Source organism: Macaca mulatta, chromosome 1 (assembly GCF_049350105.2).
Source record: "Macaca mulatta isolate MMU2019108-1 chromosome 1, T2T-MMU8v2.0, whole genome shotgun sequence".
NCBI lineage: Eukaryota > Metazoa > Chordata > Mammalia > Primates > Cercopithecidae > Macaca > Macaca mulatta.
In genome coordinates, this window is record NC_133406.1 from 13,718,142 (window position 1) to 13,988,992 (window position 270,851).

Genomic DNA, 270,851 nt, shown 5'->3' on the forward strand with positions numbered 1-270,851 from the left:
CAATAGATCGTGGGAAATTCAAACACATGAGAACCTAGGGTAGGAGGTCAAACTCTTCTTGAAAATAGCAGACTATGTAAAGACAGACCTAAAGTAGAGGGAAGGAAAGTTAGGAGAGTTTATATTTAGTGGGAGAAGAGTGGAGAAGAGAAGCAGGGGATCTTTAATAAGACACCTCTGCAGCCGGGTGCGGTGGCTCACGCCTGTAATCCCAGCACTTTGGAAGGCAAAGGCGGGCAGATCACCTGAGGTCAGGAGTTTGAGACAAGCCTGGCCAACATGGTGAAACCCTCTCTCTACTAAAAATACAAAAATTAGCCGAGCGTGGTGGCACATGCCTGTAATCCGAGCTACTCGGGAGGCTGAGGCAGGAGAATTGCCTGAGCCCGGGAGGCGGAGGTTGCAGTGAGCTGAGAGTGTGCCACTGCACGCCAGCCTGCCAGACAGAGCAAGACTCTGTCTCAAAACAAAACAAAAATTAGAAATCTCCGCTAGGAAAAGAAAGATTAGATGGAAAATAAAGGTGTAGAGGTTGGAATATGTAAACTCACAATGGCTTCAACAGCAGTTCTGAAAGTGTTCCCCAGAAGCACTGAGCAACATGGATGTGCAAAGAAGGTGGATGTTCGGATTTATCCAGGACTGGGAGTTGGCAAGATACGAATGGGCAAGGAAAGGAGAAAAGTGATCTGAGAGTGAATGCTCTTTAAGTGTCATTGAAGTGAGTGACTATAGAGTGCAGGTGAGGTAGAGAAGGAAGTGAAGTAGAAAGAAGTTCACAGAGTGAACAGAGAATGGTTGATGGTTTTAAGATCTCGCCAAGTTCAGAAGGTGGTTTATGGCAACGTAACTGGCATTCATTTTTCTGTGTTAATAGCTATGACTACAGATCAAATGAAGAGTTTTGATTATTCTACAGGTAAAATGACTGCTAAAAGTCCCCAATTTGGCTGGGCGCGGCAGCTCATGCCTGTAATCCCAGCACTTTGGGAGGCTGAGGCGGCTGGATCACCTGAGGTCAGGAGTTGGACACCAGCCTGGCCAACATGGTGAAACCCCATCTCTTCTAAAAAAAAAAATTAGCCAGGCAATGTGGCAGGCATCTGTAATCCCAGCTACTTAGGAGGCTGAGGTAGGAGAATGGCTTGAACCCGGGAAGTGGAGGTTGCAGTGAGCCGAGATTGTGCCATTGCACTCCAGCCTGGGCAACAAGAGTGAAACTCCATCTCAAAAAAAAAAAAATTCTCAATTCAACGACAAACATTTCTGTTATTGACAAAGGCAAGATAAAAATGACAAACGAATGATGAAGAATACCAGGCCAAAATTAATTTGATAGGCAAGGAACAAATCTACTTAAGCAATTTTTACTACTTAAAGGTAGATATTTTAATTTGTTTCTACAGTCAGTGTTAGATTTTAAAAAATGTTTTTTAAAGTATGGGTTCATAAAGTTCAAATTTCCATACTATAACATCAACAGTCATGATTTTAACAGGTTTCTTCATCACTATTAAAATGGGAAATTTAAACTATTTTAAAAGTTACTAAAGACAGCATCCAACTTTTCAAAGATTTAGGTTGAATGCTTGGGTGAGGATTTCTCATACAAGTATATGGTAAATAGATCCTAAGTAATATGCTATAGAACCAATCAAGCAAAACATGTTTCTAAGGGAAACATAAACTTCATGTTGGGATGTCAACAAATCAAATATTGAAATCAGCATTTTTTGGTCCTATCTCTTGGGCCACAGATGACTTCAGTGGCTTCGGTCTAGAAATTATAGGAAACGGGTAACAAGGTCAGGGTTAAGGCACTAAAAAGCGAATTAGTGCTTGATATTAAGCCTTTGGTTACTTTTCAGTCAGGCCCTCTTAGGCTAACACTTTCTTTCCTTTAATCAGGGAGATTAAAGATGCCTACTTACTTTGCATTGAAGCACCTACTGTCTTCAAGGGGGGTGATGTGGGCGGGAAGTAAAAGGGCATTTTTCCATGCTTTTGTACTTGAGGTAAGAAAACAACTCTTTTAAGATTGTCACTATCAATGATGAGGAAATATAATAAGGTTCAAAAGCTCCCTTCTAAAATACCCCATACACTTTTTCCGCTTCCCAACTGGAAACGGAATGCTGTACCCAGACACTAACCAGTTTGGGGCACACAAATGTTACAAGGGAGAAAAAAAGAATTTAGACCAGCATGTGAATTTCATTAAGCAAAGACACCTTGGTTAAAAAGCAAAACTTGGCCGAGTGCGGTGGCTCAAGCCTGTAATCCCAGCACTTTTGGGGGCCGAGACGGGCAGATCATGAGGTCAGGAGATCGAGACCATCCTGGCTAACACGGTGAAACCCCATCTCTACTAAAAAAAAAATACAAAAAACTAGCTGGGCGAGGTGGCAGGCGCCTGTAGTCCCAGTTACTCGGGAGGCTGAGGCAGAAGAATGGTGTAAATCCAGGAGGCGGAGCTTGCAGTGAGCTGAGATCTGGCCGCTGCACTCCAGCCTGGGCCATGGGGCGAGACTTCGTCTCAAAAAAACAAAAAGCAAAACTTGTGAGGTGGAGAGGAAGGAAAAAAGGAAAACGTTAAGAAAAAGGACTGGAGGCCGGGCGCGGTGGCTCAAGCCTGTAATCCCAGCACTTTGGGAGGCCGAGGCGGGCGGATCACGAGGTCAGGAGATCGAGACCATCCTGGCTAACACGGTGAAACCCCGTCTCTACTAAAAATACAAAAAACTAGCCGGGCGCGGTGGCGGGCGCCTGTAGTCCCAGCTACTCGGGAGGCTGAGGCAGGAGAATGGCGTAAACCCGGGAGGCGGAGCTTGCAGTGAGCTGAGATCCGGCCACTGCACTCCAGCCTGGGTGACAGAGCAAGACTCCGTCTCAAAAAAAAAAAAAAAAAAAAAAAAAAAAAAGAAAAAGGACTGGAGTGCTTACTGTTTATCATATCAGCCTTTTCATAGAAGACTTCAGTGAGGGGGTTTCCAGGGGTGACAGTGAGATATTCTTTGCAGCAGCATTTAGGAAAAAAAGAGATTTGTGGTCTTTGGGCCAGCTAGCTAAAAGAAACTGGCTTGGAACTGCCCAGATAGTACAGTTAGAAAGTGTATGGATAAAAATTCCTGGAAGCGACTCTTTTTTATTGATGGAATAAACACAACATTGATGATAGTAGGGTAGAGCTGGTAGTAATGTCCTGTCACTGCAATTATGACATTCAAATCAGACCTACATAACTGTGGCTTCTTTTGATTCTTTCAACTTTGAATTTTGATTATCTGTACAGAGGGGCTTCTAAATGAAAACGAATTCACTTGCATCACCCCTATTCACCTATTCTGTTTCTGGAGAATAACAAATTTTTTTAAAGGTGGTTAAGGCTAAAAGACAAAAAAATTGACTAAAATAAGCTATGAGGCCCAATCAAGAATGGCTTAACATTATTCATTTTCTTCTTTGAACATCTTACTTAAGTGCTTTATTAGGGCTACTAGCTCAGGGTTCCCACCACGTGCGTCAATCTGTTTATAGGCTTTAGATTCAAGCTCTCTAAGAGTATTACGAGTGTATTCAAAAGAACCTACATCCTCAAGATAATGTACACAGTATTTTTTAATATCTATGTTTTCTGTTCTCTGGCGCAAAATATTCTGCACCTGGGTACTTTCAGGCCTCGACCAAATAGCATGAATAGTAGGAAATGAGAACTTTCCCTCTGTTAGATCTTCACAAAAACTTTTGTTTTCACTATATTCTTTGGAGTGCAGATTAGCATAATCATCCCTAATTTGGAAAAAGAGCCCAAGTGTATTAAGAAGTGGTTTTAAATCTTCCTTGTAATCAGAGAACAACTGCATGAGACCTACTGCTAATCCAAACAGTCCACCTGTTTTCTGCAGCACCATAGCTTTATATTCTTCTTCAGTGGGACAAGTGTAATTATCCCTCCAGTAAATATCTAGGCCTTGTCCCTGATGGAGTTCCAAAAGCTGGCGTGTAAAAAGCTTCACTGCATCTGGGTGATCAAGGGTTAAGACTTTCTCCAAGCCAAGGAAATATACGTAATTTGCAGAATTGATGACAGACGGGATTCCATAGATGCTGTGGGCCACTGGAAAGCCACGTCGGAGTTTTGAGTTGTCTTCAATATCATCGATGAGTAAACTGGCATTATGCAACATTTCTGTCACTTCAATAATAATCTAATAAAAAAGAATTGAAAATTTCACTTATTTGAACTATTCAAAACATATACTCAGTTTAATTAACAGATTATGAAAGTCTCAGGTGTTAATTTTCACAATAAATATTTAGCAACCTCAATATAAAATAATATCTTGCATGAGGACTAAATTCAATCAAGAACTAGGAATATTTTTATGTGACAGCTATTAATTTCTTGGGGATTAACAAGATTAGAGTTGCCTAATACCTGTAGCTTGTCCTCTGGAACTTTCAGCCAATGATTAAATGCCTGTGAAAGTTTGGTTCTCACTTGTTTACCTGCAATTTAAAAATAAAATGTGACAATAAGATGAGTGTTTTGAGTATTTTAACTACAAAAAACACATTCAGAAACTTCCTTTAAATTGTTCAGACTTGCTAAATCCAGCGTCATCAATCCATTACCTACCGCAGAGCTTGCCTTGTACTGTTCAACACCCCATTCTCAATCGCTCTGAAATCCGGATCATAAAATGCACAACCTTCTAAAATTAGGGCAGGCATGGGAGACTCTAAAGTACTTCAGTGGCCAACTAGTCCACTCTTTTCATCTGAACTTGAATAAACAATTTTAAAGTAGGATGGGCTTTTAGGGCTTAGGACTTAATTTGTTCTTTTTGAAAAGGAAGCTTGTTAATTAATTAATCAAGTGAGACACAGTCTTGCTCTGTTGCCCAGGCTGGAGTGCAGTGGCATGATCATGGCTCACTGCAAACTCCACCTCCTGGGTTCACATGATTCTCATGCCTCCGCCTCCTGAGTGTCTGGGACTACAGGCACACACCACCATGCCTGGCTAATTTTTGTATATTTTGTAGAAAGGGGGTTTTGATACATTGCCCAGGCTAGTCTTGAACTCCTGAGCCCAAACGATCCACCCGCCTCCGCCTCTCAAAGTGTTTGGATTACAGGTGTGAGGCCAAGAAGCTAGTTTAGTGTCAGTTAATTGGCACTGCCTATTTTACATAACTATAGGCATTGTTAATAAAATATATTTTACTATTTAATTACTTCATAAAATTACCTCTTGAAATATCTATTTCTCCTTTAAGTTAAGGCTTTAGAGATGTGGAAGCTCTGCTTCTTTCCTTTCAAAAATGAGATTATCACACACTGAAGTATTCCCTTTTAAAATCCTGAGTTTAGTCAAAAGCTAATCTCATTATTTTGACTAGGGACCTTCATTTTCCAGCATCTTCTTTTTTTCTTTCTTCCTTTTTTTTTTTTTTTTGAGACAGGGTCTCACTCTGTCACCCAGGCTGGAGTGCAGTGGTATGTTCACAGCTCACTGCAGCCTCCACCTCCTGGGCTCAAGTGATCCTTCCAGCTCAGCATCCTGAGTAGCTGGCACTATAGGTGCAAGCCACCATGCCCGGTTAATTTTTGTTTTTGTAGAGACAGTGTTTTCCCATGTTGCCCAGACTGGTCTCAAACTCCTGGGCTCAAGCGATCTGGCCGCCACAACCTCCCAAATTGCTGAAATTACAGACGTGAGTCACCTCGCCCAGCAGTATCATCTTTTTCTTACACAGAAAGCTCAAGATAGGTCTTTGTTTTTTTTGAGATGGAGTCTCATTCTGTTGTCCAGGCTGGATTGCAGTGGTGTGATCTCGGCTGACTGCAACCTCCGCCTCCCGAGATCAAGCTATTCTCCTGCCTCAGCCTCCCGAGTAGCTGGGATTACAGGCATGTGCCACGACGCCTGGCTAATTTAAGATAGGTCTTTGGATAGAAGTTACCACTAGAAGTCATTGTAGCCATATATAAAGGAATGATAGATAAAAACCATGGCCAGTTCACTTAGTAAAAATGTTCTATAAATTTTCTGTTAAATGAATGCATGGTAATAACATCCTAATTTTAGATTAGGTTTCAGGAAAATGGTTACATAAAAAGTTAAAACTAAAACACTTTTTTTTTTTTTTGGAGGTGGAATTTCGCTCTTGTCACCCAGGCTAGAGTGCAATGGTGCGATCTCAGTTCACTGCAACCTCCACCTCCTGGGTTCAAGCGATTCTCCTGCCTCAGCCTCCCAAGTAGCTGGAATTACAGGCGTCTGCCACTACGCCCAGCTAATTTTTGTATTTTTAGTAGAGACGGGGTTTCACTATGTTGGCCAGGTTGGTGTCGAACTCCTGACCTTAGGTAATTCACCCGCCTCGGCCTCCCAAAATGCTGGGATTACAGGTTTTTTTTTTCTTTTTGAGACAAGTCTTGATCTGTCACCCAGGCTAGAAAATGCTGGGATTACAGGTTTTTTTTTTCTTTTTGAGACAAGTCTTGATCTGTCACCCAGGCTAGAAAGTAATGGCATGATCTTGGCTCACTGCAACCTTCGCCTCCCGGGTTCAAGGGATTCTCCTGTCTCAGCCTCCCAAGTAGCTGGGATTACAGGTGTGCGCCACTACACCTAGTTAATTTTTTGTATTTTTTTTTGAGACGGAGTTTTGCTCTTGTTGCCCAGGCTGGGGAGCAGTGTTGTGATCTTGGCTCACTGCAACTTCCACCTCCCAGGTTCAAGCGATTCTCCTGCCTCAGCCTCCCAAGTAGCTGGGATTACAGGCGTGTGCCACCAAGTCCAGCTAATTTTTTATATTTTTAGCAGAGACAGGGTTTCATCACGTTGGCCAGGCTGGTCTTGAATTCCTGACCTCAGGTGATCCACCCACCTCGGCCTCCCAAAGTGTAGGGATTACAGGCATGAGCTATCGCAGCCGGCCAATTTTTTTGTATTTTTAATAGAAATGGGGTTTCACCATGTTGGCCAGGCTGGTCTCGAACTCCTGACCTGAAGTCATCCACCTGCCTCGGCCTCTCGTAATGCTGAGATTACAGGTGTGAGCCACTGTACCCAGCCTATTATTATTATTTTTGAGACAGGGTCTCGCTCTGTCACCCAGGCTGGAGTGCGGTGGCACAATCACGGCTCACTGCAGCCTTGACCTCCTAGGCTCAAGACCCGCGAGTAGCTGGATCTACAAGAACAAGCCACCATGCCTGACTAATTTTATTTTTATTTATTTATTTTTTGTAGAGGCAGGGTTTCACCCTGTTGCCCAGGCTGGTCTCAAGCCCCTGGGCTCAAAAGCAATCTGTCTCACTTGGCCTCCAAAGTGCTGGGATAGTAAGTGTGAACCACTGCACCTGGCTTATATCACTTAAACACATTTTTTTGAAGATGAACAACAGAGTCTCAATGTGGAATTTCATTTTTCACTTTATTTTTGAATGTTATATTAAAAAACAGTACAATATATGGCTTAGTTTTGAGGTACTACAGTTTTAATATTTTTTTTCCCCTCTGATGACATGCTAATGTTTAGCCTGATACTTTTTTTTTCTTTTTTGAGACGGAGTCTCGCTCTGTCGCCCAGGCTGGAGTGCAGAGGCCGGATCTCAGCTCACTGCAAGCTCCGCCTCCCGGGTTTACGCCATTCTCCTGTCTCAGCCTCCCGAGTAGCTGGGACTACAGGTGCCCGCCACTTTGCCTGGCTAGTTTTTTGTATTTTTTAGTAGAGACGGGGTTTCACCGCGTTAGCCAGGATGGTCTCGATCTCCTGACCTCGTGATCCACCCGTCTTGGCTTCCCAAAGTGCTGGGATTACAGGCTTGAGCCACTGCGCCCAGCCTAGACTGATACTTTTAAGTTCCCCGCCCCCCCCTTTTTTTTTTTGAGACGGGGTCTCCCTGTATTACCTAGGCTGGGGTGCAGTGGCGTGATCTTGGCTTACTGTAGCCTCGACCTCCCAGGCTCCAGTGATCATCCCACTTCAGTCCCCCAGGTAAGCTGGGAGTACAAGGGCGTGTCACATGCCTGGCTAATTTTTTGTATTTTTAGTAGAGACAGGGTTTTGCTATGTTGTCCACGTTGGTCTTGAACTCCTGGGCTTAAGCCATCTGCCCACTTTGGTCTCCCAAAGTGCTGGGAGTACAGGCGTGAGCCACTGCGCCTGGCTAAGTTCCGAAATAATTTCTTTTTTTTTTTTTTTTTTTTTGAGACAGAGTCTCGCTCTGTAGCCCGGGCTGGAGTGCAGTGGCCGGATCTCAGCTCACTGCAAGCTCCGCCTCCCAGGTTTACGCCATTCTCCTGCCTCAGCCTCCCGAGCAGCTGGGACTACAGGCGCCCGCCACCTCGCCCGGCTAGTTTTTTGTATTTTTTAGTAGAGACGGGGTTTCACGGTGTTCGCCAGGATGGTCTCGATCTCCTGACCTCGTGATCCACCCGTCTCGGCCTCCCAAAGTGCTGGGATTACAGGCTTGAGCCACCGCGCCCGGCCAATAATTTCTAACACTGAGGCTAATCACAGAGATCTCTCAAAATTAAAAGATTATTGCTTCCTCTTTAAGATCTAAACATTATTGTCTCTCTTTTTGGAGCCCTTCTTCCTCTACTGCCAGCTTCATCTCTCCCTAATCCCACCCTTTACCTCATCTAGGGCCCCACACTAAGGCAAATAAACATAAACATAAGATGACAGCAAGTATGAGAAATTTAAAAATAAAAATAATTTTCTTTACTACTTTCAGAAAATTCTTTTTTTTTTTTTTTTTTTTTTTTGAGACAGGGTCTCACTCTGTTGCCCAGGCAGTGGCGTGATCTCCGCTCACTGCAACCTCTGGCTCCTAGGCTCACGTGATTCCCATGCCTCAGCTGGAACTAAGGCATGCGCTACCGTACTTGGCTAATATTTATACTTTTAGAAAAGACAGGGTTTTACCATGTTGGTCAGGTTGACTTCAGAAAATTCTGATATCATTATTATTATTTACTAGCAAGAGTAATACTACAACAGTGTAAATGACCTGGCACACCTCTAAGTTACTTTAATAACTCGGAAGCTCTCTCTCTAAAAAAAAAAAAGCGTGTTATGTGCATAGTGCAATGTCGTATTTCTTTAGAAGTATCTTTTGAGGTTATATTCCATCATGGATCAAGAACATATTTGAATAAGAAGGTGAGGTACCTAATGATAATTTTAAGCATGTTATCTAATGCCATTATTTCCAGGTAATGAGAATTTAAAAAAGTCATAGAAGGTGGTCACTGCGTAAGTAAGCATTATGGTTAAAATGTAACTGTAGGCAGTCCTTGCTTTGTAAGTAGTAGAGTAAGAGACATTCGAGAGACGCTTGTTAGACTTTTGTCAGCACTGATAACTGGCTTGCTATGAATGCCAGCCCAGTTCAGCGAGTGTGAAAGTGTTCTAAAGGACGTCTGGCAATAAGAGCTGGGCAGAGTGAAAGTGAAACTGCGCCATGTTTCTCACTGGGAGATACTGAAAGAAGTTACTAACTGCTGGATACATGTCACTCAAAAGCAGTCTCTTGGCTTTTTCTTAAACAGTGGGCAACCTTTCCTTTGAATTCTCCATTTCTATCATTCCCTCATTCTTCTGATGCATTCACATTAGCAGGCAAGTCTCTATTAGGGTCTGCCAAAACAAAAATGACACTAATTATGGTTTCCAAGGTGTAGCACAGGAGTTAGCATTCTTTCGGCTTTTATCCTTCCCAGGCTCATGAAGAACAGAAATGCACACATTACCATAGAGGTGTGCTCATAAAGAAAGGTGTATACTTTAGCACAGACATTAAAAAGTGTCTATTGAGACTGAATTGAGAGCATCATTAGAGTTTAGTCACAGTATGGGCTAAATAGGTTTTTATGCTTGTCAAATAATTTACCAACTTTTACATTATTTCTTCTTTTTAAAAAAATGTTTAAAACAGAGAGGGGGACTTGTTATGTTGCCCAAGGTGGTCTCAAACTTTTGGCCTCAAGCAATCCTGCCTTGGTCTCCCAAAGTGCAGGGAATACAGGTGTGGGCCACCACACCTGGCCTGTATTATTTCTATGAGAAATAATTCGTTTATAAATGATTTTTTTTTTTTTTTTTTTTTTTTGAGACGGAGTCTCGCTCTGTAGCCCAGGCTGGAGTGCAGTGGCCGGATCTCAGCTCACTGCAAGCTCCGCCTCCCGGGTTTACGCCATTCTCCGGCCTCAGCCTCCCGAGTAACTGGGACTACAGGCGCCCGCCACCTCGCCCGGCTATTTTTTGTATTTCTTAGTAGAGGCGGGGTTTCACCGTGTTAGCCAGGATGGTCTCGATCTCCTGACCTCGTGATCCGCCCATCTCGGTCTCCCAAAGTGCTGGGATTACAGGCATGAGCCACCGCGCCCGGCCTTATAAATGATTTTTTATTACAAGAACCCGTTTATTATATTCATGAGTTTTTGCTTATTATCATTTACAGACAAGGTTTTTTTTGAGTCGGAGTCTCATTCTGTTGCCAGGCTGGAGTGCAGTGGTGCAATCTCGGCTCACAGAAACCTCTGCCTCCCAGGTTCAAGCTATTATCCTGCCTCAGCCTCCTGAGTAGCTGGGACTACAGGCATGCGCCACCATGCCCAGCTAATTTTTGTATTTTTAGTAGAGACGGGGTTTTACCATGTTGGCCAGGCTGCTCTCAATCTCTTGACCTCATGATCCGCCCGCCTTGGCCTCACAAAGTGCTGGTGACCTCATGATCCGCCTGCCTTGGCCACACAAGTGCTTTACAGGTGTAAGCCACCACGCCCAGCCTCCAGACAAGTTTTTAAAGAAGCAAAATAAAACAAAAACACACACGTACACATGAGGTAGGAAGCCATGTGCAGGTGGCATGCCTTTATACAGGAATAAAGTGGGCTATGCTTCCAAATACTGTGATTTTAGATACATTATTATTTGGCTGTCAAAGGAACTAGTAGTATACGAAATGCAGTGCATGTGTGAGATACTGGAAAACGAAGACATAGAAGGTAAACTTGAACATGGATGGTAAATAAAGTGTTCTATTGTTAAACAAATCTGCCTAACTTCCCCTAATATCTAAACAGTGGAGAATTTGAATGCGCAATATCCATAAAGAATACAACCTCCAATGAGATACCAAAATGTTTTAAGTATTTTTATTTTTTAAGGTATGTTAAATCATTGGATATGTTTTAAAGGATGCCTTCAAAAATTACGTTTCTTTTTAAGAGACGGGGTCTCACTATGTTGCCTAAGCTGGAGTGTAGTGGCTATTCACAGGTGTGATCATTGTGCACTACAGCCTTAAACTCCTGGGCTCAAGCCATCCTCCTGTCTCAGCCTCCCAAGTAGGTGGGACAACAGGTGTATATCACTTCACCTGGCAAAAATTACCATTTAATAATGAAAAATTAGAACGTTCTATTTATCATTTTTCTCAGATGCATCACCTTAAATACAAAATCTCAACAGCTAGCAAGTCTAACCTTTTCTATTTGCTAACATTTGAATGACCACTACTGTGTGAAAATGACCCTCTATGGACTATAACTGAAGTATTACCTGGTAACTGAAGTAAGTATTTATACGGTTCTAGAAGAATTCTTTGGACTGTTTCTTGAGTCTTCTCCATTGGATTTAAACTTCAAAGCCAATCTGTCAAAAAGAAACATAAAGATCACATGAAACTAATCATCTTTGAGTATAAAACTGCAAAATAATTTTTATTCCTTTTTTTTTTTTTTTTTTTTTTTGAGATGAGTCTCGCTCTGTCGCCCAGGCTGGAGTGCAGTGGCCAGATCTCAGCTCACTGCAAGCTCCGCCTCCCGGGTTTACGCCATTCTCCTGCCTCAGCCTCTGGAGTAGGTGGGACTACAGGCGCCTGCCAACACGCCCAGCTAGTTGTTTTTGTATTTTTTAGTAGAGACGGGGTTTCACCGCGGGTTAGCCAGGATGGTCTCGATCTCCTGACCTCGTGATCCGCCCGTCTCGGCCTCCCAAAGTGCTGGGATTACAGGCTTGAGCCACCGCGCCCGGCCGCAGGAATTTGTATTTCAAGGTGTTTATGAAAAGACAGTCACCCAGTTTGGTTTAAAAAGAATTTTCTGTTGCCGCGCACGGTGGCTCACACCTGTAATCCCAGCACTTGGGAGGCTGAGGCAGGCGGATTGCTTAAGCCCAGGAGTTTGAGGCCAGCCTGGGAAACATGGCAAAACCCTGTCTCTACTAAAAATACAAAAAATTAGCTGAGGTGGGTAGATCACGAGGTCAGGAGTTCAAGACCAGCCTTCACACCATCTCTACTAAAAATACAAAAATTAGCCAAGCATGGTAGTGAGTGCCTGTAGTTCCAGCTACTTGGGAGGCTGAGGCAGAATTGCTTGAACCCAGCAGGCAGAGGTTGCAGTGAGCTGAGATCGCACCACTGCTCTCCAGCCTGGGCGAAAGAGTGAGACTCCAGTCTCAAAAAACAAAAAAAGAAGATTCTACATCTATGAAGCCTTGAAAACATGTTAAGTGAAAGAAGCCAATCTCAAGAGACTACATATTGTATGATTCCATCGATGTGAAATGTTCAGAATAAGCCAATGTACAGAGACAGAAAGTAGATTCGTGGTTAGGAATAGGGACTAATTGCTAATGAGTACAGGGTTTCTTTTTGCAGGGATCAAAATGTTATAAAATTAAATTGTGGGGATGGTTGCACAGCTCTGTGAATACATTAAAAACTGCTGAAATGTACACTTTAAATGGGTGGTATGTAAATTCTCTCTCAATTAGAAAATTCTTCATTCAAGTGATTATATTGGTCAAAGTATTCTCTTGGTTTTTAAGTTTTCTTAGTCATGTAACTTATATTAAGCCTTTCCTATTTTATCAACCATAAAAGGCGTAATTTGTTGACGGCAAATGTCAAAACAACTCCAAAGAACTGCAAAGATACCTCTGTATTTAACTGATTACACTAATTAGTAAACATATCCTTTTCTAAATGGGCACTAAGATGAGTATGTTTTATGTATTTAAAATTTAAAGGGATTCTCCTACAATCAATCAATTTCAGAGATTTCTGATTTAAGATATGCATTAACTCAAATGCAATCATATTTATTAAACATATTCCCCTTTATACTGAAATCTGCCTTATTTCAATATTTCCTACAATAACACTCACGGTCTTCCTAGGGTCCCCCTGTGCTGCTGAATCTCTACTTTCTTTGTATCTGTTTCTATTATTACTTGCCCTCGTATTAGGAATCTTTTTTTAACTGCTCTAGCATCTTTGGCACATTTTGGGAAGTTTATTACTTTTATCCTCTTTCTTCTGCTTCTTGGGACTATGATTTAGTCTTTAGAATCCTGAGCCCGCTTCTAACCAACTTTTCTGGCTTCACGGCAGATACAACAAAAAGGCTAAATGTAATATGGCATCTAATGGCAGTTTGTGGTTAGGGCTGTTCAATGGGTTGCACATCATTGGTTTTTGGAATTGGAAGCCACTTTAGAAAGTTATCTCAGTATGCCAGAAGATAAAGCACAAGAATATATTTGTTTAAGTGAGGGTCACTTTTTTTGAATGAAGAAAATGAAGTTGAGTTCATGTACTTTGTGTTACTCTGATTTGTCCAAAGTTCCTTTTTTCTTTTTCTTTTTTTTTTTTTTGAGACGGAGTTTCGCTCTCGTTGCCCAGGCTGGAGTGCAGTGGTGCGATCTCGGCTCACTGCAACCTCCCCGTCCTGGGCTCAAGTGATTCTCCTGCCTCAGCCTCCCGAATTGCAGGGATTACAGGTTCCCGCCACCACGCTCAGTTAAATTTTTTGAATTTTTAGTAGAGATGGGGTTTCACTATGTTGGCCGGGCTGGTCTCAAAACTCCTGACCTCAGATGATCCACCTGCCTCAGCCTCCCAAAGTGTTGGGATTACAGGTGTGAGCCACCATGCCCGGCCTGATCCTTTTTTTCTAAGTCTGGGCCAGAGACTTAGAAATCTTCAATTTAAATACGCATCTTGTATGATTCTGATACAGCTGCTTGAGAATGTTAGGGGAACTGGAAATAGGTTGCTTACATGGTACCACACCACACCGCAACTAAGCGGGTGTGGGCTACTGTTATTTATTATAACAGTGAGGATGTGTTCCTTGCTTTTTTTTTTTTTTTTTTGAGACGGCGTCTCTCTTGGCTCATTGCAACCTCTGCCTCCTGGGTTCAAGCAGTTCTCCTGACTCAGCCTCCTGAGTAGCTGGGACTACAGGTGCCCACCACCACGCCCAGCTAATTTTTCTATTTTGGTAGAGACGGGGTTTCACCAGTGTTCCTCGATTTCTAAATTTGCCCTAGTAACTTCATAATGTTAAGTAACAAAAGTCATCTTTTATAGCCCGGTCACCTGATACTATGATCGCATCACTGACACTCTCAGGTGTAAGGCGATTCTAGTACTGTAACTTCTTGCTGGCACTAAAATTAAAAATGTAAAATATACTTAGGAGCAGAATCTGACTTTTGTGGATTTACACTATAAATTAATCCACCAAAGACAAGACTTTTGCACATATTTCAGTTAATAAACACACTGACTTATATACATGTAGCCAAGCAAATCCAAAGATCCTGAGTAAATACCGACAGCGTGCCACAAAAGTAAAATTTCCAAAATCTTGCACTTGTGTGTTTATTACAGACTATTCATAATAGTAAAATCAACCTAAGTGTCCATCAGTAGATGACTGAATAAAGAAAATGTGGTATATACACAATGAATTGTTATTCAGCCATTAAAACAAAATGAAATCATGTCATTTGCAGCAAAATGGATGGATAGCCCTTACCTTAAGTGTAACAAGTCAGACATAGAAAGACAAATAGTACATCTTAATTATAAATGGGAGCTAAATAATGTGTATACATGGACATGGAGCATGGAATGATAAACAATGGAGATTCCAAAGGGTGAGAAGGTGGGAAGGAGGTGGATGATGAAAGATTACTTAATGGGTACAATGTGATTATGTGGGTGATGGACACCCTAAAAGTCCTGACTTCACTACTACACAATCTATGCATGAGATAAAACTACACTTGTACCCCATACATTTACACAAGTAAAAATAAACAAATAAAAAAAACCCCAAACCAAAATCTAATTATTAGTGCTAGCATTCCACTTTTCCGGCACAATTACGAGTGTAGAAGTGCTGAGACTACCCAATTTAGTGACTATCGGGTATTTAATGTTCCTGTTTTGTAGCAGTCAATGAATACAAGGGTAAAATGGTTTGAACCACATTGTCTCTGTAATGTAAATGTTCTTCTGCTGTGAAATGAGACTTGTAATATGGCAATAGGAGAAAAGAATAAAACTTCTACATATGTATGCACTGTTAGGCAGTTGGCAGGCACATGATAATGGATGGCTGAAATAATAACACACATATAACCATCAACTATGCAAGTGCTTTGATGCTTCCCCATACTGTAAACCATCTCATGGATCACATAAACCTTTTGAGAATATGATGAAAGCTATGAATCTTCTAAAAAAAAAAAAAGCCTGTGTATGTGTTAATACGCTCCAACACAAATGTATGCACTGCTGCAAAGACTTACAACATATAACTTCTCAGAGATCATGTAGTCCCTGAATCGTTTACACGCACCTCAGATTAAGATCCCCAGCTATTGAATATCTTTACCCTTCAATGCCAAGCAAATATTCATGTTTGTGTTATAAGTTAAGACATAAATTCCAGGCCGGGCGCGGTGGCTCAAGCCTGTAATCCCAGCACTTTGGGAGGCCGAGACGGGCGGATCACGAGGTCAGGAGATCGAGACCATCCTGGCTAACACGGTGAAACCCCGTCTCTACTAAAAAATACAAAAAAGTAGCCGGGCGAGGTGGCGGGCGCCTGTAGTCCCAGCTACTCGGGAGGCTGAGGCAGGAGAATGGCGTAAACCTGGGAGGCGGAGCTTGCAGTGAGCTGAGATCCGGCCACTGCACCCCAGCCTGGGCGGCAGAGCAAGACTCCGTCTCAAAAAAAAAAAAAAAAAAAAGACATAAATTCCACTAGCTTAACTCTTTATTGAAGGCAGATTACAAATGAAAATTAAAGCACAAAACTAGTGTATAGTTCAGGTTACTCTTCAGGATTGAAAGGCATATTTTTTTGTAGTCTGTTCTCATCTATATCAAACAATCATAAAAAAATCAGCACTCCACGAAAAGAAATCATTTTAACAAGAGAAACATTTCAAAGAGAAACATCCCACATGGGAAATTTCTACATCCACCTTGACTAGCAATCAATACCAAAGACGTCACAAGGAAAAAGAGGCTCATAAAGAATCAAATAAGTGAAATAATCAATATACCTATTAGTAATATTAGGCAAATACTTATTAAGGTAACCTATTACCTATACTATTTGATCTCTGACCCGTTACCTTATTATCAGGGATTGAAGTATAATATTAGGTAAATCCTTATTAGGTAACCTATTATCTACAACTTATTATCAGGGATTGAAAAAAAAAGAAGATGCAAAACAGGAAAAATAATGGCTTAGATAAAAGATTATTATCGAACATCATTAAAGGTAGAATTTAAAAAGCATCTCATATACTTATCTATTTATATGTCAGTACCTATCTTTTCTCAACTACAGGTTAGGAGCAAGAATCACGTTTGTATATTTTCTCACAGCCTTCAAAACACATTTGACTGAACTTAAAGATCAATGAGATAGAGCTTCAGAATTCCCTTTTGTGTCAGGATCTCTAGCAGGTGTACCCTGTTGCATAGAAATCAGAGCTAATCTTTGTTTCAATTTGTAGAGAGCTTTGTGGTTGATGTTATTTTTCAACTTAAAACACTAGTCATGCTTTTTAAAAAAAAATTATTTCCTTTGCTCACTTAGAGATGTTTAAGAATACTCACTTAACAAGTCAATTTCCTTTCCCAGAGGATGTTTACATACAAGTATTTTCAGTGGTATGAAAACATAAGAACCTCAATTTTTCTAGGTAACAACCAACTTGCCTTGCGTCTTCTTAAGCCTAAAGGATTCTACACACTGCAGCACATACTCTCACTCGCCTTTGTTTTAAATCAAAGGATTTCCCAATTTATCACAGCTGGAAATTTCAGCTATCACGTACTAAACTTAAATGTAAGGAGGCATTAGTGTGTGTTACATGAACTCTACTAGTTTCCTTTTAGAGTGAATAAACTACTCAATACCTCAGTGAGAGTCTGAAACTTCTCACTTTCAAAACTAAAAAGCTGCCAGAAATTTGTTCAAAGGGTGAATCCATAACTATTATCACAAACTCTCCATTCCTGTCACCATGTGCACTATTACGGCAATAGCCTCCTCGTCGGGCTCCCTGCATTTGCCTCTTTAACTCTTCTTTTTTTCGCGTCCTCTACTCTTCAGCCAGGGTGACATTCCAATCGGAGTCATCTCTCCCTTCTAACTGAGATTCCTTGGAAGATATCCCATTGCTATTAGGACAAAAACAAAACTCCTTCACAAAGTCTATAAGGTTCCACACTCCCCCTCATCCCCTCTCTCCAGGCTCAGTTCTTCACACTGGAAAAGCTCCCTTCCGCCACAGGGCTTTCCGACAAGTTAGTCTTTTTGTCTGGAATGTCCTTTCCTTTTCTCTTTCCTTAGTTAACTCCCGCTAGCCCTTCAGCTCTCAGCTCGATCCTCACTTGTTCAGAAACCCTTCCTTTCCCTCCCTAAATAAGCCAAATTCCCTCACATTCTCCTATCACCGCGGAACTCTCCTCTGGGGCACTGCCACTGCGGTAATTTCACATTGTTTTGTTCAGCATCTGTCCATCTCGCCAGGCGCAGGTCTACGAAGGCAGAGGCCACCCCAGTGGTCGGCGCTCAGCAGCCATGAAAAAAAGAAAGCGCCTTCTAACGCGTTGGACGATGAAACCAGGGCAACAACCTTGCGTCTAAAAAGCGAACATCCCATGCAAACGACTTATCTTTTCAAAAGGAAGGGCCTGGTTTGAGAATGGCTAAACAGAGACATACAAATGTGAAGCGCACCCTGAATCCTTCCACTCATACTCCGGGAGAAAGACGATGGATCTCAAAGAGCCTGATATAAGCAGGGAATTTCTATCACTTCGAGGCCGATTTTCCACAGCGGCTGGGCAGAGAACTGCAAACGTCTACAGTGCTAGCACAGAGTCCGGAGGGAGAGAAACGGTGAGGTTTCTGCTTCCTCCTCGCTCAGATGCTCCCTTCCGCCGCATTTGGCCAACCCTTCCTCCTCCTCCCCGCTTAAAGCTAGGGGATGGAAAATTCATACACAATCCGGTTCAGCATCCGGGTCCTCACTCTCCTTTCTTTCTTTCCTCTCTGCCCCGCCTCCCAGCCTCCCCCTCCCTCCTTCCCATCCGGGTTCCCCCCAGCCGCCGCCACTGCTGCTCACAGTTCAACGATGATATCACGACTTTCACGCCGCCGGTCCGGGAGTAGCTGTATCCCGCATTAACTTCCTATTTTATAGTGTGGGCTTAGGCTCTTCCCGATGCCTACATGAATCCCTCCCACTACTTCACCACACAACTCTCCGCCCTCCTCAGCCGCCAGCGACACCGCATTACTCGGTGCAAGAAAATGCGCCATCCCGGTCACACTGCGCAGGCGTCGTTGCCACCTCCCTACTGCTTTGTTGCCCCGCCCCTTTCACCCCTCCTCCTCTCCGGTCCACGCTGGCGCAGGGCATTGCGGGCCTTGCAGTTCTCGCGGACGAGGATTTGCGCGTTGGCCCCAGAGGCTGGACTTCATTTCCCAGGAAGCCTTGAGGCGTAACTCTCTGTTTCCATAGAACTGGTGGGAAAATGGCGTCGTTGTTTGTATCCAGCGACCAATAGGAACAGTGTATAGGCGGGTTCTAAAGAATTTTAACCAATCCAAGGTTGTCTAAGAGGCCATCCGGGAAAGAGGTAGGGGAGGGGGAAAAAATCTAGGGGAGGGGAGAAAGGAAGGGGGGGGACCTAGAGTCGGGGTGGGGGGAAGCGATGTTTGCCCGTCAGTCGAGTCCGGAGTGAGGAGCTCGGTCGCCGGAGCGGAGGGAGAGTCTTGAGCTTCAGCTTGCCGCCGCCACGGCCACCGCCTGGACCTTTGCCCGGAGGGAGCTGCAGAGGGTCCATCGCCGCCGTCCTCTGGAGGGCAGCGCGTTTGGGGGCCCGGACCTCCAGTCCGGGAGGGATTTTTCGTCGTCCCCCTCCCCCCAACCAGGGAGCCCGAGCGGCCGCCAAACAAAGGTACCAGTCGCCGCCGCGGGAGGAGGAGGAGCCGGAGCCTCTGCCTCAGCAGCCGCTGGACCCGCCGCCCTTCTTCCCCATCTCTCCCCCAGGCCTACTGGTTTTGGGGGGGAGGAGGAGAGAGGGAACTCTGGACGTGCCAGGGTCAGATCTCGCCTCCGAGGAAGGTAGGGACATTTTCTGGGGCTTTCGTGGTCTCCTAAAGGGGTTCTTTTGGGAGTCGCTGGGCCCGACTGAGGAGCAGAGGAAGATCGCGGTGGTGGTCCCTGCGGCACCCGAATTCGGGGCCTCGGCCTTCCGGGAGCCCCCACCCCCCGCAGCCGCTGTGTCCGAGCCGCCCCCTGGCTGGGCGGCCGCACACTCAGCGGTTTAGCGGCCGCGGTCGGGGGCCCGGGCAGGGTGGGGGCCGTTCCGCCTCCGGGGCCCTCGGCCCTCACGTTGTCCCTGCGGCGGGGCCAGATGTTGATCCCGCTCCCACTTGTCGGGTCTGCGCCCGGAACGGGACGTGGGCAGGGGCTCTGCGGCGGGCCGGTCCAGCCCGCGGCCCACAGGCCCTCCTGGGCCCTCGGTGGCCCCCGGCGGGCCTCCACCTCGGACGCGGCGCATGGGGGCGCGGACTCGCTCGGCCGGGCGCTGAGGCCCGCGGGGAGAGCGGCCGGCCCCACGCCGGACGCCGGGCTTGTTGTGAGTTTCTTCTCTGACAGAAATGGCGTCATTGTCGTAGACGGGAAACTCCGTCGGGTCTCGACAATGGGGACGGGAAGCTGCCGAGCTGTGTAGGTGGCTGGGTTTGCGGGGATGGCGGGGCCAGAGGGAGCCCCGAGTCGGCGTGTGATGGTTCGGGGGCTGGCGCCTGGTGCGGCTCTTTCTTCGGGGTTCGGGCGTCGCTCGGTTCCTTCCCTCCGCCTCCGCCAGTGCAGAGGGGTGCCTGTGGTGTTGACTGGGTGTCTTTTGTTTCCCCTCCAGGTGCAGGTGAACCCGGTGTTTTAAAGAATATCTCGGTCCCAGAGTCATCATGAAGGTAAGATTGCCTGCAGAATACGAATCTCTGGGGTTATCGAATTCAGGAAGTAGGGGGTTTGGACGAGGTCGTCGTGTGGGGCTTCCGAGTTTTGCAGAGGAAGGTGTGTTTGGTGGCTTGGTGACCGAGCCCTTCCCCAGAGAGACCGGGGTCAGCTGGCGGGCTTTGCTGTGGAGTTGGAGGCAGTTACAGGATATCTCAACTGAAGATGATTCTCCCATATTGAACCCCTCTTTTTGTAGGGAATGAGAGGAATAACGGCATGAATTAAAGTGTTTTAAAAGGTAAAATAAAAAGCAGGTCAGGTAATCTGACCCTGGAAACTGAACTGTATTGTGGTTCTATCAGTTACACTGATGAAAGAAAATCTTATCTATTGTGTGAACAGTACTGTAAAATTTTAGCAGAAAACTCTTTGATTCGTCACAAACATAATTTAATTGAAAGATTTAAAAAGATAATTTTGGTGATCTTTACACAGTTCAGAGATACCAATTGTTTCTTGTATTTCCAGGCACTTGGGGTTATGTGGTTTATTTTTCTTTATCGATCTGGTTGGTCTGCAAATAAGTCAGAGGCTCTGTTGCATTATGATGTGTGGAAAACTGATGGCCAGGTTCCTCTTAGACGTAAACATGTTAACTGAGTGGAGAATAGGGTCAAAAAATTTGCTTAATTGTTGAAAGAAATGATAACCATAAAAATACAGTTTTTTTGGTCACTTGAGAGAATATGTATATGAATGCTGTCTTTTTTGTTTTAAACACATGCTGGAATGAAACCTTAGATTTTTGAAAAGTCTAGATTCAACTGGTGGAACTTAGACACTAGCTTGTATTTTTTCATCCATTACAAATTCAAAAGTGCTTGAAAAGGGTAGAGTGTTCACAAGTGTAGAAATGCAACAGATAGCATGTTAGAATATCAACGTTATCTACTTTTGACAGTTTCTTTGAACTATTTTAAAAAAATTTCACTTGTCCTCAGAATCAAGACGACTTGGACAGTACTGCATCCAAATTAAAATTTGTAATACCTGTGGTTGCAGAAGGTAAAAGCTGTGGCTACTTAAATTTTGGTCTACTATACAGAGTAATTAAGTGTAGTCTAATTCTTTTTAAGGTTTTCTCTTTGAGTTTGGGATGCTGTAAACTACCTGAAACAGTTTATTCCTATCTCATTTTCACGTAAAAGAAAACAGCATCGACATGTTTCAGGAATGAATCCCTTTTGTTAGTCACAAATCCTAGCTATAACTCTCGTGACCTGTGTAAAACAGTGAAAAGTGCATTTATTAGGTCACTCATATATGTACCTTGATGTTGGGTGAGAATTTCTTAAGAAAAGTTTTGGTTTGAATAATAATAAGTTCAGAAGCTGAATAAATAAAAGGTTTAGTTTGGAGTAAATGTAATCTGTCACAGTTCCCAGTGTTGTAGTGCCTGTCACTTCTTAGGTGCCCTATAAATGTTTGGTTAAAAGAAATGTAGTTAGGTTGAAAGTCTTTGAGATTAAAATTTTTTTTTTCTTCCTTTCGTTTCCTTTTTTTAAAAACTAGTCTGTTTAAAAAAATGAAAGTATGTTGGAAACTTTAGCCTTAAAAGTTTCTTGGTAATACTAGCCAAATGCAAATTTTTTGGTATCATTTTAGAGATACTAATTTTAAGTGCTCAGCATTACATTCTGCCTTTTTTTTTGAAAGGACTTTTATTGTTAAAAGGAAAAAGTTACTAAAATAAATTTCTAACTTTATACAAGAACTTCCTGTTATTATAAGTATAGTAAATCTTCTCTTAGAGTATCTGCTAGTAATCATTAGTATTAAAAACTTAGCTTATTTCTTACAACTTTATTTCTTATGTGATAAAAGATGAGTAGCTTCTTGTAATTTGTATTTTGCTTTAGCAAAAATTGCGATTCAGAATCTATTTCATGTTGAGTATATTAGGCCTAAATTTTCTTTCTTTTTCTGTGTGTTCCCAATTTCTTTTTTTTTTCTTTTTGATAGTCTCACTATTTCACCCTGGCTGGCACAATCTGTAATTCCCACCTCCCGGGCTCAAACAATCCTCTCACCTTAGCCTCCTGAGTAGCTGGAACTACAGGCACACCTGGCTAATTTTTGTAGTATTTGTAGAGATGAGATTTTGCCATGTTGCCCAGGCTGCTCTCGAACTTTTGGGCTCAAGTGATTCTCCCGCCTCAACCTCCCAAAGTGCTGGGATTACAGGCAAGAGTCACTGTGCCTGGTGTAATTTCTGTATTACGATGATCATTGAGCTATAGAAGGTTTTATGCCATTTATTGGATCTTACCAAACATGTTTATACTTCGGAGCAAGCTTTTAAGTTTGAATTGTCTATTGTATTAACGACAACAAATCTTTAAATTGTATTAAGTGACAGTTTATTGAAGTGATTGAAAGTTAGATTATGTAGTAATACTTTTTAGGTGTTTTAAAGTTTAAGTGTTACATGTTTTAGCAGTTTTCCCATGTACTACCTTTAAGAATTTATGTAAATACATTCCCATTACTAATATAGACTGTGTTACTTTTTTCACAGTGTGTTTTTGAGGAATATGTAATACATAAGGAATTAGTGCTATAACATAGACCATGATGTTGGTGTTATGTTGAATTTATTTTTCATACTCTTGATAGACTTTTAAAAATCAGTGGTACCAGCTGGGCGCGGTGGCTCACGCCTGTAATCACAGCACTTTGGGAGGCTGAGGTGGGAGGATCACCTGAGGTCAGGAGTTTGAGACCAGCCTGGCCAGCATGGTCAAACCCTGTCTCTTCTAAAAACACAAAATTAGCTGGGCATGGTGGCACACGCTTGTAATCCCAGCTATTCGGAAGGCTGAGGCAGGAGAATTGCTTGAACCCAGGAGGCGGAGGTTGCAGTGTGCTGAGGTCGTGCCACTGAACTCCAGCCTGGGCGAAAAAAGTGAACGTCTCTCTTGGCCGGGCACGGTGGCTCAAGCCTGTAATCCCAGCACTTTGGGAGGCCGAGACGGGCGGATCACGAGGTCAGGAGATCGAGACCATCCTGGCTAATATAGTGAAACCCTGTCTCTACTAAAAATACAAAAAACTAGCCAGGCGAGGTGGTGGGCGGGCGCCTGTAGTCCCAGCTACTCGGGAGGCTGAGGCAGGAGAATGGCATAAACCCGGGAGGCGGAGCTTGCAGTGAGCTGAGATCCGGCCACTGCACTCCAGCCTGGGCAACAAAGCGAGACTCCGTCTCAAAAAAAAAAAAAAAAAAAAAAAAAGAAAAAAAAAAAGTGAACGTCTCTCAAAAAAAAAAAAAAAAATTAAATAAAAATCAATAGTACCATGTTATAAGGAAGTGGTAGATTATTAAAGTTTGTAAATCATTTTTTTATTTATGAAGAGTAAATAAGACATTTTTACTTATGAAGAGTAAATAAGACATTTTTATTATGTCAGGTTGAGTTTTACTTTTTTTTGTTTTTTTAAGACGGAGTTTCGCTCTTGTTGCCCAGGCTGGAGTGCAATGGTGCGATCTCCACTCACTGCAACCTCCGCCTCCCAGGTTCAAGCAATTCTCCTGCCTCAGCCTCCCGAGTAGCTGGAATTATAGGCAGGCACCATCATGCCCGGTTAATTTTGTATTTTTAGTAGAGACTAAAGGTTTCTCCATGTCGGTCAGGACCACTTGAACTCCTGACCGCAGGTGATCTGCCTACCTCAGCCTCCCAAAGTGCTGGGATTACAGGCGTGAGCCACCGCACCCGGCTAATTATTACTATTTTTAAATCAAACTTTTTTTCCTGTATTTATATTTGTACATGTTATTAATGTCTTTCATTACATAGCAGTAAATTTTCAATCAAAATGGGCTGGGTGGGCTGGACATACCAGAATCTTTAGAGGATGAGTGATTTAGATGATTATACTTTGGCAGGCATGGTGGCTCATGCTTGTAATCCCAGCACTTTGGGAGGCCGAGGTGGGTGGATTACTTGAGGTCAGGAGTTCAAGACCAGCCTGGCCAAAGTGGTGAAAACCCCGTCTCTACTGAAAGTATAAAAAAATTAGCTGGGTATGGTGGCACATGCCTGTATTCCCAGATACTCAGGAGGCTGAGGTAGGAGGATTGCTTGAACCTAGGACGTAGAGGTTGCAGTGAGTCGAGATGGTACCACTGCACTCCAGCTTGGGTGACAGGGAGACCCCATCTCAAAAAAAAAAAAGAAAAAGAAAAAAAGATGATTATATTTAGAATCCATGTAGATTGAATTTTTCAGATGTACTTTTCTTCAATAATGATTGGCTTAGGCCACATGAAAATAATGGATTGATTACAAATTCCTTTTTTTAATACCCTGTGTGTGTACATGTTCTCTCTCCCCCCACTTCTACCTTTCTTTCTCTTTCTATCCACTCTCTCACTCCCTTCCCCTCTCTCCCTTCTTTTCCATCCCTCTATCATTTTTTCCTTCCCCTTCTTCCTTCTGTCTCACCTCTTTCATAAGTCATTCATTTAACCACAACCTCTTGCATGTGTCAGGTAATACAGAATGAAGGTGGGTGAGGCATCTAACCTGCTTTCATGTGTCAGGTAATATAGAATGAAGGTGGGTCAGGCTTCTGACCTGCTTTCAGGGAGCCCACAGTGTAGAAGAAGATGCAGATAAATAAAGCAAAACTCTCAGGATATCGATTTATGAGTATTCTGACATAAAATAATTGTAGGAAATGCTATGAGAGAACAGAACAGAAGAGGACAGCTAAATCAAAAGATCTCTGGAAAGTTTTCTGGTAGAGTTGACTTCTAAGCTGAGTGTGAAGGCTTTTGCTAGGCAAAGAAGGGAAGAAAATAGTTTTTCAGATAGAGAATAACGTACTGGAAAATGAACAAAACAAGGTGAAGTATCTGGAAAGTGTAAGTAATTTGGTGTGACTGAATTAACTTAAAACGTTGTATGTTTGGGTGGAGTAGAAGGGCAGTGGTGGGAGATGAAGCTGAGTCAGGGAGTCGAAAATTTTCTTGGCCGGGCACTGTGGCTCACACCTGTATTCCCAGCACTTAGGGAGGTTGAGGCAGGTGGATCACCTGAGTTCTAGACCAGCCTGGCCAACATGGTGAAACCCAGTCTCTACTAAAAATACAGAATTAGCAGGGCATGGTGGCATCCACCTGTCATCCCAGCTATCAGGGAGGCTGAGGCAGAAGAATCACTTGAACACGGGAGGTGGAGGTTACAGTGAGCCGACATCATGCTATTGCACTCCAGCCTGGGTGATAAGAGCAAAACTCTGTCTCAAAAAAAAAAAGAAAAAATTTTCTTGAAAACTACATGGAATCATTGAAAGTTGTTGAGAATTGTTTGAATCTAGGAGCTGGAGGTTGCAGTGAGCTGAGATCGGGCCACTGCAAAACAAGGGGAGAGCTGAATGTAAGGATGGAAATTCCAGGTAAGAAGTCCAAGTGGAAAGTGAATAAGGGCCTGAACTAATGCAGTGGAAATGGAGCAGAGAGGATAGATCTGAGCCTTTTAGAAGTAGAATTCAGGGCCAGGCACGGCGGCTCACACCTGTAATCCCAGCACTTTGGGAGGCCGAGGTGGGTGGATCACGAGGTCAGGAGATCAAGACCATCCTGGCTAAAACAGTGAAACGCTGTCTCTACTAAAAAAATACAAAAGAGAAAAAAGCTGGGCGTGGTAGTGGTCACCTGTAGGAGGCTGAGGCAGGAGAATGGTGTGAACCCGGGAGGCGGAGCTTGCAGTGAGCCGAGATCATGCCACTGCAGTCCATCCTGGGCGACAGAGCAAGACTCCGTCTGGAAAAAAAAAAAAAAAATTAAGTAGAATTCAGGACCTAGTAACTCATCCTGGGGTAGGAGGAAGATGGAGGGTTTTTTGTCTTAGGAAATTAGATAGATATTACTGTCATTTGAAGCATACTGTCGTTGGACATGCTAGTTAAGATGTAAGAGTAAGTAGGTAGGATGAAGTCAGAGGCTTGGGTTAGTCTGGTGTGAATGTTAACCTCATAACTATGATATTTGAAGGGATTTAAGATCCATAACATGGCAAATTTTGTGCTATAAATTTGTGGTCTTTTTGATGAATAGGTAATCTTGTAAAATACTAACTTGTTTTCTGTCCAGATTGCTAAATCTTTGGTTATTGTAATTAAAAAAAATACTAGGTGAGTACCTGTGTCACTGACGAATGTGTTTTTGCCAAGTCAGCCAGTGAATTCAGTCATTGAACACATTGTGTACCTTGTACCAGACATTGTTCTGGGTTTTGAGGATGCAGCAGTGAATAGAACAAGAGTTCTTACCTCATGGAGTTTACTTTCTACTATGGTGGACACACGCTAAGAAAAAAAATAGTGGTAAGTGCTTTGAAGAGACATCATACGGAATCAGAATAAGAGATTAGAGTGACAGAGGGTGGGTTACTTTAGGTGTTAATAGAGGGCCTTTTTGAGATGACATTTAAGTGTGCTGTGAAGCGAGTGATAGAGTGAGCCATTCAGGTTTCTGGGGGAGGAGCATTCCCTACAGAAAACAAGTGCAAATTCCCTGAGATGGAATGTGTTTGGCATGTTTGAGTGTGATAAGTATTTAAGGAACATGAAGAAGGCCATCAGGGCTGGAGTGGTAGGAGAGGAGGCCAGAGAGGGTCACGAAGGGCCAGTACAATTATAGGGCCTTATAGGACATGGTAAGGACTTGAGTAAAATCTGACTGTGTTAGGAGCCCTTTGAAGGGTGTTGAGTGAAGTGATGAGATAAACATTTTCACAAATGTTTGACTGCTGGGTAGTGAACAGATCATGGGAACACAAGAGTGGAAGTAGGGAGATCAGTCACAAGGCTGTCAAGCTAGTCCTGGGAGAGATGGTGGTGAGGAGAATTAGTAGTATTGGGAATATATTTGAAGATGGGGATGATTGGATTTCAATGGATTGGGTGTGAAGGGAAAATTCTACTTGCTGCAACTTGCAGATGTATGTCCTCCCACAAGTGCCCTCCCTCCTTTTTCTTTGAGACGGAGTCTCACTCTGTTGCCCAGGCTGGAGTGCAGTGATGCAATCTCAGCTCACTGCAGCCTCTGCCTCCTGGGTTTAAGCAATTCTCTTGCCTTAGCCTCCCTTGTAGGTGGGATTACAGGCACCTGCCACCACGCCCGGCTAATTTTTTTTTTTTTTTTTTTTAATATTTTTAGTAGCGATGGGGTTTCACCATGTTGGCCAGGCTGATTTTGAACTCCTGACCTTAAGTGATCTGCCTGCCTTGGCTTCCCAAAGTGTTAGGATTACAGGTGTGAGCCACTGCACCTGGCCGCTCTCCCCCCCTTTTTTTTTTTTTTTTTAAAAAGTCTCTTTGCTGTGATTAATTGGTAGATGGGATTCTTGGAACTGAGTATGACCATGAAGGCATTGTCAACTCTTAGCCTTCCCATATTAGTGAGCAGTGAACATTGAGTTGAGCAGTCCTTTCACTTGTTTTTTTTTTTAATTAAAAAAAGGGATATAATTCACATACCATAAAATTCACCCTTTTATTTTTTTGAGATACGGCCATAGTCTGTTGCCTAGGCAGGAGTGCAGTGGCGCAATCACAGCTCACTGCAACCTTGATCTTCAGTAGGCTCATGTGATCCTGCTTCAACCTCCCAAGTAGCTGGGACCAGAGGTGTATGGCACCATGCCCAGCTAACTTTTTATTTTTGAGATTGAGTCTTGCTCTGTCACCCAGGCTGGAGTGCAGTGGCGCGATCTTGGCTCATTGCAAGCTCCGCCTCCCGGGTTCATGCCATTCTCCTGCCTCAGCCTCCCGAGTAGCTGGGACTACAGGCGCCCACCACCAAGCCTGGCTAATTTTTGTATTTTTAGTAGAGACGGGGTTTCACTTTGCCAGCCAGGATGGTCTCGATCTCTTGACGTGGTGATCTACCCACCTCGGCCTCCCAAGGTGCTAGGATTCCAGGCTTGAGCCACTGTGCCCGGTGATCATGCCCAGCTAACTTTTAAATTTTTTGTGGCGGTCTCACTGTGTTGCCCAGGCTGGTCTTGAACTCCTGGGGTCAAATGATCCTCCCATCTTGGCCTCCCAAAGTGTTGGGATTACTGACATGAGCCATTGCACCTCACCAAATTCACCTTTTTAAAGTGTTCATAAATTTCTAGTATTTTCACAAGTTTGTGCATCCATCACTACTATCTTTAGAAAACTTTTTTATTAATTTTTTTGTTTGTTTTTTTAGAGACGAGATCTTGCTATGTTACCTAGGCTGGCCTTAAACTCTTGGGCTCAAGTGATCTTCCACCCTCAGATTCCTGAGTAGCTGAGACTACAGGCACATGCTACTATCCCTAGCTATCCATCCCTACTATTTAACTCCAGAACACTTCCAAATTCCCAAAAAGAAACTTCTTATCCATTAGCTTCTTATCCATTCACTGTTCTTCCTTTTTTCTAACCCTCCAATAACTAATCTAAATTTTTTTTTTTTTTTTTTTTGAGAAGAAAATCCGATTCTGTCACCCAGGCTGGAGTGCAGTGGCATGACCATGGCTCACTGCAACTTCGACCTCCTGGGTTCAAGCAATCTTCCTGCCTCTACCTCCCAAGTAGATGGGGTTATAGGTGTGTGCCACCGTGCCCAGCAAATTTTGGAATTTTTTGTAGTAGTGAAGTCTCACTATGTTCCCTAGCCTGGTCTGGAACTCCTGAGCTCAAGTGATCCTCTGGCATTGGCCCTCAAAGTGCTGGGATTACAGGCTTCAGACGCTGAGTTTAGCATTTACTTTCTGTCTGTAAGGATTTGCATATTCTGGACATTTTCTGTAAATGGAATCCTATGTACATATGTGGCCTTTTGTGTCTGATTTCTTTTACTTCCCATAAGTGAAAGAGGTACCAAGTGTTGACTCAGCGCGGTGGCTCACGCCTGTAATCCCAGCACTTTGGGAAGCCGATGTGAGTGGATCACGGTGTCAGGAGTTCAAGACCAGCCTGGCCAACATGGTGAAACCCCATTTCTACTAAAAATTAAAAAATTAGCCGGGCGTGGTGGCGGGCGCCTGTAATCCCAGCTACTCAGGAGGTTGAGCTGAGATTGTGCCACTGCACTCCAGCCTAGGCGTCAGATCAACACTCTGTCTCAAAAAAAAAAAAAAGTAGCAGCAAGTGTTAATACTATGCTTCTTTTTATTGCTGAATAATACTCTTATCTTATGAAGATATGATATTTTGTCAGTCTACTTATTTGGAGGACATGTGGGTTATTTCTGCTTTTTTGCTTATTGTGAGTAATGCTGCTTTGAGCATTTGTATATAAGTTTCTGTGTGAACATGTATTTTTAATTCTCTTGGGTCCTGGGAGTAGATCTTTCAGTTTTTAGGGTACTAATATTACCTGTATGATAACCTGGAGAGTGCTGAGTATTTAACTTCATGTATTTTGTGTTGTGGCAAGTGGCCACCAAGGAGTCAGACATTTAAAAAATTAATTCAGTATTTATTGAATACTTATTATGTATTGGTCTCTGTTCTAGTCAGTTGGAATATGTCAGGGAACAAAACAGGTAGACATTCCTGGCTCTTTGGATCTCTTAGGAGTACAGGAAACTCTGATATTCAAGGTTTCCGTAGAAAATAATGTGCTTTTAGAAATCTGATAATTTTCATTCTAAAATTGGAGACAGCGTTCAGGTTTGAGGAAGAAAAAAAATGAGTTTACGGAAGTATATAAACAGTTTACTAGAAAATAAAAAGCAGATCTACTAAGGTCAGCATAGACAAACTAATCTTCATGTTCACCTTACCATACTGGCTCTTATTTTTGACTGGTTAATAGAAGCAAGGAACATAATGAAAGAGTCAAAAAGGGAAAAGTTTTAAAACAACACTTGCCTTACTCTGAGCATAGTTTCCCCTTTCCTTAATTAGCACTTGCTCATATATTACTCGGAAAGTCCAAGTGTAGGCTTCAGAGGAGAGGAGCCGTAGATAGCTTTCATCAGATTCTTGATGGAACCCACAATACAAATATTAGGAAACACAGCCCTGTGGTATCATCTGTTGACTGATCTGCTGTTAATCTATTTAACAGGAGGAGTTGTTTGTACATCCTTCTACTTTTATCATTAAAGAAAAAGTAATCACCTAGTCCTGTTCATTTTATTTTCAAATTTATTTTTGCTTAAATCATTGCAGAATCAGAAAAAAGTTTTCATTTTTTCTGAAATGTTAACATTTAGGTGAAATGCTTAAACAGGTTGAGTATCACTTATCTGAAATGCTTGGGACGAGAAATATTTGGGATTTTTTCAGATTTTGGAGTATTTGCATTTATATACTTAGGATTTGAACATCCCAAATCTGAAAATCCAAAATGTTCCAGTGAGCATTTCCCTTTGGTGTCATGTGAGCACTCAAAAAGTTTCAGTTTTTGTAGCATTTCTGATTTTTTGTGTTTTACGTGTGTGTGTGTGTGTGTGTGTGTATGTATATATATATCTTGTTTTTTTGTTTGAGACAGAATCTTGTTCTGTCACCCAGGCTGGAGTGCAGTGGTGCGATCTTGGCTCACTGCAACATCCGTTTCCCAGGTTCAAACAATTATTCTCCCCCAGCCTCCCAAGTAGCTGGGATTACAGGCACCTGCCACCTCACCTGGCTAATTTTTGTATTTTTAGTAGAGATGAGGTTTCACCATGTTGGCCAGGCTGGTCTCTTGAACTCCAGACCTCGGGTGATCCGCCTACCTCAGCCTCCCAAAGTGCTGGGATTACAGGTGTCAGCCACCGTGCCCAGCCTTATATATATGTATTATTATTATTTTTCTGAGATGAAGTCTTGCTCTGTTGCCCAGGCTGGAGTGCAGTGGTGTGATCTTGGCTTACTGCAGCCTCCGCCTCCTGGGTTCAAGTGATTCTCCTGCCTCAGCTTCCAGAGTAATTGGGATTACAGGTGTATGCCACCACACCTGGCTAATTTTTTGTATTTTTTTTTTTTTTTTTTTTTTTGAGACAGAGTCTCGCTCTGTCACCCAGGCTGGAGTGCAGTGGCCGGATCTCAGCTCACTACAAGCTCTGCCTCCCAGGTTTACGCCATTCTCCTGCCTCAGCCTCCCAAATAGCTGGGACTACAGGCACCCGCCACCTCGCCCGGCTAGTTTTTTGTATTTTTAGTAGAGACGGGGTTTCACCGTGTTAGCCAGGCTGGTCTCGATCTCCTGACCTCGTGATCCGCCCGTCTCGGCCTCCCAAAGTGCTGGGATTACAGGCTTGAGCCACCGTGCCCGGCCAATTTTTTGTATTTTTAGTGAAGACGAGGTTTCGCTGTGTTGGCCAGGCTGGTCTCGAACTCCTGACCTCAAGTGATCTGCAAAGTGCTGGAATTACAGATGTGAGCCACTGCACCCAGCTGATTTTTGGATTAGGGATACTCAATGTGAACTGCCTGAAATGTTTACTGTGTTGAATTCCTAAGAAGAATTTGAATTTTTTTCATTTATAACTAGCCTTTGATCCATGGAAACATTTTATAAAATAATTTCCAAAGGTTACTCTGGAAATCTGGAATTATAGTCTGTAGCACATTGGGATTATTTATTAATTTAATTTATGAGATCAGAGTCTTGGTATGTTGCATAGGCTGATCTCGAACTCCTAGGCCTGAGTGATCCTTCTGCCTCAGCCTCTCTAGTGGCTGGAACTGTAAGTGCATGCGACCATGGCACATTGGGTATTATTCATGAAACTGTTTATTGCAAATGTTAATATATGCTTACTCTTACCTTTTGCATATTCAGTTATTTACTCTAATGGGGTTATCCTAAGGCAAGGATAGTATCTAACTGTGAATAACCAGATATACTTAGCTTTAGGATGCAGTTAGACATAAGTATAGAATTCAGCATCCCTGTAACTATTGTCAGTATCTTTCCAGATTAATGTTAGTGTTGATAGTAAGGTGGTAGAATGGGCTAATTCTCTGGGCCATTATTACTGATTTAGAAGGAAGAAAATAGGGTGTATCACTTTAAAGTTACAAATTTACATTTATAAAGAAGAAAATGGGATATATCACTTTTAAGTTATAAATTTACCAGTCATCAATTAAGAGAATAATAATTCGGCAATAGGTTTATACTATTAAAATGTGTGAGATTACTTACACTGTATCTTGGACAGTGGGATAGATAATTTATTTTATTTTTTTGGAGACATAGCCTTGTTCTGTGGCCCAGGTTGGAGTACAGTGGCGTGATCATAGCTCACTGCAACCTCCAACTCTTGGGCTCAAGTGATCTTCCTACCTCAGCCACCCAAAGAGCTGAGACTGCAAATGCACACCACCATGCCTTGTTATATTGTTTGTGTTTTTGGTAGAGACGAGATCTCCCTATCTTGCCCAGGCTGGTCTTGAATTCTTGAGCTCAGGTGATCCTCCCACTTTGGCCTCCCAAAATGTTGGGTTTACAGATGTGAGCCACCAAGCCTGGCCTGGACAATGGGACAGATACTTTATATGTAGACTTTTCTCATTTAAGCTATTTTTCTCTAGTTTATAGATACATTTTTGGCAATGTGACTTAACTAGAATATCTGAAATCCTGTATAAAAGTTCTATTAATGCTCTCTGCTAATTGATAACCTTTTGGTTTCAGGGTATAATTGCTTATGAGAACATAGTCATTGATAACTTTAGTAAGTTTCATTGAACATCGTATTTTAACAATGCACTTCTTTCTTTCTTTTTTTTTTTTTTTTTGAGATGGAGTCTTGCTCTGTCGCCCAGGCTGGAGTGCAGTGGCCGGATCTCAGCTCACTGCAAGCTCCGCCTCCCGGGTTTACGCCATTCTCCTGCCTCAGCCTCCCAAGTAGCTGGGACTACAGGCGCCCGCCACCTCGCCCGGCTAGTTTTTTGTATTTTTTAGTAGAGACAGGGTTTCACCGTGTTAGCCAGGATGGTCTCGATCTCCTGACCTCGTGATCCGCCCGTCTCGGCCTCCCAAAGTGCTGGGATTACAGGCGTGAGCCACCGCACCCGGCCAACAATGCACTTATTTCAATAGCAAATGAAGATCATAAACTAAAACCTTTCAGCAAATGGTAAAGAAAGGGTTTACTTTATATTGATAGTCAATATATATACTGAAATATATATACATATGTATTTATAAACATATTTTACTGATAGTAAAATGTTATATATATTAAATTATATATATTTTAAGATAATTTATATATAAATTAAATGTGAACCAGATTTTTTTATTCCAGGAACCTTGCTCTCATTTCTAACCTTTCTTTTCCTGCTACTTAGTGATGCAGAAGCTTTTCTTGGTAAATCTACTTGTCCCGTCTCTTAATTTACTGCTTGAATATGACTGTGAGAACTGTCTTTGTTTAAAGTGCCCAATAAACATTGTAGCTTCGTGATTAAGAGCATATGGCTTGGAAAATCAGTGCTCTTATTTCCAGTCCTCTTTATGTCCTTTACTTGGCTGCTGAGGTTTGGGTAAAGTTACTGTTTTTGAAATGAAAGTAAACATCAGTTTCATTTTTTGTAAAATAAGAATAATAGCAGCTACCTTGTAAAGTTGTGTAAATATGAAATGAAATACCATATTTAAAATGCTTTACACTGTGCTTGGCATAGTTCTGAGCAGTTAGTACGTGGCAGTTATATTAGTGGAAGGCTGTCTTTTTTTTTTTTTTTTTTTAAATAAGCTGATAGAGTGAGGATTCTTTTAATCAAGACTGCTTGGGATTGAATTGCTACTCCTGCTTACCAGATTGTGGGCAGTTTTTCTTAAACTTTCCAAGAAGACTGGTGTTCTCATCTAAAATATGAAATGCTTACAGTGCTTACCTCATGGAGTTGTTTGGGGTGACTAAATGTAATGGGATTTACTATGTAGTAGGTTCTCAATACATTGTAGCTATTATTATTAGTTCAATAGAAAGAATGTACAGATTTTTGTGAGTTTAAGTAGGCTTTCGGAGAGATAGAGTGACTCTGGTCTTTTAAAAGTTAATTTTGAAGCTGCAGTTTTGTAATTAAGACTTAAATCTGTTATTCTTTCCTTCTGAAATCCTTAAAAACAGAATGTTTAGTAGAAGGTGATAACCCGATTTCTTTATTCCAATAACTCTTTGCTCTCATTTCTAACCTCTATTTTCCTGGTACTTACTGATGCAGAAGCTTCTCTTTGTAAATATGTCTCCTCTCTCCTAATTTGCTCCGTCTTTCCTTTTAAGGGAAAAGTAAATTTTACTTCCAAGCCTAGAGGGTTGTTGTTATTTATGAATTAGGTGAACCACTGGAGATACTTATTTTCTGGGTAAGCATCCGTCTATATCACCTTGCTTATGTATTGCAAAAATTGTTTTCATTTCTTGATCAGAACACTGTTCTGATGTGGTGTAGTCAGCCACCCGAAGCTGGTCTAGCATGGGCAGCCTAGGCGAGTAGGGCGAATGACTGTAGGAGCCCTGCTAAACCCAAGTCTTTACTCCAGAGAGGAGTAAAAGGAAAGCTAAACAATCCTGAACATAGAGGAGCCACTATTGCTGTCAGTTAAGTGAAGCAGCTTGGCTTATGCCTATTTCAGAATTAAAAAAAAAATTCAACTTAGGCAGGCACAGTGGCTCACGCCCGTAATCCTAGCACTTTGGGCGTTTGAGGCGGGCAGATCACTTGAGGTCAGGAGTCCCTACTGAAAATATAAAAATTAGCCAGGCATGGTGGTGCGCCTGTTTGGGAGGCTGAGGCAGGAGAATCTCTTGAATCCGGGAAGTGGAAATTGCAGTGAGCTGAGATTGCACCACTGTACTCCAGCCTAGGCGATAGAATGAGATTGCATCTCAAAAATTCAATTTTTCACATTTTCAGCTTTATCTTGATAAGGATACCTCATCAAAGAACCCATTTCTTTTCTTTCTTTCTTTTTTTTTTTTTTTTTTTTTGTAACAGTCTTGCTGTGCCTCCCAGGCTGGAGTGCAGTGGTGCAATCTTGGCTCAGTGTAACCTCCGCCTCCTAGGTTCAAGCAATTCTTGTGCCTCAGCCTCCTGAGTAGCTGGGACTACAGGCATGTGCCACCATGCTTGGCTAATTTTTTGTATTTTAGTAGAGATGGGGTTTCGTCATGTTGCCTAGGGTGGTCTCAAACTCCCTAGCTCAGGTGATTGCCTGCATTGGCTTCTCAAAGTGCTAAGATTACAGGTGGGAGCCACCGTGCCCAGCCCCATTTCTATTTTTTTAATCTGAATATTCTCTGCTGAAAGTGTTGTTTTTCTAAAGGCAAGCCAGAGAGCTTTTGGCATTTAGTAAGTCACCTATTCGTGCTTTGCTCTAATTTGGAGAAATATTTTTCTAAATATTTGCTAGTTCTACTAGCAAAATTAAAGAAATTTTTATTATGAAAGCAATAAAGATTTTCTGTAAACATTGAAAATTACATAGTAGTATGCAGTGAACAGTAGAAGTCTTACTTCCTGTTGGTAAGTTGATTCAACAGTTTTTGGGTGTATTCTTCCACACCTTTTTCTTTGCACATATGAATTTAACATGAGTATTTATTTTGTTATGTTTGACTGTGTTGAAATGGGCTTATACTATGCATATTGTTTGTAATTTTCTTTTCTCTTTTCTTTTTTTTTCCTTTCTTTTCTTTTCCTTTCTTTTCTTTTCTTTGAGATGGACTGTTGGCTCTATTGCCAGGCTACAGTGCGGTGGCACGATCTTGGCTCACTGCAACTTCCGCCTCCCAGGTTCAAGCAATTCTCCTGCCTCAGCCTCCTGAGTAGCTGGAACTACAGGTGTGCCCCACCACACCCAGCTAATTTTTGTATTTTTAGTAGAGACAGGGTTTCACCATGTTGGCCAGGCTGCTCTTGATCTCTTGAGCTCGTGGTTTGCCTGCCTTGGCCTCCCAAAGTGTTGGGATTACAGGCGTGAGCCACCACCTCCGGCCCGTAATTTTCTTTTACATTTTTCTATATCAGTACATATTATACAAGTCTATGTCATTCTTCTTGATGGCTTTAGTAAGGTTTTATTTACATTCAGCATGTTATTTTTTCTACAACCAAATGATTTATATAGGGCAGCGGCATGTTTCTTTAAGTTTTACAGGTATGTAGCAGTGTTTAGTATTCAGTAGGTACTTTTTTTTTTTTTTTTTTTTTGAGACAGGGTCTTGCTCTGTTGCCCAGACTGGAGTGCAGTGGCACAGTCTTGGCTCACTGCAACCTCTGCCTCCTGGATTCAAAAAAATTCTCATGCTTCTGCCTCCCAAGTAGCTGGGACTACAGTCCCATGCTATCATACCCAGCTAATTTTTGTATTTTTAGTAGAGACAGGGTTTTGCCACATTGGCCAGGCTGGTGTCGAACTCCTGACCTCAAGTGATCTGCCTGCCTCAACCTGCCAAAATATTGGGATTATAGTTATGAGCCACTGTACCTGGCCTTCAGTAAGTATTGTTAACTTATTTGGATGCCTAGTCCTAATAGGTGGCAAATAGTCCCATTACCTATTATATATACAAAGCTTCTTATAGCCCTATGAATTACTATTATTATTGTTATTATTATTGTTATTGTTTTGAGACAGGGTCTTGCTCCCTCACCCAGGCTGGAGTGCTTAGTACAATCATGGCTCACTGTAGCCTTGACCTTCTGGGCTCAAGTGATCCTCCCACCTCAACCTCTCGAGTAGCTGGGACTACAGGTATGGTTCACCATAGGCTGATTTTTTATGTTTTGTAGAGATGGGGTCTTACTGTGTTGCCCAGGCTGGTCTTGAACTCTTGCCCTGTGAATTATTGCAGCCACCGACTGTTAAATATCATCACATGACATTGTTACTAAAAGGTAATCTATGAGGATTAGTGAGGGAGCATCCCTGTGCTATATGGCTGGTTCTAAAGAAGCTTATGCTGTTCTTTGGGATCCCTCTTAGCATTGATTAGACAGGTTAATTTTGGGGGCCGGGTGCGGTGACTCAGACCTGTAATCCCAGTGGTTTGGCTGATATGGGCGGATTACTTGAACTCAGGAGTTTGAGACCAGCATGGATGATGTGGCAAAACCCTGCTTTTACAAAAAAGTTTAAAAATAGCCAGGAGTGGTGGCCTGTGACTGTATTTCCAGCTACTCGGGAAGCTAAGGCTGGGAGGATTGCTTGAACCCAGGATATCAAGTCTGCAGTGGAGCTGTGATTGCGTCCACTGTACTCCAGCCTGGGTGACAGAACAAGACCCTATTTTAAAAACAAAATAAAAAACACGTTAATTTTGGAATGGATCTCTACAGGAAGTGTCCCCAGCAGATGCTCAAAGTCAGAATATATAGTTTTTAAGGAGTTCTTTAACAATACAGTTATATGGCATGTTACATTTTTAAAGTCCCATAATCATTAGTTATATCTAATAACATCCCTTTGAGGCAGGTCAGCAGCGTTTTTCCTTTTTTATGGTCGAAGAATCAGGTGTAAAGATGTTGAGTGATTTGCCCACAGGCACACATTTTTGTTTTGAGACGGAGTCTCGCTGTCTCCCAGGCTGGAGTGCAGTGGCGAGATCTTGACTCACTGCAAGCTCCACCTCCCGGGTTCACGGCATTCTCCAGCCTCAGCCTCCGTGAGCCACCGTGCCCTGCCTGGCACACGTTAAACTGATCACAGAGCCTGTTCTTTTGTTAGTAAACTGAACCATGCTGCCTCTCTACTAGTTATTATAAACAAGTAATACAGTTGTTGCCATTTAGTGACTTTTTGATGGCGTTATTGAATAGTGAGTTTACAAACCTTTCGCCTACTTCCTTTGTTGGAAAAAGTTCTGAATTTAGAATTTACTTGTATCGTGGTATGAAATATTTTTATGTACATTTCCCTGTTCTCTTAAAAATTAGAAGAAATCAGGCCGGGAGTGGTGGGTCGTGCCTGTAATCCCAGCACTTTGGGAGGCCGAGGCGGGCGGATCACGAGGTCAGGAGATCGAGACCACGGTGAAACCCCGTCTCTACTAAAAATACAAAAAATTAGCCGGGCGCGGTGGCGGGCGCCTGTAGTCCCAGCTACTCAGGAGGCTGAGGCAGGAGAATGGCGTGAATCTGGGAGGCGGAGCTTGCAGTGAGCCGAGATCGCGCCACTGCACTCCAGCCTGGGAGACAGAGCGAGACTCCGTCTCAAAAAAAAAAAAAAAAAAAAATTAGAAGAAATCAGGCTGGGAGTGGTGGCTCGCGCCTGTAATCCCAGCATTTTGGGAGGCCGAGGCAGGCGAATCACTTGAAGTCAGGAGTTCACGACCAACATGAACTCCTGGCCAACATGGCGAAACCCTGCCTCTGCTAAAAATACAAAAATTGGCTCTGCATGGTGGCATGTGCTCATGGTCCCAGCTACTCAGGAGCTGAGACAGGAAAAGTGCCTGAACCTGGGAGGCAGAGGTTGCAGTGAGCCGAGATCAGGTCACTGCACTCTAGCCTGGGCGACAGAGCAAGATGCAAGACTCTGTCCCCCTCAAAAAAAAAAAAAAAAAAAAAAAAAAAAGAAGAAATCATATGAAAAAACATAAAAATTAACTACAGTGGACTTAGTTCTTCTGGGAGAACCTTTGCTAGCTTGAAAATTAGTGTCAAGCTGGACAGGTGGCGTGTGCCTGTAGTTCCAGCTACTTGGGAGGCTGAGACAAGAGGAGCTTGAGCCCAGGAGCTCAAGGCTGCAGTGAGCCTTGATTGCACCACTGGATTCCAGCCTGGGCGACAGAGCGAGACTCTATCTCTAAAAAGAAAATTAGTATTATAAATTATAAATTAGAAAATTAGAGGCTTTGTACAAAGCTTTGAAGAGTTAGTATTTTATTAATATTTTAAAGTAGGAGAAAAATGAATCCTGGTTATATTGCCAAAGTAATTTTGAGTTGAAACATTGTGGCCCATATAGCCTGAAGAAACTTTGAAAGGTCCTTTGAGCCCTTGAGTTCAGACCCTATCTCTTCTGCCAAGTGATGACACAGAATATGATCTAGCTCAGAAAAGTTTTACAATCTGGATAGCTTGTCTTTCTCTCTCTCTTTTTTTTTTTTGACTGAAGAATCTTTAGAACAGTCAACTTTCTCTTAAATTGCAAGTTTACTTTGGCCATTTGAAACATTTTCTTTTTTTTTCTTTTCTTTTTCTTTTTTCTTTTTTTGTAAAGAGACAGGGCCTAGCTCTGTCACTTAGACTGGAATATGGTGGTGTGATCATAGTTCACTGTAGCTGTGAACTCCTGGGTTCAAGGGATCTTCCCACTTCAGCCTCTTGAGTAGCTGGGAATACAGGCAGGCACCACCACATTCAGCTAAGTTTTTTTTTTTTGGTAGTGATGTGGCCTCACCGTGTTGCCCAGGTTGGTCTTGAACTCCTGGCCTCAAGTGACCCTCTCACCTTGGCCTTCCAAAGCACTGGAATTACAGACGCTAGCCACTGCACCCAGCCAGGTATTTTCTATTTACTTCTATGGACTTAATTCTGTTTATCCCATTTCCCCCTCCCCCATTATAATTTTTTTTCTCTGTAATTTGTATGTACAAGTTTTTTCTCTCACAGTTGAAAAGCTTTCCAATTGTAGTCTTTCTGCATTGATGGAGGTAGTGAAGAGGGGGTTCAGGTAATTTACAACTATTGTAAACAGTTTTTATTTGGCATGGTACAGTGTCTAATGCCTGTAAACCCAGCACTTTGGGAGGCTGAGGCGGGGAAAATTGCAAGTTTACTTTGAGTTTGAGACTAGCCTGACCAGCATGGCGAAACCCTGTCTCTACCAAAAATACAAAAAAATTAGCTGGGCGTGGTGGTGCGCACCTGAAATCCCAGCTGTTCAGGAAGCTGAGGCGTGAGAATCGCTTGAACCCGGGAGGCGAAAGTTGTAGTGAGCCGAGGTCACGCCACTGCACTCCAGCGTGGGCGACAGAGGGAGAGACTGTCTTAAAAAAGAGGTTTTATTTAAGGGATCATACAGAGCCCTAAAATTATACATTCACATTTGGAATGTTAAGACAGTTGTTTTGACATGATATATTGTAAATTTGTAATAATAAATAATAGTTAATCCTCATATACTTTAGTAATTAGCACAGCCTTTTTTTTTTTTTTTTTTTTGAGATGGAGTCTCACTCTGTTGCCCAGACTGGAGTGCAGTGGTATGATCTCGGCTCACTGCAGTCTCCGCCTTCCAGGTTCAAGTGATTCTCCTGCCTCAGCCTCCCAAGTAGCTGGGAAGCTGGGACTACAGGTGCGTGCCACCACGCCTGGGTAATTTTTTGTATTTTTAGTAGAGACGGGGTTTCACTGTGTTAGCCAGGATAGTCTCAATCTTCTGACCTCGTAATCTGCCCGCCTCAGCCTCCCAAAATGAGCCACCGTGCCCACCCAGCACAATCTTATTTTTTAGTAGGCATGTGATTTCTAAATTTGTCTTTTATTGCTAAAGTAACATCCCGTTTATCTCAAACTAACTGACATCAGTCTTGTCTTGTTCTGAAATAGCATTAAAATATTTATCACACTAGCCTCTTTCCTGGTCATGTTCTTTATGCCATAATTATCATCATTTTTGTTAATATCGTATGATAATTTTGCCACTGCTTATTCAGTGCTTAGTATGTGTCAGTCTTTTTTTTTTTTTTTTTCTTATTTGAAGACAGAGTTTCTTGCTCTGTTGCCTGGGCAGGAATATAGTAGCGTGACCATGGCTCACTGTAGCCTTGACCTCCCGGGCCCAGGTGATCCTCTCACCTTAGCCTCCTGAGTAGCTGGGAGTACAGGTGTCCACCACCATGCCTGGCTAATTTTTAACTTTTTGCATAGAGACAGGGTCTCACTATGTTGCCTAGGCTGATCTTGAACTCCCAGGTTCAAGTGATCCCCCTGCCTCCGCCTCCCAAAGTGTTGGGATTATAGGCATGAGTCACCATGCCTGGCCTATTTAAAATTTTAATTCTCAAAATACCCTGAGAAGTACATATATATATTCTTATTTTACAGATGAAAAACTTAAGGCCGAGAGAGATTATGTAACTTACCTAACTAAGGTCATGCCACTAGTAAGTGACATAGTAAGGATTTAAACCTAAACTACTCCAAATCAGAGCTCCTACTAATATTAATGCTGTTTCTGCCTGTTATTTACTATATATCTTTACTTGAATATCTAGTTTTCTTAGTACACAGAACATTTAGAAGTGCCAAATACTGTGTGAGTGGTTAGTTGTGAGTGTATGTGTGTGTTTATGTGTGTATTGAGAGGGAGGAGTTTTGTACAAATCCGGAAGTCAGAGGTCTGACATGGGTCTCACTGGGCATTTCTTCTGCAGGCTCTAGGGGAGAATTGTTCCCTTGCCTTTTCCAGCTTCTAGAGGCTGTATTTCCTCCTTTGCGTCTGGTCTCTCTCTCCTATTTTCGAAGCCAGTAGCCTACTGTCTTCAAATCTGTCTCTGACACTACCTCTCCTGCCTCCTCCTTTCACTTAGAAGTATTCTTGTGTTTACATTGGGCTCACCCAGATAAGACAAGCTAATCTGCCCCTTTCAAGGTCAACTAATTAGCAACTCTGATTCCATCTGCAGCTTTAAATTTCCCCTTGATAACATTTTCACATATTTTCGATTCGGATGTGGTCATTTTGAGGAGGGGGGAGTGCATTCTGCCTAAATGATTTAGCCTTTTAGGCCTGGCTGTAAAATGAGATTAGTATTTACTATTTACCACAAAGAAATGTTATGAAGATGGAAATTATATGCTAATACAAACAGGCCATGCATAGAATACACTTAATTAGCAGATGCTTTCTGCTTGATCTTATCTGCTAGGTATATGCTTGTCGTGATATGTAGTCTCCAAGGTAACCACTGGGTTTCATAAACTCCAGTTTGAATGCCTGACTCTTCTAAAGGCAGATGTTTGTTTTAGAATTCAGCCTTTCCAGACCTTTGCATGATGAGGATAGAGATGATTTATAGCACAATGGTGGAAAAACAGATGAGTGCTCCTTAACTCTAATTTGTTTTATGGTTTGAATCTGTCTTAATCTGTAAGATACAGTTCACTTTTTAAGTAGGCAGCTTTTATGTTTAAAATGATTTTCCAAAGGATTGCTATAGAAAATAATGAAAAGGGACCTTGAGTAATTGTAGTTTTAAATCACACTTAAGATTGTTTTGTATGTACTCAGATGGTATTTTTTGGCTCACTGCAACCTCCACCTCCCAGGCTCAAGTGATCCTCCCACCTCAGCCTCCCAAGTAGCCGAGACTACAGGTGTGTGCCACCACGCCTAGTGAGTTTTTTGTAGAGGCAGGGTTTCACCATGTTGCCATGCTGGTCTCAAACTCCTGGACTCCACCGCAGTCTCCCAAAGTGCTGTGATTATGGGTGTGAGCCACTGTGTCTGGCTTAGGCAATTTACTTCTTTGAGTTTTATTTTCAGTATATGAGAAATGTGTCTAATAACGTTTACTTCATTGCTTGCTTTGTTATTAAATATGATGATGCATGTAAAATACTTATGTTTGGTTTATACATGCCAAAAAATAATACCTGTAATATATTGTAGAGTCAGGGACGAACCACTTTACTAAATGTCTCCAAATTACCAATTTCTAATAATTTAGAATATGTATTTAGTATAGTTAGTGTGCATTGTGTTATGATAAAAGAGTGCTTATTACCTGTGCACCTAAGTTTTAGAAGTCAGATTCATATAGCTTTGGTTAATCTTTGTTCTTTTTACATTTTATTATATTTTAGACAGGGTCTCGCTGTGTTCTGCAGGCTGCGGTGCAGTGGCATGATCATAGCTCACTGCAACCTCGACCTCCTGGGCTCAAGTGATCCTCCCACTTTAGTGTCCCAAGTATTAAATAGCTGACATTACAGACATGTGCCACCATGCCTGGCTGTTTCTTGTTTTTTTTGTAGAGATGGGATCTCACTATGTTGCCAAGGCTGGTCTCAAACTTCTGGCCTCAAATGATCCTCTTGCCTTGGCCTCCCAAAGTGCTGGATTATAGGAGTGAGCTACTGTGTCCAGCCTAATCTTCGTTCTTGGAGTCAAATTGTGTAGGCTTTGTTTTTTGCTTTGCTTTTCTTTTTTTCCACCCCTGGTTTTTAATTTAAAAAAGGACTGGCTTTTAGAACCACTAGAAAATATTTGTTTTGGGGGCAGTGTCTTTACATAACATAAAATTCAGGAATACAAGTTTTGGGTGGAAGATAGTACAGCCTCATTGGTTAAGAATATAAACTCTCTGGCTGGGTGCGGTGGCTCACGCCTGTAATCCCAGCACTCTGGGAGGCCAAGGCGGGCGGATCACGAGGTCAGGAGATCGAGACCATCCTCGCTAACACAGTGAAACCCCGTCTCTACTAAAAATACAAAAACTTAGCCGCGCGTGGTGGCGGGCGCCTGTAGTCCCAGCTACTCGGGAGGCTGAATCAGGAGAATGGTAAGAACCTGGGAGGCGGAGCTTGCAGTGAGTTGAGATCCTGCCACTGCACTCCAGCCTGGGCGACAGAGCAAGACTCTGTCTCAAAAAAAGAAAAAAAGAAGAAAATAAACTCTCAAATCAAACTGAATTTTGCTCCTGGCACTATTAATTTACTGCCTTGTGACGTTAAGCAAATAACGTAACCTTCTGTGATGCTTAAATTTTTAATCTTGTGTGAAATGAGGACAATAATAAAATGTACCTCCTACTTTGGAAGGATTGAATGAGGTAATCCATGTAAAGCATTTAGCATGGTGTCTACTAAGTGACCCACAGCAGTTATTAGTAATGACAAGAGAAAGGATAAGCAGTGGGCAGGTATTCAAGTGCTAACGTATATTGTTAGAGCAGTGTTATCAGTAGGAGTACAATGTAAGCCATGTGTAATTTTAAGTTTTATAATAGCTGTATTAAGTAAATAAAAAGAAACAGGTGCTGAAATTCATTATAATAATGTTTAATTTGACCTGCATATCCAAAACATTCTTATTTCAACATGTAATGATATCAAAATTATTGAGATATTTTACTTTTTTTCATACTATATCTTTGAAATCTGGTGTATATTTATACCTGTGGCATGTCTTAATTTGGATACTAAGTTATTTCTGTCTTTCTGTCTTTCTCTCCCCACTCCCTCCCCTCCCCTCCCCTCCCCTTCCCTCCCCTCCCTTCCCCTTCCCTCCCCTCCTTCTCTTCCCCTTCCCTCCCCTCCCCTCCCCTCCCCTCCTTCTCTTCCCCTTTCCTCCCCTCCCCTCCCCTCCCCTCCTTCTCTTCCCCTTCCCTTTCCCCTTCTCTTTCCTCTTCACTTACCCCTTCCTTCCTTCCCTCCCTCCCTTCCTCCCTCCCTCCCTCCTCCCTTCCCTCCCCCTCCCTCCCTCCTCCCTTCCCTCCCCCCCGCCCCCTCCCCCTCCCCATTTCTTTCCCCTTCCCCTTCCCTTCCTCTTCCTTGTTTCTTTGATCTTTTTCTTTTTTCTTTTTTTTTTTTTTTTGCGTATTTTGAGACAGAGTCAGCCAGACACGGTGGCTTATGCGTGTAATACCAGCACTTTGGGAAAGCCGAGGTGGGTGGGTCACTTGAGCTCAGGAGTTTGAGACCAGCTTGGGCAACATGGCAAAACCCTGTTTCTATTAAAAATATAAAAGAGTTAGTTGGCCAGGCGCGGTGGCCCACACCTGTACTCCTAGCACTTTGGGAGGCTGAGGTGGACGGATCACGTGAGTTCAGGAGTTCGAGACCAACCTGGCCAACATGGTGGAACCCCCCTCTACTAAAAATACAAAAATGAGCTGAGTGTGGTAGAAGGCACCTGTAATCGCAGTTACTTGGGAGACTGAGGCAGGATAATCACTTGAACTTGGGAGGCAGACGTTGCAGTGAGCTGAGATCAGGCCACTGCACTCCAGCCTGGGTGATAAGAGCGAGACTCTGTCTCAAAAAAAAAAAAAAAAAAAAAAAGAGTTAGCTAGGCATGGTGTTGGGCACCGGTGGTCCCAGCTACTCCGGGAGCTGAGTTGAGAGGATTGCTTGAGCCTGGGAGGTGGAGGGAAGTTGCAGTGAGCTGAGATTGCACCATCGCACCCTAGCCTGGACCAGAGCAAGGCCACCCTGCCTCAAAAAAAGAAAAAAAAGAGGGTCTCACTCTTGCCATTTGGAGTACAGTGGTGTGATCATGGCTCACTGCAACCTTGACTTTCTAGGCTCTAACGATCTTCCCATCTCAGTGTCCCAAGTAGTTAGGACTACAAGTGTGTGCCAGCGCGCTTGGCTCATTTTTTGTGGTTTTTTTTGTAAAGACAGGGTTTCACTGTGTTGCCCAGGCTGGTCTCAAACTCCTGGGCTCAAGCAGTTCTCCTGCCTTGGCCTCCAAAAGTGCTCAGATAACAGGCATGAACCACCATACTGGGCACTAAATTTTTAGCAGAGATACTTGTTCTGTATTTAGATTTCATAAAATTTACAGTAGAAAAAGTAGATTCGACTGAGTGTGGTGGCTCATGCCTGTAATCCCAGCACTTTGGGAGGCTGAGGCAAGAAGATTGTTTGAGCCCAGGAATTCAAGACCAGCCTGGAAAACAGTGAGACCCTGTCTGTATATTAATAATAATAATAAAAAAAAGAATACTTAAAAAAATGTGTTGTTGGCCGGGCGCGGTGGCCCATGCCTAAATCCCAGCACTTTGGGAGGCCGAGGCAGGTGGATCATGAGGTCAAAGAGATCGAGACCATCCTGGCCAATATAGTGAAACCCTGAATCTACTAAAAATACACACCAAAAAAATTAGTTGGGCGTGGTGGCGTGCACCTGTAGTCCTAGCTACTCGGGAGGCTGGGGCAGGAGAATCACTTGAACCCGGGAGGCGGAGGTTGCAGTGAGCTGAGATCATGCCACTGCACTCCAGCCTGGTGATGGAGCGAGACTCTGTCTCACAAAAAAAAAGAAGTATTCTTGTAGTTCCTTTTTTCTCCTTGCAAGGCATCTTTAATGTAGAATAAGCTAAATATAGTAATAATAGTAATAATTAAAAATGATAAAGTTTATTGAGTACTGCTTTGTATGTGTTATGTTGTCTTCTAAGCACAGATATCTCATTTAATCTTCGCGATAGCACTATGAGAATACTTTTCTTTTCCCTGTTTACAGATAGGGAAAATGAGGACCAGAGAAAGTTATAGAGCATAGAGTTGAACTCAGTTCTGACCTCTAGAGTCTGTTTTTCTTTTCTTTTCTTTTCTTTTCTTTTTTTTTTTTTTAAAGACACTCTCATTCTGTCGCCCAGGCTGGAGTGCAGTGGCATGATCTCGGCTCACTGCAACCCCCACCTCCTGGCTTCAAGCGGTTCTTGTGCCTCAGCCTCCTGAGTAGCTGGGATTACAGGCACCCACCACCCCAGCTGACTAAATTTTGTATTTTTTGATAGAGACGGGATTTTGCCATGTTGACCAGGGTGGTCTTGAACTCCTGACCTCAAGTGGTTTGCCTGCCTCAGCTTCCCAAAGTGCTGGAATTACAGGTATGAGCCACTGTGCCTGGCCCAGAGCCTGTTTCTCTAACAGTCACACCGCTTATTGGTTGTGAAATAACCAATGAAAAAGCAAATGAAAAGTACCTCTCCCACCAGTAGTTTTTCTGGGTTTCTTTTATGGGGGATCTAGGGTAGAGTAACATGCGGGGAGAGGGACAGTGTTTCAGGAACCCATTTGAATATTTAAGAACAGTACTAAATACTTAAATTACTTCTGTGACAATAAAAAGATATCCAGGAAGCTACACTCTTTTTTAGTTCTATATTTTTTGCATCATACATTTAAACACTGGTTGCTTCTAAATGAAGCTTTAGAATCCTTTGCAAGATAGTACTACTGCTTCAAGCAGCTAACCACCAATGAATAAGAATTATGAATTCAAACTCTGGCATAGACCAACTCCCTCACTTGGATCTCCTGACTCATAATCCAGAGTTCTTTTCCAGAGAACTGCTCCACTTTTAAAAACCAGTGCCGGGATTCAGATCTCAAATGATACCATTAAACACTGATAGGCAAGAAGCATTTGGTTCTATGAGTAAATAACTCTCTTATACCTTAGAGGCTGGTGTTAATTTTTGATTAGGCTGAACTCTTAGCATTTGTTATTTCTTCAGGTATTAAACCTTCAGATAATTAAAAAACACAGTTTAGGCCGGGCACAGTGGCTCACGCCTTTAATCTGAGCACTTAGGGAGGCCGAGGCGGGCAGATCACGAGGTCAGGAGTTTGAGACCAGCCTGGCCAACATGCTGAAACCCCGTCTCTACTAAAATTACAAAAAATAGCTGAGCGTGGTGGTAATCCCAGCTACTTGGGCAGCTGAAGCAGGAGAACCGTTTGAACCCGGGAGGTGGAGGTTGCAGTGAGCCAAGATCGTGCCATTGCACTCCAGCCTGGGTGACAGGGCAAGACTGTGTCTCAATAAAAAACCAAACCAAACCGCAGTTTATCCCTTAGGAAAACACCAAAAAGCTTCTTATGTACATGAACTTGTGTTAGGGTCACACTTTAAGGTGGCTCTAGAAAGTACAATGAGAGACTTAGAATAAGACTGCTTTTTTTTTTTTGACGTCGCGTCTCACTTTGTTGTCTAGGCTGGCTTGGAATTCCTGGGTTCAAGCCATCCTCTTGCCTCTGCCTCCCAAGTAGCTTTACAGGAGGATTACGGGTGTGTGCCACTGTGCTGGGCTGAGACTGCAGTTTTTAATGAATGAAATGCCTCTGTGCATGGATTGAAGCCAGCCTTTATGGCAAACATTAACAGTGTGGTTTGGTTCCCCATCTCTGTTCCCCTTGAGTTATAACTTAAATTGTTCTGATTGTAGTATTAACTGTGATTAGGTGTTGATGAAAGAGATACGGGGTTCTAATTAAGTAAAATGAAGATCTCAAATAAAATTGAAGTATAATGAAACACTGTAACTATGTAAATACAGTTCTGCTAAACAAATATTTAACTGTGGATAAGCACAGTGACTTTATAATGCAGATAGTCATTTTCATATATATGGATATGATGTGATACAGTAATTGATTTCTAGATTAAATATGTAAGTTGAGACATTTTTTAATTTTTGGAAAATTTAGTGCTGTTAATTCTGGAGACTAGTAAAAATAAATGATTAGAGACGTATACACTTCATGGTAACAAACATGCTGGTGATACAGCTTTAAAACTATGGAAATTTGCAACATACAAAAATAAAGTTCACTGATATTTTACATATTTATGGCCTAGCCTCACCAGTTGCCAGTATTTTGCCATCTTGGTATTATCTGTTTCACTCTGCAGCCCCTCTTCTCGCCTTTCTCCCTCACCATGTGGCATTTTAAAGCAAATCCCAGATATCATTTCCCCCATATGTATTTCAGCATGTGTCTCTGACACACTTGGACTTTCCTTTCACAGTACAACTATCCTACCATTGTCACAATTAATAACATTAGCAGTAATTCCTTAATGGCATTTGGTAGCAAGAACATGTTCAGATTAGCCTGACTGTCTCTAAAATGTCTTTTGCAATTTGTTTGTTTACATTAGGACCCAAATAAAGTCTTCACACTGCAGTTGGAAGATACAGTTGTAAATGGTCTTTTAAATCTCCTTCCTTTTCATGCCCTTTATTTGATGAAGCAACTGTTAACCTGTAGAATTTCCCACATTCTGTTTGGCTGATTACATCTTTGTGGTTTGGTTTAACTCCTGTAATTTCCTGTAAACTGATCATTCGTTCTGGAGGGTATTTTTTTTGGTGAGCATTCTTTATAAGAGGTGCTGTATTCTTTTACTTAGCATCATGAGGTTGGTTCCCTTTCAGTATTGCTAGGATTGGTCAGTGGTTTTAGATTATGTTGGTTTGATCTATCCTTTATTAAGTTCTTACCAACTTTCACACAAAGGTTTTATTTATTTTTTAATTTTTTAATTTTTTTTTTTGAGACAGAGTCTCGCTCTGTCGCCTGGGCTAGAGTGCAGTGGCCGGATCTCAGCTCACTGCAAGCTCCGTCTCCCGGGTTTACGCCATTCTCCTGCCTCAGCCTCCCAAGTAGCTGGGACTACAGGCGCCTGCCACCTCGCCTGGCTAGTTTTTTGTATTTTTTAGTGGTGACGGGGTTTCACCATGTTAGCCAGGATGGTCTCGATCTCCTGACCTCATGATCCGCCCGTCTCGGCCTCCCAAAGTGCTGGGATTATAGGCTTGAGCCACCGCGCCCGGCCCCACACAAAGGTTTTAACAACATCTGAGGATTGTTGACTAGATCCATTACATAAGGATTGCAAAATGGTGATTTTTGAATTGTATCACTCCTACATTTATTAGTTGAAATTCTTCTGTAAAGAAAACTTTTATTCCATGTATTTAATGTCTTTAAAATCTAGAAGTGCAGGCCATAAAAATTTAATTCCTCTCCCACCTCGTTTTGCCAGTTTTTATAATAATGAGTTGATGTCCTAGGAACCCACTAAAATGACCAGTAAATTTTTTTCTTTCTTTTATTATTTTTGTGTTATGGATTTTTATGTATGTGATGTGTTTTAATCCATTGTAGTTGCTGTTTTTCATGTTTCATTTGTCTCATCTTTGGCCAATTGGAACCCCTTCAGATGGGTTCTTTTGTATTCTTTTGAATATTGTCCCATCAGTTTTCAATAACTTACTCTCTTTCTGGCACAAGGAGTATCAGGTTCACTTTGTACATTTCCTGCTCCACATCTGGACTCAGCTATTTCTTTAAGGAACCCTCGTTGCTGAGACATTAATGACATCAAATATATATAAAAAAAGAAAAGAACAAGGAGCCCTGGTTTTCTCAAGTGGGAAATGGTTTTTAGAGATCACAATAAGGGTGTTACAGGTGCTCATTGCTACTGGGTTGGTCATGACTTATAGGGTTTTTTAGTATTTAGATACAGGAAGTACTTTCTCCCTTCCCCCCCTCCCCTCCCCTCCCCTCCCATCTTTTTTTGTATTAGAAAGAGTAAATTATGGGCTGAGCGGTGGCTCAAGCCTGTAATCCCAGCACTTTGGGAGGCCGAGACAGGCAGATCACGAGGTCAGGAGATCGAGACCATCCTGGCTAACACAGTGAAACCCCGTCTCTACTAAAAAATACAAAAAGCTAGCCGGGTGAGGTGGCGGGCGCCTGTAGTCCCAGCTACTCAGGAGGCTGAGGCAGGAGAATGGCATAAACCCGGGAGGTGAAGCTTGCAGTGAGCTGAGATCCGGCCACTGCACTCCAGCCTGGGCGACAGAGCGAGACTCCATCTCAAAAAAAAAAAAAAAAAAAAAGATGAGTAAATTACGGCTGGGTGTGGTGGCTCACTCCTGTAATCTCAGCACTCTGGGAGGCTGAGGTGGGCGGATCACTTGAGCCCAGGAATTCAAGACTAGCCTGGGCAACATGGCAAAACCCTGTCTCTACAAAAAAAAAGTTAGCCAGGCATGGTGGTGTGTGCCTATAGTCCCAACTACTTGGGCAGGTCATCTGAGTTGAGATTGTGCCACTGCACCCTAGTCTGGGTGATAGAGTGAGACCCCCTCTCAAAAAAAATGGGAAGAATAAATTTTCAATTCATACTGATATTTCCAGTTTTCATGAAAAATTACAGAGGTTTTGTTTATTTTGTGATTTATTTACTTATTTTTTGGTGAAAAATATGTCTATTTAGTGTTAGCCAGCTGGGTTCACTTTAGATGATCCCAATTTTGTTGGCAACATCATCATAATCAGGAACCAGTAGAACATGGATCTTCTTTCCATCAGGCCTGATCAGGGTGTTGATCTTGGCTATGTCAGTGCCACAGAGCTTTTTCTTAGCCTGTTTGATCTGGTGTTTGTTGGCCTTGACATCCACAGTGAACATAAGAATGTTGTTGACTTTCTGTTCTTTTCATGGCTGACTCAGTGGTCAGGGGAAACTTGATAGCATAGTGGTCAAGCTTGTTTCCCTGGACTGGGCCACTCTTCCAAGGATATTTGGGCTGCCTTCAGAACAGCAGCAGTGTCTTGGGCTGTCCTTAGGTGGGTGAGGTGAAGATCTTCTCTTTTTTTGTGTGGCTGTGGGTACGGATACCGTTCATCACTGCTGTTTCAGTGTTCAGAGCCTTTGGACGTTGGGAGAGCAGGGACTTCCTTCTTGGCCTGTGATGCTTTCTTGATGAGCACAGCCATGTAACTTCTTTTATAGTTGTGTCCTTTTTTTTTTTTTTGAGACGGAGTCTCGCTCTGTTGCCCAGGCTGGAGTGCAGTGGCACCATCTTGGCTCACCATAACCTCCGCCTCCCAGGTTCAAGCGATTCCCCTGCCTCAGCCTCCCGAGTAGCTGGGATTACAGGCATCCTCTGCCACGCCTGCTAATTTTTGTATTTTTAGTAGAGTCGGGGATTCACTATGTTGGCCAGGCTGGTCCCGAACTCCTGACCTTCTGATCCGCCTGCCTTGGCCTCCCAAAGTGCTGGGATTATAGGCGTGAGCCACCGTGCCCGGCCTTTTTTTTTTTTTTTTTTTTTTTAATTGAGATGGGATCTCGCTTTGTCGCCCAGGCTAGAGTGCAGTGGCATGATCTCGGCTCACTACAACCTCTGCCTCCCAGGTTCAAGCAATTCTCCTGCCTTAGCCTCCCAAGTAGCTGGGATTACAGGTACGAGCCACTATGCCTGGCTAATTTTTGTGTTATTATTAGAGACTGGGTTTCACCATGTTGGCCAGGCTGGTCTCGAACTCTTGACCTCAAGCCTCCCAAAGTGGTGGGATTACAGGCGTAAGCCACCATGCCCGGCCTATATCATTTTTTATCTTATGCTAAAAATGTTGGTTCCTAACAACATTAACATTATATTATACATATAATACATATTAGCTTTGAGATAACAATATCGTAATGTAGTTTGAGATTCCTTTGTCTCTCTGTTTATGTCCTTAGGCTGTATTCCAGTAGGGATGTAAGCTCAGAATACTTTTTAAATGAAAAACTTATAAATTTTAATGAAAAATAATATTTTAAATAAATATTAATATTTAAGGTACTTGAAATAATAATTCTCTCTGTGTATTTATGTCAGCAGTTGAAAATAGAACATTTACTTCAGTTTGGTTTTCGTTTCTAAGGAGTGCTGTTTTTTCCTTTTCAATTTTTTTGATGTAAAATATTTACATGGTTTCAAAATGTTGAGCATCTTTTTAAAAAGATATGGCTGGGCACAGTGGCTTGTGCCTGTAACCCCAGCAATTTAGGAGGCTGAGGCGGGCAGATAACTGAGGTCAGGAGTTCAAGACCAGCCTGGCCAACATGGTGAAACCCCATCTCTACTAAAAATACAAAAATCAGCTGGGTGTGGTAGCAAGCGCCGGCAATCCCAGCTACTTAGGAGGCTTCAACTGGGGTGGTGGAGGTTGCAGTGAGCTGAGATCACACCTCTGCACTCCAGCCTGGGCAACAGTGAGACTCTGTCTCAAAAAAAAAAAAAAAAAGAGAAAAAGAAAAGATGCTACTGGTTTGCATATCATTATTCTGCCCCTATCCTATCAGTAACTAAAGAGGTATTATTTTACTGTATGTTTTTACTTAAAATTTAATTTATGCTTACATTAATTTTGAAAGGTTCAGATTTGAAAGTCCACTATAAATTTTCCAGGTGGCCAGATGGTACTAGATGTCAGTAATTAATTCTTGTTTATATATTGCATTTTAGAATTTTAAACATTTTACTGGGTTTTGAGCATATTGTATGTCATTAGAAGGCAACTGGAACTCCAATTTTAGAAACTCAGATTATGATGTCTGCAGATGATCAGTTTTGCTCCTTGTAGTCCACCCCTCCAATTAGTTAATAACTATTTTAAGATGTTTTACAGGCTAATATAGCGAAATTTCTGACATAAAGTCAGACTTCCAGATTATGTTGCTCAACTTTGCCAAACCAGGCATTTTTCTGGTGAAGGAGAAAGGAATCTTTTCCTAAAAGTCTGGTATATATATATATTTTGCTTAATGCCTGGTTACCATGGAAATAGATGTTAGAATCAGCTCTTAAGTAGGTAGGTAGTGACAAACTGGCTGTACTGTTGAGTTGGGTTGCTAGACCATATTTGGCCCTTTCCTGCTTTCATCGTTCCACCTTCTCTTTCATTTTCTTTTGGTTTCTGTGCTTTTTAGAATATTCTATATGGTTAAACCCAAATTTGACTTAACCTAGGTTTGGGCAACAGTTTGCTTTTGCTTACAGTTTATACTATCTATAGGTAGACATTTTACCTCACATTTACATATATAGTATAAGTAGATAATTGTACTGACTTGGCACATCAACTGTTAATGCTTTTAAGAAAAGGTCTAGAAAGACCTGTAACAAGTTAATAGTGATTATTTCTAGTGGGTGACAGTATAGAAAATGTTTAAAGTCTATTTTGTGAAATTACAATGTTTCGTTTTTAAAATGAGCATGTACTACTTCATTATATAAAATTTTTTTACTTGTAGAAGTTTGGCATTTAAAATATAGTAAAAAATAAGAGAGGAAAAGTGGAAATCCTCTCGTAGCATATTTTTTTTGGCATTAACTTTGACGTTTGTGTGATGTTGGTGTTTAGTTACTGTGCTTTGGTACTGAGGATAGCAACACCTATGTCATAGTGTTGCTGAGATTACATGAGATTACTAAAGCATAATACTTGGCACAAGGGGAGCAGTTAATAAAACAGGAGCTCTGATTTTTGTGGATCTTAGATTTGCTGCCCTGTAGGTAGTATAGCTGTATAGGAATGAGGAATGTATTGTGGAGTCTTAGAAGAGCTATCTATGTATTCATTTGAATCCACAACCTTCCCTTGGAGCTTTTTTCTTGGCTATGTAGTTCTACTTTAGCTTTTCTCTTCTGTCAGTATTATTTCTAGTCATTTCTAGTTTTCTGCTCAGCAGAGACTTTGGGGTCCATGTTGTTCCTATTCTGTCACTGTTACATAAAGGTAGATCTATAACTTTATCTTGTTAGTTATCAAAAAAGTTAAATTTGAAGTTTTATGCATATTTTGGATGAGTTTTACTTTACCCAACCTTTAATTTGGTCATGTGATTGAAAAAAAGATTTTTTGGGGGTACATTTTCCAGATAATCACTGTAGATGGAAAATTTGGATTTTTTTTTTTTTTTTTTTTTTGAGATGCAGTCTCACCCTGTCCCCCAGGCTGGAGTGCAGTGGCGTGATCTCGACTCACTGCAACCTTCTCCTCCCAGGTTCAAGCATTCCTCCTGCCTCAGCCTTCCAAGTAGCTGGGATTACAGGCATGAACCACCACAACTGGCTACTTGTTTTGTATTTTTAGTAGAGATGGGGTTTCACCATGTTGGTCAGGCTGGTCTTGAACGCCTGACCTCAAATGATCCACCTGCCTTAGCCTCCCAAAGTGCTGGGATTACAGGCATGAGCCACTGCACCCATTCAAAACTTGGAATTTCTAAGAACCTTTATTAATTTATAAATCAGTAACATTGGAATTGAATATTTAAAACTGGAACTGTTCCCAGAATATTGAGGATGCAAAGTTTCTGTAGGTACAATTATTCACAAAGGCAGACTCTTGGGGACAATCAGGATGATTGCAAAATTATATGAAATATAATATGTAACAAAATGAAGAAGCAGACAACTTACATTATAAGGTATATCTGTATTATTAAAGTCCAAATATCTATTCTAGTTTAATTTTTTGCATATTCAAGCATATGGCTGAAAGTTTTAAAAAATACATATAAAAGAATGTAGTAAAAACCCTTTCATCCTACCTTTTACCTCCATTCGTTGAATTTCCCTTCTTTCTGTATAGTCATTGTTTTCTGTGTATTGTTTCCACACACAGAAAAGCAAACACAAGTTTGCTGTCTTACTCCCCTATCTCCCCTACCCTTTACTTTCAACTTTTAAATTATACATACTGTTCTGCACTTTTAAATTTTGTCACTTAACACATCTGGGAGATGTTTGTGTTACTAGTACATAGAGATCCCCTCATTTGTAGGTGTTTTTTTGTTTGTTTTTGCTTTTTTGAGACGGTCTCGCTATGTCACCCAGGCTATTTTTTAGTATTTTTTCTATTTTTTAGTAGAGACGTGGTTTCGCCACATTGGCCAGGCTAGTCTCAAACTCCTGGTCTCAAGTGATCTGCCCACCTCAGCCTCCCAAAGTGCTAGAATTAACAGGTGTGAGCCACCACGCCTAGCCTTGTGTGTTCTTATTAACAACTTTTATTGAGCTATAACTCGCACACCAAAAAAAATTAAACCATTGTAAGTGTAAAAATCAAGGAATTTTAAATTCATTTTAATTACATTTTTATTTTATTTATTTATTTTATTATTATTATTTTTTTGAGATGGAATCTGGCTCTGTCGCCTAGGCTGGAGTGCAGTGGCATGATCTTGGCTCACTGCAACCTCTGCCTTCCAAGTTCACACCATTCTCTTGCCTCAGCCTCCTGAGGTAGCTGGGACTATAGGTACCCGCCACTACGCCCAGCTAATTTTAAAAAAATATATTTTTAGTAGAGATGGGGTTTCATCGTGTTAGCCAGGATGGTCTCGATCTCCTGACCTGGTGATCCGCCCACCTCAACCTCCCAAAGTGCTGGGATTATAGGCGTGAGCCACCATGCCTGGGCTATTTTCTTTTTTTAGAAACAAATTCTTACTCTGTCGCGCAGTAGCACGATCATAGCTCAGTGTTAACCTCAAACTCTGGGCTCAAGCAATCCTCCAGCCTCAGCCTCCTGAGTAGCTCGGAATGCAGGTGTGTGCTACTATGCCCAGCTAATTAAAAAAAATTTGTTGTTTGTACAGACACAGTATCGCTGTGTTGCCTAGGCTGTTCTTGAACGCCTCCTGTCAAGAGATACTGCCACTTGGCCTCCTGAAGCTCTGGGATTATAGGCGTGAGCCCCCACACCTGGCTGTCAACAGAATTTTTGTAAACGTCTAGGGTTGTGCGCCCATCACCACAGTCCAGTTTAAGAATAGTTCTATAATCTTTAAAAAGTTGTCTCCTCGTCTCTGGTCTTTCATGCCCATCTCCAGCTGCAAACAACCAGTTTCCTCACTTGTTTTTGCAGTTCTGTGTAGGACAGATGTATAAGATTTATGATGTAACATAATTTATTTAGCCACACCCCTATTTTTGGACATTTAGGTTGTTTTTGACCTTTGCTTTTACAGGCAGGTCTGAGATGAGATAACTTTGTACATATATTATTTCATACATCTGTAAGAGTATCTGTAGGGTTAATTCCCAAGAGAAGGGTTACTGATTAAAGCATATGTGCTTTTTTTTTTTTTTTTGGTGATGGAATCTCATTTTGTCGCCCAGGTTGTGTCGTCTTGGCTCGCTGCAACCTCTGCCTCCCTGGTTCAAGCAATTCTCCTGCCTCAGCCTCCCGAGTAGCTGGGATTACAGGCGTGCACCACCATGCCCCGCTAATTTTTGTATTTTTAGTGGAAACAGGTGTCACCATCTTGGCCAAGTTAGTCTTGAACTCCTGACCTGTGATCTGCCCGGCCTGCATTTTTTATTTTTATAATAGTTTCCCATTCAGGTTATACAGATTTACATTCTCCCCAGCAATATGAGGGCTAATATTTTCCCATACCTTACCTGCCATGTACATCACTAGACTTCTGAATTTCTGAGTTTTTGCCAATCTGGTAGTGAAAAATGGTGTGGGGTTTTTTTTTTTTTTTTTGATTTTTTTGGAGATAGAGTCTCACTGTATTGTCCAGGCTGGAGGGAGTTAGTGGCATGATAGGGGCACACTGCAACCTCTATCTCCCAGGTTCAAGCAGTTCTTCTGCCTCAGCCTCCCGAGTAGTTGGGACTACGGGTGTATGCGGAAAATGGTGTTTTGAATTGTTTTTATTTAGTAGATTTTACATCAAGTTTGTGAATGAGTATGAGCATCTTTTCAAGTGTTTAAGAGTCCATTGTAATTCTTTTTATATGAAATATCCTTTTATGTCATATGCCCATTTTTCTGCTGAATGGTTGGCTGTTTTTTTTTTTTTTTTGTCGTTTATTTCCTTCCTGTCCCCCAGGCTGGAGTGCAGTGGTGCAATAATGGCTTACTGCAGCCTTGAACCTCCCAGGCTCAAGTGGTCCTCCCACCTCAGCCTCCTGAGTACCTGAGACTACAGGCACATGCTACAATGCCGGTTAATTTTTAAATTTTTTTGTATGTTGCCCAGGCTGGTCTTGAACTCCTGGGCTCAAGCACATCACCCACCTCGGCCTCCCAAAGTGTTGGAACTACAGGAGTGAGCCACTTTGCCTGGCCTGAATGGTTGGTCTTTAAAAAAAATTATTGATTTTAGATGTTCTTTATATATGAGAGATACGCTCTTTAGTGTTATGAATTATAAATAACTTTTTGTAGACTTTGTCATTTATATTTTGATTTGTTCGCTTTGTGTATTTTTTTTTGCCATTGAGCAATTTTTTAATGTTAAATTTATCAGTATTTTCTTTTATAGCTCCCGAACTTTGAGTTAATTTACTATTTGAAGTAAGTGATACATTGAATTCCCTTCCAGAATTGTAATTTATTATGTCACTTTGAATTTAGCTAGACTTTTGTCCAGACCTACTGACTTGCATCTGTGATGAATAACTTTGAATGTTATCTCACACATGTCCAAGTATATCTATTGAATGAATTTGGCGGTTTATTCCTGGGGCCAAGGTTGTGTGTTTTTAATTTTGGTAATTATTGTCGAATTGAATAAATGTATCTTTCAAGGCTGTTAAGATACTGCATTGCTAATAACTGGTACAGAAATTAATGGTAATTTCTATTCAAGATGCTGGATTGTTAGACTCCTCTAGGATTAGAAAAGTTTTGGTTGAAAATAGAACACTTAACTGTAAATAAGAGTCTTCTTTTTTCATTATGTATTGGCCTTTAAGGCACTAGAATTACACTTTAGAAATTACACTTTAGAAATTCTCCCAAATTGGGAGAATTTGGGTTATGTCTTAAAAAATGTTCATGTTCTTCGTGCTCCGTTTTAATACCTACCCAGAAGCAGCCTGTGTACAGGTGCACAAGGAAGCTGGCATGAATATGTTTGTAGTTGCCCTCTTTTTAATAGTGAAAAACAGAAAACCACTTAATATCACCAATAGAGGACAAGGTAAATAACCATGGCAAATTCCTACAGTGGTTATAGCACAAAAATAATTCGACAGCTTGTGTTTACTGATGTAGAAAGATCTCTAAAACATTTTTTAAATGAAAGAAAAGTTGAAAGACAGTGTATTAATACACTGTTCTACATTACATTGGTAATGTAGTACCAATTATGTAAAAATAGATTCACTGAAATGTTATTAAATATGGATACATGTACATGTATGTAAGTGAAGGTCTGGAAAAATCCTGGAAGAACATATGCCAAAATGAGAATAGTGATTATTAATGGGAAGGGTTTGGGATTGGGTGTAGTAATTTAGGACTTACTTTTTTTTTTTTTTTTTTTTTGAGATAGAGTCTCACTCTGTTTTTCAGGCTGGAGTGCAGTCTCAGCTTACTGCAATCTCCATCTCCTGAGTTCAAGCAATTCTCCTGCCTCAGCCTCCCGAGTAGCTGGTACTACAGGTGCCCACCACCATGCCTGGCTAATTTTTGTATTTCTTTAGTAGAGAAGAGGTTTAGCCATGTTGGCCAGGCTGGTCTCGATTTCCTGACCTCAAGTGATCCCCCCGCCTTGGCCTCCCAAAGTGCTGGGATTACAGGCATGTGCCACTGTGCCCGGCAACATTAATGTTTTATTAGTTTTACAAGGATAATATGCTTAACTAAAAGCCAATTTAAAATTTATTTGGAAAAAATACATTGTTTTGTACGTAGGTCCCTGTAAATGCAGGGTAAGACTGGAAGAATACCCTAAGTAAGGAGACAGTAGTTATGTCCACGAGGGATGTGGGAACAGAGAAGATAAAAGGAGACATTTGCTTTTTGTATACTTCTGTATTTTTATAGTATTATAAAGCAAATGAATTCATGTATTAATTTGTATCCTGAAGAAAGGACTCAATTCTTTAGGACCAGGAATTCAAGTAAGAGTATCTCATTTTGTCAAGTTCTTTTAACAGTACTTAGTGAAAATAGTAGCTGCCAGTTGAATTACTGGGTAGAGAATAAAGGTGTCAACAGAAATAGTTTACTAGTTTGCTGATAATTAGGCATTAATTTGCTTGATGTGATGCATGTTTATTACTTTAGGGCAAGTAGAAAAATAAAAATAAGTAGATTCTTTCTCATATACCATCATGAACACTAGTAGTTTCTGATACATTCAAGACGGTACACACAGTGAGACTGTTCTTGCCCTGTAGCCTCACCTGGAATTTCCTTTTATCTTCTGCTTTGTTACTACAACCTCCCCTGCAGTTTGGGTGTCTCTCTAGTTCTCTTTTCTTTGTTTGCTAGTCCGGGATCAGATCTGCTCTTATGAAATAGAAGTCAGCAGTGAGGAGAAAAAAAAATTGTTTTTTCTGAAACGGAGTCTCACTCTGTCGTCCAGGCTGGAGTGCAGTGGCACAATCTCGGCTCTCTGCAGCCTCCACCTCTTGGGTTTAAGCAGTTCTCCTGCCTCAGCCTCCCGTGTAGCTGGGAGTACAGGCACCTGCCACCACGCCCGGCTGATTTTGTATTTTTAGTAGAGACAGGGTTTCACCGTATTGCCAGGCTGGTCTCTAACTCCTGACCTCAAATGATTCACCCACCTCAGCTTCCCGAAGTGCTGGGATTACAGGTGTGAGCCACAGTGCCTGGCCAAAAGGTAAAATTTTTTTTTTTTTTTTTTTTTTTTTTTTTGAGACGGAGTCTCGCTGTGTCACCCAGGCTGGAGTGCAGTGGCGCCATCTCGGCTCACTGCAAGCTCCGCCTCCCGGGTTTACGCCATTCTCCTGCCTCAGCCTCCGAGTAGCTGGGACTACAGGCGCCCGCCACCACGCCCGGCTAGTTTTTTGTATTTTTAGTAGAGACGGGGTTTCACCATGTTAGCCAGGATGGTCTCGATCTCCTGACCTCGTGATCCACCCGCCTCGGCCTCCCAAAGTGCTGGGATTACAGGGTTGAGCCACCGCGCCCGGCCAAGGTAAAATTTTTAATCCCTTTATTCAGTTAGTTACCAAATGTGAGAATGTCTTTACCCAGTTCTTCTGTCTCCATCCCAGCATTAGTGCAAGCCATTGTATCTCATTCTAGATTAAAAGGTAGCAGATTCCTAACTGATCTGTCTGATTCAGTCTTGTATTTGTATATTGGAATCTGTTTTTTACATTGCAGCCACAGTGATCTAAGACGTCAGATAATGTAGCTCTTGCTTATAAAACTTTGTAGTAATTCTTCTGTTGCTATCAGGCCATGCTTCTCCTCTGGCTATGGTCATTTTTTTTTTTTTTTTTTGAGACGGAGTCTCACTCTGTCGCCCAGGCTGGAGTGCAGTGGCGCTATCTCGGCTCACTGCAAGCTCCGCCTCCCGGGTTTACGCCATTCTCCTGCCTCAGCCTCCCGAGTAGCTGGGACTACAGGCGCCCGCCACCTCGCCCGGCTAATTTTTTTGTATTTTTAGTAGAGACGGGGTTTCATTGTGTTAGCCAGGATGGTCTCGATCTCCTGACCTCGTGATCCGCCCGTCTCGGCCTCCCAAAGTGCTGGGATTACAGGCTTGAGCCACCGCGCCCGGCCTATGGTCATTAATAATTGCGGCTTTCTATATTGTCAACTTTCCTCATGCACTATAGCTCTTTTCCAGAATCTATATTGTTTTTCATTTCAGCCAATTGGAATTCTTTTCCTAGACTACCAGTCATCCTTCAGGTATCCTTCTCTGAGATCCTAAGATAGATTTACATCCTTCTTCGTGCTCCTTTTGTGCAGAATCTGACCATATTAGTTATCTTCATATAGTAACTTAACTGTTTAACTGATTCCTCCACTATACTCCGTGAAAACAAAGACTGAATCTTAAGTCCCTGTTTCTTAACCAGCACCTGATACATTATAGGCTTTAGTTTAAATGTATGAATGAGGCTGGGTGCGATGGCTCATGCCTGTAATCCCAGCACTTTGGGAGGCCAAGGTGGGAGGATCACTTGAGTCCAGGAGTTTGAGACCAGCCTGGGTAACATAGTGAGACCCTGTCTTTAAAAATTATCAAAAATTAGCTGGGCATTGTGGTACATGCCTGTAGTTCCATCTACTTGGGAGGCTGAAACAGGCTAATTGCTTGAGCCCAGGAAGTCAAGGCTGCAGTGAGCCACAGTGCTCAGCTTGAATAACAGAGGGAGACCCTATCTCAAAAAACAAAAACAAAAAAACCCAAAAGCCAGAAACAAACGTGTGAATGAGTCGTTAACTCAGTCATTTTTTCTCTCGTATCATTTTTTTCTCTTGTTCTTTCCCTACCTAGTAATTAATAGGTTGTGACTCAGTTTGAAAAACACTTGTATAAGGAATCCTGATTTACTAGTTAGAACTCTCAGAATGAGAACTCTCTACAAGATTGATCTCTAAATATTTAGTAATTTTTTATTGTTGTTAATGGTATTGTTTTAAAAATTTAATTTCTGATTGTTGCTAATGTATAGGAATCCTATTGACTTCTCTATATTGTGTATCCTGTGATCTTGCTAAAACCACCTATTGGTTACAGTAGCATTTTTGTAGATTCCTTTGGATTTCCTTGGTAGTGGATCATGTTGTCAGTAAAGGCAGCTTTTATTCTTCAGGTCCAATTCTTTCTTGATTGCATTGGCTGCAGTCTCCAAAACAATGCAGAATAGAAGTGGTGAGGTGGATATCCCTGTCTTGTCCTAAATTGTAGGGAAAAGCATTCAGTCTTTCACCATTAAGTATAATGTTAGTTGCAGATTTTTCATGGATGCCTTTTGTCCGATTGAGGAAGTTTCATTCTGTTCCTAGTTTGCTGAGTGGTTACATCAGGAGTGGATTATGGATTTTGTATTAATAAAATGTATTTTCTGTGTATATTGAGATGATCTTTTTTTAAGTTTGTTGATAGGTTAATTACATTGACTTCTGAATTTTAGAACAATCCTCCATTTCTACAATAAAGTGCACTTGGTTATGATATATTACCTTTTAGAGCATATTGTTGGATTCTACGTGCTAGAATTTTATTTAGAATTTTTGGGCTGGGCATGGTGGCTCACACCTCTAATCCCAGCACTTTGGGTTGGCTTAAGTCCAGGAGTCTAAGACTAGCCTGGGCAACATGACAAAACCCTGTCTCTACAGAAAATAAAATTTAAAAAAATCAGCTGGGTTTGGTGGTCTGCACCTGTAGGTCCCAGCTACTTGGGAGGCTTGGGAGGCTGAGGTGGGAGGATCACTTGACTTCAGGAGTTGGAGGTTGCAGTGAGCCAAGATTGCACCACTGAACTCCAGCCTGGTTGATAAAACAAGACCCTATCTAAAAAAATAATAATAATAAATAAATAAATAAAAATAAATTTTAAAAAAAGAATTGTTTGCATTTGTGCTCATGAGGGATATTGGTCTGTAGAGATGTGGTTTTGCTATGTTGCCCAGGCTGGTCTTAAACTCCTGGCCGCAAGCAGTCCTCTCATCTCAGCCTCCCAAAGTGTTGGGATTACAAGGATGAGCCACCATGTCCAGCCTGTAGTTTTATTTTCTCATAATGTCATTATATATCAGAATAATGCTGGCTTTGTAGAATGAGTTGGGAAGAATTCTAAATTTTAATTTTAGAGATGGTGTCTTGTTATGTTGCATAGGCTGTTCTGGAACTCATGGGTGGGCCCAAGGGATCCTCTCATGTTACCTTTCCAAGTAGCTGGGATTATAGCCGTGAGCCACTGTGCCCAGCAATTTTTTATTTGAAATAATAGGCCATAATCACATTATAGTTTTAAAGATCACTTGTAATAGAAACGTAACAGACAAAAGCCAGTGAAGTATATGTAATTAAATTTCTCTGATCAATTCATCACATTGCATCATTAATTTTTTTTTTTTTTTTTTTTTTTTTTTTGAGACGGAGTCTCGCTCTGCCGCCCAGGCTGGAGTGCAGTGGCCGGATCTCAGCTCACTGCAAGCTCCGACTCCCGGGTTCACGCCATTCTCCTGCCTCAGCCTCCCGAGTAGTTGGGACTACAGGCGCCCGCCACCGCGCCCGGCTAGTTTTTTTGTATTTTTTTAGTAGAGACAGGGTTTCACCGTGTTAGCCAGGATGGTCTCGATCTCCTGACCTCGTGATCCGCCCGTCTCGGCCTCCCAAAGTTATGGGATTACAGGCTTGAGCCACCGCGCCCGGCCTGCATCATTAATTTTATAGGATACTTGGAGAGCAGATAATCTAGGCCTTGAAGAATTTTTTTTTCCCCCAGAGACGGAGTCTTGCTCTGTCGCCGAGGCTGGAGTGCAGTGGCATGATTTCGGCTCACTGCAGCATCCGCCTCCCAGGTTCAAGTGATTCTTCTGCCTCAGCCTCCCGAATAGCTGAGATTACAGGTGCCTGCCACCACGCCTGACTAATTTTTGTATTTTTAGTAGAGACAGGGTTTCACATGTTGGCCAGGCTGGTCTCGAACTCCCGACCTTCAGTGATCCGCCTGTCTCAGCCTCCCAAAGTGCTGGGATTACAGACGTGAGCCACTGTGCCAGCCTGGCCTTGAAGAATTAATGGTGATTTGTTTTAAATGTAGAATGAGGCCGGGCATGGTGGCTCAGACCTGTCATCCTAACAGTTTGGGAGGCCGAGGCAGTCGGATCACTTGAGACCAGGAGTTTGAGACCAGTGTGGCCAACATAGTGAAACCCCGTCTCTACTAAAATAAAAAAAAATTAGCTGGGTGTTGTGGCGCATGCCTGTAAACCCAGCTACTCCGGAGGCTGAGACTTGAGAATCATTTGAACTGGGAGGCGGAGGTTGCAGTGAGCCGCAGTTGCGCCATTGCTCTCCAGCTGGATCAAGACTGTTTTGGAGAGCGAGACTGTCTCAATAAATAAATAAATAACTAAAGGATCGATTTCATTTTCTTTAGGGTCTGAGTTGTTTCTTTTTTTTTTATTTTATTTTATTTTATTTTTTTTTTTGAGACGGAGTCTCACTCTGTCCCCCTTGCTGGAGTGCAGTGGCCGGATCTCAGCTCACTGCAAGCTCCGCCTCCGGGTTCAGGCCATTCTCCTGCCTCAGCCTCCCGAGTAGCTGGGACTACAGGCGCCCGCCACCTCGCCCGGCTAGTTTTTTTGTATTTTTTAGTAGAGACGGGGTTTCACTGTGTTAGCCAGGATGGTCTCGATCTCCTGACCTCGTGATCCACCCGTCTCGGCCTCCCAAAGTGCTGGGATTACAGGCTTGAGCCACCGCGCCCGGCCTGAGTTGTTTCTTAAAAGTGTCAGCAAGAAATCTTAAAATTGACTGTCTTAAGTAAATGTTTAATAATACTTAATAGTTTTATAATTTAATAATGAACATAAAGCATTTTATTTGATTTTAACATTTTCTAGTTATTAAAAAACTCGTGGTAGAAAGTATGGAAAATCCAGAAAATCAGGTAGGAAAAAGATCAGTCATAATTCAGACGTTACAGAGGTAACTACTATTAACATTTTAGTATATACTTCCAAATCTTTACCTGTGTGTTTCTTAAAACACAGTTTGTAATAATGTTTTTTTCAAAATTTTAAACATTAGCTTCTGAATTGGTAGGTAAGTTTATGTTGGTTATAGGTTTTTTTAAAGGGTGTTAGGTTGTTACTACCTGATAAGGCAGTTATGGTGTGACATCTGGATTTAAACTGTTTTTCCTGCCTCTAGTGAATTATGTCCTTAAAACCTCTTAAAGCTCCACCTCTCTTTGTTCTTTTATACCAGTGGGTAATGACACTTTTTGTTCATCTACATAATTGTTTTTGTGATAAAAATGAATGTGTTTTAAAAGATAAATAAAACTTATTTTGTTATAAAATTAAATGGTATCTAATGTAGTAAATACTTCCCTGTCTGGTTAAATTTGATTAAGTTATCTTTAAGTATTCCTGTTTTCCCTTTCTCCCACTTTAATTAGGTAACTGTTATGAAAAATCAGAGTACAATAGGAGTTCTTAAACTTTTTTGGTTTGTTGAAAGCTTAGGCTTTATTGTGTAGATATATCATCTCAGAAAATTATTGTAGGGTCTTCAGAAATCCACAGAAACGGTGTTATGATTTCTGGGTTAAAATTTTCCATATTTATAATAGTTTTCACCCATTGTCCATGGCACCTTGGTTTACCTACTTGTGCTTCCAAAATTTTGACACACATGCAATTAATTTTCGTATTCACTAAATTTGCATTGACTGTTATCCCAAAGCCTGCCAAAAAGAAGGTTGCTTGATTATATCCTGTGAAGTAGCCTTGAGCAGAAAGTATTACTTTTTATGAGTTAGAGACAGCGCTGGGACTAAAATCAATGCATTTCTCAAGTAGATCTTGGGTTTCCGAGATCATGTAAAAACTTTGAATCCTGAGGATATAATTAAACATAACTGTAAACAGTTTTCATACAGTATCACAGGGCTAAGGGATGAGCAAGTGATACTAGGTTAACCAGGACTTCCTGAAGACATTGTTAGATTATATGCTTTAGGAGTAATTGTGTTTTTGATGATTTTCAATTCTTTCAAATATGCCACTATATTCTAGTATTTCATTGTTTTTATTTCATAGCAGATTCCCCTTCTGAATCATGGTGTATATTCATAGTGTATATTCCTAGGCTAGTATTTTACCCAAAATAGGAAAGTTTTAGAGATCATTTTGTATCTGAAAAGTATTCCCTTATTGATAATGTTGATATCTAATATAAGTAATGTGATAATTTCTTTTAATTTTTGTATTTCTGATTTTTTCAGCATTTCTTAATTGGTTTTTTGAATGATATAAAAAATAGGTTTTTAAAAATATATTCACCAGCCTCCCTAAGAATTGCATGAGAGTCTCTCTTACCACTGTTAAATAAGTAACTCCTGCTCCCTTTGTTGTTATTGTTGTTGTTGTTTTTGGAGGCAGGCTGTCGGTCTGTCACTCAGGCTGGAGTGCAGAGGCATGATAACAACTCACTGCAGCCTTAATCACCTGGGCTCAAATGATTCTTCCACCTCAGTCTTCACCACGAGTAGCTGGGGCCACAGACATGGGCCACCATGCTCAGCTGTTTTTTGAGATGGAATCTTGCTCTATTGCCCAGGCTGGAGTGCAGTGGCAGGATCTCAGCTCATTGCAACCTCTGCCTCTTGGGTTCAAGTGATTCTTGTGCCTCAGCCTCCCATGTAGCTGGGACTACAAGCGTGCACCACCACGCCCAGCTAATTTTTGTATTTTCAGTAGAGACAGGGTTTCACCATGTTGGCCAGGCTGGTCTTGAACTCCTGACCTCAGGTGAGCCACCTGCCTCAGCCTCCCAAAGTGCTGGGATTACAGGTATGAGCCACCATGCCCGGCCTTTATTTTTATTTTTAACAGAGGCAGAGTCTCCCTGTGTTGCCCAGGCTGGTCTTGAACTAGGCTCAAGTGATCCACCCGCCTTGGCCTCCCAAAGTGCTGAGATTATAGGCTGAGCCATTGCACCCAACCCACCTGCTCACTTTAAAGCATGCTGTATAGAGGTGTCCTGGTGAGAAGCCACCTTGATGGGAAGCTTTGTAAGCTGTAAAGTTGGTGAGTTTTTACTTGGGACTCACATTTGAAACCGCTTTTTCTGTTATCTTTTAATACGTAAAATAATAATCAGAAGTTACTCAGGACTTTTTTTTTTCGTTTTTAGATATATGATTTAATTTTTGAATTGAGGATTAGCGCTCACCCAATATTAAGAATTTTTTTCAAAAAATGTGCTCGGGTCAACCCAAGGTCTCTCTGTCCATTATCCTCCTGAAACCATGGTTTCTTTGTTTGCACCTTTATCCCCACTGCCTCGTCAGTCCTTCCTGCCAGCTGGACTGGAAGCCTGGTGACTCCCTAGGTCACAGGGTCTCCCTTGCCTCCCTTGCCATAACCACGTGAGCTCTGCGCGTGGCCGATGGCAGTCCCACCCTGCGCCCCTGCTGTCAGGCACCGAGCAAGGAGGGGCCCCTGACTGTTCTCCACTTGGGCACTGGCGCGTGGCCACCTGCCCACCTGAAGCTGCCATCTCAGGTTCTGGCAGGAGCTGTTTGTGTGGCGAGGAGCAGAGAGGCGGGAACCCAGTGAGCTGCTCAGGACCCTGAGTTGTGGGAGATCATGACTATTTCTTTGCGATGCTTCCCCAGTATTCTTGAAGTCAATTTTGTCAAATAGCCTGATTTTAGTGATCATCTCTTGATAGAGCCTGCCCGGTATGTATTCCACCTTGTTTGTTAACAACATACTAATTTCCCTTGGATTGTCAGTGAAGGTGTCCTGTTCTTTACTGTACAAGAACTAAGCATGTGATTCAAATAAGGTTACTGGATATCTTAAAAATAATAAGACAATGGAAATAAAATAATATTAAAATGTTTTATTAATGGGTGGAGTAAGAGTAATACATTTTAGACTTGAAGTTACTGTCAGTTTTTATCATTATATGACTGTCAAAGAGCTCATAATAGAATTAAGAGAATGTATTGGATATTTCCAGTACCACTGTTAGATTTGGTAATTCACAAGGTGAGCTCACAGGACTCAGTGTATTGTATTAGTCATGTTTACAGCTGTGATTTATTACAAGAGGATAGGAAGCATGATCAGCAAAAGGAAGATACATTCCTTTTGTATCTATTGTATTTATTACAAGAGGATAAGAAGCATGAACAGCAAAAGGAAGTCTGGAGGAAACCAGGTGCAAATTTCTCCCGGTAGAGTTAACACAAGACACACATAATCCCCTAACCAAGAATTGTGACAACGTGAAATGTTGCAACTGGGGAAGCTCCTTAAAACTCAGCATTCAGGGTTTTTATTGGGAGCTGATCACATAGATACTGCATGTCTAGCACATACCAAATTCTAGACTCTGATAGTGAAAGCATCAGCCATATTGTTTTAGACACAACCAGCCACTCTTATCAGTTGGTGGTAGGAACCCTCCCTAAATCCAGGTTCCTCTGAATTCTCAGCCAAGGGCCAACTTTGCAAGCAGCCCTTTCTAAGGAAAGCCATCTCAGGACTGCTGTTAACTTTTTTCTGCATAGAAGATTAGCTTTTTATTTACTAATTCTTTAGTGGTTTCCGTTGATTATTTTATCTCAATTGCTGGTTTCTTCACTAGAGTCTTCTTCTCAAAGCAACTTTTAAATAGTGTATTATTTTAAATTGGTCTGCTTTTATGGCCATATTTTATTTTGTGCGTACATTATTACATTGTTTTCATTATCACCATCCTGATGTCTTTCAGGTCTTTAATGACTTCTGAAATTTCCAAAATGGCTTTCAGTTTTTGATTCCTACCAGAATACCTCATACTACGTGGTTCAGGAAACCAAATGGAGATTCTATTGGTTACTGAGCATATCTATTACAAATATCTACTTAAGACCTAGAGGAATAACCTCTAGGTCAATGTTTCTCAGTCTTGTGGAGGGTGGGGAGTGCATCAGAGTGTCCTGGCGGGCTTAAGACACGAAGTGCTGTTTCCCTCCCGGAGAGTTTCTAATTCGGAATGTCTGGAGTGGTGCCTGGGAATTTGCATTTCTAACAAATTCCCAGGTGTTGGCTGGGTGCTGTATGCACTTTGCTGTAATCCCAGCACTTTGGGAGGCTGAGGTGGGTGGACCACTTCGGCCTGGGAGGTGGAGGCTGCAGTGAGTTAGGATCTCATGACTGTACTCCAGCCTGGGTGACAGAGTGAGTGAGACCCTGTCTCAAAAAAAACACATTTTCAGATGTTGCTGATGCTATTGGTCCTGGGAGCATACTTTGAGAACCACTTTTTTTGTTTATAGTACAATCCACAAACTTATGTAAACAAGAAAAATGTAATCTATTAAATTCCCATGTACAGGCATACCAAATACTGTGTGCCGAAAGTGATAGGACGGTTGAAGACTTCATTGTCAACCCTGCTGTGTTGCGCAGCTGCCACTTTTCCCTCAGGATGTGTGTGTCCACATGGTGTGTTGCTCTTGTAGATCAACATAAGAAATACTTACTAGTAAAGTTTATTTCTATCTGTTTTTAAGATAAGTAAATTAACAGTTCACTATTTTTTTGTGTGTGCTCAGTTAATCTTCCTCATATCACCTGAAATTTATCATCTCCCTTGGGTAATTACAGTCTAGTGGATTGTCTCTTCAGCATTTTCTTAGGGAAAATGGATTGGCAGGGGAAATGGCTAGACTATTTTAAGGGATTTATTGGCTTTTCTGTCCCACTGGGAATGCTTATAGGAGCGGATGCCATAGAAATGTTTTTCATGATCTCAGTGGGGATCAGAAAATCCCAGCAAAACGGAGGTTAGGTGGGCATGGTTAACACACTTAGGTAGGAGGGCATGTTTGATAATGAAATTCTGAAAATGTTTGCACGTGCATTGAGATCCCTAGGTAGATAAGTAAACTAGTAACTTATTTGATTGGTATAATTTTTTAAAACTCCAGGTCTGATGATAATCTAATATAAACTGTTCTATTGAATGCTTTGAAATTGAGTCTGTTTAGTTCTGAGAGCCCATTGAAAGAAGGCAAGACCGAGTATCCTGAAGGCCTGTTACATACCCCTGTATGTAGCATGGCCCTTCCTACTTGCCTTTGCTAATGGTACCTTGTGTGTGTACATTTACTTAAATAGCTGTGCAGTGGGATAGGGGAATAATACTCAGGTCTTCAAATCGGATATTGGCTCTGACTTAACCATTAATTACTGGTGACTCAAAAGAGTACCACTGTGATGTACCAGTAAGAGTAGGTGCATATGGAGAGTCAGGAAATAGCATTTTGGTAGAGTTTTGACTTAAATATGTTTCTTTACACTCATCTTGAAATTGTTACGGTCCTAAGTGAATAGTTGGAATAGATATCCTCAGCAACTAATAGAATCTCCATTTAGTGTGAGATAGTTTGGAAGGAATGGCCAAGAAAAGCCGTTTAGTGCCACCATTAAAATCCTGAAAGATGTTGGGAAGGGTCATCAAGAGAAAAATGTAAAATAAAACCAACAAAACACACACACACAAAATATAAGGCATTAAAATGGTCTCATTTACATTATTGCTTTTAATATCACTGTTTATCTTGTCATAGGCTAGTAACTTATAATATAAAAAGCAAATTGCTTTTATGTGATGTATCAGAAGGTTCTTTCCAGTTTTAACAGTAGAACTGTAATACAAATTGAGATGGCATAGGCGGCAAGGACCATGTATTATTGCAAGGGATTTCATTCTTCAAAATTACTGTTGCAAGTATCTAACTTTGTATGATAGTGAAATACACATGCACACACTCCCCATGGTTAACTAGTATTTAAGTAAATTGTTTAGCTTATAAATTCAGTTTAGTGAAAAAAGAATATTAGATTAACAGATTAATGTACAAAGTTGAAATTTTATTTCTATGATCTTTTTTTTTTTTTTTTTGGAAATGGAGTTTCACTCTTGTTGCCTATGTTGGAGTGCAGTGGCGTGACCTCCATCTCCCAGATTCAAGTAATTCTTCTGCCTCAGCCTCCCGAGTAGCTGGGATTACAGGCGTGTGCCACCATGCCTGGCTAATTTTGTATTTTTAGTAGAGACTGGGTTTCACTATGTTGGTCAGGCTGGTCTTGAACTCCTGACCTCAGGTGATCTGCCCTCCTCAGCCTCCCATAGTGCTGGGATTACAGGCTTGACCCACTGCACCCAGCCTCTAAAATCTTCTTTAAATTTTCAAGACAGAGTCTCTCTGCCACCCAAGCTGGAGTGCAGTGGCACGATCATGGCTTGTTGCACCTTCAACCTCCTCAGCTCAAGTGATCTTCTCACCTCAGCCCCTTGAATGGTTGTGACCATAGGCGTGTGCCACCGCGCCCAGGTAATTTTTTTATTTTTTGTATAGGCACGTCTTCCTATGTTGCTCAGGCTGTTTCTTGGCAAAAGCATATTGCCAGAACATATCTTTTTTTATTTTTTTGAGATGGTGTTTTGCTCTATCACCCAGACTTGATTGCAGTGGCGCAATCTCGGCTCCCTATAATCTCCACCTCCCAGGTTCAAGCGATTCTCCTGCCTCAGCCTCCCGAGTAGCTGGGATTACAGGCGCCTGCCACCACTCCCCGCTAATTTTTTGTGTTTTTAGTAGAGATGAGGTTTCATCATGTTGGCCAGGCTGGTCTCAAACTCCTGAGTTCAGGTGATCCCCCCTGCCTCAGCCTCCCAAAGTGCTGGGATTGTAGGCGTGAGCCACCACGCCTGGCCAGCATATCTCTTTGTTAAGAGAAATAACTTGTAATTTTTTTCTTTCCTTTTTTAAAGAGACAGGGTCTTGTTGTGTCTCCCAGACTGGAGTGCAGTGGTGTGATCATAGCTCAATGCAGCCTTGAACTTCTGGGCTCAAGCAATCCTCCTGCCTCAGCCTCCCAAGTAGCTAGGACTACAGGTGTGCACCACCATGACAATTAGTATTCTTGCTTTATTTTTTATTTTTATTTGGTAAGAAGTTTATAACTTTGAAAAATATGAGTAGAAATGTAAGGCTCTATGGAAGATGTAAACTATTGTTTTTTAATAAGTGTAAATATATTTTTAATAAGATTGTAGGGCCAGACCCATCTGGTAAGGGCTTAAAAGCTGATTTTTAAAAATAGATAGCCAGAGGTTATATCTTACTAATGTTTGCTAATGCTACTAATGCTACTAATTAGCGTTAGTTTGCTAATGTTATTGTAATGATCTGATGACCTTGAATAGTGTTTTTAAAAAACCTGTTTTTTTTTTTTTTGCTTCGTATGTTCACGTTTCATTATTTCTTACTGGTCAAGGTTTTTTTTCTTGAAAGTCTCTCTCTGTCACCTAGGCTGGAGTGCAATGGTGTGATCACAGCTTACTGCAGCCTCCACTCCCCAGGCTCAAGTGATCCATCTGCCTCAGCCTCCTCACTAGCTAGGAGCCACAGGCGTGTGCTACCACGCCTGGCTGAGTTTTTGATATTTTGTAGAGATGAGGTTTTGTCATGTTGTCCCAGCTGGTCTTGAACTCCTGGGCTCAAGCAATCCTCCCACCTTGGCCTCCCAGCGTCTTGGGATTACAGGCATGAGCCACTGTGCCCAGCCCAGGATTTTTGTATATTTTGACAGTTTAGCTTTTAAAACTTTAAACTGGAATTGGTTTAATACTTGTCTAGATGTGATCTAAGTTCTGAATATCCCAGGACATTGTAGGTGCTCAGTTAATGTTTGTGGAATTGTAACTATATTTTATATTATTTCTATTTTGATAATAGGCATCTGATGGGTTTAATTAAAGCTATTTTCATTATGGATAATAGAACCTATTTCAGGTGATGAAAAGCAGAAAAGAGAATCTATTATAAGGGTACAGAGCATCTCATGGTACCCAAAGAGGGGAAGTCCAGTTTGGCTTGAGGAGGCAGTTGGAAAGCTAACAGGAACTAAGGCTAGCTATTCTCTCAGTCACTCAGAAAACCCACAGTTTCTTATGTGCACTTTTTCCCCTCTGCATCTGTTTTATTTCTTACTTCGTTTCAGCAGACTGATTTTCTCTACTTCTCCCTGTGCATGCCAGAAAATGGCTACCATAGGCTGCATCACATCCTTTCTCTACCAGCTAATTGGTTAACCTGGCTTTAACTTCCTAGGAGAGAAAAATGGATTGGCCCAGTTTGGATCAGGTGGCTACCAGTCTAATGAATTACTTGTTGGCAAAGCATATTGCCAGAACATATCTCTTTGTTAAGAGAAATAACTTGTAATTGATACTTGTCATGTTAGCGATTTAGTCTTTGTAAAGCTGTGTGGGCTTCTTTATTGTAAAAATTTGGTCATCTGTAAGATAATTTGTCCTTATTTTACTTGTTAAAATATAATTTGTTGGGTCCCTCATGTATGCATAGTCATTGAACAGGTAGAGCAGTCTACACACACACACACACACACACACACAAATTAGGCCTGGTGTTGGATTTTCCTACTCTTACCATTGTGCCTGTTTTTGGTATGCATTTGCTTTAGAACATGATAATCATAATTCAAAGATAAGTCTGCAGCAGACTTAACATTTATATATAAAGTGTTTTTAAGGCAGAAGGTATCATTTACTCTCTTTTTAGAAATGGAGAAACTGAGAATCATAGATTACAGATTGCAGCCATAGCTGAGCTGAGATATTCTTTACACAAATTATGGCCTTATTCTTCTATATCCTTTTACCTCTATACGAGTATATATCAAACTGGACTTCTCCGAAATTCTCTTTGGTCTAGTTTGCAAGTTCTCTGCATAGAATAAAAAATTAAATGTTTAAAACTGATTATTTGTATCAAGTAATACACACAAATGACTAAATTCAAAAGGTGTATACTTTATTATTGTTTTATCTTGAGTTTCTGCCATTTCATTTCATATAGAGAGCTAAAAAGATTTAATGTAAACATTTTCTGGGTCATTTGTACATCCGGATAGCAAAGAACTATTAGGTTGGTGCAGAAGTAATTGTGGTTTTGCAATTACTTTTATTTTTATTTATTTATTTATTTTTTGAGATGGAGTCTCACTGTGTCACCCAGGCTAGAGTGCAGTGGTATAATTTCAGCTCACTGCAACCTCCACCTCCCCAGCTCAAGTGATTCTCCCTGCCTCAGCCTCCCACGTAGCTGGGACTACAGGCGCCGACCACCACACCCAGATAATTTTTTGTTGTTGTTGTATTTTAGTAGACATGGGGTTTCACCATGTTGCCCAGAGTGGTCTTGAACTCCTGAGCTCAGGCAATCCACCTGCCTTGGCCTCCCAAAGTGCTGGGATTACAGGTGTGAGCCTCTGTGCCTGGCCTGCAATTACTTTTAATGGCAAAGACTACTGCAGTTTTGCACCAACCTAGTATAATTTCAGTTTCTGCAATTACTTTTTATGTTTTACAGCCAGAGTTCATAGTGAGTAGTATTACTTCACTTGTTGCAGGTTTAATTATAAAACAACGGAGATGGAATTCACAGTAAGTGAAATGTTCCTACCTCATGAGGCAACACTGATCTCTCCAGCAAAGGTTTTGTACTAATTTACATAGGGAAAAGTGGTAGGAGAATTGATTCATTACACTGTGCTCAACATTAAAAGCATGTTAGTCCAAAGTAGTGTGTGCCATGTTTGTGTTTTGAGTGTGTAGCTGTAACAGAATATCATCCATCTATTGAATTAATGTTCTTACTTGAATTTCATTGATTTTGTTGGTTTGTGGAATTTAGTTTGCAGATTTGGTTTTATACTTATACAGTTCTGTAAGAATAAATCTTAGCTACTATATGACTATATTTTATCAGGTATAAGGTATACATTTTCTACATTTTAACATTTCTGAAATCAGGATGCATTTAGCAGTCAATTGATGGTATATCGTAGTTTAATTGGCAGATTTTTTGTTTCTTAGCGGCTAAGTGTGGTTTACAATTAATGACTTAAATTAGAAGAAATATGGTAGCTTTATGTTAGCATGAATTTCAGTAACATAAAAATAAACCATCATCTCTCTAAGGGAGAGAGAATTTACTTTTTTTAAGTTTAAGAACAGCTATGTAGGCTGAGTGCGGTGGCTCATGCCTGTAATCCTAACACTTTGGGAGGCCAAGGTGGGTGGATCATCTGAGGTCAGGAGTTCGAGACCAGCCTGGCTAACATGGTGAAACCTCGTCTCTACTAAAAATACACACACACGAAATTAGCCAGGTGGGGTGGCGCACGCCTGTAGTCCCAGCTCCTTGGAAGGCTGAGGCAGGAGAATCACTTGAACCCGGGAGGCAGAGGTTGCAGTGAGCCAAGGTTGCGCCACTGCACTCCAGCCTGTAAATATAACTGCCAGGAACTTGAGATTTCAGAAAATATTTCTCTAGAGTATCTGGAAAATCACCTGGCCTACCCAAACAAAATTGCCGTTTGTGGATATTTGCTACCAATGCCCTTGTCATTCCTCTCTGTAGTCCTGTACTCATAAGCTTAGCTGCTTAGCTGCTCATACCTTATTCTTGAACTGCTTCCGTCACTAATTTCTGCATGATCTGATTCTTAAGTACAAAATCTTCTTTAAGAAGAATGGTAATAATAACAAATTAACACAGACTTTTTTTATATTGAGGGCTTATTACATGTGATTTTATGTGTAACAGGTCACATTGGTATTGTGTGTATTTAATATGTAATTTATATTTAATTATATGTAATGAATGTATAATATAAAAGTAAACATATGTTTATTTTCTTGCTATGATAAACTACACTTTACAAATGTGAAGCTATGCTCAGGTAAGTTAAATAACTTTTCCCAAGGATGATGTAGCTAGTAAGTTATGAACCTAGAGTTTGATCTCAGATACTGATTCCATAGCTCATGCTTTTTCGCCTCAAAGATGCTTCTCAATATGAGGTATTTTTGAAATACAAATAATCAAGTTAAGAGGAATCTCATTTAGCAGAGCTTAACTAATGTCTAATCTTTTTGTGTTAAAAATTATCTCATGAATTTCTTCTATATGTAGGTACTATTCTAGGACCAGGACATTCAAAGGTGAATAAGACACTATTTCTACCTTAAGTAGCTCAGTCTAGAGGACAGATAGGAATCATTAAAATATGGTATAAAATGATCACTTTTACAAAATGTTGGTATATTAGGGAAAAGGAAAGTCAGTATATAGTGTTACAGCAATGAGTATTTAGCATCATTTACCAAAGGGCTTACTACAGTAGTGTTCTGAATCTAGAATTTTGTGACTTAGTATTTAATACATATTGTGTGGGTCAGTTTCTTTTGGTCACTAGACAAGTAATTGTTAGGTTTTCAGGTGATTAAAGATTGATGTTTCTTGTTGATGGCTTCTTTCAAATTCATATTCTTGAGGATATAAAACACGATTAAAAACTTGATGGGGATTATTATTATTAATTAATTTATTTATTTATTTTGAGATGGAGTCTCGCTCTGTTGCCCAGGCTGGAGTGCAGTGGCGTGATCTCGGGTCACTGCAGTCTCTGCCTCGCGGGTTTAAGTGATTCTCATGACTCAACCCCCGAGTAGCTGGCATTACAGGTGCCTGCCACCACGGCCAGCTACTTTTTTTTATTTTTATTAGAGACAGGGTTTCACTGTGTTGGCCAGGTTGGTCTCAAACTGCTTACCTCACATGATCTGCCCACCTTGGCCTCCCAAAGTGCTGGGATTACAGGTGTGAGTCACCATGCCCGGCCAGATTATTATTATTATTTATTTTATTTTTTGAGACTGAGTTTCACTTTTGTTGCCCAGGCTGGAGTGCAGTGGTGCAAACTCGGCTCACTGCAATCTCCGCCTCCCAAGTCCAAGTGATTCTCCTGCCTCAGCCTCCCGAGTAGCTGGGATTACAGGTACCTACCACCATGCCTGGCTAAGTTTTGTATTTTTAGTAGAGACTGGCTTTCACCATGTTGGCCAGGCTGGACTCAAATTCCTGACCTCAGGTGATCCGCCCATCTTGGCCTCCCAAAGTGTTGTGATTATAGGCATGAGCCATGGCATCCGACCTATTATTTTTTTAACTTGGTCCTCCAGGCTGGAGTGCAATGATGGAGTCACTGCAGCCACAACCTCCTGGACTCAAGCAGTTCTCCCACCTCAGCCTCCTTAGTAGCTGGGACCATAAGTGTTCACCATCACATCTGGCTTATTTTTCAAAATTATTTGTAGAGATGAAGTCTTGCTATGTTGCCCAGGCTCATCTCAAACTCCTGGGCTCAAGTGGTCCTCCTGCCTTGGCCTCCCAAAGTGCTGGGATTACAGGCCTGGCCCAGTAGGGATTTTAAGGATTTTTTAAAAAAATCAAACTCTTATAAATGTTCTCCAGATGCTGTCTTTAGTGACTTGTTATATTAAAAAATGTTGTACTTGTTGCCTTCTAATCCATGCCAGTAGTTGTTACCAACATGCCCAGATACATTAAGCCACAACAATGCCAGTTTCTATTTCTCTTTGTATTCTGAATTTTGAACTGCCTGAATCCTCCAGTAGGCTCCTCTAATTTCCATATCATGAAAGTTTATGTTCTGAGAGTGCTGTTACTCCAAAGAAGATTCATTTGCATTTGAATATGATTGTGATCTCACTAGCAAGATGACAACCTCTTCTCAAGGCAAAGTAGATTGGCTGTGTTACATGAGAAAGCTCCTTTCCTTTTTTAATACTTAGAACAGTGCCTTAAATATAGTAGGCTTTTAATAATGTCTCTCCCAATTTCTCTCTCACCTGTTTGCTGAGGCAGAAAATTCTAGTTAGAATATTTCTTTGGAGTTACTTAAATTTCCAGGAGCATGCAGATACTCTTCTGTTAATATTTGTGACTATGCGGATATCCCTCTTGCTACTAGATGTGGATCTAAAATTTGCTTATAAGTAACTTGTGGTTTTGTCTCCTCAAGTAACTTAAATTTTAAGAAGATACACAGTAGGACCATGTAGAAAACCAAAAATAAACTTTAAAAAATTAGAAGAAGGATATTAAGAAATATAGATAGCATCCACAGATTTTCGTGTTTTGGGAAGTGGTTGAGATTTTGTTTTGTTTTGTTTTGTTTTGTTTTTTGAGATGGAGTCTCTCTCTGTCTCCCAGGCTGGAGTGCAGTGGCGTGATCTTGGCTCACTGCAAGCACCGCCTCCTGGGTTCACACCATTCTCCTGCCTCAGCCTCCTGAGTGGCTGGGACTGCAGGCACCTGCCATGAGGCCCGACTAATATTTTTGTATGTTTAGTAGAGACAGGGTTTCCCTGTGTTAGCCAAGATGGTCTCGATCTCCTGACCTTGTGATCCGCCCGCCTCGGCCTCCCAAAATATTGGAATTACAGGTGTGAGGCACTGCACCTGGCCACGGTTGAGTTTTAAAATATGCAGTAACTCTTACAATCCAGTAAAACAAACAAACAAACAAAACAAAAACGAGTAATTCAGAAAGATGGGTAAAGAATATAAATAGATAATTAATAGAAAAATATGCAAATGCACAATAAATATATATTACTTTACAAAATAATTTATTTTCAAATAATTCCAAATGTGCCGTATAAATAGTTCATGTAATCTCCTTCACCAGACTGACCAGTTGTTAACATTCGATGTCGTTTGCTGTATATCTAATTTGTCTTTTTCTCTCTGTGTGTGTATACAGAGAGAGATACACAGATTTGTATATGTATGTATATATCTATATATATACACACACTCATATGTGTTATATACATATATGTATACATATGTACTCATTATCATCTTCAAACTTTTGTAAGAACAAGCTTAAAACACCATGTTCTGTCACCCATTGTACTCCAGTGTGTAATTCCTAATAAATAGAACAGAATAACTTCAACTTTTTGGTCTGTCTATCTTTTTCTCATTTCCAGTTACTCTTGGCAGATATACCACAGAAAGGTTGCTCTTTAGATACTACAGTGCATAACGTCACACAATTACACCACTAAAAATAATTCAGTAGTATTCAAAGATGATGCGAATATTCTGTTCATCAAACTACCTGTCCAGCTTAGCATCTTTTGATAACTCTCTGAATCAGCTACCTTTATGATGGTTGCCAAACGTTGATTCTCTATCAGTTCTGTTACAGTTGTTAACAGTTTAGTATAAGGAAAAACTTTATCTTTTCTACATTTTAAAACATTCATTAATTCATTCATTCTTGTCAATATGGATTCATGGATTTCATTTTTACTGAATGAATTGTAATTTGTTACCAACTTTTTAAAGTGAGATATAATTAATTTACTGTGGAATACACAGATCTTAAGTTGATATATCCCTAAAGAGATAATAGAACAAATAATATTTATTTTATGCTCAAACTTTCCCCCATTTGGCCAGTAAGAGGAAAACCCCTTCAAGATGCTTTCTGTGTCCCTTTGAAATGTCCCTATCATTAGTCGCACCATTTCTTTACTTTCTGATACAAGATGTTTCAGATTCTTCTTGAGCTTTTCTCTGTCCAACCTTGAAATCAACCATTTTTCTAAGGATCCTAATACCTTTTAATGGAGAGAGTTATTTAAGAAATCAAGACGTGGGCCAAGGCGGGGGTGGATCACGAGGTCAGGAGTTCGAGACCAGCCTGACCAACATGTCGAAACCCCGTCTCTACTAATTAGCTGGGCATGGTGGAGAGTGCCTGTAATACCAGCTACTTGGCAGGCTGAGGCAGGAGAATCGCTTGAACCTGGGAGGCAGAGGTTGCAGTGAGCCGAGATCACTCCCTTCCTTCTATTTTAACTTCTTTGGAGTGAAAAACATGGCCCCCACTATATTCAGTGTATTTACTTACTTGATTAGTCTGTTTATTTATTTGGTCCGGGTAATGGATCTTCCAGCCTTGCTGCTCATCTCCTCTCTCCCTATTCAGCTCTCACCCATGTCCTCAGCCACAGGACTGTACCTCCGTGTGGTTCCCCCAGGCCTCCTCTTCACTGCCTTGTATATTCAGCTTCTGTCCTTGTGCCTCTTCAACCTTTACCCCTTCACAACAAATCCATGTCCTTAGTGCAACATGAAAAGGGAGAGAAGAAATGGCCCCAGAGAATATTTTGAAGTTATATTGCATGGTTTTCTTTTTTCTTTTTTTTTTTTTTTTTTTGGAGACGGAGTCTTGCTTTGTTGCCCAGGCTGGAGTACAGTGGCGCGATCTCGGCTCACTGCAAGCTCCGCCTCCCGGGTTCACACCATTCTCCTACCTCAGCCTCCCGAGTAGCTGGGACTACAGGCGCCTGCCACCATGCCTGGCTAATTTTTTGTATTTTTAGTAGAGACGGGTTTCACCGTTTTAGCCAGGGTGGTCTCGATCTCTTGACCTCGTGAGCCGCCCACCTCGCCTCCCAAAGTGCTAGGATTACAGGTGTGAGCCACCACGCCCGGCCATGGTTTTCATCATTTCCTCGATGTATTCATTGTTTTTATATTCCCCCCAACCAAATGGTGCATTTTAAGCTTGCTTTTTAAATGGTACACCCTTTAGTATATAAATGTTTTGTTTTTTGACAGACTTGCTCTGTCAAGACTGGAGTGCCGTGTTGCAATCATGGCTCACTGCAGCCTCCACTTCCTGAGCTCTAGCAATCCTCCCACCTCAGCCTCCCTAGTGGTTGGGACCATACACGTATGCCACTATGCCTGGCTAATTTTTGTATTTCTGGTAGAGACGGGGTTTCACCCTGTTACCCAGGCTGGTCTCGAACTCCTGAGCTCAAACAATCCACACACCTTGGTCTCCCAAAGTGCTGGGATTATAGGCGTGAGCCACTGCACCCAGCCTACTGATGGTTTTTATGATCAAATTTAATACTTTTGTTTTCTGATTCTTTTGGCTACATTGGCACTGTAACCAATTTGAATCCCTTACTTTTTAAAAGAAACTACCTCAATAAAATGTCACCTAGCATGTTTTGCTTTTTAAAAAACATCTCGAATAATTGAATATTTCCTAGTCAGTGTGTTAGCCAGCCATTTGAAGATTTAACTATTGTCTTTCTAAAACTTAATTTATGTGTTTTATATGCTGCAGCCCAAAGACACATTAGAGATTACTGTTGATTCATTTGTGCACTTCTGTGCTTCCTTGGCATTTTGGCATCTTGAAGGATTATTATCCACTAATAGCTAATTTTAAAATGGCTTATGCTTTTTAGTGTTCCCATGGAATTCAGTGGTTTTTAGGTGCCAGTTAGGACGTTTTGTAGACTGGCTAGGAAAATAATTATTTAAGCAATGCTGGAAAACTATGAGGTAGCTGTTGCCTTGGCAACCAGAAAACTGTTCTGTTTGTTCAAGAAAGGGATGGTAATTTAGTAGTTTAATTTCCTTTTTGGCATGGAGGTGCTACATAAAAACATTTAGCCTCTGAGATGATCCATACTATTGATCAGAATTAGAGAAGCAGAGCAAAAAGAAAAGGCAAGAGTTGTTTGTTTTCTGGCTACGTATAGATAGACATGCATACTTACCAGGATTGGTCTTGGTCAGAAGAATCTTAGTTAACCTGCCGACATAATCCTTTGTATGTCTCTCAATTGAACCAAAGTAAATTAGCCTCAAAATACTGGTGCAGTCTTGGTACACTAAGGGGTCGTGATACACTTTGTTATGGAGCATCCCCACAAAGATTTAAGATTCATTCTCTTGCCGCTAGAATTCAACATGATTACTTCATGTCTGGATTGAATGAGGGAGAAAATATTTTAAAGGAACTCCTCGTCCCCCACATATATACACAATTTATACACAATTACATTGGCATCTGCTCTATTTATATGGGATTTTTTTTATGATTTAACCCATTTGTATATAGACTTAAACTTTTTTTTTTTTTTTTTATAACAATTGCCTCCCAGGTTGTAAAGTAAAAATAATTGCCTTTATTTGGCAATGTGTGCTGGGCCCTCTTCTAAGCATTTTATGTGTACCATCTTACTCCTCATCCTTGTGACAGAACTGTTATTGTATGCTGAGGCCTTAAGCTAAGTGGCTTAGCCCAAGGTCACCTCACTACTAAGGGATAGATTTGAACCTAGACATCTAGTTTAGGAACGTATACCCTTTTTTTTTTCTTTTCTTTTTTTTTTTTGAGACAAGGTCTCAATGTCGCCCAGGCTGGAGTGCAGTGGTGTGATCTCTGCTCACTGCAACCTCAGCCTTTCGGGCTTAAAGTGGTCCTCCCACCATAGCCTTCCTCATAGTCAGCACTACCAGCAGGTGCCACCATGCTTGGCTAATTTTTGTATTTTTAGTAAAAATAGGGTTTTGCCATGTTGCCCAGTCTGGTTTTGGACTCCTGGGCTCAAGCAGTCCTCTCTCTTAGGCCTCCCAAAGTGCTGGGGTTACAGGTGTGAGCCACTGTGCTTGGCTTGGGAACCCGTACTCTTAATTACTGTATTATGCTGACTTTTTATTTTATTTTATTTTTTTGAGACGGAGTCTCACACTGTCGCCTGGGCTGGAGTGCAGTGGCATAGTCTTGGCTCACTGCAATCTCCACCTCCCAGGTTCAAGTGATTCTCCTGCTTCAGCCTTCCGAGTAGCTGGGATTGCAGGTGCCTGCCACCACACCCAGCTAATGTTTTGTATTTTTAGTAGAGAGAGAGTTTCACGATGTTGGTCAGGCTGGTCTCGAATGCCTGACCTCATGATCCACCTGCCTCAGCCTCCCAAAGTGCTGGGATTATAGGCATGAGCCACCGTGCCCAGCCTAAAATGTTTTTTATTTTTATTATTTATTTATTTATTTATTTTTGAGATGAAGTTTCCCTCTTGTCGCCCAGGCTGGAGTGCAATGGCACGATCTCGGCTCACTGCAACCTCCGCCTCCTGAGATCAAGCAGTTCTCCTGCTTCAGCCTCCCGTGTAGCTGGGATTACAGGCACCCGCCACCACATCTGGCTAAATTTTTATATTTTAACTAGAGATGGGGTTTCACCATGTTGGCCAGGCTGGTCTCAACTCCTGACTTTCAGTTAATCCACCTGCCTTGGCCCCCCAAAGTGCTGGGATTACAGGCATGAGCCACCTTGCCCAGCCAAAATGTGGTTTTGCCCCTTGAATATTAAGAAATAAGGAAGGGAACCAAATCTGAATTTCTATGATAAAATGACTTGTTTGTCCACATGAAGTGTTTCATAATATTATAACTTCCTAGCTGACTACCTCAGACATCACAATGGAGTGCTTTCTAATATTGACTCTGTTTTTTTGATGTGGCAGCTGAAGCTTAGAGAGGTTCAGTAGCCTACAAAAACTCATCTAGTTGGTGTAAGGAGTAGAGCTTGGATTAGGACCTTGCCTCTCTGCTTTGAAAGCCTGTGCTATTAATCAGTCTGCTCCATTACCTCATGTTAAACTAATGATAGAGTGATACCTTATGCCCACCTAAAATGATATACTGAAATCTGACCACCTCAGTTACAGATTTGATTTGGGTTTCTGTGTAAAGTCTCATTCATATTTTGGTTGGCATTTAAAAATAGTTCGATAGTTTCATTCTAGATGATTATATATGTCTCAAAGGTTCCCATTCTGTCCACCTTTGTAATGTCAATGCTTTGACATAGGCTTGCTAAACAATTATGTGTAAGATTCAAATTATTGGCCTGGCACGGTGGCTCAAGCCTGTAATCCCAGCACTTTGGGAGGCCGAGACGGGCGGATCATGAGGTCAGGAGATCGAGACCATCCTGGCTAACACGGTGAAACCCCGTCTCTACTAAAAAATACAAAAATCTAGCCGGGCGAGGTGGCGGGCGCCTGTAGTCCCAGCTACTTGGGAGGCTGAGGCAGGAGAATGGCGTAAACTTGGGAGGCGGAGCTTGCAGTGAGCTGAGATCTGGCCACTGTACTCCAGCCTGGGCGACAGAGCAAGACTCCGTCTCAAAAAAAAAAAAAAAAAAAAAAAAAGAGATTCACATTATTGTGCTAAATGAGAATTTAGGAACAGAAAAGTAACTTACCTGAGATGATGTATAATAAATAGAGGTGGCAGCAGTAAGATCAGAACACAGATCATTGCTTTTTCTGTGCTCTTTATAACAAATTAACACTGCTCTCATAATGTGTTTCAGTTTTAGCAGCTTTTATCAGACTTTAGTGTCCTTCCACAAGTCTGTCTTTCTTTTTTTTTTCCTGCAAGTCTGTCTGTCTTTTTTTTTTTTTGAGACAGTGTCTCACTCTGTCACCCAGGCTGGAGTGCAGTGGCACGATCTCAGTTCACTGCAAGCTCCGCCTCCCAGGTTCACGCCATTCTCCTGCCTTAGCCTACTGAGTAGTTAACTACAGGTGTCTGCCACCATGCCCGGCTAATTTTTTTTTTTTTTTTTTTTTTGAGACGGAGTCTCGCTGTGTCGCCCAGGGTGGAGTGCAGTGGCCGGATCTCAGCTCACTGCAAGCTCCGCCTCCCGGGTTTTTACGCCATTCTCCTGCCTCAGCCTCCTGAGTAGCCGGGACTACAGGCGCCCACCACCTCGCCCGGCTAGTTTTTTGTATTTTTTAGTAGAGACGGGGTTTCACCGTGTTAGCCAGGATGGTCTCGAACTCCTGACCTCGTGATCCGCCCGTCTCGGCCTCCCAAAGTGCTGGGATTACAGGCTTGAGCCACCGCGCCCGGCAATTTTTTTTTTTTTAATAGAGATGGGGTTTCACCGTGTTAGCCAGGATGGTCTCGATCTCCTGACCTCATGATTCGCCTGCCTCGGCCTCCCAAAGTGGTGGGATTACAGGCGTGAGCCCCGCGCCCAGCCCTCCCTCTGCAAGTCTTTCTAAAGGCATTTTCTTTATATGCCTTGTAATTCCTTTTCATGTGTTCTAGCATGAAGGAAAGAAAATATTACCCTTCAGAAGCATGATTTGCCCCACAATAATTTGAAGTAATTAATACCCTTCTTCTGTCAACATGGATTTTTATGTTGTTGAAGATGTGCAATGGGCTTAATTTGCGGGACGGAAATCCCCTTTCTTAAATTCAGCTTTAATAAATTTGCCCAATAAGCAAATCTACAGTTTGCTGTAGTTGAAATGTTGCTAGTGTCTGTGAATGTTAATGAAAAGAATATGCAAATGGGTTTCTGAATACTAATAGTCTGAAGATGTTACTGTTCTATACCCTATTTTTGTTCAGAATTATCTATTGAAAATTTTAAAGTGTATCAATTCCTAAATATTTATATGTTCCTCAGTAGGTACAAATGTGCAACTTTTAGTTGATTTATTGTTCTCTTCTATGTTTCATAATTTCAGTTTCCTCATCAATTTTATTTTTAACTATACTGTTTGCCTCTCAAAATAAAATTTTACTGACTAGTATGGCAGAATGCGTTAATAGAGGAGGTCGCAAATTGTGGAAAGTTATGAGCCTGTAGTCATGAAGACTGCCCTATCATTTGAGTTTTTATAGCAGTAATACCCAGTACCAATTGAACCACAGAGTGAATTGAAATTTCCTTAAATTTTTTTTCTCTCTTTAAAACATTTAAAAATTTTTTTTTTTTTTTTTTTTTTTTTTTTGAGACAGAGTCTTGCTCTGTTGCCCAGGCTGGAGTGCAGTGGCCGGATCTCAGCTCACTGCAAGCTTCGCCTCCCGGGTTTACGCCATTCTCCTGCCTCAGCCTCCCGAGTAGCTGGGACTACAGGCGCCCGCCACCTCGCCCGGCTAGTTTTTTTTTAAATTTTTTAGTAGAGACGGGGTTTCACTGTGTTAGCCAGGATGGTCTCGATCTCCTGACCTCGTGATCCGCCCGTCTCAGCCTCCCAAAGTGCTGGGATTACAGGCTTGAGCCACCACGCCCGGCCTTTAAAAAATATTTAATTGAGGCCGGGCACGGTGGCTCAAGCCTGTAATCCCAGCACTTTGGGAGGCCGAGACGGGCGGATCACGAGGTCAGGAGATCGAGACCATCCTGGCTAACACAGTGAAACCCCGTCTCTACTAAAAAATTTAAAAAAAAACTAGCCGGGCGAGGTGGCGGGCGCCTGTAGTCCCAGCTACTCGGGAGGCTGAGGCAGGAGAATGGCGTAAACCCGGGAGGCGGAGCTTGCAGTGAGCCGAGATAGTGCCACTGCACTCCAGCCTGGGCGACAGAGCGAGACTCCGTCTCAAAAAAAAAAAAAAAAAAAAAAAAAAAGTAATTGACAAGTAAAGCTTGAACATATTCAGTATGTGCAACATGATGAATTGATGCATGTTTTATGATTACCACAGTTACATTAACAAACACATTATCACTTGGGCTGTACGTAATCTTCCCATCCTTATAATAAAAGTTTTTTTTTTTTTAAATAATTGAGATAGGATCTTTCTATGTTGCTTGGGCTGATCTCGAACTCCTGGGCTCAAGCAGTCCTCCTGCTTCGGCCTCCCAAATTGCTGGGATTACAGGTGTGACCTCCAATGCGTGGCCATTTTTATGATTTTGGAGCAAAGTGCTGTGAGTCTCCTTCATATTCTTGCTAAAATAAAGCCACTAGTATGCCTGGAATGTAACCATAATTTTGGCCAGGGAAAATGATATTTTAAGAGACCTAAGACAGGTAGGTAAAGTAGAAATGCATTTATTCAGTAGGTACAACAGCAATGTAAAGTTATTAAGTCGTATTTAACAATATAAAACAATTAAAAAGTATTAGTACAGAAATGATTATCTTTCTGTGAGGGTATATTCCTATTATGGTATAAATGAACTGATGAATAGGCATTTTCCTAAGTTGATTTTAAAAATTGCATAACTGGCATGTTTTGAGTTTCCTTTTTATGAAATACATGGGCTGTGAGCCGGGCGGCCGCTGTGGAGGCCTGATGCAATTGTGGGCGCTTCTGTTACAGTGCTAGACTATCGTTCCCTTTCTTTGGGAGAGAGATGACTCTGTATGATAGCCACAACCTTTAGGGGAAAATTTATTTTAAAATCTAAATGAAATTGATTCTTTAATTATTACTCGTAACAGCATTTCTCACTTTATATTCTATGGAATTTCTGTAGGATGTTAATAGATGTCAAGAGAAAAGAAAGAGTTCTTTGGACAAGTAGATTGGGAAATGTTAAAATGTAATCTTTTTCTCTATTAGAGGGTTTCTCAGATCTTTTAGTTTACATTTATGAATCTCCAAAGTGGAGGCAGAGAAGTAATTTATTCAATATACTGAATTTCCCCCAACTCCTGCCTCCTTTCCTTTTGGTGGAACGTCCTGGGATGTTGGTACTTCTTATAAAGCACTTTGGAAAAAGCTACTTACATGATTTTCCTTTGGCTGTGGAATTAATATAAGCAGAAGAACTCCTTAGAAATACAGATATAGAAATGTACCTGATTGTAAAACGTGAGAGCAGCTATTAAAAACTAAATCACAACTGAAGAAACATAAATATTAGTTAAGGTAGAAGACTAAATATCCAGTGAATCCCTCCTATTAAAGCATTTGAGATATTTTGGTTTCAAAGTTTTGAAACTTTCCAGATTGAATTTCTTCGTATAGTTTTCACTAGTAGTTTAAATACACTTATTTTTCTCCCTTATATGCTATACTACATTATTTTTTGTTTGCTTTTTTTTTTTTTTTTTTTGAGACGGAGTCTCGCTCTGTCGCCCAGGCTGGAGTGCAGTGGCGCGATCTCGGCTCACTGCAAGCTCCGCCTCCCGGGTTCACGCCATTCTCCTGCCTCAGCCTCCTGAGTAGCTGGGACTACAGGCGCCCACAACCGCGCCTGGCTAATTTTTTGTATTTTTAGTAGGGACGGGGTTTCACCGTGGTCTCGATCTCTTGACCTTGTGATCCGCCCGCCTCTGCCTCCCAAAGTGCTGGGATTACAGGCGTGAGCCACCGCGCCCGGCTTGTTTGCTTTTTTGAGACAGGGTCTCACTCTGTGACCCAGGCTAGAGTTCAGTGGCACAATCACAGTTCACTCCAGTCTCGACCTCTTGGGCTCAAGCAGTCCTCCCACTTCAGTCTCCCAAGTAGCTAGGAGTACAGGCGCATGGCACCACAGCCAGCTAATTTTTATTTTTTTATTTTGTAGATACGAGTTCTTCCTATGTTGCTTGGGGTGGTCTCAAACTCCTAGACTCAAGTGACCCTCCAGCCTTGGCCTTCCAAAGTTCTGGGATCATAGGCAGGAGCCACCATACCAGGCACTACACTATACTACCTTAGACTTTTCTAGATAGAGATATAACAGAGGTATTCTGAATTTGGGTGACTGCTAAGATAGAGCCTAAATATTAGAAGAGTTTGTTCCCCCCCACTCCCCCCCGAATTTTAGTTTAAAGATCTGCCTTTTGGCCAATGGTCCCTTTTCTTTAAGTGGTCATAGAATAAATAAATATTTGAATGAATTGAGTGACTAGAGGGGCATACTTGTGAGTGATCTAATTTATATCATGGACCATATGTATTTAATGGAAATAAGATACCTTTATATTTTATATGATGTACATTTAAATAGTCTTTATGATAAACATTTTACTTGTTTTTTAATTTATAGTATTTTATAGATTGGTCTTGTTAACATACATTTCACATTTATAACTGTTATAGCTTAACAAGATTAGGCTCACTATTCTGAGGTCTGATTGTGAGAAAGAATTAGAGAGTTTAAATCTAATTATATTTCTTTGCATTTTTAGGCCCTTGATGAGCCTCCCTATTTGACAGTGGGCACTGATGTGAGTGCTAAATACAGAGGAGCCTTTTGTGAAGCCAAGATCAAGACAGCAAAAAGACTTGTCAAAGTCAAGGTACAGTATTTATAGATTTTATAAATTATATGTTCAGCATTTAATATTTAAACTTTTATTTGGTGAGTGTATTTAAGAATTATTTTTCTACAAAATAAGTTTCTATGAGTGAAGGTTGTAAAAGTACCTCAAAACAAAGCTTTTTTTGTTATTTTAAAAGTATTATAATTGGAATGAAATTAGATTATCACAGTTGGTATTTTGAATGCCATTTCACTATAGACATCTTATTGTTTGTATAGTGTTTTAGAGCTGGAAAAGAACTTAGAAGTCATCTAGTTTAATTGTTTCATTTTATTACAAGAAAAATGAGGCTCAGAGAGGGTTAGTGATTTCTCCAAGGCCATTATGCCAAATTCATGGCAGAATTGAAACTACCGTAGTTCATCAGTTTTAAGGCGTTCCCCCCCTCTATTTCAGCCATAAAATTGGAATGTGACTTGTAATTGATGGTGTCCTAGATAACGGTGAAATAAGGTACATCTAGTTATTGACTCCTTATGCTCTGCCTTTTTTGAAACATCTTTCTAAAGTACTTGAGTTTTGTCTTAATGTAGAAAAAGGAATGTAATTGCTTCCATTTTAATAAATTATCAGCCTTGAAAAATGCCAGACAAGTGAACTTGTATATAGACATTTATTCATTTGTCAATAATTTATTGAGTGACAAACCTTTTGCAGGGAACTTTTAGGTGGGAAGGAGGATGGGGATATTAGGATGAAACTGACCTGATCTGTCCTCAAGGAATTTATAATCTAGATTAGCAGATACTTTTTAAACCATTGGTTTTTATTTCACCAATTACATAGGCTGTAGAGGTGTTGTACTTCTATGTAGGGTATCAGTCTCTTCTGGAGCTTTTACTGTGTGTGTATTCTTTATGTGTGGATGTGTTGGAAAAGCTACCTGGGTGATTCTAATTTGCATTCCTCGTTAGGAACCATTGTGATAAGGCCTTTAAATTAACTATAAACCAGTAGAGGTCTAGTCTTGGTCCCACCCTACCTTCATTTTCCACATGCTTGGTGGTTGGTGCTTTTATACTATGCATTTCCTGTTCTGGCTTCACACACTGGTGTTCCCTGAGCACTGTTTTTTGCTGGTACTATCCTGCAGATGAAGAGAAAGCCTTTTACCAATTTTTGTACTTTTTCAGGACTACTGGTAGCACATGTATCACCTTTGTGTGAAGCAGACAAAAGCCCTCCCTCCTGGTGGAAAGCCTCCTTAGCAGCGCTTGGCTTGCAGATAGCAAGTTTGTGCCAGCTAGAAAAGATACTCTTTTTGGACAGGAACTGTGTCACTCGAGGACCCATGCTTTGGCCCACAAAGCAAAGGCTGAATTTAAGCCCCAACTTGCATCCTTAGCTGCACATTTCCTGTCTAATGAATGAACTAGGAAAATGACATGTATCGGTCCTGCCATTTCTTGCTGTAAATGAAAGAAACAAAACTCTTACTGGATTCTACCACCTCTATTGATAGCACAGAGTACCTTGTGCCTTATAAGTAATGAATATCTAAAGCTTATTTTTAATTTTTTTGGCTGCCCTAAAAATTTGTTTCTGTGGAGGTGATGTCCATTAAAACACATACACAAGGAAAAAGAAATTTTTTTTTTTTTTTTTTTGAGACGGATTCTGGCTCTGTCGCCCAGGCTGGGGTGCAGTGGCCAGATAGCAGCTCACTGCAGGCTCCGCCTCCTGGGTTTACGCCATTCTCCTGCCTCAGCCTCCCGAGTAGCCGGGACTACAGGCGCCCGCCACCTCACCTGGCTAATTTTTTGTATTTTTTAGTAGAGACGGGGTTTCACCGTGTTAGCCAGGATGGTCTCGATCTCCTGACCTCGTGATCCGCCCGTCTCGGCCTCCCAAAGTGCTGGGATTACAGGCTTGAGCCACCGCGCCCGGCCGAGAAATTGTTTTTAATTCCGTGATTTTATCAGTAGATATTGGGATATATTTCTTAACATGTTTAATTTGTTTATGCTTCAAAGTTAATATATTTTTAACAAATTTGTTGATACGTTTTTACTACCTGTTTTCATTTATTGAACATTTACTATGTACTAAGCTCTAGCTAAAGGTGAAACTCTAGTGTTAAGACCTAGTCCCCATCTGTAAGTAGCTTATAGTTTAAGTGAAGGGCACAGGTACCTAAACATGTGATTTAAATAAAGTGTGATAATGCTTTTGTATGACACAGAAATGCCTGGGATGCTGTGGGTATAAGGCATCTCCTTTCAGAGTTGGTTTGTGAGTGAGCCTGCCTGTTACCTAAAATAATTATCACATAAACCTGATAAAGACCCTGTTAATGATTCAATCCCTATAAAAAACTCTTAACCTTATAGGGAAAGCAACTGTTTTCTATACTGAGTAGTGGAAGCTATCTTGTTTTTCACCAGCTAATTAAATATTTAAATTTGGACTCATTATTTTAACTTAATCTTTTCACATCTGGCTTCCCATTCTCTGATTTTTATAATGATGTAGAGTACAGTAAAGTTCTGGAACAAGACTTTAAATATAGCTCCACCATGTCTGGTTCAGTGATCTTGGACTAGGTACTTACACTTTCTGGGTTTTTTTTTGTTGTTGTTGTTATTTGTTTTGTTTTTGAGACGGAGTCTCACTCTGTCCCCCAGGCTGGAGTGCAGTGATGCAATCTCGGCTCACTGCAACCTCCATCTTCCTGGTTCAAGCGATTCTCCTGCGTCAGCCTCCGGAGTAGCTGGGATTAACAGGCGTGTGCCACCATGCCTGGCTAATTTTTGTATTTTTAGTAGAGATGGGGATTCACCATGTTAGCCAGGCTGGTCCCATATCCTGATCTCAGGTGATCCACCTGCCTTGGCCTCCCAAAGTGCTGGGATTACAGAGATGAGCCACCACACCTGGCCTGTTTCTCAGTTTTCTTATCAACAAAATGGGAACAATCATACCTACCTAATAGGGTTGTCGTGAAGATGAAATGTTTGGTACTAGAGACTGATGCTCAGATCTCAGTAAGTGTTTGCTGCTACTGTTTATTATTAAGGTAGGCCTTCACAAGATGATATAATACCTAATAGCCTAAAATCTCCACATCTTTCTTTCTCATTTCTTAGGAAAAGCAATTTTACAACTAAATTAATAACTGATAGTTTTGAAATAAAGAATGATATGTGGGAGCGGCCGTGGTGGCTCATACCTGTAATCCCAGCACTCTGGTAGGTCGAGGCAGGCGGATCACTTGAGTTTAGGAGTTTGAGACCAGCCTGGCCAACGTGGTGAAACCCTGTCTCTATTAAAAATACAAAAATTAGTCGGCCTGGTGGTAGGTGCCTGTAATCCTAGCTACTTGAAAGGTTGAGGCAGGAGAATCACTTGAACCCTGAGGTGGAGGTTGCAGTGAGCCAAGATTGCGCTATGGCTTTCCAACCTGAGCGACAGAGTGAGATTGTGTATCAAAAAAAGAAAAAAGTAAAAAAAAAAAACGGAAAAAGAATGACATGTGGAACATCTAATAATTTAGATGTGCTATCATTGATTACTTTTATTTTTGAAAGCTGAGATATGGTCTGGACAGTTGTTTGTAAATAATTTTTTGTTTTAGTTAATCTACTTAGGAATTGGGATGTTGTATAAACTAGGCAGCTATTATTTTATATTTCTTTTAATACAAATGAATAATTGGTGCATTGATGAGCTTGTGTTGCTTGGTTTATTTTTGGTGGCTAATTAAACTTATAATCTCTAGGTGACATTTAGACATGATTCTTCAACAGTGGAAGTTCAGGATGACCACATAAAGGGCCCACTAAAGGTAATTCATGTATTCGTTGTTAATTCTAATGATTGGGAAAAAATAATTATACTTGGTAATTTTAATTCATTGGCCATTTCGTTATTGATTTGATAAACTCAATATGTAATTTTCTCTAAAAAGACTAATAGAAAAAATAGACTTAATCTCAGCGACTAAGGAGGCTGAGGCGGGAGGATAGCTTGAGGCCAGGAGTTCAAGGTTGCAATAAGTTATGATTGTGCACACTGCACTTGGGGATAGCATGAGATGCTGCCTCTTACAAAAAAGATTTAATATTAAATAATACTTGATATGGTAGTAAAACCAGTTTATTCAGAAATAAAATGAGCATCAAAGAAGCATTGACTACATTTATTTAGTTAATCCACGATATTTCCTTTACTAAAATGATGGATTTTCCAAAATTAATAGATGATGAACTAGGGATTAGTGATGTCAGTTCGATGATGATCTGAAAAGTGAGAAAGTTAGAAAACCAAAAATCAGAGCTCTTACTTCTTTGGAGCCACTACTGGCAAATGAAATCTTTTAAGGGTCATCAGCCTTCATACTAACAGCTGGAGAGTTTTATTTCTTTGCATTCATTTTTCCTCATTGGCAAGTGAAATAAATGCTGTTTTACTTTTTGCCAATGAGCAAACTAAAAGAGAATGTGTGGGTAAACCACTGTGTGCTCTTTGGCTGGTTCAGGGCCAAAAGGAAACCCCAGAGCAATTTTTAAATTTAAACCTCCTTCCTGAGGTTCCTTGAAAGAAGGCTGGAAATACGGGGTAAGGACAGTCAGTTTCACAGATGATGGTACTCACAGTGTAATCTACCGACCCTGGTGGTTCCTAGGACTCTTTTAGGGGGTTGTAAAGGTAAAACTTTATAATAGTACTTAGGAATTATTTACCTTTGTTACTACGTTAACATTTTCACTGATGGTACAAAAATATTGGTGGGTAAAACTGCTGGCACTTTTTTTTTTTTTTTTTTTTTTGAGGCCGAGTCTCGCTCTGTCACCTAGGCTGGAGTGCGGTGGCACGATCTCGGCTCACTGCAACCTCCACCTCCCAGGTTCAAGCAATTCTCCTGACTCAGCCTCCTGGGTAGTTGGAATTACAGGCACCTGCCACCACGCCTGCCCAATTTTTGTATTTTTGGTAAAGACGGGGTTTCACCATGTTGGCCAGGCTGGTCTTTAACTCCTGACCTCAAGTGATCCACCCGCCTCAGCCCCCCCAAAGTGCTGGGGTTACAGGTGTGAGCCACTGCGCTCACGCCAACTGCTGGCACTTTTAAATGAAGTCAGTAATCATTTTATTCTTCACCATCATGCACTCAATTGAAAGAAAAACCCAGGTTTTGGTTTGTTCATTTACCTTTTAAAAGTTTTTCTAACATGTTAAAAATACTTTAGGTGGGAGCTATTGTGGAAGTGAAGAATCTTGATGGTGCGTATCAGGAAGCTGTTATCAATAAACTAACAGATGCGAGTTGGTACACTGTAGGTAAGAAAATAAATTTTCTTTTAAAAATGTATTTTTAGTTACACAGAGAAAACTTAATACGAATAAAATGGAATTTCCTGGATTCACTTCTTAATACCCTAGATATTATTACTGTTACTGGATTTTATCTTTCCACATCTTTTAAAAATTTATTTCCAAAGTATATGTATGTGTATATAACAAAAATTGAAATTATTTAATGTATATATTATGCAATTGGAATTCTAGCTTTTTTTTACTTCAGAGTATATCTTAGAGAAATTTCTTTTTTTCCCCATCTTACCTATTTTTAAGTTTATAGTTCAGTAATGTTAAGGATATTCATGTTGTTTTATAACAGAAATTTCTTTTAACTGTGTGTATATAGATGGCTCCCAGCAGGAAACAAAGTAGTAGTATATTTTATAATAGTTGATATGCTAGTTTATTTTTTCTTACTGATGAGGTTACCAGTTTTCTTACTATTAAAATAAATGCTGGATTGAATGTTTTTTGTACCTAATTAGGTACTTAATTAGGATACCTGTTGTATCCTAATACTTCTGTAGTGTACATACTAAGAAATAGAGGTTGAAGAAAAATATACTCTAAAAACTTCATTAGTTAATGAAAACCGCCTTCCTAAACGATACTGTTTTCTCAGTCCTTGTCAGATTTTATGTCATTTTAAAAAAATTTTTGCTAATTTGGACATAAAGTAATATCTCAGTCTTGTTTCAATATGCTCTTCCCATGATTGCTAGTGAGATGGAGCATCTTTTCATGTTTATTGAAAGGAACATAATTTCATTTGTGTTTTCTCTGTTTTGAGTTGCTGGCTCTTTTATTCTTTCCCTTTTTCTCTTGAGATGATTTATCTTTTTATTATTTTTAGGACATGTGTTCTTTATATATTTTGGATATTAACTGTTTACACATATGTTTCTCCTGTTGCTTTATTTTTGTCTCTGCTTTTAATTTTCATGTAGTTAGTTGTTGTATGGTCACCTTTTATTTTGTAATTTTAGTTTTGAATCTTAAGAAAGCCTTTCATCAGTGTTATAAATCTATTTTCTAATGTATTCTAATTTTTTAACTTTTATTTATTTTTATTATTGTTCTACAAATAGATTTTTATTTCACCTAGAGTAGTATGTATTTTTTCCAGTGTTCTAAAATAATGATTAAAAACTATTTGTCCTAGATTGATAGCCATTTATTCCAGTATTATTTATTAAAGGTAACAATTCCTACCATTCAATGACCTCAGAGATGACAGTAAACACCTAGTAATATGTTTGGTGATTTCAGAGTTTGATAGAACTTTCAGATAGAATAGGTGAGTTTTGTTTTTACTTTTTTGGTGTGAGAATAAAACCTGGTGAAAACAGAGGGAAAATTATTTGATTTTGAGGCATAAGGAAATATTTGACTTTATGTAAGTGAGAAGACTGTGAGCAATTCTGTGTAGTGAGTATAGATGGTGATTGGTTGTAATAGTCTACTAAATGTGACACTTATGTTGTGTATTTTAGTTACATCATTTAAAGATGTACTGAAAATTATTTATCCAGTCTCACATAATGTAAGTTGTTACGTAACATACAAGAATCTAATTTTAGTTCAGCCAGTGAGGAAAGGGCATTGCCTTTCTTTTAATCATTAATCATTTCTCAATAAATGTGAGATCCTGTTGAGCATCAGAAAAAGAAAAGAAGAGAATCTAATTTTAGTAAGGTAGGCAGAAACTGTAATTTCTAAAATCGAGATCTGGTAACATTATTTAAAACAGAGTTACTGTCTTCCCATGATTTCTAAGTAATGTAGCATATCCCCAAATGATTTATGTATATCAGAAATTTATGCATATAATACAAAAATAGTCATACATTCCATATCTGTTAACTTATGGTGGTTTTGCTGGGGTGTTTTAAGTACTTTATTTTTATTAAAATTTTTCCCCTATGTTATTGAGATATAATTGACAAAATCATGTAAATGTATATGTAACATGATGATCTGATATGCAAATATATTGTGAAATAATTACTGCAACCAAGTTGCTTAACACTTCCATCACCTTTTCGTAGACATTTTAGTATTTTAAGTCAGTAGTTTTCAACTGGGATGAATTTACCCCCCAGGGAACATTTGGCAATGCCTGGAGACATTTTAGTTTGTCACAGCTGGGAAGGGGGTGCTACTGGCGTCTAGTGGGTAGAGGCCAGGAGTGCTGCTCAATATCCTGCAGTGCACAGGACAAGCCTACCACAACAGAGAATTTTCTGGTGCAGTATGTCACTAGTGACAGTGCTAAGCGCGAGAAACCCTACTTTAAATAATGAAAATACAGTTATTTTTTTGAAGGGGAAGTCTGACTGCATAAATTTGTAAGCTTTCTTAGGTAAATCTGTCAATATCTGTCAGTAGGAAAACCTGGCTTTTCTTTACCATTTTGAGAAGAGTTAATTAGCATTTAAGTGGTTTCCTCTTGAAATACCAACTTCTTATTTTTATTTGGTATGTCCTGTTTTAGACAAGATGTTTTCATTTCATATATGTTGTTTCCGTTTCACTAGAAATTGGATAAGTTACTTTAATAACTATATTTGAAGTTACTAGAAAACATAAAATGTGAATTGAATTCCAAATATAGTCTTAAATAGTATATCTATTTGCACTCAGAAAATTATAATACATATCATCTCTTTGATCTTTGAAAAAATCCTTCAGTGGCTTCCATTTTTACTCCCTCTCATAGTTTTCGATGATGGAGATGAGAAGACACTGAGACGATCTTCACTGTGCCTGAAAGGAGAGAGGCATTTTGCTGAAAGTGAAGTAAGTCATCATTTAACAAATGAACATGTCGTAATATTTTTTATTGGGAGGAATAAATTTTTGTTTTTTCAGCTCAGTCGATGTACTTCCTAATCAGGAAAGTTCATTAATACACAGTACCATTATGATGTAATCTGTGAAACCTGTTTAAGGTCCTGTGTTTGAGCACCAGGTTCTGTCTTCTTTTTTGTCTATGTAAAGTGTTTTAGTATTTGTCCACAGGTAAAATACAATGGGCTTTAATTATTATCTTTAGGCAGTTTTTAAATATATTTAAAATTTGTAAATAACTAGAAAGCAGATTTCTGATTTGTAATCTACTTGATCCTTGCCATAAAGGACGTATTGATACAACAGTCTTTAACTACCGCTACTGCTATTAACTGATACTATTATACCCTCTCCTTTTGCCTGACTGTCCTTCCTAAAATTGTCCCTTCCATTCCCTATCATCCTTTTAGATTGATTTAGCTCTTATTCCCTAACATTGAAATATGAGTACATAATTATTGTCTGCTTTCCTCACTAGAATGTGTCACAGGGGCAGGGACTTTGTATATCTTCTTTAGGGCTTTGTTCCTAGTTGCTGTAACAGTGCCTGATACCGAGTATGAACTTCGTAAGTGTTAGTTGGATGAATAGATGAGGTGCTTATAATTGCTAGGGACTTTGCTAAGTGCTTTACATACATTATTGCATTTGCAACATTATGAGGTAGTTACTATTATTATCCCCAGCTTTCAGATTAAGAAATGGATAGCTAGAGCTGTTTTTCTAAACAGCACTTTCTAGCACCAAAGCCATATCCTTAAATTGAAAGATGTTAGTAAGAACGGAGGGTTCACAAAGTTTTGTAACTAACTTGCTTGCAATTCAGAATTTAAAAGATAGATGTTACTCTGAATGGTGTCATGTTATCTAATCCAGTCTACAGATATTCATTGATGCACAGTGTGGCCAGGCTATTTCTTTTTTCTAGTCAGTATTTGGAATAGTGTTTCTTTGGGGGATATTTTAATATTACTTATTAACCTATTAGACTTTATGTTTTTGTTTTGAAAAATTTTTGCTTCTCTTAATGATTGAATTCCCACTTAAATTTAGAATTTGGGACAGGTTCTCTGTATTATAATTCCAGCCTATCCCTTTAGTCTCATATTCAACCACTTCCCTGTACTTCAGCCTTATTAGACTGCTTGGTATCTTCAGACTACGGTCCATACTTTATTGACTCCTTTCCTCTTGTTGGAATCTCACCTATGTTGAAGGCCATTATAAATGCTTCCTCCTCCATGATGTCTTTTGTGAGCTCTCTACCCAAATTGGATCTCTTTATCTTTTGGTCCTTTTGCACTTCTCTTGCTTATTCTTGTTTTAGAGTCTTTTTTTTTTTTTTTTAACTTTTCTCATTTTCGCTGTAAGATTTTAAGCTGTTTTAGGGGAATATCCTTTTTTTCCTCACTTGATAGGCCCCCCTTTTCCTAGCAATTTCTACACAAAAGCCTTCAATAAATATGTGTGGAATAAACTGAAGGTTGACATATAGTAAATACAGACAGCTTTGGGACAAGTATAGTGATAAAGTACAGAATTCTCCCTGAGTTTGTGGAATTATTTTAATTTCATTTCTGTACAGTCAGTGAGTATGAGGACTTGAAGATGTGGTTTTTCTCCTGTTAAGTGAAGGTCTGCATTTTATTTTTTTAGTCTAGAGAAACAGCCAAAGTACTACTTTTTTTAACCAGGATAATTTTGAGTTGGAATGGTTCATAAGATAGTTGTAGGTTAAATGCTGAAGGTAATATGAACAAGTGGCTGTGTATCCTTCATCTCTTCAAGGAGATTCAGTTTTAGTGTGTCTGTGCAGGTGTGTACTTTTAATTTTTGTTTTGCTAGAAGGAAATTAGAATACTGGTGTGTGAATCTTTAACTCCCCTCTGATGTGCCAGGAGCTGTGTAGTGCTAGGTTCCGGGACAAAGGGTAAGCCAAGTCATGTAAACATGGAACTTATCATTGGATACTTACCGTCTGTTGGAGGAGAAAAAGCATTAATCAAACAATCAAACATATTTTAAAATTTAAGTGTAGTAAGCCCTATGAAGATGTGGTCCAGAGTGTACCCCAATAGGGGAATTTAATCTACCATCTGTATGTTCTTTTCTCTTTATTTGGTATTTTTCATATTGTTTTAAAAGTTTTAATGTTTTTGAAAGACCATTCAGAGTATTAGCAGTAGTAGTCATAACATTGTCCTTTAAGAGGAAAGCCACTTCATACTGGCAGTGTTTTGGGTCACTAATCCCGTTTAATAAACTACTGAAATTAATCCCATTTCATAAACACTGAAATTCAAGATTCGTGGAAAGAGATCACAATTGCACTTCAGTCAGTTTATTTTTTTAATAATTTTATTTTATTTTGTTTTGTTTCGTTTTATTTTTTTTTATTTTTTGAGATGGCGTCTCACTCTGTTGCCCAGGCTGGAGTGCAGTGGCGCTATCTCAGCTCACTGCAAGCTCCGCCTCCCGGGTTCACGCCATTCCCCTGCCTCAGCCTCCCGAGTAGCTGGGACTATAGGCACCTGCCCCCACGCCTGGCTAATTTTTTTTTATTTTTAGATTTAGTAGAGATGGGGTTTCACCGTTTTAGCCAGGATGTTTTCGATCTCCTGACCTCGGGATCCACCCGCCCCGGCCTCCCAAAGTGCTGGGATTACAGGCTTGAGCCACCGCGCCCAACCTCAGTGAGTTTAAATTCCAACACTGAAGCCACTGGTTTTAGCCATAACCAGCTTAGTGAGTGTGTTACCTGCTGCTTAACATCTGTAGGACAGTTTAGGTATTTCTGAAGACCATTCATACTTTGAGTTTTATACAAAAGTGGATTCATCATCTGGTTTTTTTTTTTTTTTTTTTTTGGAGACAGGCTTGTTCTGTTGCCCAGACTGGAGTGTAGTGGCTGGCATGATCTTGGCTTACTGTAGCCTCTGCCTCCTAGGTTCAAGCAATTCTCATGCCTCAGCCTCTTGAGCATCTGGGACTACAAGCGTGCACAAGCACGCCCGACTAATTTTTGTATTTTTAGTAGAGATGGGGTTTCGCCATGTCGGCTGGGCTGGTCTTGAACTCCTAGCCTCAAGTGATCCTCCTACCCTTGGCCTCCCAAAGTGCTAGGATTACAGGCATGAGCCACCACGCCTGGCCAATTATCTGGTATTCTTTCTTTGTATTTACTACGTGCAATTGAAAACTCTAGAGAAGTTTAGGTAAAATCCCAGTTCCATATTTTCTGCAGCCCATTTTAGGTAATAGGGCCATAGACTCTTTCCCTCTAGGCCTGTGTAGTTTTCTATGTGCCTTTAATACAGCTTTCAGGAGCCTCTGGTTTTTACTCTTTAGGTATAAGATGGGACAAATTCTACCCTCCCCCCAGGTCTTTTCAGTCCCTTGAAATAAACATGCCCCTGCTTTTCTGGACATTGAGGCAGGGACAGAGATACTGCTTCTTATGTTTCTTCTTGTTACGTACTAGGGGAGAGTCTGTGGTCTCTTATTTGAAAATTACTATGTGTGATTCTTAGACAACTCTTTAGAAATTTTCTTTCCTGTAGCAAGTGAAATGACTAACAGATACTTAAAATAGAAATCACAGTGTGTAATAAAAATCTCTCTCTCTCTCTTTTCTGCTTTCAAGAGAGCAACCTTAATTTTTTGTGGGGACAGCATACATTTAATCCATCTGTTTGCCTGGCAGAAAGTGAATCCAGATTAATTTGTTTTCCCTGTTTACCATATATAGTCATTTAGTAATACTCTATAGTGACAGTATTACCAAAATAGTATTTCAGATTACGTAGAAATTTTCACCATAGGAGTTAATGACAGGCAACATCTAGATTTTCTGGGCCGGGTGTGGTGGCTTGTGCCTGTAATCCCAGATGTTTGGGAGGCAGAGTTGGGCAGATGGCTTGAGCCCAGGAGTTTGAGACCAGCCTGGACAACATGGCAAAAGCCCATCTCTACAAAAAAATATAAAAATTAGCTGGGTGTGGTAGTGCACACCTGTGGTCCCAGCTACTTGGGAGGCTGAGGTGGAAGGATCGCTTGAGCCCAGGAGGTTGAGGCTGCAGTGAGCAGTGATCATGCCACTGCACTCCAGTCTGAATGATAAAGTGACAGAATAAAAACAGTTTCTGCTTGGTATATATTGAGTTTAGGACAACTTTTGCCTCCAAATAATTTTTTTTTGTTTCTTTTTGAGATGGAATTTTGCTTTTGTTGCCCAGGCTGGAGTGCAATGGTGCAATCTTGGCTCACCGCAACCTCCGCCTCCCAGGTTCAAGCGAGTCTCCTGCCTCAGCCTCCCGAGTAGCTGGGATTACAGGCGCCTGCCACCACGCCAGGCTAATTTTGAATTTTTTTTTTTTTTTTGAGCCGGAGTCTCGCTCTGTGCCCCAGGCTGGAGTGCAGTGGCGCAATTTCGGCTCACTGAAAGCTCCGCCTCCCAGGTTCACGCCATACTCCTGCCTCAGCCTCCTGAGTAGCTGGACTACAGGCGCCCGCCACCGCGCCCGGCTAATTTTTTGTATTTTTAGTAGAGACGGGGTTTCACCGTGTTAGCCAGGATGGTCTCGATCTCCTGACCTTGTGATCCGCCCGCCTCGGCCTCCGAAAGTGCTGGGATTACAGGCGTGAGCCACCGCGCCCGGCCTAATTTTGTATTTTTAGTAGAGACGGAGTCTCCATGTTGGTCAGGCTGGTCTCCAATTCCCCATCTCAGGTGATCCGCCTGCCTCGGCCTCCCAGAGTTCTGGGATTATAGGTGTGAGCCACCACGCCCAGCCCAAATAATATTTTTTAAATGCCTGATTTAAGGTTCATAAGGACAGGATTAGGTTCTGTACAAACTAAATTTAAAAGATTAGATTTTTTGCCTGATGAGGATTATGAAAGTTATGATTTTTGTCAGTCTTTTGAAGGAATCAATCTTTAGTTAATCCTTTATGGCTAGTACCTTTTTTCTTGATCATATTGTTTGTTGTTAGATACATACATCTATGTACCTTAAACACATTTACATATATTCTAGTGAATTATGTAAAAAAGATTGTTAATATGGTTCATCTTTTCACATTTTAGTTCATTGTAGTTATAACAAAATTGTCTGAATTGTTAAAAAGTTAAATATTTCTTTCTTTTTTTTTTTTTTCGAGACAGAGTCTTGCTCTGTTGCCCAGGCTGGAGTGCAGTGGCGCGATCTTGGCTCACTGCAGCCTATGCCTCCCAGGCTTACGCCATTCTCCTGCCTCAGCCTCCCGAGCAGCTGGGACTACAGGTGCCCGCCACCACACCTGGCTAATTTTTTTGTATTTTTAGTAGAGATGGGGTTTCACCGTGTTCGCCAGGATGGTCTCGATTTCCTGACCTCGTGATCCGCCTGCCTCGGCCTCCCAAAGTGTTGGGATTACAGGCGTGAGCCACCACGCTCGGCCTAAATATTTCTTTTTACATATTACATTAGTTAGTTTAGATGCCTGCTCTTTAATTCTAAGTTGATGGATACTCTCTGTTATACCACCCTGGTTTGTAACTTTAAGAAGTCTCTTTGTCTTAAATAGTTCCTCACTTTTTTTTATCTGGGCAGTTGTCTTGGGAATCTCTAGTTGCTCTGGTGTTTGTGAAATCATTTATAACAGGAAAGATTCTTCTTAGGATGAGGAAAGGAATAGAAACTGTGGAAAATCTTAAGAAAATGTAGGAAAGGAAAAAATTCAAATGTAGAAATAAAATGTAATTTAAAAATTAAGTAAAATTAATGTTACATTTTATTAAAAAAGGTTTATTGCAGAAAATGTTTGCAGAGTAGTAATATAACTTACTTGGAGGCTTTTTGTTCATGCAATCGATGCTTTATCTTCATAATTAATTTTGTTTATTTTACTTATTAATTTTATTTTATGGATTATGATTCCCTATGTACAAATTAATACTGAAGCTGCAGTTGGCCCTAACCTTACAAATAGATTTCTTAATTCTCACATCTGTCTTTCCACTGAGCTGTATTTGTTTTGTATTGTAATCATTCTTAGATACCTACCAACCTTCACATAGGTAATGAATCTAGAGAGAGCAGCCAAATTTCTTTTCACTTTTTCTTTTCCAGTAATGAGCTCATTCATCTTTATTCTAATATCTTTGAAACTAGAATTTTCTATCTTTAGGAAAGCTGTGTTTTAGCTTCCCTGGGGGGAGAGTTTAATTTCAAAATCTGAGCATATTCTTAAATTGATTTGATTTAAAGCAAAGAAGGCACTTGCAAAGTGGTAATTTTTTGATGGGTTTATGTTCTTACCCACAGACATTAGACCAGCTCCCACTCACCAACCCTGAGCATTTTGGCACTCCAGTCATAGGAAAGAAAACAAATAGAGGAAGAAGATCTAATCATATGTAAGTCCATTTTCATAACTGTTAGTTGAACCTGAATTCATTTCTCCTTCTAGTATTGTTTATAGTTATTTTAAAATTGTAATTTGCAAAATGCTAACCAGATCTAATAGTAATTTCAGATCTAATAGTAATTTCAGACTCCTCAGCATGGGTGATTGAGGTTCTCCATGCTTAGGCAACCTTACTTAACAGCTGTATCTGCCTTCAGTTTCTCCTTGCATGTTATCTTGATGCTGTAGTCAAAATGAAACCAGTCAATAATTCCTGAATACATCGCTTGTTTTCTAATATCATGCTTTTATTCATACTGTTATTTTTGGTCTCCATGCCTCCCTTCCCCATAACTGTCTTGTCCATGCCTTAATTCTCAACAAAAAAGCTTAAACCTTTATATGAACCATTTTGTGTCTCCCCACACTTTCCTTGAAACCAGACATGTTTCTCTCCCCTCTAAATCCAATTCTCTGGCGTAGTATGAACTGTGGAGCCAGTTGGTCTGGGTTTGAATCCTGGCTCTGCCACTTACTTGCTGTGTGATCTTGGGATGTTTACTTAATCTTTTCATACCTCAATTCTTATCTATAAAATTGGGATTATAATATTACCTATCTCTTAGTGTTGTTGTGAAAATTAAGTGAATTCATATTCTTAAAGTGTTTATAGAGTAAATGTTATGTAAGTACTAGATAATCAACATCATATATTGACATGAAAAATTTCATGGTGCAATACCAGTATGTAACATAATGTCATTTGTATATGAAAATGTGTTTACATGTAAATATAAAAATTCTGCTTCCTGGTGTTTATGTCTGACAAGTAGGACTGGTTCTTGCTGCATTATTTGAACTTAAAAAAATTTCTACATTGTTATATATAATATAGGAAAAATAGTCTCTTGTCAATAAGCTTTTTTAATTTTGAAAAGATTGCATCTAGTATTTAGACATAGTTTTACGATTTTACATACATCATCCTAAAGTGGAAACATAAGTTTAAAAATGAATTTATTGTGCAATATTACGTAATATTGACCTGCAGATATGACCAAAAATTATGATCTGTTAAAAAGTCAGTTAGTTTTTATTTCCTCTTCTATCGTTCCCCAACTGTTAGATGTTTCTTAGTTGAGGTGTCCGTTTTGTGAATATGAGAATAAAGCATGCATTTGTTAGTGAATAAGTTGATCTTTGCTTTCTAAAGACTCCAGCAAACATTCTAAGTTAGTGATTTTCCTGTTGAGAATCTCTATGTGTAATGAGAGATTTGCTGTGGAGATTGTGTTATACATGTGCAAAGTATGAATGCAGACCAAAGGTTGAGAATTACTCGTGTAGGAATGAAGACCTGCTCCGTCTGTAATCTTGTTTTGCTTGCTCTTCCTTCCCCCTCTCTACCATGGTTGGTCATTCCCACTGCCAAGGAACCTGACAATGTTATTCTTGCTTGGCGTTTTAAGCCTTGGTGTGTAAGCATTACAGGCAAGTACTGCAGTTCGAAATGCCCATCTCCTTAATTACATTTGCTTAAGGTTCTTTCTCCCCTTTCTTCAGAGTGATTTTCTGAAACAAAGTCTTAAACCTGAATCTTAAGGGCATTCATCTGACCTTCATTTCTTCTTCCATTACTCCATTGAAAAAAGTCTTTGCTGTGGTCTCAGATTGCCATTTAAAATGTATTTTTGTTCAAAAATATATAAAGTTATCTCTTCTTAGGATTCCCAGGACTTCGTTGTTGGAGTGATGTATCACCAAATTTGTTTTCTTTTAGCAGCTGTTATTCCATGTCTCAATTAATCTACCCCTAGTTATTCCAAAATTGATTACTTTTAACATCTTCTATTAAATTGAGTTTCAGTATATTCTACCTTTAACCCTAGTAAGTTCAAGTATTTTCTTTTTTTAATGATTATCATCCTCTAGCTTTATTTTCTTAAAGCAGGTTATTGATTCTTTTAATCAATGTATTACTGGATTGAATTTTCTCCTTATAATTTACCCATTGTTTGCAGCGGTTGTGTTTAAGTCATCCAGAAGAATAGAATACCTGGAATTATGGAAGTATTTGTTTGTCCCTCTCCTCTTGAAGTTGTTTTCCAATAATCTGGCAGACGTTTATGTGCAACTGCTACAATAGGAAAGCAGTCTGTTTGCTATTATTTTTCCCCCCTTCGGAAAAAAGACAAAACATAAGGTTTACAATGAATCTTGTTAATAAGGTATTATATGAGTATAGATTTTACCCAGTAACAGTGCTAAGATTTACCCAATACCTGGTTTATACTTGCTATTTAAATACAGGCCTGCAGATCTGAACACATGTTTAAATTAGTTTATTATTCACATATCATAAAATTTACTCTTTTGTTATATGTTTTAATCTGTAGATTTGTATCCAATAATTCACCCTTTTAAAGCATACAGTTTAGTGGTTTTTAGTATATTCGTAAAATTGTGTAACTATCATCACTGTCTAATTCCAGAAGATCTTTTTATTTTGCCACTTTATTTTGAGAATTTGATTCATTTCCTCCTTGATAACAATTGAGAAAAAAATTAAAACCCATTTATAGTTAAGTGTACATAGGTTGTGTGTGTTTTAATGTCTAAGAAGGTATATACATTGTCAGTTTTCTGGATACTAATAGAACATTTCAGTTTACAGAGTTTGAAACAGTAAATTGATTTGCCTAAAATAAAAAAGAATCAGAATTGCATGTCAAAGGTTAAGCCTCTTGTTTTTGCTCAATTTGTATCATTATTTGGTATTCCTTGGCCCATGTCTTGTCTAAAGTTCGTCTTTCTTGATTTACAACTAATTAGAGTTAATAGTGAGTGTGATCAGTTTTAAGTGATTGGCTGTTAGAATATTATGGTAAAAATTTCTGTGTAATTAACTTTATTTCTAGTGATATCATCAGATTTTATTTCATAGAGACAGTGCACTATTTTGTTGTGGCTCTACAAATACCTTGTCACCAAAGAAATAGCAATGTCAGAAATGAATAAAAATCAAGCAGACTCTCTGCTTGCTCTGTCTTTGCTCCTGTAAAATATTTTGGATGCTCATTAATTTTAGTTTATTAGTTTATTGAGTACCTGTCTGTGTAAACAGTTTTCTGGCTAAGCTCCTCTAAAAGGAAAAGTTAAAGAGCTTCATGTATAATAGTATGGTTTACACTGATTGTATACATTTTGTGATTTTAGAAAAAAATCAGAAATACCATAGTAAAAAAAAAAATAAGTATTTTTACTTTATTTTATGAACAAGTGTTTGTTGAGTATCTATACTGTGCCAAGCATTGTTCAGGTACTTGAGATATGTCAATAAACAAAAAGTTACTTAAAAAATTTTCAACTTAGAGCTTACGTTCTCTCAGGGGAGGAGATAGTGAAATAAACATTGGGTTCACATACTTGTTGTGGAAGAATAAACATAAATAAGTAAATTATATAGTATAATAAAAGTGAATGCTGTGGTAATAAGAGCAAGATGAAAAGAGGTAGATGGGCAGGGGTTGTAAATTTGAATAAGGTGGAACAAAGTCTTGAGTAGGTGAGGGGGAAGTGGCATCTAGTCTAAAAGAGGGGATGATTTTAGATAGGAACTTTGCGATTTTATGTGTAAGGTGGATAGATGTTTCAGCTGGCTGAACAAAAGTGTTTTGTTTTTCTTTTTGATATACTGTGAAATCTGAAGTCTTAACACTTGTTAAGTCTTAAGAAAAGTTACAATTTGTAAAAATGATGCAGATAACTTTGTTAGTCAAATAAAGCCCCCTTTTCCCAGTGTCGTACAGATTTTGATATATGTTATCTCTGACATTGTAGCTTTCTAGCTGCTAACTTACAATAGAGTGTTCATAAACCCCTAGCTGAATGAGTCTTCTGTGGCTACTTTGAAAAAGCAATAATTACGATTTTAAGCTTGGTTGTATTCTGTAGTCATTAGAAAGTTAAAAAAGTCACTACTCTTAAGCTCTTCTAAATCAAGTAGAAATCAGACTTGTGAGGACTGTCATTACTGTCCTAAGCTGTATGTCTATGTGTAGGGTCTTATGCTCCACTAGTATAAAGGTAGTTGAGTTTTCCTATTGTTACCTACTTTCTAAGGAGAGATTGACCTTCTTTAAGTGCCATTGAAGTACAATACATCTTTTTTTTTTTTTTTTTTTTTTTTGAGACGGAGTCTCACTCTGTCACCCGGCTCACCGCAACCTCCCCCTCCCAGGTTCAGGCAATTCTCCTGCCTCAGCCTTCGATCCAGAGTGGCTGGGATTACAGGCGCCCGACACCACGCCTGGCTAATTGTTGTATTTTTAGTAGAGACAAGGTTTCACCATTTTGGCCAGACTGGTCTCAAACTCCTGACTCAGGTGATCCACCCGCCTCGGCCTCCCAGAGTGCTGGGAGTACAATACTCCCAGCCAAAGTACAATACTTAATATTCAATAGCAAGCTTTGAAGATTTGCTTTGTTTCTGCCAGGGAACAATTTTTGTTATTTGACTGATCATTGAAATCAAGGGGGTGGTATTCCCCATGTCACTTTAAAAAGCTTAATATTATTATAATAGTTTTTACTTTTTTGGCCAGGTGGGGTAACTCACGCCTGTATTTCCAGAACTTTGGGAGGTATGGTGGGTGGATCACGAGGTCAGGAGATGGAGACTATCCTGGCCGACATGGTGAAACCCCTTCTCTACTAAAAATACAAAAATTAGCTGGGCATGGTGGCGGTCTCCTGTAGTCCCAGCTACTCAGGAGGCTGAGGCAGGAGAATCGCTTGAACCCAGGAGGCAGAGGTTGCAGTGAGCTGAGATGGCACCACTGCACTCCAGCCTGGCGACAGAGCTAGACTCCATCTCAAAAAAGAAAAAAATAGTTTTCACTTTGTTTACATTTATATTGGAATATATAAATATAAAGACATGACAGTTACTTTCATACTTTTGGAAAGGCATCAAAGACAAATTGAGAGTATAACTAGATAGTGTACCAAATAGGTAAATCATGTCTAAAGTTTTTTTTAATAGTTTGTCAGTTTTCCTTTTTTGGTCAGTGAAATTGATCATTGCAAACTATCTGAAAAACACTTTTATCTTTGTAGGTGTTCAATAATAGCCATTCTAAAAAGGGCATATGTTATTGTCCATCAAACATTTCCTAGTTTTTACTCATTCTGGGCATTTTCTTTGGTGCTGATTCTTTATTAGAATCAGATTCAAATTGGAATAGCTTTTTGTTTTGTTTTTCTTTTTACTACACTTTTCTTAGACGTCAAATTGATGGTTTCAGATACTTTTTCTTCTGACAGTTGTCTTTCTAATTTACTAGTCCAATATTTAATGTTACTGAAAGGATTTTCTGTTTTTCTTTTAATTTTGAAAGTGCTTAACATCATACAAAAGAAGCTTATCCATTTGTTGTTATGGAGAACAGTGGTGATCTCTTTTCAGATTGCCTCCTCTTCCCACCCTAACCTCAGTTAATAAAGGTCTGCTCTCCTACCTTTTAAAATTAACTTTGTACTAGAGATGTAGAATTACTATCTCCAGAATTCCTTTAATTTGTTATTGGGATTGTGTATATTTTAGTATAGTACTGGGATGTTTAATATGGGGCTTCCGCCTTTTTGAGGATTTGGGAACCAGTTATTTGTCCTGATCTTCCTCTTCAGTTTTTCACAGTAGCACTAAATAAACCAGAAATATTTTTAGGAAAATGATGTGCTTTCCTCTCATGATAAACTCTTGCTGTTACTTTTTTAGAAATTTAGAAAATGATTTAAGATTTAAATTAGCCATTTTGCAGGTCTTAGGAAATGTAGTTAAGAGTTTGGGAATACCTATATTCATCATTGGCATGCTTATTTGTGAGGATAAATGGAAATATTTTATTTTTTTTCTCTCCTTAGACCAGAGGAAGAGTCTTCATCATCCTCCAGTGATGAAGATGAGGATGATAGGAAACAGATTGATGAGCTACTAGGCAAAGTTGTATGTGTAGATTACATTAGTTTGGATAAAAAGAAAGCACTGTGGTTTCCTGCATTGGTGAGTAGCTTCACTATAAAAGAGTTTAATTTCAAACTATATAAGTTTATGAAGAAAACAATTTTCTTACTAATGTTTTTCATAGGTACAAAATGAGGAAATGTTTTTAGCGTTATTTAGTTCACACTAAGCTTACTTTTAATGTTGTCTTTGAATACAAAGAACTCTTGAAGTCATTCAGGAAAGGCAAAATCTTGATAATCTTAGAGGTTTAGCCGTGTGGAAGTTTAATTCTCTCTCTCTCTCTCTGTCGAAAATTCATGGTGCAAACTTTTAAAGCTCCTAAGTCCATGTGGGTCTAGATTGCAAAAGAACAACAGAATCTTCATTGGTTGACAAGGATAACTAGACATTTTCTTCATACTTAATGAGTCAGGGTGTTTCCATCCTTGATCTTAATCTTGCCTTTTGGGTACTCCCTATATAATCATGACTGCAGTTATATGTTACTCCACTCTTCAATTTTCTCTACAGTAGATTTTTAATTCTACCTACTTTTTAATGTTTTTCTCTCCAAAAGATTGCAACTCCTTAGATTCCATGTTGAATATTTTGCATTTTTCCCTTGTTTTCTCACATTGCCTTGTTGTGATTCTGAGGAGGTACTCAGGATTTATTATCAGGAGTATCCTCGTGATTGTCCCAGGTTCCTGTATTTCAAACTGTTGAGACAGATGACAGAAAGCCTTTTGAGTTTTTTATCTCTCTGTTTTTCATAACCACTAGCTTTAGCAAGTTGAAAGGGCCATGTATAGACCATTTTCTTTGACTTTTACGAAGGGAACATATACTAACATCTTTCACAGACATAACTAGGCTGCTTTTCAAATAATCTTTTGGTAGACAAAATAATTTGTAGCTCTTAAAGTAAATAGAGGTTCAATTAATAATTAGCTCTATATCATACTTTAATGAAGATTTAATTCTGTGGCAATAAGAATGCATTTTTTTCTGGACAGGATATAATTGGATAAGTCACTTAAGCTTTTAAATTTCAAGTAGGAGACTGAAGTTAATAATCAATATGTCTTAAGAATTATCTTGGGCCGGGCATGGTGGCTCAAGCCTGTAATCCCAGCACTTTGGGAGGCCGAGATGGGCGGATCACAAGGTCAGGAGAACGAGACCATCCTGGCTATCATGGTGAAACCCCGTCTCTACTAAAAATACAAAAAAACTAGCCGGGCGAGGTGGCGGGCGCCTGTAGTCCCAGCTACTCGGGAGACTGAGGCAGGAGAACGGTGTGAACCCGGGAGGCGGAGCTTGCAGTGAGCTGAGATCTGGCCACTGCACTCCAGCCTGGGTGACAGAGCCAGACTCCATCACCAAAAAAAAAAAAAAAGAATTATCTTGGCTGGGGTGCGGTGGCTGACACCTGTAATCCTAGCACTTTGGGAGGCCACAGTGGGCAGATCCCCTGAGGTCAGGGTTCGAGACCAGCCTGGCCAACAGGGAAAACCCCGTCTCTACTAAAAATACAAAAAAATTAGCTGGGTGTGGTGGTACACGCCTGTAATCCCAGGTACTCAGGAGGCTGAGGCAGGAGAATCGCTTGAACCCAGGAGGTGGAGGTTGCGTGAGCCAAGATCACGCCACTGCACTCCAGTGTGGGCGACAGAGCAAGACTTCCTCTCAAAAAAAAAAAAGAAAAGAAACAAAGAAGGAATTATCTTGAACTCTTTAAAATTTTGATATGTCTGAATTGTCCTATGATGATTTTATCTGAAGACTATTGAGTCATTTGTATTAAACAGTGAGATCCACTTTTTTGTTTTTCGTGGAGACAGAGGCTTACTCTGTTACCCAGGTTAGAGTGCAGTGGTGCGATCCTGGCTCACTGCGGCCTTGACCTCCTGGGCTCAAGCAGTTCTCCCACCTCAGCCTCCTGAGTAGCTCACACTACAGGTGGAGACCACCACACCTGGCTAATTTTTAAATACTTTGTAAATATGAGGTCTCCCTATGCTGCCTAGGCTAGTCTTGAACTCCTGGATTCAAGTGACCCTCCCACCTTGGCCTCTCAGAGTGCTAGAATTACAGATGGTGGCTACTGAGGCCAGCCCGCATCTTTTACAAATATGTCCTCCCCCAACTTCATATTTAATAAGCTATAAACTTAAGATCCACTGATAAACAAAAGACACTTTGAAAGTACTGTTCTCCTCTTGTGTGACAAGTAATTTGTTCTCAAAATATCGAGAGACAGAATGGGTCAAAAATTATTCTGTCTCTGTTTTGTATGTTCTCACTTCCTTACTACAAATAATTAGCCAAATTATCCTCTAATGCTTTTTTCCCTTCTGTTAATGACATTTAATAAAATTTTTGTGTTCTCAAGACTAACAGATACTTGTTAAGTATGCATTTGTCATATACCAAGTTCTGTTCAAAATATTTTACAAGGATAGACTCATTTAGTGGTGTAGAGGTTTTTTGTTCTTGTGATCAATAAACTTTTCTTTTTTTTTTTCTTTTGAGATGGAGTTTCTTTCTTGTTGCCCAGGCTAGAGTGCAATGGCGCAATCTCGGCTCACTGCAACCTCTGCCTCCCAGGTTCAAGTGGTTCTCCAGCCTCAGCCTTCCCGAGTAGCTGGTATTACAAGCCACCACGCCTGGCTAATTTTGTATTTTTAGTAGAGACGGGGTTTCTCCAGGTTGGTCAGACTTGTCTCCAACTCCTGACCTCAGGTGATCTGCCCGCCTCAGCTTCCCAAAGTGTTGGGATTACAGGCGTGAGCCACAGTGCCCGGTGATGATTAATAAACTTTTCTCAACAATTTGTGGTTGAGAATCTGCTAACTCTTTATTCTCATTCTCTCATTTTCCTGCTCATTGACTAACAATTGCAGAAACTTAGAAATGGGATTAAAACACTATTCTTTGTTTATATGTATTTGTGTGAAAACTTATGTCCATAATATATATAAACTCTTTTGTATATTTGTGGTTTTTATGCTAAACTAGGTAACCATGTTCTCAGATGAAAAAGAAACAGAACTATCTTTGTTTGTACTGTTTTCTACTTGTGATGTCCATTTACCCTTTTTAGTGAACATGTTTTCTTTCTTTATCTCCACTGCTTAGTTCAGTGTTGGGCACAAATTAAGTATCCAGTAAATGTCAGCTCTTGTAGTGATAATGAAAAATGAGGACAATTATTTGTTTTAATAAATATAAATATTTTATTATACCTTTGTACCTTCGTGTGTATCCATCCAACATTCAGTGGATACCTGTATGTATGGGGAGTGTGCTAGCACTTATTATTAAATAGGTATTATTATTTATCCCCATTTGGAGATAAGGAAACTGAGTATTAGCAGAGTTAAGTAAGTTGCCACACTTTGGGTTAATTATTAAGCTGAAAAAAAGCGTCTGTGTATGCGATTATTTATTTCTTCCTAAAGCCCTAGGATTCTTTGTGAGAATTTCTTTTGAAAGTATGTTTTAAGGCCAGCTGCGGTGGCTCACACCTGCAGTCCCAGCACTTTGGGAGACCGAGGCAGGCAGATCACCTGAGGTCAGGAGTTCAAGACCAGCCTGGCCAACATAATGAAACCCCTTCTCTACTAAAAATAAAAAAATTTGCAGGGCATGGTGGCACGTGCTTGTAGTCCCAGCTACTTTGGAGGCTGAGGCAGGAGAATCGCTTGAACCTGGGAGGCAGAGGCTGCAGTGATCTGAGATCACACTGCTGCATTCCAACCTGGGTGACAGAGCAAGTTTTATATTTTATAAAACTGTTTTGCGGGCCAGGTGCGGCGGCTCACGCCTGTAATCCCAGCACTTTGGGAGGCCGAGGCAGGCTGATCACTTGATGTCAGGAGTTCGAGACCGGCCTGGCAAACATGGTGAAACCCCGTCTTTACTAAAGTACAAAAATTAGCCGAGCATGGTGGCGGGCACCTGTAATCCCAGCTACTTGGGAGGCTGAGGCAGGAGAATTGCTTGAACATGGGAGGTGGAGGTTGCAGTGAGCTGAGACCATGCCATAGCACTCCGGCCTAAGTGACAGCAAGACCCCATCTCAAACACACACACACACACACACACACACACACACACACACACACACCTGTTTTCTAAGTCTTTTTCTCAATATGAACATTAAATTTTTTAATGTTAGTATTTTGTGTTATTACTTTAAGCTTCTCACACCATAATCGCTAAATAATTTCTTTGATGAAAATAAAAATATATAAGGATTTTTAATATTGAAATGTTAATAATCTGTTTAGTCAACTATTTCATTTTTGTTTTTAAATTCTTAGAATTATTGATGTATGTTATCCCCTCCCAAAATTGAGATCCGTTGGACAGTGATGGATAATTTTTGGTAACTAGACTGAAAAATTATGTTCTAAATTGACCAATCTTGATATAATCACAAAATAATATTTGTGTTTCTAATTTTTAAATTATTTTTATAAATCGAGTAAATTCAAAGTGTTTTAATAACATCCTAAGAAAATAGTTAACTGGGTTTGGTGGCCTGTGCCTATAGTCCCAGCTACTTGGGAGACTGAGGTGGGAGGATCGATTGAACCCTGGGAGGTTGAGTTTGCATTGAGTCGTGATCATGCCACTGCACAGTGAGACCTTGTCTCAAAAAAAAAAAAAAAAAAAAAAAAAAAGAAGAAAAAGAAAAAGGAAACAACTGCATAGTCCCAGGAACATTTTATAAATAACTACCATGCACTGAGTATTTACCCTTACTAGGACTGTGCTGAGCTTATTAATACAAGTAGTATTGTTTAATCCTAATTGAGACTTATTCTCCAGTCTCAATTTTTTATTTTATTATCCAATTTCATTTTAAGAGGGGGAAATCTTAGATGCCATGGCTGATGCAGTTCTGCTTTTCAGTTTTTTTCACCAAGTTCTCCACTTCTAATCACCCTTTCAAGCTGTAATTCAGGATTCAGAATGTATTGCTGTATTTTCTTTAGGGTGATCTCATCCCCTTTTAAAGCTTCACTTGCAGAGATAACAAAGAGATAATCAAAGTGACCAAGAAAATAACATACATGGGTGAATGGGATAAAATGCGTGTTGTCATTCCTGTGGTAGAACTGGACAGTGAGCCCACTTACTCATACACCAGTGTCATCACTGGCCAAAGCTATCACATGTGCAGTTTTCAAAATCCTTAGCTCATCAGAGAAAAGTAATGAGTGGATTTGGCTCACAAGCCCCAAGTTTTAGACCCCGATATTCAGTCTGTGGACTCTCAAATTAATATCCTTGAGTCCAGTCCTCTACGCTCTGCTCCAGACCTGATTTTTCTGTTCACTATCTTCATTTGGATGTCTTTTAGCCACCTAAAACTTTTTTTTTTTTTTTTTTGAGACGGAGTCTCGCTCTGTCGCCCAGGCTGGAGTGCAGTGGCGCGATCTCGGCTCACTGCAAGCTCCGCCTCCCGGGTTCACGCCATTCTCCTGCCTCAGCCTTCCGAGTAGCTGGGACTACAGGCGCCCACAACCGCGCCCGGCTAATTTTTTGTATTTTTAGTAGAGACGGGGTTTCACCGTGGTCTCGATCTCCTGACCTTGTGATCCGCCCGCCTCAGCCTCCCAAAGTGCTGGGATTACAGGCGTGAGCCACCGCGCCCGGCCCCACCTAAAACTTTTAATAGTCCCAAAACTCCTCTTCTTATCCCTTCCCTCTTGCACAAACTTGGCCCTTTTTTGTTGTTTTTCTTTCACAGTGAATAACCCTATCATCTACCTATTTGCACAAAGCAGAAAACTAAGCGTCCTCTTCTTGTTCATCTTTCTACTTCCCTTATTATCTTGGATATTTCTCATCCCTTTAATTTCCCATTGCCACCACTTTACATCCAAGCCACTACCTCTTACTCAGATGATCACAATAGCTTAGTCTCTGCACAGTTGCCTTTGCATGGTCCATTTTCTTCATAGCAGCCAAAGTAGATTTTTAAAAGGAAAATCTATTATGACATTGTCTGGTTTCAGATTCTTTCAACAAAGATGTTAGATGTTATCCTAAGAATTAATATGGCCTACAAGGCTCTGGAAATTCTGGACCATTGTTTTTCTCTTAGCCATGATGTATCCCTTCAGATAAGGATCTAGCTCTATCTTTTTTCTATTTCTGACTAGAACTTCGTCCACAGCTTCATCCTAGTCATAGCTGTACTTTTGCTTTCAATGCTGTGTCTATGCCAAAAAAAAAAAATCTAGATTATCCAGGCAGCTGGAAGGATGTAGGATACCAATTTAAAATTACTTGTGTGTGCTCCCATGTGTGTACCTGTTTACCCTCAAACTAAAATTAGTTTTTCAACTTCAAGCTTACACTTTTTAAAAGGATTTAAATAGTAGGTACTTACATAACTATGAGTTCTTTTAGTTATAATAGCTTCACCCTTTTTCTTAAAAGGTGGTTTGTCCTGATTGTAGTGATGAGATTGCTGTAAAAAAGGACAATATTCTTGTTCGATCTTTCAAAGATGGAAAATTGTAAGTATAATTTACTTGGTTTGAAAAACCAGTTTATAAATATATGCTGTTATTTTAAATTAGGATGTTAAATGATTGATTAGTTACCTTAGGCTTTTATTTTTCATCATATAGAATGTTTCAGAGTGACTGTTTTTCATATTATCTTAATGTGTTGTTGTCTTGTAGTATGTTTTTCCTTGCTCATTTTGGTAATCTTTTCCAAACTAGACACTCAGTACTGTTTAATTTGTCAACATTTGTCCACATAATCGCTGGTTATTTGAGGCAAATTTGCGATATCTAGCGTATTTATTACTTTATTGATTTTTTTGTTTTGTTTTGTTTTTTTGAGACGGAGTCTCACTCTGACACCTAGGCTGGAGTGCAGTGGTGCAATTTCCACTCACTGCAACCTCCGCCTCCTGGGTTCAAGCGATTCTCCTGCCTCAGCCTCCTGAGTAACTGGGACTACAGGCGCATGCCACCACACCTGGCTAATTTTTATATTTTTAGTAGAGATGGGGTTTCACTGTGTTGTCCAGGCTGGTCTCGAACTCCTGACCTCGTGATCTGCCCACCTCAGCCTCCCAAAGTGCTGGGATTATAGGCGTGAGCCATCGCGCCCGGCCTATTGATGTATTTATTGACATTATTTCCTTAGGGTTTGTTCTTGATGGTCTAATTAGGAATTTCTGATTCTTCTACTAGTTATGTCTAATGGTTGTAGTGATACCTGTTAGATAATATTCAACTTTTTCAGTAGTCTGAGGATTAAAATGGGTTACTTGTATATGGATGGTAAGGGTTAAAAAAATGATTTATTTTTCTTTAAGAATTATATGACTAGAGAAGCCAGATATTTTATACATAATTATATTGGGTGTAAATACCTTGAAAAGGTCGTTATGTTTTAAGATTTGGTGTTTGAATTTTCAAGTTCAGGAAAGGTATTTTTATCTTTAATTAATTAATTTTATTTATTATTTTTTTTTTGGTGAGGGTCTCACTCTTTCACCCAGGCTGGAGTGCAGTGACATGATCACGGCTCACTGCAGCCATGACCCTTTGGGCTCAGGTGATCCTTCACCTCAACTTCTCTTGAGTAGCTGGGACTACACCTGGCTATTTTTGTATTTTTTTGTAGCGATAGGGTTTCACCATGTTGGCTAGGCTGGTCTCGAACTCCTCAGCTCAAGCAATCCACATGTCCTGGCCTCCCAAAGTGCTGAGATTACAGCCGTGAGCCTCTACACCCAGTCTGAAAAGTTAGCTTCAAAAACAGTATGTAGGCTGGGCACGGTGGCTCATGCCTGTAATCCCAGCACTTTGGGAGGCCTGAGCAGGCGGATCATGAGGTCAGGAGTTCCAGACCAGCCTGGCCAACATGGCGAAACTCTGTCTCTACTAAAAATACAAAATTAGCCAGGCATGGTGGTGGGCACCTGTAATCCCAGCTACTCAGGAGTCTGAGGCAGGAAAATCACTTGAACCTGGGAGATGGAGGGTGCAGTGAGCAGAAATAATGCCACTGTGCTCTAGCCTGGGTGACAAGAACAAGACTCCATCTCAAAAAAACAACAACAACAAAAAACAATATGTAGAACCCACTTTAACAAAATTGAGATAATCGGAGGAATTTGAGCACTGAAATTGAATACTGACTTGATATTAAATTATTGGGGGGTAGGGAAAATGGGAAAACGTTAGTAAAAGGACACAAACTTTTATTTGTAAGATGAATGAAACGTACAGGATCTGATGTACAGTATGGCAACTGCAACTGTAGTATTCTGGCAACCTCCCAAGTAGCTAGAACTACAGGTGTGTGCCACCATGCTCGGCAAATTTTTGTAGGTTTTTTTTGCCATATTGCCTAGGCTGTTCTTGAACTCCTGAGCTCAAGTGATCTGCCCACTTTGGCCCCCCAAAGTGTTGGGATTACAGTTGTGAGCCACTGTGTCCAACCTTTATTTATTTATTTTATTTTATTTACTTTTTTTGATAACGGAGTTTCACTCTTGTTGCCCAGGCTGGAGTGCAATGGCGCAATCTCAGCTCACTGCAACCTCTGCCTCGTTCAAGCGATTCTCGTACCTCAACTTCTCGAGTAGGTGGGACTACAGGCATGCACCACCATGCCCAGCTAATTTTGTATTTTTGTATTTTGAACTCCTGACCCCATGTGATCCACCTGCCTCGGTTTCGCAAAGTGCTGGGTTTACAGGTGTGAACCACTGCGCCCAGCTCAACCTTTTTTTTAAGAGATGGGATCTTGCTCTGTTGCCTACTCTAGAGTGCAGTGGCACGATCGTAGCTTACTGTAACCCTGCACTGGGTTTTCAGCTCAGCTCCCTGCCTCAGCCTCCTGAGTAGCTGGGACTACAGGCACATGCCACCATTCCTGGCTAATTCTTTTCTTACTTTTTTAGTTTGTCTGTGGAGACTGGGTCTCACTATGTTACCCATCCTGGTCTTGAACTTTGGCATGAAGCAGTCCTCCCACCTTGACCTCCCAAAGTGTTGGGATTACAGGCATGAATCACCATGCCTGGCCCCAAATATTTTATTATATTGCCATAAATCATTTTTGGCTGGGCATGGTGGCTCATGCCTATCATCCCAGCACTTTGGGAGGCCAAGGTGGGTGTATCAGTTGAGGTCAGGAGTTCAAGACCAACCTGTCCAACATGGTGAAACCCCGTCTTTACTAAAAATACAAAAATTAGTCGGGTGGTAGTGGCATGTGCCTGTAATCCCAGCTACTCGGGAGGCTGAGGCAGGAGAATCCGCTTGAGCCTGGGAGGTGGAAGTAGAGATTGTGGTGAGCCAAGATTGTGCCACTGCACTCTAGTCTGGATGACAGAGTGAGACCCTGTCTCAAAAAAAAACCAAAACAACAACAACAACAACAAAAAAATCAAAATAATTTTCAGTGTTGCATTTAGGCAGGGGACTCTGGTATTTGGGAACACATTGGTGTTTATAAAGTATCTCTTATGGTAGGATCCTTCTGTAGATGATTACATATTTTAACATCCTGTCTTTTATGTTATTTTTGACTTGCTACTCTGTGCAATCACTTTTATTGTAAATGTCAACATTCTCATATTTTCAGTATCTTTCTGTGATATGTAATCATCTGGATTCTTAATTAATCTTAGTCATATTTTGGGTTTTTTTCTTCTTTTGTAATGAAAAATAATATATAGTACTTCAGTTCCAAGAAAAGATGTCCATGAAATTACTAGTGACACTGCACCAAAGCCTGATGCTGTATTAAAACAAGGTAAGGATAATCTTGGAATAAATTACAAGTACTGTAAAAACTGCTAAAGTGTTTTTGAAGATTAAATTTTTTTTTGCTCTTTAAAATTTTTTTTAAAATTACGTTCTTATGGTTATATTTGGTTCCTTGTGACCTTTATTTTTATAAACCCATGTGTCTTCTGTGTTATAAATTTCCTTTTTTTTTTTTTTCTGGAGACAGAGTCTTGCTCTGTCGCCCAGGCTGGAGTGTGGCGCAATCTCGGCTCACTGCAACCTCTGCCTCCCAGGTTCAAGCAATTCTGTTGCCTCAGCCTCCTGAGTAACTGGGACTAAGGCACATGCCGTCATGCTCGGCTAATTTTTTGTTATTTTAGTAGAGATGGGGTTTCACCGTGTTGTCCAGGCTGGTTTCGAACTCCTGAGCTCAGGCAGTCCACCCGCCTTGGCCTCCCAAAGTGTTAGAATTACAGGCATGAGCCGCTATACCCAGCCATAAGTTTCCTTTTTTTTCCTTTTTTTTTTTTAGCTTATAGTCAGACATAATAATCTAGAATCATGGGAGAGAACTATGTAGTCAGCTATTGCTATAATCTGGTTTTTGCCTGGTAAATAAAATACTGGTTTCTGGGAATGGTAGAAGAAAGGAATCAAAGTAACTTTGGTTGTTTTTTTTTTTTTTTTGAGACAGAGTCTTGTTCTGTCGCCCAGGCTGCAGTGCAGTGGTACAATCTCAGCTTGGTGCAACCTCTACCTCCCGGGTTCAAGAGATTGTCCTGCTTCAGTCTCCCAAGTAGCTGGGACTATAGGTGCCCACCACTATGCCCACCTAATTTTTGTGTGTTTAGTAGAGACAGAGTTTCACCAGGCTTGAACTCCTGAGCTCAGGCAGTCCGCCCGCCTTTGGGATTACAGGCATGAGCCATCACGCCTGGCTGAGGAATCAAAGTAATTTTGGTTTGGTATTTCTCACTAATGAATGTACATCCTTAACCACAAGGCTCCAGTAGTTTTATTTGAGGAGTATTTGGTAATTGCATCTGTCACTTGGTTTTTGGCACTGTAAATAGTTGTCTTCTCTTTGTCTTTATTCCTTGAATTCAGTAATATGCTATGTAGATTGGTTAAAATCATCAAGATTTTTTGGTATATAATTTATTCCCATATATTGTAAAATGAGAATAATCATGTCTAGCTAATTTTAGTTGAAGGTAATTCTTACCATAGTTTTAATTGAAGTTTAACTGAAAATGTAAAAATCATGTGTGGTCAATTTTCAGGTATTGTATATTTATTTTAATGGCTCTGTGCCTGGTATTAATACTGTTTGATAATTGTGTATTGCATAAGATATTACATGATTTCCTGTATTAAAGGTTTTTACTAGTGAAGCTTAATCTTTGTTTAAAAGAATAAAACTGCTCTTCTTTAATTTATTTGAACTTAAGTAATCTTCCAATGGTGGCAGTTTTGCCATCTATAAAATGACTACCTAATGCATAGGATGGATAGGATTAAATATATTGCTACATTTAAAAGCACTTAACACAGTTTCTGGTACATAGCAAACAATAAATGGTGGTATTGGCACAGTAGTTTTTGTTTCTTTATTGTGTTTAATACTTTTTGAGAAAACAGTTGTCTTAATTTCTTCAGTTCACATAGCTTATGGTCTGTTTCCAGCCTTTGAACAGGCACTTGAATTTCACAAAAGTAGAACTATTCCTGCTAACTGGAAGACTGAATTGAAAGAAGATAGCTCTAGCAGTGAAGCAGAGGAAGAAGAGGAGGAGGAAGATGATGAAAAAGAAAAGGAGGATAATAGCAGTGAAGAAGAGGTAAGTGAAAACAGCTGATACCTTTTAAAATTATAAATAACAGTTGGGTTTCCCTTGTGGGTTAGGATTTGGTATTAAGTCATTAATCAGATAAGTATTTTTAGTATGAGAAATATTTCATAATCTTGTATTTGTGATACTCATAATCAGGTAGTTTACTTGGTTACTTTAGATGTATGACCTTGTGAAATTAAAAATATTAAGTCTGATTATCCTAATAACCTCAAAAAGGTGTCTTAGTCTTCCCATGCTTTTGGTTTATGAGATGATTAAGAAAGTATCTACCAGGCCAGGTGCGGTGGCTCACACCTGTAATCCCAGCACTTTGGGAGGCCAAGGCAGGTGGATCACGAGGTCAGGAGATCGAGACCATCCTGGCTAACATGGTGAAACCCCGTCTCTACTAAAAATACAAAAAATTATACGGGCATGGTGGCGAGCGCCTGTAGTCCCAGCTACTCGGAAGGCTGAGGTAGGAGAATGGCATAAACTCGGGAGGCAGAGCTTGCAGTGAGCCGAGATCGAGCCACTGCACTCCAGCCTGGGTGACAGAGTGAGACTCCATCTCAAAAAAAAAAAAAAAAAAGTATCCACCTAGGCCAGGCACAGTGCCTCACAACCATAATCCCAGCACTTTGGGAGGCCAAAGCAGGCGGCTCGCTTGAACTCAGGAGTTCGAGACCAGACTGGGCAACATGGTAAAACCCCATCTCAACAAAAATAAAAATAATTAGCAGGGCATGTCAGCGCACTCCTGTAGCCCCAGCTACTGAGGAGGCTGTGTTGGGAGGATGGTCTGAGCCTTGGAGGTGGAGGTTGCAATGAGCCGTGAATTGACCATTGCCCTACATCCTGGGTGACAGAGCGAGAACCTGTCTTATTTAAAAAAAAAAAAAACAAACCTACTTACCTAATACTTTAAAATGCTTTTTATTACCATGTAGACAGCTGTCACCTCATGAAATGTTTACATCGGCCGGGCGCGGTGGCTCAAGCCTGTAATCCCAGCACTTTGGGAGGCCGAGACGGGCGGATCACGAGGTCAGGAGATCGAGACCATCCTGGCTAACACGGTGAAACCCCGTCTCTACTAAAAAATACAAAAAAGTAGCTGGGCGAGGTGGCGGGCGCCTGTAGTCCCAGCTACTCGGGAGGCTGAGGCAGGAGAATGGTCTAAACCCGGGAGGCGGAGCTTGCAGTGAGCTGAGATCCGGCCACTGCACCCCAGCCTGGGCGACAGAGCAAGACTCTGTCTCAAAAAAAAAAAAAAAAAAAAAAAGAAGAAATGTTTACATCTCCATATTTTATTGATTTACCCAAAAAACTATAAAATACATCTTTCATTTAATATTTAAAAGAAAAATCAGGCGGGGCGCTGTGGCTCATGGTGGGATGAGTAATCCTAGCACTTTGTGAGGCCGAGATGGGCAGATCACGAGATCAGGAGTTCAAGGCCAGCTTAGCAACATGGTGAAACCCCGTGTCTACTAAAAATACAAAATAATTAGCCAGGTGTGGTGGTGGACACCTGTAATCCCAGCTAGTCGGGAGGCTGAGGCAGTAGAACTGCTTGAACCCGGGAGGTGGAGGTTGCAGGGAGCCGAGATCGCGCCATTGCACTCCCGCCCAGGTGACAGTGTGAGACCCTGTCTCAAAAAAAAAAAAAGAAGAAAAAGCAGAAAAGTAAAGATCAATATCTCTTTGATTCAGAGAATCTTGAATCATTTTATCTAAGACAAATGGGTAGATAGTTCTAATGAGATCATAAATAAGACATCTGGTTGTATGTGGATCAAAGAGCTCAAATTTTGGATTTTATTGTAACTGGTGCTGTAGGTCTGGCAGTGACAAGGTACTCTTTAATGGTTTGCTGAACAGCTTCATAAAAGTTAATGAGTGGTGCAGATAGTGAAGGCTACTATATTTGACCATGAAATGAAATGTATTTAATGTGTTTAGTAAATTTATTTGTCAGTATGTGGTATTTTAGATAAGTTATGAAATTCTGCCTTTTGGCTGGGCGCTGTGGCTCAAGCCTGTAATCCCAGCACTTTGGGAGGCCGAGACGGGCGGATCACAAGGTGAGGAGATTGAGACCATCCTGGCTAACCTGGTGAAACCCCGTCTCTACTAAAAAATACAAAAAAAAAAAAAACTAGCCGGGCGAGGTGGCGGGCGCCTGTAGTCCCAGCTACTCGGGAGGCTGAGGCAGGAGAATGGCATAAACCCGAAAGGTGGAGCTTGCAGTGAGCTGAGATCCGGCCACTGCGCTCCAGTTTGGGCGACAGAGCGAGACTTCGTCTCAAAAAAAAAAAAAAAAGAAATTCTGCCTTTTAACTGTAGTAAACTGTTAATGAAATGAGATTGTTTTGGAGGTTATATTTTAGGGTATAGTGATCTGTAATGACAGTGTGTAATGTAGAAATTTCCCTGCTTCAGTCTTCTCCCTGACTGCTTTCTATTTAAATTGCTAAAATGAGCAATCATTCCCTTGCTGCTAAAAACCTCCTGAGTAGCTTTTTGTCACTGTAAAAGTTAAGCTTTCATATAGAATCTCCTTTATAGTCTAATTCCTGCCTCAATTTTTTCTCATCATTTCTCTTTCTATGCCCTTTATTGAACTTTATGCTATAGCAATGTGAAATTACATATATTGCTGCTCCTCCTTTTGCATACACTAGTACCTCTGTAGGCACCACCTTTTCCTTCCCCTCCTTCCTTAGTCAGCATGGCATATTCCTGTTCAGTTTTCAGAACCCTACTTAGGTGCCATCTCTGTAAAGAGAAACCTGTGAACCATCACCTCTGTCACCTCAGGAAAACATCACTTCATTTGCTAGTCTAAACTACTACTGCTCCTGGCTGGGCACGGTGGCTCACGCCTGTAATCCCAGCACTTTGGGAAGCTGACGCGAGCAGATCACCTGAAGTCAGGAGTTTGAGACCAGTCTGGCCAACATGGTGAAACCCCATCTCCACTAAAAATACAAAAATGAGCTGGGTGTAGCCGGGTGTGGTGGCTCATGCCTGTAATCCCAGCACTTTGGTAGACCAAGGTGGGCAGATCACCTGAGGTCAGGAGATCGAGACCATCCTGGCTAACACGGTGAAACCCTGTCTTTTACTAAAAATACAAAAAAATTAGCTGGGCATGGTGGTGGATGCCTGTTCTCCCAGCTACTCAGGGGACTGAGGCAGGAGAATGGTGTGAACCCGGGAGGTGGAGCTTGCAGTGAGCGGCGATCACGCCACTGCACTCCAGCCTGGGTGACAGAGCAAGACTCCGTCTAAAAAATAAAAAATAAAAAATTAGCTGGGCGTGGTGGCAGGTACCTGTTATCCCAGCTACTCGGGAGGCTGAGGCAGCAGAATTGCTTGAACCCAGGAATCGGAGGTTGCAGTGAGCCAAGATCACACCACTGCACTCCAGCCTGGGCGACAGAGCAAGACTTTGTCTCAAAAACCAACCAAACGAACAAAAAACCCTACTACTGTTCCTTATACATATTTTTGTTTTATATTTGTTGTCTATTTTTTCTCCCCCACAAATTTGTAAGTTCCTTAAAGTTAGGAATGCTGTCTTATTCGTATTCATACTTAGAGTGTCTGTCATAGTGTGTAAAATATAACAAATGATAAATAGCTACCAAACCTTTTGGTGCTTAGTGTTTTCACAAGTGTTTTTGTAAAAGCAAATCTGCAGTATAGTGTAAACATTTTCTTGAGTTAAAAGCTTACCTTAAACGTTTTTGGAATAGAAATAAATTGGGCTGTTTATTAAAGTTAAATATTATACCATGGGAACATTTAAGATAACATCTAGAAAATAGGTGTCTTTAGATTTGAATTTGATCTCCTTACCAAAACCTGAATGTATGGAGTGTGTTTAAATTGAGAAATACAGATTCATCATTAGCAAATTAATGGTTGTCATTTATTTTTATTATTTATTTAAACCTAATAGTTTATCAACATGGGCTTTAAAAAAAAATACCTTTCTTTCATGTACTGGCTTTTAAAGTAAAAAGACAATCTCGCTAAAGCAGTGGCATTAGGCACATGATTTTCCAAATTTAAAAATGCTATATTTTGATTTATTTAGATTACCAGTTGAATATCCTAACTTTTACTATTACAAATATGTATATTTAAGCCAGAGTAACTGTAAAGCCTAGCTGTATGTTTGGAATCATTTTCTCTGCAGTTACTCCTAATCATGTTCTGTAATGGCAGGCTCCATAGCTTATTTTTCTTTTATTTGATTTAGCACCTAGCATAATGCCTACACTTACAGGTGCTCAAGTGTTTGTTGAATGGATGAAAGTCATTGAATTGATGAGTTCCTCAGTCTTACCTACTACCATGCTCCTTGCAGGTTGCTTCAGGACCAGCTTCCTGCTGCCACAGCCGTTGGCCACAGCAGCAAGAAGCTAGTCCCTCCCTTGTAATTGATAAATCAGGGAACTATTTTATTACTTGAAGATTTCTCTAAGTCTGAATCTTCAGGTATTGTAGATCAAGTTTGTTCCCCACTTTACTGATTATGTAAGCTTGAAGTATATACAGTGGGGCTGCATAAAATGAAGGATACTTGCACTTACAGCTGATGGGACCCATACTTTTATAGTTCCTTGAGGAGCAATAATAGAGTTAGTTTTGGTGTTTAACCCTGACCCAGTTTTGCATAAGTTGAGAGTAGGTATTCTTGAACCTGTGACCCTGATTTGAAAAATAGATCTCTGATATGGTTAAAAACAAACACGAACAATCTTGCGAGTCCCTTTTCTCATATGGGAGTTTTTACTGTGGGGATTCTAACTGTTGAGATACTTTTTAAGACATATTCCTCTATAAAACATAAAATGTCTAGACTTACCTGGTTTTGAACAGCTTAGTGTTAAAAGAATAATTTTGATTAGGTAAAAAGCTTTTGAAGTATTTTAACGAACTCTAGTCTTTGCTGTTGGTAAGAAGTCTGCTTGTTTTATTAAAATGCTTAATTGAAGAAAATAATATTCTTCTGTGATTAAAATTAGGAAGAAATAGAACCATTTCCAGAAGAAAGGGAGAACTTTCTTCAGCAGTTGTACAAATTTATGGAGGACAGAGGTGAGTATTTTTTATTTATCCTTAACGTGGTAAGTTTTGGACATATAATTAGTATCCTAAAAATAAGAATAGAATTTTGTTTACTGAACTTTATGTCATCAGTAATTATGGCTGTCTTTTTGGCTCTGATATCACCAACACCTAGCATAGCACCTGTCACGTAACAAGTAGAATGAGGAATTTGATAGCTTTTTGACAGATATTGTGGCTATGGACACATAAATGCGCTTATTACCCTATCCTGCCAATCCCCTTACCTATCCATGGGACCCTAAAGAACAGTAGCAAAATGGGAATTAGGCCAGAAATAGAGAAGAAAGTGTGACAATCTCAGAGTGAGCCTTGGCTCAGCTTATTTAATCTGCCAAAAGCTGCTAAGGCCATGCAAGGATTGAAGGAAGAAGAATAACTTAGGGTAATGAACTAATCCTTCCGTAACCTCAACACTGTTGTTCTTAAGTTTATCTTCTTGGTCAGAGTCTACTTATTTTCTGGGAAGATGCTTGTAAGGGAGTAAGGAGAGACTTTCTAGCTGGAAGGGAAGGGCAAAATGAATAATTAGTGTTTAGAAACACCACAATACTCTGGGAATTGAATGTTTTTTAAATCCCTGATTGTAATGCTGATGAGTAGAAACTGGCTGTTTGTCATCTTTTGTTTTCATAAATGATAATGCCTAACACAATATAAGTATCTCTTCATTTTTCAATATAAAATGTCTTTGATTCTTGTATTATTTCTTTATATGAATGGAGGGTTGGCCTAAGAAGTATGCTGTTTGATAGGCTCTTGTATAAGATAAATGAAAAGGCAAAGAAAATGAATGAAATCTAATACTAGAGAAGAGTGAAAAAATATGATTAAGCCAGTCATATATTTTGCAGAAATGGCCATATGAGGCATTGTACCCCTACCTTGTTATCTTCTCTACCACTTTCTCATGGTTTGTTCGATTTAGCATCCTTGCCTTGCATTTTCTTGTGTTAGAATGAAACAAACAAACAAACAAACATGTAGCTTTACTATAGAATCATTATTTAGAGTAGTAGTAAGTTGGTAGAATACAAAGAAAATGCCATAAAAGCAACTCTCATTGGGAAGCAGTTGTCTAGTATTTATTTACTTGCTCAGCAGAGGGAAGAAAGTATGAGAGAATGAAAATAAAAGATTTCAAAAATCTGGTTATGTGAAAAAATTTAAAGTGGCCATGGGCTTGTTTATGTGTAGACATTATGTCTTTGATTAACAAGATAATTTCTCATATATATATATATATATATATAAAAAATACTATAAATACTCAGTGGTATTATTTGAATCTTTTGAAATTTTAAATTAAAAATGTAGTGTGGATCTAATATAGTTTGTGTGTTCTGTAACAGGTACACCTATTAACAAACGACCTGTACTTGGATATCGAAATTTGAATCTTTTTAAGTTATTCAGACTTGTACACAAACTTGGAGGATTTGATAATGTGAGTACTGTAGTCAAACTGAAAAAACATCTTTTTCATGTAACATGTTTTCTCAGGTATCTGCTATCTCTGAAATTGTTTTTCTAAACAACAAAAAAAAGTTTTTCAGTAAAATCCTAAGAAGAAAATAAACTGGAAAGTACAGCTAGCCTTCTCAGACAAAATTTAAATTTTAAAGATTTTTTAGGTCAGGCATGGTGGCTCATGCCTGCAACCCCAACACTTTGGGAGGCCGAGGCGGGTAGATCCCTTTAGGCCAGGAGTTTGAGAACAGCCTGGCCAACATAGCAAAACCCCATCTCTACAAAAAATACAAAAATCAGCCAGTCGTGGTGATGCGCACTTGTAATCCCAGCTACATGGCAGGCTAAGGCACGAGAGTCACTTGAACACAGGAGGCAGAGATTGCAGTGAGCCAAGATTGCACCGCTGCACTGCACTCCAGCCTGGGTGACAGAATGAGACTGTCTCAAAAAAAAAAAAAAAAAAAAGATTTTTTTCATGTGAGCTTTCTGATAACTGTTAAATTGGTCAAACTTTCGTAAACCTCCTTTTTAAAATCTGAATCACAGCAGAGTCGTATTGGTGGAAATCCTTCCTGTGTCTCTTTTTCACTAGACAGTGTGTTCCTTAAGAGCAAGGATCTGTCTTAATATTGTTTATATTCTTAATCCCTTTAATAATATACAGGGATTAAGGCAGGAAATGTTTGTTGAACTGATCTGAAGAAATTATTTTAAGGTTGACATGATGTACAATACTTACCCAGGCCGGGCGCGGTGGCTCACGCCTGTAATCCCAGCACTTTGGGAGGCCGAGGCGGGCGGATCACGAGGTCAGGAGATCGAGACCATCCTGGCTAACATGGTGAAACCCCGTCTCTACTGAAAATACAAAAAATTAGCCAGGCGTGGTGGTGGGTGCCTGCAGTCCCAGCTACTCGTGAAGCTGAGGCAGGAGAATGGTGTGAACCTGGGAGGCAGAGCTTGCAGCGAGCCGAGATCGCGCCACTGCATTCCAGCCTGGGCAACAGAGCGAGACTCCGTCTCAAAAAATAAAAAAATAAAAAAGTATCCAATTGTGAATATTCTATGGAATAAAATACTTTACAAATTTTTGTAGAACTGCTTTCATTTATTAGCCTGTATATTTTATGGGAAATAATAAAACCTTTGAAAATGTTTGTCTCCGTTTCTTTGTTAAAAATTTTATTAAAGAGCCTGAATATTTTTCCATTTCCCATAACTGGGTTTATTTAAAAGTCAAATGGGACCAGTTATGGTGACTCATGCCTGTAATCTCAGCACTTTGGGAGGCTAAGGCCAGAGGATTGCTGGAGCCCAGGAGTTTGAGACCCGCCTGGGCAACATGGTGAGACTCCATCTCTACAAAAAAACATTTTAAAATTAGCCAGATGTGGTGGTGTGCGCCTAGTCCCAGCTACTTGGGTTGCTGAAGCAGGAAGATCCCTTGAGCCCAGAAGTTCAGGGCTGCAGTGAGCTGTGTTTGTGCCAATGTTGTTGCACTTTAGCCTAGGCAATAGAATGAGATCCTGTCTTCAAAAAGAAAAAAACAGAATGTCAAATGGCCTAATATTTCAACATTTATAATTTTGTGATATTTGTTAGAGTACTAAAACCTTTATTTTTAAACCAAATTTAGAATTTATCAAGTTTCTAAAAATTCTTTTGAGACTAGAACCAATAAATATAAAAATATACTCATATATACTGTATCTATCAAAATGTTATTACATTAACACCTTTTAAGAGTTTTTGTTTCACTTTGTCCATTAGATTGAAAGTGGAGCTGTTTGGAAACAAGTCTACCAAGATCTTGGAATCCCTGTCTTAAATTCAGCTGCAGGATACAATGTTAAATGTGCTTATAAAAAGTAAGTTAGTATAATTGATATGATTGTCTTCAGTATTTTTACCTAGAAAGCAGGATGAAATTTACCTTTTAACTGAGGCTAATTGTTTCTTTAAAGAAATCAGAAAATTTTACTAGAGTAGTCATTCTGTGATAGCATTTTCTAAAGTGTATTTTGTGAATAGTAGATCTATGAGAAATTCTGTAAAGAAAGTTTTTGTGGCTAAGTACATTTGTGAAGTACTTCATAGAGGTTAAAAAGCTAATATTCTAAAGTCAAGTAAATCCACATTTGAATGCTAGTTCTGCCAATTGTTAGCTGTTTATGCCCTTGGGCCAGTTATTTGTTCTCCTAAGCCTCAGTTTCCTCGTTTGTAAAATGGAATGCTTGACCAGGCACGGTGGCTCACACCTGTAATTCCAGTACTTTGGAAAGCTGAGGCGGGCAGATGACTTGAGGTCAGGAGTTCAAGACCAGCCTGGCCAGCATGACAAAACCTTGTCTCCACTAAAAATACAAAAAATACCCTGGCATAGCGGTTCACGCCTGTAGTCCCAGATACTCAGGAGGCTGAGGCAGGAGAATTGCCTGAACCCAGGAGGTGGAGGTTGCAGTGAGCTGAGATCGTGCCACTGCACTTCAGCCTGAGCAACAGAGTGAGACTCTGTCTCAAAAAAAAAAAAAAAAAAAAAAGATGCTGCTGCATGCCCCAAGATTACTGTAGTGACTACATGAGATTTAATAGGGGGTCCAGCCTCACACATAAGAAATGTTCAACAAATAGATGCTGTTATTGATACTATTAATAGCTGTTATTGTTATGACTCTGAGCACAGTTTTTTAAATGAATTTTTTGACAAAATTTTTTGTTTGCATTGAAAAGATTAGAAACAACTAGAATAAATTAGAATGTTAACATGGCCCAATATCTGAGAGTTTAGACAAAAGAAATGAATACACATTAAAAGTAACTCCATAGTTACATTTTGAAATGTTTTCACCAAATGTAATTTCTCTTCATGTTTCCAGATACTTATATGGTTTTGAGGAGTACTGTAGATCAGCCAACATTGAATTTCAGATGGCATTGCCAGAGAAAGTTGTTAACAAGCAATGTAAGGAGTGTGAAAATGTAAAAGAAGTAAAAGTTAAGGAGGAAAATGAAACAGAGATCAAAGAAATAAAGATGGAGGAGGAGAGGAATATAATACCAAAAGAAGAAAAGCCTATTGAGGATGAAATTGAAAGAAAAGAAAATATTAAGCCCTCTCTGGTAAATCAGATATTGTTAATTGTCCTTTGCTTTCTTTGGTATATTTTCCATATCCTCTGTAAAGTTCCAAAATCAATATATTATATAATATTACTTTTTATTATTTATTTTCTTCATTAAGTGCTACTTTTGTATAATTTTTATCATAATAACTTCAAAATAGCTGTTAGCTATTTTTGTCTAGTGCTTTAAAATAGCAGGAGTTTCTTAAAAGTAATTTATAACTTTTAATATTAGAATTGGTTGATACCTCCTGTTGCTAAGAGATAAACCATGGATGTAGATTGAAAATTTTTACTTTTTTTACTTTTGTTGGTTTCTTTCCTTTGATCTTTTTCTAGGGAAGTAAAAAGAATTTATTAGAACCTATACCTACACATTCTGATCAGGAAAAAGAAGTTAACATTAAAAAACCAGAAGAAAATGAAAATGTGGACGACAAAGATGATGACACAACTAGGGTAGATGAATCCCTCAACATAAAGGTAGAAGCTGAGGAAGAAAAAGCAAAATCTGGGTAAGAAAATTGTTTTTGGTTACGATGCATTTCAGCTTGATGGATTCGTATCATTTTCTGTTTGTATGTGTATATGTATGAATCTAAATTAATTGACAAAATATTAAATAATAGAGTGATTGGCATTTATTAATTAAATAGCATTCACTTCTTTCAGAGACCCTACCGATAGAAATTTGTAGAGAAAGATCATACTTTTGATCCATTCTTCTTGCTCTCATCATGGAAATTGATAAAATTTTTAGCTAGAGCAAAGTACTTTTTAGGTCTGCTGAATTACTTGATAATATAAACTTCAGGCTGTGTCCGTGTTTTATAGATTGTATGTTGGCTGTAGATTCTGAGAGTTGTATTTATTTCTTAAGCAAAAGCAAGAGTGGAAAAATACTAAGGGTTTAAAAGGCCAAAAATTGTATGTTCTATCTTATGTGATAGTAGCATTTGTTTGTTTTAGTCACTTTGGAATGATGAATTATTTGACAATGTAATTTATGCACTACTAGTGGACCCTGGATTTTATAGATAATCTTTGGCATTGAATCTTTTTTCTGAGGCTTAAAAAATATAAATATCTCTGTTAGTGTCTCATTTAAATAAGTACAATGAACTTTAAAAAAAAAATCATTTAGCAGGCCAGCTGCAATGATTCATGCCTGTAATCCCAGCACTTTGGGAGGCCAAGGCGGGCAGATCACTTGATGTCAGGATTTCAAGACCAGCCTGGCCAACATGGTGAAACCCTGTCTCTTCTAAAAATACTAAAAAGTCAGGAGTGGTGGCATGTGCCCATAATCCCAGCTACTCGGGAGGGTGAGGCAGGAGAATCTCTTGAACCCGGGAGGCAGAGGTTGCAGTGAGCTGAGATCGTACCACTGCACTCCAGCCTGGGGGACGGAGCGAGACTCTTTCTCAAAAAAAAACCAAAAAACCCATTTAGCGTACTGACATTTGGCCACAGTATGCAGACGAATAGGGAAGGGGAAAATGAAAAATGGGGCTTATATGAATATAGTAAAAAGTGTTTATTATACTTTGTTGTATTTTTGTGTATAAAAATATATATTTGAAGTATGCCTTACTGCTGTTGGAGACTATTTCAGGTATTAAGAAATTTGGTACAGATTTCAGCTTTTTGCCTAAAATCTTTTGATTGATCAGAGTTCTGAAATATCGGTGGCACCATACAGGCAAACATGGAAGAAAAAAATCCTAAATATTTGTTGATTATACTTTGTTATATTTCTGTGTGTAGAAGTGTATGTTTAAAGGAGATCATTTTGATAAGAATCTTAAGATTCAGCTTTTTACCAAAAAATCGGATTTTTAAATCTACAGATGTTTCTGGAACATCTGCTGTTTGCAAGGCACTGTGATAAATCTGTATTTTTCTTTGTTACTTAATTTTTTAAGTTGGTGCTTCTGCTTATTTTATAGAATAAACGATTTTGTAGGTTTTTAGTAACCCTTTTAACTCTATAATTATATGGATTTTTATGTACTACAGATATTTATTAGTATATGCATACCTCAAACTAAAATTTTCCTAATGTGACTGCCCAAGTTTGGTAGATATTTTTTAGAAGCATTGCAGTTGGGACTGTTTATACAGTACTCCCTGCTTTTCCACAGTTTCAGTTACCTGTGGTCAACTGTGGTCTGAAAACAGGTGAGTACAGTGCAATAAAGTATTTTGAGAGAGTGAGACAAGACCATATTCACATAACTGTTATTATAGCATTTTATAATTGCTTTATGTTATTAGTCATTGCTTATCTCATGCTGTGCCTAATTAATAAATTAAACTTTATCAGAGGTATGTATGTATAGGAAAAAACATATGTTTTGATACTATCCACGGTTTCAGGCATCCACTGGGGATCTTGGATTGTATCCCCTGCAGATAAGAGGGGCTTACTATAATTGATTTTTGAGTTTTATTAGATAGTTGCAGGGGAAAATTTTACAGTGATAATTAATATATAGGTATTTTTCTGGCATATAAACTTTCTCTAAGTAATAGGCTATTACCAAGAATGTTCATTGTCCTTCTTCCATTGTCCAGATATAGGAGATTGAAGAAGTTGATATATGTAAAATGTCTAGTTCAGTGCCTTGACCATAGCAGTTACTTAATACACTATCTTTTTTAAAAATTTTGTTTCATTGTAAAGAGTGTAACATCAAGTTGGGAAGATTTGATGTTTCTTTTTGAATTCAGATGAAAATCCTTGCTGATACATTTCGTTTCCCAAGATATTCTTCTCTAAAATATGACTAGCTTAAATGCGTGTGTTTTTGTGTGTGTGTGTGTGTGTGCATGTATGTAATGTATGCATCAACTTAATTTTTTTAACCTGTATGTTGGTTGCATTTTATACTTTCAGAGGCTCTCTTTCTTGGCATTCTGTGTTCCATCTGGTTTAGCACATTAGTCTTGAATTTGCCACTGAAGTCTTAGAGAGGAGAATAGTTTTCTTCGGTTGATTGCCAGTAATTATGTTGTTTTTTTCTTTATACTTCAGTGTATTATTAAAGTGAGTTTCATTTAGTTTGTGTCTGAGGGTGATATTAAATGTGTATTTTTAATTTTTGATTGTTTGATTTCATTAATACAAGAGTGTTGGGTTTCTGTTTTAGATTGAATGAAAATTTGCCTGGGCTACCACTTAAAGTATGATTGTGCTTGCTGTTGGCATTTAGAATTGTTTGTACTCATCAACTCAGTGTATTCTATGATGTAACATACAGCTTAGAGTTTGTCGTCATTTCAAAAAACTTAGAATTTTGATTCTATATCTCACTTTTGTATGATGATTCTGAGGTGCATGATAAATCTCTTTTATTGTGGCCATGATAAAATATGCTTCTTTTCCCCAGTATGCAAAAATAGAGTCTTATGACTTAGGCAAGTATTCTTTCAAAAAAAAGATTTAGTTTGCTATAAAAATAAAATTCCTCATAATGATTTATCATTGATAATGCCATTTCTGTTAATTTTTTAGATATTTTAGCCTTAATAAAATTACTTTTTCATAATAGAAATATTAAGGTATTTTCAATAGCATTGCTAATATTTTAATCTCAGGCTGGGTGCGGTGGCTCATGCCTGTAATCCCAGCACTTTGGGAGGCCCAGGCAGGCATATCACCTGAGGTCAGGAGTTCGAGACCAGCCTGGCCAACACGGCGAAACCCCATCTCTACTAAAAATACAAAAAATCAGCTGAGCATGGTAGCATGTAGTCCCAGCTACTTGGAAAGCTGAAGCAGGAGAATTGGTTGAACCTGGGAGGTGGAGGTTGCAGTGAGCTGAGATCATGCCACTGTTCTCTAGCCTGGGCAACAGAGCGAGAGACTGTCTCCAAAAATATATATATATGTGTGTGTGTGTGTGTGTGTGTGTATATGTACATATATATGTATATATGTACATATATATGTATAGTATATATGTATATCTCAGATTGTAGCTGGTTTCATGAAGGTTTTAGTTTTTTAAATACGTATTTAACTGTAACTGAGTCTTTAAAATAGGAATAAGTCTTGAGAATTTTTGAGGAATTTGTGTCATGGTTCAGACAGAATTGATACATTTGATACTTTTGTGAACGTGGACTTACTTCCACAGGTCTATTAAACATCCCTCCAACGCTCCTGCCCCACTATACAAAAGGAAAAGGAGAATAAAAAAGCATTATAGTACTGCTTATATCACTATTTATATATTATTTTTGTTGCCTATGTAATTACATAATTAGGAATGATAAAGTATATTATCCCTAAAAGGTTGCATATAGGAATATAAAACTGAAATTTTCAGTGGAGGAAGTTTTTTTAAAATATAAATATTATATTCATCAGGCAGGCACAGTGGCTCACACCTATAATCCCAGCACTTTGGAAGGCCGAGGTGTGAAGATTGCTTGAGCACAGGAGTTCAAGACCAGCCTAAATGACATAGGGACACCCCGTCTCTACAAAAATAAAAAATTATCTGGGTGTGGTGGTATGTGCCTATAGTCCAAGCTACTTGGGATGCTGAGGTGGGAGGATCATTTGAGAACAGGAAGTCAAGACCACAGTGAGCCGTGATCAGGCCACTGCACTCCAACCTGGGTGACACAGCGAGACCGTGTCTCCAAGGGGGAAAAATATATATATATGTGTGTGTGTATATATATGTATAGAAAAAATATATGTGTGTGTGTGGTGTAATATATGTATATATATAATCATTAGTCTTAATATAGAATATAGTGTTTATTTTAATATATCTATGTATTTTACATATTATCATTAATTTTTAAAGCTTAAATACTAAACTATCTGGTTGTTCTGCCTTACGATGTTTAGTCATTTGTCAACCCTAAAGTGATGGAGTCTTTAAGTACAGACATACAGGACAGCAAATAAAACCAGACTAAATGTAGCCTTGGATTTCATATTGAAATTAAAAAAAAAATAAATCTAGTGTTTGGAAAGATTTATAATTGAAGATTTTCTCCACCTTATTGAATACAGATTGGTGGTCAGCACAGAAAGGATATGAATGCTCAGTTTTAGAAAATACATGGTACTAAGAAGATAAAAATGGATGTAAGGCCAGGTGTGGTGTCTCACGGCTATAATCCCAGCACTTTGGGAGGCCGAGGTGGGCGGATCACCTGAGGTCAGGAGTTTGAGACCAGCCTGACCAACATGGTGAAACCCTGTCTCTACTAAATATACAAAAAATTAGCTGAGCGTGGTAATGGGTGCCTGTAATCCCAGCTACTTGGGAGGCTGAGGCAGGAGAATCGCTTGAACCTGGGAGGCGGAGGTTGCAGTGAGCTGAGATCGCGCCATTGCGCTCTAGCCTGGGTGACAGGAGTGAGACTCCATCAAAAAAAAAAAAAAAAAAAAAAAAAAAGAATGTAATACTCTTTCTAGAATAGTTTGACTTTTAGTTTCATGTACTTGTAATTGGCCTTTCATCTGTCTATTTCTTTGGAACATCAAAGTTGAGAAGATTTGTAGATGATGTTAATAAATCTGTGGTAATGAGAGTAGAAGTTGTGTTGAAGTTTAAAGGAAAGAACAAACCTGATAAGATATTGGTAGTACATTTTTAGAATATTTCTGTTTAAATTAAAACAGTATTTCAGTTATTATAGCATTTGAAAATTCGGATGGAGAATGTTTTAAAGTTATTAAGACTGCCATCTGCTAGTGAAAATTATTGTTTCAAACATCCTGAGACCTCCAGCTTGGGTGACAGAGCAACACTCTGCCTCTAAAAAAATGAACATCTTGAGGCTGGAAATATTTGAATGAAAAAAATAACTTTTAGTTGTAAAATGGTAATGAAGTATAATGATTTTTTTTGTCAATTGAGATGTAAAACACTTTTATTAATAAAACATGAAAACATTGTTAGAGTTGACCATACTTGCTTCTTGCTGTTCGGCACAAATTCTGTTGTTCTGACTTGGAAATTTTCTTTTACTGCACTTATTTTTGAATCTTCATTTTCTCTGAATGTGTCTTTCTGTAACCTTGGTTGTCTTACAGTTTTAGTTTTTAATAGTAAAATGAAACTCTGAGAATTTCATACACGTGGAACCTGCTTTTCCTGGAACAATCACAGCCACAACTTTTATCAATATATGTGGTTTGGAACTGAAAAACTTATGAAGTGTCTTTTATTAACTCTGCAATTTTTTAAACCTTTCAAGAGATGAAACGAATAAAGAAGAAGAAGAAGATGATGAAGAAGCAGAAGAGGAGGAGGAGGAGGAGGAAGAAGAAGAAGAGGATGAAGAAGATGATGACAACAATGAGGAAGAGGAGTTTGAATGCTATCCACCAGGCATGAAAGTCCAAGTGCGGTATGGACGAGGGAAAAATCAAAAAATGTATGAAGCTAGTATTAAAGATTCTGATGTCGAAGGTGGAGAGGTCCTTTACTTGGTGCATTACTGCGGATGGAATGTGAGGTAACTTGAGTTTTAGCTAGTGATTATTACCTAAAAATTTATAAAAGTATTATAAAATACTTTTCTATTTAAAAACTTAAGTGACGGATTACAGATTTATTAGTATTCTAATCGAGGTCATAGTACCTTATAAAAAATACATAAGTTTTTAGCATGTAAATACCTCACTTAGTGACTTACAATTAATGTTTTCAGTACTTGGAAGATATCCCTAGTGTCTAGAAAACTGAGGTCTACACACTTGATTTTTATGTACTACATGTAGATTAGTAGACAAAACATTGATGAAATGATCAGAACTTCTGGACATCTGCAAACCAATTATCAGGCTGCTTGCTGTCTTGCATTTTAAACTACATTGCCACAGTAACCTCTTTTTTGTATTCTTAAGTCATTTCTTTCCTTCTGTAGTCAGGGATTTAAAATCCTAGGAAACATTAGCTATTTAAAGAAAGCCTTATCTCCTTATTAACAGCTATTGCATTACAACCTTATTCAGAAGTCTCGGAAATTTATTAGTATCTTTGAAAAAATATGGTTGAACATGTAAGCAGGCCTGCTTCACTAAAATAGAATGCACTTTTTGACTGCTCCTACCCTAGGGAACTGATAGGCAAGACTGAAATTTGATTTTAAGTCGTGTTCAGTGACTTAAGCATTTTTCTTAGATAAATTTTCTTTGACTTTCCAAAGAAATTTTGTATTTTTATTTTATCCAAAATTGGCAAGCCAGTTTTGGGATCTGTTCGTTCAGTTTTCTTTTAAGAATAATTTAATTTATTTTAGAATATCTGATAGTATATTTGAAATGTAGCTTGTAAGACAGTTAAATACCTGGAAAGATTAACCATAGAAGTTTTAAGTTGTGGTTTCGTGGTGTACCTAGTGTCTTTAAGGAGGAATACGGTTCTCATGCTTTATGCTTAAATTATATTCTGTGATTTGGGAAGTTATTAGGAAGGCATCATCTCAAATTCTGTGTTTGAGTGTTGCAAATTAAATTTTGATTCTCTTTAATCACTTCCCACAATGCCTTTTCCCTGAAGAAAATCACTTCTGAGAGTTTTGAGGCTGTCCTTACTAACTTTTCATTCTACTTTCACATACATATAAATGTACTCATAGAAAATATATAGTATTCTTACATGCATGTGTTTTTAATAAATTATACTATACGAAATTCTGTTTCTTAAATTTTTTGTTGTCCTGTTGTATAAGAGGAAGCTCATGATCTAATCTGATTACCTTTCTTATTTTGAGAAAAGTACCAGTCTGATCCATTCTGATGCTTGGAAGAAAATAGCAAATAGCAAGTTAAGTCATGACGAAATGTTCAGAAGTTTTGTTTTGGGCTCATTCTTTATTATTTCTAATCAGGATACAGTTTTAGATTTTAAGAATATGTGTCGTCAGAGCTTAGATGTGATAGTTATCCAGAAACATAAGTTTTTCCAGATACCACTTTTAACACACTGCACAATTTATCCTTTCACCTCTTGGTCCTTTTTTTGTGTGTTTTGTTTTTGTTTTTGGTTTTTGAGTCTAGCTCTGTTGCCCAGGCTGGAGTGTAGTGGCATGATCTCTGCTCACTGCAACTTCCACCTCCCGGGCTCAAGCGATTATTGTGCTGCAGCCTCCTGAGTAGCTAGGATTGTAGGTGCCTGCCATTGTGCTTGGCTAATTTTTGTATTTTTAGTAGAGACAGGGTTTTGCCATGTTGTCCAGGCTTTTCTTGAACTCCTGACCTCAGGTGATCCACCTCGGCCTCCCAAAGTGCTGGGATTATAGGTGTCAGCTGTTGGTTCTTATGCTGCCTTTCTAGTACTTGATTTTCCTCACCTGAAGGCCTGGCTATTAATATATTCCAAAGAAGGTACTTGAGATCTCAGATATAGCTACCAAAAGAATATTTTGTCCAATTTTTGACTTCAAGTCATTTTGATCTTACTAAATTATCTTACTGAATATAAATGTAGAGGGAGTTCTACTTCTGCCTAGGACATAAATGTAAATGTAGAATATGTTAGTTTAAAATTAGGAAGAAAAAAGCTGAGTGTGGTGTTGCATGCCTGTAGTCCCAGCTACTGAGGTGGGAGGATCGCTTGAACCCAGGAATTCGAGGCTGCAGTGAACTATGATCATGCCCCACTGTACTCCAGCCTGAGTGCCAGAATGAGACCCCATCTCTTGAGAAAAAATTTAGAAAGAAATACTTGGATTAGCAAAAACGAATAATTACAACGTAATACCCACGAGATAGAGTCACAACACCTTTTACCTCTCTTTTTAGTTTTTCTAATTATTTTGCTAGTTTACTTGTAGAGGCAGTTTTTCCTCATGGCCTTTATGAAGTATTTGAAATTCTGTGAGAAATGGATAGAATTTAGGTGTTCTCCAACTTTCACTATATATAATCAAGACTTCCTTGCCTCCTTCCCTCCCTCCCTCCCTCCTTCCTTCCTTCCCTCCCTCCCTCCTTCCTACCCTCCCTCCCTCCCTCCTTCCTTTCTCCCTCCCTCCCTCCCTCTCTCCCTCCCTCCCTCCCTCCCTTCTTTCCTTCCTTCCTTCTTTCTTTACACTGAGTTTCACTCTTAATGCCCAGGCTGGAGTGCAATGGCTGGATCTTGGCTCACTGCAGCCTCTGCCTCCTGGGTTCAAGCGATTCTCCTGCCTCAGCCTCCTGAGTAGCTGAGATTACAGGCATGCAGGCGCCACCACGCGCAGCTAATTTTTATATTTTTAGTAGAGATGGAGTTTCTCCATGTTGGTCAAGCTGGTCTCAAACTCCTGACCTCAGGTGATTCGCCTGCCTCGGCCTCCCAAAGTGCTGCCACTACAGGCCTGAGCCACCGTGCCCAGCCAAGGCTTATTTTCTATTAATTGGCTCATTAAACAAAAAAGGCTTACTAGATAGAAGAATTGAGTCATTCATGAAACTGTTTTACAATTAAGATACAACTTTGTTTTGTTAAGAAAAGATAGACTAAAAGAAAGAGAATTCCAGAAGTATTTTGATTTTAGAAGGTAGAAAGAATCTCTAGTAATTTAGTTTTTAAATAGATAGCCAGAAGGGAAAGTTAGGAAAGAATTTAAATTGAGGCATTCAAGTTTTTAATAATATAGGAAGGAAAATGGGACCTAGTTCAACGAGACATGCTTGTGTTACTGTGAAGGTTGCCGTCTATTTCTGACAACTCAAGTACTTGTATGCTATGAACTTTCATAAGAAGAAAACTTAACATCTTGATGAAGACCTGTAGGATGGATCACTATACACTCCAACATCATGGAGAAAGCAAATGTACCTCAGTAGATTAAGCAGTTAATCTTCTTAGAGTTAACGTAACAGTATTTTACTTCTCTCAGCAATAATCAGTCTGTCTCAGCAATAATCAGTCTGTCTCATTGATAAATACGCAATAATTTTTATTTTTGCTGCTCCTCCAGTTCTGAGGCTAATCTAATAAGGACTGCAACAAATCCTTATCAGCTCTATGACAATTTTTCTTTTATTTTTAGGGTCTTCAGCTTGATCTCTAAATTTATACTTAACAGATGTGAAATTAGAAATGAAGATTTATGCATGGAGGTTCATGCATGGAGGTTTTATCTTCAGTGGCAGTCATTTATGACAAGCAATTTGGGAGATTTGTGTGGACCTATTTCCATGGTTTTTTAAATCTGCAACATGTATTTCAGAATCTGAAATACATGTTGCAGATTTAAAAAACAGAGAGAGAGAGGACCTCGTTCTGTTACCCAGGCTGGAGTGCAGTGGTGCGACCATGGCTCTCCAGCCTCGACTTCTTGGGCTCAAGTGATCTCCCACCTCAGCCTCTGGAATAGTTGGGACTATAGGTGTGCATCACCACACCTGGCTAATTTTTTATCTTTTGTAGAGATGGGGCTCACTGTGTTGCCCAAGCTGGTTTCAAACTCCTGGGCTCAAGCAGTTCTCCTGCCTTGGCCTCCAGGAGTGCTGGGATTATAGACATGAACCGATGCTCCTGGCCATGAACCATGTTTTTCCAGCAAAGAGATTTTCTCAAATAATGTAAGAGTATCTGTCTCTTTGTTTAAAAATACTGTTTTTAGGCCAGGCGCGGTGGCTCACACCTGTAATCCTAGCAGTTTGAGAGGCCAAGACGGGCAGATCACCTGAGGTCAGGAGTTTGAAACCAGCCTGGCCAACATGGCAAAACCTCATCTCTACTAAAAATACAAAAATTAGCCGGACATGGTGGCAGGTGCCTGTAATCCCATCTACTTGGGAGACTGAGGCATGAGACTCACTTGAACCAGGGACACAGAGGTTGCAGTGAGCCGAAATCACGCCATTGCACTCCAGCCTGGGTGACAGAGCAAGACTCCGTCTCAAAAAAAAAAAAAAAAAAAAAATCCTTTTTCTTGTTAATTTTTACATTTTTCTTTGTTTTCTAAAATGCTGTTTTTTTTTTTTTGTTGTTGTTGTTGTTGTTGTTTTGAGATGGAGTTTTGCTCTTGTTGTCCAGGCTGGATTGCAGCAGCGTGATCTCATCTCATTGCCACCTCCGCCTCCCAGGTTCAAGAGATTGCCCTGTCTCAGCCTCTCAAGTAGCTGGGATTATAGGCACATGGCACCATGCCCAGCAAATTTTTGTAGTTTTAGTAGAGATGGGGTTTCACCATGTTGACCAGACTGATCTCGAACGCCTGATCTCAGGTGATTCACCAACCTCTGCCTCCCTAAGTGGTGGGATTATAGGCGTGAGCCACTGCGCCCGACCTGTATAAATCTTTAATATAATTTTCATGTATGTCCCTATTTCACAGCTGAAAATGTTGATTTTTGTTATACAAAGGTTCACATTTGGGCAAGTTTGTTTTCTACTACTGTGATGAAAAAAAGTCGTATTTTAACATGTTCACACCACATTGACTGGAAAGGACTTGAACTCTTTAACTACAAATAGTGTAATACTTTGACAAAATTTTTCTGATGCAGTGATAGTATCTAAAATTATTGTTTAGCACTCTATTACTTACTATGTCACCAAGCACTAGGAATGTTTGGAGTAGGCTCATAAATTATTTTTTTAAACTCTTCTAAAAATAACAATTTAGAAAAATGAGAAAAAACTTAAAGGTAGAAAGATAAAATTATTGCTGGCCGGGCGCGGTGTCTCCCACCTGTAATCCCAGCACTTTGGGAAACCGAGGTGGGCGGATCACCTGAGATCGGGAGTTCGAGACCAGCCTGACCAGCATGGAGAAACCCTGTCTCTGCTAAAAAAAAATACAAAATTAGCCAGGCATGGAGGCACATGCCTATAATCCCAGCTACTTGGGAGTCTGAGGCAGGAGAATCACTTGAACCTGGGAGGCAGAGGTTGCGGAGCTGAGATTGTGCCGTTGCACTCCAGCCTGGGCACCAAGAACGAAACTCTATCTCAAAAACAAAAAAAAAAAAGAAAAGAAAAAAGAAAGATAAAATAATTAATATTATAGTGTGTTCTCTTTTAGTCTTTTAAAAATGTCCCCATACATTTAAAAAAATTTTAATCCTGCTTAAGTAGTTTTTAATAGTAGGCTCTCTGTTACGTTTAACTTTTCTTAGTGATGTTAATATTTTATAGAGAATCTTAACGTAATTATCTAATTGATCCTTTCACTCTCAAGTTTCTAAGTCGTGTCATAAATATGGTATTGATTTTTTGAAAGTAAGGGTACACATTGAAATTAACATGCCGTAAAACTGGTTGAGTGTGTTGGATTTCCTTGTTTAGTAACAAACAACTGAGTGAAACTATCTAGACTAATTGGTGTGGAATTTAAAATACATGAATATTTTGTAATAGTATATCAATGTTGATTGAATTTTCTCTGCTCATTTCCAACTTGGCTTTCTGTAATCAAAGAGTTGCACATTTAGTTAGAGAATAATTTTTTCTATGTTGCGGATCACCAGCTGTGTTAATGGGAACACAAAAGTAAAAGAGACACTGTAAAACTTCGGTTGTAAAACTCTTAAATAAGCCACAATGGTTCTAGTTCGTGTTAACAGTTATAGAGAACTGAAAATAAACTAAATTATGCTAAATATATTATTTGAAATAAAAAATGTGTTACATTTTAAAAATATTTTCTCCAAACAAATTAAATCCTCCTTAGGAGGGAATGAGTTAGGGGTTGAAAAAACCTGGTAAAAGGCTTTCACAAATAAGTAGGTTCAGTCCTACTTTTTGCCATTGTTCAGTTGCTTTTTTCACACTTTATTCCTTTATTTTCCAAACATAAGTTAAGTATCCACTATGTGCCAAATACTGTGCTTGTCACCAAAGATACTAAAAAGTGGTCCTTATTAGAGAATTCATAGTCCCAGGCATGACAGTTAACCCCAGCAAGATTGACAGTCTGTTGATCCTACCACCCTTTACGTCTCCACCCCACTTAATGCACTCAATCTTCCCTTGATATTGCTTACATTCACTGGCATTTATTACTATAATCACTTCTTTTGACTCCAGTTCTTATTTTTCTCTCCTTTTGCTTTATAGTACTCATCTGACAAAACCACAAGAACCTTGATTAAATCTAACCCTCCTGCTCCTTGCCTGCACCTGTGCAGCTGATCCTGGTTGGAGTAAAGCAAGCAACCACAATGACTGTTCTTTCTTTAAATTCGTAACTGTGAACCTCAAGTGTGTCCTTAATTCTTTATGTCCTTCTTCCATTCACTCTCCTAGTTTCTTAGAAAACTTTCATACTGCTGCTTATGTCTTCACATCCCCAACATCTCTTCCCTATCCTCATTTTCAGCTGGTGACCTTGCTTTGTACCTGCTGAGAGAAACAAGAAAAACATTTCTACACACTTCATTAGATCTGCCTATCTAACTGCATTTGCTGCCACATTCTCTGTGTTTTCATCTTTAGCTATAGATACACAATCATGCTACTGTCTGAAGCCAGTCTTCATAACCATCCCTTCTTGCCTGATCGAAGACATGGCCCATTTTCTTGTTCTGTTCTAAGTCATTCCCACTACTTACAGATTTGTGGTTATTTGTCCTATCTCAAGGAAAATCTTTTCTGGAGCCTGACTTCTACTGTGACATTTCTTGGCTCCATTTTCATTCAGGAGAACTGTTTGAAAGTTACTTACACTTGTTATTCAGTTTCTCTCCTTTTTCTGTGTAAACCCACTCTCATCAACCTTTTGTTCACTGTGTCTCCACAACTGTTCTTACCAGGAACACTAGTGACCCTTTGTAGATAAATTCCTCCTGCTTTTCTTGCCCTCTTACGTGCCTTATCAGTGACATAACAGTCAGTTGATCACTCCATCCGTAATATGCTTTGCTTGGGCTCCAGCTGCTCCAGCTACAACCATTTTTCTTGTTTATTTTCCTTTTCTTTCTCTCTTTCTTTCTCAAAATTGAGAAACCCCTCCTCAATTATCTTTTGTCTCTTTCTCATCTTTGTGTGTTTTCTCCCTTCTAATTGTTCCCCTGTTTCTTTCTGATACCCATTTAACATTTTTTTGTTGTTGTTTCTGTTCCTATTTTCCCAATACTCACTTGAGTCACAATTCTGATACTAAATTTTTCTGAATTATTTTTCTGAGCCAGAGGAATTTGATCTCCTGGAATATAACTTTCACCTAGGACTCTGGGTAAATTCTTTCCCTTCAACTCTCCTCCCCCTCCTTTTCTTTTTTTCTTCATCATTCAAGCTTTCTACATCAGGACTACATTATGTATTATTACAAAACTGAACTTAATTTTAAAATATGAAAAAAATTTCTGTTTCATATCTATTCTCCTAATATCACTTACCACATCTAGAAAAGTATTCATTTGGCATATGGTAAGTACTAAATGAACGTTGATCTAAATTGGACCTCCCGACAACAAAATGGAAGTAGAGCAGAAGTTAAAATTCAAATAAAAGCCACTGGGTCATTGGTTTTTTTAAAGCGATACCTATAATAGGGGATTGGGATAGATATGACTTGACCCTCTCACTGGAGCTGCTTCTCACTTCATTTATATATAACTTTGTGTTTCACTTTCTGAGGAACTGTCAGACTTTTCCACAGAGACGACACCGTTTTACATTCTCACCAGCAATGTGTTAGGGTTCCAGTTTCTCTGCAGCCATGCCAACACTTGTTATTCTCTATTTAAAAAAATTGGGAGGTTATAGCCATTCTAGAGAGTGTGAATTAGTGTCTCACTCTGCTTTGATTTGCGTTTGCCTAATGACTAGAGTTGAACATTTTTCTTGTACTTATTAGCCATTTGTATATCTTCTTTAGAGGAACGTCCCTTCAAGTTTTTGCCATTTTTGAATTGGTCAGTTGTTTTGTTGTCGTTGAATTGTAATTCTTCATATATTCTAGATGTTATTCCCTTACCAGATACGTGATTTGCAAATGTTTCTTTTGTTGCCTCTGCTTTTGATGTTATTTCCAAAGAAACATTGCCAAATCCAGTGTTCTGAAGATCTTCCTGTATGTTTTCTTCTAAGAACGTCATAGTTTTAGCTATAATGTTTACATCTTTGATCTAATTTGAGTTCATATTTGTATATGATATATGTGACCTCTTTGGGTTACATAAAGAGCCTATCAGCGAACAAAATGGAGTCGAGACTGAGAGACTGGAATGAATTTGATTGGAAATAATAATTTTCTGTGACTTTTTAGCTATTCTTAGTCTCCTTTTGTCCTTAAAAAATTTTTAATGTCACTTTTCAACTTAATTGCTTTGTTCTTTCCTGCTCTAAAATGTTTTGTGTCCTTCATTTTTTTTCTTTTTTCTTTTACTTCCATGTAATCTGATCCCTGCTATACTTCAGTTGTGTATGCCATTGGATTTAGGAATATTGAAATAGAGTACAGAGTTGTTCTACTCATCTTCTTTGAAATAATTGTCCTGGTAATGTTAGAAAGCAAGGTACCCTAGGAAATTGTCTGCCTTGTTTCTATAGTACAGAAGTCACAGGCCTATAAAATGACCATTTGACAGTGGTTTCCATTATCTGTAAATTTGTATTAAAAGAGAGTGACTTTTGAGTTAACCATAGTTTTTGAGTACAAATGAACATAAACATTTCCTTCATGAAAAAGAGATGATAATTCAGTTATGTGTTGTACTCAAATGGGCTTTAATTTTTCTTTGTGTATTCATCTTAAGAGTGTTTACTAAACTTAGACCTGTTTCATTGAGTAGTTTTGTAGATTGGCAGGTACATTGATGTTTTTGTCTAAGTGTGCACAAATAACTAATTCCATACATTTATCAAATATTAACAGAGTATACTTTTGGGGAATTAAAAAAACTTAGCATCTGCATTATAATATGCAATTAATGCCACAGTTAACCATTTGCAGTTGTCTTTGTAAGCTTTGGTAAAATGCTGTATTCGTGTTCTTATTATTACGTATTACCTCTGCCTAAAGACCTATACTTCAGTTTCATTTTATAGAGTTATATTGCTTGGGAAAACCTATTGATATAATTACTATACCATTCCGTTGAGCTGTTTATGTCAACTCTTAAATATGACTATGTTATAATTTTAATTCATGGTTCTATCATTCTGCTGTTATATTCTTAAGTATGAGGAATACCATTCCTGTCTCTCTGATGTAGATTTAAGTGTTATATGAAGTAGAAATATGAAATGTTTATATCATACTTAGGAATTTTATTTTGTTTTTATTTTAGTTTAGTTTAGTTTAGTTTAGTCTGAGGCAGAGTCTCGTTCCGTTGCTCAGGCTAGAGTGCAGTGGCACGATCTTGGCCCACTGCAGCCTCCGCCTTTTGGGTTCAAGCAATTCTCCTGCCTCAGCCTCCCGAGTAGCTGGGATTACAGGCGTGTGCCACCATGCCTGGCTAATTTTTGTATTTTTAGGAGAGATGAGGTTTCACCATGCTGGTCAGGCTGGTCTTGAAATCCTGACCTCATAATCCGCTTGCCTTGGCCTCCCAAAATGTTAGGATTACAGGTGTGAGCCACTGTACCTGGCAGGAATTTTATTTTTGAATAATATACTACTTTTTTGTTTCATTTTATTATAGGTACATTATTAAAAGCATTAGTTGTGATCAGTTATTTTCATAAGTCTTATTTTAGATATTCAGATTAAAATACATATAAATTGAGATTATATAAAATTCATACAGTAGATAAATGATAAAATTGCTTATGAAATTTATAATTAATAACGATTAACACTGCTTTTTATTTTGACTTGGTGTTTTTTTCTATTATTTTGTCATACTTTTATTTAATTCAGGAAGGGAAATCCCTTTCCTTACTAAAACAGCACAAATTTCCACTTTAGATGTGAGGTTCTTAAAAACTAAATAAGTTGGCCGGGCACAGTGGCTTATGCCTGTAATCCCAGCACTTTGGGAGGCCAAGGCTGGCGGATCATGAAGTTGGGAGATCGAGACCATCCTGGCTAACACGATGAAACCCCGTCTCTACTAAAAGTACAAAAATTAGCCGGGCATGGTGGCAGTTGCCTGTAGTCCCAACTACTCGGGAGGCTGAGGCAGGAGAATGGCATGAACCCGGGAGGTGGAGCTTGCAGTGAGCCGAGATCACACGACTGCACTCCAGCCTGGGTTACAGAGCGAGACTCTGTCTCAATTTAAAAAAAAAAAACCTAGTAAGTTAATTATATGACATACATTAACTTTTTTGATTATAGAGAGGCAAGATATAAAATACATATTATGCAACAATTATTAAATCAATCTATTCATTATAGAAAACAAAATATAGATGATTTTAACATTTACTTCATGATTGGTTATTAGATTTTTATCTTATAATCTATACATATTTCAAAGAGTGAGGTTTTAAGTATTACATTAATTTGATTTTACTTAAGTTATTTTTAAAATACTTTTATTCTGCATGCTATATATTTTTAAATCTCTAAGACTGTGCTTTTTAGGTGTATATTAACTATATGCTGATAATATTTCTTTTAAAATTGGGTTTAAGGAGAACCAAAAGCTGAACTGATGTGGGCATATTAACCATTTTGGTAGTATATCTGATCGATTAACGTTCTTTTCTGTTTTTATTATTACGGAATGATTTCTTACATAATTTGCCAGTGCATCCATACAAAAGCCATAAAGTTTTCTTTTTAGAAATCCTATTTTTCTGTGGTGAGAGCAAGTATGCTATGGTCTCTGAATGGTATCTTTTAGCTTTGTATGAATATTTTTAAACATTTGAAAAATCGAATATTTGTATGGTGGGTTTCTTTCAGAAAGTTTCAGGTTTGTATACAAAATTTGTCATTACTGTTTAGTGTTGTCTTCTTTTGTTGAATTGTAAGCTCTTCGCAGACACGAGCTGTTTGTTGATTCATTGCTGAGTACCCAGTGCCTAGTGCAGACTCTGTTATTACATAATAGGTACCTAAGAGGTGTTTGTCAGATGAATACGTCCACATGTGTACTTACAGTCTTGGAGTCTCATATAATTTTTCATTCTACGGCCAGGCATGGTGGCTCATGCCTGTAATCCCAGCACTTTAAGAGGCCGAGGGGGGCAGATCACCTAAGGTCAGGAGTTCAAGACCAGCCTGGCCAACATGGCAAAACCCAGTGTCTACTAAAAATACAAAAACCAGCCGGATGTGGTGGCACACACCTGTAATCCCAGCTGCTCGGGAAGCTGAGGCAGGAGAATCACTTGAACCTGAGAGGCGGAGGTTGCAGTGAGCTGAGATCACACCATTGCACTCCAGCCAGGGTAACAGAGCAAGACTCCATCAAAAAAAAATAAATAAATAAAAATAAAAATTTCATTCTACTTCATTTTATGTAGGTCAGGGAACATATTAGATCTTCAGAAGTTAAATGAGTTTATCATGCATTTGTTCTTTTGTGTTTGTTTGTTAGTTGAATGTTAAGTGATCTCAATAGAAATATTCTCAGACAAGTCATATATATACCTTGGAAATATTTTCCTTAGTACTTTAGATAAATATTCAATGAGATACTTGTTTAGATTCCATCTGTAGAATTAATTATATTGACTGTATTGATAACTGAATTGAAAAAGTATAGGCTAATCACTGTCTTAATTTTCTGACTCAATATTTTTTTAAATATTTGTTTCAATACTTTTTGTTTCAGTATTTCTTTTTAAATGGAAGCTTTTTAGTAATGCTCTTTCCCTTGTGCCCTGCAAAATTAATTTATTTCCTGTTGTGAAAAGGCCAATTATGATCTTGTAATCGTAATTCCTAAAGGTTAAGACCAGTTAAAGCCAGGATAGATAAACTATCCTGGACTGTATATATATGTTTATATTATATATATATATATAAAAAATACAACCCAGTCTACCTCAATTTTCTCATTTTCAGAAAACTGCATTACTTGAATCTAAAATTGCAAGACAATGTATTTTATTTTATTTTACGTATGTTTTTGGGACAGAGTCTCGCTCTGTTGCCCAGGCTATAGTGCAGTAGTGCAATCTTGGCTCACTGCAACCTCTGCCTTCTGGGTTGAAGTGATTCTCCTGCCTCAGCCTCCCTAGGACCTGGGATTACAGGCATGCGCCACCATGCCCAGCTGATTTTTGTATTTTTAGTAGAGGTGAGGTTTCGCCGTGTTGGCCAGGCTGGTCTGGAAGCATTTTCAAACCAAAAGGTTTGTATTTAACTTACTTACTAAGATTATTGTATTCTGTCAGACACGGTGGCTCACACCTATAATCCCAGCACTTTGGGAGGCCAAGGTGGGTGAATCACTAGAGCCCAGGAGTTTGAGACCAGCCTGAGAAACATAGTGACACCCTTTTTCTACAAAATACAAAAAAATTATCCAGGTGTGGTGGTGCATGCCTGGAGTCCCAACTATTCAGGAGTCTGAAGTGGGACAATTGATACTGGTAGGTCAAGGCTGCAGTGAGCCAGGATGGCTCTACTGCACTCCAGCCTGGGCAATGGAGACGCTATATGAAGAAGAAGAAGAAAAAAAAAAAAGATTCTCATATTCCTTAAGAAGGTACTTTCAGGGATGAATAGATATCTTACTTGACATGGTACCCCAAGGAGAAGTTGAGAAATATTTTATGGCCTTCTATATCTTAGCTGCAGTTTCACTCTTTGCCACTTCCTTTACGGTTATTTATTTTATTTTATTTGAGCTAGAGCCTTACTGTGTCACCCAGGCTGGAGTGCAGTGGTGTGATCTTAGCTCACTGCCACCTCTGCCTCCCAGGTTCAAGTGATTCTGCTGCCTCAGCCTCCCAAGTAGCTGGGATTACAGGTGCCTGCCACCATATCCGGCTAATTTTTTTTTTTGTATTTTTCTTAGAGATGGGGTTTCACTATGTTGGCCAGGCTGGTCTTGAACTCCTGATCTTGTGATCTGCCCTCCTCGGCCTCCCAAAGTGCTAGGATTACAGGCATGAGCCACTGGGTCTGGCCTATTTTAATTTTTTATGAAATTCAGGATATGTGAACTTGAGATAAAATTTCCTATTTTCTATTTGCATTGACTATTTTTTTTTTTTTTTTTTGAGACAGAGTCTTGCTCTGTCGCCCAGGCTGGGGTGCAGTGGCCGGATCTCAGCTCACTGCAAGCTCCGCCTCCCGGGTTTAGACCATTCTCCTGCCTCAGCCTCCCGAGTAGCTGGGACTACAGGCGCCCGCCACCTCGCCCGGCTAGTTTTTTGTATTTTTTAGTAGAGACGGGGTTTCACCGTGTTAGCCAGGATGGTCTCGATCTCCTGACCTCGTGATCCGCCTGTCTCGGCCTCCCAAAGTGCTGGAATTACAGGCTTGAGCCACTGCGCCCGGCCTGCATTGACTATTATCTATTATGTCTAAGGTAAATTTGGTGTTGTCTCTTTTTAATATATACTACATATACTGTATTTTTAAAAGTCTAAATTTATAAAGAAGAAAGGATTAACTGTAAACTTTTTGTTGTAGTTCTGAAGTAAGCTTTCTTCTTTCAAGCCTGTGCTTCCTTGGTAAGGAATGAGAAATCTTACACACTAATATTACTTTTGTAAATTAATTGGCACCAGTAATTATGCCAGTTTAGTTCTTTCTTAAATAATTGTAATGTCTGTAGGAAATGTGGGGTTTTCATGTAGAGTTTTTCCCCACATGAATTTTTTTTTATTTTTTGAGATGAGTCTTACTCTGCCACCCAGGCTAGAGTGCCATAGCGCACGTGATCTCAGCACACTGCAACCTCCGCCTCTCGGGTTCGAGCTATTCTCCTGCCTCAGCGTCCCAAGTAGCTGGGACTACGGGCGCCTGCTACCACGGCTGGCTGATTTTTGTATTTTTAGTAGAGATATGGTTTCACCATGTTGGCCAGGCTGGTCTCGAACTCCTGGCCTCATGATCTTCCCACCACTGCCTGTCAAAGTGCTGGGATTACAGGCATGAGCCACTGCACCGGGCCTAATTTTTATCTTTTTGTTAGAGACGGAGTTTCACCACGTTGGCCAGGCTGGTCTCGAACTCCTGGCCTCAGGTGATCTGCCTGTCTGGGCCTCCCATAGTTCTGGAATTACAGGTGTGAGCCACCATGCCCAGCCTCCCCACATGAATTTGTGTGTGTGTGTGTGTGTGTGTGTTCCCTATTCTTTGAAAACATCCTGTAGAGAAAATGGAAGGAACACTTAGGTAATATCTAATGGGTAATTACATATACAGAAGGAACATTTCTTATTTTTAAAAACAATGATCCATTATAGTTATTTAATCTTTTGACCATTTTTGTATTTCTTGTAACATCTGTCAGACAACTAAAATGCTATTTAAAATCTCATTAGGTTTTGAAATTCTTGTCTGCCAATATGTTTGTGTCAGTAGTCTCAGCTTGTATTTGGTAAGGACATTTGTAATTTGAAAAAGCTTCCTCAACCAAAATTCTCACATGTTATTTTCACCTTTTCTTCCTCTTTATGTCACTGGTTTCCCACTCTTCATGAAGCTTAGTCTGAATAGGGCCTGGAATGCCCCCTACTGTTATTTTCGTGTTAGAATCTTTTAACGGACAGTCCATTTCCTTCTCTTCTCTAATTCTCCACAGGGGTGCTTTTTGGCAAGCACTCTAATTCACTTTCATTGTTGGAATTTCTTAACTTGTGAAATAAAGTCCCTGATAAATTTTTAAGATATACTCTAGTTCTAAAAGTTATTAGTTTTGATGACAGTAACAATACTGTGTAACTGTATTTTATACAAAGAGCATAACTGGCCAGGTAAAAAAAAAATGCAAAAGCTTAGTGTCTAAACAAGGGAATACCTGAATAAACAAATAAAAGCACTGAGAAAGTAGAATAGAAAGAAGTCAAATAACAGAAGAGTCATAATTTTAGCTAATACTTATATATCTGTAAGTTAGAGCTATAAATATATTATTATACATTATGTTTGCTGTTAGATTACATTATTACTCTATAGTAAGTTTTCAAGGAATTTCTTAAAACTATACAGAATATTCCATGAGAATTTTTTTGTTTTGTTTCTTGTGATGGAGTCTTGCTCTCTCACCCGGGCTGTAGTGCAATGGCACGATCTCAGCTCACTGCAACCCCCACCTCCCGGGTTCAAGCAATTATCCAGCCTCAGCCTCCTGAGTAGCTAGGATTACAGGAGTGCGCCATCATGCCTGGCTAATTTTTGTGTTTTTGTAGAGACGGGGTTTCACCATGTTGGCCAGGCTGATCTCGAACTCCTGACCTCAGGTAATCTGCCCACCTCAGCCTTCCAAAGTGTTGGGATTACAGGCATGAGCCACTGCGCCCAGCCCCTTGAGAATTGTAAAACAAAATTTTTCCAGAATAGTAAGGCCATACTCTTTATTAGAACTCTGTATGTAGTTAATTTCATCTAATTTAATAATTTATTTTTTTGTGTGTGTCCTGCCTGCTCCAACACACGTTTGACACCTAAAGTCACTACTCAACATTTTTCTGACATCCAGTCCTCTTGTACCATCCTTTTTTTTTTTTTTTTTTTTTTGAGACGGAGTCTCGCTCTGTCGCCCAGGCTGGAGTGCAGTGGCGCGATCTCGGCTCACTGCAAGCTCTGCCTCCTGGGTTCACGCCATTCTCCTGCCTCAGCCTCCCGAGTAGCTGGGACTACAGGCGCCCACAACCGCGCCCGGGGTTTCACCGTGGTCTCGATCTCCTGACCTTGTGATCCGCCCGCCTCGGCCTCCCAAAGTGCTGGGATTACAGGCGTGAGCCACCGCGCCCGGCCCATCCTTTTTTTTATAATTGAGTAGAAGAGAACATGATTACTATGTAGGATTTATGGAGCTTAGGCAATGGGCCCCAGCCTGTACCATTCCAAGCATCCATTATTTTATTATTTATGTATATATTCTTGCCACCTTGTTCTTAGGAGAATTTAAACAACATACATTATCTCTGAGTAATAAAGGAATCTTCCTTTATCACAGTGTAATGCCTTACCCATGAGGCAGTAACTGTTTTTCCTTGTTTGATGTGTTGGGTGAGGCAGGTAAAATATACAAATGTACAATATCATGTATGCATTCTTAAATTGAAAACTACTGTTTTATCCTACTTCAAAATATAATTGATAACAAAATCCAGGTTGAATTGAGTCAGTTTTTTTATTGATAGTAAAAAATGTCTGGTATAAAACTCGCTACAGAACAGATAGCCTTTGGTTAAGAAAGGTAAAACATGATTAGAACTTTGTTGTTGTTTTTTTTTTTGAGATGGAGTCTCGCTCTGTCGCCCAGGCTGGAGTGCAGTGGCCGGATCTCAGCTCACTGCAAGCTCCGTCTCCCGGGTTTACACCATTCTCCTGCCTCAGCCTCCCGAGTAGCTGGGACTACAGGCGCCGCCACCACGTCCGGCTAGTTTTTTGTATTTTTTAGTAGAGATGGGGTTTCACTGTGTTAACCAGGATAGTCTCGATCTCTTGACCTCGTGATCCGCCCGTCTCGGCCTCCCAAAGTGCTGGGATTACAGGCTTGAGCCACTGCGCCCGGCCAATTATAACTTTGTTTAGCCCACATTAATGTTATGTGCAGCCATCATGAGCTGACTTCAGTTTCTCTCATAAAAAATTAGAAAGCTTGTTTTATTTTCTTTTAAAAACAAAGTTGCTATCTGGACTTCTTTCCATAGCTATTCTAATAGAGCAACTTCTAGGAGTTCATATTGAAATTTGCAGAGGATGGAGGTGTTTTCGTTTCCCACCATGCCCCCAATTTTGGAAGGAAGTAAATTGCTTTCCTAAGCATTATACAATTCTTGGTATTAACAGGAAAGGTGGAAGTACTGCTGCAAATATATAGATGGATGCTACAGTGCCAGGTGTAAGTACCAAAAGAATTGTGTTTAGTAGAAGAACACTTGCTTTAAAGCTTTTCAACGTACTTATCATATATTTGTACTTACACCTGTACTTACCATGTATTTCTATCAAAAAAACCCATATATGATACGTAGCATTATTTTTTATTTTTAAATTGTAGTCTTATTTTATACAGAAGTAAACTAAGCCTTGGACTGAGAATGAGTTTTGATCAGAACCACATAACTAGTAAGCAGGGATTATGTTAAGTCTGTCCTAAAGCTCATTCCATTCCCTCTTATTCTTATTACGGCCCTCAGCATCTTCCAGCATATAAACAGAACCCCTTGCATGGGGATGAATCCTCAGCTTTTCTGGCTACAAGCCAGTAGTTTGTACCAGCGGAATAACCGCCCAGGAGTTTGCTACAGATACTTTCCAGGCCTATGCTAGAGTAAGAATATAATTTATTGGTCAGTTTACTTCTTGATTTAGGGACTTTGTTACTTCCTTTTAATACCTCTAACAATGAGGACATTTTAATTTAAAAGCTCGTTTTCAGGTGTCCATGTTCGAGAGTTAAAAATACCAGTGAGTTTTCTGTTTTCTGTGAGTAATGTGTGTAACTTTGAACACAAGAAGAGAATGTCAATTCATTTTTAATGTTTACTTCTTCTAGCTGTCATACTTGTTGAATGAATGAAGGATGAAGAAACTGTCATTCTTTTTTTTTTTTTTTTTTGCTTTAAACAAACAGTTTTATTGCAGTTAATAGTAGCTTGCACCCTATGAAATTGCGAAGACTATCAGCATTGAATGAAGAGGCCATCACAACTGTTGACTCAGCTGTCTGTACATGTAGGAAGCATTTCAGAATACTGAAAAACTTTACAGAGTAATGTTTTTCTAGTATTTTATGAGCAAGCATTTTTTTTTCTAGTTGATTTTGCATTATCTGTACATTACAATACGGTGCCTTTTTTTTTTTTTTTTTTTTTTTTTTGAGATGGAGTCTCGCTCTGTCGCTCAGGCTGGAGTACAGTGGCGCAATCTCTGCTCACTGCAAGTTCCACCTCCTGGGTTCACGCGATTCTCCTGCCTCAGCCTCCCGATTGGCTGGGACTACAGGTGCCCACCACCACGACCGGCTAATTTTTTGTATTTTTAGTAGAGACGGGATTTCACCATGTTAGCCAGGATGGTCTCAATCTCCTGACTTCATGATCTGCCCACCTCGGACTCCCAAAAGTGCTGGGATTACAGGCATGAACTACTGCTCACGGCCATAATACAGTGCTTTTCTATTACACAATGCCATTTAAAACTGAAGCTATTACCTTAGCTTTCTGATGTGTCTAGATAAAAATTGCCTACCTGCTGCTTAAGAACAAAACAAAGTAAAACAAAATGTAGAAAATACGGTGATTTATCTTAATACTTACTATAGAGATTCAGTTTCTCTTTGTTGTAGCTGAGTAAGCAGTGCTAGTTGAGGAATCGTGAGATCATGCTCTGTAGTCTTGGCTCGGCCAGTAGCTAACTTTATGTCCATGGGCAAGTTATTACATCCTTCTCTTTGTGCCTTGGTAGCTTGCTCTTCAAACCAGGAAGCTGAGATGATTTCCAAGGTTCTTTCCCTTCTCAAATGTCATGATTTTATGAGAGTTTCTCTTTAATATGGCATAGGTTATTTCTGTGGTGTATATTGTACATATTTATATTTCCTTTTATTTTAGATACGATGAATGGATTAAAGCAGATAAAATAGTAAGACCTGCTGATAAAAATGTGCCAAAGATAAAACATCGGAAGAAAATAAAGGTAAGTGCTTGGTTTTACTACACACTATTAGCTCTTTAAAAGAAGTTTTCCTGCAAATGATTCAATTAAATACATGTTAGTGTTACACTTTATTGAAATAGCACATTTTTCAAATGCTAGATTTGTATATAATTAATTTTGTCAGGTTAGGGAGAGCATTTTAGAAACAGTACTGAATGATCTTTGAGACTTTTTCAGTCGCAACATTATAGAAAGCCACTCAACCACATTTTATTTATCCATTTTTGCCATTTCCTTCCCCTCTGGTTCCCAGCCAGGAGCCATAAGGCAGTGTGGCTTGAAGACATAGGTTATTATTATAGCTGTAAACCATTCCAAGGAAGAAAAGGCTATCTGGCAACTCCTTTTTCTCTTCATCTTTATCTGATTATAGTTAGTGGCTTAGAATATTTTCACAAGATTTTGTTTGTTTGTTTGTTTGAGACAAGAGTCTCGCTCTGTCGCCCCGGCTGGAGTACAGTGGTGCAACCTCGGCTCACTGCAACCTTCACCTCCGGTTCAAGCGATTCTCATGCCTCAGCCTCCCGACTAGCTGGGATTATAGGCATACACCACCACACCTGGCTAATTTTTGTATTTTTAGTAGAGATGGGGTTTCACCATGTTGGCCAGGCTGGTCTTGAACTACTGACCTTAGGTGATCCACCTGCCTCGGCCTCCCAAAATGCCAGGATTACAGGCGTGAGCTGCCGTACCCAGCCCCACAGGATCCTATTAACCACACAAATGCCATGGGGATTTACTTAGGAGCTCCTATGGAAAATTAATGTTACTTTTATGTATGATAGAATTATTCATTCTAAGACTAAATTTTCCTAAAAGTTAGGTTAGACTAGGTTTTAGAATTTTTAAAATCTTCTTAATGGCTGTTACATACTTTGAATAGTACATGTTGTTGAGGTGCTTAATAGTTATTTTGAAATTCAGTCTTCATATTCAAAGTGAGATGCTTTTAATATTTACTTTTCTGCTAAATGTTTCTTTAGTGGTCCCAAATAATGAAAGCTTCCCCCCTAAAGGGGTCATTCTTTTTTCACTATAAAATTGGGTCTGTGTTTTAAAATTTTCGGTGTAGCAACCCAGTAGTTACAACTCAAGACTTCTCCAACCCCTTTTTCATTTCCCTTCTTTACACGAAGGTATGAAAATTATGCTGCATTTAGCATTGTTTTTAGGTACTGAAAGAGTTCTGTTGGGGGTAGGGAGACTAAAAATGCCAATATCTTTACACAAAGCAAGTTTTAGAGTAGCATTTGTAAGGTGGAGGATAAGGGTGGGGAAGATAGGGTGGAGGATAGTGGTGGGAAAACTAATAGATTACTTAAGGAGTTCTTTCTAGGTATTTGCCTCTCTTCAGTTCTTGGCCTCTCCTCCTGCATATTAAAACTCCTGGTCATGAGGGAAGAGGCACGTGAATTTTGAAAAGGCTTCCTACGTAATATTTTGATAATGTACATCCCCCCATCACTGTATTTCATCTTACTCTAAGAGCCACTATTGTTGAGGCTGCCCTCTGATACACATTGAAAGCCATATTTGAACTTGAACTCGGGGAAACTATTTCTGCCTTCAGCATGCATGGATAGATTATGACTTTTGGGATAAATTATGAAGTGGTGAAAAGGCCAGCAATAGCAGGAAAATTGGAACAACACTAATCATTTATTGGCTGTGGTAGTCTACTTACATATATGTCTTTTCAGTGTGGTCTGAGAATGAATCTCAGATCCCTAAGGCAGTGGATCTCACTCTTGAACACATTTCAGAATCACTTGGAGGACTACTTAAAACTCAGATTGCTTGGCCTCATTCTGGGCATTTGTGATTCAGTAGATCTGAGGTTGTTTCAAGGAGTTTGCATTTCTAACAAGTTCGCAAGAGATGCTAATATAACTGGGCCAGAGACCACACTTGGAGAACCACTACCCTTAGGCATCTATTATATGTAAGGAATTAACTTATCTTCTCTGCATCTGGAATGATACTAGATATGTATCCTCCTTAGGAGAATTACTCTCACTCAGAATTTATAGTGTTTACTGCTAACTGAAGCTTCAGAGAGCTTATTTTTCCTATAAAATCAAAATAATTTTTAAGAGTAGTTTCCAGGAAATGTATCTGCCTCTGCTCATCTATTTGTAAACAAATAATTTGAGAAAATTTCTCATCTTTTCTCAAAACATTAATATGTCACTGAGGTAGGAAGGTTGCTCCTGACTTGACTTTACAAAAGTACTTGGAATTTTGTCATTCCCAACCCACATATAATGAGATTTTGAAATGACCAGGTTGCAGTTGTTTCTTTTTTTAGTTAGTATTTAATTTAAACGTATTGTGATTTTAATTCTGAAGAGTAAGTTGTAGGTTTGCTAGTCCTAATCACCTATCTGATTGCTAATTTGAGTCCTATTATTAAAGTATAAATACAAAACCTTTTGATCATCCTGTGTAGTATTTTCTTAAGTAGCTTTAAAAATCTTTGGCTGTTTTGAGGGGCTTCTTATATTCTTTCGTTTTATGTTAAATATTTAACAATATATTCTATAACAGTGAGTTAAAAGTGGATATTAACATTGTTTCTAATAAGTGCCTTATGATAAATTATGACATAATTTTTTTTCTTAACCTAGAATAAATTAGACAAAGAAAAAGACAAAGATGAAAAATACTCTCCAAAAAACTGTAAACTTCGGCGCTTATCCAAGCCACCATTTCAGACAAATCCATCTCCTGAAATGGTATCGAAACTGGATCTCACTGATGCCAAAAACTCTGATACTGCTCATATTAAATCCATAGAAATTACTTCGATCCTTAATGGACTTCAAGGTAAACATAACAATCGTTCTGTTGCATGCAGGTATTTGATTGTAGTTTATATGAGTCAAATTCTATAAAGGTAATTCAGTGACATTACCAACTACTATTTTTTCTACCAGAATTGTGTTTGCTCTCTTATTACAAGTTGAATCTCTCTCTTTTTTTTTTTTTGAGATGGAGTCTCACTCTGTCACCCAGGCTGGAGTGCAGTGGTGCGATCTTGGCTCACTGCAAGCTCCATCTCCCGGGTTCACGCCATTCTCCTGCCTCAGCCTCCCGAGTAGCTGGTACTACAGATGCCCGCCACCACGCCCGGCTAATTTTTTGTATTTTTAGTAGAGACGGGATTTCACTGTGGTAGCCAGGATGATCTTGATCTCCTGACCTCATGATCCGCCTGCCTCGGCCTCCCAAAGTGCTGGGATTACAGGCGTGAGCCACCATGCCCGGCCTACAGGTTGAATATCTCTTAACTGAAATTCTTGGGACCAGAAATGTTTTGGATTTCAGATTTTTTTTGGATTTTGGAATATTTGCATTCCACAAGCCAAATCCGAAAATTCTAAATCTGAAATGCTCCAATGAGTATTACCTTTGAGAATCATGTCAGCACTCAAAAAGTGTAAGATTTTGGAGTCTTTTCAGATTTTGGATTTTTGATGTTCAACCTGTACTTGAAATAAAATCAGCCATTGATTGAGGCCCTGAATTTTTTGTTACTAGTAGATCCAAGTGCACCATAAAATTTTGGTTAACATTTAATATTCAACTTTTAGCATTGTTACTTTAGTTTTTTAATCTTTTCTGTACCATCCTTTCTGTTGCAGTGTAAAGCATAGTTTGTGTTGTAAAGAACACCAAACTTTGTTTGTCCTGATTGTGACTATTATGATCTGTTTCTTTGAGACAGGGTCTCATTTTGTAGCCTAGGTTGGAGTACAGTGGTACAATCTCGGCTAACTTCAGCCTCAACCTCCCAGACTCTAAAGATCCTCACACCTCAGCCTCCCGAGGAGCTAGGGTTGCAGGTGCATGCCACCATTCTCGGCTAATATTTATATTGTTTCTAGAGACGGGCTTTCGCCCTGTTGACCAGGCTTGTCTTGAGCTCCTAGGCTCAAGCATCAAGCATTTGGCCTGTCTTAGCCCCCCAGAGTGCTAGCATTACAGGTAGCAGTGACTGCATCTGGACATGACCTTTTTTTTTTTTTTTTTTTTTTTTTTGAGAAAGAGTCTCGCTCTGTCACCCAGGCTGGAGTGCAGTGGTGTGATCTCAGCTCACTGCAAGCTCCGCCTCCCGGGTTCACGCCATTCTCCTGCCTCAGCCTCCTGAGTAGCTGGGACTACAGGCCACCGCGCCTGGCTGATTTTTCGTATTTTTAGTAGAGACAGGGTTTCACCATGTTAGCCAGGCTGGTCTCCATCTCCTGACCTGGTGATCCGCCCGCCTTGGCCTCCCAAAGTGCTGGTATTACAGGTGTGAGCCACCGCGCCCAACCTGACGTGACCTCTTTTATGATGAGATTATTGCTTAGTATTTAAGGCAGAATGAAGTGTAGATAATGAAAGCAATGAGGATTAAAGGGGAGCTTTATTAAATCTGACTGGCAGGGAAGGGGACATATCCGATCTATGAGATAAAAGAATGGATCTCCATAAAAATATCGTAACATTTCTTATAACTTAAAAGATATTTCATTTTTACATACTTTGAATGTAATAGAAGCTAGGTTTTGTTTCTTATTGTAGATGTGTGTTTATATTAACTCATTATTTTATAAACCAAGTGCTGTACTATATTTTTATTTGTTTACTCACCACTGTACTAATGAGGGCAATATTTTAAAATTGATTTTTAAAACATTTTCCAATGTATCCTACATGCGAATAGTACATGGAAAATACATGTATAGTTTAAAGAACAGTAATAATATGGGTACTAGTATGTCTCCACAGTAGCTGTCAAATACTATTTACTTAAACATGTAGTATGTCTCCTCCCAGAAGTAATTATAGTCTGGACTTTTGTGTAATCCTTGCTTTACTTTTCTTCAGAATGGAATTATCTGTATTTATATTCCTAAGTAATTTTTATTTTACTTCCTTTTTTTAGGGTGGTTTTTTTGTTTTGTTTTGTTTTGTTTTTGAGGCAGAGTCTCACTCTGTTGCCCAGGCTGGAGTGCAGTGGTCCTATCATGACTCACTGCAGCCTTGACCTCCTGGGCTCAAGCGACCTTTCCTCCTCAGCCTCCTAAGTAGCTGGAACTACAGGTCTGTGCCACCATGCCAGGCTAATTTTTGTAGTTTTTGGAGAGATGGGGTTTCACCATGTTGCCCAGGCTTGTCTCAAACTCCTGGACTCAAGCAATCCAATCCACCTGCCTCAGCCTTCCGAAGTGTTAGGATTACAAGCGTGAGCCACTGCACCCAGCCTGTTTTTTAGTTTTTTAAAAACTGAGTAACAAGCATAAGCCTAGTTTTATAAGAAAGCGCAGTTGAAGGCTTTCTGAGAATGTTACCTGAATAGAGATTCTAAGCCATACTCTGATTTCAGATTTAGCTTCTTTCTCTGAGAGTTTACAAAAGCCCCTCTAGAGAATTCAGTTGGACAGGTCATGAGCCAGTTCTGGTAAACATAGGGGTCCACTACAGTTAGAATATCTGACACATTTGGCGGGGCATGGTGGCTCACGCCTGTAATCCCAGCACTTTTGGAGGCCAAGGTGGGCAGATTACCTGAGGTCAGGAGTTTGAGACCAGCCTGGCCAACATGGTGAAACCCCGTCTCTACTAAAAAAAAAAAATAATAAAAACATTAGCTGGGTGTGGTGGTGGGTGCCTGTAATCCCAGCTTCTTGGGAGGCTAAGGCAGGAGAAGCGCTTGAACCTGGGAGGCAGAGGTTGCAGTGAGTCAAGATCACATCATTGCACTCCAGCCTGGGCAGCAAGAGCAAAACTCCATCTTAAAAAAAAAAAAAAGAATTATCTGACACATCTGACACATTCACAGTGGATGTTATGTGGGAGTGTGCTCAGTCGTAGTAGCAGACTACTCTGTATATTCTCATTCTAGGCTTATGGTGATTTACCCCTATTTTTCACATGTAGGTCAGAATGTTTCTGCTGGATAAAGTGATGTCATTAGCTGATCTAGGTAGTGGCACATAAGACATGGAAGGGAGAGTTGGAATTTCATTGAAACAAGATAAATATAAATTTTATAAACAAGATAAATTTTATGGATTTTAAAATCCAGTCTGGTTCACTCAGGCATTCAAAGACTACACAGTGGCAGCAGGTAGCTTAATGATAATAGCCTGCAGTATGACTTTCTTTGGAAATAGGCCTGCTCTAGTCTGGACTGGCTTCCCTCTATGTCTGTTGCACAGCTATTTTCCTAGGGAGATCCCATTCTAGGGATCTCCTTTAATGTAGTTCTTGGATTTCTTTGTTTTTGGCATCTCACGTTCCTGCCCACCCCTATACTTTCATTTTGGTGAAGCACATTTTGTAGTAGCTTCTTAAGAACAAGTGCATGAGAAGCAATTTTTAGAGATTGGCTGCATTTAAATATTTGTATTCAGTTTTGCAAATATCTTTATTCTATTCATAGTTTGACTGGATTGGAAGTTTTTCCTTCAGTATTTTATTGGCAGTGTTGAATTGTTTTTTTGCTTCCAGTGTTGCTTTTGTGAAGTCCAGAGCTCTTCCAACTCCTGATTCTTTGTGTGTGACGTGTTTTATTCTTTATTTTTTGCTTTTCCCTCTCTGGAATCTTTTTTTTTTTCTTTTTTTGAGATGGAGTCTCACTCTGTCGCCCAAGCTGGAGTGTAGTGGCACAATTTCGGCTTACTGCAACCTCTGCCTCCTGGGTTCTAGTGATTCTCCTGCCTCAGCCTCCCTAGTAGGTGGGATTGCAGGGGCCTGCCAGCACACCTGGCTAACTTTCGTATTTTTAGTAGAGATGGAGTTTCGCCATTTTAGCCAGGCTGGTCTCGAACTGCTGACCTCAAGTGATCAGCTCACCTCAGCCTCCCAAAGTGCCAGGATTACTGGCATGAGCCACCATGCCCTGCTAGGAATCCTGAGTCTTTTGTTTTGCAGGTCCAAAAATTTCACTCTGAAATATATCTACACAAGGCCAAAGCAAGAGAACAGATATATCCATAGCACACTTGGCTGTTCTCTTTTTTTAGCCTTGTGTGGGTATATTTTCATCCCCTGTGGTGTCTACTTGCTAGACTCTTTCATTCTAGCAACTTCTGTCTTTCTGTTCTAGGCAGTTTTTTTTTTGAATGATTTTCTTGATTATTTCCTCTTCTGCATTTTACTGTTCTCTCCCTTTTTAATTTTTATTCATTATTATTATTTTAAAAAATAATTATTTTTGAGATGAGGTGTCACTATATTGCCCAGGCTGGTCTCAAACTTCTGAACTCAAGCGATCTTCCTCTCTCAGCCTCCCAAAGTGCTAGGATTACAGGCATGAGCCACCGTGCCGGCCCCGCTAAATTTTTTTTTTTTTTAATTGAGACTGTGTTTCACTATGTTCAGCCCAGGCTGTTCTCACACTTCTAGGCTCAAGCAGTCCTCCTGCCTCAGCCTCCCAAGTAGCTGGGTAGCTGGGGTTATAGGTGCAGGACACTGCACTTGGCTGTTATCTTTCTTTGGCCAGCCATTATTTGATATTATACCTTCTGTAATATACTCTAATATGCTCACATTTTAATTTCTTGCTTTTTATTAAATTTTTTGTCTTTTTCTTATTTCTTTGAAATTTTATCTGCTTTGTCTTTTAATCCTTTTGTTGACTTCTTGCTGTAATGTTTAAGTTTTCAATTTTTTTTTTTTTTTGAGACTGAGTCTCACTGTGTTGCCTAGGCTGGAGTGCAGTGGTGCGATCTTGGCTCACTGCAGCCTCCGCCTTCTGAGTTCAAGCTGCAACCCCCACCTTCCAAGTTCAAGTGATTCTCCTGCCTCAGCCTCCCGAGTAGCTGGGATTACAGGCGCCTGCCACCGTGCCCAGCTAATTTTTTGTATTTTTAGTAGAGATGGGGTTTCACCATCTTGGCCAGGCTGGTCTTGAACTCCTGACCTTGTGATCCACCTGCCTCAGCCTCCCAAAGTGCTGGGATTACAGGCATGAGCCACTGCGCCTGGCCTTTTAATGAATATTTTTAAATTAAACTAGTTTGATTTTTCAAGAGCTCTATTTTCTGTGTGTTTTGTACCACTCTGTTCTTATAGATGGACGTAATACCTTACCTTTCTGATTTTGATCTTTCAAAGGATTTTATAATTTTTTTTTTTTTTGGCTAGGTCAATTTCCTCTAATTTGCTTTTTTCTATTTTGTTGATTTGAGCTCTTCCCTATTAAGATTTTTTTCCTGGCTGTCTTAAGATTATGAAGGAAAGACTAAACTGATTTGGAAATTGCAAGCATATGGTTGGCACAAGTTGACCTTGAGTTTCACTATCGGGTGATCTGGTTGGCCATTTCCTAGGGAATTAATAATATGAAGTCTTTAGGTCTTTTTCTTTTAGACTAGTTGGCTTCCAGAGAAAATAGTTCCAATCTCTTGACTGGAGGGTGGTAAGAGAATGGTTTCCAGTGTTCTAGGGTCTAGTTGAAGAATAGAGATTGGGGTGGGGGGATTCTTAGTGTTTAGATATGTTCGTGAATCCCCCTAATTTCAGCATTACATCTGTACCTGTGCCTTCAACAGTTGTTAGCATCTTCCAGGCTAGGAGCCCTCTCCTACTATCTTCAGAGAATAAAGCTCTAGAAGGGCAGTCACCTTGCAACCTGAAATGAGGTGGGGATCTAGGCATCTAAGTAATTTTCAGTCTTCACCCAGTGCTCCTTGTATGAGGCTCCCCACTGCCCTTTTTTATTTTCATAGGCACTAGGGCAGTCAGTAATTATTGAGGGTTCTATGGTAAACTGGGTTGGTTCTTGACTTTCCTCACTGCTGGTATGAGGTTTAGCCTTCTTTGGTGCCCTTCATTCATTCATCTGCTTTCTGATTTGCAAATTGTGTTGCTTTTCTCTATTTTCCCCCATTTTTAGAGGTTTATATCATTTCAGAAATTGCATTTTTATACCGTATATATGACATATTAGTATATATAGATACACACAGACACACACATATATAAAATGCCCACAAACCCCCGCCATACACATATTTATACTGTATGTGTAATATACACTCACATGTGTGCAGTCTTTTTACAGATGGGATCATTAACATATTACAAACTTTTTTCCCCCAACTTAGTAGTATAACTTATAAATCTTTCCAAATCAGCACATCCACATCTACTGAATAGATATATCATAATTTATTTAATTAGTTTCTAACACAAAGACATTTTGGTTACTTCCCATATTTTTCCTTTTAGACAGTTCAACAATGAATATAGTATTTGCATACTTTTAACATTTTAAGTGCTCTCTTCATGTTTTCTTTTTTCCTCAGTGAATTTTATTTTATTTTTGGCCACAGATCAAATTGAAGACATTTCAAATATTTCTAATTAATTAATGATCATCATATGAATGCATATTTGTGTGTGTATATGTATACATAAAAATTTGATACCCCTTGCGAGTAGAGAACACAGACAGCTAAGATTCTATCCTCTTGTCCTGAGATGGGTTGGGAATAAAACTAGAGGTACAGTGGTAGTTGGAGTTCTGTGGAGAAATTGAATGCCTCTGGAGAATAATCTTCTACATTCTGGCAGTGGAAATCCCCTAGAGTAAACTAGATCCCGGATGAATCACGTAAAGCTTATCAGTTAATAAATCTGACTAACAGTAGCACCAAGCAAGTTTTAATAGGGCATTCTTGATAATCTCTTGTTAAACTCAGAGAACCTGCAGTATCTATAAAACAAGAATAAGCTGGGCATGGTAGCTCACACCTGTAATCCCAGCACTTTGGGAGGCCAAGGTGGGCAGATCACCTGAGGTCAGGAGTTCAAGACCAGCCTGACCAACATGGAGAAAACCCGTCTCTACTAAAAATACAAAACAGCCGGGCATGGTGGCGCATGCCTGTAGTTCCAGCTACTTGGGAGGCTGAGGCAGGAGGATCGCTTGAACCCAGGAGGCGGAGGTTGTGGTGAGCCGAGATCACGCCATAGCACTCCAGCCTGGGCAACAAGAGTGAAACTCCGTCTGAAAAAAAAAAAAAAGAATAAGATGCATTGAAAAAGAAAAGAACAAGAAAGACTTGGAGATAAAAACCTAAATTAGGCCAGGCACAATGTCTGAGGCCTATAATCCCAGCCCAGCACTTTGGGAGGCCAAGGTAGGCAGATCACTTGAGCTCAGGAGTTCCAGACCAGCTAAGCAACATGGTGAAACCCTGTCTCTACTAAAAATACTAAAATTAACTGGATGTGGTGCTTGGTGCCTATAATCCCAGCTGCTCAGAAGGCAGAAGCATGAGAATCATTTGAACCCATACCGCTGCACTCCAGTCTGGGCAACAGAGAGAGACTCTGTCTCAGAAACAAAAACAAAAACAAAAAATCTAAATTAAAATTCAGAAGAGCTGGGCATGATGGCTCACACCTGTAATCCTAGCACTTTGGGAGGCCGAGGCAGGTGGATCACCTGAGGTCAGGAGTTTGAGACCAGCCTGACCAATATGGTGAAACCCCATCTCTGCTAAATATACAAAAATTAGCTTGGCATGTTCCTCTAGTCCCAGCTATTGGGGAGACAGGAGAATTACCTGAACCCTGGAGGTGAAGGTTGCAATGAACCGAGATCGTGCCATTGCACTCTAGCCTGGGCAACAGAGCAAGACTCTGTCTCCAAAAAAAAAAAAAAAAAATTTCAGTAGAGCATTAAGAATTTTAAATGGAGGAAATCTTCAGAAAGTATAAAAAAAGCAACGATGGAAATTTTCGAGAAAAGATATGTTGTATAGTGTATTAATCTAAGAAGGGGTAAGTATGAAAATAGAGGAGAGAGGCCAGGCACAGTGGCTCACGCCTGTAATCCTGGCACTTTGGGAGGCTGAGGCGGGCGGATCACGAGGTCAGGAAATCAAGACCATCCTGGCCGACACGGTGAAACCCTGTCCCTACCAAAATACAAAAATTAACTGGGTATGATGGCAAGCGCCTGTAGTCCCAGCTACTCAGGAGGCTGAGGCAGGGGAATCGCTTGAACCTGGGAGGTGAAGGTTGCAGTGAGCTGAGATTTTCATTCCACTCCATCCTGATGACAGAGCAAGACTCAGTCTCAAAAAAAAAAAAAAAAAAAAAAAAAAAAAAAAAATAGCAAGTAACTAAAAGAAGAAAAATTCCAGAACTGACAGACACAAATCTTTACATTGAAATTGCTCACTAGGTACTTAATAAATTAACAGAGAGTCATACCATAGTACATCATTATGAAATTATAAAATATCAAGAATGAAAAAATCACCACAAAGGAATGAGAAACCAAATGAAAGTTATGGTTTATAACCCCTTAAGCAAAGAAGCAGTACATTCAGAAGGATTCAGAACTCTGAAGGAAACAATTTTTAACCTAGAATTCTGTACCTCATTAAACTCTCAATCAATGAAGTTTGAGGGTAAGGATGTATTCATATATGTAAGGACAATGAATATTTACATCCCATGTACCTTTTTAAGGAAGCTACTCAATGGTGAGCTCTAGTACAGATGCGATAACCAAGGAAGAAGAAGATGTGAGATTCAGTTAACAGTGGATCTAGCTCAAGAGAAAGTGAGGAGGATTCCCAGGATGACAGCTGTTAGAGCAGACCCAGAGAGATACCACCCAGATGCTGTTGCGGAAAATAGCTCTCTAGGGTGCAGAGATTGGGTGAATATGGGGAAATTGGATACAATGCTTGATTTAATGAAATAAAATAATGTGAAAGAGATACAAAGGAAGATATAACATGCAGAAAAGTAGTTGGAAACTCTTTGAAAAATAAAATGCTGTATAAGAAAGGAAGTTTATCAAATGTACTACTAATTTCTGCAGGGAACCACATTTACATGTGTTATAAATACTATATTGTAAAAATGAAAGATAACTATATATAGGAAGGATGGTAGAGGGCAGATATGGGTGTTGATAAGAAAGAATCCCCATTGCTCACAGAGGATAAACTTTATAAATAAGTCAGCAGGCCAGGGATGTTGGCTCATGCCTATAATCCCAGTGCTTTGGGAGACTGAGATGAGCAGATCACTTGGGGTCAAGAGTTCAAGATCAGCCTGGCTAAAATAATGAAACTTCATCTCTACTAAAAATATAAAAATTAGCTGGGCATGGTGGCGCGTGTCTGTAGTCCCAGATAGTTTGGAGGCTAAGGCAGGAGAATTGCTTGAACCTGGGAAGAGGAGGTTGCAGTGAACTGAGATCACACCACCGCACTCCAGCCTGGGTGACAGAGTGAGATTCCATCACACACACACACAAAAATAAATAAAACAAATAGTATATTATTAAAAGTAAGAGATGACTATAACAGATGTTAACACTTTGGAGGTGGAAAAAGATTTTTATCCTCTTGTTGGTTTTTCATTATGAGTCTAGATTTGTTTTTAATGATGTGTGTGTATTGTTTTGATAATTTTAAAAATGTAGCCATGCAGGCACACATTGTAAAGGTCAAATGTTTTAAGCAATCTTAGTTATATCGGTTACGTTTTACATTTAATGAATTTAGCTAAAGAACATGCATGGATTTCTCAGAAGAGAGCTATAGTTAAGGTTGTAAGTTCTGGAGGTAAATGACTTAGATTTAACTACTTTTGGGGGTAGATTAACCTCTTAAATCCCAGTCCCTTTTTTTTTTTTTTTTTTGCTGTGTTTTGTTGTGTTGCTTTTGTTTTTCTTATTTATTTAAAACCCTAGTCTCTTAAACTATAAAGTGGGGCTGATAATGACATGTATCTCGTAGGGCTATTGTGAGGATTGAATGAGATGGTCTGTTCAAAGCGTGTCAAAGTAACCAGCATGTAGTAAGTTCTCAGGAAATGTTATCTTAAAATAATAATAAAATGATTTACCAGAATGAACACACTGAAGCAGTAAGTTCATAATTAATTTTATACAAGTTAGTAGTAACTAAAATTAATTTTATCTGTTCTTTAAAACATCATGGAAATCATTGATTACAAAATTATTGAATATTCATTATTACATTGAAAAATGAAGCTAGCCAGGTGTGGTGGCTCACGCCTTTAATCTCAGCACTTTGGAAGGCCGAGGTGGGCAGATTGCTTGAGCTCAGGAGTTCAAGATCAGCCTTGGCAACATGACGAGACCCTGTCTCTACAAAAAATACAAAAATTAGCCGGGTATGGCACACCTGTAGTCCCAGCTACTTGGGAGGCTGAGGTGGGAGGATCATTTGAGCCCAGGGGGTTGAGGCTGCAGTGAGCCATGGTAGTGCCTGAGGAATAGAGCAAGACCCTGTCTCAAAAAAAAAAACAGAGAAAGAAAGAGAAAGAAAAGAAAGAAAAAGAAGGGAGGGAGGGAGGGAAAGAAAAGAAAACAAAAGAAAATGAAAGAAAAATGAGAGGCCAGGTGCAGAAGCTTGCTCCTGTGATCCCAGCTACTCAGGAGTCTGAGGTGGGAGGATCTCTTGAGCCTAGGAGTTTGAGGCTGAAATGCGCTGTGATTGTGCCACTGCACTCCAGCTTGGTTCAGAGAGTGAGACCCTGTCTCTGATTAAAAGAAAAACGAAGGCTGTAGTTTTATAAGAATATAAATAGTGAGCCGAGATCGAACCACTGCACTTCAGCTTGGGTGACAAAGTGAGACTCCATCTCAACAAAAAAAGAAGAATATAAACTTACAGGTAGTACAATCTGGGATTATATCCTTACTCCACTATTTTCTGAGATATGATAAAAATATTATACTCATAATAACTTGGAGAAGCTTTTTTTTTTTATTTCCACTTTATTAAGGTATAGTTTACATAAAATTGATGACTTTTATGTTTAAAATTTGATGGGTTTTAACAAAAGTCTACAGTATTATAACCATCACCGTGATCGTAATAGAACATTTCCATCATCGGAAGAGCCTCTTAGCCTCTTTGAAACCCAGTTGCTTTGCATGTAACATAGAGATAAAAGCCAGCGACCTCAGGTGGCTGTATACACAGGACTAATATATACAGTCCCTGGCACATAGAAGACACTGCTAGTGTTCTTATCATACTCATCATTTTTTTTTCTCTTATTTTCTAGCTTCTGAAAGTTCTGCTGAAGACAGTGAGCAGGAAGATGAGAGAGGTGCTCAAGACATGGATAATAATGGCAAAGAGGAATCTAAGATTGATCGTTTGACCCACAACAGAAATGATCTTATTTCAAAAGAGGAACAGAACCCTTCATCTTTGCTAGAAGAAAACAAAGTTCATGCAGATTTGGTAATATCCAAACCAGTGTCAAAATCTCCAGAAAGATTAAGGAAAGATATAGAAGTATTATCTGAAGATACTGATTATGAAGAAGATGAAGTCACAAAAAAGAGAAAAGATGTCAAGAAGGACACAACAGATAAATCTTCAAAACCACAAATAAAACGTGGTAAAAGAAGGTATTGCAATACAGAAGAGTGTCTAAAAACTGGATCACCTGGCAAAAAGGAAGAGAAGGCCAAGAACAAAGAATCACCTTGCATGGAAAACAGTAGCAACAGCTCTTCAGACGAAGATGAGGAAGAAAAATCAAAAGCAAAGATGACACCAACTAAGAAATACAATGGTTTGGAGGAAAAAAGAAAATCTCTACGGACAACTGGTTTCTATTCAGGATTTTCAGAAGTGGCAGAAAAAAGGATTAAACTTTTAAATAACTCTGATGAAAGACTTCAAAACAGCAGGGCCAAAGATCGAAAAGATGTCTGGTCAAGTATTCAGGGACAGTGGCCTAAAAAAACGCTGAAAGAGCTTTTTTCAGACTCTGATACTGAGGCTGCAGCTTCCCCACCCCATCCTGCCCCAGAGGAGGGGGCGGCAGAGGAGTCACTACAGACTGTGACTGAAGAGGAGAGTTGTCCACCCAGTGTAGAACTAGAAAAACCACCTCCAGTCAATGTCGATAGTAAACCCATTGAAGAAAAAACAGTAGAGGTCAATGACAGAAAAGCAGAATTTCCAAGTAGTGGCAGTAATTCAGTGCTAAATACCCCTCCTACTACACCTGAATCGCCTTCATCAGTCACTGTAACAGAAGGCAGCCGGCAGCAGTCTTCTGTAACAGTATCAGAACCACTGGCTCCAAACCAAGAAGAGGTTCGAAGTATCAAGAGTGAAACTGATAGCACAATTGAGGTGGATAGTGTTGCTGGGGAGCTCCAAGACCTCCAGTCTGAAGGGAATAGCTCACCAGCAGGTTTTGATGCCAGTGTGAGCTCAAGCAGTAGTAATCAGCCAGAACCAGAACATCCTGAAAAAGGTGAGAAGGAAAATGTATACTTTGACATATTTTAGGATTTCCCCTCTTAAAGCTTCAATGATTTCACGGTATCTCTTGTTATAACGTGAGGCGATTAAGTGTCGTATTTGTGTGAACATGGTAAAAATGGAAATTTTAAAGGTAATTTGAAAATGAATAGTGGAATGCATTTAAAAGCTTGAGAAGGCTTTAATGTGCTTTGCTTGAGCCATCCATGACATTTTATTGTGGACCAGAACACATGCTAGAAATTGCACCCAGGCCCAAATCCAAACCTGTTTGAGAATTCATTATATGCAGTGGTTGACTATATGGCATGAGCAGCTTAAATCTATTTCTGTAACATTGTTTTTGCAATTGTAATGTGCAGTTTCTCACGAACATTTTGATTTATTGACAGACCCCTCCACCCTTAACCAAATACTGTATGTAGGGGTTTGGAGCAACCAACTGTCCAGGCACTGCTTTCCTCAGACAACCGTGTCAAACTGATTTTCAAGCCTGACTAACTTGTGTGAGTTTGTAAAGGAATTTGATGCTTTCTTAGATGCATAGCTTCCAAATTGAAGGACCAATGTGTACGTTAATAACCTACAGTAATACTTTTTGATTTTCCGTGAAATTGTTAAAAGTGGAAATTCAAATCGGTACCTTCCCAAAGTATTAGTGCCTTTCGATGGTGCCATAGCCATACTTCTGTCATCATTTTTCTTATAAACCACTTCATTCAGGTAGCTTTAAATCAGTATACTCTAGGCTGACACCTGGCTTTGGAACACACTTTTCCATTGTAAAGACAGAGCAGAGCACTAGGGTATGTTTTTTATATACCATAAAAGATTTTAGAATGCTAGCTTTAGGTTTTTAGCAGAGCTTAAAAGAGATATGGTCTAGATCAAATTAGTTAATTCTGTGTTTTCTAAGGAATCTTGACTTAAAACATCTCTGTTTTAAAATAAATTAAAAATATACTTGCAATTAAATTGAAATGTTCTTTGCTTTTTTCACATTTATAAGTGTAACTACTATGATTTTATCTGTGCCATACTATCTCATGGAACTGAACTATCCAAACATGACTAATTTTCAAAATGAAAGAATCCTTTATTTCAGAATATTAGACAGGCTTTCAACAATAAAATTTTACTGACCAGGTGTGGTCACCACGCCTGTAATCCCAGCAATTTGGGAGGTCAAGGTGGTGGATAGCTTGAGTCCAGGAGTTCAAGACCAGCCTGGACAACATGGCAAAACCCCATCTCTACCAAACATACAAACATTAGCGAGCTGTGGTGGCACATGCCTGTAGTCCCAGCTACCTTGGGGGCTGAGGTGGGAGAATCACTTGATCCTGGGAAGGCTGCAGTGAGCCAAGATCACGCCACTGCACTCCAGCCTAGGTGATAAAACAAGACCCTATCTCAAAAAAAAAAAGGAAAGAAAAAAACAGGTTTTACTGTTACAGGTTTTTTGGGTTTTTTTTTTTTTTTTTTTTTTTTTTGAGATGGAGTCTTGCTCTGTCGCCCAGGCTGGAGTGCAGTGGTGTGATCTGGGCTCTCTGCAACCTCCGCCTCCTGGGTTCAAGCAATTCCCCTGCCTCAGCCTCCTGAGTAGCTGGGACTACAGGCATGTGCCACCATGCCCAGCTAATTTTTTGTATTTTTAGTAGAGATGGGGTTTCACCATGTTAGCCAGGATGGTCTTGATCTCCTGACCTCATCATCCGCCTGCCTCAGCCTCCCGAAGTGCTAGGATTATAGGTGTGAGCCACCAGGCCCAAACTATTGTTACAGTTTTTGAGAGGTTGTATCCTCATTATATGTTCCTAATATCTTACAAAAGATTAAAATTAACGAAAAAGAGACAGCTGGGCGCGGTGGCTCAAGCCTGTAATCCCAGCACTTTGGGAGGTGGAGACGGGCGGATCACAAGATCAGGAGGTCGAGACCATCCTGGCTAACAACGCTGCCGTTTTGAATCTTAATCTTGACTAGGTTAGTAATTATGGAATTTGAAAGCTACTCCTAAATTTAGGGTAACTTATATCTTTTTAGAAATAATTGTTTTTTTGTTTTATTTTTTGTTCTTTTGAGATAGAGTTTTGCTCTTGTTGCCCAGGCTGGAATGCAGTGGTGCAGTCTTGGCTCACTGCAACCTCCGCCTCCCAGGTTCAAGAGATTCTCCAGCCTCAGCCTGCTGAGTATCTGGGATTAGTGCCCAGCTAATTTTTGTATTTCGTTTAGTAGAAATGGGGTTTCACCATGTTGGCCAGGCTGGTCTTGAACTCCTGACGTCAGGTAATCCACCTACCTCAGCCTCCCAAAGAGCTGGAATTACAGGCATGAGCCACCACGCCCTACCAGAAATAAATTCTTAAGCACCTATTTCACATGGCCACATTTTAATACATTTACTTACTATGAATATTGGAGAGTCCCCACTATATCACAAGTTAAAACGTAAGTTTTGCTATTTAGATGTAGTTTTTTCCTCTTAATTTACTCTACATTGAAGGTTTTTATTTCTTAGCATCTGAGCACTTTAGAATTCAACTCTTTTGGAGAGAAACCTGACAATTATGACTCTGTGCCTCAGTATGGTCAATATCTACGTCTCCTTTGTGTTTCACTTAAATTGTTATATTAAAATGACTTTAGGTGGGTTCACATACTTGGTGTAAAAAATAAAAAAGAAATAAATATTAAAAATTTAAAAAGGTATTAGGAAAAGTTATAAGTAAGATTATATGACCTATTTTTAAAAAAGGAAGTTGCAGACAGTTAATTACTTGTCCTGTTTTTGACCAAGGAAGTTAGGTTTTATACACAGAAGGTTGATTTAGTGTCTGACATTGGAACTGAATGGAGATAGTACTTTATTAGTCTCTGGAGAAAAAAAGCTTATTTTATACAGTCTGAGAGATAACATATATGAATTAGACAGAAGTATAGCAGATGCTAAGGAATAGAAAAATGCTACAGTTGAGAGAAGTGATTCATCAGTGAAGCCTGGAACATCTTAGTGAAGATGTAGGACTTGGGCTAGTCCTTGAAGAAAAGGGAGACATTTATTTGTAATGTTTTGCAATAATTTCCCACCAAGAAGATGAGACACTTTTTAGAACTACTATGTTGAATTTGTAAATGGTATGTGTGTTAACCAGACAGCGTCCTGGGAGCTTAGTTATTTTTGAAATAAATTGGTTAAAAAAAAACCAAGTGTGAGTTACTGCTAAAATTTACCCCATTAATATCATTATATCATTTTAAAAATTATGTTAATATAAGACATAATGTCATTAACATTTTAACCTGTGATTAAGTCTTTATATTTTGGTTTTATTGAATCTTAACAAATTTCAGTTTTTATTTTCAGCATATGCTTGTTTTTTAATTACTAGGCTCATAAACTCCCAGTACTATATTAAGGACTATTTTCAATTTAGATCTGATTTTTTAAAGAAGGATGTGCATACTTTATTTCCCTTTTTTAAAACCCTGACTTTTATTATGTACAAGAATTCAGACTCCATTAATGACAGTTTATTAAAAACTTGTAATTTCTGTGACAATTTATAAATGTCATAAAGAACATGTAGTTTGGATTGTTCTATGCTTCTAAAATGTGAAATTAATTTATACCTAGGAAATGTTGGATTTTATTTTGTGTTACTTAATCCCTTTCACTTCATAGCCTGTACAGGTCAGAAAAGAGTGAAAGATGCTCAGGGAGGAGGAAGTTCATCAAAAAAGCAGAAAAGAAGCCATAAAGCAACAGTGGTAAACAACAAAAAGAAGGGAAAAGGCAGTAAGTGTGAAATATCTAATTTTTAAAATATAAAAATAATAGCTGATAATTTTCTCCCCAGTAAGAAAATGGTATTCAGGATATGGGATAGTACATTATTTTGATTTTGTCTGTACACTCAAAAAAAGTCACACAGATTCTGTAAGGCTACTTGCTTTAAAAAGAAAAAAAAAAACATGCATTAGGAGAAATACCTAATGTTAATGATGAGTTGATGGGTGCAGCAAACCAACATGGCACATGTATACCTATGTAACAAACCTACACGTTGTGCACATGTACCCTAGAACTTAAAGTATAATAATAATAATAAAGAATTTCTGCAAAAAACCCCACAGGTTTTCTAATCTTAGGTAAATTCTAGTTTTAAGCAAGTTGGTATTATTCAGCGGTGGTATTGATTGCTGATGAAAAATCAAGTAATCTGTTTTTGAAATAGTAGCCAATATACTATAAACATCAACATATTTGTTACCTTTGTGTTCCACAGTTATTTTCACTTGCTATAAAATGTATCACACATTGTGAAATATTTCAACTGTGTGTTTTTATTACAGTGAAATTGATCGCTTAGTAATTCTTCAAGGCAAAATCAGCATAGAAGTGTAACAATCAAGATACCTTTAGAACTGTAATTCCAACAACTCAGTCTACGACATTTATCTTTGGTACCCTATATTATGTGACCTGAGAGTAACTACAAACAATACTTTTTGCTAAGTATGCTCCAACTTTAGCAACGACTCCGTTCATCAATCCACAGAAAATATATATACTGTATTTCTTCTGAGGGCTGCACATTTTATCTCTTTTGTAGACAAAGTAAGAAGCAGAAAATATGTAAAGAATTTTTTTTCAGGTGCCCCACACTGACCTCCTGCTGCTCTTCCAGGAGACTCCTGCCACCTCCACTGCCTGACCTTTGCTAGCAGCCGGCTTGGCTGCACTTCAGTGCAGAAAAGGGTTATTCGGCCAGCTCCCCGAGGTTCTGCTGAGCCCATATGACTTCCAGGCGGTGAATATGGCGTCCCTGGGGCCCCGGGCGGCTGTGCTCAGCAAGGCCATGAAAGCCAGGCTGAGACAGTCCACTGCATAGAGTGGGGCCAACCCTTGGGTGGCTTAGCTAGGAGTTGCCAGGGGTTCCAGAGCAGCAGTGGGGGAGCTGGGAGGGAAGTTATGTATATGTGTCAACCAGTGGTGGAGTTTCTTTATTCCCAAAATTTCACAGTGGGAGGAGTTGCTGCTATCTGCCTTTACTATTTGGAATACTTTCTGGCTTTGAGAGTTTAACTCTTTTTTTTTTTTTTTTTTTTTTTTGGTGATGTTGTTAAGTGAAAAATCAGTAAATATATGCCAAATCAGTCAGTCATCAGTTGTTTGGTGTAACTGGTAGGATATTTAAAGTGTTTTTTCTTTCACTGTGATGTTTTTGTCTTCAAGCATTTACTATTTAAATGACATTTCCTAGGAGAGTTCATCTTCAATGAGTCATTTAGTATATTCATATAATACAGAGACACAGTGTTCTCCCATTTTACTTACTGGGCTTCTGCCATGGTAAATCAGAATGAGTAACCATTCTCAGAGAATAATTTAGTAACATGAATTAATTCTGATGGAATCTAAAGTAATACTTTGTATCCAGAAAGAGGTTATCTATGGAAATACTAATCCCATCACCTGCCTGTCCACATGGTAAGCTGTCAAGGTCAGGTATTTCCATTTTAGTACTGAAGTTTACTTAGCAATAGCAGTTGTAACATAATTGTTACACAGACTTCTGAATTGTTCATAAAATACTGAATATTTTATTAGGGTGAAACTGATTATTTTAGTCAACCCACAGCATAGGAGTTATTTAAGAATAATTTCATTATACATGTCAAACTTTAGAGTTTATTCCCAAGGAGTTCTTTATTGAGTATGATGATTGTGCATCATTATTTGTTTATTTTATTTTATTTTTTTTTTTTTGAGACGGAGTCTCGCTCTGTCACCCAGGCTGGAGTACAGTGGCCGGATCTCAGCTCACTGCAAGCTCTGTCTCCCAGGTTATGCCATTCTCCTGCCTCAGCCTCCCGAGTAGCTGGGACTACAGGCGCCCGCCACCTCGCCCGGCTAGTTTTTTTGTATTTTGTAGTAGAGACGGGGTTTCACCGTGTTAGCCAGGATGGTCTCGATATCCTGACCTCGTGATCCGCCCGTCTCGGCCTCCCAAAGTGCTGGGATTACAGGCTTGAGCCACCGCGCCCGGCCGCATCATTATTTGTTTGTGGCCAAAGGAGTAGGAAAATGTTGCATATACCCAATGTTACATATTGATTGTAGAGGTTTCTACAATTAATCATTTTAAAAGAAGTTATATTTTACTTTTATATATTAACATAATAGAGTAAAAAGCCATTCAAATGATTACTGTATATTTGACAGTCTACCAAGCATAATGATAGATTAGTGTGAGTGATTTTAAAAATATATATATTATTGGCAGTTCAGGTAAGAAGTTTTTTGTTTTTGCTTTTCCTAAGATGCTGCTGCATTTGTATGTTATTTTCCAGATTTCTAGGCAAGTTGTTTTCTGTAGTACTAAATTCAAATGACTAATTTAAAATTATCTACTAAAATCTGTGACAAATTTATTATTATATTTTTGTTTATTAAATCTTTTCTTTCTTTTTCAGCAAATAGTAGTGATAGTGAAGAACTTTCAGCTGGTGAAAGTGTAACTAAGAGTCAGCCAGTCAAATCAGTTTCCACTGGAATGAAGTCTCATAGTACCAAATCTCCCGCAAGGACTCAGTCTCCAGGAAAATGTGGAAAGAATGGTGATAAGGATCCTGATCTCAAGGAGCCCAGTAATCGATTACCCAAAGTTTACAAATGGAGTTTTCAGATGTGTAAGTGACATGTTAAATTGACAAGCATACAGACTTCATCCTAGTAACTTGTTTTGTTTTGTTGTTTTTTGAGACGGAGTCTCACTCTGTTGCCAGACTGGAGTGCAGTGGTAAGATCTTGGCTCACTATGATCTCCAGCCTCCTGGGTTCAAGCCATCCTCCTGCCTCAGCCTCCCAAGTAGCTGGGATTATAGGCAAGCGCCACCACACCCAGCTAATTTTTTTGTGTTTTTAGTAGAGACAGGGTTTCACCATGTTGGCCAGGATGGTCTCCATTTCCTGACCTCATGATCCGCCCACCTCGGCCTCACAAAGTGCTGGGATTACAGGCATAAGCCACCGCGCCAGCCTTTTTTTTTTTTGAGACAGAGTGTGTCACCCAGGCTAGAGTGCAGTGCAGTGGCACAGTCTCTGCTCACTGCAGTCTCCCTGGTTCAAATGATTCTCCTGCCTCAACCTCCTTAGTAGTTGGGATTACAGATGCCCACCACCACACCTGGCTAATTTTGTTGTTGTATTTTTAGTGGACACAAGGTTTCACCATGTTGGCCAGGCTGGTCTCGAACTCCTGACCTCAGACCTCAGGTGATCCTCCCGCCTCAGCCTCTCAAAGTGCTGGGATTTCGGGCATGAGCCACCATGCCCAGCCCCAATTCTAGTAACTCTTCATGCTGATACTCTGAAAAAGAGACTCTAGCAAACTTAATAGATGTATTAATGAATTGCAATGTATAGACCTTATTTGGATCCTGATTTGAATGAATAAATAGGTTAAAGAAAAATTTTAAGGCAGTTGAGGCAAATGTCAACACTGACTAGATATTTCTGATACGACATAGGTAATTTGATTTAAAATTATCTGGTGTTAGGGGTCAGGAATGGATAGAGGTGCAGATGATACGAGTTTTGCCATAAATTGATGATTACTGAAGCTGGATGATGAGTACATGGGGTTCACTATCCTTCTGTCTATACTTTTGTATATGTGAGAAAACTTCATAAATCTTCATTTAAAAAAAGATATATATATGTATATGTGTGTGTATTTTAAATAGAGACAAGGTCTCACTATGTTGCCCAGGCTAGTCTTGAACTCTTAAGCTCAAGACTGAGCTGATCCTCCCAACTCTGCTTCCCAAAGTGCTAGTATTACAAGTGTGAGCCACCACACCAGCCAATATGTATATTTTAAAAATACTACTCTAGAGTTTTTCACACAAGGAAATACCTTAAGTATTCTTAGGAGATTGAAGATTGCTTTAGAGCTTTTTAAAATTACCTTCTAATTTAATGTTTCACACACTCTTTAAAAAAACCTAAAAAATAACAGAGAACAGAAGAGAAAAATTTATCCACAGTGTTGTTACTCAAAAAATGTGTACAATTTAGCATTTTGCTGTCTTTCCAGGTTTTTTGTTTTGTTTTTATATTTTTGTTTTTTTAGACAGAGTCTCACTCTATTGCCCAGGCTGGAGTGCAGTGGCAGGATCTGGGCTCACTCCAACCTCCACCTCACGAATTCAAGCGATTCTCCTGTCCCAGCCTACCAAATAGCTGAGATTACAGGCACCCGCCACCATGCCTGGCTAATTTTTGTATTTTTAGTTGAGATAGGGTTTCACCATCTTGGCCAGGCTAGTATTGAACTCCTGACCTCGTGATCTGCCCGCCTCGGCCTCCCAAAGTGCTAGGATTACAGGTGTGAACCACCGCACCCGGTCCCAGTTTTATTTTTCAGTGTGATTGGTGGTGATACTATATATGGTGGTGATACTATATATGGATGTGGATATATGTAGATCTTAAGGTGTTTAATTCTGTACATATTCATTCAACAAATATTGTGCATTTATTATGTGCCAGGCATTGTTCTAGGCTAGATAAAAAATTTGGAAAACAAATATTTTAGAAGCCTTAGTTTTTTAGTTTATCTGCCTCAACCTTATTCAACAACCATGTTCTGTGTTCTCTATATGTTAAAATTTTCTTCAAAAACGTCTATTAATGAAAGCTTTAAATTTATAGCGGACCTGGAAAATATGACAAGTGCTGAACGTATCACAATTCTTCAAGAAAAGCTTCAAGAAATCAGAAAACATTATCTGTCATTAAAATCTGAAGTAGCTTCCATTGATCGGAGGAGAAAGCGTTTAAAGAAGAAAGAGAGAGAAAGTAAGTGTTTTTACTTTACTTTTGTTTATTTATTTATTTTGAGATGGAGTTTCGCTCTTGTTGCCAGGCTGGAGTGCAATGGTGCAATCTCGGCTCACTGCAACCTCCACCTCCTGGGTTCAAGCAGTTCTCCTACCTCAGCTTCCCAAGTAGCTGGAATTACAGGTGTGCGCCACCAAGCCCATCTGATTTTGTATTCTTAGGTAGAGGCAGGGTTTCGCCAGGTCAATCAGGCTGGTCTCTAACTCTTGACCTCAGGTGATCTACCTGTCTTGTCCTCCCAAAGTGCTAGGATTACAGGTGTGAGCCACAGTGCCCCGTCAGTATTTTTACTTTATTTAAACATAAACCAGAATTTCTCACTCTGCAGTTAGACTGCCATGACTTTATATCTATCTATTTTCAGGCAAATTCTTTAATTTCTTTGTCTTATTTTCCTCATCTCTAAAGTGAAATAAATTGTCTCAAATAAAAACATTTATTTCAGATCATAATATTCACTTTCATAGAGTTTATACTCTACTAAAAACATCCTAATAAGATAATTTCAGATATTGAAAGCACCATGAAGAAAATACAGTGATGTTAAGGCAGTGATTGGATGGGTTACTTTAGATTACAAATGGTCAGCATATTTTTGTTGACACCTGAATGACACGAGGAAGTGAGATAAATTAAAATCTGGGAGGAGGCCGGTCACAGTGGCTCACGCCTATAATCCCAGCACTTTGGGAGGCCGAGGTGGGTGGATTGCGTGAGGTCAGGAGGTCGAGACCAGCCTGGCCAACATAGTGAAACCCTGTCTCTACTAAAAATACAAAAAATTAACTGTGCGTTGTGGCAGGCGCCTGTAATCCCAGCTGCTTGGGAGGCTGAGGCAGGAGAATTGCTTGAACCCAGGAGGCAGATGTTGCAGTGAACCAAGATCATGCCATTGCACTCCAGCCTGGGCAACAAGAGCTAAACTGTTTCAAAAAAAAAAAAAAAAAAGACATCTATCCAGAAACTCCTTCTAAACAGTGTTTTGTAAATATAGTCACCACAAATTCTTTATAATGAATGCTTTTGCTAAATAGAGCCTCTCTACTGGGTTAGCATTAAAAGTCAGTTCCTAAATACTATTTTAAGAAAAATCCATAGAAAAATGCTTATCCTGCTTACCAAAGAAATGCAAATAAAATAAGGTATCATTCTTTTTTTTTGGAGATGGAATTTCACTCAGTTGCCCAGGCTGGAGTGCAGTGGCGCGATCTCAGCTCACTGCAACCCCTGCCTCCCGGGTTCAAGTGATTTTCCTGCCTCAGCCTCCCGAGTGGCTGGGATTGATTACAAGCGTGCCGCCACGCCCGGCAAGTTTTTGTATTTTTAGTAGAGACGGGGTTTCACCATATTGGCCAGGATGCAGGATGGGCTCGATCTCTTGACTTCCTGATCTACCCGCTTGGGTCTCCCAAAGTGCTGGGATTACAGGCGTGAGCCACTGCGCCCGGCCCAAATAAGGTATCATTCTTACCAAAAAAATTAAAACCAATGCAGGAACAGTATAGTGAAATTCATATAAGTTGTGAGTTGTAAATATAGTAGAATACTACTCAACTTTGAAAAGAAAAAGATCTGTATGTACTGATATGGTACAATCTCTTAAAATGTATTGTTTAATAAAAAGACACTGAACTGTGCTTCCACTTGTGTTTTGTTTTTGTGTTTGTTTTTTTTTTTCTTTTTTTGAGACGGAGTCTCAGTCAGTCACCAGGCTGGAGTGCAGTGGCGCGATGTCGGCTCACTGCAGTCTCAGCCTTCCGGTTCAAGCGATTCTCCTGCCTCAGCCTCCCGAGTAGCTGGGACTACAGGTGCGTGCCGCCATGCCCAGCTAATTTTTGTATTATTATTATTATTATTATTATTATTATTATTATTATTGAGACGGAGTCTTGCTCTGTCGCCCAGGCTGGAGTGCAGTGGTGCGATCTCGACTCACTGCAAGCTCTACCTCCCGGGTTGATGCCATTCTCCTGCCTCAGCCTCACAAGTAGTTGGGACTACAGGCGCCTGCCACCACGCCCGGCTAATATTTTGTATTTTTAGTAGAGACTGAGTTTCACGGTGTTAGCCAGGATGGTCTCGATCTCCTGACCTGGTGATCCGCCTGCCTCGGCCTCGCAGGGTGCTGGGATTACAGGCGTGAGCCACCGTGCCCGGCCTCCATTTGTGTTTTTAAAGGTGTTGGTGTATCTACATATTTTAAATTTGTATATTATATCTCTAGATTCTAGAGGTAAAATTCCTGTAGAACAGGGGTTGCAAACATTTTCTATAAAGAGACAATAAATACGTTAGGCTTTGTGGGCCATATGGTCTCTGTAGAAACTACTTATCTCTGCCATGCTAAGTGTGAAATCTCCCATAGGCAATATGTAAACAAATAGGCATGCTGTGTTCCAATGCAATTTTCTTTCCAAAGACAAGTAAGCTAGATTTGCCCCGGGGTGGTTTTTTGCCAGCTTTTCTTCTAGAGTTATAATGAATATGAAGCAACTGGTAACAATGGGGAGGGGAATTTGGGTGATTAGGAGGTTCCTGGATGAGAGGGACATTTACTTTTCTATCTTATTACCCCTGTACTGAATGAATTTTTTAAATCTGTGCATGTATTTAAAAATATTATTTTATTAATACTAATTTATAATAATGAGAGAGGCCGAGCATGGTGGCTCACGCCAGTAATTCCAGCACTTTGGGAGGCCGAGGCAGGCAGATCACCTGAGGTCAGGAGTTTGAGACCAGCCTGGCCAACATGGCGAAACCCCATCTCTACTAAAAATATAAAAATTAGCTGGACATGGATGTGCATGCCTGTAATCCCAGCTACTCAGGAAACTGAGACAGGAGAATTGCTTGAACCCGGGAGGCAAAGGTTGCAGTGAGCCGATATTGCACTGCTGCAGGCCAGCCTGGGCAATAGAGCAAGACCCCATCTCAAAAAAAAAAAAAAAAAAGAAAGAAAGAAAAAGGAGGCTGAAGCAGGAGAATGGCGTGAACATGGAAGGCAGAGCTTGCAGTGAGCCGAGATCGCACCGCTGCACTCCAGCCTGGGCGACAGAGCGAGACTCCGTCTCAAAAAAAAACAAACAGGCCAGGCGTGGTGGCTCACGCCTGTAATCCCAGCACTTTCGGAGGCCGAGACAGGTGGATTACGAGGTCAGGAGATCGAGACCATCCTGGCTAACATGGTGAAACCCCATCTCTACTAAAAATACAAAAAAATTAGCTGGGCGTGGTGGCAGGCGCCTGTAGTCCCAGCTACTGGGGAGGCTGAGGCAGGAGAATGGCATGAACTCGGGAGGCAGAGCGTGCAGTGAGCCAAGATTGCGCCACTGCACTCCAGCCTGGGCGACAGAGCAAGACCCTGTCTCAAAAAAAAAAAAAAAAACCGAAAAAAGGAAACAATGAGAGACTTTCTCTGATGAAAATAACTAATGTGTTATTTGCCTTGTAAACCTAGTGGAGGAGAATGCAACAGTTGAGCTATGCACTGTTTTGGTCCAATTTGAAGAAGCAATTAAGCCTCCCATTCTCGTCACCATTTACATGTACAAGAAAACTCCCAAGTACAGAAAGATGGAGGAATTAGGAGGGGATAAAAGATTTTTGAATGGATTGCAGATTTTTCCTGTTTTGATACTTGTTTCACTATTACAAAAAGTGTATTCTATATTTTATTTCTGTGTCTTGTAGACTAGGCACAGTTCTTTCCCTCTTTGACCCATGCAGGAGCCTTCCCTGGTCTGTCCTTTTCATTACTTCTGTAGTTGGGCACTGTCTAGCTTCTTGAGCTACACTAGCTTTTCCTTTCTTTACATTGTGGTACTGTGAGAACTGACCACTGTTGTTGTAAGCTAAATGATTTTGGAGAATATAACGGAATTTTAGTTCAGAGGACTAGTATTTTCTTTCTGTCTATTGTTGAACATACATTTTTATTAAGCTCTTGGTTTGGTCTCCCTTTTCCTTAGGTGCTGCTACATCCTCATCCTCTTCTTCACCTTCATCCAGTTCCATAACAGCTGCTGTTATGTTAACTTTAGCTGAACCATCAATGTCCAGCGCATCACAAAATGGAATGTCAGTTGAGTGCAGGTGACAGCAGGACTTGCTAAAGCACTTTGCACTTAATGGCTGTTGAGGGCCACTTTTTTTTTATACTGCACAGTGGCACAAAAAAATATCAGACAAGCACTATTTTATATTTAAAAATTGTTTCTTGACAAGCTGACTTGGCACTTAAGTGCACTTTTTTATGAAGAAAAAGTACAATGAACTGCTTTTCCTCAAGCAATAATTGTTTCCAACTTGTCTGGGAATTGTGTGTCTGGTAACTTGAAGGCCTTCCACTGTGGCAAATGGAGGCTTTTCACTGCCTGTAGAGACAATACAGTAAGCATAGTTAAGGGGTGGGTCCGAACATGTTAAGATAACTTACTGTATATGTATTCCCTTGTATTTTGTTAAAGCTGGAACATTTGATATTTTTCCATTTATTTATGAAAAAATATGAACCTATTTTCATTTGTACAAGGTAATTGTTTTTTAAAGCAAGTCACCTTAGGGTGGCTTTAATTGTATAAGTCAAGCACATGTAATAAATTCAAAACCTGCAGTTAACAGGATATCAGACATCAATCCTGGTAACCAAATATTAAAGATTCTCTTTAAAATAAAAAGACTGAACATGTTTACAGGTTTGAATTAGGCTAAAAGGTCTTGCAGTGGCTTTTCATGCCCCTTCAAATTGGAATGGAACTACTGTACTTTGCCATTTTTCTATAAATCAGTATTTTTTTTTAATTTTGATATAATACATTGTGTGAAAAAAGAAAATGGCTAATAAACTGTATTAAATCTTAAACAATGTATAAAGATTGTACTTAGCCAGTTCAAAGTGTATATTTATTCATAATGAATTATAACAGTTATATTTTTGTGTTTTCTTGTAAATGTTTCTTTTCCCTTAAATACAGATAATTCATTTGTATTGCTTATTTTATTATGAGCTACAACAAAAAGACTTCAGGAACAAGTAATGTATTAGTATGGTTGAAGATTGTTGATATGAACTGTCTCAAAAGGATGGTGGTTATTTTAAATATAAATAGCTAATGGGGGTGGTAGGCCTTTAAAATTAAATGCCTTGTATAGAATCCAAAATGAATGCAAAATTGTTTTCACTTGTATTGACTTTATGTTGTATGATTCCAATCTCTGTTCTGTTTGGCACTTGTATTTAATTCTTCACCTTTGTAAGACATTTGTATATTGCGGATGTGTTCATTGAAGCTATTTAATACCTGGCACTGTTAATACACAGTACTTTATTGTACAGACTGTTTTACTGTTTTAATTGTAGTTCTGTGTACTTTTTTTGAATGGGGCTGGCATGTTTTATTTGTTTCTGGCAATACGACATGTGAGAATTTCAATGCGTTTTGTTGTAGATGCTAACGTGTCAGAATCCTTTACATTCAACTTTTCTAAGAAAAGCTTTTTCAGTCTTGTAGTGTGTGCTTACAGTAACTAATTTTGTTGAAAATGGTTTCAAGTTATTCAAATTTGTACAGGACTGTAAAGATTTGTTGACAGCAAAATGTTGAAGAAAAAGCTTATAGAATAAAAGCTATAAAGTATATATTAGGATCTGCAAACAATGAAGAATTATGTAATATATTGTACAAATGTAAGCAAAGGCTCTGAAATAAAATGCCATAGTTTGTGAATCCTTGATTTTTGTTTCTAAAAGATTTAGTAATTTTAGTTCATTTCTGTATGTGATGACTGACTGGAACATACATATCCAGCATGTATTATCACGGGATTAATTGATACACAAAAAAGGGAAGAGTCTACCTATGAAAATTAAAAGTCTTAACCAGATAAGGAATGTATTAGACATTCTTTTTTTTTTGGACATGGAGTCTTGCTCTGTCACCCAGGCTAGAGTGCAGTGGCGCAATCTCAGCTCACTGCAACCTCCACCTCCTGGGTTCAAGCAATTCTCTAGCTTTAGCCTTCACGTAGCTGGGATTATAGGTACCTGCCAGCACACCTGGCTAATTTTTGTATTTTTTAGCAGAGACGGTGTTTCACCATACTGGTCAGGCTGGTCAAACTCCTGACCTCATGTGATCCACCCACCTTGGCCTCCCAGTGTGCTGGGATTACAGGCATGAGCCACTGCACCCGACCTAGGCATTCTTTTATCTTTGCATACACTATTTTGCTTGAGTCTGAATTTAAATATTTTTCTTACCACTTGGAGAATTGTCCAAATTAGAAAATTATTATTTTTTTATTTAACACTTGAAACCATTACCAGCAGCTTTTAAAAAATTTTTAATTTAGACCCTTCGGGGTCTTTTATACTTCAGTGTGTTCTATTGCACATTGCAATCATCTGGACATTGTTAAAAGTATATTCAGTACTCACACCCCACTCCCAAGGAGTTATATTTAATTGGTTGGGGGTAGTACCTGGATGTTGATCTTTAATTTTTAAGGGTCTCCAGTGGTACTAATATGCATCTGGGTTGAGAAACACTGCTTTGCTGCAGACTTTTAAAAATCCATAATCTAGTTTTTTTTGGCCCCACTTATTGGACTTTCTACCAAAAGAAAACCTTTCTTTAATACAAAGGCCAGGCTCAATACCTGTAATCCCAGCACTTTGGGAGGTTGAGGCGGGTGGATCACCTGAGGTCAGGACAAAACCAGCCTGACCAACATGGTGAAACCCTGTCTCTACTAAAAATGCAAAATTAGCTGTTCATGGTGGCACATGCCTGTAATCCCAGCTACTAGGGAGGCTGAGGCAGGAGAATCACTTGAACCCGGGAGGTGGAGGTTGCAGTGAGCCGAGATTGCACCATTGCACTCCAGCCTGGGCAACAAGATCAAAACTCAGTCTCAAAAAAAAAAAAAAAAGAGAAAGGAAATAAACTTTTTTAAGGCCTAGAAAGCTCAAATACATATTTTTTAAAGTATCTTTGTGGTGGCCCTTTATTTTCACAAAAATTAGTTTAAGGGATGATCTTTTAAATCTGTGGAACGATGCTTCCCAAAATGAATTCCTAGAATACTGCTCCCTGGAAATGCTCTGGGAATTTATAACCAAATATATTTTGGGAAACCTATGTATAGCACATTCTTTTCTTAGAGAACCACAGTGTTTGCATATTAAAAACTTTGAGAGAAGGCCTGTGAAGAGATACCTGCCTAAATAACTTCCTTTACCCTACTGTTTTCAATCCTACCTAATCATGAAACCCTGTTTTTTGAGGAGCTTTTAATATCATGTACTGAGTATGTTATAGAAACAGTGCTGAATAGGGGAATTGTTCCAAATTTTGTTGGAGTCGAGATTAATACCTTTGTGCCTCTGTCTCACCTGCCTTCTTGTTCTACTTCCTAGCTTCTTAAGAGGGTTTGAGGATTTTATTGCATTAGTAGAATTGACCTATGTCTACTTCTGGTCACTTAAACTAGACTTTACTAAGTTAGTTTACAATTAACATATTAAGATGGTATGTTTTTCTTTTTTTTTTTTCTTTTTCTTTTTTTGAGAAGGAGTCTTGCTCTGTTGCCCAAGGCTGGAGTGCAGTGGCACAATCTTGGCTCACTGCAACCTCCACCTCCCAGGTTCAAGTGATTCTCCTACCTCAGCCTCCCGAGTAGCTAGAACTACAGGCACGCATGTCACCACACCCGGCTAATTTTTGTATTTTTAGTAGAGGGGGTGTTTCACTGTGTTAGCCAGGATGGGCTCGATCTCTTGACCTCATGATCTGCCCGCCTCAGCCTCCCAAAGTGTTGGGATTACAGGTGTGAGCCACCACACCCGGCCAAGATGATAGGTTTCTTAACGGTGTTCTCTAAAATGTTTTTTTTTTTTTTTTCCTACTGAAAAAACTTTAGAGTGGGGTCTTGTTAATTCCTTTTGTTTTGTTTTGTTTTAGACAGAATCTCGCTCTGTTGCCCAGGCTGGAGTGCAATGGCGCAGTCTCGGCTCACTGCAACCTCTGCCTCCCGGGTTCAAGCGATTCTCCTGCATCAGCCTCCCGACTAGCTGGGATTACAGGCGACCATCACTACGCCCAGCTAATTTTTGTATTTTTAGTAGAGATAGGGTTTCACCATGTTGGCCAGGCTGGTCTGAAAATCCTGACCTAAGATGATCCACCCACCTCGGCCTCCCAAAGTGCTGAGATTACAGGCGTGACCCACTGCACCCGGCCTCCTTTTGTTTTTTTGTGACGGAGTTTTGCTCTTGTTGCCAGACTGGAGTGCAAATGGTGCAGTTGTGGATCTGAAACTCCTGGGCTTGCATTCCTTCCGCCTTGGTCTCCCAAAGTGCTGGGATTATAGGCGTGAGCCACCTTGCCCCACCATGTCCTCATATTTCAAACTCTCAAAGCGGTCAGTGATCTCTAAATGGTTAAAAACAGCACTGAATGGCAATGAAGATAATTTTAAAACTATCTCCAACCACAACTTCTTTCGTAGTCTGTTTTCTTATGTAAGTATCTGCTACCTAGCTGGGTGTGGTGGGTCATACCTGTAATCCCAGCAAGCTGGGAGGTCAAGGCGAGAGGATCATCTGAGGTGGGGAGTTCGAGACCAGCCTGACCAACATGGAGAAACCCTGTCTCTACTAAAAATATAAAATTAGCCAGGCGTGGTGGCACATGCCTGTAATCCCAACTACTCGGGAGGCTGAGGCAGGAGAATCGCTTGAACCCGGGAAGTGGAGGTTGCAATGAGCCAAGATCAGGCGCGGAGCACAAAGGTGCCCCTATAATTTGTTTTCTGTAGAGAGGAAGTCTCGCTAGATCGACCAGGCTGGTTTCAGACTCCTAGTCCTCACGCATTACTCCTGCTTCGGCCTCCAAATGTGTTGGGATTACAGGCGAGCCACCGCGCCTGGCTGCAAAGAAAACACTGTCTAAGTTAGACAGTATCTGAGCTAGGCCTTTAAGGATGGGCATTATTTTGCATAAGGGGAAAGAGGAGGGCAATTACAACAGAGGGGACAAGAATAACAACTGTAGAGGCGGTGGAAAAAGCAGGCTAGAATGTCAGGGGCTGGAGGGAGATGAGTCTGGGAAGACGGGCTGAGAACACCTTGAAGAGTTTTGAATGCCAAGTATCTACTTTTCCAGGGCCGTATTACAATCTTTCGAATTTGTATGTTGACGTGACTCGTTAGAGGTGTGGTCTTTATTTTGGAATAATGTCATGTTTCAGAAAAGTTGCAAGAAGAGTACAAAGAACTCTTTGTACTCTTAACAGCGACTAGCCAGTTGTAAACACCCCACTGCGTTCACCCCCAACCTCATTTCTTGCCAACCCTCCCTCCTTTTCAACAAGTCAGTATTTTAGGTGTTTCTCCCTTGGCTTGGGTGGACACCCCGCTCCTAGCCTGGCTGATTCTTCACACTGCAGGCTTCAATCACTCCTAGAAGACGTCCTCCACTCCCAAAATGAGGCTTCTCTGAAACGGCAAGGACCACCAACCAAAGGAGACAAACCTGACGCCTCACCGAGCGCCTCCCACCGCGGCTTGGCGGCCTACTGCCGGGGGAGGAGGGGGCGTGGCCCGAGAGCGGAAGTGCCCGGAACCCGGAAGTGCGAGCTCGCGCGCCGCTGCCGTCTGGGAGTTCTCGGAGTAAGAATCGCCTTGGAAGGGATGAACAAACGGAAGAGAAAGAGAAGTGTCGAGGAGGGGTGAGTGGCGCGCGGCACGAGTAGCTGGGGAGGGATGTTGTACGTTCCCTCGTGCTGGCGAAGCGGTGATGCGTGGCGTGGCTGAGTTTCTGGCGTCCGTTTCTAGAGAGAACCCTGACGACGGCGTTCGCGGGAGTCCGCCGGGAGACTACAGGGTTGGACAGGTCGCCAGTAGCTTATGCCGCGGCGAGCACCATTCCAGAGGTGGCACCGGTCGGCTGGCGGCCCTCTTCAGTTCTCTGGAGCCCCAGATTCAACCCGTGTACGTGCCTGTGCCTAAAGTAAGTCACTGGGCTTTCTTCCCGAATAGCTGGTTAAAACCACTTATATATGAAACAGGCTTCTTACCTACCGCGTGAAGCGCGATTTCTAAAGGGGGCACACAGGATTCATTGTAAGTTACCTTTCATGACTCTTACATACCAGTGAGAGAGAAGAGATGCTCATTTAGAAAGACCACTAAATTATGGCTTAGGGTCAGAATTCTAAAAGGATGGGGTCTCAAATATAACTTCAAACTTTTAAAAAGGAAACCATCAAAAAAAGGAAACGGAATGAGGAGGAAGAAAGTACATCCCAGATTGAAAGACCACTTTTGCAAGAACCTGCAAAAAAAGTGAAAGCGAAGAAGAAACACACTAACGCAGAGAAAAAGTTGGCAAACAGGTTGGTAAAATTCTCTTATTTGATGTTAAAGAAATTAGGTGGTAAAGAAATTAACATTCCTATACCTGCAATATTCGTCTTAGTTTTCTCATTTCATATTTTTACTTTTCAAAACTTTTATTATGGAAAATCCAGTACATATAGAAAAGTTGAAAAGGCTAAGAAACCCCATGTACTCAGCATCAGCAAATTAATACTTGGCCAACCCTTTTGTATTTTTACCCCACTCATATACCCCCTCATTATTTGTTTTTGTTTGTTTGTTTTGAGATGGAATCTTGATGCCATGCCCAGGCTGGAGTAGAGTGCATTGATATCAGCTCACTGCAACCTCCCCTTCCCAGGTTCAAGCGATTCTCCTGCCTCTGCCCGCGTAGCTGGGACTACAGGTGTGCGCCGCCATGCCCGGCTAATTTTTGTATTTTTAGTCGAGACAGGGTTTCACCATGTTGGCCAGGCAGGTGTCGAACTCCTGACCTCAAGCGGTCTGCCTGCCTAGGCCTCCCAAAGTGTTGGAATTACAGGTGTGAGCCACCGTGCCCAGCCACCCCCTTGTTATTTGGAAGCAAAAGGAAAACTTATGTTTCATCTATAAATATTTCAGCATGTATATAAAAGAGTTTGGTTTGCTTTTTTTTTTTTTTTTTGAGACAGAGTTTTGCTCTTTTTGCTCAGGCTGGAATGCAGTGACCTGATCTCAGCTCACTGCAACCTCGGCCTCCCGGATTTAAGTGATTCTCCTGCTTCAGGTCTCCTGAGGATCTGGGATTACAAGCGCCACCCTGCCCGGTTAATTTTTTTTGTATTTTTAGGAGAGACAGAGTTTCATCATGTTGGCCAGGTTGGTCTTGAACTCCTGACCTCAGGTGATCCACCTGTCTTGGCCTCCCAAAATGCAGGGATTACAGGCATGAGCCACTGCGCGGCCTGGTTTACTGTTGTCTGGTTGGTTTTGTTTTGTTTTGTTTTGTTTTTGAGATGGAGTCTCACTCTGTCACCCAGGCTGGAGTGCAGTGGTGCAATCTCGGCTCACTGCAACCGCTGCCTCCCGGGTTCAAGTGATTCTTCTGCCTCAGCCTCCTGAGCAGCTGGGACTATGGGCGTGCGCCACCACACCCAGCTAAATTTTGTATTCTTACTAGAGACGGGGTGTCACCATATTGACCAGTCTGGTCTTGAACTCTTGACCTCATGATCCACCTGCCTCAGCCTCCCAAGGTGCTGGGATTACATACGTGAGCCACCGCACAAGTATGTAATTTAAGAATACGTTTGGTGTTCTTAAATTTATTCTTTACCCTCATTAACGTTTTTTTTTTTTTTGAGACAAGGTCTGGCTCTGTCACCCAGGTTGGAGTGCAGTGGTGCGATTGTCGCAACCTCTGCCTCGTAGACTCAATCCAGCCGCCCACCTCAGCCTCCTGAGTCGCTTAGACTATAGGCATGCACCACCATGCCCAGCTAATTTTTGTATTTTTTGTAGAGACAGGATTTTGCCATGTCGCCCAGGCTGGTCGCAAACTCCTGGACTCAAGTGATCCAGGCAGCATTTTTTTTTTTTTTTTTTTTTTAGTTAGAAAAATAGAGACAGGGTCTCGCTATGTTACCCAGGCTAGTCCTGAACTCCTGGGATCAAACCATCCTCCTACCTCCGCCTCCCAAAGTGCTAGGATTACAGGCATGACCCACCATGCCCGGCCAGCATAATGTTGTTTAACAGTGTATTTGAATCATGATCCAAATAGTGATCCCATCACATGTACCTAGGTAACAGTCTTCATTCCTCTCTTCTTTGTCACTCTCCTCAAACCCCTTATTTCCTTTTCCCTTTTCTCCTTTCAACTGAAGACCTTTTTACCAGTTCTGGAGCTATTAATCACTAATAGTTGGGAACTGCTATTTTTGTCCTCCTATTTAAACTTAATGTATCTGTACACAGCCTTATTTCTTCCCCTCTTTCTTAGGTGTCTTCCCTCTTGTCCAATATTAACTCAACCACCTGGTTGCTGTGTGTACCGTGTATGTTCTTCTGCCTTTTTAGGGACTGTGCCGTCAGATCCATCCACATTCCCCTCTTTCCCTTGTCACTCTTTTTTTTGTTGTTGTTGTTTTTGTTTTGAGATGGAGTTCCGCTGTTGTCGCCCAGGCTGGAGAGCATAGTGCAATTTTGGCTCATTGCAACCTCCGCCTCCAGGTTCAAGCGATTCTCCTGCCTCAGCCTCCTGAGTAGCTGGGATTACAGGCACCCACCACCACACCCAGCTAATTTTTGTGTTTTTTCAGTAGAGATGGGGTTTCACATGTTGACCAGGCTGGCCTCGAACTCCTGACCTCAGGTGATCCCCCAGCCTCAGCCTCCCAAAGTGCTGGGATTACAGGCGTGAGCCACCATGCCCGGCCCGGCCCTTATCCCTCTTTCTACTATATAGATGTGGTCAAGATTCTAATCTTTAAAAAGGACATTCCCCCCAACCACCAAAAAAAAAAACCCTTATAATTGCATGTCTCTGTTTGCTGCCATTCCCACAGTCCTTCCCTTCAGTCTAGCTTTTAGGAAAAGTAGTCTGTTCTTTACTTTCTCTCTTTTCTTGACTCTGTTCACCCTTCCACGCACTGCATTCTGATGGTGGCGGGTTTTATTCTGTGTCCTGACTGTGCCACTGAAGCTGTGCTCACTGAGGCCACCCTGACCTCTCTGACATATGTAATGGGCAGTGCAGCTTTTGTCTTATGAGTCCTCTGTTACCCTTCACGTAGCTGCTTTTCTTGTTGAAGCTGCTGGATTCTGTGAGAGAAATCTCTTCTGATTGTCCTCTTGGCCAATTCTTTCTTGGGGTTATTGTGGTATCTTTTCCTCTGACTACTCTTTAAATGTGCATTTCCCTCAGGGGTCTCATTCTTGGTCATGTTCTTGTGACCCTTTGTCACCCTTTGTTGGGGGCAGTATCTCTTGTGCCCACCGTGATCTCTCTCCTGATCTCCAGACATGTGTGTTTGTTTGCCTCCTGGCATTTGCACCTCTTTTTCCCTATGTACCTCCAGGTAAGAATGCTCCACTGGGAGCTCATCATTCTCATCAGACCTGTTCCTTGGCATGAGTGCTACCACTAGCCTTCTAGTTGCCTAAGTTAGTGGCCTGAGAGTCATCCTGTCTTCTTTCCTCTCCTTGCTTAGCTAATCAGTTGCCAAGTCCTGATGATGCTGTTTTTTAATTATCTCTTTAATCTGCCTTTTCCTCTTCACCTCCTTCCTGCTCTGGTCAGTCTGATCAGTCTTCTCAGATACTGTTGTAACCATATCCTTACTAGTCTCCCTTCTCCAACCTTATCCCCTTTCTAATTACCTTCCACTCTTCTGCCCAAATGATCTTTTTTAGATGCTCTCAGTCTTCAGTGTCTCCTCATCTTCAATAGGATAAAATCTAAGCACTTTTGTGCAACACTGAAGGTCCCTCCTGACCTAGTTCCCACCTCACTGTACTGTCTCATTTCCTTTCACTCCTGCTAGGCACTTTATATACTGTAGCGAGCAAAACACTAGACATGGACCCTGTCCTCAAGGGAGGAGTAATGACAGTCAGCTTTTATTGGACTGTGTGCCAGACACTGATTTCCTCTTCTGAGAAGCCTTTCTTGTTTTTGTGTGCATACCATGTATCATAGCTGTTACCATTTTATTGTGAACTTGGTCTGTCTTTTCACTAGACTACTGGAGGCCTTTGATTGTTTCTTTATCTTTGTATCCTCAGAGCCTAGAACTGAGTAGGAACCTGGTAAGTATTTGCTGATAAGTGAGTCATTTTTATGATTCTTACTGGCTCTTCTCTTCCCTCACTCCTTAATATCCTTTAGTTCTCCTTTCAGATTGATGCTCAGACCTTGCTTATCCATATCCAGCAATACTTTATATTGTATTTACCATTTCACAATTTACTTTTGGTAAGAGTCCTTTAAATATTACAGAAGTATGAGAAGTAGGGAATCTGGTTTTTCCTATTGGCCATGTTGCTTGTACAGAGCAAGTACTCTGCTGCCATATTAACCTTTTTAGAGTCTCAGGGAGTGTGATAGTGCCCCTAAAGGTCTAGAGTAGAAAATGAAATTAGGCATTGATAGAGTGTAAACTAAATCTCCAAGAGCTTTAAGTGAATCAGCTTCTGTTTAGATGAACTTGCTGCTGCTGTTGCCTGGCAGATTTAACGTGTTCAAAAATTGAGCTTCACTTATTCTTGCCTGCAGTGGTTCATGCCTGTAACCCTAGCACTTTGGGAGGCTGAGGTGGGCGAATGGCTTGAGCTCAGGAGTTCAAGACCAGCCTGGGCAACATAGCAAAACCCTGTCTCTACAAAAGAAATATAAAAGGAAACCGGGCGTGGTAGCTCATCCCTGTAATCACAGCACTTTGGGAGGCTGAGGCACGCGGATCAAGAGGTCAGGAGTTTGAGACCAGCCTGGCCAACACAGTGAAACCCCGTCTCTACTTAAAAAAAAATTAGCTGGGCGTGGTGGCGGGCGCCTATAATCCCAGCTACTTGGGAGGCTGAGGAGAATTGTTGTGAACCAGGGAGGCGGAGGTTGCAGTGAGCTGAGATTGCACCACTATACTCCAGTCTGGGTGACAGAGCTAGACTCTGTCTCAGAAATATGTGTATATGTATTTGTGTATATGTAAAAAGGCTCACACCTTTAGTCCCAGCACTTTGGGAGGCTGAGGTGGGCAGATCACTTGAGGTCAGAAGTTCAAGACCAGCCTGGCCAACATGATGAAACCCTGTCTCTACTAAAAATAAAAAAATTAGCCAGGCGTGATGGCGAGCACCTGTAATCCCAGCTACTTGGGAGGCTGAGGCAGGAGAATCACTTGAACCTGAGAGGCAGAGGTTGCAGTGAGCCGAAATTGCACTATTGCACTCCAGCCTGAGTGACAGAGCAAAACTCCATCTCAAAAAAAAAAAAAAAATGTAGCCAGGTGTGGTGGCATGCGCCTGTGGTCCCAGTTACTTGGAATGCTGAGGTGGGAGGATTGCCTGAGCCTGGGAGGGCAATGCTGCAGTGAGCTGTGATTACGCTGCTACATTCCAGCCTGGGTGACAGAGCGAGACCCTGTCTCCAAAAAAAAAAAAAAAAAAAAAAAGAGCTTAACTTTTTCTAACTCTTGAGTTAAATCATTTTTTTTCTAAAGATACTAGTCAGTTTCTAGATAAAGCTGCTTTAAAAATTTTGATATATTTGTGAGTGGTAAATCTAGGAAAATTCAGAAGACATTGGAAAATATTTCTAAATGAGAAGGTAGGGCTGTGCTTTGTCAAATACTAAATCTACCTGGTATGGCTCTTACTGCTTATTTTGTTTTATTTTTTGCCTTAAAAAGGGAAAGTGCTCTAGCGAGTGCTGATTTAGAAGAAGAAATTCACCAGAAACAAGGGCAGAAAAGGAAAAATTCTCAACCTGGTGTTAAAGTAGCAGATAGAAAAATACTTGATGATGTAGATGACACAGTTATCAGTCAAAGAAAGAAAATTCAAATCAACGAAGAAGAAGAGAGATTAAAGAACGAGAGAACTGTATTTGTTGGGAATTTGCCTGTTACATGTAATAAGAAGGTAAGTTTGTGTATAGTAAAATTTCAGAGAAGTTAATAACTTTGTTCTTCCTGTGTTGAATAAGCATTGAATAATAAGTCATGGATATAACTTCATTGTAAATTATTACATAAATCATCCTAATATAAATGGATTTCAATATCCACCCCCTCCTTTTCATTCCTGCAGTCCCTGCCCTAATTCAGACTTTTGCAGATTATATTTGAATACTGCAGTGACATCCTGCCTGGTTTCTTTCTTTCAGCCTTATCTCCTGTTATGTGCCACTAGAATATAAGCTCCATGTGTTTAAAGATGTTTTTCTTTTTTCTTTTCTTTTTCAAGATAGGTTGTCACTGTCACCTAGGCTGGAGTGTAGTGGCATGATCATTGCTCACTGCAGCCTCAAATTCCTGAACTCAAGTGATCTTACTGCCTCAGCCTCCTGAGAAGCTGGGACTACAGGCACATGCCACCACGTCTGGCTACTTTTTGTTTTTGTGGCCGTGGCTACTTTTTGTTTTTGTGGAGACAGGTTCTCGCTATGTTGCCCAGGCTGGTCTCAAACTCCTGGGCTCAAGCGATCTGCCCACCTTAACCTCCCAAGGTGCTGGGACTTCAGGCATGAGCCACTGGGCCTGATCCTCTTTTTTCATCATTCTGTCTCTCTTTTTTTTTTTTTTTTTGAGGCAGTCTCGCTCTGTCTCCCAGGCTGGAGTGTAGTGGCGTGATCTCGACTTACTGCAAGCTCCGCCTCCCGGGTTCACACCCTTCTCCTGCCTCAGCCTCCTGAGTAGCTGGGACTACAGGTACCTGCCACCACGCCTGGCTAATTTTTTGTATTTTTAGTGGAGATGGGGTTTCACTGTGCTAGCCAGTATAGTCTCGATCTCCTGACCTCGTGATCCGCCTGCCTCAGCCTCCCAAAGTGCTGGAATTACAGGCGTGAGCCACCATGCTCAGCCTCATTCTGTCTCTTGACACCTGAAATGGTGCCTTGTGCATAGTAAATATGTGTTGTTTAAAGAATGACGATGTCCTGTGTTTCTTCCATTGTGTGAGGATCGCTGAAGCAAAACCTGCCCTTTGTTTCTGCATGTTCATGTGATAGTAACTGTTGCAATCCTTAGCTCAGCATCCTGCTCATATTTTGAAGGACAATTTAAACTCTACTTCATTAAAAACAGTAGAAAAACCTTTTTGAGACCAGGCGTGGTGTCCCACACCTGTAATCCCAGCACTCTGGAAGGCCAAGGCGGGCGGATCCCCAGAGGTCGGGAGTTCCAGACCAGCCTGGCCAACATGGTGAAACCCTTCTCTACTAAAAGTTCAAAAAATTAGCTGGATGTGGTGACACATGCCTGTAATCACAGCTATTTGGAGACTGAGGAAGGAGAATTGCTTGAACCCGGGAGGAGGAGGTTGCAGAAGCCAAGAGTGTGCCACTGTACTCCAGCCTGTGTAACAGAGTGAGTGAGACTCCGTCTCAAAAAAAATGTTTATTCCTGGTTTAAACCAATGTGAAAACATGAGAGAATCTATGGAAAGTATAAGTCTATCCTTAATTTACATGCAATAAAGGTTATAAAAGATTGAAAGAAAAGCATTATACATCCAATGGATACTAATAGGAGCTTGAATTATGTTTTTGGTTTTTTTTTTGAGACAGAATCTCACATGTTTCAGTAAAATTTTTTTGTTCATCCAACTGAATAGTCACCTACTTTTCCTGAAATGTTCTTAAAACCTGGCAGTAGGCCGGGTGTGGTGGCTCATGCCTGTAATCCCAGCACTTTGTGAGGCTGAGGTGGTTGGATCACTTGAGGTCAGGAGTTCGGGACCAAACTGGCCAACATGGCGAAACCCCATCTCTACTAAAAATACAAAAATTAGTTGAGCATGATGGCGGGCGCCTGTAATCCCAGCTACTTGGGAGGCTGAGGCAGGAGAATCGCTTGAAGCTGCGGGGGCGGAGGTTGCAGTGAGCCGAGATCATACCACTGCACTGTAGCCTGGGTGAAAGTGCAAGGCTCTGTCTCAAAAAAAAAAAATACCTGGCAGTAAGGATTATCGGACAATTTTTCTTAATTCCCTTTTATAGCACTTATTTGATATTCTGAGGGTGAGCTAATGTGTATGTGTTTCTTTTCATTTTAGAAGCTGAAATCGTTTTTTAAAGAGTATGGACAAATAGAATCTGTACGATTTCGTTCTCTGGTATGTTTCATTCCCCCATAAAATTACATAATACTAAAATGTGTTGCATTTAAATCAGATTAACTTCTTGCTATTAGTGAGATGGTGGAGCACTTTAACCTTTTGAATCAATAGGTTCAAATTTAACCCAAGAAAAGAGTTGCTCTTATTATCTACTGCTGACTCTTGAACTATTTAATGTAGTGAGTTTACTTAATAAAATGATACTCTTGCTATGAAAGCCTTGCAATATACTTTGTAGGGTGGATGGGTGAGTTATTTACTGTGTCAACAGAATAGGCTGAAAAGTTAATACTGGTTATCGTTGCTGGAATCCTAGGCATTCTCTTATGTCTCATCATATGCATTTAGTATGGGAGGTGGGTGTGATTGCTGCAAACAGTCCTTGTTCTCTGAGCACAGACAGATCAAGTGTTTAAGTCAATTTAATATTAAAACTTTTTATAGAAGTGAGTTGGATTTTACCAGCTCAGCACTCTGGACCAGTTATAGCCACATTCTTTAGAGCAGGAAGTAAGTATCATTTATATTTGGTTTTCCCATACATGATTTTTTTTTTTAAACTGCATAGGCATAGTTGACATACCATAGTGTACGTTTTTGGACACTGTTGCATAATTAATGTATATTAGAATATAGGAAATGTTTATTCTGTTTTTGTTTTTTGTTTGTTTGTTTTTTTGAGACAGAGTCTTACTCTGTGTCACCCAGGCTGAAGTTCAGTGGTGGGATCTCAGCTCACTGCACCCTTCGCCTCCTGGGTTCAAGTAGTTCTCATGCCTCAGCCTCCCAGGTATCTGGGATTATAGGCGTGGGCTACCACGCCCGGCTAATTTTTGTGTTTTTAGTCGAGACAGGGTTTCACCATGTTATCCAGGCTGGTCTCAAACTCCTGACCTCAGGTAATTTGCCTGCCTCATCCTCCCAAAGTGCTGGGATTACAGGCATGAGCCCCTGTGCCCAGCCTTTTTCATGTTTCTAATTGCTCTTTCTCATGTGATTAGAGTTTCTCAACCTCCATACAGTTGACATTTTGGAGTGGATAATTCTTTGTTGTTGGAGGCTGCCCTTTGTATTATAGGATGTTTAGTAACATACATGGTCTTTACCCACTAGATGCTGGTAGCGCCCCCTGCACCTCAGTGTAACAATGGAAAATATCTTCAGGAATTGCCAAATGTTGGAGGAGGCACAACTGCCCACTTCTATAGAAGTAGACATTACCCAAAGTTTTGACAGTGCCCATAATTTCTGTCAGGGTGTCTATTTCCCACTCTTATCACATATCTTTTGTCTGCCCTTCTGAGTTCCATTTCCCCGTATTAGACCTTTGGCTAATGCATTGTTTGTGGGTGTCTTGTCATACCCTGATTTCAGTATATCTGCTTACTTCCATCCATTCTCACCCCAACCCTATGCTGCCTACTGATTTTTCTGTGGTATTTAGTGGCACCCAGGCTGCAGGTTTTGTGGTTGCCTTTGACTCTGCATTGGCTCACCCATGCTAGTGTTTGCCATTCCTGTCCGTTTTTCAACTGTGATTTCTTCCTAATATGAGTCATTCCTTTCTTTTTCCCTTGTCCTACCTAAGTTATCATTACCTCCTGTCCGAATAGTTGGAGAGGCCTATTATAGTTCCTACCTTCGGTCTTCCTCTAATTTGTCCAACAAAACACTGTCAACTAAGTCTTCCTGAAGCTCTTCTTCCCGGAACCCTTGCTGCTTTCCCTGCCTTGCATTAATGAAACGCCCTTCCCCCCGGCCCCCTCCCTGTCCCCCACCAGCCGCCACACACACACCCCTCACTGGGCCTGCTGTTGCCTTCTCCCCTTTGGGGAGCCTGCCTTGATTCTCCCCAGTCTCTAGGCTACCAGTGTGTCCCTGCTATGCATTTTACTGCACCTATCCCTCATTATAGTACTTAGTACACTCTACTGAAATTGTTATTTGCCGCCTCCACCACACTGTAAGCTGTGATTACAAATACTCTGTTTGTCTTTCTTCTTGTTGGGTTACCAGCACCTGTACATTGTGTTAATTATTCTCACTGTCAGTGAAATACATCCTTAATTCTTAGCCTGACAGTTCTCCAGTGTGGCCCCGCCCATCCTGTGTTCCTCTACACATGGGTTTTCTCTCCTTTGTCCCTTTGCTGGTCTATTTGTTTTGCCTGGAATCCTTCCTTAAGGTACCTTTTTTGCCTATGAAAGTATTTTTCAGTATGCGGCTAAGATGTCCCTTCTTCAAAGCTTTTCTGATACTTTATATCATTAAATGATGTTTTTTCCTCCGCATTATTCTTGTACTTTATTGCCTTATGTTATACTTATTTATTAATATCTTCAATGGCAGGTGTAGGCCGGGTGCAGTGGCTGATGCCTGTAACCCAGCATTTTGGGAAGCCAAGGCAGATCACTTGAGTTCAGAAGTTCGAGACCAGCCTGGCCAACATGGCAAAACCCCGTTTCTACTAAAAATACAAAAACTAGCCGGGCATGGTGGCGGGGGCCTGTAATCCCAGATATTTGGGAGGCTGAAGTGGGAGAATCGCTTGAACCTGGGAGGCGGAGGTTGTAGTGAGCCAAGATTGTGCCACTGCACTCTAGCCTGGGCGACAAAGTGAGATTCTGTTTCAAACACAAACAAAAAAATACAAAACCAAACAAATAATGGGATATAGACCCTGTACAGAAGGCACCCAATAAATGTGTTTTGATGATGTCATTCACATGTTGATTATTCATTTAGACATTTCTACATCTTGACTGTTTTTTTGAGGTTTGAGAGTTTGACTATATTAGCAGTTTTAGTAAGATAAACTGCAAATAGAAGAAATAGTTAAAATTTCTTGGTTTTACTATGTAAACTATCAGGTTACTGAGAAAGAAAATAGGTTTTCCAGAAAAGATTTATAATAACTGCCCTACATGGCATTTACGTTCTACATGCTCCTAGATTGTGAACTTGCAGGATTGGTATCTTTTCACCTTGATCTTCTCAGTACCTGGTTGCATCTGGCATGTCGTCGACAGCTGTAGTTGTTGACGTGTATTTCTGCCTCTTCCGGGAAGTTTTCCTTACCTACCCCATCCACTCTTAAAGGAGACTATATGTGACTGAAAATAAAGTGAACCTGAATATAAAGGGGATTCCCATACCTGCACAATGAAAGACACCATGCACCTGTTAAAATATATAAACTCTTAGAGATACAGGTGATATGTCTTTTTATGTTATTCATCAGTTTAGTTAGACATATTTAAAAATTAATTCTAATTTTTAGAATTATAACACGATAAAATGTTACTTTATAAACCTTTCTTTTTCCTTAACATTTTTCTTTCTTTTTTTTTTTCGAGACAGAGTCTTGCTCTGTCGCCTAGGCTGGAGTGCAGTGGCGCAATCTCGGCTCACTGCAAGCTCCGCCTCCCAGGTTCACGCCATTCTTCTGCCTCAGCCTCCTGAGTAGCTGGAACTACAGGCGCCCGCCACCTCTCCCGGCTAATTTTTTGTATTTTTAGTAGAAATGGGATTTCACCATGTTAGCCAGGATGGTCTCAATCTCCTGACCTCATGATCCACCCGCCTCGGCCTCCCAAAGTGCTGGGATTACAGGCATGAGCCACCCGTACCCGGCCTTTTCCTTACATTTTTCATGTGTCTTTCATCGTCGGTGTCTCTTCCTGGTGTCCTCCCTGTTGGAGTCATCTGATGCAATTTGAGAGCCCAGAATCTTAACTTCTGTCTGGGTTTTTGAGCCTTTTAAATCTGAGCATGATGGTTTCGTTGGAAAAGCTTATCCTAAGCCACAAGCTTCATTTCATATAGCATTAGGATGATTGGCCAGGCACAGTGACTCATGCTTGTAATCCTAGCACTTTGGGTGGCCGAGGCGGGTGGATCATGAGGTCAGGAGATCGAGACTATCCTGGCTAACATGGTGAAAGCCCATCTCTACTAAAAATACTAAAAATTAGCCGGGCGTGGTGGTGGGCACCTGTAGTCCCAGCTACTCGGGAGGGTGAGGCAGGAGAATGGTGTGAACTCAAGAGGCAGAACTTGCAATGAGCCGAGATCATGCCACTGCACTCCAGTCTGAGCGACAGTGTGAGACTCCGTCTCAAAAAAACAGAAAAAAAGAAATACATTAGGATGATTGTTTTTGATTTGTTTATTTCCCTGGGATGTTTTTGATCACAGTGTACTGGAGTTGGATATTTAGACTTCACTTAAAATATTAATTTGAGGTAATATTTCAAATACTGTCTTTAATACTTTTTCTTTCTCTTAAAAGATTCCAGCAGAGGGAACTCTATCCAAAAAGCTGGCAGCAATAAAGTAAGTCTATAATTAGAGGAAGGGAATCACCTTAAACTTTCTTCCTTTGTGGCTAAAAAGTGAGACCATTTCTTAACAATTTCATATATTTTATTAATATAGTTGGATAATAGAGGATGCTTGACTATTTGCTTCTGTATTTTAGAGCCTTTAAATTTGTCACATGTTTTTCTTTAAGCCATAATGTAAATTATAGAGTCGTAGAAAATATTACTGGAAATTGAGCCATGGAAATTTTATGAATGTTTTTAGTGTTGGAAGCGACTGTAAAGCTTCATGCCTGAATTTTCTCATACGGATTACAAATGCCTTATTTCCTGTGTTTTTCCAGAGAGAATTCACGTTTGCTTGTGCTGGTCACCTGGGTATACTGCCAGCCGGTGACCACTTGACATTCTCTGTCTGAGGGTTTTGGACCATCCTGGTAATGGCTTGTTTCCAGTGCTCGGGATTTTTTTGTTTCCCACTCAGTGCCAAGAATGAAACATACAAGTCTCCTTGTTCGCCCTTCCTTATGGAAGGCTTATTTTTCACTTACCTTCAGCTTTATGCTGGTTTCCTATTAGTCTCATATCTTGGGTGTTTTTCTGTATTAATGGTACGTGAAATGATGAAGTTTATGATCAGAGATTTCTTTATATTAGATAAAATATAATGTACTTTAGAAACATTTCTGGCAATCCTGTTCTATCAAACTTTTGTATGACAACAGTCCCTTTGGACATCTTGGTGACTCCATTTCAATGTTCAGTCTTCATTTGGAGTTATTTCGCCAACCAGGTCTTCGCCAGTTTTTCCTCATAACCATCACAGCGCCAGGTGTATAGTTAAGATTTGATGAATGTATAGGTTCCCACAGTGTTTGCGGAGGTAACCAAAGATGCAGATCCTGCTAGATACCAGGCATTGTTCAGTGCTGTGGATACTAAAAGCTTTAGTAAGATACAACCCTTCTTTTTGAGTCATACTTTTATTTCTGTACGAGGTTGAAACCCAGGAGCCTAAATTTGAACAGAAACAGAGGTTCTGATAGGTGTATGTACAAGTACTACTAAGGAGTTTAGCGGGATATGTTAGAAAATTGGAATTTTCACACCATACCGTCAGCTTCTCCTCCAGCCCCATCTCATTCTTTGTTTGTTTGTTTTGTTTTGTTTTGTTTTGTTTTAACATACAAGCTCTTGCTCTGTCACCCAGACTGGAGTGAAGTGGCAAGATCTTGGCTCACTATAGCCTTAAACTTTTGGGCTCAAGTGATGCTCCCATCTCAGCATCCCCAGTAGCTGGGACTACAGATGTGCACACCACCCTGGCTATTTTATTTTATTTTATTTATTTGTTTTATTTTATTTTAATTTTAATTTTTATTTAATTTATTTAATTTATTTTATTTTATTTTATTATTTTATTTTATGACACAGAGTCTCACTATGTTTTTCAGGCTAGTCTTGAACCCCTGGCTTCAAGCAATCCTTCTGTCTCAGCCTTCTAAAGCAGTGGGATTGCGAGCATGAGCCACTGCCTTTTTGTTGTTGTTTTTAATTCTAAATGTAATGATGGCTGGATGTGGTGGCTCACAACTGTAATCCCAGCACTTTGGGAGGCCGAGGTGGGCGGATCACGTGAGGCCAGGAGTTTGAGACCAGCCTAGCCAACATGGCAAAACACTGTCCCTACTAAAAATAGAAAAATTAGCAGGGTGTGGTGGCTCATGCCTGTAGTCCCAGCTACTTGGGAGGCTGAGGCATGAGAATTACTTGAATCCAGGAGACGAAGGTTGCAGTGAGCCCAGATTGTGCCATTGCACTCCACCCTTGGCAACAGAGCGAGACTCTGTCTCAAAATAAATAAATAAAAAAAATTTAATTATATACCTTTTCTCTAGTCAACCAATTCCCTACGCTAGGCAAGTGTTTTTAGTTTCTTATGTAAGCTTCTACAGATATCTTAGCATTTAAAAACTGATACGCATACATGTTCTTTCCACATAAAACATTTTAACTCACTGGTATTCAACATATACACTACTCCACACTTTCCCTTTTTCTACTTGGTACAACTTGGAGATCTGTTTATATTGGTGTGAAAGTGATTATTTTTATAGCATTTTTTAAAAACGCCCTTTTTCTTAGAGCATTCTGTAGGTGTACCTTAATTTATTTTATCAAATCTCCCACTGATGGACGTAAAGTTTTTTCCCAGTCTCATGGCCATTACAAATAATGCTAGAGGCCGGGTGCGGTGGCTCATGCCTGTAATCTCAGCACTGTTAGAGGCCAAGGCAGGCAGATCACTTGAGCCCAGCACCTCCCTGGGCAAAATGGCAAAACCCCATCTCTACAAAAAATTAACTGGGCATGATGCTGTGCACTGTAGTCCCAGCTACTTGGGAATCAGATGAAGGAATACCTGAGCTCAGGACATGGAGCTGTGATTGCGCCACTGGCACTCCAGCCTGGGTGACAGAGTGAGACCCTGTCTTCAAAAAATAAAATAAAATAAATAACCTTGCTGTAATATTTTAGCTGGTCATGGAGGCACGACTCTGTAGTCCCAGCTACTTAGGAAGCTGACGTGGGATGATGACTTGAGCCCAGGAGCTTGAGGCTGCAGTGAACTGTGATCACACCACTGCACTGTAGCCTGAGCAACAAGCAAGACCCGCTCTCTCAAAACAAAACAGATAATGTCGGAGTAAATGAGTGACCTTGTACTCAGGTAATTTTGTACATGAGCTAACTTATATGTAGGATAAACTTCTAGCAGTGGCATTGCTCAGTCAGAAGGGCATTTGCATTCATAATTTTGACTGCTGTCTCGTAGAGATTGCAACCTATTTATGTTCCCACATCTTTACCAACAGTAACGTTTTTTACTTTACAAAAACGGTATGTTGGCCAGGGAAGATGGCTCGTGCCTGTAATCCCAGCACCTTTGGGATGCTGAGGTGGGTGGATTGCTTGAGCCTAGGAGTTTGAGACCAGCCTGGGCAACATGGCGAGACCCCATCTCTACAAATAAATACAAAAATTAGCTGGGCAAGGTGGTGCACGCCTGTAGTCCAGCTACTCTGGGGGCTGAGGTGGGAGGATCACTTGAGCCCAGAGGGTGGAGGCTGCAGTGAACCATGATTGCACTACTACCCTCCAGCCTGGATGACAGAGTGAGACCCTATCTCAAAAAAAAAAAGTACGTTTTTGAGCTTTGTGATTGTTGGAAACCTGATAGTTGAGTGTGGTATTTCTAATTTGAATTTCTCTTATGAGTGAGCATCTTGTCATGTAATTTAAGAGTCATTTGTGCTTTGTTTTATTTGAATTACTAATCTTACTGATCTGTGGGATGTTCATGAAATCAGCCTTTTGTGACATGAATTGTAAATATTTTTTCTCTATTTGTCATTTGCTATTTATTTATTTAATTTATTTTTTGAGACGGAGTTTTGCTTTTGTTGCCCAGGCTGAAGTGCAATGGTACGATCTCAGCTCACTGCAACCTCTGGTTCCCTGGTTCAAGTGATTCTCCTGCTTCAGCCTCCTGAGTAGCTGGGATTACAGGCATGTGCCACTACGCCTGGCTAATTTTGTATTTTTAGTAGAGACGGGGCTTCCCCATGTTGGTCAGGCTGGTCGCGAACTCGCGACCTCAGGTTATCTGCCCCCCTCAGCCTCCGGACGTGCTGGGATTACAGGCATGAGCCACCGTGCCCGGCCCTTTTTTTATTTTTCAGAGTTAGAGTCTTGCTTTGTTCTCCAGCAGGAGTGCAGTGACTCAATCATAGTCCACTATAGCCTGGAATTCCCTTTGCTCAAGTAATCATTCTGCCTCAGCCTCCCGAGTAGCTGGGACTACAGGTGCACACCACCACACCCCAGCTCGTTGGCTTTTTGACTTGGCTTATGGGAAATTTTGCCATGTAAAACTTTTTTCCTTTTTCTTATAGCCAAAATGTTTAAAACTTTTTTTTTTTTTTGGTTTATTAAGGCTACTTCCAGTAAACTACACATATATGACATGTACAGTTTTATGATTTTAACATATGTAGGCAGTCTTGAAATCACTGCCATAGTCCCAATACTGAACGCTTTATCTCCTTGAGTTTCTTCCTAACCTTCTGCAATATGTCCCTCCACCTCTGTCCTCAGGTAGCCACTCACTTGCTTTCTGTCTCTATGTGTTAGTTTGCCTTTTCCAGAATTTTATGTAAGTAGAGTCATCATACAGGGTGTACTCTTGTCTAACTTGCTCAGCATAATGATTTTGAGGTTTTTTTTTTTGTGGGGGAGGGTTGGTGGAGGGGAACAGTGTCTTGTGCTGTTGCCCAGGCTGGAGTCCAGTGGCGGATTATGGCTCACGGTAGCCTTGATCACCTGGGCTCAAGCAGTCCTCCTGCCTCAGCCTCCTAAATACCTGGGACTACAGGTGCTCACCACCACACCCGGCTGATATTTTTAAGTTTTTAGTAGAGCCAAGGTATCACTATTGCCCCGACTGGTCCTGAACTCCTGAGCTCAAGCAGCTCTCCTGCCTTTGCCTCCCAAAGTGTTGCAATTATAGGCTTGAGCCACCGTGCCCGTCTGAGATTTGTTCTTATTATTGCAATGCATTGGTAATTAATTCGTTTTTATTGCTCAGTAGTATTCCATTGTATGACAGTACCATTTGTTTGTGTATTCACCTGTTTATTGTGTTGTGTTGTATTGTATTTATTGTGATGTATCATATTGTATTGTGATGGAGTCTTGCTCTGTCGCCCAGGCTGGAGTGAGTGGCACCATCTTGGCTAACTTCAACCTCCACCTCCCAGGTTCAAGTGATTTTCATGCCTCAGCCTCCCGAGCAGCTGGGATTACAGACACATATCCACCATGCCCGGCTAATTTTTTCATACTTTTAGTTGAGATGAGGTTTTGCCATGTTGGTCAGGCTGGTCTAAAACTCCTGACCTCAGGTGATCTGTCCACCTCGGACTGCCAAAGTGCTGGGATTATAGGCGTGAGCCACCGCACCCGGCCCCATTCACCAGTTTATGAACATTCAGGTTATTTCAGCCTTTGGCTGTTATACATAAAAATGCTAAAAAGATTTGGGTACGGATCATTTCTCTTGAGAAACTGCCTGGTGGGATTGCCGGATCTTATGGTATATTTTAACTTTCTAAGAAACTGCAAAATTGTTTTCCAAAGTGCTTGTACCATTTCACATTCCTACCAGCTATAGATGAGAATGTCAGTTACTTCACATCCTCACCAGCACTTGGCATCGTCATTTAATTTTAGCCATTCTAAAGGTTTGCCAACCACAGTGACTACAGATGTTAAGCATCTTATGTGCTTACTATTTGTATCTATTCTTTGGTGAAATGTTGGTACAAAAATTTTGCCCATTTTTTAGTGACCTTTAAATTATTTTTATACAATTGTAAGGAGTTATTTATATATTGTAGATATAACACCTTTTCCTGCTATGTGTGTTTCAGATATTTTGCTCCAGTTTGTGGCTGGCTTTTTTAGAAGTGTCTCTCTCTGTCGCTAGGCTGGAGTGCAGTGGCGCGATCCCAGCTCACTGCAACCTCCGCCTCCCGGGTTCAGGTGATTCTCCTGCCTCAGCCTCCCAAGTAGCTGGGATTACAAGCGTGTGCCACCACACCTGGCGAATTTTTGTATTTTTAGTAGAGACTGGGTTTCACCATGTTGGCCAGGCTGGTTTCGAACTCCTGACCTCAGATGATCCACCCACCTCAGCCTCCCAAAGTGCTAGGATTACAAGCATGAGCCACCGCACCCGCCCAGAGGTGTCTCTTAGAGATTGAAAGTTGTAGGTTTTATCAAAGATCTCATTTAGAGAGTGCTGTTGTTGGCCAGGCACAGTGGCTCACACCTGTAATTCATTACTTTGGGAGGCCAAGGCTGGCGAATCACCTGAGGTCAGGATTTCAAGACCAGCTTGGCCAGTATGGTGAAACCCTGTCTCTACTAAAAATACAAAAATTCGCCGGGTGTGGTGGCAGGCATCTGTAATCCCAGCTACTCGGGAGGCTGAGGCAGGAGAATCGCTTGAACCCGGGAGTTAGAGGTTGCAGTGAGCCGAGATCGTGCCATTGCCCTCCAGCCTGGACTACAAGAGTGAAACTCCATCTCAAAATAAAGAGTGCTGTTGTTTGTCATTTGCTTGGTAGTCTGGTGGGAGTGGGCACAGCAGGGTCTCTGCTGTCTTGTCTTAGTGTTTCTGTGTCTCAGGAGTGCACCTGATCAGGGCATTTTTCCTGGGGCAGCCAAGCTGTGCCAGATGCCTTGTGCCTTTAGTGGGGATTGCGCAGAGGATGTTTCCCACCTCTCCCCTGGTAGCTGGACTCCTCCCTTCTTCCGGCTGTAGGGGTCTTCTCTGTGCCCTGGAGTGACAGGGTTTGCTATCCCTCCCCTAGCAGCTTAGCCTTCTCCTCCATCAAGAGAAGAATCCAGGTGGGGCTTTGTGCCTTTCCCACACTTTGGCCATTCCGTCCTCCAGGCCTGCAGCACCCATGGCTGCGATGTCGGCCTTTCCCACAGAGTGGAGATCATTGGGGCAGATCCTGAGGATGGGTGCACACTCCTGCGTCAGCAGCCTCCAGGACTTCTGTTTCAGGCCCAGCCCACACTGAACTCTAGTGTTTTAGTGAGATCATGGTGGGAATCTTTCCTGCTTGTCTGGTGTCCAGCATTTTGCCCCTGTGCTCAGCCGTCATAGAGCCAGTAGAGCCAGTGCTTCCTCTGTCTCTCGTTGGAGGGAGCAGGCGTGTCCTTAGCTTCTAGCTGCTGGCTTTCCCCAAGACTTCAGCTCTCTGATGGCTGCAACAGAAGTTATGATGCTGTGGGTTATCTGGTTTCTTCTTAACTGGTAAGGGCAGGAGTGATGCACTTTCTGGCTTTTGACATTCTAGGTGGAAGTGGAACTCCAGCATTTGTTCCTGGGGGTGCACTAGGATGTGTTGGATTTGGATGTTGTCAGCAGCTGTGTGTTGTGTGAAAGAGCAGGGCTCTAGAGTCAGCTAGACTTGGTTTCAGTCCTAGGCCAGCCACTTGTTGCCGTTTCATCACAGTCACGTACCTCTTTCAGTCTCAGCTTCCTTACTCATAAAATCAGAAAAAAAAAACCACCTGTTGGAGTTGTGAGATTAAATGAAATACATTAAATATCTAACTGAGTGTCTGGTATATATTAGGCATTCAGTAAATCACAGCTGGTTTAATCAATACAAAAGCATTAGTGTAGTATATTATTACAGAATGCCATGAGTTATGTCAAGCACTGTTTTCCAGTTCCGTTCTTGATGATACTCATTTGTGTAGTAGCGTTTTTGTTACTTCAAAACAGTAGGTTGATGTCTTCAGGGAAAGATCTGTGTTCATTACTAGGTCCTTTTTGCTAACTCCTCACAACCAAATTATATCACCGTTTTGCAAACCTAGTGACTCAATGAGTTTAGGCATTTGGTAACACCAGCTGCAGTCATTGACACAGGGTAAAAACCAGTCATAACATGACTCTCTGGAAAGAACACAACACCCACCAACAGTCGTGACAAAGGGGTCACATCTGAGTCTGATCCAGCCTTTGGATGCAGCTGCCAGTTTACAAGAAGTATAGAGGACAAAGGTTTGTGTTGAACTACTTGATGAGCTTGCAGTCACAAAATCCAGGCTGGGGGGAGTTCTGCAGGCCAAACAGTGAGATACAGAGATCCAGAGAAAGTTCTGTAAATTAAACAAGATTCAAAAGACATATCAGGTCAAAAGAATAGACAAGATCAAAGTATGATGTCTAAGACACTTGGCTGATAAAACCACAAAGATGTGCAGGGAAGTAGTTCCTATAAAAATGGGAATGGTGGTTGCCTTTGGAGGGAAGGAGGGGCTGCAACTGGAAAGGGCCACAGGGAGGCTTCTGAGTGGGCTACAAGGCACATTGAGCTGTTAATTCGCTCAGCTATACGTGGTTTGTGCACTCTTCTATATGGGTGTTTTACAGTAAAGAGGAAAACTCACGTCTCACAACTGTTCGTGTGTTACATACGGACTGCAGCTAAGATGTTAGTTTTCAGTTCTTGTATGGTTCTCAGGGATTCATATACATGGTCCATCTGTTTTCTCATGGTTATGACTCTTAAGAAAGTGTGGGTTGTGTCTCCATCAATATCTTTAAGTTGTGTGTTATTTTTTGAGTTATTACTAAATATTTGTTCAAAGAGATGAAATTTCCACCCAGGAATTCTTGTCATGTGTGTTGATTAAGAGTTGAAAACAAACTGGATTTTTTCTAGTGACTTTGAGGCTAACAAACTTTACCTTGTCTCTCTTTTCTTTCTTTCTTTTTTTTTTTTTTTTTTTGGTGTAGACGTAAAATTCATCCTGATCAGAAAAATATTAATGCCTATGTTGTGTTTAAGGAAGAGAGTGCTGCCACACAGGCGTTGAAAAGGTAATTTTATCCCTTAGGTTTGAACAGAATAATTGTCGTATAAGTATGTGTGAGTACTTTGTTTATTCTTTGGTTTCACTTTAGCATAGATGTTTTAGTAATTGAGTACTCATTTTTAACAACCATTTTCCCTTTGTATTTATAACATAGAAATGGGGCCCAAATTGCAGATGGATTTCGTATTAGAGTTGATCTCGCATCTGAGACCTCATCTGTAAGTAGTACTTGATTTGTTTAAAGAACGAAAGCTTTGTAGAGAGAAATCTTTCCTTCCAGGCTTTTCCTGGAAGGGGACTGGAATCAGCAATGTGAGGGAAGCACAGAAGGAAACAGCCTATGTCCTCTGTGATTACAGAGTTGATGGCAAGAGAGGCACAAGGACCGAGGTCAACATTCCCTTCAAAAACGTAGTCCTGGCTGGGCACAGTGGCTCATGCCTGTAATCCTAACATTTTGGGAGGCCAAGGCGGGAGGATTACTTGAGCCCAGGAGTTAGAGCAGCCTGAGCAATGTAGCAAGACCCTGCCTTTACAAAAAAAAAATTAGTCAAGTGTATGATGCATGCTGATAGTCCCAGCTACTCAGAAGGCTGAGGTGGGAGGATCACCTGAGCCCAGAAGTTTGAGGCTGCAGTGAGCTGTGATCATGCCACTGCATTCCAGCCTGGGCAACAGAGGGTGACCCTGTTTCTTAAAAAGAAACAAAAACATAGTCCTCTTCAAATAATCATAATTAGGTCAGTAGGTACATTAGATATCATCTGGTCTAACACTTTATAGACCAAGGTCTAGAAAGTTCAGTTATTCATTAGACAGTTTTTAGTACATACTCTGTCAGAGATACAGTTCTAAGACATAGTCTCAACTTCCTAGGAGCTGACAGTATATGTTAGAAAGGGTCGGAGTGACAGGTCATGTCACTTGTATAAGTACTGTCGTCAGTGCACAGGATGATTTGTCAGCTCAGGATTGGGACACTTGACTTGGGGATATGCCAGGAAGAAGGGACAAGGCAAGTTTCCAGGGGAATAAATTTCATGATAGTCTTGAAAGATGAGGAGATAGAACTTACCCTGTGGAGAAGCAGGGGTAAAAAAAGAAAGAAGAGAAGGCTTATGTAGACCAAAAGTGTTGTAAAGGCTGAGGGCCATGTCTGGGCAGAAAAACACAGTATAAATGGTGAGGACAGAAAATAATTCACTCAGGAGATGGCAAGAGCTTGATACAATTATTAGATGGGTGAGGTGTGTAAGAGTTGCTGTTGGACAAATAGGTAGAGGCCAAATCATGAAGACCTTGTTGACTGTGCTTCACGCAGAGGAGTCTGGATTTTGTTCAGGAGCTATTCTAAAAATTTAAACTCAGAGTGACATGACCAGATTTGGACTTGAAAAAGGTGCCTAGAAATGAACGAAGGACACTTAGTTCAGCCACGGAAACATAGAGTGCATTTCTGTCGATATCAAAGCAACTTAGTGGGGAAATGACAACGACCCGGATGAAAGCCCTGGCTTGACCTGGGGACCCAGTACAGGGTCAACAAACTATGGTAGAGAGCTAAGTCTACCTGCTGCTTTTTTCTTGTTAATAAAGTTTTCTTTTGACACACAGCCACAACTCTTCATTTGTGTACTATCCATGGGCTGTTCTCAAGGTATAATGGCAGAGTTGAGTAGTTGCAACAGATTCCACATGGCCTGCAAAGCCTATATTTGCTATCTGGCCCTTCACAGAGAAAATTTGCATGCGCCCAGTGTAGCAGGCTGTTCCTGATCACTCCATGTGTCAGTGCCAGCTGTGGACAAAAAGCCACTCCCTTCCTCTGGTACCCACACACAGTCCAGTAGGGAAGACAGAAGAAACAGAATCGAAGAACAGAATGTGTGGCTAAATTAGGAGACTGGTGACCTGTCAGATATGGGGGGAAGGAGAGAGAGCGAGGATTTTCAATGACTTCCATTTTCTGGTCTAATGAGTGATTTTTATTAACTGTCTTTTTGTTTCAGAGAGACAAGAGATCGGTTTTTGTGGGGAATCTCCCTTATAGTAAGTTTGTTTAAACAAAGTACGGTTAATGTTACTAAATAAATAACAAGGAAATAAGAACTGAGTAGTAATTTAATGTTTTGATTTAAGACTAATTTTAAAGCACGCAACGTGTTTGCCATGGCAGCACATGTACTAAAAAGTATGCAATATAATGACTTATTATCATGGGGCCATGCTTAACTAGCTGTATTATTAAACATCTCCATGTTTCTGAGGAGCTCCCAACTCTTTACTTCCATTTTGGTTGAATTTGTTTTCAGAAGTTGCAGAATCTGCCGTTGAGAAGCACTTTCTGGACTGTGGAAGTGTCATGGCCGTGAGGATTGTGAGAGACCAAGTGACAGGCATCGGCAAAGGGTTTGGCTATGTCCTCTTTGAGGTATGGGAGACTAATGCATTGTCACTGTCCTTCGAAGCGCCCTGGGAGGCATTGATACTACTACGTGTCATCATTGAGAGATAACTTTCACTTCCATTCTCAAATTCCATCTTAAGAAAACTGGGCTGGGTGCAGTGACTCAACGCCTGTAATCCCAGCACTTTGGGAGGCCGAGATGGGTGAATCTCTTGAGCTCAGGAGTTCGAGACCAGCCTGGCCCACATGGTAAAACCTCGTTTGTACTAAAAGTACAAAAATTATCCAGGTGTGGTGGCGGGCACCTATAATCCCAGCTACTCAGGAGGCTGAGGCAGGAGACTCACTTGAACCTGGGAGGTGGAAGTTGCAGTGAGCCGAGAATGTTCCATTTTTCTCCAGCCTGGGCCACAGAGCAAGACTCCATCTCAAGGGGGGAAAAAAGATACAAAAAATTAAAAAATTAGCCAGATGTGATGGCTCATACCTGTAATCCCAGCTACTTGGGAGGCCAAGGCAGGAAAATCACTTAAACCTGGGAGGCAGAGGTTTCAGTGAGCCAAGATCACACCACTGCACTCCAGCCTGGGCGACAGAGCAAGACTCCATTTCAAAAAAAAAAAAAAAAAACCGGCAATGCGCGGAGGGTTGTGCCTGTAATCCCAGCACTTTGGGAGGCCTAGGCGGGTGGATCACCTGAGGTCGGAAATTCGAGACCAGCCTGACCAAGGTGAATAAACCCCATCTCTACTAAAAATACAAAATTAGCTGGGCGTGGTGGCACATTCCTATAATCCCAGCTACTTGGGAGGCTGAGGCAGGAGAATCGCTTGAACCCGGGAGACAGAGTTTCTTGTGTGCTGAGATCGCTCCATTGCACTCCAGCCTGGGCAACACGAGTAAATCTCCGTCTCAAAAAAAAAAAAAAGAAAACTGAATTTATAACCTGCCATAATATATTGCTACAACTGCACCTATCCAAAATATGTCCCAGTTCTTTCTTCATACTAATTAAATGTTTTAGATCCTGGATATTAGAAGGACTAAATCACTGAATCTTCTCTACCTTCTGTATGATAGAGTAAATAATTGACATTAAGGTATAAGAAAGTTTTATTCTTTGTACAAAATTAGTTATATTTAGTTCACTAATTTTTAACCAGTGTTTCATGCCCGACAATATTAAGGAGTAAAAGAATATCCAGGCTGGGCATATTGACTTGTGACTGTCATCCCAGCACTTTGGAGGGCTGAGGCGCAAGGATTAAGGTGAGGACTTCAAGTTCAGCCTGGGCAACATAGGTAGACGCCGACTCAACAAAAAAAAATACAGAAGTAAGGCCGGGTGCAGTGGCTCACACCTGTAATCCCACCACTTTAAGCCGCCAGCGGAGGTAGATTGCTTGAGCCCAGGAGTTCAAGACTAGCCCGGGCAACATGGCAAAATCCCGCCTCTACAAAAAAAACAAAAATCAGCTGGGCGTGGTGATGCACGCCTATAGTACCAGTTACTTGAGGGACTGAGGCAGGAGGATCACCTGAGCCTTGGGAGGTCAAGGCTGCAGTGAGCCACCCAATCTAGATGGCAGAGTGAGACCCTGTCTTAAAATAAGAAAGAAAAATTAAAAACTAAAAATCTAGCTGGTCATGGTGGCCAGTGCCTGGGGGCCTATCAGGAGGCTGATACACCTGGGATTGGTTGGGGCTTATCTGTGCAAGCTCAAAAGTCGTTCTCGAATCTGTTAAAGTGACACTTTCACTAGTTTCTTTGCAGATGGGTTTCTGGTAGAAATTAATGTATTGTGTTTTCTTTTGATTTGCAGAATACAGATTCTGTTCATCTTGCTCTGAAATTAAATAATTCTGAACTCATGGGGAGAAAACTCAGAGTCATGCGTTCTGTTAATAAAGAAAAATTAAAACAACAAAATTCAAATCCACGATTGAAGAATATTGGTAAACCTAAGCAGGGACTTAATTTTACTTCCAAAGCTGCAGAAGAACATTCTAAAAGCTTATTTATTGGAGAAAAAGCTGTTCTTAAAACGAAGAAGAAAGGACAGAAGAACAGTGGATGCCCTAAGAAACAGAGAAAATAGAAATAACAACCAGGAACTGCTTTTTCTTTTCCTGCTGAGTACTGCTAATAAAAGTGCAGTTATCTGCTGATAGCATTGTCTGCTAATCATGTGTTGAGTTTTACACTTTTTTTTTTTTTTTTTTGAGACGGAGTCTTGCTTTGTCACCCAGGCTAGAGTGCAGTGGCCGGATCTCAGCTCACTGCAAGCTCCGCCTCCCAGGTTCACGCCATTCTCCTGGCTCAGCCTCCCGCGTAGCTGGGACTACAGGCGCCCGCCACCTCGCCCGGCTAGTTTTTTGTATGTTTTAGTAGAGACGGCGTTTCACCATGTTAGCCAGGATGGTCTCGATCTCCTGACCTCGTGATCCGCCCGTCTCGGCCTCCCAAAGTGCTGGGATTACAGGCTTGAGCCACCGCGCCCGGCCTAGTTTTACACTTTTTTGTGGATGGTATATGTGAAATGTGGAGACTTCCACATTCTCAGTTTATTCACATTGTAATACTACCTTTGAAAGTTTTTTGTTTTTTGAGATGGAGTTTGGCTCTTGTCTCCCAGGCTGGAGTGCAGTGGCGTGATCTCAGCTCACTGCAACCTCTGCCTTCCGGGTTCAGGCACTTCTCCTGCGTCAGCCTCCCGAGTAGCTGGGATTACAGGCGCCTGCTGCCATGCCTGGCTAATTGTTTGTATTTGTAGTAGAGACGGGGTTTCACCATGTTGGCCAGGCTGGTCTCGAACTCCTGACCTCAGGTGATCCACCTGCCTCGGCCTCCCAAAGTGCTGGGATTACAGGCATGAGCCGCCGCACCCACGCCTCCTTTCTCTTTCTTTTGCCTATTAAATCTTTGCTCTTAACCTTACTCCATGTGTGCTCAAGTTCTTGACTTCCTTGGCACAAAGCAACGAACCTTGCTTACCCCAAACGACGTTGCTTCAGTATCCAGGCTGCTCTCAAACTGCTGGACTCAAGCCGTCCTCCCAACTTGGCCTCCCAAAGTGCTAGGATTGCAGGAGTGAATCACTCGTCAGTTCCAAGGGGTTAGAACTCCCAGGAACTGGGGGAAAAGGCCAGCCAAATTCTTTATTACACAGCCTGGTGTTACTGGAAAAGGGTCTGGATCCAGACCCCAACAGAGGGTTCTTGGATCTTGCCTAAGAAAGAATTTGGGGCCAGTCCACAGAGTAAAGTGAAAACAAGTTTGTTAAAAAAAATCAAGAAGATCGGTCGCGGTGGCTCATACCTGTAATCCCAGCACTTCGGGGGGCTGAGGTGGGCTTATCACCAGAGGTTAGTAGTTTGAGACTATCCTGGCCAACATGGTGAAACCCCATCTCTACTAAAAATACAAAAGTTAGCTGTGTGTGATGGCACACACCTGTAATCCCAGCTACTGGGGAGGCTGAGGCAGGAGAATTGCTTGAACCCAGAAGGTGGAGGTTATAGTGAGCCAAGATCATGCCACTGCACTCCAGCCTGGGTGACAGAGCAAAACTCAGTCTCAAAAAAAAAAAAGAAAAAGTGAAAGAAGGGGTACTTCATAGAATGGTACACACTCTAAAGCAAGAGAAGGAACATGTCCACCTTAGGTACAATGTTTGTATGTAACAGCAAAAAAATAATGGGGAAGATGTGCTCTACTACAGGAGCTTGTGACAAAGGATTTTTTTGTGTGTGTTTGTTGTGAGACAAGGTCTTGGCCCTGTCACCAGCTTGGACTGCAATGGTGTAATCATAACTCACTGCAGCCTCAACCTCCTGGGATTAAGGGATCCTCCCGCCTCATTCCCCATGTAGTTGGGACCACAGGTGTGTGCCACCACACCTGGCTAAGTTTTTAATTTTTTTGTAGAGGCAGGGTCTCACCATGTTGCCCTGGCTGGTGTTGAACTCTTGGGCTCAAGCTATCCGCCCATCTGGGCCTGCCAAAGTGCTGGGATTACAGGTGTGAGACACTGCCTGGTCTTTGTCAAAGGATTGTTAATCCTCTGTAACTACTGTCTTCTGCAAGAATCAATATTTAAAGGGAAAATTAAACTAAGAATGCTTTTGTTCTTAAGATATCGAGACATCAGAACATTTCCTGGGTGTGTTAGGTAAACATTATTAACTTGTTCCCTTCCCTGTAAATACCCGGTGACCAAGAATGCCAGACTTCCTGGGAATGTGCCCCAATGGGTCTCAGCCTCATTTTACCCAGTCCCTATTCAAGGTAAGGTAGCTCTGGTTCCAGTGCCTCTGACACTGATGCTTGACTTCTTTGATACCCCTCAACTTACAGTGTCTGTTTAATGGCTGCTTTCAGCCCACGGTTTTCCTTGTCAGAATATCTTAACTTTGATCATATATATATAGTTTTATTGCATTTTATTTTTTTGAGACGGAGTTCTGATCTGTCACTCAGGCTGGAGTGCAGTGGCTCGATCTCGGCTCACTGCAATCTCTGCCTCCTGGTTCAAGTAATTCTCCCGCCTCAGCCTCCAGAGTAGCTGGGATTACAGGCCCACGCCACCATGGCCAGCTAATTTTTGTATTTTTAGTAGTGACAGGGTTTCACGATGTTGGCCAGGCTGGTCTTGAACTGGCCTTAAGTGATCTGCCCGCCTCAGCCTGCCAAAGTGCTGAGATTACAGGCGTGAGCCACGCGCCTGGCTTGATCATGTGTATGTTTTCATGTGGCTATAAAACAATTCACGTTTTCAATTTTTTTTCAATTGTGTACATTTTTCAAGAAATTACTCCATTTAATTTTATTCCAGTTATCATAGAATGAGGCTATTCTGTAACATTCTTTTGAAATGGAAACACTACGCACAATGGACTGTGGCAACTTGAAAAGAAAGTACAGTTTAATTCAAACAAGTCACAGGCTGCCTGTGTTAGACAAGATGAAGCATTCGCAGTCCGGGACCCTGCATCCTTGTCTGCCACAAACAAGGGTGTCAGCTAGTCTTCTGAGTACGTGCACGCCAGCAACGCGCCCGCTTCGTTACAGCATGGTCCGCGGGTTTAAAAAAAAAGTGCGCGGTCACGTGCAAATTCCCGACTCCAGTGCGTACACGAACCGGCGCACGAGCATCGGTGGCGTGGCCCACTGCGCAGCCGCAGGAGCCGCGCTCCGGACCTCTGCTCAGGCACTGCCGCGGACTACCTCGAGGCCCTTAGTTGACTGGGACCGGAAGTGGCGTGTGCTCTGCCTTTCCGAGTTCCTGGCCCGCGGCCGTCGGGTGTGAGCTTCGCCGACCTCTCTGAGGGTTCGTGGCCCACCGCTCTTTCGCCGTCCCTGCCGCCACCGTCCACGCTCAGCGTCGTAGAGAAGATGGTGGGTCGGAACAGCGCCATCGCCGCCGGTGTATGCGGAGCCCTTTTTATTGGGTACTGCATCTACTTCGATCGCAAAAGACGAAGTGACCCCAACTTCAAGAACAGGCTTCGAGAACGTGAGTGGGTCCTCTCTTCCCTGGCCGGGCCTGCTGCCTCCGTCCGTCGCCCTCCACAGGAGGGGTCCTTGCAGCCCACCCTCCTGTGGGCCGCCCAGGGCGACCGCGTGGTGCGGCCCGCAATGGGCGATGGCGCTGGCTGCGCCGCTCTGGGGGCTCTACTGCCCGGCAGGAATTCCCTCCATTTTGAAGGAAGGATTTTTCCTGTTTTGTTTTCCCCAAACACTTTAGCCGTGCAAATGCATTCTTGATTTGTGTTACAATCTCGGGTGTGTATGGCGTGGGGAGGAGGTTGTCTCTTTTTTTGTCGTTCATCTTTTTAAACCTCTAAAAAAAGTCGTGCATTTTTGTCGCGAATTTTAGTCTTGAGGCTAAATCCGCATGCTCAGTGCAGTAGCATTGTTGCTTTTTTTTTTTTTTTTTTTTTTTTGAGACGGAATCTCGCTCTGTCGCCCAGGCTGGAGTGCAGCGGCGCGATCTCGGCTCACTGCAACCTCCGCCTCCGGAGTTCAAGCGCTTCTCCTGCCTCATCCTCCCCAGTAGCTGGGATTACAGGCGGCCGCCACCACGCCCGGCTAATTTTTTGAATTTAGTAGAGACGGGATTTCACCATGTTGGTCAGGCTAGTCTCGAACTTCTGACCTCAGATGATCCGCCCAGCTCATTGCTGCATTCTTAAACCCTCTTGGTAGCTTCGTTCTAAGTGCTTCCAAGATATGAGTGAATGCTATAGAAATTGCAGGGGAGTCCAAAGGGCTGCGCTTCTCCTGTGGCTCAGTCTTATTTCATACCTGCGACATCTTTTAAGAGAGGTCTACAAAAGGGGAATCGTGACATGAAAACCATTGTGATCCACCTTGAATTTTGGGAGAATCTTCATTTGCATCACCGAAGAGCAAATTTGTTGGAATAAGAAATATTTTTGTAGCTGATCTTGTTCCGCCAAATTAATTTTTGAAATTAAAATTGATACATAAATTACTAAAGTCCAAGGTGTACAAAGAAGGGATTATTGTTTATTTAAGTAACAGTGGTTACGATTTAATTTAGCTATACTAAGTCATTTCAAGCATTCAATAGCCATGTGTGAGCAGTGACTCCAGCGCTGATCTTACTAGCACTTAGAATCAGACATCTAGTTCCAGCTTTCTTATGTTTTAGGAGGGAAGGGATATAGACATAATTTGATTTATGACTAGGTAGACTAATAGAATACTGTTTTGGATTCAGACCCTGAATTTCTAGGGCCAGGTTAGCGGCGTAATTTGTGGTTTCTGAATCCTAATTTCCGTAGTTGTAAAATCAGGTAATGCCACCTGCCTCTTGTTGGTCTTGTGAAGATTGAGATGTTTGAATTGCCTCCCACGTTTCCTGACATGGGAAATGCTCCTCCATAAATGCTAGTAGTCAAATTTTGCCTTCAGGTTATTTTCCTGTAGTTGCCAAAATGGGTGGCAGCTGGGGGATTTGGTGCAAATGCAGAGTTATAAAGAATGGGTTAACCCTGTCGTCCGTTGGAAACCCTGAAGTCCTGTTGCAGAAACAAGAGCTATCATTTTACACAAATGGAGGAATGTTATTTCAAAACTTCTCCGTCATTTTCAGTCTAAAATTTTTTTTTCTGGCCTAAGCAACTTAATGATTACAGTGAATTACTTAGCTGCAGCAGTAACTTTAGGCAAGTAACTTCAAGCTTTAGTTTTGTCTTTTTTAAAATGGTGTAGTGTAGAGTTTTAGTTTTAGTACTGTTCCTCACACATGGTAATTGATGAATGCTAGAGATTTTTGTTGTTGTTTGTTTGAGTCTCTGTTGCCCAGGCTCGAGTGCAGTGGGATGATCTCGGCTTGCTGCAACCTCCGCCTCCCGGGTTCAAGCAATTCTCCTGCCTCAGCCTCCGGAGTAGCTGAGATTACAGGCGCACACCACCACATCTGGCTAATTTTTGTATTTTTAGTAGAGATGGGGTTTCACCGTGTTGGCCAGGTTGGTCTCGAACTCCTGACCTCATGATCCGCCCGTCTCGGCCTCCCAAAGTGCTGGAATTACAGGCGTGAGCCACTGCGTCCAGATGAGATTTTTTTATAAGTAGAATTATTTTGTTGTTTGATGTTTTTGTTATCAAGTAGAATTTATTTAGAATAATCTTGTAGTCTGTTTAAAGGTAATTGTGGCCGGGCGTGGTGGCTTAACGCTTGTAATCTCAGCACTTTGGGAGGCCGAGGTGGGCGGATCACATCATGTCAGGAGTTGGAGACCAGCCTGGCCAGCATGGCGAAACCCCCTCTCTACTAAAAATACAAAAATTACCGGGGTGTGATGGCGCGCACCTGTAATCCCAGCTGCTTGGGAGGCTGAGGCAGAATTGCTAGAATGTGGAAGGTGGAGGTTGCAGTAAGCCGAGATTGCACCACTGAACTCCATCCTGGGGGGACAGAGCAAGACTGTGTCTCCAAAATATATGTGTGTGTATCTGTCTGTCTGTCTGTCTGTCTGTCTATCTATCTATCTATATCATATATCTGTATCATATATAAGTATAAATAGGCCAGGCGCAGTGGCTCACGCCTGTAATCCCAGCACTTTGGGAGGCCAAGGCAGGTAGGTCATGAGGTCAGGAGATCAAGACCAGCCTGGCCAACATGGTGAAATCCCGTCTCTACTAAAAATACAAAAAAAAAAAAATTAGCTGGGCGTGGTGGCGTGCGCCTGTAGTCCCAGCTACTTGGGAGGCTGAGGCAGGAGGATCGCTTGAACCTGGGAGGCTGAGGTTGTAGTGAACCGAGATGGCGCAACTGCACTCCAGCCTGGGTGACAGAGCGAGACTTGGTCTCAAAAAAAAAAAAAAGTGTAATTGCATGACTGGCTGATTTTAAAAACTTTGGCGTTATTTGGCCTTTGTGAAATGAAATTTATTTCAGTTCAGTTAATTTTGAGTTTTTAAAATTAATTTTTTTTAAAAAATTTTGAGTTATTCTAAGACTTATTTCCAGTAGAATATTTACATTTGCAATAAAGAGCAGTTTCTCACATAAGTCACGTAGCTTGTTGGCTTTCTTCTTTTTTGTTAAGAAGAGAGGCTTACTTTGGGAGGCCGAGACGGGCGGATCACGAGGTCAGGAGATCGAGACCAGCCTGGCTAACACGGTGAAACCCCGTCTCTACCAAAAAAATACAAAAAAACTAGCTGGGTGAGGTGGCGGGCGCCTGTAGTCCCAGCTACTTGGGAGGCTGAGGCAGGAGAATGGCGTAGACCCGGGAGGCGGAGCTTGCAGTGAGCTGAGATCCAGCCACTGCACTCCAGCCTGGGCGACACAGCAAGACTCTGTCTCAAAAAAAAAGAAGAGAGGCTTAGGCGGCCAGGCGCAGTGGCTCATGCCTGTAATCCCAGCACTTTGGGAGGCTGAGGCGGGTGGGTTACAAGGTCAGGAGATCGAGACCATCCTGGCTAACGGTGAAACCCCGTCTCTGCTAAAAAATAGAAAAAATTAGCCGGGCATGGTGGCGGGTGCCTGTAGTCCCAGCTCCCTGGGAGACTGAGGCAGAAAAATGGCGGGAACCCGGGAGGTGGAGCGGAAGAGAGGCTTAATTGTTAAAAATGAAGGTTGAGGTTAAATTTGGGATCCTAATTTATTTAAACTTTTTGTCACCTGTTAGCAAAAGCGGAGTATCAGGATCCTTGAAGCATAGTTTTTATCATTCTAAATTATGAGTAAATTAAATGTAATTTCCAAATTACAATGCCAGCTGCAGGTGCATTTCACTTATATGGGACGGATAAAATGACGTTAAAAATATATTAAGCATCTTATTTAAATGAATAAATCTTGGAAACATTGAGTCAAGGCTTGATTTTGCTCATTGTTAAATTTCTTTATGGTTTTTCAGTTGATTACTATCTCTCCCTTTATCACAGAGATTCTGCATTATACTCTATCTGAAAATATGTTAATGTAGCAAGTTAATTGTATCATGAAACTAAAGCCAGAATTTTAATCTTATTGCTAAAAATGTAAAGCAACTCAGAGATCTTAAAATTTGGTAGCTGTGTCAGTTAAATGTATTCACTGGCAATCACATACTCCTCCCCACCTTATTAAAAAAACTTATGACTAAGTTTCACTTTCCTGGCTTTCATGATCAGTTTTGTCATTTTCCCTAAATTCTGGTTTAGCAAATTGTATGTCTCATACAATTGATCCCGCAAACTTGGCACATTCATTTCTGAGGTGCCTTTTGTTTTGATGGTAATAATGTCTTCTCCACACTATTAACTATGGAGGCAGAAGAGAGTCATGTTTCAAAAGCCTGGGTTTGAGTTGCTATTCCACCATTAAGTAATTGCGACCTTGATACATTTTCTTATCTGAAAAATGGGGATGATAATAGTTCCTGGTTTTTTGTTTTTTGTTTTTGTTTGAGACAGAGTTCGCTCTGTCACCCGGGCTCAAAAAGAAAAAAAAAGAAAAAAAAAAAGAAAGGAAAGGTACCTTGACCATAGTAAATGAACCTTCTGTCTGCAGGTAGGCAGACCTCTTTTATGAGACAGAGTCTCGCTCTGTTGCCCAGGCTGGAGTGCAGTGGCTCTATCTCGGCTCACTGCAACCTCCGCCTCCCAGGTTTAAGTGCTTCTCCTGCCTCAACCTCCCGAGTAGCTGGGACTACAGGCACCCGCCACCACACCCGGCCAGTTTTTGTATTCTTAGTAGAGATGGGGTTTCACTGTGTTGACTAGGCTGGTCTCAAACTCCTGACCTTGTGATCTGCCTGGCTCAGCCTCCTAAAGTGCTGGGATTACAGGTATGAGCCACTGCACCCGGCCCTCAGACCTCTTTAGTCATGCATTGAGGCTTGGATTTGTAGAGTGCTTTAAGGTGTTCAGAGGACATTTGCTTGTTTCATGGCTTTTGTTTCTCATTGTAGTCTTCTAAGATTAGACAGACCTTATCTTGGGAGAGTGAGAGATTTGCGTAAAATCACCCAGCTAATAAATATTAGCTAATAATAAGTATTGGAGCCTTACATTTTCTTAACTATGTCAGTAGTTACTCTATGTCATTGGTAGTTTTTAATGATTGTCAATTTAGGGGTAGTCCTCCCTCAGTTTCTTTGAGTGATTGGTTCCAGGCCTCCCCTGGATACCAAAATCTGAGGATGCTTAAGTACCTTTAAGTGGTATAGTATTTTCATATAACCACCATATGCCTCCAGTACACTTTAGGTTTTTTTTTTTTTTCATTTAAGAATGCCAGTTTTCAATATTCCGTAAAGATATAATCTGGCATATTTCAGTAATAAAACTCCCTAATACTAGTGGCGTAATTCTTACCCCTGTTACATGTCCTGTGTTGGTTTGGAAGGGGGGACTTGATCTGCTTATTGTAATTACTTTAGAAGTCCAGCTGCTGGAGCTATCTCCGTCTTGTGAATTGCTAGATCTTCTGCAACAAAGGGAAGGAGAACGCTCCAGTGCAGTGTCACATTGCCTACAGCTCATTGACCAGACTATTCTTATGTCCTTGATAGATCACAGGGAGGGATAGATTCCTAGAGTTAGAAGTGTTTTGCAAATGGAATTAATGACTACCACAGCAATTAGAATTCTTTTCATTCCCATTTTTATAATGACAGAATGTGAATATAACATTACATTTCTTGTAGGAAGAAAGAAACAGAAGCTTGCCAAGGAGAGAGCTGGGCTTTCCAAGGTAATAGTCTGGTTTCTGTTTAAATTATATATTTTATAGAAATATTATTTTAAAATCTGTAATTGGAAATGTCATTAAAATGTAATTGGATAAAGCTAGTTGATACTGGACATTGCATTTTTATTTTAAAATACAGCTTATTTTTAGGAGTAGGTGAATAACATAGTTCCACTGACAATTATCAGGTCCTTCATTATTTCTTTTGCTAGCCATAACAACAAACAGCTTACTGTGTGAACAATAATTAAGGAACAATATGAGGGCCTCAAGACATTTGCACCAAAAGATGAAAAGTTCCTACTCAGGTGCTTCAAAATGATACAATATTACACTTAAGATTTAATTTCCTTACTCCAGCTTCCTTTGAAAGAACCATGGGTTATTATTTCAAAAATTATTCAAGATTATTCAAGCCCACTGATCCAGAATCCCACTGCCCTGACAGATTTTTGCCTTGTTGCAGTACACAGTTCTGGATATAAAACTTGCAATTTATTTTTTCTTTTCATAGATCCTGAGTTCTTGATTATTTTTAATGACTACGTAGGTTTATCTACTTGGCAAAAAATGTTCTGTGGTATGTGTAAGTAAATTAAGTAAATGTTAATCATGGTGTGTGCAGCTTTTCCTTTTTATTGAGATGAGTTCTATTGTCTGGGTTCTTAGGACTTAGATTACTGGATCATTAGTGGTTCTTTTTAAAGCAAGTTGAGAAGAGGAAAAATTAAGTCAACCAGTATGTTTTGTTATTTTGAAACAGTTGTGTAAACACAGCTGGTTGACTGGACATGGTAATAGTGAAGTGAAAATGGGAGGGAACTACTTTGTTGTTCTAGTAGGTTCAGACTACGTTTCTGAAATGTGTAATGTGTTTATTATGCTTTTGGTAACATATTTTTAAGGGCATAGGAAAATGGATTGAGACATGCACCAGTATGTATTTTTAGATTCAGAAATAGAATTAAATTATTGCCATATGCTGGGATAGTCCATGAAAGATGTCTCCACTATCAGAAATTTAAACTGTTTCACTTGTGTTGGCTAGGCTAATAAGAGCATGTACAATGTAATTAAGTACCAAAAACTTGCACTAATAGAAGTTTAGGTTGGTTTTCTCTCTCTCTCTCTCTTTTTTTTTTTTTTTTTTTTGGAGGTGGAGTGTCACTCTGCCACCAGGGTGGAGTGCAGTGGCGTGATCTCGGCTCACTGCAACCTCTGCCTCCCAGGTTCAAGCGATTCTCCTGCCTCAGCCTCCCAAGTAGCTGGGACTACAGGTGCATGCCACCACACCCAGCTAATTTTTGTATTTTAGTAGAGACGGTGTTTCACCATGTTGGCCAGCATAACCTCAATCTCTTGACCTTGTGATCCGCCTGCCTGGGCCTCCCAACGTGCTGGGATTACAGGCATGAGCCACCGCACCCAGCTACTGAAGTTTAGGTTTTCAATAAAAATGGCCTTTTTTCTTTGAGACAAGGTCTCACCCTGTCACCCAGGCTGGAGTGCAGTAGCGGTGCAATCACAGCTCACTGCAGCTTCGACTTCCTGGGTTCAAGCAATCCTGCTTTAGCCTCCCTAGCAGCTGGACTATAGGCATGGGCCACCATGCCTAGCTAATTTTTCATTTTTTTGTAGAGAGAGGCTGAGGTAGGAGGATCACTTGAGCCTGAGAGGTGAAGGCACTGAGCTGTGATCACACTACTGCACTACAGCCTGGGCGACAGAGTGAGACCCTGTCTCAAAAAATAGTCTTTTAGATGCATGTAAAATCTAGGATGGGTGCGTTGGCTTATACCTGTAATATTAGCACTTTGGGAGGCCGAGGTGGGTGGATCATCTGAGGTCAGGAGTTTGAGACCAGCCTGGCCAACATTGTGAAACCGTATCTCTACTAAAAATACAAAAATTTAACTGGGCATGGTGGCAGGTGCCTGTAATCCTAGATACTTGGGAGGCTGAGGCAGGAGAATCACTTGAATCCGGGAGGTGGAAGTTGCAGTGAGCTGGGATTGTGCCACTGTACTCCAGCCTAGGTGACAGAATGACACTGTGTCTCAAAAACAACAACAACAAAAAACAAATCTATATAAAATAATGTTGAATCATAAGGACAAATTGATTACAGTTGTATAAAAATCTACAATAATGGCAATCCGAAAATAGTGTAAAGTGTATAGATGGTATAGATTTTGTACTCTTTTTACATTCAAGTTAGAGCTTTCTAAGAATTTTTCAAATACAAACTCAAGTTTTTTCTTTTATTCGTTTGAATGTAGATGAACTCCTAATTCCTACAAGTGTTATTCAGGAGTAAAGTTCTTCTATCAGTTTTTTTAGAATGATTGATTGGGTTTTTATTGTTTTTATTGATACCTGTGTATTGGTTATATCCCCTGGCATAATTGTGGTGTCAATTATTAAATATTTTATTTCCAGTTACCTGACCTTAAAGATGCTGAAGCTGTTCAGAAGTTCTTCCTTGAAGAAATACAGCTTGGTGAAGAGTTACTAGCTCAAGGTAATAGTCATTGAAGCACTAAGGAACTGGGTAGAGTTTTTCTCACTGATAGAAATTTATAATGATAAGAGGTTTTGTTTGTGTAATTTGGTTATAAGAAAAGGTACTCCAGATATCTCAAGGCAAGTTTTTAGGCACTTAATAATTGGAAGATTATTTTGTGTGAGACTGGCTCTAGAAAGAAATATTCCTTGTGGGATATTGTTGTCCATAATATGTTTTAAGTGAGTTTTAGGTTTTCTTGCTATATCATATGATATAGAAGATATAGTAAGTTTTTACAAATGAGGTTCTCTTACTCTGAAGTAGTTTCTAATGTATAGCCATAGTGCGATATGTAAATAGTAACTGAAGGAATATGAGCTAGGAATATACTACTCAACTCCTTCATCTAATCTTCAGATCTTTTCCAGTATTTATAGGAAGGAATGGCTAATGTAAGGTCCCAGAGAAGGTTAATTTACCTAATCAAGGTCACACGGTGAGTTCATGACCCCTTATTTCAGAACCAACTTGTTATCTGATCCAGAATTTAGCCTTTTCATTACATTGTACTTCATTTATTTCATCAACAGTGCTAAGAAGTTTCTAAAAAACATTCTGTCAGTCTTTAAAGTTCAGCTATGAAATTGAAATTATCAAATTGACAAACGTGAGAACCATAATTTACTCAGTAATCTCAAACGTAGATTTGAACTAGTTGCTATCATTAATAAAACTGCAGTCAGGTATTTTTAAATTCTGATTGCTGTATCAATAGATTTAGATAGAATTTAACTACATGATGTGGGGCATTTGTGTGTGAATGGGTTTTTGTTGTTTCTTTTATGGGAGAATTTAATCCATTGAAAATGGTGGTAACTACCTTTTTATGTCTCCCCTTTGCCAAGAAATACTTTTTTGATGTCAATAGAATTGCTCAATTAATTTGACTTAGAGTCACAGTACTCAAATTGCCAACAGACTGGGAAGAGTTAAAAATCATTGAGTAGGCCGGGCGCGGTGGCTCAAGCCTGTAATCCCAGCACTTTGGGAGGCCGAGATGGGCGGATCACGAGGTCAGAAGATCGAGACCATCCTGGCTAAAAAACTAGCTGGGCGAGGTGGCGGGCGCCTGTAGTCCCAGCTACTCGGGAGCCTGAGGCAGGAGAATGGCGTAAACCTGGGAGGCGGAGCTTGCAGTGAGCTGAGATCCGGCCACTGCACTCCAGCCTGGGTGACAGAGCAAGACTCCGTCTCAAAAAAAAAAAAAAAAAATTATTGAGTAGGGACAGACATGGTGGCTCATGCCTATAATCCCAGCACTTTGGGGAGCTGAGGCAGGAGGATGGCTGGAAGCCAGGAGTTTGAGACCATCATCAACAACAAAGTGAGACTCTCATCTCTACAGTAAATGAGAAAATAAGCCAGGTGCCATAGCATGCACCTGTAGCCAACTGCTGGGAGACTGAAGTAGGAGAATATCTTGAACCCAGGAGTTTGAGGCTCCAGTGAGCTGTGATGGTGCCATTGCATTCCAGCCTGGGCAACAGAGTGATATGCTGTCTCTTAAAAACTGTATACATAAAATCTGTAACTGCAGAGGAGTACAAGATAGGCACCAATCAGGAGACATTTCCAGGTCTCCTACAGGCATCACACTGCAATTTCTCCATCAGTCTGAGAGAGGACCCAGGCATTGGGGAAAGGGAAGGCATTCCCCCTCAGTGCTAAAGCAGTGCTGCATACTGAGTTGCTCTGCTCCTTGCATCGTATAACACTGGGTTTGATCTTCCTATGCTGATAGATGGATTTTATGATATTCTTGATGCCATTAACAAAAGATACCACTTATGATTTGACCGTTCAGTCAGCAAAAGTTGTAGCAGCATCCACTTTGCACAGGAAGGGAGCTCAAGATGAGAAGATCACTGCACTTGAGGTTGTGTCAGTGTGTCTTCTACTACACTTGAGGTTGTGTCAGTGTATCTTCTTCGGCATTGTTGCTAAATCTGCAGATAAGGTAATCAACAGTGCTAGTTCAGAAGAGATGTAATTATGGTATGTATTCAGAAGCAGGAACTGACTTAGCCAATCTTTTGATTACTGTAATTCTAAACTGACCATCAGTGGATCACTGTGCAGCCCTGTGTCTGATCTCTTGTGATGGGTATCATTACATCATCATTTCAGTATCTGGGAAAGGAATTGACCAAGCAGCTCAAGATGGTGCCTGCAGACCCAGATGACAATGACCTACACAACTGGAGTATCCTGAAACATTGTGTAGATGGGACAATCATAGTCCTCACATTGGCAGTGGAGATTCACCTGTTTCTGATGGATGGTCAAGAGGTTAAGAAAAGCTCTTGGAAACCTTTACTTATACTCAGGTGCCATCAGATACTCCGCAGTACTCAAAATTTTACCCAAAATGTTTCTCAGTCTTTCCACAGCAGCCAATTGGTAGAACAAAAAACATATACCAGACTTAAGAGCCTAGAAAGAACACCAGAGTGACTATCCTGATACCCAGGCTTGCCATCAGCTGACAGGGTCAAGTGCATTGGGTGTGATGGTAGAGATACTCCCTAAGACATACTTAATATCCTCAGCTTGCTGGGGAAAAATTAGTAAGGTTGATCTGAAACTGTTTTCTCGTTTGTTTTTTTGAAGTGGAGGTTTACTCTGTCACCCAGAGTGCAGTGATTAGAGTGCAATGGCGCGATAAGGGCTCACTGCAACCTCCAACTCCCAGGTTCAAGCGATTCTCCTGCCTCAGCCTCATGAGTAGCTGGGATTATAGGCATGCGCCACCAAGCCTGGCTAATTTTTTTCTATTTTTGGTGGAGATGGGGTTTCACCATGTTGGTCAGACTGGTCTCGAACTCCTGACCTCAAGTAATCTGCCTGCCTCGGCTTCCCAAAGTGCTGGGATTATGGGTGTGAGCCACTACACCCAGTCCATTCTTACTCTTTGAGATCAGTTTCCTGTGAATTTATATAATGGAAAATTGGTAAATAAAAAGAACCTAGTAAAAAGTGATCTTAATGGTATTAACAACTGGAAAAGGTCTGAGGTGTTTTTTGTTTTGTTTTGTTTTGTTTTTGAGATGGAGTCTCATTCTGTTGCCCAGGCTGGAGTGCAATGGCGCAATCTCAGCTCACTGCAACCTCCACCTCCCGGGTTCAAGCGAGGGTTCAAGCAATTCTTGTGCCTCAGCCTCCCAAGTAGCTGGGATTACAGGCATGCGCCACCAGGCCCAGCTTTTTTTTTTTTTTTTTGAGATGGAGTCTCACTCTTTCACCAGGCTGGAGTGCAGTGGCACGATCTTGGCTCACTGCAACCTCTGCCTCCCAGGTTCAAGTGATTCTGCTGCCTCAGCCTCCTGAACAGCTGGGACTACAAGCACGTGCTACCACACCCAGCTAATTTTTGTATTTTTAGTAGAGAACGGGTTTCACCATGTTGGCCAGGATGGTCTCGATATCTGGAGCTCATGAGATCCAACCACCTCGGCTTCCCAAAGTGCCGGGATTAAGGTGTAAACCACCACACCTGGCCTAATTTTTGTATTTTTAGTAGAGATGGGGTTTCACCATGTTGGCCAGGCTGGTCTTGAACTCCTGATCTCAGGTGATCCACCCACCTCGGCCTCGCTAAGTGCTGGGATTACAGGTGTGAGCCACTGCTCCCATCCAGTTCTGAGATTTACCTCAATTGCATGCTAACAGGTTAGTTTGCCCCAATTTCATGGATGCTGGCAAAAGACATGAGACCCCTGGGCTAGAGACAAAGGACAGCTCGTTATTCACTGCAATAATAGTAACAAGGGTATTGGCATTTGCACTGGTTTCCCAAGCCACAGCTCCTATAGGCAATGCAGAAAGTCAGGGGACACATGTACATGTAGTGGGTTACATATAGGAGAGGAGCCCTGAATTTAAGGATCCTTAAGTTTTTATAATGGGCAGTAAACATGTGTGCACTTTTCCCTACACATAGGGAATGTTGCAAACCTGCCTTTGCTCCAGAGGGAGGAAGTTTCTATTCTGAGGTTGTTCACTGTACAAACATCCTTGAAAAGACAGTTTGGAGCGAAGGCAGTAAATATCTGCTCAGAAGTGCAGAAATGTGAGAAACTTGAGGAGAATTGTACCTCTACTTGTATTGTTATTTTTTAAAAATATATCTAATGGCATTATTTTTATGTAAGGCACGTTAAAATATTTTGATGGGAACCTCCTATACAGAAGAGTGCTTAATTTAAAATACTTAATTAGCATAGTTTTGCTCAAATAATTTGGGGCAGTTTTGGAATTAGGGCCAAGTGCAGTGGCTCATGCCTGTAATCTCAGCACATTGGGAAGCCAAGACAGGAGGATTACTTGAGTCCAGGAGTTTGAGACCAGGCTGAGCAACATAGTGAGACTCCGTTTTTACAAAAAAAAAAAAAAAAAAAAATTAGCAAAATTAGCCTGGTGTGGTGGTGCACACCTAATGGTCCTAGCTACTTGGGAGGTTGAGGTGGCAGGATTGCTTGAGCCCAGGAAGTTGAGGCTGCAGTCAGCCAAGATCCAGCCTGGGTGACAGAGGGAGATCGGGGGAGGGGGGAGGGATTGCATTGGGAGTTATACCTGATGTAAATGACGAGTTGATGGGTGCAGCACACCAACATGGCACAAGTATACATATGTAACAAACCTGCACGTTATGCACATGTACCCTACAACTTAAAGTATAATAATAATAAATAAATTTTTAAAAAAATAAATAAAAAAATAAAAAGGCAGAAAAGAAAAAAAAACAAAGAAATCTCAAATGACAAATAATCTGACAATAAATCTTTCTTTAACATTTTACCACACACACAAAAAAATAAATAAATAAATAAATAAAATAAAATGGAGTTAACTAAGGACAAGGTGCACATAGCAGATACTTAATATTTATTGAATTAAGTGAACTTTGAAAAACTGTAAGCCTAAAGTGTTTTTTTTCAAATGTAATGTGTCTGTTGAAGGATATTTGTAGATAAAGGAAAATAAACCCCCCCACTCAGAGTTAATCATGGCTTTATTTCTCCTGTCATATTTCATTAGTGTGACCATTTTTCCTGCTAGTATCACTTAAAAATTTTTTTTCCTTCTCATGTAATACCATTCAAATAGTACAAAGACTTGACTTAATGTGAAATTGAATCTTCTTTCCACCTCAGTCCCCAGTCTTGTAGTTCCCTGTTACAGAAAAGTACTATTCGATTCTCAGCAATTGTCTCATGTAGTCTTTCAGAAATATTCCAAGTATATAAATAGTAATACTTTGACATTTTTATACATTGATTTCCCCCTTATGTATGTATGTTTGAAACACTTCCATATCAGTACATGTAATCTGAATCATTCTTGTTAGTGGCTTCATAATAGCTGTATGAATGCACTATAGGTTATTTCCAGCATTTTACTTGCATAGCGTTTTTGGTCAGCATCATTTGGATATGGCGTGTAAAGTTAATTTTGACAAAGGCCAAGACTTTTCGGGTTACATGTAATTTTATGTAAATCTTACAGGTGAATATGAGAAGGGCGTAGACCATCTGACAAATGCAATTGCTGTGTGTGGACAGCCACAGCAGTTACTGCAGGTCTTACAGCAAACTCTTCCACCACCAGTGTTCCAGATGCTTCTGACTAAGCTCCCAACAATTAGTCAGGTAAGGAATTGGAATGTTATGACATAAAAGTGAGTAGGATTTAGAACCGAATGATTAGGGACATTTTAAAATGAGCCTAGTGAACATGATGAAATAAACTCATGTGTATAATGAAAACAAACGAGAGTATCAGTGCTTGACATTTTCTTCTCTGATGGGAAACATCCAGATGACTGCCCAGATCTAGTGATTGTGCCCTGGAATGGATCGGGAAGTATGTGTCTTAGTGATAAGTCTCAGGTCTTAGTAGTCAACTGTCCAAATTCAGGTCACTCTTGGCTACTTTCTACAAGTAGCTTTCTGCCTACTCTTCCAGGAGACCATGCCTTCTGTTAGGTGATCTGACAAAGGAGCCTAGGTAGCTGTAGCCTAGATATTAGGGCATTCAGGAGCATGGATTCCCTCTGACTCACTTGTGTAAAGGCTCAGTGCCTCTGCTGCTCATGAGGTGCTCTCAGTTTGTAGTTATTTGACGTAGTTATTTGAGTTTGTAGTTATTTGACGACATCCCCAAATCCCTACTCAAAAATGCAAAATACCATTAATATACTGTAAAAGATTAACTTATGTGTAAATTAGGAGTTAATTAAAATGCTTTCTGTTCATTTTGAGTTCAAGGAGCCCAAATGAATCTACTTTTTGGAATAGCGTGTCAATTACATGTATCGATTTCCCAAGTTGTTATGATTAAAACAGTGAATGATGATAGGAAGTATTTACAGAACTTGAGAGTTTTAACTGGTTAATTTTTCAAACTGATTTTTACTCAACTGAATTAGAAAAGGACTGGAAAGGGAAGTAAAGGTCCCAACGATTTGAGGGAACGAGTTGGACAACCAAGGACTTGGGTCTAAATTGTTTTTATTTAGACTAATGTGGTTCTAGTTCTAGAGGATTCATACTGGAATCATCAGTTTAATATTACGCTTTTTGAAAGTCAGCATGGTATAGTACTTTTGGAAAATTGGCCTGAGGGTGATATTTTTTGGAATATTTGTAAGTACACTATGAAGCCTAATTCCTTAAAAATGACCTCTGAATCACAGTTATCAGTGTTCTTGGTTTGCCTGAGAGTGAAAAGATTTTAAATTCTTTTTGGTTTTAGTTACATAATCAACTGATGTAGTATTATGTAATGATGGCTGGATACAGTGTCTCATGCCCTATAATCCTAGCACTCACTTGAACTCAGGAGTTCAAGGCCAGCCTGGGCAACATGGTAAAACCCTGTCTCCACCAAAAATAAAAAAAATTAGCAGGGCGTGGTGGCATGAATCGTGGTTCCCGCTACTCAGGAGGTTGAGTTGGGGGAGGATCGCTTGAGCCCAGTAGGCAGAGGTTGCAGTGAGCCGAGACTGTGCTACTGCACTCCAGCCTGGGTGTCAGAGACCCCATCTGAATTAAAAATATATATAATGTAATGCTCTGTCTCCTTTAGCCGGGCATGGTGGCACGAGTCTGTAGTCCCAGCTACTCAGGAGGCTGAAGTGGGGGAGGATTGCTTGAGCCCAGGAGGCAGAGGTTGCAGTGAGCTGAGATTGTGCTACTGCATTCCAGCCTGGGTGACAGAGACCCCATCTGAATTAAAAATATATGTAATGTAATGCTTTGCCTCCTTTGTTAACTTGACTTTTGAAATGGGACCGACAGTAGTGTGATCATTGTTTTCTTGGATGCTGACGGTGTGTAAAGTATTACATATTGAGTTAAATGTCAGAATGGGTGAATTTTACCAAGATTCGATTATTTGAATACAGAGAGCATTTTATGTTGAAGTTAGAATCCTGATTACATGCTTATGACACTTTAAAAAACTATTTTTTTTTCTTTCAGAGAATTGTAAGTGCTCAGAGCTTGGCTGAAGATGATGTGGAATGAGAAACAAATGTCAACATAATAAAATCTCAGTTAAAAATATTTTAAAAAGTCTTGGTAGTTGAGCAGCTCTGGGGAAATAAGGGCAAATATGCTTGTTATGAACTACACTGAAATCTACCAAAGTTAATGTTTACTTTGTGTAGATCCATTTGTCTATTTTATTTATTTTTCCCAGTGAAAAGTGTATTTTGATAATTTTTCATTTTATAAATACACTATGAGTTACTGAAATATGGATTTTGTTTATTCCTGAAACAAACTGTACATATGACATGGCTTATGTTAAAAATACCCAGTGCTCAGTTTTGAAAGATAGGCAAAAAACAAAAAAAAAGTATAGGAGAAATTGAAGAATGTACACTTTTAGCTGGCACATTTTGCCGTAAATCCGGAAATTTGATAGGCTTGTGTTTGTGAAAACTGAGCATTGAAGGTTTTGATTGATCATTTCTTTCCATTTAATCTCTGAGACATAAGTATGTGAGGTGTGCTGCTGTGCTGGGTTAACAGCTTCCTTCCCTTTCTGTGTATCAGTCTTGAAATGTTCTGTTTAAATCAGTAGGCTTAATGTGTTCTGGGTATTTATCTCCTTGTATTTTAAATATATGTAGTTGCAAATAGCACCAGTAATTAGATCTCTGTACACCCCAGTCTAGCCTTGTGAGCTTCGCCAGTTAGTGTGTGCTCACTTTCCCTCCATTTGTTACATGAGAGAACGCGTCTGCTGATCTCTGAAGTGTCCCTTTTAGCTTCTGATTCATTGGGTTCTGTTGGGCATCTTTAAATCCACCTTAACCTGAGGAATGTATGTGGGCAACCAGGCCCTGCTTTTTTTTATATTCTGAATTTTGCATGCTTGCCTGACTTAGTATTTCTGAATTGATCTTTTTTTTTTTTTTTTTAAATGGTATAACTATCTTGATTTTCACTGAAATTATATGGTTCTGTCAGTACTTTGTAAATTAATCCGAAACTTTTAAGGTAACTGGGATGATCTGCTTGTAAAAATGTTTGTTGCCTTTTGCTTTTATCTTCAGTGTACCTCCTCAATCCTACTTCAACTGGATTAATTTATCTTGTTAAACGATGAGAGTAAGTTGCAACCTTGTGACTGAAGTCTTGAAAAGAGTGGAGCAGGTGGGACCTCTTATTCTCAAATAGTGACATATTCTCTGTAGTCACAGATCCAGTTTCAGAACTGAGTAAGGATCCTTGGTACTTGGTGGCATCTGTTGAACTGAGGAGCATTTCTCATTGTAAAGATTGCCTTTGTTCTGTCTAAAGAAGTCTGTGGAGAAATCCCAAAGACTTTTCCTATGTACTAGGCATTTTATTTTGGTTGACTTACAAACTCTTCTTAATCATTACTAATCTCGGTTTTTTTGTGGTGTAGTGGAAAGAGAAACAGTTCTAGTTTCTGCCTCTGATTAGCCGCACAGCCTTGAACAAATCACATTTCATCTTTGAACTTACCTCTACTGTTACACTAGGCGACTCACATTTGAGGACTTTTCTCGGGTATCTTGAGGGTTTGTGATCCTGAATCCTTAAACAGTGCTTTTTTGTTACACAGGATGCTTTTTTCGGGGGGTGACCAGTACAGATGTGCCAGTTAGTTTTATTAGTGGGATCCCAAATCCAGAGCAGTGCAGTGGTGATTGGTCAGTGGCTCACCAGGCAGCTAAGAAGTCTGAGGCAGCAGCCCAGACATGTGTAGAGGGGCAGCTAGAGGGAGAACGGATGGGAAAGGGAGCAAGAGGCAGACAGCTCAGCAAGGGAAGAGCAGACTCGGAAAAAGGAGGTCTGGCTGGAGGAGTGAGGGGCAGCTTAAGTTTGGGGAGGGTAGAAACACCGTTTCCTTGGCAACTGGAGTGCAGTATGAGCTGGGTATCACCTGGCTGTGAACATACTGGCTTTGCTGTAATGCTTGAAAAGGCAGTGGTACCTTCATTTTACAGCTCAGTAAGCCAAGTACATTTTCTTATTTAAATGACAACTTTGGTGCTTTAAAATGAGGTACCACTTTTTAAAGCTAGCTGTGTCAAGTTAAAGAAAGAAATCAGCACTTTTTTCTCCCAGAAATGTAATTGCCAAACACTATCCATTCCCATCTTAAGTTTTACAAGTGATAGAATCAGCTCGTTGTAGTGATGCTGGCCAAATGGTGCCCAGCGGGTGAGAACGGAAAAACCCCAGATTTCAGTGAACTAATACACAGCTTGAGTGTTTCCATGTGCTAATGTTGCACACTTACTAAAAACAAAAACTTTGGAAATGGAAAATAATGTAGTAGTGCAACAGTTGACATGCTTCTTTGGGCAAAGATACATTGTTTTGTTCCACAATTTGTATTTAAAGGCCAAATAACATTTAAAACGTAGATTTACTGGCCTTAGCAATGCTGGCCTGTTAACTGATAACTAGAACTTAGGTTCACATTTATGTAAAGTGTGTAAAAGCTAGTAGAGCGTGCATAGTAGGCACTCAGGAAATGTTTGGTTCCTTTTGCCCCTCAGTAAGTTTATTTTACCATCTTCCCGCCTGCCGTTCTGACTTTATTAAGTCAGCCTGTGGACCAGAGTGTTAATGAGAGTTATTGCAGAAGAGACTGAGAAAATTGATATATCATGCAGATAACATACAAAATCTTTTTGTAACGTAAAAAAATGCAGTTTTATTATTGCTTGTGCCTCAACTGTTTAAGTGAATATTAAAGGGCTTGGAGAAAACTTTGGCTTGGCGTATGTTTGGAGAACACTCTCTGCTGAATTTGATGAGTCTGAAGCTGTGGGTTTTTTGTTATTAACGTCTTTCAGGATGTCTAGAGCTGCAGGCTTCTCTGCCAGGAGAATGCACATTTGCCTCAGATTCCAGGTGAAGAAAATCCCTGTGGTCGTGTCAGCTCCCGAGGGCTTCCGGGTGGTGGTGGGCCCAGCTTCAGGAGATGGCAGTCTCCTGGAAGGCCCGTTAAAACAGATTCCTGAGAGAGGAGCTAAGTGGTGATGTTGCTGACATGTGAAACATGAAGCCCTGTTAGAGAAACTAGCTGTGTTAAGGTTACAGAATATGTACATCAGCATTGTAAGAAGCGGCGGCTAATTGGTAGCAGAACGCGCTAGCTGAGAATACGTTGTATTCTACATCACTGATAAGGATCTGAAGTATACAAGTCATCAGTATCAGATCTATGAGAGTTTTTGTAATTTTGCTCTAACATAAAATTCTCATTGCCACCTCCAAAGTTATATTAATTGTAAAAGTGATGCTTTGGAGAGGCTGGAAGGGGGTGTGCCCTAGCCGCCTCAGCTCCTGCCACAAACTGCTCAGGTAAGCAGGACCTGAGTGTGTTGGAAAGACTGAGTTGAAGAGCAGATTGACACAGGAGGACTGGAATGAACTTTGGCTAGAGCAGGGCTGTCCAATCTTTTGGCTTCCCGGGGCCACACTGGAAGAAATTGTCTTGAGCCACACATAAAATACACGAACACTAACGATAGCTGATGAGCTAAAAAAAAAAAAAAAAAAAATCGCAGAAAAATCTCATAGTGTTTTAAGAAAGCTTATAAGTCTGTGTTGGGCCACATTCAAAGTTGCCCTGGGCCACAGGTTGGACAAGCTTGGGCTAGAGCCAGAGGCCATGGGAGACAGGACTCAGGGCGAGGAGTAGGGCCTCTGCCAGAACTCCTAAGCCAGGTGCCATGCTCACCTGTAATCCCAGCACTTGGGGTAGGCCATGGGGTGGGAGGGTCACCTGAGGCTAGGAGTTCCAGAGCTGCTTTGGCAGCACAGAAGACTTGTCTGTTTTTTTAGTGTCTATTGCCCAGGCTGGAATTCCTCTCAGGTGTAAGCGATTCCTCATGCCTCAGCCTCCCAAGCAGCTGGGGTTACAGGCCCGTGCAACCACACCCAGCTGATTTTTGTAGACGGGGGTTTCACCATGTTGGCCAGGCTGGTCTCGAACTCCTGGCCTCAAGTGATCCATTCTTCTCGGCCTTTTCAAATGTTGGGATTACAGGTGTGAGCCACCCTACCTGGCCAGAAGAGCCCATCTCAACAAAAATGAAAAAATTGGCTGGATGTAGGGCACACCTGTAGTCATAGCTACTCATGAGGCTGAGGTGGAAGGATCGCTTGGGCCCAAGTGATGGCACCACTATACTCTAACCTGGGCAACAGAGCTAGACCCTCTCTCATTAAGAGAAAGACAAATTTGCTCCTCTTTTAGCCCATCCAGAAGATCCTGTTTTATCTAGAAACTACCCTTGGTGTCTCCATTCTTCCTGGGTGATTTGTCCCTCTCTGCCTTCAGCAGTCACCTCTAGCTGATGACTTCCTCCTGCCCCACTTCTTTCCAGCCTCACTGCCACTACTTTAGGTAACCTAGAGTTATTGCAGGTCTTGTCTCCAGTCCACTCACTGCCTGAGGAATTGCTCAGAAACATCATGTCCCTCGTATGGCATCCGAGGTCCTCATAATCTGGCCTGATTAACTCCGATCTCACCTCATATAGCATCCTTCCCCCAAATGTGCCTTCCTCTTCAGCTATCCTGTGGGGCTCCCTATGCCTTGGGCCGGGCACTGTGCTTATCACCCCAGATAGCTGGATAAACAAAATACTCCCTGATTTTACCATCTCATTGAGAGAGACTTAATGTAGCAGGCCCAGGTCCAGGGTTCTGTGCCCCATGTTGGAGATGCTAGGATCTCCATCCCTGGGATATTCCTATGGCATTTACCAATGTCTACTGTCACTTTCCTGGTGACTTGTCCATCTTTCCCACAAGACAGCTCCCAAGACATGTCTTACTGACCATCGGATTCCCCAGCATAGAGCATAGTTAAATGCTTGGTAAATAATGAATGGAAATCCAAATGAACACAAATGGGATTTTTTTCACCCTAAAATTTAAAAGATTCTTTGGGATAACATGCCATGTAAGTGGAAGGAAAGAAATATTGTGAGGAGTAATCTGTTTTAAAAGCCACTTAACTTACTTGATTATTAGAAATAGTATAAGTTTGAGAACAGGAGAAGGGAAGGGATCTATTCAGCTTCATATTTCTTGATAGCCTCCTAACGTAACAACAAAATGCCAAAAAAAGCAAACCTGGCAGCCTTTGAAGAGCATTCATAAAGGTTTTTTGTTTTTTGAGACAGTCTGCTCTGTTGCCCAGGTTGGAGTGCAGTGGCACACCCATGGCTCACTGCAGCCTCCTCCTCCTGGGTTCAAGTGATTCTCCTGCTTCAGCCTCCTGAGTAGCTGGGATTACAGGTGTGCACCACTGTGCCTGGTTAATTTTTTTTTTTGTACTTTTAGTAGAGACAGGGTTTCACCATGTTGGACAGGCTGGTCTCGAACTAAAAAAAAAAAATTCTGAGATGGCCTTTTAGAAAAAACCCAAAAACATAATTTAGAGTCATTTTGAACCACCCTTTCATGGAAACTTACTAAATACAGGGGTGACTTAGGTGTCATTACAGTTCATCATTTAAGGGTGCTCTGTGGCCCTATCTACACCCTGGTTTTCCCAACCCTTTTAAAAGACAGGATTGTTTTGTTTCTTGGCTTTCCGTTGAGCTGGATGAACTACAGACCAGCAGTCCAGGTCGGCAGCTTGTCCAGAACTTGGACGACTTGGAATTTAGTCTGCTTTCACAGGTGACAGTGTTTAAAATTCACTTATATTCAGAAAAAGAGGCTGGGCACAGTGGCTCATGCCTTTAATCCCAGCACTTTGGGAGGCCAAGGTGGGCGGATCATCTGAGGTCAGGAGTTCGAGAGGAGCCTGTCCAACATGGTGAAACCCCGTCTCTACTAATAATACAAAATTAGCTGGGCGTGGTGGCACACACCTGTAATCCCAGCTACTCGGGAAGCTGAGGCAGGAGAATTGTTTGAACCTGGGAGGTGGAGGTTGCAGTGAGCTATTGCACTCCAGCCTGCGCGACAAGAGTGAAACTGTCTCCAAAAACAATACCAAAAAAAAAAGAAAAAAGAAAAATGCTGGCTAAAATAACCATGTCTTTACCAAATGTTGGATGGCAGAAGACAAGACTTTCCAAACCTTTAGCTTCTCAGATATTATGTTAGACGTTCTTAGCTCAATTTAAACACTATCACTAAATAAAAAAATTCAGGAGTGACTATAGTGTGAATAATAGCTATTGTGGCTTGAATTCTGACTCAATTGCTGACTGTTTGACTTTGGGTAATTAATTACTTGGATATTTGATTACTTAGAACTTTTTTTTTTTTTTTTTGAGACGGAATTTTGCCCTGTCGCCCAGTCTGGAGAGCAGTGGTGTGATCTTGGCTCACTGCAACATCAACCTCCCAGCTTCAAGCAATTCTGTCTCAGCCTCCTGAGTGGCTGTGACTACAGGTATGTGCCACCATGCCTGGCTCATTTTTGTATTTTTAGTAGAGACAGGGTTTCACCATGTTGGCCAGGCTGGCTTCAAACTCACAACCTCAAGTGATCTGCCCTTCTTGGCCTCCCAAAGTGCTGGGATTACAGGCGTGAGCCACTGCGCCTGGCTTTTTATTTTTATTTTTAACTGTTTTTGTTCACTGCTATATCCTCAGCGCACAGAATGGTTTGTAACACGAGATAGACACCTCAGTAAAAGCCAGATGAGGGCTGGTATTAGTAAAACCTGTCAGACTGTTGCATCTGAAAATAAAACAAAAACATCGGTTCCAGGGCACTAGCCAACATGAAATACAATAAGAGTACATCTCGGTTATAGTTTACTCCCCACCCACAGCTTCCCTCTCCCACAGCAGAGAAACAATGGTGAATTAGTTCCTTCCTCAGAGAGACTTGAGGTATGTGATAAAAGACAAATCCAAGAAACAGTGAAGCCAGCTTTGCCCTAGAACCAACGGTATTTCCCACTGCAAATGATAATTACTCCCACCTACTCATCAAGACAAGAAAAAGCATCTCTGATCAATTTTCAAAAGAGGCTGGGTTGGTGTAATTATAGTTAATAATACTCATCTACGGAGCTGTTGCCCCTGACACACACACCCTTGAGTTGTCAGCCTCAGACTTCCGTTTCTAGCACCTGTAAGCTGGTCATGTTGCATTGTAATGTGTCACCATGAAACGAAAGAGAAGTGCCAGGTGAGCGCTCTCTGTATATATACGTGTGTGTGTGTGCACGCGCGTATGCCTTGCCTGAAAATGATTTAAAGCTGCCAACCGGGCCCCATGGAAATTCAGTCTCATTGCATAGGGCTCCAGGCAACTGAGTTACTGGACACTAGACCAGGTTTTGGGTTTTTTGAGATCAAAAATCAGCCAAGTATGTGTAAAGTAACATTTCTTACAAAAATAGATTCCTCCCTTCTCTCAACATGGCATCAGTTTTTTCAGTACATTGGCAAAGTGGATCCATCCACGATTCTGGGTCCTGGCAGTGCGTCCGATCGCCTTTGTCAGCTGGGGGAAGACTCAGGGTGACTTGAGCCACGAGGACCGCGGAGTGGACAGCCGGTACCGCGCGCTCCCCTTTCCCTTGTTCTAAACTAGGCTGGAGAAGTTCATAGGATTTGCTCGTCTGCCCCGCGTGAGCTATGAGTGTTTTCATCCAGGCAGCAGCAGGCACGAAGGAGCGCGCCGGCGCCCTCTGGCGGCGATCCTCGGGGGCGTCCGCGCCGTGCCTGTGCCCCCGGCCTCCGTAGCCTGGAGCCCCAGAGCAACTGTGATTCTGTCAATTACAGCGATCATCACAGCGAAATGAAAATGCTCTGATTATTTGTTTAGGAATAAAATGGTTCCTCCTGGAAGATGTCCCAGGACGACATTTTGCGAAGTCCTGTTTCTGGTTTTCGTGAATTAAAATTCTAGATGGGAACCTACCAGACAAGAGAAGATAATTGAAAAGGACAGTTGAAAGGACTTCTGACTTGTCCAAGAAGAGACGCAATTCCAGGTTAATCTTTAGAGTGAGTCAAAGCAACGTTAAGTATGATCTTTTTCTATGAAAGGTAAAGAATAAAATGTGGCAGAGGGTTTCTTCAACTCCTTGCCTTCCCAGTTCTGTAGAATCACCTTGCAAAAATAGAGGGGTAGCTGTGGGGTGGCGGAACGAACACAGTTTTTAGAAGCAGGGGCTTGGGGTTTGAGTTCTAAATGTGCCGCTTACTGGGGCACTTAACTTCCTTGAGACTTAGGTGCATCATTTCCAAAGGGCATGAGAATATCTCTTTTCCCCTTCCCTTCCCTCCCCCTTCCTTTCCCCTTCCCTTCCCTCCCCCTTCCTTTCCCCTTCCCTTCCCCTTCGCTTCCCCTTCGCTTCCCCTTCCCCTTCCCTTCCCTCCCCCTTCCTTTCCCCTTCCCTTCCCCATCGCTTCCCCTTCCCCTTCCCTTCCCCTTCTCCTTCTCCTCCCCTTCCCTTTCCCTTCCCTTTCCCTTCCGAGACGGAGTCTCACTCTGTCGCCCAGGCTGGAGTGCGGTGGCCCGATCTCAACTCTGCCTCCCGGGTTCACGCCATTCTCCTGCCTCAGCCTCCCGAGTAGCTGGGACTACAGGCGCCCGCCACCTCGCCCGGCTGGTTTTTTGTATTTTTAGTAGAGACGGGATTTCACCGTGTTGGCCCGGAGGATCTTGATCTCCTGACCTCGTGATCCACCCGCCTCTGCTTCTCGAAGTGCTGGGACTACAGGCTTGAGTCACCGCGCCCGGCCGAGAATATCTTCTTATAAGGAGAGTTCAGGCTGGGTACCTGGGCTCACGCCTGTAATCCCAGCACTTTGGGAGGCAGAGGCGGGCGGATTACTTGAGCCTAGGGGTTTGAGACCTGCCTGGGCAACATAGGGAGACCCCATCTCTATGAAAATTAAAAAACATTAGTTGAGCATGATGGGGAGCACCTGTAGTCCCAACTATTCGGGACGCTGAGATGGGAAGATGACTTTGATCCCAGGAGTATGAGTCTGCAGTGAGTTATGATCTCACCCCTGCAGTCCAGCCTGGGCATCACAGTGAGACCTTGTCTCAAGACAAAAAAAAAAAAAGAAAAAAAGTTCAAACTCCAACCAGAACTACCATGGACTGTATCTGTGCCCATAGCCATTGCCTTTCCCCATTACCATGTATGACCTGATGGCACTTCCCTGCCAGCTACTGGGGTCCCATTCCATCTGGGCCATCGCGGGTATTGCTCCGGCAATTCTTCCTCTCTCTTCGGCATCATCAGTTTCACCCCTATAACCAGATATTTCCATTAGCGCACAGACATGGTAGGATTTTTCCTATCTCAAAAAAAGACTCCTGGCCCCACCTCTGCTGCAGGCAGCACTGATTTCTCTCCTCATTACGTAGCGAAACGTCTCTGCTGTCCATGCTGGCCGTCCCCACTTCTCCCATTCTCCCATGACCAACTTCATTCAACTTGTGTTCCGCAAATTCACTGGGGCTGCTTTTTCCGAGAAAGCCAATGGCCTCCACAGTGCTGAATTCTGCGATTGGTTCCCAAAGTACTGTGATTACAGGCGTGGAGTCTCTGTGCCCAGCCTGTTTGGGGAAATTTGAGTGTGCCTGGGTATTAGACAATGTTGAAAATCGCATCAATTGCATTATTTTTCATTGTGGTTCTATATGATTATGTTTCAATTGTGATTATGTATTAAAATAACCATTTTAGCCAGGCGCGGTGGCTCACGCTGTAATCCCAGCACTTTGGGAGGCCAGGGTGTGTGGATCACGAGGTCAAGAGATCGAGACTATACTGGCCAACATGGTGAAACCCCGTCTCTACTAAAAATACAAAAATGGGCGTGGTGGTACATACCTGTAGTCCCAGCTATTCAGGAGACTGAGGCAGGAGAATCACTTGAACCCAGGAGGTGGAGATTGCAGTGAGCTGAGATCGTGCCACTGCACTCCAGCCTAGGCGACAGTGAGATTGTGTCTCAAAAAAACAAACCCATTTTATTATATATAATTTTTTATATACAGATACTGTATATAAAATTAAATTTAGGGGTAAATATCATAATGTCTACAATTTATTTTAAAACACTTAAGCACAGGCCAGGCACAATGGCTCATGCCTATAATCCCAGCACTTTTGGAGGCCGAGTTGGGTGGATCACTTGAGTCAGGAGTTCAAGACCAGCCTGGCCAACAGGGCGAAACCCTGTCTCTACTACAAATACAAAAATTAGCCTGGCGTGGTGGCGGGTGCCTGTAATCCCAGCTACTTGGGAGGCAGAGTCAGGAGAATCGCTTGAACCTGGGAGACGGAGGTTGCAGTGAGCTGAGATGGTGCCGCTACCCCCCAACCTGGGTGCCAGATCGAGACTCTGTCTCAAAAACAAAAAACAAAAAAACTTCGGTACAGAAAAATACATTTTCTTTTTTTTTTTTTTTTTTTTTTTTTTTTTTTTTTGAGACGGAGTCTCGCTCTGTCGCCCAGGCTGGAGTGCAGTGGCCGGATCTCAGCTCACTGCAAGCTCCGCCTCCCGGGTTCACGCCATTCTACTGCCTCAGCCTCCCGAGTAGCTGGGACTACAGGCGCCCGCCACCTCGCCCAGCTAGTTTTTTGTACTTTTTAGTAGAGACGGGGTTTCCCCGTATTAACCAGGATGGTCTCGATCTCCTGACCTCGTGATCCGCCCGTCTCGGCCTCCCAAAGTGCTGGGATTACAGGCTTGAGCCACCGCGCCCGGCAAGAAATACATTTTCATGCTGTTCCCTTAAAAAAAATACATGAAGCAAAACTGTCAATATATTAATAATTGTGGAACTGGGTGATGCATATACAGGTGTTTGTTATACTATTCTACTTTTCTGTATGTTTGAATGTTATCGTAATTTAAACGTATCTGGAAGCGCTCTCTGAGCTTTGGTGGAAAACCATTTGCAGGAGACTTTTTTTTTTTAAGATAGAGTCTCACTCGTTGCCCAGACTGGAGTGCTCTGGCGTGATCTCGGCTCACTGCAGTCTCAACCTCCCAGGCCCAAGTGATCCTCCTACCTCAGCCTCCTGAGTAGCTGGGGCCACAGGCACATGCCACCATGCCCGGCTGATTTTTGTATTTTTTGTAGAGACGGGGTTTTTGCCATGTTGCTCAGGCTAGTCTCGAACTCCTGAGCCCAAGTGATCCTTCTGGGCCTCCGTAAGTGCTGGGATTACAGGCGTGAGTCACCACCTGGCCTGCAGCAGCCTCCTTAAAGCCTGTTGATTGGAAGCAACCTGCTCCACCATGGCTGCCCACCCAGCTGGAGCCTCGGGGACTGCTGGCAGGTCAGGTCCCTACGGCTCACATGGACTCAGTCACTTTCCCAGGCTGCAAACAAGGAAGCATCACTGACAGCCAGGTGGGAATTGTGCCGCCTCCACGCGACTCTTGCGGTGGCTTCTGAAAGATAAAGGGCACACCTGGGGTTGGGGGAGAGGGGAGGAATAGCATTAGGAGATATACCTAATGTAAATAATGAGTTAATGGGTGCAGCACACCAACATGGCACATGTATACATATGTAACAAAGCTGCACGTTGTGCACATGTACCCTAGAATTTAAAGTAGAATTTAAAAAAAAAAGGCACACCTGAAATGCCAGCTGCTCCCCTGAGACAGGCGGTTCGCTCAGCCAGCTCAGCTGTTCTAGCAAAAAGGCGTTTGATTCTGGGCCAAGCCCAGAATAGGGAGTGTCTCCTCATACTATGCCGCTGGCTTCCCGGAGTACAGATTTATGGCTTTTGAATGTGGGAGGAGAAAAAAAATCCTTAAATCTAAGTCAAAAGCCTGCTAAAACTACTCTCTACAGCTAAACAGAAATGAGCTACAAACTCCCGTCGTGCAGCCTAAATGGAGAAACTTGTGAAGGGATCCGGCCTTGGGTTACTGACATGCACAAGTGGCGTTTTTCCTGTCTTCAAAGTAAATTTTAGGAGCAATAAGTTCATTCTGATCATTGTCTCTAGGTTATGGGGTTACGGATGGATTTTTTTTTTTTTTTTTTTTTTTTTTTTTTTTGAGATGGAGTCTCGCCCTGTCTCCCAGGCTGGAGTGCAGTGGTGCGATCTCAGCTCACTGCAACCTCTGCCTCCCGGGTTCAAGTGATTCTCCTGCCTCAACCTCCCCAATAGCTGGGACTACAGGTGCCCGCCACCACGCCTGGCTAATTTTTGTATTTTTAGTAGAGACGAGGTTTCACCATATTGGCCAGGCTGGTCTCAAACTCCTAACCTCAGGTGATCCACCCATCTCAGTCTCCCAGAGTGCTGGGATTACAGGCATGAGCCACAGTGCCCAGCCAATTTTTGTATTTTTAGTAGAGACGGGGTTTCACCGTATTGGCCAGGCTGGTCTCGAACTCCCTGACCTTGTGATCTGCCTGCCTCAGCCTCCCAAAGTGCTGGGATCACAGGCATGAGCCACTGCACCCAGCCGGATTTTTTTTCTTTATACTTTCCTGTATTTTTTACATATTTGGCCATAACCACGTACTCTTCATGGAGTAAGAGAAAGCAAAGTAAGGCGTTTTGTCCATGCTTCTAGACCCAGGCAAACTGAAGCAGAAGGGGACTTTGTTGTTTGACAGCAGGGTGGGCTTCAGGTACAGCTGGACCTGGGGGTCCCAGTGATGAACATGGATCTGGTTTCTTTCTCTCTCTTCATCCCGCAGGTCTCCCCTCTTGACTGGGCTGTAGTTTTGGGCAGATGCTTCCCTCCTGGTCCCAATACAGCTGTGGTAGTTTCAGACTCACATCCTTCTAATTTCAAGTCTAGTGGGAACAATTTCTATCCCATGATTCCTGACAAACTGTCCTTTTCATCTCTTTGGCTCCAGTTGGCTCATAGATCCGCCTAAAAAATGAAGCACTGTGGTAAGGGAGCTGGCATGACTGCTTGACTCACGCCCATGTCATATGCGTCACTCCTGAGATGGAATTGGAACCCTCTGTCCCAAGCACACGGGCTAAGAATAGGAGGATAGTTTCCTGGAGGGAATTTGGTGTCCAGCTATCACAACAGGGAATAGATAGGTAGCAAGAAAATCACAAATGCTCAGTCTTCCTACCTACTTCCGGAAAGGATTTGCAGTAATGCAGGCAGAAGAAAACTCAGGCTAAGGAGAACTGCTATAATTAACCCAGAGTTTAGTGCTGAGCTTCCTGGTAGCCAAGGCGAAAGGGAAAGACTTGTTCACAAAATGCTAACCCACCAGGATTAAACAGGAAGAATCAATACCTCTGATAAAAAATTTCCTATGACTCCAAGGCTCAGGGCTGTTTTCTACTTCTGCTTTATTCTTTCCTTCGCAATCTTTCTTTCCTTCTCAATCTTTCTTTCCTTCGCAATCTTTCTTTCCTTCTCAATCTTTCTTTCCTTCGCAATCTTTCTTTCCTTCTCAATCTTTCTTTCCTTCCCTCCCTTCCCTCCCTTCCCTCCTTTCCCTCCCTCCCCTACTTTCCATCTCCCCTCCCCTCCCCTCCCTTCCCCTCCCGTCCCCTCCCCTTCTCTTTTTTGAGTTGGAGTTTCCCTCTTGTTACGATTTTGGCTCACTGCAACCTCCGCCACCCAGAGGTTGATTCTTCTGCCTCAGCCTCCCAACTAGCTGGGATTGCAGGCATGCGCCACCATGCCCGGCTAATTTTTTTGTTGTTGTTTAGTTTTGTTTTTAGTAAAGACGGGATTTCACCCTGTTGGTCAGGCTGATCTGGAACTCCTGACCACAAGTGATCCACCCACCTCAGCCTCCTAAAGTGCTGGGATTACAGGCATGAGCCACCGTGCCCAGCCCTCCTTCTCAATATTTCTTAGTTTTCATTTTTTTCCTCTTGTGGACAATCTTCATTCCCCTTTTTTCTCACATCACTGAGATGAGTCCTTATCCCATGTCTCTGTCTAGAGCCAATGTGTGGCCTGCTGGCCTCTCTTCACAGTTGGATGGGGAGACATCGGAACTTCCAGGGTTTGGACTAGCTCTGCGAGAACATGAGAACCTCCTGGAGGGAGGTGGTTAAACTTAAAGGAGGTTCAAAATTCATTGCCAGGACCGGGCGCTGTGGCTCATGCTTGTAATCTTGGCACTTTGGGAAGCTGAGGCAGGTGGATCACCTGAGGTCAGGAATTCGAGACCAGCCTGACCAATATGGTGAAACCCCGTTTCTACTAAAAATACAAAAATCAGCCGGGTGTGGTGGCCCATGCCTGTAATCCCAGCTACTCGGGAGGCTGAGGCAGGAGAATCGCTTGAATCTGGGAGGCGGAGGTTGCAGTGAGCCAAGATCGCGCCATTGCACTCCAGCCTGGGCGACAAGAGCAAAACTCCCTCTCAAAAAAAAAAAAAAAAAAAAAAAAAAAAAAAAAAAAAAAAAAAATTCATTGCCATTGGAGGATCTGCCAGAAACAAAGACTCAAGAGACCTAGGGTTCAGTCCTGTTTACCTTTCAAGGTCAGCCACCCTCCCTGGACTCTTTAATTGAGAAATGAATGAACTGGATCAGCTGGTGACCCCAACATTCCCGCATGACTCGGCAGAACACCCGTCACATGGTGGGAACGGAGAATTCTCACTAAGGCCCGTTTCACAGTGTCTTTTGCATCAGAAAGGTTTGCAGAAATTTTTCTTCCCAGATCACATAATTTCTCACAGATCCTGAGGGTTTCACACTCAATTCTTTTTCCTGCGTTGACAGCCGGAGGAAGCACATCTGCGCAAGGCCGGTGCAATCCTGGGCTTGGGTCTCGGTTGCCAGAGCAACCAGCAGCTGCGGTGTGCAGGGCTGGCCCGCAAGCCGGGTATTTGCCCTGCAGGGAGACCTGCTGACAGATGCTGTGGCCGCTGGGGAAAAGAAAATGTTGAGCCGGTGACCCCTTCTCACCCACTCCGAGACTTGAAGTTTACAAAGTAGCTACAGGGGATTGTCAGTCCCCAAAAGTGGGAGGGAGAGGGGACCTTTTGGCCTTACTTATGTCTGAGACATTTTCTTTCCTAGATTTTGTCCTATTTACACCTTTTTTGTTGCCAGCATTTTTCTGGAAAAGCCAGAGAGGAGAATAATTTGACTGTGGGAAGGAAACGGTTTGCAAACCTTCCTGTCGAATCTGCCCAGTCTCTCTTTGGTTTACTCTTGTAGTCTGACCGTGTTTTCATGTGGAGTTTTATAGTCTACTGAGTATCTCTCCTTTTTACTACAGGAACGTGTGCCAGTGGGCAGCATCCTGGGGAGGGCTGGTTAAAATGCAGATTCCGGGCCAGGTGTGGAGGCTCACGCCTGTAATTCCAGCACTTTGGGAGGCTGGGGTGAGCAGATCACCTGAAATCAGCAGTTCGAGACCAGCCTGGCCAAGATGGTGAAACCCCGTCTCTACCAAAAATACAAAAATTAGCTGGGCATGGTAGTATACGCTTGTAATCCCAGCTACTTGGGAGGCTGGGGCAGGAGAATTGCTTGAACCCGGAAGTGGGAGGCTGCAATGAGCCAAGATCGCACCACTGTACTCCATCCTGGGCCTCAGAGCAAGACCCCAGAAATATGCAGATTCCGGGGCTCGGTCTCAGCATTTCTGAGACAATCTGGTGGAAGTGAGTCCCTAAATCTGCATTTTTAATAAACAGGAGGTCATCTGATTTTTTTTTTTTTTTTTTAAGATGGAGTCTCTCTCTGTTGCCCAGGCTGGAGTACAGTTTTGTGATCTTGGCTCACTGCAACCTCCGCCTCCCGGGTTCAAGCAATCCTCCCACTTCAGCCTCCTGAGCAGCTGGGATTACAGGCATGTGACACCACACCTGCCTAATTTTTGTATTTTTAGTAGAGATGGGGTTTTGACATGTTGGCCAGGCTGGTCTCGGATTCCTGACTTCAGGTGATCCACCTGCCTTGGCCTCCGACAGTGCTGGGAGTACAGATGGGAGCCTCCGTGCCCAGCCACTCATCTGATTTAGTTGGACCCGAGAACAACGTTTAAAATCATGTTAAGAACTGGGTATATATTGGCCAGTAACCTTAGTATTTTAGGAGGCCAAGGTGAGAGGATTGCTTGAGGCCAGGGGTTTGAGATCAGCCTGTGCAACATAGAGAGACCTCATCTCTCTAAAAAATTAAAGTAATTAGCCAGGTTTGTAACCCGTAGTCCCAGCTACTTGGGAGGCTGAGACCAGAGGATCACTTGGGCCCAGGAGTTCCAGGCTGCTGTGAGCTAGGATTGCGCCACTGCACTCCAGCCTGGGTGACAGAGCAAGACTCTGTCTTAAAAGAAAACAAAAACAAAGCAAAAGCACAAACTGATGGAAAATGAAAGGAGAATGACACTAATATTGTTCAGGCCACCAAGCCTGCCTGTCCACGCCTGCAGCTGGGTGCCTCCCTGGGCACATGTTTCTTGCCTGTCCGAAGTCCTTCTCCCTGACTTTGGGAATAGCAGCCTGATTTAGTTTTGGAGAGCCATCCATTCAGCCCCCACTCCACGTGGAGCCAGTGGTGGGATGAAAATCACTGTGCCTGCAACCCACCCAAGCCAACTCCTCTGTCCCAGAGGTCACTCCTTCTCTTTTCTCCCCCTTTCCTCCCCCTCTCCCTCTCTTTTTCCTTCCCTTCTCTTTCCCTCCCTCCCTGCCTTCCTTTCCTCCTGCCTCCTTCCTCCCTAGAGTTTGGGTCCACCTCTGTTGAGTGTCACGAGAGAGCTCTGATCCCACAGGTGCACAGTCCGTGGGGCTCTGTGTCTCGCTGACATGGGCTGTCCGTCTCCCAAGTGAGGATCATCGCGCGGCCTTAATTCTTTCAGTCGTTCATTGGGGAATACGGTCTCTGATCTCATAAGAATTTACCCAGGACATATTGAGACTCTGCCTCTAAAAAACAAACAACCAACAAATAAAACCCCGAAAAACTATTGGCAGAGGTAGAAATAAGAAGTCTATTGAAAAACAACAGCAACAACAACAAAAACAGGCCAGGTGTGATGACTCACGCTTGTAATCCCAGTACTTTGGGAAGTGAAGGTGGGAGGATCCCTTGGGACCAGGAGTTCAAGACCAGCCTGGACAACATCGTGAGACCCCCATCTCTACAAAAAAATTTTTCTTCTTTTTTTTTGAGATGAAGTCTTGCTCTTGTCTCAAGCTGGAGTGGAATGGTACGATCTCGGCTCATTGCAACCTCCGCTTCCTGGGTCAAGCAATTCTCCTGCCTCAGCCTCCCGAGTAGCTGGGATTACAGGAGCATGCTACCACGCCTGGCAAATTTTTTTTTTTTTTTTTTTTTTTTTTGAGACGGAGTCTCGCTCTGTCGCCCAGGCTGGAGTGCAGTGGCTGGATCTCGGCTCACAGCAAGCTCCGCCTCCCGGGTTCATGCCATTCTCCTGCCTCAGCCTCCCGAGTAGCTGGGACTACAGGCGCCCGCCACCTCACCCGGCTAGTTTTTTGTATTTTTAGTAGAGACGGGGTTTCACTGTGTTAGCCAGGATGGTCTCGATCTCCTGACCTCGTGATCCTCCCGTCTTGGCCTCTCAAAGTGCTGGGATTACAGGCTTGAACCACTGCGCCCAGCCAAATGTTTTGTATTTTTAGTAGAGATGGGGTTTCACCATGTGGGCAAGGCTGGTTTTGAACTCCTGACCTCAGATGATCCACCTGCCTTGGCCTCCCAAAATGTTGGGATTCTACAGGTGTCAGCCCCTGCGCCCTGCCAAAAAATTTTAAAAAAACTTTTAGCCGGGCATGGTGGCATGTGACTGTAGTCCCAGCTACTGGAGAGACGAGCAGGAGGATGGCTTGAGCCGCGAGTTTGAGGTTACAGTGAGCTATGATTGCATAACCTGGGCAACAAAGTGAGATCCTGCCTCAGAAAACAACAACGAACCGCCAGAAAACAAAAACCCCTTTCCTTGGTTCTGCCTATGGAGGTGACATTTATTTCCTACGCTGAATGATGGCTCCCTCAGACCCCTCATGGAGCCTAAGAGCATCCAAAAGAGGACCAAAAGCTTCATCCGGCACCAGTTAGACCAGTTCCTGGTCCACTACATCAAGGAGCTGGAAGTGCTGCTGATGCGCAGCGAATCTTACTGTGCAGGGACCGCTTGCCATGCCTCCTCCAAGAACCTCAAAGCTGTTTCAGGAAGAGCAACCCAGCTGCCGTCAGAGTCAGTAATCCCAATGCCGGGCTGCCCGGCCAAGAAAATGAATGGGCAGCCATGTACACATTTTATTTGTGTTTAAATAAAGCCATAAAAGTTGCACACACAAAAAAAGGCCAGGTGCGGTAGCTCATGACTGTACTATAATCCCAGCACTTTGGGAGGCTGAGGCAGGTGGATCACCTGAGGTCAGGAGTTCGAGACAAGCCTGGCCAACATGGTGAAACCCCCATCTCTACTAAAAATACAGAAATTAACTGGGCATGGTGGCACGTGCCTATAGTCCCAGCTGCTCAGGAGGCTGAGGCAGGAGAATCGCTTGAACTTGGAAAGTCGAGGTTGCAGTGAGCCCAGATCGCGTCACTGCACTCCAGCCTGGATGTCAAGAGCGAGACTGCGTCTCAAACAAAAACAAAAACAAAAAAGAGTGAAGAGTCTGCTCGGGCTGTCTGGAAATGTAGAAGGGCCCCTCGCCGGGCGCGGTGGCTCACGCCTGTAGTCCCAGCACTTTGGGAGGCCAAGGCGGGCGGATCACAAGGTCAGGAGATCGAGATCATCCTGGCGAACACGGTGAAACCCCGTCTCTACTAAAAAAATAAAAAAAATTAGCCAGGCGTGGTGGCGGGCACCTGTAGTCCCAGCTTCTGGGGAGGCTGAGGCAGGAAAAAAAAAAAAAAAGGGCACCTCCACTTTGGAGAACTTTCTTTCGGCTGCTTTGTCCCTCTCTTCTCTCCTAGGTGGACCAAGGGACAGGCTGCCATGACTTTCTTCCAAGGTAGAAACACCAGCAGGTCACTGCTCATGTTGTGTATTTAGAAACCTTATTTAAAAAACTGGATTGCAAAGTAGAGAGTAGCTCAAAGGATGAAGCCGTTTTTTCCCCAATGGCTTTTGTGAGTCTATTACCAACAGCCTAATTTTGCTTTAATCAAATGTTTTTATGATGCTAGCTGATGATGTCTAAATACAAATTAAAGGTTTTGTTTTGTTTTCCTGAGAATAGTGGCTTAAAAAATACTAACATGGAAAAATAATGAATGATTTTGCTGACAGCAGTACTGTTTGCAGATTTGTTTGCAGTACTGTTTGCAGTTTTATGGTGAAAGAAAATAATTTAGCAGCTAAGGTGAGTTTGTGCCTTGCCTTAGCATGTGGTACTTACGAACTGTGCAGTGTGGGTCTACACCTAGAACTTTCCCTCAGGACAGAGATTTAACAATTAGATGAACCGCAGGAAGCTTCCTTTAAACAAGCAAATATTTCCAGTTGACAACAGGAATGTAAACGCGGCTCCAATCAGTGAATATGCTAAAAGCTCTTTCCCGTCTGAGATACTAGCTGTGCTCAGCGGACAGGGCAACATTTCTCCCTTTGTCTTCTCGCTTACTCATCTCCATTAAATTACCATCAATTCATAGACCGTTAGGGCCAAGCTAATTTTTAAACACTGACTAAAATTCTGCAAAGAGCATATATAACACAGGTTGGGAGAGTGTCCTCAGAAGTTGGACCTAGAACCATGTCATGGGTAGTATTCTCTGCTTTGCCTTGTGGGGTTGAATGTGGGAAAACATTCTTTTTTGTTTGTTTGTTTTTTGACATGGAGTCTCACTCTGTCTCCCAGGCTGGAGGAGTGCAGAAGAACGTTCTCTGCCCACTGCAACCTCTGCCTCCCGGGTTCAAGCGATTCTCCTGCCTCAGCCTCCCGAGTAGCTAGGATTACAGGTGTATGCCACCACACCCAGCAAATTTTTGTATTTTTAGTAGAGACGGGTTTCGCCATGTTGGTCAGGCTGGTCTCGAACTCATGACCTCAGGTGATCTGCCCGCCTTGGCCTCCCAAAGTGCTGAGATTACAGGCATGAGCCACCACGCCTGGCCACATGTGGAAAAAACATTCTGATCCAGGAATCTTTGGATTTCTCTGGGAGGAAACAGGTCTGTGCTCCAGCACTTCACACTCATTATGGGGCTCTTGGGAGAAGGCAAGAGGGAGAGACGGAGGATGCCGGTCTCCATGCAAGTTCATGGCTGCCAGGTACAGTGGCTCACACCTGTAATCCTAGCACTTTGGGAGGCCAAGGTGGGTGGGTTGCCTGAGCTTGGGAGTTCGAGACCAGCCTGGACAACACAGTGAAACCCCGTCTCTACTAAAACGTAAAAAATTAGCTGGGCACGGTGGCATGCGCCTGTAGTCCCAGCTGCTTGGTAGGCTGAGGCAGGAGAATTGCTTGAATCCAGGAGGCGGAGGTTGCAGTGAGCTGAGATTGCACCACTGCACTCCAGCCTGGGCAATTGAGCAAGACTCCATCTCCAAAAAACAAAACAAACAAACAAACAAAAAAAACAAAATAAAATACAGCTTTTCTGGAACAACAGCTCAAGCTGTGTGTGTGTGATAGTTAACTTTATGTGTCAACTGGGAGGGTGTTTTTGTATGAGATCAACATTACAGCCAGGCATGGTGGTGCACACCTGTAATCCTAGCTACTTGGGAGGCTGAAGTGGGAGGATTGCTTGAGGCCAAGAGTTTGAGGCTGCATTGGAACTATGATTGTGCCATTGCACTCCAGCCTGAGCAACAGAGCAGGACCTCATTTTATATTTAAAAAGAATCCCAAAGCATATTGGTAAACTCTGAGCAAAGCAGAGGCCCTCTCTAATGTCAGTGGGCCTCATCTGATTAGTTGAAGGTCTGAGTAGAACAAAAAGACTGGCCTTCCCAAGCAAGGGGGGTTATCCGGCAGAGCGCCCTGGGACTTCTCTGCACCTTCCGCTCTCCTGGGTCTCCACTCTGCTGGCCCACGCTGTGGGGTTAGGGCCTGCCAGCCTCCACAATCACACCAGCCCATTCCTCCGCGTGAATCTATTCCTCTCTCTACACACATCCTGTTGGTTCTGTTTCCCTGGAGAACTCTAACACAGCATGTCCCGCTGGTCCTGGCTCATTTGTACCAGATCTTGGATTTTCAGTGGAGGGGCCTTCATAGATAACTGCTCCAGTCTTCCGGGAAACCCCTCTCCCAAAAACTCCCGCTGCTCGACCTTCTTGGTGTGCTTGGGCGCCATCTAGTGCCTACCGCAGGCACTGCAATGTCCTAGCCTACGCGCCTCATTTTCATCACTTTCATCACTGTCATCACCGGTTTAATTCTCTAAGCGCCTATTAGTAGACCTCCATATTCGTATGCATCATTCGCTCTTTTGTTCGCGCTACAAACACTTAGCGAAAGCTTGTTTAGGCACAAGGCATTGCCACAGATGCAAGACCGCCCAACAGGTGGCTTCTCCCCTTTGTGGAGCTCGCAGATCAGCTGGAGATAGGGAATAAATGCAGATTTCAGTCAGGAGAGAGCAGGACCCGGCGAAAAGCATGACAAGGAGCTCAGGAGCTAAGGGGGTGAGCAAGCGGGCTGCGGGGAGGGCCACTGTCGATGCAGTGTTTACTGCGTTCCAGGCATGGAGCGAGCTCTGGACACAGAGGGGTGATGGTCACTCCCGGTAGCAGCATCCAGCCTGCTGGGGCCTCTTCTCCCCTGCTTGCATTCGGATTGCGCCCTAGGACAGTTAGTGCTGGTCCCCAGGCCACAGCACCGGGAATGACTTCCTTGCATTTGCCAGAGTGTGGCAGTGGTTCTTCAAAGATCAGGCTCTGCAGTTGGAAGCTCCAGGCGAGACACTTGTGCTGCAGCTCCTGAGGGCTGCCTTGCTGGGAAAGGGTCGGGACGTCCCACCGGGGATTAAGGTGAAGGTGGGGATGCGGCCAGACCCCTGCTTGTTTCCTACTCCCCAGGGCCTGACCCCTCACCCCTCACTCTGCAGGGAATTGATGAGGAGGAAACAAGGGGAAGCCTTTGAGTCCCTGTACCCCTGGTGCCCGGGCTCCTGCCCCGTTCGGACCACCAGCACTTCCCCGCTCCCCGTCATGTTTCGCCATGGGACTCCGGTCAGCAAGGATCCCGCTGAGCTCACACGTGCTCGGGGAGTGGCCCTGAGACTTGGGTGCTCCTTCCCAGGAGGCTGACTTTGCTGGCGAAGCCACTGTAAGCCAATAGTAATGACCACTCCGAGCCGACTGTGCGCAAGGTGCTGAAAGCTGTTAGGTAAGTCACCTCTAACCCCTCTTCTTCTTCTTTTTTTCTTTTTGAGACAGAGTTTCACTCTTGTTGCCCAGGCTGGAGTGCAGTGGTGCGATCTCGGCTCACTGCAACCTCCGCCTTGCGGGTTCAAGTGATTCTCCTGCCTCAGCCTCCCAAGTAGCTGGGATTACAGGCATGCGCCACCATGCCCAGCTAATTTTGTATTTTTAGTAGAGACGAGGTTTCTCCATGTTGGTCATACTGGTCTTGAACTCCCGACCTCAGGTGATCCGCCTGCCTTAGCCTCCCAAAGTGTTAGGATTACAGGCGTGAGCCACTGCGCCCGGGCAATCACCTCTAACCCTTCTAAGCCTTTCTAGGTGGTGTTCTTGTTTCACACGGATGTGGCAATTAGCTCAGAGGGTTGAGTTCATTAACAGGTGAAGTGAGGCTGGGAGCGGTGGCTCAGGCCTGTAATCCCAGCATTTCGGGAGGCCGAGGCAGGTGGATCACTTGAGGTCAGGAGTTCAAGACCACCCTGGCCAACATGGTGAAACCCTGTCTCTACTAAAGATACAAAAGTTAGCCGAGCATGGTGGCAGGCACTTGTAGTCCCAGCTACTCGGGAGGCTGAGGCAGGAGAATCGCTTGAACCCGGGAGGCGGAAGTTGTGAGAGCTCACCACTGCACTCCAGCCTGGGTGACAGAGCCAGACTCTGTCTCAAAAACAAAACAAAACAAAACACAACAACAACAAAAACTCCAGCAGAAGTGAGTGTGGAGCAGGCGGAGGTTGGCCTGGTTCCAAGTCCCCGTCCTCATGTGCCCATCGCTGCTGCCCAAGTAGGCAGTTGTGGTAGGTGGGAGAAGGCAGGGGCTTTCCTTGCGAGCTGATGGCTTCTCTCTCTCTCTCTTTTGAGATAGGGTCTTGCTATGTGACCCAGGCTGGAGTGCAGGGGTGCCATCATAGATTGTTGCAGCCTCCAACACCTGGGCTCAGGTGATCCTCCCACCTCTGCCTCTCGAGTAGCTGGGACTACAGGCATGCACCACCATGCCTGGCTACTTTTTAGATTTTTTTTGTAGAGATGGGATCTTGCTATGTTGTCCAGGCTGGTCTTGAACTCCTGGCCTCAAATAATCCTCCTATCTTGACCTCCAAAGTGCTGGGATTACAGGCATGAGCTACCATGCCTGTATTGCATCTCTCTTTTGTTTCTTTTTGAGACAAAGTCTCACTCTTGTCACCCAGGCTGGAGTGCAATGGCGCAATCTCGGCTCATTGCAACCTCCGCCTCCCAGGTTCAAGCGATTCTCCTGCCTCAGCCTCCTGAGTAGCTGGGATTACAGGCATGCACCACCATGCCCGGCTAATTTTTGTGTTTTTAGTAGAGACGGGTTTCACCATGTTGGTCAGGCTGGTCTTGAACTCCTGACCTCAGGTGATCCACTGCCTCAGCCTCCCGAAGTGCTGGGATTACAGGTGTGAGCCACTGCGCCTGGCCACGTCTCTCTTTAGAGACCTCACCACCCTGGGGACAGGCCTGAGTCTTGGCCCTAAGGAGGGGCCTGCACCGCTTCATCCACCCATTCCTTCGACAGACTCTGACTCCATGCCGGTCACTGAGGCCTAACCTGGGTTGAGGGAGACCCAGGATTCTTCTTTCTGAGAATCTTGCCATCCACAGGGGATGTCACTATTATTCAGCCCTAGCCTGTCATTCACAGGTGAGAAGACTGCGGACAGGAAGGTCGGGGGTGCTGAACCCTGGTTTCCTGCTGTGGGGTGCATCACTGTCATTCCCCCCGGGATGAAGTGGCACCTGGAATGCCGCCTTTGAGCTGTACTTCTGCCTTCCCATGTCTATTCCTAAGCTCTGCCCAACGCTTCTCACAGAGTGGGCATCTCTTAGACGTTCCAAAATTGTGGACGATTGTGCAACACAGTCTCCTCTGGAGGGGCCATGTGGACCGTGGGAATCGAGTGACGTCTGGTCTCCAGTGTGGGAGCTTCCTGGTTACAGGGGGCCTCCTTCTCTTAGCAAGACAGGAGCTGCGTGTGTCTTCCGATGCCCAGATCCGACTGGGACAGCAGCGCTCCCTGTTCCGCGAAATCCTCTGGCGAATCAGACAGTGGGTCCTTGATAAAATCAGTAACACGTGCCCCAGCTCTGCCTGCCGGGACGGCAGTAAATCTTCACATTTTTGCCACATCACTGCTTCTCTGACAGCTCAAGATGTTTTTCTGCTTCTGAGGATCCCTTTATTAAAAGCCTTGGAGCCCCACGGCCGTGTTAAGCAGCGCTCCCTCCGGCGCCTCCCTGCCTTGCCATTTTCCCAGCTCAGCTTCTGCCTCTCCGCGTCTCCCACAAGCTTTCCACATCATTCATTCTGACATTTGAAAGTTTCCAAGCTTGTTCCGAAATGCCACAAACACTGCCATTGTTATATGCCGGGCCTGGAATGCTGAGAATCCCAGGACGCTGGGGATGGGCCTCCAGCCTTGCAGGGTTGCTGAGCAGCTGCACAGGGCCTGGGGATGTGGGCTGAGGACGAAGGCTGCTCCTGTTCCTCTGTGGACCGCACCAGGCCCAGCGGCGGCTGCCTTCCCGGCCTTCCTCCATTCCCACTGCACCAGGCCCAGCGGCGGCTGCCTTCCCGGCCTTCCTCCATTCCCACTGCACCAGGCCCTGGTTCTGTGCTTCCCACAGACTCACTCACTCCAGCCACTCCATTTATTGAGGACAATCATCCCTCTTTCCCGCATTGCGTGGTTTCTTCTGCTTGGAGACAGGTCTGCTTGCTTGTGACAGATTCTTTAGTTTTCAGGAGATGATGTCAGAGAAAACAAACCTTGATGTGTTTGGGTGTTGGGTGTCCAGCCATGACATCTGTCTTCTTACAGGTTTTTTTTTTTTTCTGAGACGAAATCTCACTCTGTCGCCCAGGCTGGAGTTCGATTTCGGCTCACTGCAACCTCCACCTCGCGGGTTCAAGCAATTCTCCTGCCTCAGCCTCCCGAGTAGCTGGGACTACAGGAACCCGCCACCACGCCCTGCTAGTTTTTGTATTTTTAGTAGAGACGGGGTTTCACCATGTTGACCAGGCTGGTCTCAAACTCCTGACCTCAGGTGATCTGCCCTCCTCGGCCTCCCAGAGTGCTGGGATTACAGGCGTGAGCCACTGCACCTGGCCTCATTTTTGTATTTTTAGTAGAGACGGGGTTTCACCATCTTGGCTAGGCTGGTATTGAACTCCTGACCTCAGGTGATCTGCCCACCTTGGCCTCCCAAAGTGCCGGGATTACAGGTGTGAGCCACTGCGCCCGGCCTGTCTTCCTATAGTTCTTATGCTGGCTGAAGTGCTGTTTTCATTAAGATTCATATCCAGTTGGCTTTGGCCACAGGTGCTATCTTTGCAAGTGCGCAGCGCTCTTGCAGGCCGCTGGGACCTGCTGGCGTCTGGAGTGCCGCCCTCCAGCTGTGCCGCCGTCTTTCTGTGCCTCTTTCTCACAGAGAGGGCACCTGTTCGTTTCCAGCACTCTGAACGAGGGTGCAAACACTGCTGTACCCCACATCTTCTGTGGGACACCACACTCCAATTTTGCTTTAGGCGCATAGGAATCAGCAGACGCCCTGCTGGCTTCATTTTTACTAGTTGTTCCCAGACTTTTGGATTCGTAGGCTAGAAAACAAAACAACAGGGTAGACATAGGTAATCAAGTTTTATTTTGCCTAGTGAAGACATAAACAAAACCAAACAAAACGACGTCTACAATCACAGACACTCTCATGTCCTACAACAAAGCACATTTTAACGCCAGAAAAGTAGGAGGAAGGGAATAAAACCAGAGTGAAAGACAGCGCTTGCCAGGAAAGGACGGATCTCATGCTGACAATTTCACTGCGGAGGGATGGAAACGTGGCCAAAGCTTAGCAACTGTGAGTGAGCCAGCATTTCATTCATTATTTATTTATTATTAGAGACAGGGTCTCACTGTGTTGCCCAGGCTGGGGTGCCGTGGTGCCATCACAGCTCCACTGCAGCCTCAGATTCTTGGGCTCAAGTGATCCTCGTGCCTCAGCCTCCCGAGTAGCTAGGACTACAGGCTTGCACCACCACACCCAGCTCATTTTTAAGTTGTTTGTAGAGACGGGATCTCACTATAGTGACCAGGCTGATCTCGAACTCCTGGCCTCAAAAGATCCTCCCGTCTTGGCCTCCCAAAGTGCTGGGATTACAGGCATGAGCCACCTCACTCAGCTGAGCTAGCATTTCCGAATCGTGGGTCGATGATGGAAGCAGAAGGTGGCACTCCAGATGCCAGCAGGTCCCAGTGGCCTGCAAGAGCACTGCGTACCTGCAAAAATAGCACCTGTGGCCAAAGCCAAGTGGATATGAATCTTAATGAAAACGGCACTTCAGCCAGCATAAGAATTATGCCAGTGCACCTCAAACTTTAACGTGTGCATACATTTCCGGGGGAGTCTTGCTAAAATGAAGATTCTGAATCCTTAGGTCTAGACTGGACCCAGGACTCTGCCTTTTCACAGCCTCCCAGGCAATGCTGGCGTTGCTGTTCCTCACTCCGCGCTCTGAGTTGCAAGGTCTACACGATGCCAAAAGCAATCTTGTAGTTCAGTCATGTGAGTGAAGAAAAAAGATTAGGTAAAATGATTATTTCATGTCATGCAAACAAAAAAATCATTTTTCTTTTTTTTTTTTTTTTTTGAGACGGAGTCTTGTTCTGTCCCCCAGGCTGGAGTGCAGTGGCCGGATCTCAGCTTACTGCAAGCTCCTCCTCTCGGGTTCACGCCATTCTCCTGCCTCAGCCTCCCGAGTAGCTGGGACTACAGGCACCCGCCACTTCGCCCGGCTAGTTTTTTGTATTTTTTAGTAGAGACGGGGTTTCACCGTGTTAGCCAGGATGGTCTCGATCTCCTGACCTCATGATCCGCCCGTCTCGGCCTCCCAAAGTGCTGGGATTACAGGCTTGAGCCACCATGCCCGGCCAAAAAATCATTTTTCAACTAGATTCTCTGCTATTTCATACACATGGCCAGAGCTGACAGAGATTGCCAGTGGACTGTTGGAGGTCAAAGGTGGTAATGAGCGAGGACCCTCTTAACCCCTTGTGCCTGTAAGGACGGTGAGTGCTGGACAGCCCCCAGCCTCCAGCTCCAAGCCCAGCGCTAGCTTGACCAAAAGTGACCAGGGGTTTCACAGCTGGCTTCCTGAACTCTACTGGTCTACCAGCCACCCCCACCCCTCTCCCACTCCTCCCAAGAAACTCAAAACTCAACAAAACCAAAGCCAAACGGATTTGTGCTGGGCGTCAAATGTGGCAGGAAGGCCCCCTGGCAGAGGCAGTACTCCGAGGAGAGGAAGCCATGACTGGGTCAGCCTTACACAGTACTACCTTCCTGCCAGTGTCCAGGCTGCTGATGAGACGCCGGGCAGGTGCAGCGATGCACAGGCATCCTGGGGTGCGGTTGCATGTGTGTTGGGTCGGGTTGAGGACTGAGGAACGGAAGGGGAGGGTCAAATGGTTGTGTGAGAGCGTTGGCAGGCTGTGTTGACTGAGACCCGCAGTGAGAGGTAAGCTTTTGTGGTTTATAAATTTCAATTTCAAATTTTTTTGAGGTAGGGTCTCTCTTAGTCGCCTAAGCTGGAGTGCAATGGGGCAGTCACGGCTCACTGCATCTTTAATCTCCCAGGCTCAAGTGATCCTCCCACCTCAGCCTCCCAAGTAGCTGGGATTATGGGTGCGCAATATCATGCCTGGCTAATAAAAGATTTTCTTTTTGTAGAGACGAGGTCTCATTATGTTGCCCAGGCTGGTCTCAAATCCCCAGGCTCAAGCGATTCTCCTGCCTCAGCCTCCCAAAGTGTTAGGATTATAGGTGTGAGCCACCGCGCCTGGCAGAGGGAGGTGTTTGACATCTTCACTCAGCACACACATTTATCAGTTTTTACAAAACAATACTTAGAAAATACTTAGAAAAATACTTAGAATACTTACAAAACAATACTGTATGTGACATATTCTAGTTTAAAAAAAATTCTAGGGCAGGCCCGGCAGTTCACACGTGTAATCTCAGCACTTTTGGAGGCCAAGGCGGGTGGATCACCTGAGGTCACGAGTTCGAGACCAGCCTGGCCACATGTTGAAACCCAGTCTCTACAAAAATACAAAAATTAGCTGGGCGTGGTTGTGGTTGCCTGTAGTCCCAGCTACTCAGGAGACTGAGGCAGGAGAATAGCTTGAACCCAGGAGGTGGAGGTTGCATTGAGCCAAAATCGTGCCACTGCACTCCAGCCTGGGTGACAGAGCAAGACTCTGTCTCAAAAAAGAAAAAAAAAAAAAATCTGAAATGCTGGTTTTGATCCATTAAATTGATTTCAGGGCCCACTACTGGGCTGTGACCCAAAGTGTGACAAATGCAAATTTCAGAGGCCTTTTCTCATATTGACAATATGTGAGTCTTTGATCTCGTACCGAGGGAACTCAGGTGACCTCCAATCTGAGAAACCTAATTTAGGAAATACACACTTAAAATGATGATTTCTTCAAATTCTACCCTGGAAGCTCTTAGTGAAGGAATTTTTGCCATCTATTTCTTTGGTAAATCTCAGAGCATCTAAAAAAAAATAATGAAATGGACAAATGAATGAATTAGCCTATCTACGAATATATAAGTCCTTGGATGGAGGTTTTCAGGACAAATAAATGTAAAGAAAAGCATTAGCTGTTATTGGTAGGTGCAGTGCAAGTAGATATGAATAAGAAAATAGTTTTGAAATTAAAATGTATAGTATTGGTAGGTGTAGTCCAAGATGTTTCTGGAATTTAATTTTATAGCAACAGGAAAACATGAATGATTTACAAACAACTTTTGAATATATCAACAATGGAAGTGATAAAAACGTTAATATTTACTGAGTCATCATATGCTATGCTGTATTGAATATTGAGTATTTAATTTTTTTTTTTTTTTGAGACAGGGTCTCACTGTCACCCAGGCTAAAGTGCAGTGACCTGATCAAGGCTCACTGCAACCTCAGCCTCCCAGGCTCCAGCAATCCTCCCACCTCAGCCTCCTGTGTAGTTGGGATTACAGGCACAGGCCACCACGCCCGGCTAATTTTTGTATTTTTTGGTAGAGACAGGGTTTCACTATGTTGCCCAGGCTGGTCTCAAACTCCTGACCTCAGGTCAACTCTGCGGGCATGGGGGACAGTTCTGAGAGCCATGGGCAGGGCAGATCCCTCCAAAAGTGCCTATAATACTGCAGAACCCTTTGTTCAAATAAAATCTTAACCTAAACAGGAAACATGAAAGAAGAATGAATGAAGAGTTGTTCTGGTAAACTGGGATGGGGGCCAAAGTCCATCCAGTTAGCTTCTCCCTTCCCCTGGGGTCTGAGGAGCTGTGGTTTTGAAAACCATGGATCGGGCTGAGCATGGTGGCTCACGCCTGTAATTCCAGCACTTTGGGAGGCTGGGGTGGGTGGATCACCTGAGGTCAGGAGTTTGAGATCAGCCTGGTCAACACGGTGAAACCCCAACTCTACTAAAAATACAAAAAATTAGCCAGGTGCCTGTAATCCCAGCTACTCAGGAGGCTGAGGCAGGAGAACTGCTTGAACCCAGAGGCGGAGGTTGCAGTGAGCCGAAACCGCACCACTGCACTCCAGCCTCTGTGACAGAGTGAGACTGTGTCTCAAAAAAATACAAAAAACAAAAAACCTTGGATCTGGCCAGATGCAGTAGCTCACACCTGTAACCTCAGCACTTTGGGAGGCTGAGGAGGATGGATCATCTGAGGTCAGGAGTTTGGGACCAGCCCGGCCAACATGGCGAAACCTGTCTCTACTAAAAATAGAAAAATTAGCCGAGCATGGCGACGTGTGCCTGTAGTCCCAGCTACTTGGGAGGCTGAGGCAGGAGAATCGCTTGCACCCAGGAGGCAGAAGTTGCAGTGAGAGAGATAACGCCACTGCACTCTAGCCTGGGAGACAAAGTGAGACTGCATCTCAAAAAAAGAAAGAAAACTATGGATATTGTTCTAGCCTCTGTTTTTACACCTGAGAAAAACGAGGCCCAGAGACTGAGGCTACCTCCTCAGAGGTGCACAGTGACTTAGTGTCAGTGCTTGGACCCACCCTAGGGGCCTGGGCTCCTTGTGGAATGTTCTCCCTCCTCCTTGTCCACCTCCTCCTCATTTGCAGTTATCCAGACACACAACTGCTGAGAGAGTCTTTTGTTTCCTTCTTTATTTATTTTGAGATGGAGTCTCACTCTGTCACCCAGGCTGGAGTGCAGTGGCGTGATCTCAGCTCACTGCAGCCTCCACCTCCCAAGTTCAAACCATTCTCCTGCCTCAGCCTCCCCAGTAGCTGGGATTACAGGTGCACACCACCACCCTGGCTAATTTTTATATTTATTTATTTGAGATGGAGTCTCACTCTGTTGCCCAGGCTGGAGTGCAGTGGCATGATCTCAGCTCACTGCAACCTCTGCCTCCTGGGTTCAAGTGATTCTCCTGCCTCAGCCTCCCGAGTAGCTGGGACTACGGGCGTGCGCCACCAAGCCCAGCTAATTTTTGTATTTTTAGTAGAGACGGGGTTTCACCATATTGGCCAGGCTGGTCTCAAATTCCTGACCTTGTGACCCACCCACCTCGGCCTCCCAAACTGCTGGGATTACAGTTGTGACCCAGCGTGCCCCGCCTTGTATTTCTTAGGTGAATAGATTTTGATTTGCAGAATTCAAAAAGGAATGTGAGTGAAGTAAGTGAAAGAGTAAGTTAACTTGGAGGATCCTACGAGCCTTTCCCCTGGTGTGCTGCTCACAGCTAGTTTTGCCCAGCACCCTTTTGTCCTCTTTGTCCTCTGCTCTCCTTTGAACATCAACAAGGGCCTGATGGCATTGACAGGCTTGCCCTGGTGACTGACCATGTCTCGGGTTGAAAACGTGCTTTGGTGCCTCTTACAGGATGAGGACGTTTGTCCCAATGTGTCCCAGTGGGACTTGGGAGGTGGAGGCTGCCTTGCAGGAACTTGGTAAACTTGATCACCAGTGTCCATTAAGCTGCTTGTGCATTATACCTACAGTGGGGGAGATACCTTACCCACCTCCTTGCAGGTCGTTCTAGGGAAAGGTGTTTGGCCGTCTCTCTGGGAGGCTGAAGACTGGCCCTTGCCACAGGCAGGGTGCTGAGAGCTGCCTCTTTGCCCAGCCCGGTGCTCCTCTGCTGAGGGGTCAGCTCGGGCTGTCTGGAGGCACTGCCCTGTGCCTGCTCCTCGAGCCGCTTGATGGCACTGTTAGAACTGGAGAAAGGAGACGGCTTCTCTTGAAACAGTTTCCTCTGTTCCGATTGGCTCCAAACTGTCATTTCCACCCACCTCCTTCCGAACTGAACAGAACAAAATCACTTCACAGCCCGTTGCTGCCGCTCCGCTGCCCCCACCCTGCCCTGCCATCCGTTCCTCACTGAGTGCAAAGATTTAGTAGCCCCTGTGCCCTCTTTCCCACACTCATGCACCCAGGCTTCCATCCTGTTTCTCTGGAGCTTTATCATTCTTTGTGTTTTGGGGGTCTCTGGGGTGCAAGGCCTCTGCAGGCAGACAGAAGGTCAGGAAAACCTTATAAGAACCCAGGAATCTAAAAAAGAAAGCAGAAGTGCCTGACATCCTTCTGGCCCCATGACTTGTTTTCTAGAAGAAGGAAGAAAATAGCAGTGGGAGAAGGTGCTTGGGAGGAATGGAAGGAATGTGCAGAGAGGGCAGGAAATGGGGTCTCTCGGGCGGAATCTTGGCATTAGGTTGCAAGGCTTAAATGTGTTCTGTTCTTGGCTTCCCAGCTGCCACTGTGTCTAAATTGCTCTCCACAGGGTCAAGGGTGGGTGGAGGCGTGGTCTGAAGGGACCCTTGCCTTCATCTACTTGCTTTGGCCTCTTCTAGTTCTCAGTTCTGTCTCTCTGTAGCTCTGTCACCCAGGCTGGAGTGCGGCAGTGCCATCATAACTCACAGCAGCCTTAAACTCCGGGACTCAAGCGGGCCTCCTGCCAGGAGTTTACTACTGGTACATGCCATTACACCCGACTAATATTTAGTTTTTTGTAGGGATGGGGTCTCACTAGATTGCCCAGGCTGGTAACTTCTGGGCTCAAGCCAGATCCTCTCACCTCAATCTCCCAAAGTGCTGGGATTACAGGCATGAGTCACCACACCTGGCCTCTCTTTCTTTTTATTTTGCGGGGGGCGGGGGGGGTGGGTAGCAGGTGGGGTGGGGGTGGGTAGTGGGTGGGGAGGGGGACAGAGTTTCACTCTGTAACCCAGGCTGGAGTGCAATGGCACGATCTTGGCTCACTGCAACCTCCGCCTCCCGAGTTCAAGCGATTCTCCTGCCTCAGCCTCCTGAGTAGCTGGGATTACGGACACGCATCACCACGCCCAACTAATTTTTTTATTTTTAGTAGAGAAGGGGTTTCACCATGTTGGCCAGGATGGTCTTGAATTCCTGACCTCAGGTGATCCACCTGCCTCGGCCTCCCAAAGTGCTGGGATTACAGGCATGAGCCACTGTGCTTGGCCCTCTCTTTTTAATTTTTTATTTATTTTTTGAAATGGAGTCTCGCTCTGTTGCCCAGGCTGGAGTGCAGTGGCATGATCTCAGCTCACTGGAACCTCCGCCTCCCGGGTTCAAGTGATTCTTCTGCCTCAGCCTCCTGAGTTGGGATTACAGGCACGCATCACCACACCCAGCTAATTGTATTTTTAGTAGAGAAGGAGTTTCACCACGTTGGCCAGGCTGGTCTCAAATTCCTGACCTCAGGTGATCCACCCGCCTCAGCCTCCCAAAGTGCTGGGATTTTGGGAATGAGCCACTGTGCCTGGCCCTCTCTTTTTTTATTTTTATTTTTTAAAATGGAGTCTCACTCTGTTGCCCAGGCTGGAGTGCAGTGGTGTGATCTTGGCTCACTGGAACCTTCGCCTCCTGGGTTCAAGTGATTCTCCTGCCTCAGCCTCCTGAGTACCTGGGATTACAGGCACACATCATCACACCCAACTAATTGTTGTATTTTTAGTAGAGAAGGGGTTTGGTCTCAAATTCCTGACCTCAGGTGATCCACCTGCCTCAGTCTCCCAAAGTGCTGGGATTACAGACATGAGGTTTTTTTGTTTTGTTTTGTTTTTTTTGACACAGAGTCTGGCTCTGTTGCCCAGGCTGCAGTGCAGTGGCGCTATCTCGGCTTCCTGCAACCTCCACCTCATGGGTTCAAGCAATTCTCCTTCCTCAGCCTCCTGAGAAGCTGGGATTACAGGCGTGCGCCACCACACCCAGCTAATTTTTGTATTTTAATAGAGATGGGGTTTTACCATGTTGACCAGGCTGGTCTCCAACTCCTGACCTCAAGCAATCCACCCACCTTGGCCTCCCAAAGTGCTGGGTTTACAGGCATGAGCTACCGCGCCCAGCCCTCCCCCCTTTTTTTTTTTTTAAATAAAATAAATTTTATTGTGTATACTTAAGGTATACAATGTGATGTTATGAGGTACATGTACATATAGTAAAACAGTTACTAGAGTCTAGCAAATGAACCCAGCTGTCATCTCTCATAGGCACGTATTTTTCCTCTGTGGCAAAAGCAGCTACAATCAACTATAATCTACTCGTTTAACAAAGATGCTGAATGCAGTACACTATTAACTAAGTGTGTCTTCACATTGTACATTAGGTCTTTCCACTTGTTCATCCATCCTGCATAGCTGCTGCTTTGTGTCCTTTCACATTTACCGCCCCATTTCCTCTCCCTCACCCCCAATACAGGTAACAACTGTCTTATTCTCCATCTCTGTGTATTTGACTTTTTTTAAAAGATTCCACCTGTAAATGAGGCTGTGCAGTATTGGCCTTTCTGTGTCTGGCTTATTTCACTCAACATAATACCCTCCCTATCCTCCCTTCATGTTCATTCATGTTGTGGATCTCCTTTTATTTTTGAGACAGAGTCTTGCTTTGTCACCCAGGCTGAAATGCAGCGGCGTGATCTTGGCTCACTGCAACCTCTGTCTGCTGGGTTCAAGAGATTCTCGTACCTCAACCTCCCGAGTAGCTGGGATTACAGGCATGCACCACCATGCCTGACTAATTTTTGTATTTTTAGTAGAAATGGGGTTTCACCATGTTGCCCAGGCTTCTCTCGAACTCCTGGCCTCAAGCGATCTGCCTGCCTTGCCCTCCCAAAGTGCTGGGATTGGAGGTGCCAGCCACCACACCCAGTCCTTCCCTTCCTTCCCTCCCTCCCTCCCTTCTTTCCTTCCTTCCTTCCTTCCTTCCTTCCTTCCTTCCTTCCTTCCTTCCTTCCTTCCTTCCTTCCTTCTTTCCTTCCTTCCTTCCTTCCTTCCTTCCTTCCTTCCTTCCTTCCCTCCCTGTTTCCCTTCCCTTCCCTCCCTCCCTCCCTCCCTCCCTCCCTCCTTCCTTCCTTCCTTCCTTCCTTCCTTCCTTCCTTCCTTCCCTCCCTCCCTCCCTCCCTCCCTCCCTCCCTTCCTTCCTTCCTTCCCTCCCTCCCTCCCTCTTTCCTTCCCTTCCCTTCCTTCCTTTCTTTCCTTTCCTTCTCTCTTTCTTCACTCTTTCTTTCCCCATTCCTGTTGAGTGCACACATTTTCTTTACTCATTTGTCCACAGTGGACACCCAGGTTTCTTTCCTATCTTGCCTGTTGTGAACACAGGCATGCGGCTACCTCTCCTAGGTGGTGATTCTCTCTCTTTTGGGCATATACCCAAAAGGAAGATTGCTGGATCATGTGGTAGTTCTATTTTTAATTTCTTTAGGTGGTTCCCAGTTCTTGCTGCCACTTCCTTTTCCTTGGAGAGATGAGTAGCAGACAGGCTGAGGATATCCATGAGCTGGAAAAGCAGAGAGCCCTGCTCCCCGCAGCTTGCATGTGAAATCTCAGGTCCTACAGCTCTATGCCCTACTTACCTCCCCTGGCTCCCCTTCCTCCAGGGGAAGGAGAAAATGGGAGGGCTTTGCAGTGAGAAAAACATTTTCCCCAAACAATGACCGGGAAATACTGTCTCGATTGCTGCTCCTGACATGTGCTGCCCTCTTGGCAGAGTTACTGGCAGGCTTATTACACCTTGCAAATGCTGATGGGCCACAGTTCCCAGAGTCGGAGTGGTTCGCCCAGCGCGGGCGGCCAAGGCCTCTTGGTTTCCCCGCCACAGGTGCCAGGTGCGCTCTCCACACCCCTCTGTTGGCCAACCTTGACCTTGAGCAGGGGCCCTGGCCAGCTCTC

At 41.5% G+C, this 270,851-nt stretch overlaps 4 protein-coding genes and 1 non-coding gene across 12 annotated transcripts; 4 read left to right on the plus strand and 1 right to left on the minus strand.

The window, feature by feature from the left end:
• Positions 1–2,955: 2,955 nt before the first annotated feature.
• GGPS1 (geranylgeranyl diphosphate synthase 1) lies at positions 2,956–18,681 on the minus strand. 2 transcript variants are annotated; one of them, NM_001257690.1, is given in 4 exon segments: positions 2,956–4,208; positions 4,439–4,509; positions 11,589–11,681; positions 18,480–18,681. In NM_001257690.1, coding segments are annotated over 3 exon segments (903 nt in total). In that variant the 5' UTR covers positions 11,659–11,681; positions 18,480–18,681; the 3' UTR covers positions 2,956–3,446.
• A 392-nt stretch (positions 18,682–19,073) lies between these two features.
• On the plus strand, positions 19,074–186,391 carry ARID4B (AT-rich interaction domain 4B). Of its 7 annotated transcripts, none has more exons than XR_013416007.1 (25): positions 19,074–19,484; positions 20,284–20,338; positions 88,766–88,876; positions 92,619–92,684; positions 94,090–94,180; positions 96,921–97,000; positions 103,359–103,450; positions 109,366–109,504; positions 115,907–115,986; positions 119,178–119,254; positions 120,916–121,070; positions 126,107–126,179; positions 127,562–127,656; positions 129,453–129,550; positions 130,559–130,802; positions 131,144–131,319; positions 137,033–137,293; positions 156,355–156,439; positions 159,091–159,289; positions 170,525–171,736; positions 175,430–175,543; positions 176,403–176,558; positions 178,225–178,440; positions 180,467–180,613; positions 184,627–186,391. XR_013416007.1 is itself a non-coding variant. In XM_077998447.1 (25 exons), exons 13-25 carry the CDS (start codon positions 126,167–126,169, stop codon positions 184,752–184,754), a joined length of 2,988 nt encoding a protein of 995 aa, XP_077854573.1. In that variant the 5' UTR covers positions 19,074–19,484; positions 20,284–20,338; positions 39,710–39,826; positions 88,766–88,876; positions 92,619–92,684; positions 94,090–94,180; positions 96,921–97,000; positions 103,359–103,450; positions 109,366–109,504; positions 115,907–115,986; positions 119,178–119,254; positions 120,916–121,070; positions 126,107–126,166; the 3' UTR covers positions 184,755–186,391. The 7 variants fall into 7 exon arrangements, 5 of the variants coding, with proteins under 5 accessions (XP_077854573.1, XP_077854565.1, XP_014982339.1 ...); XR_013416006.1 differs by having other exon boundaries at positions 176,436–176,558; XM_077998447.1 differs by lacking the exon at positions 176,403–176,558 and adding an exon at positions 39,710–39,826.
• Positions 186,392–190,315: 3,924 nt separating this feature from the next.
• Positions 190,316–216,233, plus strand: RBM34 (RNA binding motif protein 34). Its single transcript, NM_001257648.1, is given in 11 exon segments — positions 190,316–190,387; positions 190,494–190,668; positions 190,917–191,053; positions 196,424–196,655; positions 198,792–198,851; positions 203,146–203,189; positions 211,563–211,646; positions 211,797–211,860; positions 213,652–213,691; positions 213,955–214,073; positions 215,873–216,233. Coding segments are annotated over 11 exon segments (1,284 nt in total). The 5' UTR covers positions 190,316–190,334; the 3' UTR covers positions 216,149–216,233.
• Positions 216,234–219,316: 3,083 nt separating this feature from the next.
• On the plus strand, positions 219,317–238,050 carry TOMM20 (translocase of outer mitochondrial membrane 20). The gene is given in 5 exon segments (NM_001261051.1): positions 219,317–219,565; positions 225,225–225,271; positions 227,708–227,789; positions 233,340–233,482; positions 235,316–238,050. Coding segments are annotated over 5 exon segments (438 nt in total). The 5' UTR covers positions 219,317–219,444; the 3' UTR covers positions 235,361–238,050.
• Positions 220,233–220,367, plus strand: LOC114675092 (small nucleolar RNA SNORA14). The gene has a single exon (XR_003726192.2). It is a non-coding gene; the product is annotated as a small nucleolar RNA SNORA14 (small nucleolar RNA).
• Positions 238,051–270,851: the final 32,801 nt, after the last annotated feature.

Bases quoted from the DNA above. Each gene is read 5' to 3' on its own strand.
- ARID4B (XM_015126853.3), top strand. The intron at 171,737-175,429 runs GTGAGAAGGAAA...TTCACTTCATAG, and splicing joins ACCAGAACATCCTGAAAAAG to CCTGTACAGGTCAGAAAAGA. The intron at 180,614-184,626 runs GTAAGTGTTTTT...CCTTTTCCTTAG, and splicing joins AAAGAAGAAAGAGAGAGAAA to GTGCTGCTACATCCTCATCC.
- GGPS1 (XM_015126452.3), bottom strand. From the start codon at position 11,658: ATGGAGAAGACTCAAGAAACAGTCCAAAGAATTCTTCTAGAACCGTAT. The intron at 4,510-11,588 runs GTAATACTTCAG...TTTAAATTGCAG, and splicing joins ATACTTACTTCAGTTACCAG to GTAAACAAGTGAGAACCAAA. The intron at 4,209-4,438 runs GTATTAGGCAAC...CTTTTTTATTAG, and splicing joins TTCCAGAGGACAAGCTACAG to ATTATTATTGAAGTGACAGA.